Here is a 243,793-nt window from a genome sequence, read left to right on the forward strand (position 1 = left end):
TATATTCATTATTATATCCTTGAAAATAATTTAAAAAGACTTGCCAATGGGGTACTAAAATTACTAATATTCATATTTAAAAAAGTTATATCTGAAAACAGTTTGTGGTTTGTACATTTGTCTTGTTTTAAGGATTTTTTTAACCGAAATACAAGATAAAATATGGTTGTTGGTTTTTTTTGCCGTTAAGAGCCTCTGCACATTTTAGGAAATTAGACTAATTTCTCTTCGCGGCATTATTGGCTTTGTCTACATCCGTCTCATGACACTGCCTGTGTCCTCTGTGTCCACTAATCTCATTGTGACCGACGAGTCAAAAGACTTATTGGTTTTCCGGATTATGTTTAACTCTTTCAAAGAGTGTGTGCATGCACACACCGTTCAGATGATCTCATCTAGTAGGCTACATTGTAAGCAGTCTACACAGTACACGTGGATGTAAGTCAACCTCTGACCTTCTGTTTTCACAGCGTCTCCCGGCATGTCTTCCCATTATAAAATCTTCTCTTTGCTGAACTGCCTGTTACTCCTGACTGTGATGCTCCCGGCGGTCCAGTCGCGTCGGGGCGGGGGCTTCGGCCGTGGAGGGGGTCGAGGTGGAGGATGGGGCGGCAGCAGCTCTGGTCGTGCGGGCTGGGGTGGAGGAGCAGGCGGAGGGCATTACCGTGCCCCACCTGTCCACACCGGAGGCTCCCCGGGACACAGCACTGGGAAGGTAGCCGGAGCGGCCGCCGCTGGAGCTCTGGGGGGAATGCTGGTCGGCCACGGCTTGAGCTCAATGGCTCGACCCGGATACGGGTACGGGCACGGAGGGCACGGAGGGTACGGAGGATACGGAGGCTATGGCGCTGGGTATGGGCACGGTCATGGACACGGGCATGGTGGTGGGCATTCAGGAGATCACAACGAGACAGATGTGGATTACTACACGGGTGCTGCCAGTGCCGGACCCCTTTATAGCTGCGTGACAGTATTGGGACTCGTGATGTCATTCTTACTTGGGTACTTTCTGTCATAAAGGGCACTTTTGGCAATTGGCACAGGTCATTATTGGGCACCTTCTTGCATCTGTCAATAAAAAAATTGTCTAACTAAATAAAAATGTGACATGCAGTGTTAAAACACGGACTAAATGCAATTAAACAGCACTATCAAGGATTTCTGCCCGAGAAATAGACCACGTCCATTTACATTGTTTCCTGTGTTTTGGCTTGGAAGCGAGTTATGAAGAGCACAAGCCTGAAGTCAGAAGTCTGTACATTATTTAAACATCAGATTGATGTTTATTTTTTTAATGAAAAATGTAGATTTTTCATCATTTAGTTTCCTTGAATAATGGAATTTTGTACCATTTAAAATATATGATAAAAAGCCAGTAGTTCGTTATCTAGAGTTTTTCAGAGCATCATGGATATATATATATATATATATATATATATATATATATATATATATATATATATATATATATATATATATATATATATATTGTTCATTGATTGTTTAGTTCTCTACTGAACCTTTTCAACCTTCTCAGTGTTTTAATTTGTTTGTTCCTGCGGTTTACGTCAGAGAACATTCAAAATAAAACAAGGCTTATGGTAAAATCACATTAACAATAATGTGTTTCGAGTCGAGAGCAAATCTTGTTAAAGATTTACCAACCAGATGATTGGCTTAAACCAATAAGATTGCATTGCTTTCGCTTGTACACCTTCTTAGATCTGTTTATCAGTATGTATGTTTATTTTTGTACTGCTAAAATAAATGAATTATAATTCCTACAATGCTCGACTTTTTGTCATTTTTCATTTCGTGTGAGTGATACGCAGGAAAATCCCATCTTGGTCCAGGCTTATACTGTTAGCTGGTGTAGTGTTAGACCCAGCTGGTCCACCAACAATCCCACTTTCCATGGTATAGTGACTGAGACAGATCAGACACACAATTATTTGTTATATCTAACAAATAATCCACAATACCCCTCACCCATAAGCAAACCATGAGGTAGAGTTCTGATAAGACTTACAACTCAAAGGAATGTAGAATTTCATTCTAAATTCACTTTGAAATAGACAAATGCACCCTTTTTCTATACCGTCCATTCTAATACCCTCTATTTATAAGCACCTGAGATATGCACAATCATGAATCCAAATTTCCTAGCATATGTTTCTTTATAGTGTTTTGCCCATGTATTAATCTATTCTAAACTCTTTGAATGCATGTTTTAGCCTTAATTACTTCATCAAGATCACATACTGTATATACCATGTGAGGTATCTAAAGTTTCTATTTTAATTTCTTGAATGATCATTTACAAGTCGATACTTGTGCAGCATATTAGTATTCTAAGAATCTTTAAGTTTCTCCATCAACACCCAATCAAATTATATGTGCAAAACACCATGCTCAAAGATAAAGGATCATAAAGTTTTCCTCTGAAAGCACAAGTTACCCTTGGCTCACTGACCTCCTGGAGGTGTGACATCTTCACACTTTAAAAGATCGTCGATCAAAGGTGGATTCTGAGAAATTCTGACGTGAAGATGATGCTGAGCTAGAAGTCTTCTAAGAACCCTTAAGTTTGTGCCAGGCTGCGCCCTGTTTTTCCTCTGACTCCAACTGGTTCTCTCACATCAAGACAACATCAGCAAAGATCAACTGGAGCCTTGACAAATTGCATTAGGACACTTCTATTCAAATGAGCGAGACATTCAAGTATCAAACTTAATTCTCATTATTTGATCCATTAAGTATCTCTTCCCTACCCCTTTTCCCAGCATGCAAAACATACCTGGATTTTTCAGCAGGAAATATGGGTAAATGTAGATTGATTCAAGTAAAACACATTCAAATCCGTGTTCTTGGCTCTGGCCAAATCAGACTTTTCGTTTCTGATTCTCAGTCAAGAATTTTAAATGTATATCATAGAATAATATAACACTTCACATGTGAAACATATACAGTACGAATGGAGCGGTTACATTAGGTGTGTATTAGCGCTTAACCAGCTTCCTCTCTCTATCTGCAAACTTAAAAACCAAATCTGAAACGTGAAATAGATCAGAATAAACTTGTGCGAATTGAGAGTCATAGAATCTGAAGCACATGCTGTTTTCCTCAAATAACAATAATGAGAACTGGGAGGAAGTGTGAGGATAACAAGGCAAGCGTAAAGTTTTAAAGGGATAGTTCACCCCCCAAGAAAACTCTTGTCATTATTTATTCATCGTCATTTCAAACCTTTATGACTTTCATTCTTCAGTGAATAACAAATTAAAAAATAAATAAAGAATGAACTGGTGTTCATGCAACTGGTGCAATTACAACGAACGAGGACCGGAGCTTTCAAGCCTAAAAAAAAGAACCAAAAGCACTATAAAAGTCGTCATTCTTTAAACCTGCATATAAATAATAATAAATAGTAATAAATAAAACAAAGATCATTACACTTTAAATATTCTATATATCCTTTGAATTACATAAGGCTGAGTAAAAAATAAATTAACTTTCATTTTTGGGTGATCCCAAAAACATGTCATGTGCAAAATAACCCTAACAAAACAGAAATATTTACCCTCTGTGTTTAGAATAAGCAGGAGGCATTTCTTCCCAATATATGTTAATGCAGCTCCAACTTTTTTTACCCTACACAACATTATTTTTATGCGTAGAGTATTATTAACAAAAGTAAGTGCAGCAATGAGATTATGAATAGAAGTGACCTCTTTGAGACGGTTATTTCAGTAGGAGTTTAATAAGGAGCAGCAGGATTGTTCACATTAGCCAGTAGATATGTGAGTGAGAGGGGAAGGAGAGCTGAAGGAGAGTGGAGATTCCAGTACTACTGCAGTGCTCATGAATAAATATGAGTGGATATGAATATGCATTAGAACATTAAATCAGCAGGCAATGACGACATTTGGCAATATATGAGTGTGTGCGTGCGTGTGTGTGTGTGTGTGTGTGTGTGTGTGTGTGTGTGTGTGTTTGCACCTTGAGTAAAGCAGAGCCGGACATTGATGACAAGAAGAACAGAATGCGCAAAAAAAAGAGGCTAAAAAGTCAAATGGGAAAGGAAAACAGGAAAACAATCATTTGGCATGCTCACAGTTCTCCTTCTCAACCGACGTGAGACAAAGACGTTATTCAAATGACCATGAACAAAAGTCTTTCCGTTTATACAGTGTTGCATAAAAGCAGCAGGACATACAGAAGCTCTTGCTGCCATCCGTAGTCTCTCAATCTTTCAAATTCTCTCACATTCCCGGAAAAACTGTCTTTGCCTAAACCTCGCCAGTGTGTATTGTTCAGCGTTTCCCAAGTTTGTGCTGTGTGACTGTTTGTTAGTTGTCTATATCTATCCGTAATGTATTAAGGGGTGTGTTTGTGTTTGATACGTTTATTGACAAGTGATGTGTTGATGATTTGAGCATCTGTATGGGTGTGTGTGTGTGTGTGTGTTTTCACAGTCATAAGGAGCTCCGCATATACTGCATTGGTCTTAATACATCTATGTTGATATACTATGTTTTAAGATGTGTAAATGTGCGCAGTTGTAAGTCTTAAACAGTTCTGTCTGCGCCTGAGCGTTTGCGAACCACCTGTTCTCCATTGACCTGGTCCACGGCGAGGGTCTCCACCTCCGCCTGTTTCCGAGCTGCTCCTCCACCTGATGAGGGCGAGCGGTGGATCCGATGCGCCACTCCTATATGCGCGTTAGCACGGGCATGGGGTCCGTCCCGCGCTGGACTATTCCTAGGGCTCGGAGGCACAGGGATGTGGGCGGGGCTTGAAGGTGCAGGGGGTGTGGCTGAAGAAGCGATGGGCGGGATTACAGAGGGGCGTTCCCGCAGCACCGGTTGAGGCTCTGCAGGGGCCGCTGGCTCTCTGGCTTGCAGGAATGGTGTAGGATCTGGCATGGCATCTACCGAATCTCTCAGTACCACCCTACGGCCGTCTGTGGCGCCCAACCGGTACAGCTCTGTGTATTCAGAGTGCAGCGGCTGCGAAAGGCTTTTGCGCATGCGCCTGCGGGGAGTCTCGGGTTGCCGGATGTCCTTGTCGTTTCCCGACGGCACGGGCACTGGAGCGGTAGGGGGGCTGGGTTTGAAAGAGCTGACGGGACTGACGGAGGGGCTTATACTTGCCGTCCCGCCGGCGAGAAGGCGTTTTTTGGTGGCGTGGAGCTGGGAGGTGAGGTAGGCGATGGTGCTGGCTCTCTGCTCCAGCTCTCCGGACAGCACAGCCAACTTATGGCTCTTCAACTTCAACTCATCCAGGTACTTCTTCTCTCGCTCACGGATGGTGTTCTCCAACACTGAGATCATGGCGTTCTTCTGCTCCAGATCCCGCAGGAGCTCCGTGTTCTCCTGCTCTTTAGCCTTCAGCTGAGCCTCCAGCTCCTCACAGCGCTGGTGCAGCTCTCTGCAGCGAGCCTCGCCATCATCTGATAGAGAGCGAGAAAGATGATACATGCAAACATTTAAAGGGATGCTATACACATATATAATATACACTCACCTAAAGGATTATTAGGAACACCTGTTCAATTTCTCATTAATGCAATTATCTAATCAACCAATCACATGGCAGTTGCTTCAATGCATTTAGGGGTGTGGTCCTGGTCAAGACAATCTCCTGAACTCCAAACTGAATGTCAGAATGGGAAAGAAAGGTGATTTAAGCAATTTTGAGCGTGGCATGGTTGTTGGTGCCAGACGGGCCGGTCTGAGTATTTCACAATCTGCTCAGTTACTGGGATTTTCACGCACAACCATTTCTAGGGTTTACAAAGAATGGTGTGAAAAGGGAAAAACATCCAGTATGCGGCAGTCCTGTGGGCGAAAATGCCTTGTTGATGCTAGAGGTCAGAGGAGAATGGGCCGACTGATTCAAGCTGATAGAAGAGCAACTTTGACTGAAATAACCACTCGTTACAACCGAGGTATGCAGCAAAGCATTTGTGAAGCCACAACACGCACAACCTTGAGGCGGATGGGCTACAACAGCAGAAGACCCCACCGGGTACCACTCATCTCCACTACAAATAGGAAAAAGAGGCTACAATTTGCACGAGCTCACCAAAATTGGACAGTTGAAGACTGGAAAAATGTTGCCTGGTCTGATGAGTCTCGATTTCTGTTGAGACATTCAGATGGTAGAGTCAGAATTTGGCGTAAACAGAATGAGAACATGGATCCATCATGCCTTGTTACCACTGTGCAGGCTGGTGGTGGTGGTGTAATGGTGTGGGGGATGTTTTCTTGGCACACTTTAGGCCCCTTATACCCCTTTTCCACCAAGGCAGAGCTGGTGCTGGTTCGGAGCCAGAGCCTAGTTTCAAATCGGTTCTTTGTTTTTCCACCGCCAAAGCACCAGCTCCGAACCAGTAAAACTGGTTCTTAAGTAGCACCAAATCATTGCAGGGTCTAGAACGGAGCCAAGAAAGAACCGCTTGCGTCAGAGGCTGGGGGCGGGGTTACCGTGGCCAACAAGACTGAAGAGAAACTTGTGACCGCCATTTTCAAATAGCAGCTAATCGAGCTAACAGCAGCTAAACACGATGGACGCGATCTAAAATATAAATCTAAGGCTAAAGTCGGCATCTTATTGTTAAAAATAAATGTTATGTACATGCCGTTACTCTCGCTTGTAATCTCCGTCTGTACAAATAATGGCGAGCCGCGCGAACACGTTGGATCCGCCGTGTTTGGATGCCGATGTAGGTCCGCAAAGCCATGAACATCAATAGCAAAGCAACGTGCGCCATTGTTGATGATGTGTTTGTGTTTGGCGCCGCCGCGCTAACGTTGCTGAGAAAGATGAGACGTAGCTGTGACATAAGACCTGGCTCTGCGTTGGCTCTTTTAGCCTGTGGAAAAGCAAACCGGTTCTTTGGAGGCTCGTCAGTCGAACCAACTCCGAACCGGCACTAGCTCTAGCTCCGAACCAGCACCTGGTTCTTGTTGGTGGAAAAGGGGTATTAGTGCCAATTGGGCATCGTTTAAATGCCACGGCCTACCTGAGCATTGTTTCTGACCATGTCCATCCCTTTATGACCACCATGTACCCATCCTCTGATGGCTACTTCCGGCAGGATAATGCACCATGTCACAAAGCTCGAATCATTTCAAATTGGTTTCTTGAACATGACAATGAGTTCACTGTACTAAAATGGCCCCCACAGTCACCAGATCTCAACCCAATAGAGCATCTTTGGGATGTGGTGGAACGGGAGCTTCGTGCCCTGGATGTGCATCCCACAAATCTCCATCAACTGCAAGATGCTATCCTATCAATATGGGCCAACATTTCTAAAGAATGCTTTCAGCACCTTGTTGAATCAATGCCACGTAGAATTAAGGCAGTTCTGAAGGCGAAAGGGGGTCAAACACAGTATTAGTATGGTGTTCCTAATAATCCTTTAGGTGAGTGTACTTTGATCCAAGGTTCTTCAACTCCAGTCCTAGATGGCCAGTGTCCTGCTAAGTTTAGCGCTATCCCACACCAAACACAAGCAAACAAGCCAATCAAGGTATTTAGAATTATCTGAAAATTACAGGCAGGTGGGTTGAATTGGGATTGATACTAATGCCTGCGGGACACTCGCTCTCCGGGACTGGGGTTGAAGAGCCCTGCTCTATTCCAAAACCCAATGAGCTGCCTATGCATCTCCTAAAATACCTTCTTTTAGCAGAATTACATATATCCTTCACTGAAGGCAATCCCAGAAAGCACTGCAAAATAACCTCAGTGAAAAATAAATCCAAAACGGTGGTTTCATTCACTACTGAAAAGTATTGACAGTTTCAGTATATTTAAAAAAAGACTATTTAATCAAATGTGTGTGTGCTGTGTATAATGCTTATTAAAGTATAGCCTTATTAGCTTAGTAAAATAACGTCAAACTCCATTTCAAATCAATAGCTCTAGTCTCCAGTGCTATTTGTGTGACGCATGAGTTATTAGCTATATTGAGTGTTTTTAAATTGATCGCTTGTGAGGTTCAGTGATGATCATAGAAGCCAGCTGCCTATCTAGGCAGTGAAGCAGATCACTATGTTTTGGTATAAAGCTATTGTGTTAAATACAAAGTCTGAAATAACACGTTCACCTTCAAATAAAGATATTTCTGAAAAAAAAAATGAAAAAAAACCTAAAAACATTCTACATTAGCCTATAGAGGGCAGCAGTGAACTGTCAAAAACAGATATCAATAAACCAATTACCTCTGAGAAACTAATGGCTATGAAACATCAAACCAGGAACAGGAACTCTCTCCCAGCACTCCCTTAAGATCTGCTGTTAAGCTTTTGACAAACAACATTTGTTGTATTATGGGAACAGCTCATTCAGCTTAGCTAAGCACAGATATTATCGATTTCTCCATAAATTTAGCTGGATAGACACTGAAATTGCACGGATAATTCTGAAGCATCTTTTACAGCATGTTATCCATTTGGAATCTGTGGAACACTGGTTTAGTCTTATAAAAGTCATGTTAAAGACGTATTTAGCAGGCGAATAGGGTGGGTCTGAGAGAGGCGAGGGGGTGTGCAAGGCAGGCACAGACACAGATCCTATCTCCCATTACACTGCTAATGGATATGAAGGTTGAGGGAATAGCAGTGTCCTGCTTTACTGACCTTCAGCTTTGCAACAGTCTAAACAATTGCACTCAGGGGAGGATTTCTCTCTCGTGTACTCTCCTGCTCTCTTGCTTTCTCTCAATTTAAATTTAGTGTGCTTTATTTGCATTACAAAATCTAAGCATTTGTAACTGCAAAATAAAATAAAAATAAAATAATTATAGAATCAGGAAATGTAACAAAATATTTAGCAAATGTCACTAAAAATCTAAATCAGCTAAATGTATCAAATTAATCAGAAAACTTAAGCAAATTTACCAAAAAAGGGACGGATTTATTAAACAGGGCAAATTAGTGTGAAAGCACAGTTCCTAAAAAGCGCTGATGGGAGTGGTGGAAATACTGACGACGCGCAAATTAAAGAACACAGACACAGATCATTTCCATAATGACCGACCCAATCTACCAAGAGCAGTGCATATAAGCGTTTGGGTTTTTTTAGACACGCTCTCTTTCTCTCACTTTCCCTGACCGCTTCATTACCACTTAGCAATTAATGAGCCACACAAGTTAATGAGGTCACCTTCAAATTCACACACAAACCCAGTTGGACAGCCATAATATATCCACCACGAAACACACTCCAGCACAGTCATCTGAGGTCAAAGCGACAGCTTCAGTATAGATTGCTAGTGTAATGAGAATGTCGTTACTTCAGTCAAGAGCTGGGTTTAAACTGTAACAGAAATAATCTCAATTATTATGTGATGGCTGGATTAAGGGTGATGCTTGATCTATAAAGTGAGAGGAATATGCGATTCTCGTTTACAAACCCTCTAGTGTCATTTGTGAACGTCTTGGCACATGAAAAACAAGTGTTGTGATGTATGGCAGTGCTGTTGGTCTATTGTTAGGAACATGAGCGTAGGGATCTAGTCAGCAGGTTGCAGATGATGCATTAGCCTTTTGCATTAGTGCTGTATTAGCGCAGTCATTCATAATCTCATTTCCTGTGCTAGACTCAAAACTGGCTCACATCTGCCGCATGCGAGAACACAAACAACCATACAGACGCCAAACAAATGTGAAACAAATTCATTATACAGCAATATTACAAAGCTCTCTGGAATACTTGATTCTGATTGGTCAATTGCAGTGTTTTTGCTGTTGCTTTGTTTCTTTTATAATGGACTTTTATTTCTTCTTACCATTTTGCAATCAATATCAATACTTGTATGTATTTGTTAAGTTGGTGTGTAATAAACATAATAATGTACAGTCAGTCAGTCATTATCATGTACAGAAGAACATTGGAAGTGTTTTGTCATGTCTGTGGGAATTGCGTTGACGTTGCCTAAACGTTTCATCAGTGCATTGTGTGTTTGTGCTGCGACTGAAAGGCGAACATATATTATACAGGGTAATATATAAAAGGAGAGAGAGGGAAATGTCTGTGTATGTGTGTGCTTGCTGGGTTGGTCGCTGGTTGCCAGGTTGCAAGGCACGGCTGTGGTGGTATATGTGCGCTGTTGAGGGACACAGTTCTCTTTCTTTGCGGAAAACAAAAAAGTCTTATTTACAACCTTCTGCAAAGAGAGAAAGACAGTGGAAGATAAATAAAGAGACTGCCAGACAAACAAGAAGCTAAATATGAGCGGCCTTTCTTCTCCTGGTTGTATGTCCATCTACCAGGCTATCTGAGATTTTTTTTAACGGGTGAATTTTTGGCACTTTAACAGCATCCTAGCAACACCTGACACACACATAGCCCTCTTGCATAAGCATTTTGCTCTGACCACATGTGAGTGTGAATGCAGACACAAAGTGTGCGTGAGAAATCTTACCGCCTGGATCTGAGCTCCGCATTGTCAGCTCATATGTCAGTTCTGTGAAACAAAAGAGAGGACAGAGGGAGTGGACAGGACGACAAAAGGAGGAGTGTGAGAGAAGGGGGGGAAAGAGAGATCAAATGTTAGGCTGGCAGCACAGAGAATCACACTACCGTCAATGACAGCAGCTGAAGATCACATGACACAAGACATCACCTGCAACAGGAGGAGATCAAGAGAGTGAGAGAAACAGAAGACAGTCAACCAGGGATAAAAGAGCATGTGGGAGTCAAACAACATGAAACTTTAAAATCTGTAGTCTGAATTTTGAGTGAATATTGACCTGGATTTTATGTTGACTGTTTTGATTTGATTTGCTATGCTTTAAATGTGCTGTTTTGCTTAGCATGTTAAAGAACGGCAGACAAAAGGACCAGAATGTTCATGTTGACTTTGTTTTGGAATAATAGGCCTTTTTTATTTTGCATTACTTTGCTGTTTTTTTGTGCATTAATGAATCACACACAATAGGACCAGGATTTCATGTTGACTGATTTGATTATTATTATTATTTTATTTTTTTTTGCTTTACTTTGTTGTTTTGCTTAGCTGTTTTATTTTGTTTTTTGTCTGTTTGTTCTATTTTGTTTTTTGTTCATTAATGAACCACACACAAAAGGACCAGGATTTTAGGTTGACTTTCCTTTGATATGTTGTGTTATTTTGTTTTACTTTGTTGTTTTTTTGTTTGTTCATTTGTTTTGTTTTGCTGTTTTGTTTTGTTTTGTGCATTAATGAACCACACACAAAAGGACCAGGATTTTAGGTTGACTTTCCTTTGATTTGTTTTGTTATTTTGTTGTACTTTGTTGGTTTTTGTTTGTTTTATTTTTCTGTTTTGTTGTTTTGTTTTGCTTTGCTGTTTTGTTTTGTTTTGTGCATTAATGAACCACACACAAAAGGACCAGTATTTTAGGTTGACTTTCCTTTGATATGTTGTGTTATTTTGTTTTACTTTGTTGTTTTTTGTTTGTTCATTTGTTTTATTTTGCTGTTTTGTTTTGTTTTGTTGTTTTGCTTTGCTGTTTTGTTTTGTGCATTAATGAACCACACACAAAAGGACCAGGATTTTAGGTTGACTTTCCTTTGATTTGTTTTGTTATTTTGCTGTACTTTGTTGGTTTTTGTTTGTTTTATTTTTCTGTTTTGTTTTGTTGTTTTGTTTTGCTTTGCTGTTTTGTTTTGTGCATTAATGAACCACACACAAAAGGACCAGGATTTCACGTTGATTTTCTTTTCCTATTTTGCTTTACTTTGCTGTTTTTTTGTTTTTGTTTTTTTATGCACACAATAGGACCAGGATTTCATGTTGACTTTTTTTCTATTTGTTTTGTTATTATTATTTTTTATTTATTATTATGCTTTTTTTTGTTCATTAATGAATTACACACAATAGGACCAGGATTCATGTTGATTGGAGTGTGAAGCAGCATTAATGAGGATCGAGCCTCTATGAGATTAACTGTATTCTCCCAGGCCTGAATATTAATCCCTGTGGCACTGTTTTACTCTATTAGCGTGGAGAGGTGACCTGGTGGCAGGACTGCATAAGATGTACGTGCAATATGTGTCATGAGGGTAAGTGTGTGGGTGAGTTCAAATCCGGCTCGAGTCACATCCTAATCCCATCCTACCCTCGTCATCCTCATTTTGTCAAATCTCAGTTGTCCTCTGAATAAAAAGTGGCAGAAGTCCAAAAATAAAATAAAAACAATACAAAGTGGCCTAATAAAATATGAATAAATGCACTGTAAATTGGAATTAATTTATCTTCATTGCTCAGCAAAACTATTTTACGCAAGCAAGTAATTATAATAAGAATTTGAGCCATTAAATAAATTAGACACTTCATTTTTAATGATTATACTGTAGACATTTTACAATTGAATAATGTATGTGTGTGTATGTTTGTATGCTGTAAGTGTATTGGCATGTGTGTGTACCTGTGCAGTGCTGCTGTAGGCGGCGGATCTCAGCGTGAAGGCCTTTTAATGTGTTGGCATGATCTTGTTGCAGGAACAGCAGGTTCTTCTGCGCACTGTGCAGTTGATTCTCCAAGGTCACACTCGCCGAGGCCATTATGATGATACACGGTCACACTCACATGTAGAAATAAACTCACTCACACGGGCACACACAATAGCCCAGGACACCTGTAAACACAAGAATAGAAAATACTGATCATACTCAATATACCAAATATTCAGTCTAATGACAGTAAGGGTAATCCCTTTTGCATAAAAAAAGTGATAAGCCAATTAGACGCCTAGCTCCTTCTCTCCAAAGCCCACCCTACAGTGATGAGACTGATATAAAAATGATATAGCCTAAATTATACTGATTCGATGATAATTTATTATTTATCATGTAATTATGGCCAAAAGCTGGCTGATATTAAATAAAATATATTATATTAAATATTAATTAAAATTATATTAAATAAATTATATAAAAAATATTATTTTATATTTACTCTTAATTGTTTTAACTACCAAATTATTTTTGGGGGTAAAAAAAGATTAGCTAAAGATTAGTATATATATATATATATATATATACACACACACACAGACACACATTAATATACATATTTATGCTAAAGATTTCCATTATATATGTAATCTAAATTATAAGAAATTATTACAAATAAAAAATGGTATAATATCTGTCTATTGTGAACCCCAAAGTAATAAAATGCACAAAAAAAAATAACATTCTTGCATGACAATCCAACAACTGTATAAAGTTAATATACTGCTTAATTTGAACGATATACTTCTGCTACCTCCTATTTGGTGAACACACAAAACAACTGGGGGAAAAAAAGTATCTAAAAAGAATTCCACTGTGGTCCGCAGCCACATTTTTACAGTTTAGAGAGTCAGGGCTGTAACAGACACAGGTGTGACAATCCAGGACATCCAATTCAGATCTGTCAGGTACTGTAATAGGGACATTTTATGAGTGTCATTCATTAAAAAAAATCACTTACAGCATCTTTAATTAAATCTCTTATAACTGACACATACCGGTAATCATCAATATCTCTGCTACTCTTTAAGTCCCAGAGTACATCACACAACCTTTAAAATACTTCAAAATAACACCCCAGTCACTCTTCCTACAATTCACCAGCAGTGAAATATTTGTGACTGTACTTCTTTAAAACAGCACACGCCACGGTGCTGGCTAAAGCTACACTCAGATGAGCGGTTTACTCAGAGACACTCATGTCTGATGCAATGGAGTGACGGTGACTGTCACACACAAATACATTACAGCAATCAAATTAAGTTTACTCCGGATATCACAAACCCTTCCCCGAATCACCGTTCCTCTGTCTGAGAGGACAAAGAGCTATATTTAGCTAATGACAGCATAATGGTTTGACATTACGTAATGCCTCTCAGATGAGGCAGAGAAGCGAGGGAGATAGTATTGATTTAAGGGGGGGTGAATGCTGGTTTCCACAGACCCAAAACTGCTCAGGGATCCTCTCCCATCCAGAAGAGAATCATACATATTTCATCATTTTATTTTTTGCCTTTGAAGTTTTCTGATCCACTTAAAGTGTATGTAGGGCTGGGTGGTATTGAATATTTATGGTATATAGCTGGTGATTCAAATTAAGCAACGTTGTGCCTCTTATCTGGCCATTATTGTTATTTGATTTTTTTTTTGCTATCCTTTCTTGCCTCATGACTATGGAAGAGTTAAGACAAAAATTCTTTAATGGAGTCATGTACACTTGAGTTGTAAAAACAGTGCTAAGGTTTGCACACTTAGTTTGACTGTCATCAGTCTCTGTATGGCATTTTTCAAATATTAAAATATAAATAAATAAAAATGTGGATTTTTTTTATTTTTTATTCAGTAAGTCTGCAAAAGTTGACAGTACTTACTGAATAAAGTATGACAGTATAGACATTTATAATGTCACAATTTTTCAAATAAAATTGAGAAGTTATTCAAATAAAATACTATATTACTGTTTTTAGATTCTATTACCAAATAAAAATACGATACAATGCTTGGCGGGCATAAGAGTAATAAAAAAATTGCATATAAATTAAATGAAAATGACTAGGTTAAAAATAGACTTTCCTCATGGTCATTTAGTGGAAAAACTATAGAAAACGAGTTAATTATTTTAAATAATTTCGCTGCTGTGACTTTGACTTTTATGTAAATTCTCCGGTCATATCTGAAATGTAACTTTGTAATGTTGAGTTTCTTAGTTTAAATAAAATATCTATATGAAAAAAAAAGATTTAAAACTGAGACAGAAGTTTTGCGTTCTAAAAGTAATATGATTACTGTCACGAGTATTATAACTCGCACAACTCAGGATGAACGCAGAAAGTCTTTTTTTTTTATAATCCAGGAGTAAAAAAGAACAAGACAACTACACTTTCATATAAACAACACTAGACAAGGACCAGAACGAAACACAGGGTTTAAATACAAGGAGCAAACAAAGGGAACTAATCAAGACCAGCTGAACAGAATGATTCATTAATGAGTAACCTAGGTGACAAACTAGGAAATCAGATCAAATAATGACAGAACTCAATCAAATCAAAATCACAATAAACAAAACCACATTTACAGTACATCAAACGTTTGTCTCTTATTACAAAAATCAAATAAACTTAAATTTCTCATGATATGACCCTTTTAAAAACACTTTGGCCCAGCCTAATATAACATATTCCAGTTTGTACTTCCTAAATTAAACTCACTTGGGCTAATTTATTAATCTAACACGTTTAATTTTTTTCTTGCTTCTACCAGAAGATGTCCCATTCATGGCTCCTTAAGAAAGGCTTTGATTTAGTAAAAGGGTACTCATAAAGCCCTGTGTTTAGCATGAATTATTAACAGAGAGCTTACTGCCTCCATTGTATTTCGGCAGACTCTTCCCTTTGGGTGCACTTCTTTCTATCATGATAATGCAACAGAATAAAACTTGACAAATCGAGAGGGGAAACACAAAGACAGGAGAAGCGCCTCGGGGGTATGTTGAGGGTCCGCATTGATACAGTCATTCTGTTATTTGACTCTGCTATTCTGCTCGCATGGGAAAAAAAACATGACTACAAAATATTATTGCGGGAACAAACTGCTGCAGTTTCCAAGTGAAATGAGCACTAGTGCTCACTAGTGCTCCAACTTTTACTCCCAAAACACAAATCAAGATTACAGTGAAAGACTATTAGTTAATAACGACTTCAAATGCAATAGTGATAAAAATGACATTTAAAAATCTAGGATTTTGGTCAGGAATGGGGTTAGGACAAAATGCATTCACATTGAAACACTATTCAGACTTTTAGACACTTTTAGCACCACACAGTGGACATTTCATCTGTACGCTGCAGTGATTTATACTTATACAGCATATAGTCACGTTTTTCTGACTGGTGGTGGTTGAGGAGAGATCCCCTGACATGATTGTAAAGCGCTTTGGGTGTACAGTAGTACATATGAAAGCGCTATATAAATGCCCGATTCTATATAAATGCCCGATTCTTTTCTCATGAGATCAAGTTGAAAACGAGAAAAAGGAGCAGCCGAAACTGGTAGTGTGGTTGATCAGAAGACAGGATCTCTTTAAACACAGTCTCACTCTGACAGACTAACCACAGCCCTTCACTAGACAGACAACAAAAGGAAGACTGGAATCGCTTTAAACACTGAAAGGGAAAACAAAAGCACTGTGGGTTTCTGAAAAAAAAAAAAAAAACATGCATATATTTGAAGATGAACGGTATGGCTAAAAAAGGGTAAGACGATGTTGGAGTTAGACTGCTAGTCAGTGGAACTCATGAAAAGCCTATGAGCATGAATGAGTAATGGAAGGCTGTGGGTGCGGCGCAGTGAAGACTCCAGTAGACTCTGTCCCACTCTTTTATTCATTCACTTGCTGTCTTCTCTCCAGTGCACCCCGCAGGAAGTTGAATTAGAATTACAGGAATTCACTGATTTGCAATTCAAAGAAACTCGACACGGTCGCACAACAGAGGAATTTCATTTGTCCAACCCAAGTTTTGTGACAAAACTAAAATAATTATAAATAATAATTAGTAATCATTAATGATGTCTTTAATAGCGTAAGCCCGCTTTTTTGTTGTTTCCATCCATTTTGAAAAGTGGTGGTCCATGAAATGATAAGCTTTATTAAATATAATGAAATATATACACTACTGTTCAAAAGTTTGGGGTCGGTATAGGCTATGGTTTTTAAAGTCTTTTATGCTCGCCAAGGCTGTATTTATTTGATCAAAAATGCATGTGCAAATAATATTACAATTTGAAATATTGTAATAATCAGTTGGGTGTCATTAATAGCGCATCTGTTTTTTCCCAGCACAGACGTTACACACAGTCAGAGTGACTTTGCCAGGGTCAAACCTGCTGTGCTTAAAAAGATTAAAAAAGGTACAGTAATGCTCAAGACGACAGCTACATAACAAAGGACTTTGACAGATGACCTCCATTACTTAAAGACAGAAAGAGATAGACTACGAGGCTCCGTGGAAAAGGCAAAAACTATGAATATTTTATGAATAATGAAAAGTGAAGTGAAGTGGTTTATATGCCTACTATGAGTAATACTAATAATAATGTACAACTGCAAGTGATGATGTCACCTAGTAAATGAAATGAGCACTTCCTGAAATAAGAGACCTTCCCAGAACCCGACATTGACATCATAACAACATCATATAATGTGCTCCTAAAATTAGGTTTTGCTTGAATGACAGCAGCACTCGGGTTGCATGAACTCCAAACGTTTGTGTAAAACCTGATGACCGTGTTCTCCAGACTGTTATGAGAAGATCCAAAGAGCATCTTGAGCTTCAATGAACGCAAGAACATCTGACTAGCTGCACAAAGTCACATGATCAACATCCCAAATTCACTTTGATTAATGTCCTAGAAAAAATTTCTTATTCATTTTACATCATACCATTTGTTTGGTTTAAAATGTTCTAAATTCTAAAATTCTAAATTAACTTCTTAGATTTGTAATGTGGACAGACTTTTGTTCAACCCAGGCTCATTGGAAAAAACGTGCTCTCCTATCGCCGCACTTTCAAATTGAAATGTCCAGTGAGTTGAACTAAGCGCTTGTTCGGTTTTATCTGAAACAGATGAACATAAATCTGGCAACGTTTTATTACATCGGTTGTTGCACGTATCACGGCAGTTCGGAATAGGAATGTCCAGTGAGTGTCGCTAAAGGGTTAAAGGTGCAGTAAGCGATTTCTGAGAAACAGTGTTGATTTTTGAAATTGACACCCACACAAAAAAACAAACACACCCCTCCCTTCATTACTCCGCCCCTAAAATAATGAACACGCTGAAACAGGAACCCACTAACAATTGGTGTATCAGACAATTCGAGCAAATATAGATTATATTATAGAATATATTAGGGCTGCGCGATTAATCGCAATTTCCATGTAACCGCACTTAAAACAATTTGGCTTATCGCGATTTTGAAATCTCAAATGCTGTGATAATTTTTTATGCGCAGCTTGTCATTGATGTACGGCTCTGTAAATGCTGCTCCATCTAAAAGCACTGTGAGTTTGAGTCACTTATAACGTGCATTTGAAAAAGCAACACACGTCAAACATCTTTCCAAACATGAGAAGTATTTATGAGCCTCTTATCCAACAAAAGACAACACTTAATAACATGGTTTTACCCCAAATTCACTTCATAACATCAGTTGAGCATCCTTCTGTGACATGATGTGGCTTCTCGCTCTCTAACGCCTATCAAGCGCTACCCTGGAAATCCAGAGTTCTCGCGAGAGCACAAGGTGAATTTGCTCAGCGAGACTCTGGCACTGAGTAATGATGCTCATTAAATATAATAATAATAATAATAATAATAATAATTCGTTACATTTATATAGCGCTTTTCTAGGTACTCAAAGCGCTTTACATGGAAGGGGGAATCTCCTCAACCACCACCAATGTGCTGCATCCACCTGGATGATGTGACGGCAGCCATATTGCGCCAGAACGCCCACCACACACCAGCTTACTGGTGGAGAGGAGACAGTGATGAAGCCAATCAGTATATGGGGATGATTAGGAGGCCATGATAGACAGAGGCCAAGGGGCAAATTTGGCCAGGATGCCGGGGTTACACCCCTACTCTTTTTCGAAGGACATCCTGGGATTTTTAATGACCACAGAGTGTCAGGACCTCGGTTTAATGTCTCATCCAAAGGACGGGACGGGACGCATATCCAAATATGCCCTTGTATCCGAGCTGCACCAATCACATCGGGTTATCTGATATAGGCGGGCCAGAGGCGAGCTAAACAGATGACGACTGTGACGTCGAAGTCATTAGTAAACATTGCAAGATGGTTATGAATGAATATCAGTTGTTTGAAACGGCTTTGGCCGCTACAATGAACGAGTTAGACTTGGCTTTTTATCTAAAAGAGGAACAAACGACGGCGCTCGAATTGTTCATTTGTAAGAAGTGCGTTTTTGCTGTTTTGCCGACTGGATACGGCAAGAGTCTAATCTACCAGTTAGCTCCGCTGGTAGCTAAGGTATCAGGCTAATTGTTGTGATTGGTCGTAGTGTTATCCAATTGCGTGCAGTGAGGTTTTCAAATGCATGCTTGTAGCCGCCCCTCGAGCTGGCCGATTTTCATTAGTCGATGCCAGACCATTAATCTTTCAGATTTAGGTCTGGGTTTCCAGGCTAATCAAGCGTTGGAAAGCTTTTCCAATATTAAGTGTATCCTCCCCCTACTGATGATTGGCTACAAGTGTGTTTTGGTGCTCAGCGGATCTGTCTTACCCCTTTTCCACCAAGGCAGTGCTGGTGCCGGTTCGGAGCCGGTGCCTACTCGTGAACCAGTTCTTTGTGTTTCGACAGCCAAAGAACCGGTTCTCGGCCAGGAAAATTGGTTCCAAAGCGGCACCAACTCTTTGCTGGACTAGAACCGTTCTTTTACCACATCATGCTTACGTCGGGGGCTGGGGGCGGGGTTATTGTCGAACTTCTTCTCGAACGTAACCTCCGTCTATAGTAATCCAGACGAGCAGCACAAATGTGTTCTAAATGTCTTCCTCTAACCCCAATATAGGATCGCAAAGCCAGGAGAAACATTTGCAGAAAGACGATGTAGTCCGCCATTGTAATTGTTATGCTTGAAGTTGGCGCAAGCGTTTCTAGGAAAGCTAAGACGTAGCCTATGGCAACGTTCACAGTGACGTAACGACGTCGTTCGCTGGGCTCTCTAGTCAGTGGAAAAACAAACAGGTTCTGAGAAGGTTTGCAAATCGAACCAACTTCGAACCAGTTCTTTTTTGGTGGTATCTGTGGATTGTTTGTTTTTTTCTCCTATTTTCACAGCCAGGACTATATACAAGCACAATATTTTTTTTTAGTACCAAATCAGCTACCGAGTAAGGAGAAAAGTGCAAAGTGACTAAATGTATTTGTTTAAAAATGTATTAGTTTACAAATATTGCACTGTATTGTAAAAGTCTTGAGGTCATAACATAGTATTGTGCAAGGAACCACGTGAGGCTATTAATTAGGGGTGTAACAATACACTCATGTCACGATTCGATACATATCACGATATTGAACTCACGATAAGATATTATTGCGATACTCCAAGACATATAGTAAAAGGTTAAGCAAAAAATGAACTGTTGATTAAAATGCTAAATTTGGTATTACATTGGGTGTGTAAATGAATAGGCTTGGACTTGGTGCTGTTAACCCAATGCACAGAACAACGGTGACACCAGAATAAAAATATTCATGATTTATTTTTCATGAATACAAACAGAATTATTTTAGACAAATATGCTTGCACTCTTTCACTGACTAGATGTATTTAAAATGTAAACATTTTTATTGGTAACATAAGACATTTGGCATTATAAGGACCCACAAATATCCCCCCATTGTATTATAAATTATAGGCCTAGTCAACGTTATAATAGTTTAATGTAGTAGGCTACTGACGCTAAAACTCTGTAAACTTTAATTTTTTCACGCACAGTAATTTTCATTTTGGGTGAACTATACACAATTCATATTGTCACTATTCAAGATACATATCGTTGCATTTTTTGCATTGCGATATATTGTTACACCCCTACTATTAATCGATAATCTGCGATCATAATTTGTGTCAAATAAGAAGTGTTTTCATTAACAAAGTTCGGAGGAGCACGTTCAAATGATCTGAGCAATTAACACGTCTATCCTATTAGCATGAGAGGAAGCCTATACACACAGTCAACTCACCTTACATACTCACTTACATTCCTCGATAGTTTTTCAGCATCCCTCCACCACCCCGACTCCTCACTCTTGGCCTGTTCCTACCACAGCCAGGAATACGGGGAAGTACTCTGGGTTCGGGCCAAATACCGAGCTCTGAGCCCTTTAATCGGACAGCGTGCCAAATACGCATACCATTACTCTATTTGACTTATTTGTGAGTGCAAATAAAAGTTGTTGATGTTTCACTGCCAATAGCAATAATTTCAGCATGAAACTGCAGTGAATGGTATGCATCCGTACGTTCTGCAAAAATGTAGGAAGAGCACTTTTTTTCCAATTAGCCTACATTGTTTTTGTATTTCATTGACACCTTTCTTTAAAGCCTCTGACCATTATTCAAGTCCTTAACACAACAGGCATCCTATTTGACATTATAGTCTATAAATTCACACAATATTTCAAAAGATAACCCTAATCGAACACTCTCAGAACTTTTTTTTTTACAAAAGCTGTCACTGGAGCGGTACCCTTTAAAAAGACACACATTTGTACCTAAATAGTGCATATTAGTACCTCAAAGGTAACTGGTGTACATATTAGAACCTTTTTAAAGGGTACTGTCCCAGTAACAGCTTTTGCACCATTTTTTCTGAGTGTTATAACATAATAAATCATAACTCACTGATGAGGCATCAAGCAAGCATCAGCATCAGAGTGCACCCCATCACCATCTGTATCCCGTATCTCACTGCTTACCGTAAATTGACCGTTCAATCACAGGCACTGGAAGCACTTTAGAAGTGATATTCCACGGCAAATGTCACTACTCACTCCCTCGCCCCTCCTTTAGGGGCCATTTATGGGCTGGTAGACATTTTAGAGCGCTGATGCTGACATTTGCTCTGATCTGACTGACGTTGGTCCCTTCAGTCAGAGGGTGAGGCCTCCCCCGCCCCGCTCCACATGAGACAAAAGAATCCCCCTGACATTACTACTTAACTCTGTTGTTCTTTCTCCCCGTACTTTCTCTCACTCTCTACCTTAACAGCTCTTTTTCTTGACCTCCAAATTCTCTCTCCTCTCGCATTAATAATCAATGAGCTGCAGCGTTAGAGGAGACTCTAAAACACTGTTATATCCTAGTCCAGATAGACACTTCGCACACACAAACATCCAGTGCTTTGGAGAGGACCAGCCCTTGAGTCACACCCACTAGGCCTTCATTCTCCTGCATGATGTAAGCTGCATGATGACATATTATGCACTGCACAAAAAACAGCAGCAGATTAATAGCAACTGGATATCAGATATTGTTATAGATCACTGCTTTTTGTTTTAATTATTGAATAAAACACTTATAACGGAATATTGAGCATATTTAAAGAAGACAGTACAAAAATCATGCTAAATAAAATGTGGGACTTTCATGGCAGCATCTGATTGGCCAGTGCACATCAACACATGCACGTGAGAATGGCTGGGGATGAGCAGGGTCATAAACAGCACCTGCATTGCGGACAGCGCAACTATCGAGATAAACCACCATCCTAAAAAATTACACATCGTAAGAAATTCAAAAGGCTAGAAACACAAGACGGTGTCTGTTGCGCTTTGCTCAAAACCTGTGAACATTTGGAGAAACGACAGCACGTGTTCAAAACAATACTGCATATGCATCTGCGAAGTAAAATCAAGACCATTTTAATAAAACAAAGGCTGACGCATTAAAACAAAAATATTATAAAAATACAAAACATTCAACTGATAGTTATATCAAAGCAGTTATTTTATATATATATAATACAAGTAAGCTGACAATCATGATAAATAATTAAACACAAATATCCTAAAATGCATTCCGCTCCAGGATGTATCCTACACACAACATCCAAATCAAGCAGCCAGAATGTGTCAATGTCAATAATGTGTTCAATGACATCTATATTCCACTTTAAAACACCCATCTTCCTCACCATCGTCTAGTTACTGTAACAATAATCAGCCACCGGCTCATTCGAGTCGATTAATGACCTCATCCGTCCGAAAATACGCAACAAGCAGCAACCAACAACAACAACAACAACCGCTATCTGTGCCAACGCTAAGCTGCATACTTACACTATACGTGCCAGTACTGTTTTCAGAATAATGTAGTAGCCTACAGTAGGCATTCTTTGAAACACATCGCTTGTTTCAGTCAGCCGCTCGTGCTCGAGCGCGAGCAGGTGCAGCTGAGATGCGCGTTACACCGGGAGCGAAGCGCAAAGATGCGGCCGACACCTACCAGAAAGACGGGCTGAGATTAGTATGTGGCTGATGGGTAGAGATGGGCTTGGTTCTGGTGTCTGCGGGCTGCTGAGAGGAGAGCTTCGCGGGGGGGTGGGGGGTTCTCCTCGCCGGGGCAGAGAGAGAGGGCTGTGTCTGTCATCTCCCGGAGATACAACACTAAATAAAGCGGTGCATGCCGGGATACTGAGGAAAACACGCGCGCGCGCACCTCTGAGGCCTCTTGCGCAGGTGAAACGCACACACAAGTCTCTTTATTATCGTCTTACTTTTAGTGATCAATAGTTTAATGGTTATCAATTTGATATAAACTATGATATCTGGCGATGGCGAGTTAATTGTGTCAACCGAAATGTATTTGACCCGAAGCGTCATCATCACTATAGAAACAGCGCGCGCCCACTTGATACACGTCTCCGAGAAGTCTTAATTTCTGTATCATTATGTAAATTAAAGTGAAAAAATGTCCTTTTAATTATTGAATCAACATGTCTAAAAAAACAAAAACAAGAAAGACTCATTCATTTTGTTGCTCAAACAATCTTGGATCTACAGTAGAAACAATATGGCAAAATGTTAAGTCTGAAGGCATCTGCTAAATGTAGCCTAATTATGAGCGTATATGATAGTTTGTAGTGTTCTTAATAAAAAATTATAAAATAAGTTGCTTAAAAAGATGTTCATAAATGTAAAAAAAAAAAAAAAAAATAAACAACCTTTTCACACATTTGCCAACAAGTGGAAAAAGATCACCTGATCCACTGTTAGATTTTTTTTAATTTTTAGAATATGTAGGCCAATAAAAGCATATATTTTAATTTAATACATTTCCTTTTTTTTTTTTTTTTTTTTACATCACTTCAATAAACACATATTTTAATCCTTATTCTCATTTGTCTTTTACACATAAAACTAATTTTAAGCATGTGTAAAGTTATCAGTAATAAACGTTTGGACGATTAGCCATTATTTTAATAATCTTTAAAAGGAATTGTATTCCGTGACGCCATAACTGCTCATAACTATTTAAGAAGCCATCTTAAGTTAAGGTAAGATATTTTTCACTACACAATATGAATCTTGTTTTGGTTAGTGTCTGATCATGAGAACATGAGGAGCATCTTCTTGCCAAGATACAATCTCCTGGATTAGTCAAATTATAAAAGCCTTCAAAAGTGCAGACTGGAACTCCACCAAGTGGAACATTCCACAACAAAACCAATCTGCTTGAGTGAAGCCTCTGCGTTTTCTGAAAACACAAAACAGACGTGCCCTTCATAGTCAGCCCTCTCCTGCCGCCCAGTTTAAATAAAGTCTTAGCTAATTTGACGCAGTTGTACAAATTATTTTGAGAGTTCACAGCAACATCAAATCAATTCTTAGAGCTAATTATATTCACAAGTGCATCATGACTATATACAGTATGTTCAACAATCTGAGCAGAGAATGTCCACAAGAGAGCAGTGTTTTACCATTTCATTTGGACATCTTGACTTTGACCTTGCACAAAAGCAGATGGATACACTCCCTCTCTCACTGTAAAAAATGGTATGATCAATAAGTTATGACAACATATGTTTTGTTTTAACTCATCAAAATAAGTTAAACAATTTTCTACTTTTTTTTTATAAGTTATACAAGATTCAACAAAAAATTTTTAAAGGTAGTTTAATGCAAGTTGCAACTTAAACATCCAAGTTGATTGTACTTAAAATTTTAAGGCAGCATTTATTTATTTTATTTAGACAGGCATGACAGAGTAATACCTTATTCTTTCTTTTTCCAAAGGACAGTTAAGGCTGGAGAGCATGCTGTGGTTTTTGCGCAAACTTTTTCATCTAACAAACACAGATCCGGATTCATGGGCTACATCTAAGTCAAACATGACGCCAACCATCCATCTAAAACTTGAACCCCTTTGTGGGGGGAAAAAAGTACCTGAATCTGTTGTTTATTCATCGCTCAGTCTAACTATGGAACAAATCAGGCTGTTTAGATTTTGCATTGTTTGGTTTAAATGACATTTAGTGCACTTATAATATTTAACCAACAGTGGTTAAAAAGCCTAACTCCATACACGGTGTCACTTGTTACAACAGATGACACGTCTGCACCTACCCTGCTGTGGACATGCCGATACCCTTAAAGAAACAAATCACCCATGTTCAGTTTCCACTTTACAGTTTACATTTCGAAAAACGAAGAGTGGCTATTCCCAGAGCCCAAACCCTCAAAACCGTTCACAGAACGACTGAGGCCGAGAACAGAAGTCCCTCTGTACTTCTCTCTCCACACAAACAGACCTCTCTCTTCCTGAAATTACATTTGGCATGGTGAATTCCGCAGTGGCCCAGCTACTGTGTAAAGTGATATGAACCAAACAAGAAATCAATTTTCATAACCACTCGCGAAGAAGAGAGCGAGACTTGAGGACAGTCTCAAATAAAAGGCAGCAGGTCTGTGGGAGAAATGGAATTGTTGTCGTACTACCGAGATGTTATTGTTTGAATCTTTACCCAGCTTTCAGTCTATTGACCTGGATAAAATTTTTCTCGTGTCTTTATTTTAGGGCGTCTGGCTAAAAGCCCAGAATTTGGAAAGGAGAGAGAAATGAGTAAGAGAGAGAAAGAGGTGGTTGAGGGCACAACCGTCTCTTTTCCCATGAAAGCAAACTTCTCCATTGAAACACATACCTCATTCAAGATTTGTTTTACTTTGTGTCTTTTGAGTTATTTATGTTTCATAACAGGTAGCCATAAAAGTTCAGAAGGGGGAAGGAGGACTCCCCAAATAAAACATGAAGACCACAGTAAACGTCCATCCAGAGGAAATCGGTCTAGTGTTTCAAAACACACTGAATCATTCGAGAGAAATCTTGTGCGACGTGGGTCAAGTTTAAATACCAGCATGCTTTCAGTACACACACACACACACACATACCGCTGTCAGGCGCTATGGTACTAGTTGAAGATGTATGCCTGTAAATGCGATTAGTCTCCTCAACTCCCTGAAGCGATTTCCAGAACTTTTGGCACAGGTTTCCAAAAAATTCCCAGTCAAACTACCATCAGCTATTCCAACCACGCAAAAAATGCACCGTTCAAGCAACTCCAGCTAATCAACTGAAAGAGACTTTGAAGACTTTTTTTTCTTCCACCGTCATCTTCAAGAAAAAAAAAAGAAAAGAAACAAACAGATACTGATACTGTCAAAATCCTCAGTGACCTGGCACTACAGTTCCCATAATCCCTCCTGGCTCACATCTGCACACATTCATCATTATCGCACCTGTTCGCATTCATTTCATTATCTCTGTATATTTAGTTCCTCTGTTTTCAGTCTTTGGTTTGGTTGGTTGTGTGTGTATGCTATGTTATGCACACTGTTATGCCTGTCTGCCTTTTTGTTTTATTAAATCATGTTTATATTTGTATCCAGTCTTCACCGTCTTGTGACAGATATGTTAGTATGACTCCGCTCCGATGTTTGTGCGTTCCGGACGGACTGTCTGTGCTTCAGTGGTGATCATTTTTCAATGACTCTTTTAGCAGGTTACATCCCGTTGTGAAAAAAGTACACTTTAGCATACTTTTAAAAAGAGTTCTACAATTAAACATAAAAGTATTATAACTTAAGAGTGCTTTTTTGACCCACTTAAAGGGTTAGTTCACCCAAAAATGAAAATTATGTCATTAATGACTCACCCTCATGTCGTTCCAAGCCCGTAAGACCTCCGTTCATCTTCGGAACACAGTTTAAGATATTTTAGATTTAGTCCGAGAGCTTTCTGTCCCTCCATTGAAAATGTATGTACGGTATACTGTCCATGTCCAGAAAGTAGTCCATGTGACTACAGTGGCTCAAGCTTAAGTTTATCAAGCGACGAGAATACTTTTTGTGCGCAAAAAGTAAACAAAAATAACGACTTTATTCCACTATTCATTTCCTTCTCTCTGGGCCTCGAGTGAGTTCACGTAGTGTAATAGCGTAGCGCGTCTGTGTTGTACGTCACACGCATCACACACATGACCAGCGTCGGCCAATAGTGAGCCTACGTGTGACGTACAACACAGACGCGCTGCGCTAAAACACTACGTGAACTCACTCGAGGACCAGAGAGAAGGAAATGAATAGTGGAATAAAGTCGTTATTTTTGTTTACTTTTTGCGCACAAAAAGTATTCTCGTCGCTTGATAAACTTAAGATTGAGCCACTGTAGTCACATGGACTACTTTGATGATGTCTTTATTACCTCTCTGGACATGGACAGTATACCGTACATACATTTTCAATGGAGGGACAGAAAGCTCTCTGACTAAATCTAAAATATCTTAAACTGTGTTCCGAAGATGAACGGAGGTCTTATGGGCTTGGAATGACATGAGGGTGAGTCATTAATGACATAATTTTCATTTTTGGGTGAACTAACCCTTTAAGTGGGACTTAAGCACATACAAAGCGTACTGCCGAATGTACTGACAAACATTTATGCTAAACTAAAATATAGAAATGTAATTTCTATTGAACCTTGTATGTCATGTATTTACATGTATATTTAACTACACATTTTTGTAATGAAAAATATATAAAATATATTATCTTTAAATGTAGGATAATATAAAATAACAAATTATAATTAAAATGATAAAGTACTTTGCATGTGCTTTAGTATGTTGCTCAACATCAAAATAAGTGTACTTCTTTAAAGCACAACAAAATATTATTAAAACATAATGATTTAAAATGTACTTTAAAGTAAAATGTAATCTGACAGGATTACAAAGTGCACTTAAAGGGTTAGTTCACCCAAAAATGAAAATTCTGTCAGTAATTACTCACCCTCATGTTGTTCCAACCCCGTAAGACCTTCGTTCATCTTCGGAACACAAATTAAGATATTTTTGATTAAATCTGAGAGCTGTCTCACTCCTCCATAGGCTTCTAAGACATTATAACTTGCTGGCCCAGAAAATGTATTAAAGACATCGTTAATATAGTCCAAGTGACTACAGTGGCTCAATCTTAAGTTTATAAAGCGACGAGAATACTTTTTGTGTGCAAAAAAAAACTAAAATAACAACTTTATTCCACTATTCATTTCCTTCTCTCTGGGCCTCGAGTTTTTTCACGTAGTGTAACTGCGCAGCGCGTCTGGGTTGTACGTCACACGTAGGCTCACTATTGGCCGACGCTGGTCATGTGTGTGATGCGTGTGACGTACAACACAGAAGGTCTTATGGGGTTGTAACAACATGAGGGTGAGTAATTACTGACAGAATTTTCATTTTTGGGTGAACTAACCCTTTAACTGTCACCATGAAATCAAAATTGACAATGCTTGGTTTAATGGAATATTGCAGTATTTATTATAAATGACTCATCCATCCATGTGCTCTTGAAATGTCAAAATAACTTCCCATTTAACTTCCCAGTTCCAATAACTTCCGCGAGAGCGGGACAACCTGTCAATCACATGAGATCGACCAATAGCAAACCACAACCATCCAACAATCCAATCAATTTCCAACGGACAAAATCAAGTACCGCCCTACATTTTATCTTGTTCAAAAATATGTTTCACTCAGATATAAACTGCAAGTAAAGATTTTTTTAAATAGAATATACTTTTAAGATTTGAAGTAGAAGTGCACATTCAACTTTTTTTACACACAAGAGTAGATATGCCAGTATGTGGCGACAAATTATGCCCCGAGTATGAATATGCCTATGTTCTTACAACATAGTAGGTGAAAAACAGTATGTGAATTAAGTATGTCTGAATTCATAGACCGCATCTGTGAGAGTTGACACGATCCGAGGATTCTGACATGACTTGTTGCCTTCCAACCTCCATATGCTGCCTAGGGAGGCAGCATTTTTAGCTTTCAAATGCAGCCATAGCATTCACAAAGCAGGTGAAAAGTACCCAGATTGCTTACTTCTGGCAAGATTCTGAAGTGCGCATCCAATGGACACTTTACTATTCCATGAGGCCACATGAGGATTTGCGAAGCGACACAACTGATAATGTAGGTCACATGATAATGACATGACAAATGTAGTACAGCCTGAATACATTCATACTAGAACATACATTTTTAATGGTCATAAAGTTCATTCCTCATTAAATGTAGTACCTACTCAGAAATCATGCGATTTCAGGAATGAAACAAGTTAGCAGTGATTCATTGAATAACCATTCCCTCAGATAATTAGTTTAAAAGCAATGATTCCTTCAGAAATGGAATTTCTGTGTGCTGATCAGAGATGTGGTTAATTCTGTGGCTTGCTTTGGTAATTTTGGTAGCTGGCAATATTGTGCCTAAAATTTTAGTTATTCGATATTGACAATATTATCATAGCATGCTGATTTGAACACCATCACTCTTAAAACACTTAAAACGTAATATTGCTTTATTGAACAATAAGTAACATTTAGGAGCAACATTTTAGGAGCAGTTGTGAAGGGTTTGGGATGCTTATGTTCACTATTCACAAGCAAACAAAGTTTCTCAACCAAAGTCAGCAATTTTCTTGAACAGACAGAGAGTGTCATAAATGTGTGAGAATGATTTACTGCTCACTGACCGCCGGGTACATTCTAAAATGAGAAATCGCACATTACGAGTGTCACCGTGAGGAAACACAGTGCTCTGTGAAACAGTGCCCCTATGCACACCGTACCTGTAAAAAACTACAAGCCCAGCAGTGTATGTGCCAGGCCAGAAATGAGGTCAGGTGTGGTTTACAGCAGATTCAGTAGAAGCAGGTTGTGAGGAGGAATGAGCATGAAATCAGCAGAATAGAGTATGTGTGAACAGGTCCTGTTTGGCTGATCTGGATTGGGTGGTGTTCAGGCTGTGGGTTCAGTGCTGGTAAAAAGCTCAGAAACTCAATCCCACAGATGCAGATCGGACGATGGCAAATAAACCAACTTTTTATTGCCCTCTTTCTGACATGCTGCCAAAACCAACCATTTTCAGGTAGTAATAGTCTTACAGTTATTATATTGGAGTTGGCAGGGCCTATCTCTCCCCAAAAACGTAAAGCTAATTTAATTTTCCAAAAGTTTTTTTTCCCCTTCATTTAAAAAGGGAAGTCATAATCGCTCTGAGATCGGATTGAAAGTGTCATTTATTTGATTAGTTCAAAGCTAGCAAGCCTGCCAATGTATTCACAGCCACTGAATAAAATGACAGATTTCAGCAAACCGTGGTCCACAATGGAGTTTTTGAGCCCTCATTACTGTACAGCCTAGAGTTTGAATTTGAACTCCTCGGTTTTTCAAATGCACCATAAAAGAACTGACTGCTTAATATTGTCTGCTTGCCAAGAGTGAAATTACTTTTAGAGACCCAAAATGGAGCATTTGTTTTTCAAATGATGGTAATAAGCAAACACAAAATCCATGTGCACCATGCAAACATACTCTAACACAAAATGTTGTCTTGTCCTTGTGTAATTTATAATATATTATTTTCAATTTATAATATAATATAGTATTTTATATCTATTAGTTTATACATTTAAAATTAAAGTTTAAAAATGTATGCACTTGACATCCACATGCACTAACATAACTGCATCTGTGATCATTGCATTAGGCCTATATTTATGGCTTTAGTAGACACTGTCTTCCCAAAGCGACTTACATAAAAATGCACATATTGCATTCTGGTGTTAGGGGTTAACAGTTTAGGACCCAAGGACCAGATGTTTGAAAGAAGATCCGGAGTCAGAATTATAAAAAAATGAAGAAAAGTTTTACTGAAGATAGCTTCAAGACTCACACAGGAGTTCGTAGGCCGCCCCGCTTACAGTTACAAAGATCACAGCAGGTACCCTTCACCAAGGTCTAAGCTACATCCTTGCTTCAGGTTGTAGTTTCTGATTGGCTAAGAAATAGATAAACATAGTCATTTTCCACACATATACAGATAGACGGAAGCATATCTCCATCGATTATGCAGCTGACACTCGGACCCTGAAGTTAGGCACGTTGTGACCTTCCAGGTCGCAGATTTGGGTTGCTGGGCGCCAGCATGTCCAGAACAACAACTCAGTCAATCTCCAATAATGCCAGTGGTTCCTTAACCTGTAACCAAGAAGACTAACACACACACTGACACACAGCTTTTCCAAGGTTGGATTTGGCCAGGCTCTAACTATAAACAGAAGAGTCCTCTCAAAACATCAAAATAATGCGTTCTTTCTCTCAAGGAGAGGACACTTTAGTCTAACTGGAAAGTAAGGCTTTAACAAAGAAATGGTCCGTTAAATTATTGGCTTCAATGACCCTTATATGTTTTAACACGTTGAAGACCTTTCTCAAAAACAAAACAAGTCCCTATTTCATAGCCGGGCTGAATAAGAAAGCACTGTTACTGCATTCAGATATCAAATACAGCCATTAAAGAATACATGAAAAGAACATTTCAGTAATCACACTGGTAACTTCTATAACAAAGTAAAATCTCCAGAGAAGTCATTCAACTCATTTGATATTTAGAAGGAAAAATATTGATTAATACCTTGATTATAATCACTCATTAGATATACATCGAAGCAGCAGTGGATTCCAATCCACTCCCTTCACTGGTGCCAGACATATTCTTTTGTTTCATACACATGTTTTAGTCATAAAACACAATCAGTGGCAAAAATTCAGGGGGGAATAAAGACACATTGCGAAGCTCAACTCAAGGGGTTAATCCTAACCATTGAGATAAACCTTTTCCCCATCAGCGTTCTCCAAAGAGACATCCGTCTATTTCATTAATACCCCTCATCATGTTCAGACCAGATGTTAAAGCAAAACGAGTTTCTCTTTCTCTCGTCTGTGGTGAGGTATGGAAAGTATTTGCTGGGTTCCTCTGAGGGCTCTGCAGCTGGAACACACAGGGAGGAAGCAAGAAAGATAGAGAGATAGCACATAAACTCTGGAGAGATGGAGCTCAGGAAAAATGTGTGAAAACTGGGCAGTGGTGGACCGCATGTCATTGCTGTAATGAGTCATTAGATAATGTATTGGATGGCAAACATACAAAATCAAACAAAGAGCCTGTCTCAGATGATGCTGTTTTGGCTCATGATCGACAGAATGATGGTGCTAGAATGTCTGTCCCATCTGACATATTTATTCTCTATTCTAAGCCATTTTGTATGTAATTTCACTTACATACACATACGATGTTCAAGTTAAAATGTTTTCGTGTATTTATGTCTCAAATATTTTTGATACTATGTAAAAAGTAAGCTAACACTTTATTTTAAGGTCAAATTCTCACTAACTAGTTGCTTATTAGCTTGCATATTACTAGTATATTGTCTGTTTAGTATTTATAAAGCACATATTAATGCCTTATTTTGAATGACCTTATTCTACATCCCTTAATCCTACCCACGTAAACTTAAATGGAACAAAAACTACCTTAATAACTATTAATAAGCAGTAAATTAGGAGTTTATTGAGGCAAACGTCGTAGTTAATAGTGAATATATGTTCTCCATACTAAAGATAGGACTTGCGTTTAACTTAAAAAATGGCAACACAAAACAAAAAGACGATGTGCATTTCCCTACACTGAAAAATTACATAGTGTTTGTGTACAAACAAAATTTTTTTTTTTTATTCAATTTTACTGCTCTTAGAAAATGTATACACTAGATGGATGCCTTTACACAAAAGAAGTATACATTAAGGAGAGACACTGCAGGCAAAAACAGTGTTTTTTCATGCATCTGTCAATTTTGAGCTTTTTGGCTTTTCATAAAGTGTTTTTTTTCTTTTTCAGACTAGTGGGACAGAAAACATCCAAAATACACTTTTAACTGTATCTTTTAGAGCACTTTATCTATTTGCATCTGTAAATTTCAATTACAGTATATATCTTTAAAGGCCGTTTTCTCAAAAAGAGTTTTTCCTCCTACATTGAGTCAGAAATCTCCACTTCAGTAACTCTTACAGTTGTATTCTTATCTATATTATGAAGGTTTTTACAAAGGGGTTTGTTCATATGTAATTTTCCTGATTTTATGCAGCATTTTATTCCCCCCCAAAAAATGGCGAAACTTTTATTATTTTTGGCTGTTGACAGTACTTTCTGATTTGTGGAGTTATAAATAGAGATATCCAAAATCCCCTCAGTAAAAACATTTGCCTCTAATATATAAAATAAATTAAAGAATCATTTTTAACCTGACTTCATCCAATGGTCAGATTTTTATTCTAGAAATGTATGCAAATGAGTGCATATTTAATTAGACAATGCCTCATTTGTATATTTAAACATACATTTCAGAAAACTTGTAATACAAATTTTTTTTGCTATTGTTAATGTAATCAATCAACTGGTGAAGTATGGTGATATTGATTAGTTTTTTTTTTGTTTTTTTTTAAAGTACATTTTCCAAGTATATTTTATCTAATAGGTATACTAATCAATATACTTGTATGTAGTTATAGTTGTATACTTGTCATTGTACTAATTCAGTACTATTACAGTACTTGTGACTAAACTGGCCAACTTTTAGTTTATAAAAGTATACTTTTTAGTGTTCTTTAAGTAGACTAACAGTAGACACAACTAATAATAGCTATATACCTCTAGCTCATTTTTGGGTTTAATGAAAGTACACTTTGAAGTATATAAGTATAACTTATATAAGCCAAGTACACATTTGTTGTATATCTCTGATACATAAAAACAGACAAAGTGTACTCTCTGATTTTTAGATTAAAAGAAGTATACTAATTGCTAATATACTAATAGTTAAATTCTCTTTTTTGTAAGGGCAAGTGTTTTTTTTTTTTTTTTTTTTTTTTTGGAAATGATGAGGAATATCAAATTGGTTAGGGCATGTGATTGAAGTATTTAACAAATCAAACTCTTGTGAAACCTTTTGATTCCTCTTTGAGTGTTACTACTGAGAACTAATGAGTGAGCTTTGACAGGTTCAGGCTCAGTCAGAGACTTTATAGACCATGCAGGTGAAGTGGTTCATAGCTTCAGGTGCTGACACTTTAAACACTATGGTGTAATGGGGCACACACCGCAACCATTTTTGTGCCACTTTTTATAGCCTTTTTTAAGGTGAATGATACTGTATATTGTGTATACTGTATGTGAATGCTTAGAATGAATCAGGGTGGCCCACAATTCAAAATTCACAATGAATCTTTCAGCACAAATAAAGGCAAAGATAAGAACGTCTTACAGCACTGTCGGGAAACTAAAGCATGTTGAGTCCCATGAGCAGCCCACATGTGTCTGGGAGATCCTGGCCTAAGCTCAGACAGATCAACGCTGTCGCTGTTCAAGCTATCCTGTCATCATGGTGACTTAAATATAGAACAGTTTCTCTGTGCTTGTTCTGCTTGGTTTTGTTCCAATGCACAGATTTAGCAAAAGACTCAATGTTGTCTTTTCCACTGAATACATTTAAACATTCCAGAAGTGTGTTTCAGGATGATGTAGAATAACACTCCAGCATTCCTTATTTTCAAAAGTCCAATAGTTTTGCTTTAGTATGTAACATTGCCTTAATTGGTAATACCAATTTGATTAGATTACATAGCTTAGCAAAAACTATACTGCAATTTTTACAACCTTCACTGTCTTGAAAGCCCACATACTCTGAGTTATGACTGAAAGGTTTACTCTAACAAATTATATTGCTCTAATCTAGCCCAAATACAGAGACCATTGACCGTTTATGTTTTAAAGACGACCTATTATGCCTTTTACAACATCTTGATTTTGTTGTTGGGGGCTACTAGAATATAGGTTTTCATGCTTGATTGTTCAAAAAAACTCAAGACTACAATCGAGGCATTCCAGGGAGTTCAGAAACGTACTGATATAACTCACTTTGGAGTGGACTTTTTAACTTTTCAGTCTGTTACAAACTGCTCTGACACACACAGGTTTTAAGAGATCTAAATGCAGCATTATTAGGGTAATCCACAATCATAGTCCAAAATACAGGCAAAAGGTCAAAACACAGGGCAGAAAACAGGCAAACAGGGAAATCCAGGAAAGTCAGAATCATTACACGGGAAAATCAGAAAGAGCATTCAGAAATACAGTGGTGACAAACAAGACTGCGCAAAGAAAAAGTGAAAACACAGGGCATATAGGCAGGGCATAACAAGCTAATGACACACAGCTGAACCTAATCACAACATAATGAGTCCAGGCAATGTGTTATGGGAATTGAAGTTCATGATGAGATATCCCAGGAGTCGGGACGAGTGTCCTCTGTGGAGATTATGGGCACTCCAGCTGGAGAACATTTTTCATGCTCAAACAGCAACATTACATACTAAAGAGTTGAATACATTTATATATATGAAAAAACTTTAAAGAAAGTGAGAGTGGAGGAAGAGACATAAGTCAGATTTAGAGTTATAGCAGAGGGGATTTTCCAATGCCTGAAATTCTTCTGGTCATCTGCATGTTCTGTTAAAGGGATACTCCACTTTTTTCGGAAATAAGCTCATTTTACATCTCCCCCAGAGTTAAACAGTTGAGTTTTACCGTTTTAGAATCCATTCAGCCGAACTCCGGGTCTGACGGTACCACTTTTAGCATAGCTTAGCACAGATCATTGATTCTGATGAGTCCAGTAGCATTTCTTTCAAAATGACCAAAGAGTTTCAATATTTTTCCTATTTAAAACTTGACTCTTCTGTAGTTAAACCGTGTACTAAGATCGACGGAAAATGAAAAGTTGTGATTTTCTAAGCCTATATGGCTAGGAACTACTCTCATTCCGGCGTAATAATCAAGGAACTGTGCGGCTGTACCATGGGTGCAGCAGGCGTAGTGATATGACGCAGCGCCTGAAAATAGTCCCCAGCTCGGTAACTTCTTCCAACGTGACCGGGACTAAGTTTGTCTAACCTATTAGACCTATTTTCAGGCGCTGCGTCATATCATTACGCCTGCTGCACTCATGGTACAGCCGCACAGTTCCTTGATTATTACGCCGGAATGAGAGTAGTTCCTAGTCATATAGGCTTAGAAAATCACAACTTTTCATTTTCCGTCGATCTTAGTACACGGTTTAACTACAGAAGAGTCAAGTTTTAAATAGGAAAAATATTGAAACTCTTTGGTCATTTTGAAAGAAATGCTACTGGACTCATCAGAATCAATGATCTGTGCTAAGCTATGCTAAAAGTGGTACCGTCAGACCCGGAGTTCGGCTGAATGGATTCTAAAACGGTAAAACTCAACTGTTTAACTCTGGGGGAGATGTAAAATGAGCATATTTCCGAAAAAAGTGGAGTATCCCTTTAAACTCATGTCAGAGGAGGTGTGGGAGCTACTAATCCATCAGAAAAATGGGCTTGCTTCACATCCACTGCATAATGTTCTTTATTAACCAGCTTCAGAATAAAAATTAAAAAAAGGAAATTTTATATCTCACCGAATTACTTTATTTCTTATTCTAACTTTTTTATCTCACAATTACATTTTTTTATTTTGAGGCAGAATCAAGCTTCCACAGTTTTTACTGAATGATCCTAAGGGACGTATTATCTCAGATCAGCACTTTCACAGAGGCATTTTGTACAGTACTGTGTGTTCAAGCCCCTCTCATACAGTACCTAAAGTAATAGTAAATGAAAGCACTGGAATCTGACCAAGTTCCCCCTGCGTGGCTTGCAGCTGCTCGCCCTAAACTCTCCCAGAATGATGGAGGCTGTTAAAAAAACACACTATTAAACTCCACAGTGAGCGGAGCAAAAGACCAAATGGCTCACCAGGGCTCCGTTACCCGGGCCTACTGAAGCAGCTCGACAGTATTCCACTGTTTATTTGCAGCTCTCAGAGCTCTGGATATCTGATCTAAGATCAGACTGATAGGGGGTCAGGAGTTTGAACAGCTAATCAGGGTCAGAGGATCCTGTTCCTCCCTCTGTGATTTGGAGATTTGAATTCTGTGCAGATGGTGAACGCTGACACAAAAAAAAGCACAGTAAAGAAGATGAGTAAAATAAATGCATAAAACAACAAGGACAGAAAAAAACAACAACTAAACCATGTAAAAAGTACTAAACAATGTAATTCCCATATAAGGGCTCCACCATTGTACTTTAATAATAGAAATATTTCTGCAATATATGCAGTCCATGACGTCACAATAAAGGGGGCACCTGAATACACGGCATCAACTCTTTTTTGTCTTCAGGAGATGTTTGTTTGTAAGACAAATGCTACAGGTGGAGCACGTTTGACTCCTCGAGAGATTCACGAGACTTCCTGAAAGAGACTGGTAAGAGGTTTTGTTGTTTTTTGATTCTCACCTGAGGGATAGTAGTCAGCGTTTGCATGAGCGCGTTCGGCTCTCGAGGGAGATGAGGGCACTCATAGCGATGCATTCATGGCAGCAGACTCTGTTCTCGTCTGATTCTTGATGAAGTGATAAGAATCTAGCGTTTGAACGGAGTGCGTTCAGCTCTTGAGGGAGTTGAATGCATGCTTTGTGAAGCAGTCATGGTGAGAAGCTACACCTATGCTTGACTCTCTTGATGGATGAGAATTGAGCACCTACACCTCGCGATTTGGGTCCCATGGTCGCTGTAGAGGCCAAGGGGGATCGATTACGGGGATTGTAGGCAGGGCATGGGAGGAATCTGACGAGAAGTCCTTTCCCTTTTCGAGACTCGCCTTGCTAGCTGTAATACTTTCATGTAGGTTTCTAATCTTAATGATTAATGTGGAATGTCTAGTTCTGAGGAATTAGATGCAGAGAGAGTTGAGGCAGATGTTATTAATAAATCTGCGACCTCTGCTGTCCACACACAGGTGAAGGTTAAAATATCTCCTGAGGCAGATCTAGCCATCCTTGTCACAAAGCACACGGCCAATGAAATGTTGCAATAGTTGCCACCGAGATACATTTGTGATAAGGGGAAAGATGAATTCAGTATGCTCCTCTGAGGCCTAGGTCCAGGGTCGGATTGGTAGATTGTAGAGGTTCGGGACCATGCATTATCACCCTTGATGTTCGGACTCTACATTATCATCACGGCCCCCTCCTGTGCACCTCGAGTTGGCCTTATATTTCTAATACGACAACGCTAATGAGTTGAAGAAGTTCGTCTAGGTGGTGTCCCTTCTTGTTATCTGTCACTTACTTTGGTAAGCTGCCCTTTGAGCCGTAGGGTTGATTGTGGTTTTTTACTCCCTCCCTAATTGTCTTCTTGCGCATTAAAGTAAGGTCCCTTGCTCCCCTTTTTAAAGAGACTAATGCTGAGCTCACACTGAACGATTTTAGGCCTGATTTTCGCTCGCCGATCACAGACAAATGCCCAGACAAATGCCCGAAATCATGGGCAAATCAAAATCCTACTGTGTGAAATGTGAACTGACTGAAAATTACATTGCCGATGACCTACAGCTAATAAGAGAGCAAGAAACAGGACAGCGGGATGTTTGGGGAGGAGTTATAGACCAGATTATCAGTATTTTAATAGATATATTTATAATTATATCAAACAGAAACAAAGCACAAACATTTGCTTGACCAGCAGCAACAGCAGCAAATTGCAAAATTATTTATTTACCCCGAACTTTCTTTGCAGAACACACAATCCTTGCTCCCCTCGTCTCCCCAACCATTTTCTTCTGCATAATCTTTTTATTTTCTCTCCTTTTCGCTGCAAATCAGCGCACATACAATTTGGATGGCAATCTTCTTGCAGGCTATCATTTTTAATAACAATGTGCAAAATAACAAATAACAAGTAACAAATAACAAGCATGCGTGATCCTGCGTTATTTCCTTATCACTTCTCGCGTGTTTGGTTGTGAAACGTAGTTTGCGGACAGAAGTTGGCGGTGATTCTTTCTTTTGTAAAGTCATGCAATGTAAAAACCCCTGTCGCCAATCCATCGTACAGTGATGTGCACAAAGCAGCAACTGAATGCTGCCCCAGATAGTCGTGCAGTGTGCAAAGAACAGTGACCCGACTACTTTGAAAATCGTGCAGTGTGAACTCGACATTAGAGACTCGTGATGTCATATGTAATACAATGGAACATATTTACTTTATATATACTACCGTTCAAAAGTTTTGAGGTCGGTATGATTGAAGGTATGATATATGGATGAAGTCTATGCTCACCACGTCTGCATTTATTTATTTTAAAAACAGTAAAAACGGTAATATTGTGATTTTATTATTTAAATATGTTAGAATGTAATTTATTCTCACATTGGCAAAGCTGAATTTTCAGCATCATTACTCCAGTCTTCAGTGTCACATGATCCTTCAGAAATCATTCTAATATGCTGATTTGGTGCTTAAGAAACATTTCTTATTATTATCACAGTTAAAAGTGGTTTTGCTGCTTAATATTTTTTTTGTGGAAACTGAGATACATTATATTTTGATTATTTGATGAATATTAAGTTCAGAAGAACAGTTTATATTGGCAATAGAAAAATTCTGTAACATTATAACTACCTGTACTGTCACTGAATAAAAATGTTAATTCATTTCTTTATTTCTTTATCTAAAAAAAACTTTGCTGGTTCAAACTTCTGAAATGCAGTGTGTCTATTATATATGTATGAAATGATAAATGGTTCTAAAAAGCATAAAATGGTTCTTTAGGTAGTTGTTAGTGTTCTTTGTGGAATTTAAATCATTCTGTTTAACAGCAAAAATGGTTATGTTGTTGTTAAAGCAAAATTCCCAATCTGATGCCATTTAGAACCTGTTTTAGAAAGCTATTATTGTGTGTTCCACAGAATCATCATTACACTCTATTCTGTCAGTGAAAAACACTCACCTCATTGCCATTTAGAAACTAATTTCACCATACAGCCATTTCTTTATACAGCTGTCACAACTGTCATTGGCTCGGTTGAAATAAAACACACATGACAAAAAACTACATACTTAGATTCAGTCAGACCAACTGAGAGACATTTGAAATAACACAAAACTTATTTGGAGACTGGTAAAACTTCACATGTTATTGTTGATAATAGGTCATGTGTCAGTTGGTGTATTTGGTTTTAAAATGGCCTCTGGCAGCTCTAGGTGAGCGTGTTTGAGTATGTTGGCGGCGAAAAGCATTGTACATTTAAGACCTTTTGAAAATAATTGTGTTGAAATCCTGCAGGAAATTATTTTATATTTACGTAATATCACACAAGCAAAAGTGCTGTTGTTCTGAACCTCACAGCTGTGATTCAATCGGCCACAGGTAACATTGATCTTATGCAACAGTTCAATAAACAATATATTAAAACAGTATTTTAGACATATTGTTTTTAGTATTTTAGACACATTATATATCATTCCAAAGAAGTTCCAAGTGAAGTCAAAGCAGAAATGACTGCTACAAGTCCGTGCAAAACCGTTTTGTTCCTGAATAAATGTTTCTGAAGCAAAAGGTTGAGAGAATGATTCAATGACTTATATATAAAGTCATTTGTTTCATTCCTGAATGAATCAGTGTTTCAAACAAATAGGATGATGACATGAATGATTCAATACCTCGTTTATAAAGACAGTTTATCGTCCACCTACTAGCGTATGGTGTAACCTGCAGTGTAATTGCATGTATATCAGCCTAGCTGCTAGACCAATCCAATTGAACGACCAGAACTAATCATTGTACAAAAAATGACCAAATATGATTTGGAGCAGGAAAGTAGCAGCCTGCACTGATTAGTCCTACTTTTTCCTATTAATTATTTGAAAATGTCATACATTGTTTGAAAGACATTCAGCATTTGGAAGCAGTGAGGTATATTTATAGCAGCTGGAGATCCATTCATTTCTTTTGATTTGTTGATTTGAGAATTATTGGTATATTCCAAATCCAGCCAAGATGATTAGCTAATGTATTGGCTGTAAAATCTGGGAAAGCCCTTAGCAGCCAAATGTGTCCACTAACTAACGGACGGTCTCACACAGTGTTCCTCTTGATTTCTCTGTATAACAGGAACTCCAGTTGCAGCCTTCTGGAATGTCCTGTCTCTCTCCTCTATTTTTCCTTTCTTTTTGTCCTCCTGTCTGGATTTGAACCATCAGTGGGAGGAAGAAATGCATGCTGGGAGAGTCATGTGCCATATGTAAACATTAGAGGAGCTGTTTATATGTTCCACACATGGGCTATAGAGCCTTGCCTGATCCTCAAATGCTTCTGGGTCTTTTGCTGCCTCCGACTCCGGCTACTCATCTTTTAACACCAGTGTCCAAGAAAAACAGGAGTGCAGCAGCCAAGCAAAGCCAGGCAGACTGCACCTCAAGAGCTATTTTCCACATCCACTGTGTGGCCAGACCAAATTCTGTACAGAGGGATTGAGTCCCACCATCCAAAAAAATGATTTGTGGACTAAGGCAGGCAAAGAGGACTAGAGTGAGACTGACGAAAAGAACCAATCAACGTGCTGTCATTTTTCTTTCTAGATACGTCCGCTCCTCCAGCAAGGGGGTCGTACTATATTGGGCATGATGAAACACCTAAAAGCATCTATTTCAACAGTGGTTCTCAGTGTTTAGGTTGCAACCCAAACCAATGCAAATTACAAAATGCAAATAACCATATATCCATGCATTGAAGGTCTATGTTTAATCAAACAGTATTTTACACAAAAGTATAAAAGTAATAATTTAGCATAATTATGCATGTCATGGTTATATTAATACATTTCAGTGTTTGATTTTTAGGATATTATTAGTGGAAGAACATCTCAGTGTAATAAAATAAAGGTCACATTGTGAGATATGAAAATCACAATTGTAATATATAAAGAAATAGTCACAATTAAGAGACTTACCACAAATATTGCAAAAATGTCAAATAAAGTCCAAACTGGGAGATATAAACTACCAACTGTGAAAAAGAAGTCACAATTACTAGAAATAAAGTCACACTTGTGAGATATAACATCCCATTGTGAGAACTAAAGCCTAAACTAAAGCAATTGATAATATAAAGTTACAAATAGTAAAAATAAAGTCACAAATTTGAGACGTAAAGCCACAATTGTTCGATGCAGAAACAGTCTTCCATAGAGGGTCGGTTATTCTTCTACATCAAAAACGTTTGGTGTTGAGTTGCCACTTGATGTCGACTGTAAATCTGGATCTTGACGCAAAACCAGATGACAACCACTGTACAGCATCCAGCCTCTAAAAGTTGAAAATCATTATTCTAATATACTGACATTACATGTCATTTCTCTATTACAGCCCATAGCTTTAACATTTAAAGGTCAGATTCATCCAATCCAAAAGCTCACTTACAGTACAGTACACACATCTGCAACTAATTTTGTGAAGTGCACATTTGTTGAAAGACATCAACAACAGTTGACTCTGGTCCTTCATCAACAGTTACAGCACCAGTTAAAACTTGACTGAGATATGAAGCAACAATCATCTGACTGCCACTTTACCAAGCTAACCGCTAGCTTAAAGCCCTTCAGCAGCCACTAACTCAAACCCTCACGGCCTCCGAAACACTCCATTAACCCCAGATATTCATCTCTTACACTCACTGATGATTGTCTGTCAGTTAAATGGATGTTGACTGAGCCAAGACCTGTTCGTCTGTTCAGCGTAGCATATCCTTACCACACATCCCAGTGTATCCACTCTGGGTTCGACACCCACTATCCCCTTTCAAAGGGAATCAGACCAGACCACAAGCTGCCCCCCACCCAGACCCAGCTGCCTCAAAGGAGTAACCAAATACCCTGCAGGCTCTCTGGATTGATGCCTCCAGTGGGACAGTGCCTTCAGAACCGCTCCCAGGGACTCAGTCTGTGGAGCAACTGCTCATGGGAGAGTTTTAAAAATGTAATTAATAGAGATATAACCATGAAAATGCTTAAATAGTTCATGGAAATTAGTGGATTTATATAAGGCAAAGAAGATGGTACTTTAGGAAGCTGCAGCCTGTGAATATTAATGGTCGAGAAGATTGACAAGTTGAAGTAAAGGCCTGTTCACACAGAGCACAAATTTTAATCTAAAATTGATAAAGATTATATGGACTGCTTTACACCAAGTGTATTTAATATTGAAGTCGGCATGAAACGGAAGTTGTAATCGTTTTTTCTTCCCTATTATCAAGTCAAGTCAACTTTATTTATGTACAGAGTAAAAAATAAGTGTATGAATAAAGTGTAAGACTTAGAGTATTTAGTATCGCGGGTATTAGTATTTAGTATTTAGTGCAGTGCTTTGGAAGGAGAAAGAGATATGAGACGCACTTTCAGATCTGTAGTGACCGCTTCACAATGTTCGCCTCAAGTGTTCAATAAAAGCAAGTGTTGTGACAACAAGAGGTTCTCGCTGGTGTCGTCCATACTATGGTAATAGCGAGAGAATAAAGCCAAGAACCCATGCTTAAGCACTTGGTAAGAACTGTGAAGCTAACTTATAATGCCAAATAAGCCAAGTGTTACATTTATAGCACTTAGATAAGACAGATTGATTCAAAGCAGGTTTACAGTGATAAACTAAAAATTGATTCAATGGTGCAAACAGAATTCAATTCTGCTATAAATCAGCTCTAAAAAGACAATAGTGTCATTTTTCAGCTGAAATCAGTTCAGTGTTTATTCAGTACGGTTCAATAACTGTGTAAAGTTAACTGATTATTGAATTTAGCCTAGTTTAATTATTAGTTCAATTATATTATTAACTAATACAAGGGCACATGAATGAAAAAAAATGATGTTCACAGATGAATCATTTATAATAAATGCTACAATATTCAATAAAAAACAAGAATGTTCCATTTTGATTTCATGCTGACTTTAAAGCAAGTGAGTCTGTACTGTCCGATGTGTTGAATTTGCATTAAAAATGCAAACAAATCTATATTGTTACATGGATTGTTTGTTGGATCAATGGACTTTGCTTTCATTTGATATGCAAACTTTTTTCAGAGAGTTAAAATCCTGAACTATTACCAACAGCAAAACAGAGGAGCGGTTATCAAAATATGCACGTTTAAATACTGCATAAATATATGTATAATATAAAAATGTATAATATAAATATTATTAGTTTTCAAATTTGTACTATATTTATAATACAAATATTTAAAAAATAATGTATATTTAAAGATAAAAATAAGTTTATGATATAAAAATACAAACAATAACAAGTTTATAACAAAAATATTTTAGAACATTTATAAATACTGTGTAAAAGTGGAGGGACTAGATTTTTTACTTGTAATTAACCTGGAATATTCTTTTAATAGAATTCGTATTATGTCAGATTCTGTAGTAATGCATTAAATCTGTTTATCTAATCAGTAACACGATACATGGGTAAAATTAAGAAAACAAGTGCATAAACTCAGCAAAATGAAACTTTTATTCAAAACCTCCTCATTTTTATACTATGGGCCCTATTTTAACGATCTGAAACGCAAGTATCAAACGCGAAACGTAAGTAACTTTGTGGGCGGATCTCTTTAGACACAAATCTAAAATGGGTTGGTCTGAAGTAGCTACATTACTCATAGGTGTGGTTTGGGCGTAATGTGCAATAAACCAATCAGAGCGTCATCTCACATTCCCTTTAAAAGTAGGCGTGCTTGTTCCATGGCAGATGCTATTATAACGGCGGATTTGCCAGGAGCGGTTCACAGCCGAGGAGACCGACGTTCTCGTCAGGGCCGTAAAAGACAGAGAAGTGGCCTTGTATGGGGATGGGAGAAACCCACCCAAATAAGCTTCGGTTAAATAGCCTTATAATAATTTGGGTAAATGTGTAAGCTAGATTTATGCCTATTTTTTCACATCTTCATGGACACCACAATGATTTCCCTCGTGCGGAATATTTTTCCTTGTAATTATGTATGGTTTGCAAAAATGGCAACTGCTGCGTCTTTGTAGATGAGAGAACCAAAGTGTATGCGCGTTGTGCACACGCCACATTATGGCCAAGCATGCGCCCTTAAAATAGCATCTGAATAACGCGCCACTGACTTTAGACTAGGTTTTTTCTGGTCTGTGGCGGAATTGTTTTATGGAACTGCAAAATAGCACGAGGGAACATTTGCGCCAGAACACGCTGTTTTCGCTGCACCGCCCCCGGGAGTGCAAGTTCATTCCCTAATTTACCGACGTGCGTCTGTGGAGGGAAAAGTCTGCTGTGCGTCGGGTGCAAAATAGGAATGATACATGCGTCAGTGTACAAAGTCAATTGCGCTGGGTGCAAGCTAGGGCCCTATTTCTTCGAGTGTTCCCTCCGCTGAAGACATGGACATAGCCGTCAGGAACTCATCACCTACAAACCATAAGATCTGCTAATCGTCATGAACAGTTTATTATCACTTATAAGTACACAAGCTAAATTTTCATCAGGAAGTGAGGTTCATTTCCTCTTAATTTAATGGAGGCCACAAACCTGCAGGTCTGCATGGAAACAGTTTCATAAAAAGGGGCTTGTTTTAGCTTTCCCCTTTTGACTGACAGCTCGCCACAAACCCTTGCTTCTCACATTTATCAAACTCCTGCTACATCTCTCCGAACAACTTCCCTCAAACAAGCTCTGAGCAGCTGGGACGAAACACATGAAGCAGGATATAGCCAGTAGAAAATAAACACTGTACATTTTTCCTGCCTGTTTGTGTGAGTGCTCTCTTCTGTTGGAGGGAGCATTCAAACTGAACAATCAGAGCTTTGTGATAAGATTTTTTTTCTTTCAGTGGTATGGGAAATAGAGGACAAATTGTTCCTGCTTTCCAGTATGAGAGAGTTTGAAGAAAGAACAGAAAATGTACTGCTGGAGGGTGTGTGGGTGCAGTCCAAAAACTTTACACCAATCCATGATTTTCATAAATCATCTGAGAAAATAAAATAAGCAAAGCTGAACAAGATGGTGAATATTTCGCAGCCTTATGCCACAAGATAATTGGCCTCAAACTGAAGGTAGGAGGCAAATTAATGGACGGACAGATGGACAGATGGACAGACAGACAGATGGACAGATGGACAAACAGATAGATAGAGTTTCTGTGATTTATGGTACACAGCTACTGCTTTTATAGCACATTTGAAATATTACACTCAGCTGAAACAGTTATACTGTAGGTTACAGCCAAATAAATAGTGGAGCATGTGAAATTATAAACATTTAATACTGCATCAAAAGCTGTTTATTATGAGTCCATGCAAGCAACATATTTTCTCTTTCATTCGCACTGCGGTGTGCACATTTAGGCTATCTCCCTCACTCTCTAAATATTTTCTAATGCCACTGAGGAATCCTGTAAGGTGTAATTGACCCTGTGCAGTGGTGTCCAGTGAACCTGCTACTGTTGATCCAACACGTGATACTCAAAAAAGTGAGAGTCCACAAAATAAAAAGACATTTCTCCCAAATCTCTCTCTCTCTCTGTCAAGGGTCCACGTTTAGTCTTATTATACAGTGTCCACTGTCTGTTCTCTGACATATTTGCCATAATTTGGTATGACAAAGAAGATGTCAAAGTTTTGTTCCCTATCTGTCACTCACTTTGACATTGTCAATGAAATGACACTATGGAGCTTGGGACACTTGGGAGCTTTAAACACCTCTGATACTTCAGAAAAGTCCAATGAGATTTGGCGAGTGGAATTTTGCATGAATGGAGATGGCTTGCATCCAGTCATTCAGATTTGTTCTCCGGAGCCGAGTGGTTGTATTTGCGGTGCATTTATGCCTGCAAAACACAGCCACCTGGCATAATCGTCTCAGACTTCAGTCCAGGGCCTGTCCAGGGCCATGTTGTCCCTGACGGTGGAGACTTACAGTGGTGCTGGACAGGCCACCTCTGCCCTGCATGCCATCAGTACTGGCTTCAGACCCGAGTCCTGAGATGGACATGGCACCACGGCACGGATGCGCTGGCACACAGCTGACCCCGCAGGACATACGCAAATATGTATTTCCCCCAGTGAGCCTGATTGCACAGACACTGTGAAAAATCAGGGAGGACAAAGAACAGGTCTTGCTGGTTGCACCATACCGGCCCACCCAGACTTGGTTCTTAGAGCTTACACTCCTTGCATCAGCCCCTCCCTAGCGAATTCCCCTGAGGAAGGAACTTCTTTGTCAGGGGCAGGGCACAATTTGGCACCCGCGTCCAGACCTCTGGAACCAAAGTGAAGACCTAAGTGGACTATCATCGGCGGTGATGGTAACTATCACCCTCTACGAGGCGGCTGAATCCTTTGGCATAAGTTCGCGAACTGGTGTTCATCCCGAGGTGAAGACCCACAGAGATGCTCAAATCTTTGCAGGAGAGGTTGGAGAGGCGGCTATCCCCATCCACCTTAAAGGTGTTACATTATACTGCAGTGGATGGAAAGTTCCTCAGAGGAGCCAGGAGGTGAAATCCTCCAAGGCCTCACCTAATTCTCCCCTGTGACTTCTCTGTAGTCTTGCTGGGTCTGCAGAGAGCCACTTTTGAGCCACTACAGTCAGTTGAGTTAGGTACCCTTTCTTTGAAGATGGCCCTTCTGACCATGCTCACTTCCATCAAGAGGGTTGGGGATCTATCATTCTCTAACAGTGAAACGTGCCTGGAGTTCGATCCAGCGTACTCTCACGTGATCCTTTCACATGCTTTATATTTTAACATATATTAAAGTATAAAACAGTTATTTTATCAAATTGGTGAGCATGAGAAATTTCTTTTGGTAGCAACCCCCAAACTTTTGAACGGTAGGGTAAATTGAGGTAAATTGGCCCATATTTTGGTTGTCATCTCAATGTCAAAATGGGCACAATTCACCCGAATTAGCCACAATTCATGTCAGCTGCACCTTTTCTAACCGTTTTTACCCTTTCATTTAGCCATGTTTTTCTTCTTTTAGAGGGTAGAGACCAGCAGCTGTGTATGGGAAGAGACTGTTGATTGCACTGCAGCTCAGAGGTCGAGAGGTCCACTCTTTTTTCTTTACATTAGTTCTACAGCTTGGCAAAGACAGTTAAATCAGCACAGCTCTGTTTATGTGTGTGTGTGTGGTGGTGGGGGGTGGGCGATTGTTTGGACAGGTGAGAGAGACCTGCTTCTGGCCCTAGTTTTGCTGAATCAGAGGACCTCTGGTCAAATTAACGTGACCACAAACCTTTTTTTATCTCCTCATGTTAGGTGTTTATAGCTGTGACATCATCTGATAGAGAGCAAATTAAAGCAGAGCAGAGCAGAGGTGAGGAATGTGTTAGTGTGTGAGTCTTTCACACGATTCACATAAAAGTTGATTGAGACGTACATTAAATCAGTTGAATTTGATACTCACATTTATTAAGTGTGTTATATGATGCTTTACAGATGTTTTAGTTATATATTGCAATGACCTTTAGGAATGCACCGATAATAAAATTTAGACTACAGATAAATTATGTTAATAATACTATTAAAATTCTATTTTGCCAAAATAAATTTTAAAACATGAAACTAAAACTAAAATCAATTATTTTAAACACTCAAGTGAATTCAGTCATCATAATATATAATGTATGGTGGGTGAGATTCGCAAAAGATGACATCTAACAGTGTTAGATTTAATAAAAATAAAAAAAAACATTGGATAATGACAAAAGCGTGTGTTCTAGATGTAAAAATAGGGGAAATTAAATATTACTGTAAATATCCAATAACTGATTTGATGCCATATTTTGCATCCCAAATAACATTATTTTAAAGTGTGCAAGTGTTTTGGGCCACTACAAGGGCAACACACAAATGAAGGAGTAAGAAAACTGATTCATCTGAAATTCAAACTTATTTATCTAACAGTGAGTACACTTCACTCTTTGAAGTACTAGTTCCCATCTAATGTAGGCCTACTAACAGTTTTGCTCACTCCAGCCATGCAAAATTATTCATTTAAAAACAGTACGTCTTCATACAACGGTGGTCAATACGCAACAATAATCTCTGTTTTGGAAATAAAAGTCCTTTAATTAAAACCACTCGCTGTTAAAGTTTTAATACAGTAACTTTACTGGAGTTTGTTTTATGAGCTTCCCACGATAAAAAAAAGTCCTTGAACTCAGTTTCGGAAAACTGTCAGACAGAGCGAGACAGAAAAGGAGAGCGTGGCCTAAAGTTTTATGGGAACAAGTAAAATCATCTGAGGGCAGGTTATCAGAAAAGCTGTTCATTGTAAACACTGGCCACGAGGAGTGCAAATGAGTAAATTTTCAACTGCTGAACTTTACAAGTCTACTGAAATTTGGGAACAGAGTCAATTCCAAGCAACTTGTTTACTATTATTCCAAGCTTATGGTCTGTGGGCCACCTTAGATTGTGAGTCCTTGTGAGGAGTATGTGGGTGAAAAATAAGGGCCAATGTAATATTTTAGCATTATGACAGACATGTTTAAACAATATGATAAAGTTTGTTAAATGAGTTTACATTCAGAATCATAACATATGACACAAATTCCCCCAAATCACTGTCAGTTACACTGCTGGTAACCTTTACCCAAATATAACAGATTCGTTTACTTCCATACTGCAGCACCTTTGCTATTTACTGTATGCACATGAGAGCAATATTTTTGCATACACTTTGCATACATTACCTGACAGAGGATAACATACATACTCTTGTGGGGAAAAAATTTGCTTAATTGTATTTAATGTGCACTTGTAGTGTACTTCAAATCTTAAAAGTATATTTATAAAAACAAACCTACCTCAGATAATATAATATTAATGAAATAAAAAGCAACTTAAGTGTACATTAAGAGAGTACACTTTCATTACTGTTTTTAACACACACAATTACTTTGTAATAATGTCAAAGTTTTACTCAAAGTATGTTTAAAGCTGATTCCTGTGGATGCTGGACAGCATCATGTCGAGAAGACGCTGTGCTCTACAATCTGAAGGTAAAGCCAAGTTTTTTTCACTGCATGTGAAGAATCAGTGGTTAAAATTCATCTTTACCACGATACCACAGCAGTATAATCCTAAACTTTTGCTGTGTTCCATTTATTTTACTGACTGCTTCTCAAATCTCAGAGTTACATGCAGGATTCGCAAACCGTTTGCTCTTGATGTTACATCAATCATTCACGCTAGAGCTGTTATGCATGCACTGTCATTGATACAGTTTCCATGTGTTCACCGCAATAAATTAGAAAAATACTCGGTAAATAAATAAGTATAAGTAAAATAATCGGTTTGTTGATGGACATGCACTTGTTAATTCTGATGGTGAGGAATTACAGTTGCAACATCCCATAATGTGCCTCAAACAGAGTAGTGTTTAACTGAGAAACGTCCTGCTCGAGTCATCCTTGCGATGGAGATTCGGGTTGAATAACTAGTTCTTCCAATGTTTCATCATCGGACTCGTGCTCGCATGTGACTAAACTGAGTTTAGTTTATGGTGTAGGAAGCCTCAGGACAAGTAGAGCTGACCTTGTTATAAATGTATTGCAAATGGTGATGTGGTGATGTGCAAATGTATATTATGAGAAAATGAAACAGTTTTTTGACCTTTGATGCACGTAAACCTGTTGTAGGAGACTCCAAAACAATATTAGGAAACTTTAAAATAGCATAATAGGGGCACTTTAACTAAAATACTAAAGCCCATGTACTGTACTTATGTAACGGAGGCCAGCTAGTAAGAGATATGCATGTAAACCTCACTCCCCTAGCCTCAAGAGGGGCGCTGGCAACTGCCGCTAGAGACTACAGTCTTTTGCGTCTTTGTTAATGCCCACCTCCATGCCAGAGACACCGGACTGAATCCCACTCGGATCGAGACGGGTAAGGCCGGTTACATTTGGGGGCTCGTCCGGGATAGGAGTGAGGTTTAAAGGGGTGAGCGTAAAGAAGGTAAGCTAGTAAGAGCTAAGCGTGTAAACCTCACTCCCCTGGACTCAAGAGACACGCTGGCAACTGACAGGAGAAACTGCAATCTTTAACATCCTTGTTGGCGCGCCTGCCTCCCATGCTGGAAACGCTGGTTCGAATCCCACTCGGAGCGAGTCTAGTAAGGCCGATTACACTTATAATTTAGTTTGTTATTTTTTATTACATTTAAATGTAATATATTTTAAATGTACTAAATTACACTGTCATCATTGCAAGTGTGTAATTACAAATATATTTAAATACATAACATACAAGTTTCAATGCAAATTACATAAAATTATATTTTAGTTTACCATAAATGCATGTCAGTATATTGAGCAGTACATTTTAACCATATTTCATAGGCAATTATGAAATAAGTAATTATGAAATTACATAAAAATACGGACTTTTCACAAAAGTCTTACTTAAGTGGGTCAAAAAAACACTCTTATGTTCAACTAATTGCATTTAATATAAATTTTAACTATAATACATTTTCATTTAATTGTAAACATGCAATTAAGTATCTGACAACATTATATTCAGTTCGCAGTAAAGTACATTATTTTAATTATATAATCAACATATATGCAAGATAAAAGTCCTGAAAGTTTTGTTGTTTATAACACTTATCTTTTTTCAAAATAATTTTTATACAATTTATTTGTACTGTTGTAGAATCCAATATATCAAAAGTGTTTCAAAAATATAGAAAATGTGTATCCCTCTCTCCCTCTCTCTCTCTCTTTAACAGTGGTTATGCCAGTTTGGCTTTACCTCTGTGTTTGTACAGGTGTTGTAGTAATGCGGTCTCTCAGTACGTGGTGAGTGTGTGTATTTGACAAAATGCAAGAGAATGAATGCACACCGACCCACTTCTTTAGCCTGGCAAGAAGGTCAGTTGGACCAACAGACACACACACAAACTCAATTACATTAGTCATAACTGCCCATGGCTGGAAGCCAGACGTCACAAACTGAACACTTCTCCTCTCTGAAGTCTTTCTGTGAGGAGAATAAGCAATGTGTGCACAAAATGCTGTTTGCACACACAAACCAGCCACTATATGTGCCTATCACTGTTTTCTGAGACCCACACAACATTTGATCTCCGGTTTGATTTTACAGAAATCATTTCCCATTTAAGACGTATTTTCCCAACATTGCATGGATTGGAACACAAACAGAATTTTGCATGGATTGGAACACAAACAGTGTTTTCAACTACACAGTATTGCTATTTCCGGATATACACACTGATGTTGCGGCAGCGATCAAAATTAGTAAACGATGTTACACTTTAAATAACGATTGTAAACACTCAAGAGATTTGTTCAAAATCAAAATTTCAAATTAATTTTACATAATGAATGAATTTACGTTAATACATATTTTTAATAGACTAATTTATAACATTTTAGACATTTATAACAATATAAACATTAATTTATAACAAGCAAATGTTATTTTGTTTAGTTGTTGTTTTGTGTAGTTGTCTAATGTTTTGGGAGTTATTTTAAATCCAGATTATCCAGAATCATAAATATATCTGGCATCAAAGACTATTAGCACTGTTTCTAATAATAAAATTAACAATTTTACAGACTAGGATTAAGTCTTTATGTACATAAACAAGGATTTGGGACAATTATAATGCAGGATTCTAAAATGTTTTCTTATTTTAAAGATGTGGCTCTTCTCATCCAGTGTGCGGAGTTCTGCAAACCACTTTTGGTATTCCCCTTTAGCATAATGTAATATTTAATGCACTTCATGCTGTTGATAAAGACTGGGATATATTTTCTTTCTCTTTGTATTTTTTTATATCAACAAAATTATCCTATTCAAATCAATGAGATAAACGAGTTAGGTCAAAAGTAATCAAAAAGTAGTCCGATTATATTACCTTAAATGTGTAATGTAATGGATTAGGTTAACTAACATTTTTGTCAACCTCACTGTATATCTTTTTATGTTCTTGTGGAAAGGAAAGTAAGTTATGACATTTTTCCCATCCTCTGGACTGGTGGATATGGGGTTGAGGAAATGATGCTGGGCCTTTCTGTCTGAAAGGCACAGAAGCAAGAATATTTACAGTCACTGCCTGTCTGTTTCACTATTTGTACAGTATTGAGACATTTATACACCCAGCGGTTGGCATCAGTGCAGCTTTTAAGCGCTGTGTGTATGTGCTCTGCACTTTAAGGGAGTGATGTGTGAATTCAGCCAGTTCTGTACCAACCAAACAACCCTTTTCTAAGTCCTGTATGGCAAGACTTCAAAGAAAAGCCATTATTGCTTCCTTTGCCACATTATGATGGAAATATTTGTCAAACAGTGATTTTAATCTGTGTTTCAGGCACAGTTGGCAGTACAGTGAGGCAGCTTTCAGTCCAGCACATCATAGAGAGTTTTATAGCTGAGAATTACTTTCAGAGGGTAAAATCTACTGAGCGGGACACATAAACGGCCAGAAAGAGTGGACAGAAAGAGAGAGAGAGAGAAATTAACCCCCAGAGAACTACTGTTTATTTTGTTGAGTGATTCATTCTAAATAGGTTAAAGATACAACATAATAATACAAATAATAATAATGCGTTACATTTATATAGCGCTTTTCTAGGTACGCTTTTACATATGGAAGGGGGAATCTCCTCAACCACCATCAATGGATGATACGACGGCAGCCATATTGCGCCAAGAACGCCCACCACACACCAGCTTACTGGTGGAGAGGAGACAGTGATGAAGCCAATCAGTATATGGGGATGATTAGGAGGCCATGATGGACAGGGGCCAAGGGGCAAATTTGGCCAGGATGCCGGGGTTAAACCCCTACTTTTTTTCCGAAGGACATCCTGGGATTTTTTTGTGACCACAGAGAGTCAGGACCTCGGTTTAACGTCTCATCCGAAGGACACAAAACACAAACATTATCTTTTGTAACATTAAAAATGTATTTACTGTCACTTTCAATCAACTTGTGTGTCCTTACTAAATAAAATGTTTAATTTTCTTTTTTTTTATTGTGCTGACTGCCAGGGACGTGCACAGGAATTTTGAGGGGCAGTTGCTCTGACCTGAAAAATCGACTGCTACACCGGTCGCGTGCAGCGCTGCAGCCACGTAAACAGAGTTTGCCCTTCCCCTACTGACTTTCACTTTCGGTGCCAGAATGGAAGTGAATGAGGCTTTGCGATTTTTTTTTTATCTAGGCCTACGTGAAATTCTGCATCCATTGTACGATTTATTATTATTTTTTTCTCGGAAGGGCAACGTGAGTCGAGAAGGGCATATGGGCAGTTGCCCGGGCAACCTGAGCAACCCCCCTGTGCACGTCCCTGCTGACTGCAAACTTTTGAACGTAGTGTGTGTATATATAATCAATATAGAAAGAGAAGAGAGTATCCTTAATAATTATTTCCTTTTTTTTTTTCTATTATCATTCTGACAATAAAGAGGAGCAAAAAGTGGGCCGTTCTCTCCTTCAACAACCACTTCTGCCAAATGCACAAAATAAAACCCCACCGAACCTGTCTCTGATATAAATTGAGGATGTGAAAGATGAAGGCACAAGATGAAAGAAACGAGGCAGATTTTCATCACGCTGTAATGTAGAGAGCTTGAAGAGAATACAGACACAGAATTGGAAGAAAGACTGAATTTCCTCTGTGCATCTGTTTATCAGTGAGGAGATACTGTAGACTGGACCTAGACCATTCTAACACACACACACACACACACACACACACACACAAAAACACACACACACTCACGTTCTCTTGATCAAGATACTATGATGGATGTTTGATAATGTATGATCCTCAAAAAGACCCAGAACTGTGAACATGTTCTTTTCTAGCCTAACACAAGCCGCCTCATAGAAGCAGATCCTAAGTTGCTCTACTTTTTCTTTATGCAGGATGTGGGGTATCCTGTCTGAATGCTGGAATGTTGGGCGCCTAACATCAAACCAGAGGAAGTGGGGAGGAGGGGTAGAGGGCAAGAAGAGAAGGAAGAGGTTGAATCAGTGGTAACTGATGGTAAAGAGAAAGAAAGAAAGAGCACCGGTTTTCCATCAAAACAGAATGTGAGAGGTAATTGTGCCTGCTGATGGAAACAGACATACAGACCATATGCAAACTGAGATGTGAGCTGAAATGAAAATTTACCTCAGATTGTCAAAACAGAACCATTGTTTTACAGGAAGCACTTCTGGAGCAAATTCTGCACCTGCATTTAATTTACACTGGTTATGATTTGTGTGTGTGTGTGTGTGTGTGTGTGTGTTACATTTATTTATTTATTTAACATGTATGTGTGCATTAAAAGTACCATTTCGGCAACAAGCACGATGCTGAGCCAAAAGAAGATAAAGATGTGTTCTGGCGACTGGCGTCTTTATTGAACCAATCAGATAAGAGTAAATCAAGAGTCAGCGAGAAGCTCATTTGATTGGCTACATGAAGAAGGTGGACCCGCCCTCCTCTTTACGCTTGCAAAACTCAATGAGTGAAAGAATCGTGCCACAACTGTAAGCGCAGCTAAAAGAAAGACGCAACTGTACAAATCGGGTTATTTCGGGAACTTTTTTGCCCCGTGCACACAACAAGTCATTCAGACATTTGCAACAGTTGATTTTTTTTTACACAAAGGTTTGTTTTACTCGTGTTGTTTTCGCTTGCAAATTGCTGTTCACAGGCTTGCAGTGCTTGTGGCAAATTTTTTGTGGCTTTAATAAGGATTAATCTTTTAGTTTATACAGAGAAGACTATGCAGTGTGATTTTACCGGAACCTATTTTAACTGAACCTATTCTGTACCTGAATACAACTGTTAGACCTAACTGAATATCTTAAAGGAGTCATCGGATGCCCATTTTCCACAAGTTGGTATGATTCTTTAGGGTCTTCATGTAAAGTTTGTAACATACTTTGGTTGAAATTCCTCAATGGTTGTGTAAAACAACACCCTTTTTACCTCCTCAAAAACAGCTCTGTTCACAGCGACCCGTTTCGGTGCATGTCTCTTTAAATGATAATGAGACACTGCTCACCCCACCCCTCTCTTCCAGTGATGCCTTGGTGGACAGTATACAAATGGCTGAGGGCTGAAATATGCTAATGTGGGACAGTCCATCAGCGGTCGTGGGTGGAGCATGAGCAATATGACATCATATTGCTCAGAAAATCCAAACGGCTTGATTATTGAGAGTGTTTAGACTTTTTGAGGATAAAAAAAAAGGAGTGAATGGATTTTTTTCATTGTATGGTGGTTGTGTCCACACACACTGCAAAGACACATTTAAATACAAACACCATATAAAAGTGAATTTTGCATCCGATGACCCCTTTAAAGCACTGTTTTTCATCTTTATTCTATTGTACTCACTTGTAATTTGTTTATTTTTTGCTTATTTTATTACTGACTGTTTACTTGTTTTAAAAAATATTTGAACTTTATATTAGTTATAGGCTTTAAAAATTGGAATAGAGAATTGAGAAATGTAACTAGTACTGTATAAGTGTAAGGCCATAACAGCCTTATTTGTTCAAATACAAGGTAACGGATCAAAATAAAAATAAAAAATAGGGCCAGTGAAAATTTTGGCAGGGCAAGTCAAATCTGAGGCACTGGCCCTACTGGGCTGGTAGGAAAAAAATACTATTTAAAACCACAGCTGGCATCCATTCATAGTACTTAGTAAAAATATACTATTAAACAAATATTTAACTGTATTTTGTTTTTACATTAATTAGGAGATTCAGTGTGAAATTATGTATCAAGATATAAAAATATATTACAAATTTAATGTCAGGTGTGATTAACTCGTTTTTTTTTAATAGATCGGCAGCACTACTATACAATTTTGAAGCTGCTCTCAGTCTCTTGCCACAGTGCCTTGCCTTTTCTCAGTTGTTCAGTTGTCTGCTTTGGCTAGTCTCCTGTGTCTATTTAAACCATACTGGGCAAGGCCCATCACTCACACACATATATACGCACAGGGGTGGGCTGAGTTTCAGACATTTTCACATTTTGACTCTGAAAATATGCAGAGCTGGCAGCAGGCAGACACTGGGCCCCTGACATATGAGTCATGGCCGATTCACAAACACGCACGCACACACACACACATGCACATGAGGTTTGGGAGAGAGGGGACACATGCATTCTCATTAAACACACAATACAAGCAGACAGTAGCTATGCTCTCTGATCAGCAAATAATTCACTCCCATTTTAAAACTACGTGTATAAAACTTAAAACTTTGTTGTGAGTTAGTTAAAATATAGGATAATATGCAGTAAGCCATTCACTGATGTGAATGTGAATTTATATTTGAATGTACCAAAAAAAAAAAAAAAAAACTGATTCAAGCTGTTAAATGTGTTACTAATTAACTAAATATTTTTCTTATCTTTGTTATCCATCCTGTTACCTAGAACTGGCAACAGTATATGTTGGTCACATAAATGTTGGGAATATTATGTAACGTTCATAGAAATAAAACCTAAATATAACCTCAATAACATATGGCAGGTAAATATGCAGCTCCGTATAGAGAGTCAGCTCAGATTTATAGCTTATAATGTGCACTAAAGCAGGTGGACATACATTACCTGACATAACCCAAGCTTCTGAGAAACTAAAGACAGACGGTCAAATGGGCAACAGGTTTATTTAAAGTTGAGTCAGTTGTTGGGAAATACTTAATAGTGAGACTGTTTGTTTAGATCAAATATGGTGTTGCTAAATTCTTGAAATACCACATTCATTTAATTTGTTTAATTGGGTAAATGTTCCTGCAGACGGCTGTTAAAGTCCAGAATATGCTTGACTGTTCATTACGCTCTAATGCAATTTAACCCCTCTAATCAGGTCTGGTGTGTGTGTGTGTGTGTGTGTGTGTGTGTGTGTGTGTGTGTGTGTGTGTGTGTAGGTCAGTAGAGGAGGCAAAGTAACTGCTGTGAGGGATACCAGCCATTACAGAGAAACAGAAGGAACACTGAGCCAACATGTGCCAAACATATGAGGGAACAGTCTCTCACACAGACACACACAAATCCCTTTATGAGAGAGAGAGAGGACAAACTTTTATATTAAGACCGGAACATACAAACAAGCGGCTCCTTAAAGGAGGGAATTTATCAGTTAATGATGAAAGCAAAATGGGTCAGCTTTATTAACAAAGGCATTTCATTAACTTTCAGCACTGTTTTGTTGTTTTAAATTAGCTAAAAAACTATTATTTATTAATATTTTTGTTATTATAACAGAATACATGAGCATAGTCATTTCATTTTTCTGCAATCACTACGACCAATTTCTCAATACAGGTTCCTTTTTCAAAACTCTTCACAAAGTGAGCACAACAGCAGTCTATGTGAGATAACCTGTGGATCATTTATTTATAATAAATGCATTTTTAAAAAGTGATGCAAGAATTTAGAAATGGGTCCTAGAGATTGTAAAAACTTTAATAAGGGTTTGCTCTGTAATTTTGTTTTATTTTGGTTAATGATTGTTTCAGTAGCTCTTCCTTCAGGTGCCATTATTTTTTATGAGTGAACCGGTCAACCAATTCATTCAAAAACACTGATACACACAATGAAACAAGTGACTCTTTTAGACTGAGTCACTGAATCATTCAATCAACCGATTTGTTCGGAAAAACTGATTCATTCAGGAATGAAACACTGTGTGTTGCTCAGAATCAATCATTCAGTCAGGCAATTTGTTCGGAAACACTGATTCATTAAGAAATGATACACCACTGTATGTTGCTACTGTTAGACTTTCTTTGGAATTTTCATTAGTGGAGCAGAAATACACAAAGTAACAAGCAATTGCCTAAAAACTATAATTTATTAACTTAAGATTCAATTTTGGTGTTGTGTTAATTCATCCCCCCCAAAAAAATTTAGTCATCACTTACTTTAAGACTTTCATTTTTCTTCAAAAGACAAATTAAGATATTTTTAACGCTTGAGCTTCCATTTGCCAAATTTGAGTGCTCTATGTACATTCGCTGATCAATGTTTATATGTGAAAACTCTAAATTAAATGTGTTCATCATATAAAGGGATCAAGTCTCTTCAAAAGACTTTGATTAAACCACTTGATTCATACGGATTTATCCCATACACAAAAGAAATATATTTTCTGGATATGTTTTGGAATATATGCACATATTTGAAATTGGCCCAATAAATATATTTCATACTTATATTTCATATATTTTTGTTATATTTCAGAATATATTTCAATGTATTTTTTTCTGTACGGGTCCCCAAAAGTGTCAAAAATATATGTGGCATATATTCCAAATACATTGAAATATATTCTGAAATATAACAAAAATATATGAAATATAAGTATGAAATATATTTATTGGGCCAATTTCAAATATTTGCATATATTCCAAAACATATCCAGAAAATATATTTCAAATATAATTCTTTTGTGTATGGGATTTTAAGAACGTTTTGAAGCGTCAGAGTTTTGGGAGAATAGACTTCTAATGGAGGGATAGAAATCTCTCAGATTTCAATCAAATCCTTTTAAGATTATTCATACTAATCACAATTATATTCTTAATCATTAAATATAATAAGGTTGCCCTTTCATATTGTTTGTATATTGGGTTGTCACTTGCCATATATTTCATAAAAATATCTTAAGTCTGGTGCAATGAAGAAAATTGTGAAAGTTTGTGAAGAAATTGCATGTCAGAGTAGTGTTAGCTGCCTGTGTGTACGTGTGTGTGTCGGCGTGTGAAAATGGGGCTCTGGAACACCCAGAGAGCTGAGAGGACTGATTACAGCTAATTACTCAGATAAAACACACCAGCTGGAGCCACAACTCTCGCTCTCTCTACTAGACTGACTGGTAGCTGCTGTTCAGTTCAGCTATCAGCACTCTCTCAGCGGTTCCCTACAGCTCCAGACAGTGTTTCCTCCAGGCCCGTGGTCTTGGCCGAGCATGATTGAAGGGTGTTGAGCCAGCCGTTAATAGGGACTCCCATAAAGCCACACACTCCAGCCAAAAGTGTCCATAACAGCTAGTCAGATTAATCTGTAGTTTTTTGAGTGACTCTCTAAATCTATTTTCATACTAAATATGTGCCACAAATCTTTAACTGAACCCTGAGCCAAAAACAGTCATCAATGATGAAATGGACACAGGTCTCTTGCCAAAAATTAGAGTCTGGAGGCAGAACAAAGAAGAATAGAAATGTTTGAATATAGCACAGCAAGACATGTTGACAGCACAGACTAAGAACCTATTAGCACGTGTAATTTGTATTCATATTTTAATACTATATACAATAAGATTATTTATCTTATGGGCTTTTTGTCTTTATTAGGCAGGACCCCATTGAGGTGATAAGAAATAACAACAGAGTCTTACTCCAAATGTAAGCAGTGGAAAGTTGACAGGACTGTCTCAAATCCTTCTAGCAGCACTAGAGAATGAAAGCATACAACAATATAAGTCAGTCAGGCTGGACTCATATGCCACTTAAACTGCTCATTCCCCTAAAGCTTGGCAGGTAACTCATGCATGACATTCCCTGCCTCTCTCCTTCACTCACACACTCACTCTTTTCTTTCCACCCCTCTCTCCGCTGGCCAATTATGTGTGGGCTTGGAATTGAGTCCCCCTTTCATTCTCTTTCTTTCACTCGCTCCATTTTTCAAGCTTTTCTGGTGGGATGTTAGATGGATTTATGCCACCTCAGTCCTTTGCTTCCTCAGCTGTACATTTCATTTCTATTTTTCACCTTTTATCTCTTTCTCACGCGGCTAACTTTTCCATCTCTTCTCTGTTTGGTTTGGTGTTTTTCTACCTGATCTAACCCTTACAAATTGCTTTCTCTATAGATTTGATTAGATTAGATTCTATATTTTCAATATATGGAGTTCTATTAAAAAGCATAGAAAAAGAATAGAAAGTTTGTGACAAGAAATGGCTCACTTGATCGTGAATGGGAAAACATTTGGTTGAGATATGTTTTTGTGATTTACTAAAAAGAACTTTTTTGCTCGTGAATCGGACTACACTGACTTACACTCTTATAGAGTTCAGCAGGGATGACGTATTGTTGTAGGCCAAAACCCGTACACGAGTTCGCATTTGAGCACTTCCCGTTCCATCGCCATAAAGTCAATGGGTTTTTTTAATGGGTTTTTGGTTAAATACCTGAAATAAGGTCTGTGGTTAACACAATCTCAAGATATTTTGGCGTTTTATTCTAGAAATAAAACACATCAGTATTTTTTTTAAAAGCTTTTACTTGTCTTGAAAAAGGTGGTTGTTAACCAAGGGGCTAAATGGGATTACAGAGGACATTAAACGTCATCAGCCGAAAGGGTTAACTCATCTACAGTACACACTAGTCTTCTTTCACAGCCTTGAGTGTTTATAATCACGATATTGCAAACTATTATAACTCAAACTTTGAGGGATTTTTTTTTTTTTAAATAGGGGCTGAAAGAGTTGTTGAAAGCTTAGTGATGGTGACGTTGAAATCATGCAACGTGGTTTAGTTAATTTATAGCTTACGTTTAGCTTTTTACTTCTGTCGATTGTATTTAGGCTTCAAAAGTCATACGAATTAGCTGCCAATTCGCCAATACATGAAATAGTTACAAATGGTCATGAGATTGTGTTGGGCATAGAGTAAAATATCAACCTTGGGATTTTAAGAATCTTTACAGGGATTCAAAATGAAGATAAAATAATCATATTGGAAAATTTATATTTATATCCAGCACTACAAGTCAGGTTGATTTAGTCAAATTAAATAATATATTTGGCTTTTAATCAGTTAATTCAGATATTACCACATCAAGCGCATTTTAGGTTACCTGACAAAACATTTTCCAGTGTTCAGCTCTCTCTGGAGAAGCATGGTCTTTCTCAGGTCAAGGTCCATCAGCGTGCTGTTTATTATTCTGACCTCTGTCAATGTGCCAGCAGGCATCAGGGGGGAACCGCAAGGGGCCCAGGAGGATGCTAATGCACACACAGAAAGAAAGGGAGAGGGAGAGCTCTGAGGGTCTGGGTTCCTTGTATATTTGTGTAGTTTGATTTTGGCCTGAGGGAAGGTGCAAAAACAAACTTCACTTCCTCCCATTGTGTAAAGGGTGTCAAATGCCCTTTTAACCCCAGAAAGGCCTGAGGAGCTTAATCTTTCTGTCTTTAATCTAGTGGAAATAGTCATGGGATATACTGGTTTATCCATAAATAAATAGCTGAGCTGTACTGGTGAGTGAGTGCTGGTTATATGTAGTGTGTGTGTGTGTGTGTGTGTGTGTGTGTGTGTGTGTGTGTGTGTGTGTGTGTGTGTGTGTGTGTGTGTGTGTGTGTGTGTGTGTGTGTGTGTGTGTGTGTGTGTGTGTGTGTGTGTGTGTGTGTGTGTGTGTGTGTGTGTGTGTGTGTGAAAGAAAGAAAGAAATACGGAAAGAAATAAAAGAAGGATTTGACTTTTCCAGGCATATGGAGGAAAACATAAAAACCGATTGAAGGAGTCCATCTACTTTTTCTCCAAGGGAAGAAAGAAAAGGCACCATAACAATAAGCAGCCAGGGTGCCTCAGGCAGGGACTGTTCTGTTCTACACAGCTGACTGGATCGAAGGAACAGGAAGTGCAATTTAATAAGATGTGATTGGAAAGAAACTAAATACTTTCAACATGTAAACAAGCCCAAACAAAAGACAGGAGACATCTGGAAGCACCAAGGCCTGGAATGATGCATTCCACACTGGTTTACTAACATTTTTAACCTTCAAATGTTGCTGTTACCTTTTGAACTCATAAATGCAAAATACTCTGTGAAAGAACAAAGATAACCAATAAGCAAATGGTTATACCTCACAGTGACTCATCTAGCTTTACATTGCCAGGTTAACAGCTCAAATAACTCAAAACTCTTTGATGCTTGTATATCCATAATGTAAATGTAAAACTATTCTTATTGCATTCTAGGTATTCGTGATGAGGCCTCATGATATACCTTATAATCAGTTGGTCAAATTGTTAAAAAGTTTGGGGTCAGTATTTTTTATTTTTTTTAAGGAATTATGGCAAAGCGAATATGCAGCGTCTCATTCCCTTCTCAGCGAACTCAGCGGTTACAGTCGTAACTTTCAAGGGAACTTGTGCTGCATCAATTACACTTTAGGAACGATAATGCCCAAACGCCATGCTTACAAGTGCCTGTCTGTGTGAATACTGTGGGCACACCTAAGACTAGTGTTGTCACGATACCAAAATTATTGTTTCGATACCGATACCAAGTCAAGTATTGCGATTTCGATACTTTTTCGATACTTTTCCTGAAAAGGGAGAAACACTCTCAAATATCATTGCTGTGCTTTATTTTACAACCGGGACAACATTCTAATCATATAACACACTAATAAATGAACATATGAACAGCAGATATATTAAACATTTGTACAAAATATGAAATATCAAAATATTAAAAATAATTAGAGCAAAGGTACATTTTTTTTATAAATTTAGCAGCATTATATCATTTATCATAAGAAGCATAATCTTGATTCTGAACTTTGAATAAAAATATGAACAGCGATTATATTAAACAATGTTGAATATTGGTAACATGATAAGCCTCATTGGTGATATATTTGACATGTGGGGAGAGAGTTGTGGAAGGCTTATACTTCATGTTAAACATAAATATATAGCAGCAAAGACAACATTGGTAGTGTTAACGGCAAAATAGGCTACAGAATAATTCGTTCTGTATTTAGAGGTGCAATATTTGAAAATCGATAATATTATTTTTGAATTACATTTATATTGTATTTATGTCAAAACTTTCAAACATCAAAATGTAATTTATTAATATGTATTCGTGTCAAAATGACATGGAAACATCTTTTCCTATTCTATTTTGCCTGGAAACGCTTCCAACACGCTTGCGTGTCGCGGTAAAAAATAGGCGTCGGTTCTATTTCTAGCACGCACGCGTTTTCCGCGTGTCTCGAGCTGCGCCCAGACTCGTGTGTCACGCAGGCAGTTAACATGGGAGCCGAAATAAAAACGGACACGACACGCAGCCAGTGTGTCGCCGTCCTTACAAATCTGGAACGCGGTCATTCTTAGAAGTATCGATACTAATAAATTAAGGAATTGTGACGTTTTTAATTTCCGATTTACTTTTGAAGTATCGGTGCACCGTGCGACAGAGCAAGGTAGGCAACTTACTTCCTCTGTTATGTCTCTCTTACTTCCAAATATGTCACTCCTCGCGTCATCTTTTTCTACGAGTCGTGGACCACTTGTGCTCGCACATGCAGCCATCTCGCTGTAGTGTTTTGTCAGATGACACTGACAGCGGCAGGTTCTTTGCTGCGTGCGTCAGGAAAAAAACACAGACGTCCATAGGGAGGCGTTTTTTTTTTTTTTTTTTTTTTTTAGTATCGATACTGATAAATTTAGGTATCGTGACGTTTTTAATTTCCGAGTATCGCGATACTTTTGAAGTATCGGTACACCGTGCAACACTACCTAAGACATGAGCACCTGTGAACCCAACGTAAGGACCTTATGAATGTGAATGGAGAGGACCAACCCACTGCGTCACAAACGTCTTGAAGGGAAACACCCGAAATGAAGGCCTTAGAGGCCACTATACTCCTGGTTGAATAAGCTCTGACAGCCAAAGGAGACGGCTGACTGGAAAACTCATTAGCAAGAGACTACTTGCTAACTGTCTGTTTGGATGCAGGGGGCACCTTTTTAGGCAATCCAAAGCAGACCAATAGCTGATCAGTTTTCCTCCAAAGGGCAGCTCTGTGGACATAAAGATCCAGCAGACACACAAGGTTCAGCTTTTCCTGGTCCTGATCTCTGAAATGAGGAGGGCAGAAAGCTTGCAAAACAATAGGCCACGGTACATTGTTTGGCACCTTAGGGACATAGCCCGGCTTTGGGTAAGAATGCCTTAACCATCCCTGGTGCGAACTCAAGGCACGTGGGGGATACTGATAGAGATCTCCTACTCTCTTAAGAGAAGAAATGGCTAGAAGGAACACTGTTTTTATGGTCAAGAACTTTTCTGGAACCACATCAAGGGGCTTGAAGGGAGCCGCAGATAAACCTTCAATAGCCAGGTCCCAAGCTGGAACTAGAGTATGAATTGCAGGCCTCAGCCTCAAAGTGCCACAAAGGAAATGTGTAATCAGGGTTCCTCCCCACAGATACACCACCCAAAGGGAAGTGGTAAGTAGCTATGGCCACCACGTACACCTTTAGTGTGGAAGGGGATAGCCCTGCAGAAAAACGTCTCAGGTTACGACTGTAACCTATGTTCCCTGAGAACAGGGAACGAGACACTACGTCAGAATGACGCTATGGGGAACGCCTCAGGCGTGACAGGTGTCTGAAATAAATATCAACTCACGTCAATTATGTTGACCGGCGACAGCCCGTGAATCATCAGCTTGATTGATTAACGCGCAACCTGGATGTATAAAGGGAAGCCTTGCATACATGACAACATCCTATCGTCTGAAGGGACTGTTGCAGGCAGGCCCCGAGGCATGGCAGGAAGACGTAGTGTCTCGTTCCCTGTTCTCAGGGAACATAGGTTACAGTCGTAACCTGAGACGTTCCCTTTCGAAAGGGAACTCTACACTACGTCAGAATGACGCTATGGGGAACGATATACCAACGCCACCATGCTGAGGGGAGTGCATGCCCAAAGGCAGTGACAACTGTCCGAACCAGTAATTCAGAAAACACTGGAACCACTCACCCTTAGGTCACATCGGGCTGTCAGTGACAGCACTCCCTACCGGTCATCACCCAAGCTAATGAACCAAGAAACCGCCAGAACATAGTTAATGGGGGGTATATCTGGGCCAGCTCAAAGGCTTAGGACCACAGCTTCCAAAAGAAGGGGTCCCTTCTAGGGAGTGTGGCTAGGGGGCCCAAGGGACTCCCAGCCAGTCACTATTCAGGGGAGCGTGCCACCTGAAATACCACCAGGCAGGCCTGACCTGGTGTCACTACATAAGACACTAGAGTCTGGCCACTTCCTGTCTGTCTGAAGACAGAGCCTCTGGACACTTGCCTTAAGAAGGCATCCAACCCGAGGGACTGCAAAACAGGCAGTGAACCACTCAGCCCGGATCTCAGAGACGGGAAACCCTGGAGAGTATGACTCAGCATAGTGCTTTACAACCCTTGCCAGCGAGGGGAGTCTCTCTACTCGATCCATGGATCTACCCAGTGTTTGTGTTTCAAAACACTGAGGAGGCCTGTGAGGGCCTAAAGGGAGCTACCTCCAGGAAGGCCTGGTAGGACCTCTAACCTGGCGACCACAACATGGGGGAGCTTGTATTCAACCACAATATGTGGGAGCTTACCTTCAGGAAGGCCGGTGAGGCCTCTGACCTGGCAACCACAACATGTGGGAGCTCATATTAGGAAGGCCGGTGAGGCCTCTAACCTGGTGACCACAGCATGTGGGAGCTCCTATCAGGAAGGCCGGTGAGGCCTCTAACCTGGCGACCACAGCATGTGGGAGCTCCTATCAGGAAGGCCGGTGAGGCCTCTAACCTGGCGACCACGTCATGTGGGAGCTCATATCAGGAAGGCCGGTGAGGCCTCTAACCTGGCGACCACAGGATGTGGGAGCTCACTTTCAGAAAGGGAATAAAGCGTACAGCGCACAACCCTTACCATAGAAAATGGAAATAGAAAGTACATGAAAGAAAGTGCATGTACTTAGCCATTCTGAACCCAAGAAGGCCTGATGAGGCCTCTAACCTGGCGACCACAGCATGTGGGAGCTCATACTCGGGAAGGCCGGTGAGGCCTGTAACACGGTGACCACAGTGTGTGGGAGCTCATCAGAATGTGGAAGTTAGCTAGAGAAAAACATCTGTCGTAATAAAGTGACGACAGGAAGTATCTAGAATGGGACCCGAAGTGAAAGACCAGGGTCTGAGCCACATAGGAAGGGACAGAAGCGATACGCGCATGACCCTTACCATAGAAAATGGATATAGAAAATACACAAGACATAAGTCGTGTGACTTACCATAAGCATGGTTTAAAAAAGGTACGGAACGTATGTACCAAAAAGGAATGAAGTAAAGGTTTGCTCGTACTTCATCACTCTAAAACACAGTATGTGTGAGCCCACATTCGGGAAGGCCGGAAGAGGCCTGTAACCTGACATGTAAAAGCTCAAACCCAGGAAGGCCTGGTGAGGCCTGTAACCAGGGAACCACCGTACGTGGGAACCTATAATCAGGAAAGCCAGAAGAATCCTGCAACCTGATAGACACAATACGTGGGAGTTCTCATTCAGTAAGGCCTGGTGAGGCCTGCCTGACATGAAAGAACTCATAACCAGGAAGGCCGCAGAGGCCTAAAGCCTGGTGACCACTAATTGTGGAAGGTTAAAACTCAGGAAGGCCGGTGAGGCCTGTGACCTAACGACCACCGCACGTGGGAGCTCAAATTCAAGAAGGCCTGGTGAGGCCTATAACTTGATAATCACAGTAAGTGGAAGCTCACAGCATGTAGGAGCTCACATTCAGGAAGGCCGGCGAGGCCTGTAACCTGACATGTGAAGACTCCTAACCAAGAAGGCCTGGTGAGGCCTATAACCTGGCGACTACAGTATGTGGGAGCTCATATACAACCACAGTATGTGGGAGCTCATACTCAGAAAGGCCTGGTGAGGCCTCTGACCTGATAACCACAGAATGTGGGAGCTCATAACCAGGAAGGCCAGATGAGGCCTGTAACCTGATGACCACAGTATGTAGGAGCTCACATTCAGGAAGGCCGGTGAGGCCTGTAACCTGACATGTGGAGGCTCTTAACCAAGAAGGCCTGTTAAGGCCTATAACCTGGCGACTATAGTATGTGGGAGCTCATATACAACCACAGCATGGGGGGAACTCATACTCAGGAAGGCCGGTGAGGCCTCTAACCTGGCGACCACAGCATGTGGGAGCTCAAATCAGGAAGGCCTAGTGAGGCCTCTGACCTGATAACCATATAACATGGGAGCTCATATTCACCACAGTATGTGGGAGCTCACATTCAGGAAGGCCAGTGAGGCCTGTAACCTAACATGTGGAGGCTCGTAACCAGGAAGGCCTGGTGAGGCCAATAACCTGGCAACTACAGTATGTGGGAGCTCATATTCAACCACAGTATGTGGGAGCTCATACTCAGGAAGGCCTAGTGAGGCCTGTGACCTGACAACCACAGCATGTGGGAGCTCATATTCAACCAAAATATGTGGAAGCTCTCATTCAGGAAGGCCTGGTGAGGCCTCTGACCTGATAACCATAGAATGTGGAGGCTCATATTCAAGAAGGCCTGGTGAGGCCTAAAACTTGATAACCACAGAATGTGGGAGCTCATATTCAACCACAGTATGTGAGAGCTATACTCAGGAAGGCCTAGTGAGGCCTATGACCTGATAACCACAATATGTGGGAGCTCATATTCAAGAAGGCCTGGTGAGGCCTATAACTTGATACCCACAGTAAGTGGGAGCTCATATTCAACCAAAATATGTGGAAGCTCTCATTCAGGAAGGCCTGGTGAGGCCTCTGACCTGATAACCACAGAATGTGGGGGCTCATATTCAAGAAGGCCTGGTGAGGCCTAAAACTTGATAACCACAGAATGTGGGAGCTCATATTCAACCACAGTATGTGAGAGCTATACTCAGGAAGGCCTAGTGAGGCCGATGACCTGATAACCACAGTATGTGGGAGCTCATATTCAAGAAGGCCTGGTGAGGCCTAAAACTTGATAACCACAGAATGTGGGAGCTCATATTCAACCACAGTATGTGGGAGCTCATAATCAAGAAGGCCTGGTAAGGCCTATAACTTAATAACCACAGTAAGTGGAAGCTCACAGTATGTAGGAGCTCACATTCAGGAAGGCCGGTGAGGCCCGAAACCTGACATGTGAAAACTCCTAACCAAGAAGGCCTGGTGAGGCCTATAACCTGGCGACTACAGTATGTGGGAGCTCATGTACAACCACAGTATGAGGGAGCTCACATTCAGGAAGGCCGGCGAGGCCCGAAACCTGACATGTGAAAAAACTCCTAACCAAGAAGGCCTGGTGAGGCCTATAACCTGGCGACTACAGTATGTGGGAGCTCATAACCAGGAAGGTCGGATGAGGCCTGTAACCTGATGACCACAGTATGTGGGAGCTCACATTCAGGAAGGCCGGGTGAGGCCTGCAACCTGACATGTAGAAGCCCATCACCAGGAAGGCCGGTGAGGCCTGTAACCTGGCGCCACAGTATGTGGGAGCTCATAACCAGGAAGGCCTGGCGAGGCCTGTAACGTGGCGACCACCGTGTATGGGAGCTCATATTCAGGAAGGCCTAGAAAGGCCTGTAACCTGATATCCCAGTATGTGGGAGCTCATAACCAGGAAGGCCGGATGAGGCCTGTAACCTGGCGACCACAGTATGTGGGAGCTCATAACCAGGAAGGCCTGATGAGGCCTGTAACCTGATTACCACAGTATGTGGGAGCTCACATTCAGGAAGGCCGGTGAGGCCTGTAACCTGACATGTGGAAGCTCATAACCAGGAAGGCCTGGTGAGGCCTATAACCTGGCAACTACAGTATGTGGGAGCTCATTTTCAAGAAGGCCTGGTGAGGCCTCTGACCTGATAACCACAGTATGTGGGAGCTCATATTCAACCACAGTATGTGGGAGCTCATACTCAGGAAGGCCTGGTGAGGCCTATGACCTGATAACCACAGTATGTTGGAGCTCATATTCAAGAAGGCTTGGTGAAGCCTATAACTTGATAACCACAGAATGTGGGAGCTCATATTCAACCACAGTATGTGGGAGCTCATCTTCAGGAAGGCCTAGTGAGGCCTATAACCTGATAACCACATTACTCCTTGACAGTCAATTCCTGGGAGCTCACCTCAGGGAGGCCCAAGCACTGTCCGGTTGCAAAATGGGGACTGTCTGGTCAAGGAGGCCTGTTAAGACCTACTACCTGACCATCGAAAAAAAAATCTTTAGATTTACTCCCATAACATTTTGCCCCAGACTCTAAAACAGGAGATGTGGTCTGAAAAGAAACAGAAATATGTTAATTTCACATTTTACAAAAAGACCAGAATTACACCTGCTCTTTTTGTTCACTGCTCATTTTTCAATTAAAATGCAGCCAAAAACACTGGGTAACGCGATCTGGATGATAGGCTGAATTACTAAATATCTAACTTCTTAAAAGTCAGATAATATTCCATCATTTTAATTCATAGAATTAAATGCAGCCATACTCACCAGACAATACTGTTTTAACATTTATACGTTCTCGTAATCTACACACTGCCTCGGCAAGCGCGAGAAAAGAGCCGTTAAAAAATATTTGGCTTTCATCCCTCGAGAAGAAAGTCAACAGTTGCGAGGTTGAAACATCCGACAGCGCACGGATTTTTTCTTTCTCACGCGCGCCGAGATATTTCTTAATGAACACTGCCAGCACCCTCAGGAACTGACTGTGAACGCCTCGTACCCAAACAGTATTGTTTCACAGATCGCACGCACCACAGCTCAGATGCTGAACCCTCCTCCCTCGAGAAAAGGGTCCGCGAAAGCGGAGCATTTTTAAATAAAAAACGCTCACAGTTTGCACAAGAGGCTCTCTCGAGAGCCTCCCGCGTGCTTCAGCGATATTCTCAATACAGACAAACAGTCCCTGAAGACGAAAAGATGTTGTCATGTATGCAAGGCTTCCCTTTATACATCCAGGTTGCGCGTTAATCAATCAAGCTGATGATTCACGGGCTGTCGCCGGTCAACATAATTGACGTGAGTTGATATTTATTTCAGACACCTGTCACGCCTGAGGCGTTCCCCATAGCGTCATTCTGACGTAGTGTAGAGTTCCCTTTCGAAAGGGAACAATCTTGTAGAAACTCTAGCACTGAACTGACCGGGCAGGTAACTGGATCCTACTGTCTCATTCTGCGCCAAGAAGAGAAGACTCTCCAATTCTTGAGAGAGAAGCATCTGTCGTGAGAGTGACCCGATGACAATCCAAACACAGGACCCTGGACAAGAACCAAGGCTTCCTCCATATAAAAAAGGCGCAGAGACATATGCGCGTGACTTTGATCATATGAAGTGGGTTCCCCCTCGGGGAAAACCCCTTGGTCTTGAGGCACCACTGCAAGGGTCTCATGTACAGCAGGCCAAAAGGTCTCAAGTTGGACACAGTTGCCATCAGACCCAACAGTCTCTGAAACTGTTTCACAGTGAGGATTCACAGTGAGGATAGCTGCAACACGAACATTCATTGTCACTGAATCCCACACCACACCAAGAAAATTGGTCCTCTGTACTAGAGAAAGCACACTCTTCTTGGCGTTCAGCCTCACCCCAACTTTTGCATGTGAGCGAGAAAGACATCTCAATGCCGAACTGCCATATGCTCTGACAGTGCTAGAATAAGCCAATTATCTATATAGTTGAGAATGTGAATTCCTTGCAGTCTGAGCGGTGCCAGAGCTGCATCCACGCATTTCATGAACATGTGGGGTGATAGAGCTAGGCCGAATGGAAGAGCCCAATACTTGTACGCTTCGCCCCGAAAGCAAACCTCAGGAACTTCCTGTGTTGTGGAAGGATGGAGACATGGAAGTATGCATCCTTTAGATCTTTAGAGACAAACCAGTCCTCGGATCTGATTTGAGTCACGATCTGCTTCAAAGTCAACATCTAGAACTTGAGCTTCTTGACATAACGATTTAGATGACGAAGATCTAATAAAGGATGCAACCCTCCATCCTTCTTGGGAACAATGAAGTACGGGCTGTAGAACCCGGACTCTGTGTTGGGTGGAGGACCCTGTTCTATAGCTTCCCTTGCAAATAGAGATTTTACTTCTTGTTCCATCACCAGAGCCTGCTAGGGATGTATTAACATGAGTAGAACCCCGTTGAATCGTGGTGGATGAGAACCAAACTGGATTCTGTAACCTTTTTTTATAATCTGCAGGACCCATCAAGATACATTTGGCAGAAGCCTCCACTCTACTAAGGGAACCTGGTCTCTGGTGTATTCAAAGCAGTGCATTATTTATTCAAGCTTCATCGTGATATGCTATAAGAAGCATAGAGATTGAGTGGAAATTCAAAATGATCCTGTCTTTTGTTTGGGCTTGTTTACATTTAAGAACCGTAAGCAAAAAACAGCTGTTCACGGGTCTAGCTGAACTCAGGATCGCTGAGTATGTGCATGCATATGTGTGCTGAGCTCGGAGTCCCACGGAGGAATTGGCAGGAATGCTTTTATGTCCATGTACCACTCCTGGAACACAGTCATTTGAGTGAACACGAAGCACACCATCAATTTATTAATAGACATCTGTTTCTTATCACACAAGCCTAATTAGAGAGAAAGACTCCAACCAGCCCTCTCCATCCCATCTCTGTCTACAGCCTCAGCCTTCAATCTCTCTGCAGCTCCTGACTCAAACACTCTCTGGTCTGCTGATTTGAAAGCATTCGTGTCATGATGAATGACATTTCATTCAGCAGATAGTGAACGTATGTCTTTAATGTAACAGCATTTACAGAAAACTCAATGTCTAGACCTTGAGTGTAACTGATCTGAATATTATAGCTACTCAAAAAAATGCTTTTCCACCACAGGCCATATGGACAAACTGTCACAGTGGTGTTGTCTTAGCAAAGATTGAGCTTTTGGGTCAAGAACTAAACCTTTATTGCTGTCTTAAAGAGCAAAAAGGCTGGTTAAAACTGTTCACGTGGTGCAAAGGGAATTGTGTACTGATATATGCACACTGAGCTGCTCAGGAAAGATCTCGAATATGTGGAAGCGATTAAAAGGGAATGTTCACTTCACAAACAGAGACACACATTAGTAATGTCCACTGAAGAGGAAAACAATCACTGCCTCCTGTCTTTTGCAGTTCCTGTTAAATGGTTCCCATTAAACATATCTTTAATGATGTCTTTCACTCAAACTTGATATCACATAAAACTCATATACTGTATGGTTAAAGTGTATGGCAGAATGTATTGACAAGCAGGTAAACTAAAATATGCTTTACTGTAATTTTTATTGAAATTTGTATGTCATGTGTTTACATATATTTGCAATTACAGATTTGTAATGAAGTAGCAATTTAGTACTTTTAAAATATATGACCTATAAATGTAAAAAATTATGAACAAGTGCACTTGTTGCACTTGCACTTTAGTATAGTCAATGCATCAAAATAAGTGTACAACAAAATATTATTAAAACACATGATGATTTAAAATGTACTTTAAAGTATTTTTTTTTATTTGACTATCACAAAGTATACTTTTTACAAGGATACTTCTACTACTTTTTGTAAAAAATGTATATAATAAAGTAGTAAATAGTAAGATACTGTTATATTATAGTAAATAATATAATCCCTGTAGTAAATAATTGTATCCCTTAAAACTAATCTTTGATCACCGAAATATTTAAACTTATTTTTTCATGCCTTAAAATAGCTTGAATGTAACTCTACAGCCTTGCCTTATTTAGTATCGCGGTTCTATTAATATGCAAATTAGCAAATTGAAGAGACACGATTGCTTTATATGATGCACAGATTGAATTTAGGCTTTTATTCACATAAACATTCATCAACTCACACATAAGATGTGATAAACGGAAGCTTAAGCAGGTTCGTTCTCGTGTGTTAAACAGCAGGTTTGTGCTTCCACAAGAACCAATGAATTTCATTCTCGCGTGTTACGCAGCACGTTTGAGCTTCTGTAAGAACCAATGAGGTTTGTTCTCAAGCAGGTTAAGTTGAGATTTTTGAAGTGTCAAAGTGATAGTTGCATAGCTGTCAGCAGAGGGAGAGAAAGGTCTCCAATTTCATCAAAAAGATCTCCATTTGTGTTCCGAAAATGAAAGTCTTACGGGTTTGGAACGACATCAGGGTGAATAATTAATGACAGAATTTTCCTTTTTGGGTGAACTAACCCTTTAAGAGTGTTAAGAAACAGTCATAAAAGTGCACTCTAAGTACTTTAAGTCTTTTGGTTAATTATTATTATTATATTACCTGCAAGAACAGTTTTTTTTTTTTTAAATATACTTTTCATTTAGCAGTGACATTGAATGAGAAGCACTGGCTGCATTACAAGCTAATACTTAACGTGAAAACAATCCTGACACTCATTCAACTCCACGTCCATGCTAACAATCATACATATGCAAACTCACTCTCTAACTAACCAGCTGTGTCTTTCTCTTTCTCTCAAAGCAGAAGTGCTGACCTTCGCTCAACCTCAATTAGAATTCAAACAGCTGCATTTATGCAAAGCATAAATCAGTTTAAGAGCTCATTCATACCTTCTGCCCTTACATGAACTCTCTCACATATGGGCAGGTATCCAAAGCCATGTGCATACATGCTAATGTTCTTGACCCTGCTGACCTGTGAAGAGGTTTTGTCTGTCTTTTTTTTTCTCAGCACAAAGCACACCCACAGATGTACATGTCCACACTGGCTCTATCTCTCCACGGGACAGCTGCTCTCTACAGCGGCTATCTCACCGTTCAGCACAGACAGACACAGATACAGGTCACACTGAATATGCGAAATGAAAAAGCAGACTCATGGCTCCATCTAAAGATAAAGGGAATTGCAAATTATCATATACATGGGCATCATGTGGCTTCAAATCATTCTAATATGCTTATTTGCTGCTCAAGAAACATCTCTTTTTTTCAGTTGTGGTGCTTAATATTTTTGTGGAAACCATGATACATTTCAGGACTTCTTTAGCCCTATTCGGACAGGAATAGTTTTCATGGAGGATGTTAGAGAAATTCGTATTTCACAGTCACAGACGTACTTTGCCATTTTAATCCCATCTGAATCTGCCACGTCTGTCTTTTTCTCACACAACCTGCAGTAAAAAAAAAAGTCCAGGGCAAATCATCTACTGTTTTTCTGCAAACTTAGAGGTCCTCTGAGAAATCTAGTCTGTGAATGTCTGTTCTCCTCATGCATTTTTGACCTACCTGATCTACCATCTGAGCTGCCTGAGCTACGTGATGCACGCAAGCACAGCAGATGATCTTCTGTAACGCCAACATCTAAAAAACACAAATCATGAAATCACATTGAAAATGTAACTCAAACTTGGAAAAATAGCTAGTCCCATCCGAATAGGGTTCTTGATGAATAGAAAGTTCAAAAGAATAGCGTTTATTTGAAATAGAAATCTATACTGTCACTTTTGATCTATTTCATTCAATAAACCATAGTATATACTTTATACATCCACAAAAATACCCAAAACATCTATTAGTTAAAAGTTACTTCTGAGAAAATCAGCATTTCTTTCTTTCTTTCTTTACTATTTTTGATATAGGCCTATAATGTATGTGTAGAATTGGTACACCTTCTCATGAAGAGTCAAGGTTAAGGTGAGTTATACATCTGTATTCCCACTCATGAACTACTGATAAGGTCTGGGGATTGTAAACACTCTCTTGCTCTCTCCATACACCATTATGTCCTCTCTTTCCTTTAGCTCTTTCACAAACACTTGCACTCTCACAAACCTTCTGTCTTTATCTTTACCTCTCTCTGACTCCCTCTTTCTCTTTTACGCACATTAATATGCCTTCCCACATAGTCAAAATCAAGAAAAAATTTACACAATACACACATGACACATTATATTTATATCATGGTTGCACAGGATTCTCCCTCATCACTGCACTCATTCTCCCACTCTCACTCTCCAGAGTGCTGATTGGACTCACCTGAACGCGATCACCCTCCTCAAGCAATATAAGGACCTGTTCACTAGTTAGTCTTTGGGCGCTTTCACACTAGCACTTTTGGTGCGCACCCGGGTTCGAATGACGTCATAGTTCGGTTCGTTTGGATGATGTGAACGCTGTTTTCCGAACTCGGGTGCGCACCCGCGAACCGTACTCGAGTCCGCTTAAAAAGGTGGTCTGGGGTACGGTTCATGTGAACTCGGGTACGGTTCGCTGCTGATATGAATGCAATCGTACCAAATCGCGGAAGTGAACCGCTATTGATGACGTATAATCTGGTGCGTGCGTGTGTGTTTAACAACTGTAAAAGTGTCAATACGCTTACCTTGACGAAAACCGGGATTGACGCACTGCAAGCAGAGAGATGATTTCTGCTTGCCTCCACAAAAATTGTCCTCAGCGTACATCCCACTGTCTTTGGAACGGTTTTAATACTTTTGCGGCAGACAGACGCAAGTGTGTTTCTGTATCTTTTCTTTGAAAACAAAACCAAAGGTTCATAAAAAGAACAGCAAATGTGACGCGAGCAATTCTATCCATTTTGACGCCTTTTCATAGCGGTTACCAAGCAACGCGAGTACGCGCCAGCTGCAGCTTGATGATGCAAGCGTACCAGGGTTCGGATACAAATAATATAATGTGAACACAGTCCATCGGGGGCTGGGGGAGGGGGGGAGTAATCGAACTTGGGTTCGGAACAGGCAATCGAACCAAGTGTGAAAGCACCCTTTGTATGTGGTACCTTGACTGGTTTGCTGTTGATATAATCACTTGTTGGACTATTCTGTGGATGTGCTTACCCATATTTTGGTAACTTACCCCTAAGTGGATCCATCTTTTTCTGAGACTGTTACTTACCTGTCGCATGCCTTTGAAGGACTTTCATGCCTGTGTGACGAGCTGTCTGTTTAAGTTCTGAGAATCAGTGCTGAACTGTTTCTGAATGACATTCCAGTATACCTTTATGTTATTGCTTCTGATTTCAGCACACTCCACAGAGACTTTGATGCAAGCACTACATTGCCAGACTTGGTTTATTGATGAAATACTTGAAGTGTCTGAGTATCTTTATGTTGAGTAAATCGCGGCACTGCGTCCAGACCTACCTTGTCTCTCTTCCTATGCTATGTTACAGAAGACCAGACCAATTAATATGAATTCGTTGGGGTCTTTCGCTTCAAGTATGGACTATGGGTTGGCTGAGATGGAATCTGGAGAAGATATTCTGTGCTCCATCAATCAGGATGGCTGCAGTGTGGAGATGTATGTGATGGAGTTTTTTCAGTATTGCCATTTAGTACCTGGGATGACCAATCTCTCATTGATTTGTTCTGGATTGGATTAAACATCACCTTTTACAACTGATACCACCAGGCAATCCAACCCTCTCCCTGCAGAAATATCTAGACTGAGTGTTTTGGATTTGTGGCTCTCCCTTTACAGTTGGTGAAGCCAGTGAGGTGAAGAACAACGATGCCACTAAACAGCAATTCTCCGGTAGCCAATCCCTTTCTCATCCAGCACCAAACCGGTACCAACCATCAGAGCCATGCCACCATCTCATCAGGATGAGTTGTCCAAGCACATGTTCTGCAGAAGGGGTCATCAGCTCGACCGGTTCCATCATTAAGGCCCCTAGTGTACGCTGATCTGCTCTGGTTCCCTGTCCTACTGACACAGGCATAGCTCCCTGTATTGCCTGCGTCGCCCTGGCTCCCTGTACTGCCTGCCTTCCAGTACTGTCAGTACCGCACTGGTTCTCAGTACCTGTTCCTTTACCAGTTCCATCACATGGTTCTGAGCCTCCCTCCACTCATCCATGGATTATGTCTGTTGAGCGTCTGTAATTCGCTCCAAGGACTCATTCTCCCACTCTGGGCAAATTCCAAACGGAAGTGAGCATCTCTATGGCCTACTCCCTTCGAAGGGCAGGGGACTTTGGAGTGAGCAGGGCACTTGTGTGCCATTTATGTAGCCGTTTGGAACGCACTTGGCAAAGGGAGCAATTAAAGACAATATAACTTCCTCATTATTTTCACCTGGGATGTTCCCATGACAACGCAGCACGGTGTCCATTAGCTGTTCTTACGACAAATTTATTATTGCTGCAATATTATTGCTTTAAAACTTTCCGTGACAAATGTGTGAAATGTCACATCAAAACAACTTGAATTGTTCTGTTCTGTTTTGTAAGTTAACTCAAACTCTCCTGCCATCTAGCTTTAAAATGAATGAGTATTTGCTGGGTCACATGACCATACATGATCATTTACTTCCTTGAAATGACCATTGCATGTCCCCTTCGCTAACAGCCTTGTGGAAGGGTACTTCGTGAAGGGATCCAGTTGTTCACTTTCGTTTGGAACACCATTGGCATCCCCTTCCCAAAGTGCCCATCAAGGGTGCAAAAAACGCAGTTTGGAATTTGCCTCTCACTCTCCAGAGTGCTGATTGGACTCACTTGAATGCGATCACATTAATCACCTTGCTCAAGCAATATAAGGACCTGTTCACTAGTTAGGTCATGTCCACACTAATACGTTTTCGTTTGAAAACGTATATTTTTCTCTCCGGTTTGGCCTTCCGTCCACACTGAGACGTTTTTATTAATGAAAACGAAGCTTTTTGAAAGCATATTGTACCAATATTCATGTTTATACCAGTATTGTGCCTGTTATGTGCTATTCGCTTTCACACTGTTGCTAAACATATTCTACATTGCACATTCTTCATATCACAATCCTGCAAAGATGACAGAATTTACTCACATTTGCTGTCCAGCGGCAATACATGAGAGCAGTTGCGTTTTAGACCAAACATATGGTGACTGCGTGCGACCTGGTGAATGGTGAGATTTTACTAAATAAAATGATCCTGTCAGAAGAATTGCGCGATAACTTCATTCTTTTTCCATCTGAAAAATGTCCATCTTTTGTGGGGTTTTACACATGCGCAGTAAGGTGAATTTAGCGTTTTCAGGCGTTTTTCAAAAGTTTCTCATCCACACTGAAACGCCTGAAAATGCTAGTGTGGACGGAGAGCGTTTATAAACGAAAACGCCGTTTTCAAATGTATCCGGATTAATGTAGTAGCCTTAGTCTTTGTCTGGTCTAGTATGTGGTACCTTGACTGTTTCGCTGTCGATATAGTCAATTGATGGACTATTCTGTGGATGTACTTACCCATATATTTTTTTTCTATGTGGATCCATCTTTTTCTGAGACTGTTACCTGTCGCATGCCTTCAAAGGACTACCATGCCTGTGTGACGAGCTGCCTGTTTGAGTTCTGGGTACCATTGCTAAACAGTTTCTGAAGGACATTCCAGTACCTCTTTTTGTTATTGCTTCTGATTTCAGCACACTCCAGAGACTTTGCAAGCACTACATTGCCTGACTTGGTGATCTGAGTATATTTGAGTTTATTATGATGAAATGCATGGTGTCTTATCTGAGTATCTTTGTTAAATAAACCCCCACACTGTGTCCAGACCTACCTTGTCTCTCTTCCCATGTTACAATTTAAAAGACTTTATGCTTTTAAATCTTATATACATCTTCCTCTTATTCTCCCCCAATGAGTTGTTTGATTGATACTTTTAAAATTGAAGTTTTTAGTGTCACTGAACTGCAAAAATAATCTCAAAGATGGAATTTAATAAAGTATTTTAATAAAAATACAAATTAACAAATAATAAAACAGCACCATAGCCCATTTTCTCACATTCCACACAAACAATATGCAGGCATTTAGTAATTGTAAATGTTTTACTCCTATTTCTCATAACTGTAGATTGAGTGATTGAGGTTAACCAAGGGCCAAAATTAAAGCTTGTTAAAGTTATGTGGAACTATGTTTGGAAAATGTAGGTAACTCTTCATTCTTTGAACTCTTTGTGGCTTATTGTACTCTCTGTGTATTGTATCACAGATTCTGAAATGAGTATGTAAACATGGGAGGAGATCTTTAACTGAATTGACAGAAAATTGTTTTATGTGTTTATTATTAAAAAAGAAGATATGTTAAATAGCCGTGAGTAAAAAATCTATCAGTTTTTTATGTGTCCACCTCTAGTGTGTTCCTCAGGCTTCAGTATTTAAGAACAGGCAGCTGGAATGTGTGTTATGGTGGCAGCTGGCAGTAAATACATGGACATGCATGTGGATCTCATGAGCTGATATTCAACACAACACACAATCACAGTCCTCTCAGTACCTGTCAAGGCCTCAATTGTAAGACTTCACTTCTCTGTGTGTTTTCAAGCATACTTTCTGAATACATGTCTAGTTGATTACCTACACCCCCTCCTTCTGCATAAACCCACCACGGGTCAACTACGGCAGTATTGGGTGGCCATTGGTGGAATGTGATCCATGCCTTGCTATGCCACATATTCCAAGAGTGCCTTTGGCATGTTACAGTTACATACACAGTCCAAACCTGGGGCCTCATTTATAAAATGTTTGATCTTGATTCATAAATAAAGCAAGTATTGTTGTACGCTTTAAATACGTGGACAGTTAGCCAGTAGCTATATTTTGGCTGGCAGGACCTGCAAATAGTTGATCTTACGATCATTTCTCCAATGTGCGTACGTGTGATTCAGAGAACTAACGTACGAGCGAAAAACGTGCTTACGCCTCTCTTCCATATGTGAAATCTATAAATCACAAATGATCCTGAAATTGTGTGCAGCTGAATGGTTTCAGATCTCCACCTTGTAAACGCCCCCTAACTACAGTTTTTCTCCATTGGTTTGGCTCATTTCTTGAAACAGAAATTACATTCTCAAACCTCTAAAATCATTTGGCAAATCAGTCTTACAGTTCAGCACAACACTATAGTTCACTTGCAAAATCTCATATCTCTCCCAAAACTGTTCACTCATGCTTCAAAACTAAATTCCTTTCCCATATAAAGAGCCAGTGCCACGAAAATGGCAAAGATCCTTCTCAATTGCTTTGGCTCATTTCTTGAAACAGACCGGACGTTCTCAACACTCTTGGTGCTTTTGCCAAAATAACGTGGATGGTTCGGCACAACACCATGGTTCACCTGCAAAAGCTCATACCTCTCCCAAAACAGTTCACTCATGTGTCAAAACTAAATTTCCTTCTCATTTAAACAGTCAGTGCCCCCAAAATGCTTCGTCCCTTTGGCATTGTGTAAGCACTGCAAGTCAAAATGTTTAGATGTTTTGTCACTATGGCAGAGGACCATTGAAATATCCAGCAAGAAGTCCATTGAAATAAATATCTTAGCCCAGTCCTTTTATTGACAATGATTACTGTACTGTTTTTTTTTGTCTAGCTAATAGAATACAATTGTGTATAAAACTGAAAAAAAAAAAAAAAAGAAAAGAGTAGCCTCCAAGGTTTGACATCACACATTGCACTCATACTGCCAAGGAAATTGTAACCATTATCATTCACACACATAAAGTAACTTTTAAGGCGAGTAAGGTGGTAGGAACACCATGACCATCCTTGGATGAGTAGTGAACCAGGCCCTGATGAGCGGGCCACGGTGGAAATTCACATTGTCTCATACAATGACATATTGTGGTAGGCGAGACCCTACGAGACCGCTCTCATTTTCAGGGATCAAATCAAAATGAAGGCGGTCCAAGAAGATGAGGAGCTTCTGTGTATTGTATGGGCCAAGACTGGGGATGTGAGTGGCCACACCATTCTCAGATATGGCAGCACACATAGTTATATTGCCCCCTCGCTGGCCTGGGACATCCACCGTGGCTCGGTGGCCAATAATATTACGGCCACGTCTTCGGCCCTTGGCCAGATTGAAGCCAGCTTCATCCACAAACACGAGGATGTGAGGGGGCTCGTTTCCTTCCAATGCCATTATTCTCTACAATAGCGTAAAAAAAGAAAACATCAAATCAGTCATACAGAAGAGACATACACTACAGTTACAGACAATTACATAGGAATGTTCTATGTTCTCCACAAGTTCAATATACTACTGGCCACTACTCCAGTGGTTCCAAACCTGGGGTACATGTACCCCTATGCAGAGGTACTACAGGGGGAAAATCATCAATGACTAGACTTACTGAAATGTTACAGTAAAACCCACAGTATTAGATAGATTTACATGGGAGGCACTAATTGCAGCTCTTTGACCCTTTTTCTTATTGTATGTTATATTCTTCAAAATAAGGATTATAATGATAATTGCATTATACAGTAAGCTGCAGTTTTTAGGCGAAATGTTGAAGTCAGATAAATCAAATACTTTCATACCTGGATTACCTGGATACAGAAATCAGGTAAAGTGGGTACTGAAGTAGTGCTGCACGATTAATCGTATCGCAATCGCAATCGCGATCTCAAGCCTACGCGATTATATGACGCAAAATGCTGCGATTTTATATTAAATAAACAAATTAGCGCTGTTAACGCACTTATTAATGCAAATGCTTTTAAACCATTCATGCGCGATAAGACATAAAAGAACGAGCTGCCTGTGAATGTCCTCCTGACACACACACACACACACACACACACAGATAGACGCGCGCCAGTATCAAGTTCTCTTTCGCGGTAGAACGTTCAACACACATGTATGCCAAAATGAACGCGCTGCCTGTGAATGTCCTGACTGTAACAGACAGAAAGACTCGCGCTAATATCGTGCGTGCGCACAAAACAGCATGACAGTTCTCTTTCGAGCTTGAACGAACAATAACACACACAATTATGCCAAAATGTCTTTTTGTCGAGTGTCTTCATAACATAAGAGTAGTCTTATGATGAACATGAAGAGTTGTGATGACTCGTGAAAGAATGAGGCGCGTGTGAGATCCGCGTCTCTGACTGTGGCTGGTCTTAAAGGGACAGTACAGTAGCCACAAATGTCGCTAAAGTTATTCTTTTTTTATTTTTTATTTTTTTCTATTTTTCTATTTTTTATTATTATTTTTCTTTACCCCTGACATGTATGGTTATATGTACTCTTGTATGTAAATTATGTTTTGTTATTGTTAAAATGCAATAAAAAAAAAAATCTGTCCTAAAGTTAATCAAAGAACAAAGGGAACAGAGAAAAACACTCACTGCTCTTGACTAAAGAACTTTTTTTCTTTAGGCTGATTATCACTAATCTGTGTGTGCATTTATTTTCCTTGAGAACCAAGCAAGTTGACTCATGAAACCATTTGTTTATTATATCGCATATCGCAATCGTAATCGCAATATTGACCTCAATTATCGCAATATGACATTTTCCCCAAATCGTGCAGCCCTATACTGAAGCCAAAAAAGTTATGGAACCACTGCTTAATTGTAAAAAGGTTATAATGATGGACAACCAGTAACTGACTTACTGTACATACTGGTACCGCAGCTCTTTCACTCTTTCCTCTGCCACCCGTGGAAGGTTGTCGTCCAATCCTAGACATAGAATTCAAAGGACAACACTACATTCGTAATGTATACCTTATGTATTCCTAACAGAATGAGTTACCTATGTAATTGTATTGTAGTTTTACTTACAGTAACTTTACCACAAATCTAATGCATCACTGCACAGTGACTGGAATACTACTGTAAACTGTATCATCAATACTGTAGACACACACTAACTAAATGAATAGGTAAATGTGTAAATAAATATATTTCTTGCTCTATGCACAGTGTCCTGTCCTATACAACATAATTCCATCATTGACTGACTACATACCTGTTTTCCCTGCGAAAGGTTTGGATGATGGAGGAGACTGTAGAGCGAGGCACATTAGGTTGCACTCGGCGACCTGCCTCCGCCATTGTGAGGCCATGGTTGATGACATGGTCTATAATTGTGGCCCGAATTTCATCTGGGACAGCATGGTGTCTTCGTGCTCCTCGGCCTCTTCCCCCTATTCCACCACCACGCACCCTTACTACTACTACTCTTCTTCTTCTTCTTCTTCTTCTTCTTCTTCTTCTTCTTCTTCTTCTTCGAGCAGGCAGTTGCCCTTGTTCATTTACTTGGCCAGGTGCCTACATGTTCAGAAATTGTACTGGTCCTGCACGGTCAAGCTCTTTACATACATGTTTGGCAGCATTCACAGTCATGGACAGCACCTGTCAGGTAACTAAACATACTGTTTGATTGGTCATCTGAGATGTGTGAAACTCCTCCTTCGTTAGTCAAGTTCTAGTTTCACCTGACTGTCAATTGCTGTAATCAATTTATCAAATGTTCCAAGGGATCCATACATGGTATTCATGGTATTATGTTCTTGACTAATTTTGACAGTTGAACAGACTATTGTGCATGTGATGACTTATACAATGAAATGAGGCTGACACGTTTTGGAGCGAACAACCATTAGACTGAGAATCAACACTCAGTTTAGATCAACAAGATCTATTCACTTGGAAATTGTGCTAAATGTAGGCTACCTGTACTTAATCATTTGCAAAGATGTACTGAGACATTGAGACATGTACTTAGACATTTGCAATTTGATGAAATGAATGAGAAATTCAATTCTGTTGTGGACAATTGCCAAGTGGTTTGGAGGTTTGTCCATGTTGTTTTGAGAATGTAATTTCTTTTTCAAGAAATGAGCCAAACCAATGGAGAAAAACTGTAATGTCATTAACATCTAAAAGACCACTTGACAATGACAATGGTACTTTACTTGACAATGGCGAGCGGCAAGAATTGCTTTGATTTCCAAATACCTGCAGTAGGCTACTCTGACTTTCTGCCACAAGAAAAGGTGCGTACATCTGCTTTGAACTTGACGTGGCATAAGCACTTTTCTACTTCAAAGACCGTTTTTATACATAAGAACGTTGACGTTGATTTTAGCGTACGCACACTCTAAGTTCAAATCTTTGGATATGCACGCTTCATAAATGAGGCCCCTGGTTGCTCCTGTCAGCACTCTCCAGTTCCCAGGTTTCCATTCCCAGAGATCCATGAGGTGGAGACAGAAGTAAAGAGAGAGAGAGAAAATGTGAAAGAAGAAGAAAAGGAAGAAAGGAACCAAGTTTGTGTAAGGAAATGAAAAACAAGGACAGAGCAAGTAGTAAGTAAAAAGTAGAAGAATTGTAATATGATGCATATCCAGATAACAAAATATGTTCTAAGAACATTTAGCCAATGTTGCCATCAAGTTATGAAAATGTAATTTCTGAATGTTCTCTGAACGTTTAAAATGTTTTTAAAACCTTTGTTTTGAGAACGTTAAAGACAAGATAATATTGAATGAACGTTCTATTACTGGAAGTTTGTTATTATGAAAGTTTGATCATAACTTTGAAAGAACATTAGGAAAGTTCTGAGAATGTTCCCTGTTAGCAGGGTATACTGTGAAAACTACACCTGTGGGAACCAGAGTAGACCTTAAAGCTGAAGTCTGACCTTTTTGGATGGTAAAATACTTTCTCCTATCCCAGCTTGCCATGCAGAGACAATAAGGACAAAAAAAACTCGAGGACGAATCCCCCAAAACACTGTGTCACTGTTCTGTTGTGCAATCAAAATACCTCCCGACACAACCAGATTGGCCCTGTCCCAAATGGCACCCTAAACACTCACGGCTTCCTATGAGTCCACACTTCACAACGTAATGCCGCTTTGACTGTTGGGTTGAAGTCTGCTGCGGAGCTCAGACCAGTGCTGGCTCGACAAAAGTGCACGTCGAGAGTGCATATCAACTGCAAAGGAGGCGCTCGCGTGCACCCTTCTGTAACCTGAAATGACAAAAGGGACACCCTATGGCCTCATGGACTTCACGCACGTGGCGGCCATTGTAAGTCAGCAAAACCATAAATGCATATGAAGTATGCTATCAGAGAAGGGCTGACTCAATTGAAAAATTTGCACACTTCAGCTTTAAATGAACACACCTGCATAAAATACTGTAAATGATCTCATAATGAGGTTGCTAGCAAGAGAGGAAATAAAGAGGGAGAAAAAAGAGATTCTCTCTTCCAGAGTCGCCAAGTGTTCGTTCCATACAAGGTTTGCTGACCATGCAGAAGACAGAAGCAGTGAACCTGACTACACACACACACACACAACCATACACACTCAGACCACACATGAAGCCTCACCACACACCTGCTTACAGCACACTACAGCACCAAAAAGTATTAGGACACCTCAACCACTTACAAAAATGTAAATGCATTATATAAACTATCAAACTGACTTAAGCGCACTTTTCAACCAAAATATTTCAATAAAATAAGTTTGTAAGTGCTTTAAATGAAGCAGTGCACTTTTGAACAGTGTTGTACATCCACTAAAATACCCAAACCATCAATTAGTTAAAAGTTATTCTGAGAAAAGCTCTAGCAGCTTGGTTTGATATATATTTTTTATCATGCAAGGACATGCACACATCAGTATGTGTTTTGTAAGATCAGGTTTTAATAATGTATTGCATCTTTTTTCATTGAATATAAAGTGTTTAATATAGCTAAATAATTTATCTGTGCATATCATTATTTTATTTTATTTTTAAATCATGTTCCCTCTTAATCTTTAATCAAAAACATTAACTTCCCCTCGCAACGACATGCCTTCTATGTTGACATGTTTACCGGCGCGAGGGCGAGACAATAATCCATCACCGCCAGCAACCTGTCACTCATGAGATCACAGCAATTAACAAATGACAATGATCCAATCAACTCCCAATGGACAAAATCAAGCCACGTTCTACATCGTGATTTCCGTGTGCCGACTTCCAAGGCAGCTTGATTGTCAGAGGATATGATTGCCATATCCATTGAAGTCGGACAGCGATGTCACACACACACACACACACACACACACACACACACACACCGTAAAGTAGCTTGAGCCAGCTGGCAATGTAGGCTACTCTCTTTCCACTCCAGAACATGCCATAAGTCTTCACTGTTGTCCATCCACACCAGTAGCACATTATAGCAGAACAACTCATGACCATGCAATGCAGATTCAGAATGAGTTATGAACACAGCAAGAGGTTCCCACCCACCACTGATCATGACATTTTTTGGCAACCTTTGGCTTTTCAGTTCACTGGGGACCTATTTTTGTTTTCAGAATCTATGACTGACTAACCTGCCGTGACATTTGTAACTTTTTCTTGTACTTTGCTAAAGTTCTTCCACTAAAAAAGACTAACACTTCCTGAATGTGCTGCCAATGAATAGTTCAATGTTCTAGAAGAACGAGAGGGCTCATACTGTGAGGAGAGCATGCAGCGATTATATTTTCACTTGATTACAATCCTGGGTAGTACGGGAAATGCTCACACTTCTAAGCCAATATATAATCTTTATTGTTGTACAGTGTCTTAAATTGTGCTTTACTTTTTAATTTTACTTGAATTTTAGTTTCTTAACTTTTGTTTTGGTTGAATAGGAATCCATAGAGGTTGAAGACACCTGGTCGAAATGTAATTGTTTAAAGAATCTAAAAAACACTTTTGTAAGAAAATGTTCTATATAGAACCTTAAAGGGTTCTGTCAGGCAATTCATTCATAGAACCTTTGGGGTTCTCATCATGAGATCATTTTATGGATTTATTTTTTATTAATTCCTTTTGTTTTAATTTTGTTTTTATTCAATTTTAAGAATTAAACTGCTAAACATACTTTATTATCACTAGAAAAAGTTTAAAACTGTTAAACATGAAAGTGTTATGCAATCACTATAGGACACTTTTACTTTATATAGAACCGATTTGGCATAAAAGGTTCTTTAAACTTGAGTCAAGAACCCATTGGGTTCTACATAGAACCCCACTGAACCCTTTATTTCTAAGAGTTTACTTTTTGAGCGAGAGCATCTCATAAAGCCTGAGGTGCATCTGGGACACGATCGAGAGGTGTTGAAAAGGGCTCTTGTGCCAAATCCTTCCAGCCTTACAATGAACAAGAGCTATTAGTGAGACAGATAAGACATGAAGGGACTATTTGCTGGTCCTGCCAGCCAAAATATACTGGCTAACTGTCCACGTATTCAAAGCGTACAACAATACTTGCTTGATTTATGAATTCCCGGTATTTTCTGGTTCTCATTCCAACTTTTAACATGTTTTGTTTGATAATAGGTTCATATAATTCATATAATCTATCATTATAGTTAAAGGTGAAGTGTGCCATTTTTCAATGTAATAATACTTATGCAGAGACAATGGCAATGGCTTTCTGACAAGCCTCAGGCTTTAAGGCAAAAATTAGCATCACAATAGCTACAGCTTTCCAGGGACAAAATTAGATTTTCCAACCACAAAATAAACACCCTGTGCAGAAAAAAAAAAACATAAAAAGACGATATAAATAAATGGGAAAGAAGCATTCAAACAAATCTGTTAGTGAGCCTCAAATGCCACGTCCAGAGGGCAGGGAGAAGTGAAGAGCTACAATCCAAACATTGTTCAGCAGTCAGAGTGTGTGGTAAAAAAAAAAATGACTTAAAAATATCAAGTGTCAAGAATGAGAGCCCTTCAAACCTCAATGAGACATTTTGGTTTGAGAACCGTTTAGTTTGTTTCTATATTTTATGTATTGTCAATGTCAATCTTAAATCTGATTTTACATGTATAGAAGACTATTTGCTTGGAATGCTGTATTAAGTTTTCTGCTTGCATTATCTGAGACACTTTAAAGTCAACATGAATTGCCAAAGCAACCCCTTTCACAATGTGACATTTCTGAGTGAAACAATAGGGGCAGGACATTCATCCTTTACCTGGATTATAAAAAGTGTACATTACAAACCAGAATGGAGTGCGTAGGTTTGCTAAAACAGCTATTTGGAAATTACAACATTATCCAATAGTCTTCACAGCTGTTTCAGAGGAAGAGCAAGTTATTTACATTATGCTGAGAGATTACAAAGGCAAACAGCTTTACAGTTTTTTTTCTTTTTCTCTGGATTAAAATGCCAGTTCCCAATAAAACCATTGAACGTGCATTAGGAAAGCAAATAAGGCCTAATTCATGTTGATTTAGTCATCAAATGCTTCATTAGTCATCAAATGTTTTCTATAAAAGGACTTTTATACTTTAACACCCGACATTCAGTCTGTGCACACTGTACACAGCAGTTCCTGGCTCAGTTTACAATATGGCTTTGTGCAACACAGCAACAGACAAGATCTTCAGATTTGCTGGTGCTTGAGTTTGTTACCTTCATTTTTTCACCACTTTTTCTCTGTATATCCCTCTCTGTCAGCGTAGCCAAACAATATGTCAGTTATTACAGGCGTCTCTCTGTCAAGTTTGCAGCAATCAGAGCGATAAGACCCCAGCCTGCAGCTGACTGGGAGAAACTGAGTTTGGGACCCTTAATGAGACCCTGAATTCATTACCGCGCCGTCTCAGTGTTTGGTTTTATCTTTCACCCATTCCTCAGCTGTCTTGTAGAAAAATGTCACCACACTTGTTTCCTGTAGTGATTGAGGCACTGGGTTTTATTTAGCCTCTCTAAACCTGCAGGAGCAACTTACAGTATGTAAACTTATACCAGCACCTGAGAATACCTCGCGAAAATGGGAATGCAGTCCTGTAACTCGAGCAAAAGGAATAAATTGCAGCTGGATGAAATCTAAAGTGTTTATTTTGACAGTTTGTAAACTCACAAAGTGGTGAGGGTTCATATTTTGGTCTTGCATGGACCCAGCTAACAGCCAGCTAACTTTGGCTAAGGTTCTGGCAAGGTTCTCTCAAAGTTATGAACAAACGTTCTTCCAGTAACGTTAATAGAGCGTTCGTTCAAAGTTATCTGGTCTTTATTAATGTTCTCAAAACTTAGTAATTATACATCGTTCATGGAAAAGTTTTTGATCACACCTCATATTAAATGTCCTTTCTTACATCAAAAATAAGTACATGTACTTATTGTGTTCATATTGAATTGGAAAAGACTTTTGCTGCTATTGAGGTGGGATGCAGGTAAGGTTATGTCGGCTTCAGACTACACAATATTGGCACAATCTGCTTGACGTAGGGTGTCATGGTGATTTGAAAATGATAATGGGCGTCGGGATGCAAGAATCATTCGTTTCAACACGTATAGTGTGTCAAAGTAGATGACATCCGACGCCATGTCTGCGACTCTTCACGATGTCATGACAGAATGAATAACATGTAACATGACCAATTGGAGCACAGAAACTCTTCTGTACACAGTTTCAGAGAGACAATGGTATTAATGCTGCTAGGTGGAATTATGCAATGGAGGAAAGATTCGTGGAGCTATGACAACAATACCTTTATGATTTTTTCCTCGAGTGACTGAAAAGATAGCAGAGGCATCCAGCAACCTGGTGAGTACTGGAATTAGCATAGTAAATTACACTATTTTAAGGTGCTCTTGTTACAGTGTATTTATACATTTAAGTGCCGAGTAATAGAAATGAATAATTAGGGTTAGGTGCATGTAATTGTGCATAATTTACTGTTATTACTGTAGTAAATACATGTAACAAGGACACTGTACAATAAAGTGTTACCAACTAGTGTTTGTTTACACTTTTCTCCGGAGGTCAGTCGCTAGTTCCGCCTTCTCGATGACATTACGCACATCGTTAAAAACAGCAAGCGATGACTGGTTGGGAAGCAAAACAAAATAGTCGGACATGTTTCTTGTCCATGACACGACAAGAATCTAGGAGTAAAAATAGAAAAAAAAAAGTCTTTGGCTGGGCAGGCATGATGTGAACAGTCTCTGGATCGGCAGGACCGACGTCAAGTGACTCAGGCTCGGCAGGACCGACGTCAAGTGACTCAGGCTCGGCAGCTCGGCAGCTCGGCAGGACCGACGTCAAGTGACTCAGGCTCGGCAGGACCGACGTCAAGTGACTCAGGCTCGGCAGGACCGACGTCAAGTGACTCAGGCTCGGCAGGACCGACGTCGAGTGACTCAGGCTCGGCAGCTCGGCAGGACCGACGTCAAGTGACTCAGGCTCGGCAGGACCGACGTCGAGTGACTCAGGCTCGGCAGCTCGGCAGGACCGACGTCAAGTGACTCAGGCTCGGCAGGACCGACGTCGAGTGACTCAGGCTCGGCAGCTCGGCAGGACCGACGTCAAGCGACTCAGGCTCGGCAGCTCGGCAGGACCGACGTCGAGTGACTCAGGCTCGGCAGGACCGACGTCAAGTGACTCAGGCTCGGCAGCTCGGCAGGACCGACGTCGAGTGACTCAGGCTCGGCAGCTCGGCAGGACCGACGTCAAGTGACTCAGGCTCGGCAGGACCGACGTCAAGTGACTCAGGCTCGGCAGGACCGACGTCAAGTGACTCAGGCTCGGCAGGACCGAAGTCAAGTGACTCAGGCTCGGCAGGACCGATGTCAAGTGACTCAGGCTCGGCAGGACCGACGTCAAGTGACTCAGGCTCGGCAGGACCGACGTCAAGTGACTCAGGCTCGGCAGCTCGGCAGGACCGATGTCAAGTGACTGAGGCTCGGCAGGACCGACGTCAAGTGACTCAGGCTCGGCAGGACCGACATCAAGTGACTCAGGCTCGGCAGCTCGGTAGGACCGACGTCAAGTGACTCAGGCTCGGCAGGACCGACGTCAAGTGACTCAGGCTCGGCAGCGGCCATGACAGGATGAAGCTCTGGCGTGAATGCGCTGGTGAGCGGTGTGAGCACTGGAGTTGCCAACATTAGAGAGGGCATGACGTGAACTGGCTCAGGCTAAGAGGATACTGTGAGCTTGCGGGGCTCCTCACCCGCAAAGCCCACAGTAAATTACGAGCCGCTCAATAAGAGGGCACAGTCAATGTACTGAGCCAGAGTGTAGTGAGGGGTATTCCCAGGCATGCGGTAATAAATACGATCATCCAGTCCATGGCGAAACATGTCCTTCAAGACATCACCAAAGTCCATCCCCTGACAAAGCCCACAAAACTCCTCCACGTAATCCTCAATAGGACGGCTACCTTGGCTATGGAGAAAGAGATAAATTGCTGGGTCCATGTTGGTCGAGTATTCTGTAACGACTGAAGTCCACTGAAGGCAAGTAGTAGTGAGAACCCAAATGCAATTTATTCCAAAACGTGATCAAACATAAAACAAAGGCATTAACATTAACTTACACGACATTACAGGAAACATTCAATACTCAACAAAGACACAGGGCAAACATGAGGGCTAAATACACAAAAGACTAATGACAAGACAAGGGACACATGTGAACAATTAAACAATGACCCAATGACAACATGACAAAACAGACAAGGGAACACATAGCAGGATCACATGACTAGAACAGGGGATCACATGACAGGCAAGAACACGGAGCAAGAAACAAAACCCACAACGTTTCAGAACCTGGCATAAGGAAGGCAGAAAATTGGTATGGGTTGGTTTAAGGGTGGGTTAAGGTGTAAGGGAAGGCTCAACAGTGTAATTATAGATGTAAATTAATTACAGCTGTAATTATATGTACAGTACAGTGTAAAAGTGCATTGTCTCAAATCATTCATTTAAATGAATAGGCCTAGTAGTTAAAGCATTTAAAATGCTTAGGTAAAAACATAGTAAAGTTTTTTTTAAACATTTAGAAAAACAGGGAACATTAAGAATGTTGTTAATAACTTAATGGGAACGTTAGCAAAACGTTCTTATAATATATTTTTGTTAGCTGAGGAGATACACTTCAAAGCTATTTGATCCTCAATGGAAAGTCAGAGCTGCTCAAGCTAGACCAGGCTAGGACAGGTTTGTGTGCCGGTGGGCTCTTCACAGAGGTGCCCCACGGCTCTTTTTTGACATGTCAGGAAAAGTTCATCCTAAAGTTTGGACAGGTCACGTTAAACAGGCAATCGTCAGTTCACCACATCAAAGCACCGTCATCTGCCTCTCTGAAAAACTTTTCTACCCTCTCACAGGCTTTCAGCGCTGCCCCAAAGGTTCATTACCCCCTCTAGCACTTCAAAGAACAGCGGTTTCAAAGCGCAACTTTTCACCAACTCGATGCAGAAAAAGTCAAATAAATGTAGATAATGCTGATAGATGAATTAAGCCTGTTTTGAGTTCCTGCTGCAGGTTAGTTCTTTTAAATCACATACGTTTGATATTACAGAGTTTTGGTGGTAGAAGAGAAGAGATGAGAAGAAAGGAGATGAGAAGAGTTGATGTATTTTGGTCATGGCTACATCATTAGTGTTATGAATAGAGCGCTATTTGTGTTTGTCAAACTGAGACCTCAGCCATTATGGCTGCATGAATGCGTGTCTGTGTGAGAGCAACTAATTGGTAGCTTTGTATGTTTATACGTTTTCTAAAAATCAAGCCATGCAAAAGCTCTCAATGAAGAGGTTTAGTAAAGAGAAAGAAAATAAATAAATAAACAACAAAAACAATAAAAAATTAAATAATATAAATAAAATCAAATATAAGCAACCTACAATAAATAAATAAATGTCAGACAATAAACAAAAATAAATAAATAAACACCAATAAATAAATAAATATCAGACAATAAATAAAATAATAAATGACGTACAATAAATAAATATTGTAAAATATGTCAAATAAATATTTAAAAAATAATAAATAAACAGCATTGTTAGCTGTGATTTGTTTTTTGTTTTTCTCATGTTTTTTTTTTTGGGAAAAAAATATTTTTGTTATATTTTTGGTCACTGATATCATTACATTAAAGGATAATTCCGGTATTTAGCACTTAGAGTCTATTTTCTACACTGAAAAAAATTTGGAGTAGGATTTACTTGAAAAAAGCTTGTCAAGTTTTTTCACTCAGAAAATGCTAGTAAATTTACAAAGATTGCCAAGTAAAAACCTAAACATATTTATCAGTAGCTTTAATTAGAAATCTTTAAGTTTTAACCCCAGTGACAGGTAGGTTTAGGGGCGGGGTTATGGAGGTCATAAGACCCCCAGTGACGGGTAGGTTTAGGGGTGGGGTTAGGGGTAGGTAGGAGTCTTCCCCTACCATCCTGGGAAAAAAAATATCGCATCCCGGGAATGTGCCAAGCCGTGGCCCCACCTCGCCAGACTAGTTAATGATAGTTTTCGCTTCAAGTGTTTGCTGTTTTTACCAATGTAAGCACTGTGGCAGTAGTAATGCAATATTTAGAAAATGTACTCTTGTACTCTTGATACTCAAGTACTTTTAAAAACAAGTACTTTAGTACTTTTACTTAAGTAGACATCTGACTGTAGTACTTTTACTTGTACTTGAGTAAAATTTAGCAAGGGGTATCTGTACTTTTACTCAAGTAATGTAGCTGTGTACTCTGTCCGCCTCTGCTCGTTGATATTACTGCGCTTCAGACTCAAATATCGAGCGGAAGTTTATACGCGGTTGTGAGGTATCTGAAAAAATAGTTCCACTATAGCAAATAAAACGGATTGAAATCATACATTGCGCCGATATATTTGTTTTTAATCATCAACGAACACCACTAACCACTCGGTGAGTTGCACAGTTTTGAAAACGAATGTTATGGGTTGTTTTAAGGACATGTTCGTGCATGCCCATAGCCAGCCACTCTGAAGCGGTCAAAGGCGATTCTAAAATAGTCAAAAAGTCGAGACAGGACCCATCGTCAAAATTTCTGTGTCCACCACTCTAGTTCATCCAAAACAAACTAGAAAATAGACTCAAAGTGCTAAATACCAGAATTATCCTTTAATTGCAATAATCTGAATGTAGTTACGTGAAAAGTGTCCATATCCTCTTCCAAACAATTTGTTTGGTCTTAGTACTACATAACAAATGCAAACTGTTCCGTAATGATATTTGACGGTAGTCTGTCCAGATTATTTATCAGAATCCATTTCACTGATTTAAAATCAGATGAGTCAGTGTGAAGGCCTGCAGTGTACACTTTGTCAGATTTTGAGATCAGTTCACAGACCCTGATAAACAGGAAATTGTCAAAGGCCTCCATGTGCATTCTGAACAGGAGTAGCCTGTCAAGTGGATTTAGAAAATTCAAAATCATGACGGCTTGTGTGAGCATGCTCAAAGTTTCAGGTAGTATGTGACAGACAAATTACAGACTTTCCAATGTCTGTGGTTAAAGACATGCAAATAATGAATAATTTTTTCATAACTTGAAATGAGTCACAGAGTGAGTGATTGATCTGCATTATGAGTGCATGACACATATGAGAAAGAACGTCTGGTAGAGTTAAGGTATGGCGACATAGCAAAGACGGACATTAAAGTCATTAGTCATTAATAAACCTGTTCTGTATAGGCACCTTCCCCACCCATATGACTGTATGTCTCCCTCTATAAAACCATTAACGCAGGCTGTACTGCCAACACACACACATTCACACCCAAATATGTGAACGCACACCCTCATACAAAAACACACACACTGCATACCTGTGCTGACTTGTCATACACCTACATGTCCATTACGACAAAGTCAACAATAGTTGCCAGGATCATTTTAGCCAGTTTTCCAAAACACATTTTTCAAAATGTCAACAACAATGCTCTCCCATAACCTCTGCACACACAAAAAAAACACAGGCCTGATGGAAGCTGAAGGATACCAGGAAATACAAGGAATACAACCAGCTACTAAAAGGGCAGAAAGTACTTTTAATAAATACTGTATGTTTACAATATGTTTAAAATGATGGACACTCACATGAGACTGCCCTAGAAAAATATTTATTTGATTATTCAAAAATAATCTGATTGCAAGATGGCAGCCGAGTGAACTGACTTTGCCTTGTAAGAGTCTTGGATGTAAACTGATGAATATTATCTTGAACAATGATGTCAAAAAGGTTGAGAACCACTGAAGTTCAGTAGGCCGCTTCAGGTATAAACATGACATAATACTGTTGTATACCGTTTTGCATGTGGTTTATTGCCATAAAGGGGGTCATATGAAGCTTTTTAATGTTTTCCTTTTCCTTTAGTGTGTAATGTATCTGTTTGTGCATGTATAATATCTGCAAAGTTACAAAACTCATAGTCGCCCACAAAAGGGATTTATTCTATCTAACAGAACACTGATCCATTCCAGACCTGCCTAAAATGCCTCCATTAAACTCCAGATATTCACAATGTGAAATATTAGCATAATGCCCAACCCAAAGGCATACAAGAAGATGGCGAGGCTTCATTGAATTGTAGTGTTGTTGCCATGTCATGGAGACGCTGTGTTTCGGTGAGAAAGCAAAACACCTTTGCCCTTTGTTTGGCCTTCTGAAAATGGATGAAAGTAGGAATCATTTATTTCTAATGCCGTTTCTGAGCTGTACAACCCAAAAGTTAACTTGTGTACAGTGCATTTTACGGAGGACAGCTTCCTGAACCTGCAAGAGTACAATGTCGGCTATACACAAGCCATGCTTGCCAAGTTGATTTCGATCGATCTGCTTGATCATCTGCATTTTCAGAATCTGATGTTGGCTTGAACTATATGGTTAAACCGCCGGCATTATTAACTGTGTTTACAATTGTTTGATAAGCCTTGGAAGCTGAAGCTGGCTGGCTATTATGATAAGGGGCGTTGCATTTCCGACACATGCTTGAGGTGTTTGGACAGTCACAACACACTGAGTCAGCTGTCCAATCAGAGCACTCTGAGCTTTTCAGAAGGAGGGGCTTTGTAGAAACCAGAACTCAGTCAGTGCGTTTCAGACAGACTTGCAAGAGAGGTGCTGCAATAATGTACAGTATGTGAAAAATAATGTTTTTTGAACATTAAAGCATGTTAACACATCTATACATATATAGGGTGTAATAGGGTGTTATAAAATAGCATAATATGACCACTTTAATGAACTGAGAAATAGCAAGATTACATTGACTACGTTTACATGCAGCCAATAACCCGTTCAAAAACGGGATATTAGCAATAACCCGGTCGCGCACGGCCATGTAAACACCGGCAAAAACCTGTATATGCTCATATCCCGTTTTTTAAAAACCCGGATATGACCCCTGGGGTACCCCTTTTCTAACCCGAATATTTGGTCATGTAAACGCGTATCGGCATATCCCCATCAAAAGGAACATTGATTTGTGTTCTGCGCATGTTCTATTCGCAAGGAATCTTGGTCTTTTGAGTAGAGACGGCGCATACAGAAACCCGCGTGCAGTATACCGGAAGTAAACAAGAAGTAGAGGTAAACATGGCGAGACGCAGCACAGCACCACACTTTTGGAGCGAGGAGGAAAGCGCAAACAAAGGCGATCGCTATCTGCCCCGAACTATTCATTATCCGCGTGCTGCTGCTGTTGTTGTTGTCTTTGGATACAGGAAAAAGAATCGGAAATGACGCATATTGCGTCTTAAGGAAGTCCAGGACTCCAGACGCTAACCGTGCGTCGCCGTTTACATCGGGATATTGCAAATTCCATGTATACAGGAGTAACTCTCTCTGCTCACGCATGTAAACGGGTTATTCCGAATGTTTCAGAAACCCAAATAGTGACCCTAACCCGACCATAACCCGGATATTGGCTGCATGTAAACGTAGTCAGTGTTGACCAGATCACAGAGCAGTACAATCCCCAATGAATACGCCAAATGAGAGATTTCAGTGATCGCAGGTAACAATTTCAGTGGAGCTATTTTTGCTATATCGTAAGTTACTGAAATCCAAGCATCTGAAGATCCTGTACATAATAGAAGCACGACATATGTCTCTGTCTAATGTCTGTCCCGAGTAGTACTTGGCCTCACGTCGACACCCCAACCTTAAACTAACGCTCTGCCGTTCCACACACATGAGCCACAGTTCAATCTTCCCTGACAAGAGATTTTCTTAGGCGAGCGGCCCAGTCTCTACCCATCCACCAAACACATAGTGTACACTAACATACAGCCTGCATACTGTTTTTCTTTGAGGGATTGAAAAGATTAGTTTCATTTCAGATTGCTTTATTTGGACTTAGTCGGCTAAATGTCCATTTTTCCAAACTTTGACTTATTGACTGCAGAGTGAGGATTTATGAGCGCTCACAATTCTTTCTGTGCATATAGATGAACAGACGGTGGCCAGAGGAAATGTTGGCTTACTTTAAATTATGATTTGCCTTAGACAGAATGTGATTTGTTTAAAACATAATACACCGAAAAAAACAGGTTGGTCATGGTGAATGAGATTGTATTTTGGGTTAAAGCACCATTGAGCAATTAAAACAGACCATTCAGGTTTTGTATTTGATCAGGAGCGTGAAGAAAAGTTCAGATACTTGCAATGGACCGTGATATGTATTGTAATATTATGCTGTTGTAGTCTACAGTAGCCAGATCGGTATATCACCAGGGTTGTGACATGCATATAGTCAAAGATATGTAACTTTGTGCTTCCCCTATAAATAAAACTTGAGATATACAAATCTCAGCCAGAGGTTATTTTGATGATGTTCTGTAGTGTATCCAATCAGATAAAGACCGCATGAAAGGTCCTTGCTGATATAACACTTTAAAAGGAACAGAAAACAAACACTCAGCCTCTGGATTTCCTTTTGAAAGTGTATCTTTCTCTCATTCTGTTGTGATATTTATCAGTCATCAAGTGGTGATTTAATGTTGTGTAAATCAGGGAGACTGCTCATCCAGAAAGACCCGACCGGTAGGATCTCAATGGCTACGGATATATCTATCAGCAAACTCTGAAATACAACACATGGATCTATTTCCTAACGATTTCAAATAATAAACAGCCTCAACTGAGACTGGAAAGTATTTCGCTTGTATTTTCATTTCTGAGCCACTTTCCAGTTTTGTAGTTATTGTATTCCTACATGCTTCACCATGTCTGAGCTTGTGTGGTGGTAATTTCATCTGATCCACCTTGTGAAATTAACCCAAGTCAACACACACAAGCACACACACATATGCACATTCAGACTGGAAACATACGAATGCGTTTTGCTTAATACACATTTCATGGAGAAGCACAGGGGGAAAAAAACATAAACTATTGACCTGATTTTCGTTTTCGTGCACATCCATGAAAGTTTCAATAAAACACCTCCATCATGGTTAAGAAGGCCACAAAACTCTGGAGCGCACCAGAGCCGGACCACCTCAGGAGATAAATGCTACCACTCAGAGTTTGGAGCGCTTTGGGTAAAACCAGCGGATCTCATGCCATCGTCCACAAAAATGCCTGCTCTGGATCCAGATGACAGAGTAGAGAATGCCTAAAAGAGAAAAGCAGACGGTCTCAGGCTTCAAGAGAAAACATCTCCAGCGCAGACAAAGTTGATCCTACATTAAGAGAACAGCAGAGGCCACCTTTAAGGAGGGCCTCACAAATACCCACCCAGCATGTGTGTCTTTCATAAATACTGGAATCCAGTGCAAATGTGTTGTCTTAGGCAAATGAAACTCTACTATCAAACATCAGAATGTGAATACAAGCACTGAGGTAACTGAAGGTTGAAGACAATTCTCTAGCAAATCGCTATTGTTTGTGCTGTCTTTGTCAAATCCAATCATTTAAATCATTTAAGGATTGCCATGGGTTGAAGAGGCCTAAAATCAACCTTTCTTATTAGAAAGAAGAATCCCATATCTCGTTTTTTTTTGCCCTCCTAGACAGCATTGAGACCTCCTCAGTCTCCTGCTTCTCCAATTTGTCTCCCCACCCATAACAACTGTGAAAAAGAAGTGCACACAATTGTATTGAATGTGTGCTTGTAGTGTCCTACATATCTTAAAAGTATTTTTTTTTTTAAACTGCAGATAATATAATTAATGAAATAAAAGGCCATTTAGGCCCCGTTTACACGATGGGAAAACGCAGATATTTCCCTGCGTTTTGGCCTGTCATTTACACGAAAACGATTATTTCTAAAAACTCCGGCCAAAGTGGAGATTTCTGAAAACGCCGGTTATGTGTTGCCGTGTCAACTGGGAGAAACTGGGTTTTAGGTTCTCAAACGTCACATTATGCGCCAGAAAACGCTTACGTCATGTGAGCGCCCTATGTTTAGAGTTTGTTTGGCTACTATTTGATCATGGATGCTGTTAAGGTGGTACTCATTTTTACTTTTGTGCAAACGTTTTTGGCCTGTTTGCATTTGCTTCGCTGCCTGTCCACACAAACGAATCTCGCGCCATGTCTGTTGTTTTGAAAGGAACTGGAAGTCGCTTGTGCTATTCGTTGGTGTCGATTTTGAGGATTCTGATTGGCTTGCATGGCTTTATCCTTCTCCCTACACTGCCGCCCATAGGTTTGGCATAATTATGATGTTGCTCGACGGTGTATTTATGCGGGTTGATGTAAACGACAACTTTTTTGAAAACGATGTTGTGTGCACGATGTTATTTTTGAAAACGGAGGGGGGAGAAATATTCGTTTCTCTAAATACCCGGCTATGTGTAAATGTGGCCTTAAAGGGATTCTGTTTGTCTCCTTGGCTACTGATTGAGTTAGTTCTGTTCAGGTGTGTCTCGTTTATTAGTCTCATTAGTTCCTCTGTTTGCTGTGCATTGAAGCTCTGTGTTTCCTTCAGTTCACTGTCTGTCCTCATCATTACTGTGTTGGTTGTTCTGTTCATGTTGCTGATTTTCCTGAGTGTTTTGGTGAAGATTTGAGTTTGTTTAATAAGTCAAATAAAAGTAGCTGCTGCATCAGGTTCCTGCCAACTTTCCTTTGTGCTGTAGCCAGCGACCGTGACAACTACGAAGAAAAACGCCGTAGCTTAGGCCCTATAGGTAAGAAAGCTGTCGCCACAGTGTTCCATTTTTACCAAAATAAAAACATTCTTAGGTACAACTCATTGGATTTAATATAAATTTAAACTATAATACATTTTCAGCTAATTACAGATAACATGCAATTAAGTGTCCGAAAACCTTACATTCAATTTGCACTTAAGTATATTATTTACATAATAATTAGCCTACTTCTTTTTCTTTTCTTTTTTGTATGCTAAAGTGTACTTCTTTTTCACAAGGAACTCTGAACAATGACCCCAGACTCAGACTGCAAACAAAAGAGATTTCTCAATATATGCTCAAACATCTCTCATCAAAATTTGCCACAGACCAAATTATCTGAGCTACAGTATACCATCCATATTCATTTTATAGCTCTATATATGAGTATGAACTCTATATGTCAACAATTATCTCATCTATTTTATGTCCCTTAAGGAGAAACATCTGGGACAAACCATTTAAAACATAACTGATGGCTCAATTAAGTCTCCTGAGTTATGAAAGAGCAACCTCTGAGAAATAACGATTTTCTGGGTAAGGTTTATTTGTGGATAAATCAACGCCTGCATAACTAATGTCTCTGCTAAACAGATAATTAACAGCTAAACTATCATAATTATTGCTTGACAGTCATTGAGAAAAGCAGATGTTGCAACTCAAAAGACCTCAGATGAATCCACATGTTCTTTGGGCAAAATTGAGACCATTTTTTTCTCAATCAAACACAATACAGCTCTAACATGTATAATGAAAATTATCGGCATGTGGTTTAGCAATTGTCGTAGACGGGGTATGATACAGGGGGCTTTGTATTTTAGAAAACTATTGGTTAACGCTGAACTCCATAAGCAGGGCAAAGATAATTATAATGTTTTCTTGATAATTAATGGTTAACCAAGACTGCTGACACTGCAGAGAGTAAATCTGTCACCCAAACTATCTCAATACACACAAAAAGTGCTGTGACTAACAGTGTGTGTAAGTTCCGATTGATGTCACGACAGCGGAAAAGTGACTTTGGATGAGAGATACAGATGTGTCATAAATATTGATGATAAGTTTAATGACGCACATGTCTGTTTGAGAACAGATGACACTTTCACATCGGTCTGGTTTCTCTTTCTCGACCTCTCTCTCACACACTCTTTTACTGGTCTGTTTTAAAGTGTTTACATGGGCATCTGTCAGATTAAGGTATCAAATTTTAGCCAAGATTAGGCTAAATTCAAAGATTGAATTTCAAAGGTAATGGAAAGCATTGGGGTAATTATCAGACCAATTCAAGGAAAATTCTAAATGATTCAGGGGAATATTTATCTTGTTTGGTAACTCATTCACTTGTGGATGAAATGTGGAGGGGTTTTTTGTATTAATTGATTTTCCAGTGAAAATGAGTCTTGTTGGGCGAGAGAGTGAACGAGAGATGGATAAGAGAGATGACTGTTAAAACCCAAGTCTCAGACCTTTATCAGCCAAAAAGAAGCAAAAGCTCATACAGTATATAATGCAATGCGCTGCCAAAACTAGCATGCTAAATTCATTAACACAAAGACTTAGAGAGGAGACGCTCACGGCTAGCTGCATTTAAACAGTCAACTTTAATTCTGTTGAACATAAAACTTGGGAAGCGGTACAAAATCTCCTCCCCTCCTCCTTTTTCTGATGGCATTTCAACTCTCTTTTCTTCTCTTTCCACCCTCCCTTTCTTTCTTTCTTTCTTTCTTTTTGTGAGGGATAATAAATAGCTATGAAAATGAATCTTGAAAATGGAGTGACTGGCAGAGAACAGAGGGTAAAAGAATAGGAAAATAAATTAAAAACTACTCTCCAACTCAAACAGGGTAGAAGTTCAAAGGCAAAGAGAGCATACATGTTGCTATATATGCTGGCAAACTTTATTGCTAGCATATGTCGTGCTGCTATTATGCCCTTCCTCGACTGGTTACCCGGAGGCCTGTATATATTTAATTGTGTAAAAAAAAAATATATTATCACAGAAGTGCAGAATGATCTGAACTGGTCCAACGGGGGAAGAGCCATCAAAAATCTGTCTTCTCCATCTGTTTGAACATTCCAGTAACCGCAGACGAGTATTCTGGTGTTCAGGAAAACACATTCAGGAAATCACTTTCAGTGTCATTGCAGTTTTGCAAGAGATTAAAATGTTTGTCATTTTTGCTAAATGTTCGCAAATACTTAGATTTATTGGTGCACATTATTCCCCCCAAAAAAATAAAAAATACAACCACTTTTCAAAATCCAATCAGTTCCTGACAGATCAAATCAAGACCTGTTCAGCTATACAGCAAATGATTGTTACACCTTATTGGCTGATGTTTTATATACTCTCATCTCAAAAAAGTGGCTATTGGCTCTTCCTCGAATCCCTCAGTGTCGGACAGTGTGGTCAACTTGTGGCAAGAACTTACCACAGCAATTCTACACACACCAGTGTCCAGTAAAATGCACAGGAAGCTTTCTTTCATCAAAAATATGAAAGAAACTTCCAGTAGAAGACCAACTACTGGTCATTAGATAACTTTTTACAGACATGTCAATGGACAATATATAAATACTGCTAACATAAAAAGAGTTACTCCATTTTTCTGGTTAGTAAATAATACAGTTGTAATCTCAGCAAATTGGCTTTTCCAGCTCATTTCTCACACCAACTATTCTTGAAAGCTTATTGATCCCAAAGTGGTCTGTTATCCATTGGTTTGGACACACACTGTAAAAAGTGATCAGTTGATTAACTTAAAAAAATGAGGAAACCTGTTGCCTTAAAATTACGTAAATAAACTTCATGCGTAATTGAAAATATTAAGTTATGTGGAATTGTCAAGTTCACATAACTTAATTTTTTCAATTACGCATGAAGTTTATTTACGTAATTTTTGTTTTTAAGTAAGTTAGCTGATCACTTTTTACAGGGCAGTCATTGATAATCACATAAACCATTAAAGGGTTAGTTCACCCAAAAATGAAAATTCTGTCAGTAATTACTCACCCTCATGTTGTTCCAACCCCGTAAGACTTTTGTTCATCTTCGGAACACAAATTAAGATATTTTTGATTAAATCTGAGAGCTGGATCACTCCTCCACAGGCTTATGGACACTATAACTTGCTTTGTAAACGAAAGTTTAATGCGTTTTAGGAAGGATTGTTCCAGTGCACCTATGCAGCCATTGTGGAGGTGGGGGGGGTGCTACCACCGAAAATTCTCGGGCCAGCAGCATGTGTCCAAATTTCAATCTTAACCGTTCTCTTTCATCAGAAACGATCTGAAAACAGGGCTTTAAGTGTAAAATACCGAACTTGTCCTTTAAAAGTAGTGGCCATTGGGGTAAGAAAATTCAAAACTTATCGTCTTAAGTCTTAAAAATGTAAGTCTTATCATATACTATTTTGCTTCTCATTAAATTTTATAAAAAAAAAAAAGCAAGTTTAGGTATACTTACTAGAACAGACAGAAAAGTGTCTTTTTTTGAATAAGTATTGGAGGATCTCTGTAAATTGCATTTACGATTGGCCAACTTTTTTTGTGTGTTTTTTTTACATCCTAATCTAGTGACCAGCTTTACATGAAAGAGAGAACAGAAAAACAGTGTGAGGCTAACTGTGCTGACTTACTGAAGCATTAAAGTCTCGTCTGACTCACCCGACACAAACAAAACACCACCGAACCTCTCCATGCTAAAATTAGGAGCGAGATCTCTCAGCAAGCACACATTGTTTATGGAGTTGTCTGAAAGTCCCCTACAGTCTGTCCCTGGGTAAGCAGCACACACTTCATTTAGTTACACAGCCTTTAATTAACAACGGCCTCAGTGAAACTGCAACTCTGCACTTTTGATCAGAAACACACGCTAAGATGTGAATATATTTGAAGGAAAGGAGTCAATGTGCCCATTAAGTTATGAACACATTATCTCTGAATGTTCTCAGAAACTTCAAAATGTGTGTGAACTTTATTAAAGACCAGGTAACTTTGAACGAACGTCCTGTTAAAGTTACTGGAATAATGTTTGTTCAGAGAACTTTGGTAGAAGGTTCCCTGTTAGGGTGTGTGTCCTCAAGTGTTAATTTTCTTCTTTGTGAACGTGTGTGTTAACAGAATGGATCCTATAGCAGGTTTGTGCAAGCCTGCATCCGCCTGCAGCGTGAAGCACCATCTAACCAGTCTGTTTGTGTTTGCGTGTATGTTGCTGGTGTTAAGCAATAGCATGTCTGCACATTCACAAGGGTTTGTTTTTTTGTTATTTTTGTTTTTCTAGCTTCTCTCTGTGTCTGTCATTTCCTTGACCTGCGGGTGAAGACTGACATAAACACTTCCCGTACCCTTCATCCAATCAGGCGGAAAGAGCGAATCATGGATTAGCCTTTCCAGTTAAAGAACAACCTTAACCACAGCAAACAGAAAGCCAGCTCACCTCTCAGATAACATCTAGTAACTTTAACTTGTACAACTGTGAAATATCTACTCATCAGACACTTAATGTCAAGTTTTTTGCATCGGCATTGTTGCTCATGTCGCCTCAAATCGTCGGCCCTCACTTCAGGCCCCTTAAACTGATGTTTTATGATCTGATCTGCACCTGACTTAGTAACAGATGCATGTAAGGGCTAGAAATAGCATTTTAGTAATGTTATGTTCACATTAAACTATTTCTGTTGTTTTTTTGGTTTTTTTTTGTTGTTTTTTTAAACCCCATGAAATGTTTACAATGACTTGTGATCATGCATACAGTTTGAAAGTTTGGGAACATTTTCTTTTTTAATTGATTAATACTTTTATTCAGCAGGAATGCATTAAATTTGTGAAAAGTGGCAGCAAAGACATTTAAAATGTTACAGAGGATTTCTATTTCTAATAAATGCTGTTCTTTTGAACTTTAAATTCATCAAATAATCACGGCTTCCACAAAAATATCGAGCAGCATAACTGTTTTTGACTTTGATAATAAGAAATGTTTCTTGAGCACCAAATCAGTTATCAATATCAGTATCAGATCATGTGACGCTGAAGACTGGAGTAATGATGCAGAATATTCAAATAATAAATTACATTTTAAAATATATTCAAATAGAAAACAGTTTTTTTTAAATTATAATAATATTTCACTGTATTTTTACTGTATTTTTTTATTTTTATTTTTATTTTTCAAATAAATGCAGCTTCAACAGCATGATTAAAGTGTGTGTAAATGCACCGGATCTACAGCTTACATGTGTAGTGTAGTAATTGCTCTAGATAGACAAATTTAACCATAGTATAATTGACTCTAAACACCATGAGGTATTCAGTCAGGGACTGAGATGGGTGTCCTGTCCTCCAAAATTGAAATGTTAATGGAGATGAACCCAAAGAAAGTGTTAAGTGAATGTGAACAGCCTGGTGTAACATTCATCCTCTGAGAGATGGGAGAATATGTGGGGAATGCAGATGCACTGTAGTTTCATGTTAGAACATGGCAAAATTATCCAGAGAAACCCAACCAGAGGGACAACCTCTCCAGAAATGAACCTGGAGATCACTGCCACACAAAGTCCACTAAAAGGGTATTCATGAACAGTTTACAAGCCTCATCTAAACGCAAACGCACTAAAACGTTTAAAACACTGCAAATACTACACAGCTCTTCCCATCATTTGTTTTAGAAAAAAGGAAGAACAAAGAATGCGAACATCAGGTTGCGTGTTTCAGGTTGCAAGATTACAATGCCGCAATAACATCCTGTTATTAACACACAGCACACATTGCTTTATCACCTCGTTGCAGGTTAAGAGTTGAAACAGGAGTGGACGTGCGAGCTTCTGCTTTTTCTCTCTGCACATAAACAGTCCTGTCTCTCAAACGTTCTGTTTACTTCCCTCATTTCATCGTCTTCTTCCTCCTTTACTCTCTCAGAGGAATGTGCTTCACCTGACCTTCACCTCGCCCCCACTCCACAAACACACACACACACACACTCACTCACATACACACAGGGGAATTCCTCCCATGGATGGAGATAAAGCAGAGTCCACTGTAAACATGGGTGGCCTGCACTTGTCACTCTGTTCCTTCAGGCTATTACATTAATTTAGAGAGAAAAGACTGGCTCTAAATGAAGGAGAAACATGTCCATCAACACCGAATCCAGAGACACAAGCACATTCACATAGAAGATCCACACTAACAACATGGACATGAACTTTTTTCCATCACATCTTTTTAAATGCATTTATATGAATGTATATTTTAAAGGTATCAGCATCTATCTATCTATCTATCTAAATTACTTTTGTGACGATGCAAAGTGCCAATGTCAAATGTCAGATTCAAAATTGCAGTGTCTGCATGAACTACCATAGTAAATGTGTCAGAAAAAAATGCACTAACTGTTAAATGACTGTTCCAACGAGTTGTAAGGTTGGATGGGGGAAGATTCCCCCTCTTAAGAACAATGTGGATTTATTTTTAAACTAACTTATTTAGATACAAGTGTTTAGCGTGTGCAGGATGATGTATCAGTCAATGTGTTGTTATTATAGGAAATGATTTAGTTTGTTATAATTGTTGTTATATTAAAAGAGGGGTATTTGGCCCACTACCTGGGGTACGAAGTCCCCCTGGATACACTTTTACAGAATGTATAAATGACTTTTGATATCATTCTTGTTTAAAAATAATATATTTTGAAAGTGTCGTTAATGTAAAATACTAAATCAATATTGTCCCTTACCTGTCAGGGATCACTGGTGATCCCAGATTATTTTAGTTCAAAATATGTTTGAGCTTATATATCTCAATATTAATAACAGTCTGGTTAATTTTGAGTCTTGAACTATAAACTCTCAAGTGTTGGCTTTCTAAATGTATGTGTGTTATGTTTCTATTCAGAATTACTTATGAGCAGTAACCTTTTTATTTTGGGCATTTCATGAATGCAGCACTTGCCAAAATTGGGGGTGATGGGGAAGGGGTTAAAATTTTATTTTTATAATTTAGTTAATAATTAAATAACCGATGACAGACAAAACAGAATACCGTGTAAAAGAGATTAATGTAAAAGGTAAAATTATGATATGACTTATATACAGGCATATGAACATTTACTTATTTAATTGCCAATATTTTAATTGAAGATATGTCATATTAGCAACACTTTGCAAATTGAATGATTTCACTCAACTAGGTTTTAATGAAAGAAGATGTCTGTAATGACATCTAATTTATGTAGGCTGGCTAAATAATGAATAATTACACCATTATTTCAATAATTATTACATTTAAAAAATAATAACACTAGTAACAAGTAACAACATGCCACTTGGGCCCTTAACTTTTTACTTAAAAATAAAAACTATAACTTTTACTTCACAAATCCAAAAACTTTGTCCACAATTCCTCATTAACAAATAGACATTTTCATCACTATTTTACAGAGACACAAAATTAGAACAAGTAACCTCAAAACTGTTTTGACAGACTAAATCTCACAAATGTTTATATTCATATGAAATTGCAAAATTAAAAATAGCGCAGCCACTCATCAAAAGTGCTGAGATGAGATTTTGTCAGAATTTTTTTTTTTTTTTTTGTCAATGTGTGAACAGCTTGTAATACAATTTTAAAAACGAGACATTCCCTCGCAACGAGCCTCGGTCTCTTCCATTCTTTCGCACATGAAACGAATGCTTACAATGGGGATAATGCCAGAAAAAGAGCTAGGCTGCTCTGTAGGCTACTGTAAAGTCAATGTGTCATGCAAAGAAAACTGATGAATTCAAATAATCTCAAATACTTTATTATAAAACTGAGTAACAGTGTAATATAAATAGCCTACCTCATCTGTCGACATGATGCGTTGAATTACAGAGCTCCTGCAGACATATTCACATCTTTGATAAGATGCTTTATTAGCTGTTTTCTCACTGATGTTCTTTTTGTTGAGTTTGTTTTGTCATTGAGAGGAAAGCGCGCAACACATATTATTTACATATTCATCTAACCGTCGCGCTCTGCAGTGTGGACGGCGTCAGGATGTTCGTTCGCGGCAAAGGTATTTCCAATCCAACTTATTTTTACATCTAAGAAAAATAAAGAAAAAGAACTTCGCCATGTGTATATGAGGGCATTGAATCACTCTTAGTCTCGTCTCGTTACGCGAGGCTGTGAGCACGAGCAATAGTTGATGGCTACAGTTCACTCAACTGCCACCAGTGTCGCTATTAACATGGGTTTCTGAATTATACATGCCCCTTTAAAATATGTCCATTTTATTGTGTTATATGATCAAAGAAACCAGTTAATATTGATTACTCAAGATTATATTGTTGATCCTGGAACAACATTCCAATCAACCAATCAGATTTGAAGTTTAAGTTTACAGTTTAATCGCTATTAACATGAGTTTCTGAATTCTATATTATCTATCTATATGAATGTCCATTTAATTGTGTTATGACCAAAGAAACCAGCTAATATTGATTATTGAAGAATACATTGAAGATATTGAAGATTGTTTTATGTTAAGATATATTTATGATGGAGACATGAAAGTGCATTGCATAAAATGAATGACCCTTATAGCATGTCAACTGTGTTCACATGCAAACAGTGACTTTGAATGGTTTCAACAGCACGTTTCGAACAGATAAGACTCCTCACATAACCTTTACAACGGCCCTGTCCTTATTGTTTTATGATACGTGTGTGTGAGGGAGTAAGTGAATTGATGTGAGTGAAAAAGGGTTTGAAGAGGGAAACTCAAACAAGCCAGGCTGCTCTTATCTCCCTCTCGCTACGCCTGTACACTAAAGGCTTTGGTCTCTCTCTTCACCTACACTCCCACAGTTTATTTGTTCCTTTTCCCAAACCACCCTCCCATATTTAAACTTCACTCAGGCCACTGACGCACATCCCACCTTATCAATAATACCAACCTGTTCCTTTCCCTCTCCTTTCAACTTGCTAAAAAAATATTTGACTTAGTTAGCAAATCCTATTTAAGGAGAGATGGGTGCATGTGTTTTATGTTGTGACATGCTATTTTTTTATTCAATCTATTTAATTATTAAAATGACCAGCTCAAACCTGCGTGTATGACAGATCAATCGATTAGCGGATGTGAACCGGAGCAATGGAGGAGAAAGCATTAAATGAATTTTCCAGTAATCGGTGCAAACACGATCAATCAGTTGCACACACACACATGCTGACAATGTAGAGATGTGTGAGCAGGGCGGTCGCTAGTGGGGCAAAAGGTGGTGACTATTCTAGAGGCCCCCGGCCCTAGTGGGGCCCTGTGATTTTCATCCGAGGGGGACAAACCCCCAGAACGTGATTTCAACCGAGGGGGAGGGGGTCGGAACGCAATTTCGACCAAGAGGGATAGCCTCGCAGAACCTGATCTTTGTTGATCCTGGAACAACATTCCAATCAACCAATCAGATTTGAGGGACAAGTTTACAGTTTATGTCAAGTTAAGGCTTACAACCAAGGTTTGGTGCTTCATCAGTGTTATTTACCTATCATTTCCCTCTGGTTTTAGGGATAAGGATAACTTATCGGTATAGGGTTAGGTTTAGTGATATGGTTATGACTGAAATTTCGGATGACAGGAACGCGTTTAACTCAGCAAAAGCAGGACGTACGACAAACCCTGCCCCGCCCCGGAACGTGATTTCAACGGGGCCCACAGGAACAACCTGCAATGGAGCCCCGGATACTTCAGCTCCGGCCCTGAGTGTGAGACACAACGCGTGCATGTTGTGTGAATGCCACAGGAAGTAGTTATTAGAAGAGGACAACAGGTGAGCTAGCTGATTACAGATCTGTGTAGATGACTTTGTAGCATGCAATCCTCACTCTCATGCACACACACACACACACACACACACACACACAGCTGTGACACCTAAGGCTATGTGTCTTCACTGAGTACAAATCCCAGCTTTACTATAATGTTTGTTCTTAAAGGTGGTTGATTTTCAATGACAAATTCAAATATAGGAAAATAGTATTGTAATGCTAAATAAATTTAACATCAATATTGTGGATATATAATAAATATAGCAAAAAGACTTGGCTTGATTGTGTAATCTTTGGAATTGAGATCATAATTATATTTATAATAAATTGAATACAACAAATCATGCATCATTTTATACATTTAAAATCAGTAATCTCTCCTTCAAATGTTAAAAAATGTTTTTATATGGTCCTGATTCAGTAACAATATAACAAAATCCTGTATGAAATCTGTATGAATTTGACATTTTTTAAATAAATAAAAAATTATATATATATATATATATACAGTACTGTGCAAAAGTCTTAGGCATGTTATATTCAATTACCCCCCCCACCCCCGCCCCCCCCCCCCCCCCAAACATTTCCAAACATTCTTTTTGCCATTAATTGTAATAATCCAGTGAGATTTGTGTATGCACAAGGAGTCTGACAACAGACAGGATGATCTGATCTCACCATCATCGAGTCCGTCTATGATTACATGAAGAAACAGAAAAAACTGAGACAAACTAAATCCAGAAGAACTGCGGGAACGTCTCCAAGATGCTTGAAGAAACCTTCCTGCAAAGCTACAGTACTGTGAAAAGTACTGGCACTTGTGTTAAAATGCTGTAAAGTGAGAATGCTTTCAAAAATAAAAATCACAAATTGAATTTATTTATGATTTAACTTCTATTAAGTTAAGGGGGATATTAACATGCCTAAGACTTTTGCACAGTACTGTATATATATTTAAGTTCATTAATTTCACTTAAAGGACAATTAATAGGTAATTTTCATTGCCATTTAAGTGAAATTACTGAATTTAAATATACAATCTTGAAAAAAAAGATCATAGAAGAAAATTTCAGACGACACTCAGAGGCTTTTGCATCTGAACTCTTCATATATAATTAGGGATAATGTCGGATAAAGAGCTACTCTGTACTGTAATGTGTACAAACAAATGTGTCATGCAAAGAAAACAGATGAATTAAAATAGTCTTTATATATTATATTATATATTTGTATTCATATTTTTAAATTAAGTTGTTTATGTCAAAGATGTTGAAAATGAGCAAAAACCTAAAAAAGACCTCTTCCTTTGTGAGCAGGGAATTGTACATTATCTCTTGGTTCTATTGTATAGTCCATGTACATGTTGTTTGTAATGTTATATCACAAAAAGCTTATTTTGTTTGCGCATCCAAGCCAGATTTAAATAGTGTTTAAAATCTGCTTATAGCCAGTGAAGCCCAATTTCTAATTTTGATGGAAGCATTTAAGGTTCATCACATCAGAGGCAGTGTAAGGTGGACATAGCTGATCTTTTAGGTGTTTGTTTTTCTCATAAAGGCTATTTCGAGCCGACAGTGTACTGACGGTGCAGTCCAGAGCTCGTCCCAGACAGGGGGAGTTTTCTCAGCTCACTGTGACTGTGTGTGGTAGGGAGAACGAAACCGAGATAGACAGAACGAGAGGAAGAGAAAGGGGGGAAAGTTGGAACAGGCCCCAATGTAAAGTTACATCAAGAGCTTAATCTGAAGCTGTCTGTGTGATGGATGGGGTTTAGAGGTTCTAAATATATCTCCGGCGACCCCTTTGAGTGCGCACACATTCAGAACTGCATCTGGTTTCAATGTCTGTAGACCCTCTGCAGTGATACGGGGTCTCCACCGCTCCTCACACATCAAAACACACACACTCTCTCTCTTCAACTTGTCCCCCTTGATCTTGATCTGTTTTTCTCTTTTTCCTATTTTCCCTGCAAGTGTTATTGTAGTTAACTAAATCTAAAACTGGAATATATTAAAAAACTACTATAATGACAAAAACACACAACAAAATACTAAAACTTAACTGAAATTAAAATGAAAACAGAACATATAAAAATGAAAACTCAAAATATTAATAAAAACTATAACAGTGTCTCGGTTATACTAAAATAACACTGGTATGTGCATAATAAACCCCCAACAGCATGTACAGTAGGACCCCAACGTGTAGCACAGCGATTATGGTTTTTCTTTGCGATAATGACAAAAAACAACAGGGGTGATGGGGGCAAGATGAGCCACTTATAGTCAAATATGTTTTTGCAAGTTTTCATATCAGCTGAAATGTTGTGGTTATGCTGGTAATAAACACTTTTTAAATGACACACTACTGTTCAAAAGTTGTTTTTGAAAAAGTCTCTTCTGCTCACCAAGGCTGCACTTATCTGATCAAAAATACAGTGAAAACAGTAATATTGTGAAATATTACAAAAAAAATTAAATATCTGTTTTATATTTTAATATATTATTTTATCTAATAGATTCCTGTGATGGCAAAGCTGAATTATCAGCATGAGTACTCCAGTCTTCAGTGTCACTTGATCCTTTGGAAATCATATGCTGATTTGCTGCTCAAGAATTTTATTTATTTTATTATTATTATCAATGTTGAAAACAGTTGTGTTAATATTTTGGTGATACATGTTTTTCAGGATTCTTTGATGAATAGAAAGTTCAAAAGAACAGCATTTATTTGCAATAGAATTTTTGTAACAATGCAAAAGTCTTTACTTTCACTTTTTGATAAATTGAATGCATCATTGCTGAATAAATATTAATTTCATTCAAAATAGATATCTTATTGACAACAAACTTTTTGTTAGAAAAATGTTAGCGCAAGTTACAAGTTAGTCATGTATTTGTTTTCTTCAAGACTGGTCATAACTTTTTTGAATCAGTTACATAAAAAGGTAGATTGGTCTAATTTGAATCCGAAAAGTAATGATTACCCCTAACTAATTACTAGTTTATCAGACTAGTTCTTAAGACACAGTTAGCGACTATGTTTGTGCAACTGGCCCCAGGAATAGTGCCTAGACTAGTATTACAAGTTAGTCATCACTTTTTTTTCTTTACCTAACAGTAATACTGATTATTCATTAGCTACTGGGTATTCATTAGCTTAACAACTTATTCAAAACATTTAACTCCTGCCACATTAATTTGTGTAAATGGTGGCCCATCTTATCCTGTGGCTCATTTTACCAAAATTTGTCTTACAATGCAATAAAACATACCACCAAACAGTGTGTAGCAGGCAGAATTTGTTTTGAAAATTATAATCAACAATTTTTTATCAAAGAAGCTGTCAAAATATCATTTATAACAAAATCAGTCACTTAAAAGAACATATGTGCCATTGTAACTAAGGTTGTTTGGTTGCAGTGCACTAGAATGGGAGCGTTATTGCCTCACAGTGTCAAAATCCTTACCATAGAGAGAGTGTGTGTGTTAAAAATAGTATTTTTCTGTGAGCGAGAAACCCTGGCCTAATTAAGACTTGTTTATGTAGGGAGCTATTCCAGAAAACTGAGGTTTATTTGTGTATATGATTGACTGAAGGTGAAGCTCAGGTGAGTTGTTTTTCCTCTGAGAATGTAAACCAAACATGAAGTTTAGAAAGATGCAGTGTACATGCACAAGCTCCTTCAATCAAAAGCCATGCACATATGCACACACACACACGCACGCACGCACACACCTGGACTTGGACCGTCTTCTTCACAGCTGGCTTGGCAGTGTGCATGTGTGTGAGTGTGTGTGGACACATTAGGTTGCCAGGTTTCACTGCAGTATTATCAGTGCCAACAGGTGTGAAGACTGGAGAAGGATGTGTGTGCTTGCTTTGTACACTGACACGCGTGTGTGTGTGTGTGTGTGGTTCATGTATACCCTACATTGTGGGTGAAAATGTCCCCACAAAGATGTCAATATCCGAAATCCTTCACTTTCTGAGGACTTTCTGAGGTCCCTATGAGGAAAACAGCTTATAAATCATACTAAGTGATGTTTGTTTTGATGGGTTTAGGGGTAAGGTTAGGGTTAGAGGATAGAATATACAGTTTGTACAGTATAAAAAAGCATTATGTCTGTGGAAAGTCTTCATAAAACATGAAAACCCAGTGTGTGTTTGTGTGCACGTGTATGCGTGCACACTCACGTCTATACAGTAAACTTTTTTTCTTTCCGGCACATATACACACTACACATTGAGTGTCTGTCTGGTTTTGAGAGGAAGGGAGTAAAACCACACAATGTCTGAAAGGGTAATCACTTAAAACTATTTACAAACACACCATTTCAGACAGGGAATATGAATCACTGCAGTGAGTCAGTATAACGTATGACAAATGCATAAGTTTGCGTGTGTGTGAAGGATGTGAGAGAGAGAGATCCCTTCTCATACAGTGGACTCTTTGTGTACTGGAGAAAAACAAAGTCAAAGTGAGTGAGGATCCTCTGTGCAAACACACCAGTCAGCTGGACAGTGTGTATATAGTCTGTATGCATAAAACAGCCAACACCTTCATTTTTGGACACATTCTTCTATATCCTTAATCATTCTCACTTAAATCCTTATTATAATATCCTGATTTTTATACTTGGATAAATGTATCAAAATATGGAGGGAAACAAAGTTATGGATCCAAACATCAGCTTTTATCAGATTGATTTTTTATGATATTTCTTCCCTAAAGTGTCTGGACATCAGAAACAGTAAAGAGCAGAGGTACCAAATGTGTTATAATGATCTCAGATCTCAAGCATCCACCCATCCTACTCTATGGTTGCTCTATAATAAGAAAATATCCATTTCCGCTAATAACTTCAGATCTGTATTGATTTTTTTTTTTTTTTTAAGTTCGCACAAATGTAAAAGTCTTCATGTGGTTTTCTGTTTGTATAATCTAGACTCCATTCTGGCAAAAACTTGTTTAAAGGATTTTGATTCATCAAATTGTTTGGCGGAAATAACTAAATATATCTCTGATCATGACCTGTATTGTCTCTCTTACCTATGTTGACATTTTGAAGACACAGACCAAATTTAAGGGGTGCTATAACTAGCATCCTCACAACTTTGCAGGTTTAATTAAAAATGTTGAAATTCACCAACATTATATTACATTTGTATTCTGTTGTGCCAGATCGTTCCAATTTGCTTGTACCCCGATGCCGTTTCCGGTTATGAAATTTAAATTCATGCAGGCGTGTGTGTGAATGACAGAAAGAGTTCTGGGGCTCTGGGGAGTGTATTCTAACACTCAACACTTATGTGCCATGAAGGCACCTTTGTTTGGCAAAATCCCATTCGAACAATAAATGCTTTTCTGTGATTCCTGGCAATTTGCCGAGTTAAGTCAGAAAACTGCTGAACCATCAAAGCCTCAATCGGATCTCTGGATGTGTTTCATGGTTGTGTACATGTACGCACGTGTCTTTGTGCTTAAACCAGTTATGCATATTTCTTTCCCCAGAATCAACAGACGTCTGCGAATAACTCTTCTTCAGGTTCAAACAAACAGCATGTCTGCAAATTACTGCCAAATTCTTGCCTTGCTTTCAGACAGTCTTACTGGCAGCACTGTTATCTTTTTGTTCTTTGTTTCTCTGTCAGATATGAATGTGTTTTTGAAAGTTTGGAACTGATGCCTTGCAGAAGATTGGAAGTGCCCACCCTTACTCCACCCAGGCCAAAAATACAACTACACATGGCCAGAGCTTTGAGACATGCTCCTTCACTCTCACACGGCTTATGGATCAGACGAGAATTGCATAGCTTCTGACCATGTACATATTTTCATTAGGGTGCCCAGACAAGTTTTTTAATGGATTTATGTTTAAAAAAATACGGAACACTTAGATATTGCATATATTCAAAGCAATTAAAAGTTAAAGAATGCAAACTAAATGTTCATTTTAAAGTGTTTGTGAACAGTCACAGTTCTCACGTTTTATAGTTTGCCTATGGTATGAGTTACATAAATGAATGTTGTTGTTGTGTGAAACACTTTAGAAATTAAAATGTAATTACTTTTAGTCCTACTACATAAACATTTGAGCGAACATGCATTTTAGCACTTAATTAAGTCTAGTAGTGACTGATTTTATACAAACAGTAGGATGTAGCATTACATGCACTGTAACTGTGCAGCAGTTATGGTCAATCACTAATTATCAATTATCAAATGGCATATGTGGTATAAAGAAATGGCAGGCATCCTCTTCTGAAGTTGCGGTTTTCCCGGGACACTCCCTGTTTCATGAGGTGTGTCCCTGCAGCTGTTATAGGCTAACTGACTTAAAATGAAGTGTCCTCAATGTCTTTCTAGCTACCAGCTCGTGGGTTCCTAACAGAATTACATTACAGAGAAGGAAAGCTGTTTCTCTGCCAAAAACCTGGTCACCCTATTTTTCAAAAGTGTGACACACTAATCCCACACAGTAACCTAATTAGGCACACAAAAGTTCTTCAGAAATCACAGAGGTGCATTTCACTCTTTATTTTAGCAGCAGAAATCGATTTAAAATCATTTTGAAATATGTACATTGAGGTACACAAATGTTTTACACATTTAATCGCGGTTTGCTCTAAAAAAAATGTCTAAACGCTAAACTTTGTGCTAAAATGTAGGTCAGAACTGTCAGTAGTGGCGCTGCGCTGAGCGTTGCTCCCTCTACTGGCCGGCGTTAGAAATGAGCCAACAGGATTGGCTCCAGGCGCATAAGAGTGCGCGCGCCCTGCTCGTTCACATATTGGCGCACCACTGCTGCCAGATTTATACTTCTGCGCTTTCAGAAGAGCAAGAGACGGATAGAAGACACCGGCCCTAATGAGCTGAGGGACTATTGTGAGACTTTAGAGATTTGTGGTATTATTTTCACACTTTTTTTGCGAGGCAGTCATCGCGTGTGTTGTGGATTTTACTTTTAAGATCATGAACTAAAGTGTTATGCGCTTAACACTTCATTCAAGGATTTTTTTTTTAACCGGCGGGATTTCTTCAAAGGTAATAAAAACTCTTTAAGGCATTTTTCCCCCTTTATATAGTCTAAATATATAATAGAGTACATTAAGAGTGACTTGTGTTGGTCTTTTAATTAATTAAATACAAATACTTATAACTGGTCAATGTATTATCCTGTAACGCGCAGGTTTGGAAACGTATGCGACAGCGTTTCGAAACCTAGTGACCTGCCTACCTAGGCGGCATTTCGGGCATCTTGTTCGCGTTTGAACGTTCTAGTCGAGAACGTGCCTATTATGCCCAAAAATGCCGTGTAGGTGGGCTGCACACTAGGTTTTTAGACATTCATTATTTATAGTAGGCTAGTATATAAAAGTATAGTAGCCTATAGTTTTGTATTGTATTGTTTTGTATCGAATTTCAGCAATGTTTTGTAAAACAGGTAGACCGGGGCTAGTTGTCACAGGGATAACTTGTCACACTGGCTATATCTCAGTAAACTAGGTTTTGTGTTTGGTTTATGGTGTTTTTTTTTTAATATTTATATATATTTTTATTAAAGCTCAGGGCAAGTTGTCATATTATGTTGGTATAAATAGATTATACTAATATTATAAAATGCCAAAACAGCAGTTTGTTTAATAGTTACATTTTTGTTTCATGAATTTTGTTTCATAATTGTTTTACTGTATACATTTAGCTGAAAACCCTATAATAGACTGTTTAATCACAAAATCTGCTGTGAGAACTTATCCCATATAATGTGACACACAGACACACACACACACACACACACTCATATATATATATATATATATAAGCACTTATGCCAAGGTTTTAATGTAACCTTATACACAGAAAAATTCACTGGAGTAAAAATTGTGACACCTAGCCCCATTCTCTCATTAATGTATATTGTAATACTTTTGTTTTAGGCATCTATTGGAACACCACGACTCCCTCTGTGGTTCTGATATGGGACTTTAGGTTATACCTCTCGTACCATCTTTCCTGGAGTGAATTAAAAAAAATTGCGCTCTTCCAGAAATGGTGGGGCATTTACATTTACAAGCTATGGATGAGAGTTTGAAAGGAAAGAACCGGGAGGGACTACTCGATAGTCCGGATTCAGGACTCCCTCCAAGCCCCAGTCCGCCCTTCTACTCTCTGTCGCCAGGGATCCTTGAGTCGCGCACCGGCAGCTGTTCAACCCCGACTGAGCTGCAGGGATACTGCAGAAAGGAGAGCCGGGAAGGCAAACTGGTATGCATCCATATAATGAAGCCTCAGAGCTTAAAGGGATAGATCACCCAAAAATGAAAATTCTGTCATCATTTACTTACCCTCAAGTTGTTCCAAAACTGTATGAATTTTGTCTGCTGAACACAAAATAAGATATTTTGAAGAATATGGGTAACCAAACAGGGTGAGTAAATGATGACAGAATTTTCATTTTTGGGTGAACTATCCCTTTAAAGGAGACCCAACATCCTTTGTTGGCAGTGGAACGATTTCCCTATCAACCAATCAGTGCACTGATTTTAGGGGTAGGGTTAGTGTATTTGCTGTCCAGGAAAAACATGTTGATGAAGGAACATGCCCTACTTAGGACAGTCGTATTGTGCAGTATTCAGACATGTGCATGAGGACTATTGAGTGGATGTAAGTTTCAAACAGACAGGTCAGATCTAAAAGGGGGTAAAATAATGAAATGGATAAACACACAAGGGCTTTTCACACTTGTAAAAGTTAACCCTGGGTCAATCAGGCACCAGAGGGTGGACATCCCTTTGACCCCCTCCGCTCTGAGCCAAACTCCACCTGCAGTCAACCCCACCCCGAACACGATTTCATTTCTGTCGCTGCCCCCCCAAGTCGAGTGTCCTGCCGCCGGGCCGGCTCTAAACCCCGGGCAAGCAGAAACCTGAGTTATCTCGGTTCACGTTTCACACTGCTCATACTTTACCCGGGGTTAACAATTAATCCTGGCTATTCATACATTTCGCATATCTGTGATGTCAGTGTCACTGATTGGTGACTATTTTTTAAATACTTTTCGGTTTTCCATCAAACGCTGAAACGACTCCTTATACAACACACTGTCGCTGCGTCCGAAATCGAATACTTCCCTACTAAATAGCATGTAAAAAACAGTATGCCATGAGATTCTGAAGAACATTCGATAGAGACTTTACTATCCCATGAGGCCACGGGAGAGGATTTATGAATGGAGGTGAAGCGACGCAACTGACGCTGGTAAATCACATGATAATGACAACATGGCGGATGTAGTACGTCAAGATTCCATTCATACACTCATATTATACAGAAGCTGTCTTAACCCTGCTTCTAAAGTGTGAAATGTTCCATAACCCGTGGTTAAAAGTGAGGTTTAGAATGACAATAACCCAGGGTAATAATCGACCATGTTTCTGTTGCAAGAACTTTTCATTGACTACGATCAATTTCACACCACTGCAGAATATGGTTGAGTGCATCGTTCAGTATAGTTCACACACACACACACACACACACACACACACACTTCAGTTATAATCGTGACTTCTGCACTTTATAAGTGAACTGACATTATAGGCATTCTTACCTTTATAGATTTCATGTGTGGTTCTGGAGATCTGAGCTGTGTCATTCAAGGTTTTAGATCCAGTTCCATCAGTTTTCTGCTTTGACGGATAAACTTGCACTTCAAACGCACTCATTTACTCAAATTGCGATGTTTTTACGGAAGTAGCGGCAGATATTTTGTTTCGTATTGTGACGTACAACCAAGTGAAATATCAAAAAAGAGAAAATGACTTGGTTCTCTGCATCAGTTGTTGATTGGATGGCAGCAGATCTGATATGCAAGCTTGAGTTTGATTGTAAGAAAGCGACAGTGTTTAAGTGGACTAAATAATTGAAGAAGTCTGGCATATGTAACCAGAGATTTTTATAAAAAATTACACGGTTAAAAAACAACAACATATGCATGGATAGGGTGGAAGAAAATTGATTTTAATTTCATGCCAACTTTAAATAGTCATATCGGTTGTGACAGGACGTTCTGTTGTTATGGAAGTTGCCATTTTTTATATTTGCCAAAGTCATTGTCACTATGGATACAGATGATATTTACAAATTGTAAAGGGGTTTAACTTCAGTTACTCATTCGTGCTGCCAATATTCAAGCTGATTCTGTATGAACAGGACAATACGAAAGTCACATGTGAGCAACCGGTGGTTAAATGAATTCAATCCAAACCAACATGTTAGAATATAGAAGCAAATATGCAGTTTGTCATAAACACAAACAGATGCTGTTGACAATGTGGAGGCCAGGAACAAATAATGAGAAGTGATAGAGAAGAATCCTGAAATAGAAAGGGGTTCAGGTGCACATGCCTCCGGAGACACACTAATGAAGAGAGGATGACAAGGAGAGAGAGAGAGTTTCTGTAAACAAGTTGACCTTGTGTTTTGTGAATGTGGTAACTGTAACCGATCTCTATCTGTCCCTCCTTCCTCATAGCAACCCTTTTACACCACATACACATGTGCTAACAAACAAGCAATGCCGACACACACACACACACATATATATATATCATACTGGTACAGTAATACTCGACAGTGCATGTTCACGTTACAGTATACCGCCGCACAAGTGCCTCGGCACAACCCAGAGTCTTATTTCTGCCTCTGAAAGGTTAAACTAACAGTGTCCGTATTTGACACGACCATCCATTTAAATGTAAGTGCCCTTTCATACTGAACTAAGGCTACTTTACCCTAATGATACCCTATCTGTATAATGATACTTAGATACCCTAGTGTCTAAGTATTTCAGAGTAACCACACAGCTAGAAGATTAAGAAACACAGCTCAGTTCATCACAAGTCAACTGTGTGTTGAAGCACTAACAAAACAACAACTTTTATTAAACAGATACCAGCATGAGAGGCCTGAACTGATACGCCGCACGCCTGTTAATGCGATTGAGCTGCATTTGTCTGCATAAATGCTTTGCCCGAGCACGCCGCTAAGAGTTACTATCTAAAGGCATTTTGGAAAGTATAAATGATCACTCAGACACTCCTCTTTGAGAAACGTGCTTGCACTTGTTGGAAGACCGCTCCAATACAGCGTCTCGCTCAGTAAAATAGAAAGGAGCAGCATGACTTTTTTTTACACTTTGGAAAGCTCTCATGCCAGCGTCAACAAAACATCCCTCTGTGGAAGTTCTTTTGAATACTCCGTTTCCAAAATCCTATTACTTAAATGTATACAAATGTGGTCAAGCCTGCAGGCAACATGCATTATATGAGGACCAAATGCTCTCGCAGAGTAGAAAAGAAAAGGGAGGCATACAAAGCAATCATTGTTTGCCACACTTTGCATTTTCCATTCATGGCAACCTTGCTTTGTGGCGGTGTCTAATCCCAGCATGAATATACAGTATGCTATATGCAGTATGCATGCTTGCATCTCGTTTTGTGGCTGTGGCTCTATTTTAAGAGTTGTGTTTGTATGACGTAAAAACAAATCTCTCTAATCTATTTCAGTGTGGCAGGCCTAACAGCGGAGTTGTTGCAGTCAGTTACATAAGAAACTGATGACCTCTGTTTTCTGAAAGTGAAGGGTGCATTTATTGATATCAATCAATATTGGATATTTAATTGTGCATGCTCATTTCCTCTATTTTTACAGTTAGATTACCTTTGCCATCATCTAACACTCACTGAAAGTTAATTAAATAACAATACTAATAATTTAATAACACTGTTAAATGTAATCTTTAGCAAACCTCAAAATTATCATTTTTTTATACAGTACATTATAATGTTTTGATATCTGAATTCACTTGTAGCAGCTGAAATGTCAGAGTTTAGTTTAAATTGCTTTATTTTTATTTTTATTAGACAAAATAGTACATAATTTTAACATTGGCCATTTAATGGTTATGTTTTATTCATAGAGTTACTATCACAATATTACTATTAATAATATGAATACAGTTAATGTAGCACTTTCAGTCAGCACTACAAAAGTATTAATAAATCAATACAACAATATACTTATACAACACAGTATACGTCATAGCATAGTCCAGGGTGAAGGTATAGATCAGTGAAACAAACAGTACAACCGAAACGAAACCAAAAGATCAATCGGTCAGCTCCAGTGTGAAGTGGTAGCAGTGAATGTAAACATTCAATCCGTTCATGCCACTTTATGCCAGGATAGAGTTCAGAACCCTCAAACTGCTGGAGAGTGATGTTTACGTATACAAGTGAAGCTTTGACTAGTTATTATGGTCCTGTGTATCCCTGCTGGTAGATGCTGTAACTGCAGCATCTGTGGGGAAAAAAGGCATATTTTCTCCATTGATAGCCAGAACCGTGTTGCCATTTTTTGCATGCAACCTGTCAATTACAATTGTTTTTTATTATATTATATTAGTTATTTTGCCAGGGTCTGTTTTTGGAGGGCTCTGTACAGCATCAAATTGACTTTTTTTGCATTTGACGTCACAGTTATAGTTCTTTATAGGGCTTGTTACCTGATAGGGGTATAATACCTGGCTTTCTACATGTGTTCTAGACGTCCTTGGATAAATTGTCAGACCACCTGACACAATCAGTCTAAATAGCGATGCCACTGTAATGACAAACTCTCTTCAGCCTTCAAGCTTTGATTGAGAAGTGATCTGATACTGTACGGTTGATCCTCCACCAGACCTTTAACTGCTCTGTCCCTGCCTAGATCTCTCTCATGTGACTGTGTGTGGGGTGGCGGCACATTGTGTAACACCACAGCGGACACCGTATCCGTCCTGGATTTAACACACGTTCTCTCTTGTACTCATATGGACACAGACGCACATGCTCAACGGCGCAATCCCTCTTTCACTGGCCTGCCTCCATGAGACAACAGCATGATGCCAGAAACCTCTCATAAACAGCATATATGTTAGAAAAAGGATTGTTTTTAATTTTAGTGCTCATTATGTGTTCACTTTATTGGCGACCAGACCACCCGCTGTCAAATTTAAAAATATACTTAATGCAATGGATCACAATATCATAAATGGATTGCGACTGAATGAGACCAAGAACCCAGGAGCATGCTTCAGTTTTTTCCGGTGTGGAATTGCGTGTCTCTGGCCACATCGCATAAAACATTTGAGAATAAAGCACAGTTTCCATCCCAAGAGAACAAAATTGTCACTTCATGGGAAACTGGCACAGAATATCTGTAATAAAAATGAAAGTTGCTGCAATCGGGCAAGCCACTGTGGCTCTTTTTCCCTTCATCATAAATGACTTGTGTCTCAGAGCGCGCAGGCGAAACGCAATAAAGGCTGTCATGTTATTGTGTGTTCGGATGCCTGGTGTTTGGGAACACAATCATGTGAGACGCTTCTGATTTGATCAAACCAACATTTGAGATGTTGTGCAAAGAAATTGGTCCGCTGGTTATCCAGTCATCCAATCACATCCACTGTTGAAGCAAAGTCACGTGAGTTTTTTGTTGCTCATCGAGGGATTTATTCAGTAAACGTGTTTCCATCGTAGTTTATGCACACGTCTGATAAGAAATGTATCCACCTCAATTGAGCGCATACGGTTTTTTATGCACATTTTAAGAATTTATGCGCATTTTGTCGTTTCCATCCAGCGTTTTTTATGCGGTATCCAAAAATGTGCATATAAATAGGTGGATGGAAACATATCTATTGAGAAATGCTCATTTTGTTGAACTGTGAAACTAATTGATGCAATATTATTAGGAAAAGAATATAGCGATATATGATTGTATCTCTCATGTGGACTCTTTGAAACTGGGGTTCAGTCAGTCAAAACTAAACTTCTAAAATGAACTAAAGCAAAAAAATTAAAAATGCAGATTGTCATCTATCAGAATGTTAGACTGTAAACATGTTCTTGATTTTTTTAATGAGCAAGTTAAAAAATGATCCACTTGAACTCAGGAAGAGCCCACGCTTCCCATGTCACGTCAGATGATAGTTCGTTGATGATACGCTGCTGAGGAATTCGGTTTTATGAGGTGTCAGAGACTGAGAGTGAGGAGAGCTTGTACGTGCTGCACGCAGAGGAAGGTGCTGAGCGTGCACATGGTGTGTGTGTGTGTGTGTGTGTGTGTTGATGGCTGGAGCAGGTGGAGGGACAGACCACTGCGGCTCCACACACTGTCTCTGTTTGTCTGACCACCACATATATATATATCAGTACGCAGACGAACACATGCACACGGACGGCACTACTCCAGAGCAACACAAACTAAAACAATTCAAAACATTTTCATTAACTGAAATCAAATATAATTATTAGATCAAAAAACTTGAAGTAGGCCTACTAAAATGACTAAAACCTACAGAAATATATAAGGCCTAGGCCTAATTAAAATGTCAAAAACACAACAAAATTACTTGAACTAAGAAAACAATACTATACAATACTATAATAGTATATTAAAAATACAAAAAATCATGTTTATGCCCTGATCTTTGGACACTTATTTTGATATTCTGTTTTGTTTCCTTTAGTTCCTGTTTCTCTGCTCTGTTTAGTTTCAGTTTACTTGGTTAGTTTGTTTCTATAGTAACTTATTGGTTGCACCTGTGTCTAGTTTTGTTTCCTTTATTTTAATCTTATATATACAGCCCTGTGCTTTCAGATGTGTTTGTCGGTTGTCGTCTTTGGTCATAGTGTGTAGCCTATGCTTTGTTTTTCTCCTACGAATCTCCTGAGTATTCTCCTTGTTCATTAAAGTCTATTTTTTATTGACTACCGGAGTCATGCGTGTTGGAAAGCCACACTACAGATCCGTGACGGACCCAAACTATCCTCACCAAACTGTACTGACTGCTCAAAGAGCTGATATTCAAACAGACACCAAAACAACAAGCAAAGTAGGATACAAATTCTAGGATTGTTGCACAGTTGATATTTCTGAAATGTTGTTTTGCTAAATGCTCAACAGTGTTCTGATTCAGAGGACAAACTATGGCTGCGTCCGAAATCACATACTCTTTTGAGTAGACACTTATTTTGAATACTCTTTAATGAGTACTGTGAATTCAGACATACTTCTTTAGTCACATACTGTTTTTCGCCTACTCTATAGTAGGGAAGCATGTGATTTCGGATGAAGCCTATTTGATAGTACAGTGTTTATTTTGTGATGATAATGGATACTTAAAAATGAATACATGCAAATAAAATAATTGATTTGAGATTCAAATTATGCAGTAATGATATGATGCACTTGAAACTGCTACAGATATGAAGAAATCAGTTGCCATGGCCAACGGTCAATTATACAGTTTAGCTGTCATCATACATTACATGCTGAAATTGATCAATCAGATTCAAGCATTTCAATGTAAAATGCGCAAATATTTAGCCAGGATTTAACATCTATTATTATGGGTTTTAATGGGGGGTTAGCTACATGGCTAATTTCTTCTTCTGTGCAGCTGCCATACTTGCTCCTGAACTCTCAAGGTCCAGATGCGAGGTCACGCATGTACCCTGTGGTCTATGGAGAGAGCATTGAGGTCAACCCCAAACCAGAAAAAGAAATCAAGTGAGTAATGTTTGATCACCATTATCTACAAATGTTTTAGAAATGTGGTGTTTTTTTGGGGGGTGTGTGGTTGCAAACTTCAGTTTCAATTTTTTTTCTCAGCTTCAATAGAAGAACATCTGAGCAACCGTACAGTCACATGATCAACATCACACATTTTCTCACTAGTGACCTAGAAATAGTGCAAAATCTGAAATATTTCATCATTTTGCATCCAATCTCTTTACTCCATAATTTTCAAGCTGCTCTCAGACTTTGAGCGATTAGTTGAGAAATGTTTGACAGCTGAATTGATGTCTGCTGATCCTCGTCAGGTTCAACTCTGCAGTGAAGTACGCTTCGGACCGACACTTTCGTGACCAGGTGTACTGCGCCCAGGTCCAGACCGCCACATCCTTCAGCGAGACGGTGGTGGCCGTCCAGAACTGCACGTGGCGTAGCTACAAATCAGAGGTTCACTTCCAGCCGCGGCACAGGCCGCTACACTTCCAAAGCACGGCCATCGTGTTCCCCAAGCACGCCCGGAATACATACCGCACCACGCTCAACTACAACAGCAGCAGAAACACAGCCGGGCGACGGTGGTTTGTGTCCACAGTCAGGCTGGAGTCCACCGAGGACGCCAGTCCATGCATCATTTACACAGAAGACCTCTGAGAGACACGTGAGAGGTTTGTTATCGTTCCCAAAATGTCCAAAAAAAACAAAAAAAAACTCCCTAGAGAGTGAGAGTACGTGGACTCGATTAACTAAAACCCTGATTCAAAAAGGATGGCAAGAGACTTTAAAGAAAGGAAACGAAAAGTCAGTGAGGGCCATTTTGTTGTTTTGCTTCCGGTGACATTGGTTCTTGATAGTGGGGGTGAGGCAGAGTTGTGTGTGTGTGTGTGTGCGGTCTTTACATGTGTCGCATGTCAGTGATGTATTTATGTACATCTTTTTGAACTGATTCATATCCGATTGTACCCGTCAGGTGGAGGGAAAAGCATTTGGGTCAAAACGGTTTCTGTTGTTTGCTGATTCATTGGCTCACATGGAATCTGTGCCCGCGGAATTCCAACGAAAGATCGGCAGATTTACACGGAACACAAAAGAATGTTATTTAAAAATCAAATGAGAATTTCTTTTATTTGTCAATGTGTCTGGTACTAGAATTTCGCTTGGTTACATTTCAGTGCCTCACATGGTGTTTTTGCATAGTAATTACTATAGTAATTTGATAAGGTTTTATGCTACACTCATAAAAGAAAAGGTTCTATATAAAATCTTAATGGGTTCTATCAGGCGCCTCATATATAGAACCTTTTCATGAGATAAGTTTTAATTTAATACTTTTGTTTTCATTTATATATTTTTAGTTTAGTTTAGCTAAACAGCTTGTAAATTAACAAAACATTTCTCCTTATAGGCATATAATACCTTTTTGCCATAAAGTGTTCTTTAAAATTGAGTCACGAACCTTATTGAACCTTTTTTCCAAGAGTGTATTAATAAAACTGTAAGACTTTCATCTATTTGATGCAGATATTCCCCTAAAAATGCAAAGAACATGCAGAGTCCGTGTGGGCCGACTTTATCGTCTTATTCAGTATTGCTGATTCGTACAAATTCTCAAACAGGAAACAGTTCACAACACATGTATATACAATGAAAACAAAATGCAAAGACTATAAGCACATTATATGTGGATGAAAGAGTCAGCACTGACTATCAGAGAACCGGCGGAGAAAATAGAAACTGTATTTAAGTTGCACTTATGGAAAGTTGTGTTTTTCTTTTTCTTTTCTGTTGGCTGTAAATGTGTTGGTATGACTAAGGGAGGAGCACTTGAAAGGTTGGACCAAAGATTCTGTAAAATTCAGTTTTTTTTTCTTTCCTGTACCTCAAAAAACGTGGAATAATTTCTTGCACAAACGTTTAAAAAGCCGGCCGACGTGCTAATGATTCAGTGGCCAAAAAAAAGAGCTGCACTCAGAATGACAGGAAACAGAAGAGCGAATGTGGAACGTTGTATTTGAAAGAACTGGACTGAGCATGTGTTATATGAGAGAGTTCAGCATGTTTTGTTGGATTTGTGAGACAGGTTTTCTCTGTGAATGGAGACAAAGTTCACTGACCTCCTGACATAATCATGGTCTTTCAGATTGTACGGTTAGATAACTTTGGTTTTCAAAGGTATTGAGCATTTTCTGACATTGTTGGTGCCTGTTAGTCTAGATTACCCAAGTGAGCTCCTGTCACCTGCGTTTCATGTGGAGCAGAGAGGAAACATTCGGCTGTGGGAGGATATATGAGAGATAACAGCGATATGTTGAGAGGGAGGTTTGGACTGAGCAGTACAGCGTTATGAAGGTGTAAGTACTTTATGTTCGTCTTATGTTTGGACTATCCAGTTTTAGGTCTGTACAAGCTCAAATGGATGTTGTTGGAAATGGAAATGCTTGACAGTTCAAACCAAAAGAAGTGTAATACAGTAACCTATGAAATGACAGGAAGGACTGTCTGATAAATCACTTCCTGTGTGTTAAGATGGTTCACCCAAGATGGACATTTGATAACAGAGGAATTTTAACAATGTGTTTCTATTTTCATGTGTATGAATTTTTTTTTAGAATACATTTGTTGGGTGTTCAAATGCTCTCTGCTAAAGGATGGATTTTCTTTTGATTTCCTAACACAATGATTCGTGTTTCTGGTAAATATTTTCCTGTTGTATATGTGGCATACAGCACTCGTAATTCTCTTTATATTTTTGTATAAATTCCCAAGTTAATGGTCTTCTTTTGGACAACAGATGAGAAAATAATTTAATAATAATAATAAAAAAATGTATATCCAAAACGAATAAATAAAAGACCCAAACCCTACAACGGCTGTATGTTTGTCTTCTTTTTGATGCCGCGATACACTGCATGCAAGAATGAGCCTCTGTTTTCCATGTACATTATCACTTACACAGCAGTTTCCAACAAGGTCAAATACTTTCCAGCTTAAGATGAAAAACCCTTCCACGATTCTTCCATAAAACTGCCAGCCGTGAGAGAGGCATCGAGTCTCTTTGGAGCATATCATTGTAATCCATACATTCAAATCTGCTTTAGGCTAGATCACATTTACATTAAAGCAGCCATAAAGTACAATAAGGTAAGTATGATACAGCTACATACCTCACACTAAACACATTTACAGTACATGCAAGAATATATATATTTTTTTTTTTACATAGGCACAAAAGCTGTGGTGATATATTTTTGTTTCAAAGTGTGGGAATTATTGTGTTTTAGATATATTTTACAATTTCTGCTCTTGTCTCTCATGTATGTTTTTCTACCTGCTTTAACGTAAGATTATGTGGCTTACTTTATTTTCCTGATAATCCTGACATTTATTTTCATGACATCCCAGACAGCAACATAGTGTCGGCCTAGATCCAGCCCACATCTGGTACGCGCTGTATGTTGCTGTCTGGGATAACTGATAATATATATATATATATATATATATATATATATTTTTTTTTTTTTTTTTTTTTTTTAACGTAGCATTTGGATACCAATTCTTTGAATTTGCTTTACATGATAGAGACTGCTCTTAAAAGTGTTTCCACTTAAATGTATTACCCATTTTATTATTGCTTTTAAGCATAAAATGTTTCATGTTTTTACTGTTCTGTGAACGGTAAGTTACATAAACACAAAACCTACCTCCGCTAGTAGGCTGCTAAAACAGACATTTCCCATTAACGCCGAGAAGAACAGTCAACCAATCAAAATGTGATGTGTTTACAAGGTACAAGTATTTCCCTTCCGATGCAATATAACATATGCATTTGTTTACTGGACCATATTATATTTCTTTCTTTTCATTGAGCTTCATCATAATGCAAGAAAACGTTCAACACAATTAAAGAAATATGAGGCTTTACTGCGTTTTACAGTGTGCCCGGGGATGTGACTGTCCTACACTGAGGAATGTTGACAATAATTCATTATTTCAGCAGCATAAAACTTCACTTGTCTGTTAAATGTCCGTTGTCATAAATTAAGAGCTGCATGTAACCTGTGGTCATATGAAAGTGAGCAGCGCCCCCTCGTGGTCAACACTTGTACTGTTGGATTCAAAATACGTGTGATTAGACTGCAAAGAAAACATGTTTATTGCCCTAAAGTTTGTATATTGAGTATACTGGTGCTTCTAGAAGGTTAAACGTGGATAGAATTACACTACTTTTTGACCAATGAATTTCCACGACATTTCCTTATGGATGGAATCATTTAAAAAAAAGATTTTTTAACACTATTTTAACATAAGAAACGACATATATCAGATTTCATTGGTGATTTCAAATATGAAATGTAATAGTAAGCGTGGTGAACAGCTGTGGAGAATTTGATGTTTCCCCATTCAAAGATAGGAGCTGTGTTTGCATGACTGAAATAGTTGCACAAGAGCCGTTTCAAAGACACTTAGGTTAAAGTCACCATGAAATCAAATTAGATTTGTTTTTATTGCAATTTAATAGTTTTTAATAAAATAAGTAACACACACACACACACACACACACACATACACACACACACACACACACATATATATATATATATATATATATATATATATATATATAATTACTCATATCATGAAATGATTTTGGTCATATCACCCACCCCATCCCAACCTGTTCATAATTGTGAAAGGTTAGCGAATGTTAACATGATCGATAATGTGATTGTTGCAAACATTATGTAAGGACATTCACACTGTGGAATGTCATTATTATTATTTTTTAAATATAGGGGAGGGAATGGTCAAGAAGCAGGGTAGGAACACGTCAAGTGAGTTTATTTTTATTTTTTATAAAACAATGAATTTTAAGTTTCTTTCATATTATTCAATTACTTTTAGTGTTTTAGTTTTTTCCCGTGGTATCAATTCAGTATCGGTATCGAAGTCATAATTTTGGTATCGTGACAACACTAGTTTGTACTGGACTTTTAAAAAGTTATGGTCAACTGGGTTCAAAACCTGTCTAAATATGTTCACCTTGGTCCATTTATGTAGCCTACATAACAGAGTATAAACTATATAAAATGGCACCTTGGTAAGATATGTCAACATCTATATATATATATTGAATTTGTATCATGATTAGATACATTATATTATTTGAGTAAGTTGAAACCCAATACTTAGATTTAAAAGCGTAATACAACAATTTCTTTATAAAAAATCCTATTGTCCCCGGCGCACAATGAATTTTGGGATAGGCTACACTGCGAAGGATCCATCCTTTCATTGCCTTCGAAACGAAGGACGTATTTTGAGGCCATCTGAGGCCATGTTTGAAGGAGTCTTCGAATTGGGACAGCCTTCATCACGCCTCGGAGACGCAATAGGCCTTCGAAGGATGCAGCCACTGAATTGGGAGGCAGCAGGCATTTAGTAGACTTGTAGTAGTAGACTTTAGTCCAACTGTCCAAATAAACTTCCCTCGTCCTCTTGACGAAGTTAAACACGCTTCAAAATGGCGGCGGAGATTTCCCGGAGGGAAAGTGCTTAGGGAAGGTCACGAGTTTATCCACTAAAGTGGAGTTAAACGCAGCCTAGTAATCCTGATGAAACTGATTATCTTCTTTAGACGTGTTTGATTAGGGCTGGAGCTCAACTCTGCAGGACAGTGGCCCTCCAGGACCAATGTTGCCCATCCTGTAACTCTACAGTACCCTTGCTTCATTTAGTATTCGTGGATCAATTCAAATGCAAATTAGTCCCCTCTCCACTCAATCACAACAGCTCGGGCAACCTGATCCACTCGCATTGTAGTAAATGCTACTCAGTGGCAAGTGGAAATATTGGTTTCATTCAGCCATATATGTTTTACCAGAAACTGATTCAGAAGTGGAAGCGTGAATTATACAGGCTCGTAAACAAGTCGATGTATCAGAATGGGAAAGCGCTTTATGTATCGTTCTCTACAACATCGGACACATAACGGTAATTTACCTGATTACCCTTTTGCTTGACTACGTTATCAATCAGGTAATAGAGTAGTCAAAAAGTACCCGGATGACCTACTTCTTCCGACGATTTGGACACTTTACTATCCCCTTGGGAAATGTGGGAATCCGGCCATGGGAGAGGATTATGAATGGCAGTGAAGTGACGCAACTGACGCTGGTAGGTCACATGATAATTTCAACATGGCGGATATAGTACGTCAAGATTACATTCTAGCTACACACACACACTCATATTATTTAAAACATACTTTTTTACCGGTCGTGCTGTAATTACTTATTCAAAATAAGTACCTATTTTGTCTAAGCGCAACCATTGTGTTTGGTTTACTGCAGTTTTCAGGAGAAATGGTTTGTCTTAAAGCATATTAAAAACACAGCACAGACATATAAGTTCCATTCCTAGAAATCACAGGTATTAAAACTCCCTGATAAAACTCATGCTTGTGTAATATGTTGTCTGTATAATTCAGTTGTATAATATGCTCAGCATTAATCACTGGCTTTGGTGTCCAAAATTCTCCCCAAGTGCACTACAAATGGCTGCCCCTTCCAAATAAATGAATAAATAAAAGGGACCCTGTACTGGGTGTTTTCAAACAGGCTGTGTGTGCCTGGCATGTTCAGAGCTAAGATACACTAAATGACAAATAAATAAATAAATACCAGTACCAACAAATATAACATTCGCAATGTAAATTCACAGTAGCACAATCCCCCCCTCCCCCACAAAAAAAGACAGCAAACAAATCAATGGCAATAAGCTTTTTATTTAAACATTAAGGCAGTGTCTGTTTTTTTTCCGGTTTAATTTTTACACTGCTATCCACAAAGCTTGCTGGTGGCCATGTTGAAATACAACAGTGTGAATATCAATCTTGCAGCAAATCACATAAATATGTACATCCTTTTAGGTCTATTTACACTCCTCGCTATAATACAGTGGGTCTTAATACAAAAAAAAAAAAAAAAAAAGGAATATGCACAAAATGGTTGTACAAAAACAGATGCCACCCAAATACCCACTTAACCTTTCTATTCTTAAGAGGGGCGATTACCGCTGTTTTCCCGTATCTCTCTCTTCTTCATTTGTTTTAATCTCTCTGAACGCCGCCTCATCTAAGGAAAGTGCAATACTGTCCTTAGCAAAAGGTCAAACAAACGGTCAATATAGAGGGGGAAAGGGGCTCGCTATACAAGAAAACACTGAACTTTAGAGTGACTTGTCCACTAAATACAATACTGTCTGGAGTGATATGTCAAAGAATGAGTCTCAAGATCAGAGCATTCTGAGATGTTTGTGTGGATGATGTGGTAAAAAAAAGAAAAAAAAGAATAGCTACTGTTTGCAGACCCCGTTCAGGGACCTTGATGAGAGTGTATTTGGGATTGAAGTGACTGAAGATAGAGCCCCATTTCACAAAACCACACTAGGTAGTGCACTAAAACTGTCCTTGACCACCAAAGCAACAACAAAAGCCCCCAAACCGGATAAAACCCACTGCTGAACTTTAAGTTTCATCTTATAATTAGCTTCCAAAAATATCCCCAAAGTCTGGAGGTTACAACAGTTTGAACTGTTAAAGATACCTTTCATAGTAAAACCATGTGACAAATAAAAGTCAAACAATACGAATTAAAACATGTCATTATATCTAATATGCATGCAAAACAATTAGTAACCCCACAACTGAGGTGGTCTGAAAAAGAGGCGTTTTAGAGAGACTGACACAGTCAATGTCTCATTCACGATTTTAAATTGTGCCTGTGTGACAAATTGTACAACCCTGGCATAACAAGGAGCAAACAATAATAAAAAAAAGAAAAGAAACTGTTGTGCGTAGTCACTTGGTAGTTTTTAACTTCAGAAATGTATGTCAAATACATGGCACTTAACACTAGAATTATCTTTAAAACTGTACAGAGTGAAGGACTACAGGTTATACGAGGTGTGGCGTCTGCTCACCTCTTTATTCTATTACGCAGGATATATCATCGCCTCATATGAGCCCACGGGGAAAAACAACCAATCCGAACCCTTCGTTCAAGCACAAAGAGCGAAAGTAAAGCAGCTCTCAGTGAGTGTCGTGTCAAAGGACTGGCCAGACAGCATGGCTTTAACTCTTGAACAAATAGGTGACGTGAAAAACATCAGGTTTGTTGGGACATTCAGACCTGATAAAGCAGCTTCCTCTGAAGACGCGTCCACTCGCTCAACTCTCTGCCAGTGATTGTCGCTAGAGAGTGGAACACTTGACAGGGTAGGTGAAGAAACAAATCAACAAAACACTGTATAAGAAATCACCTAAATTAAATGCTGTGAAAAAAGTTGCATTCAGGTCGGCATCTGTTGAAGGACACCAACAGGAACTGTTTGCTGACTAAGTGCTTAACTCATTACAAAACAACATGCAATCAAGGTTCATGTACATTAAAAACAACAATCCAAAATAAACTAGAAACAAAACGTCTCCCATCAGCTATCACAGAGATGACAGAAAAGAAAATTATTGGTCAGCTAGAGTTGTTTCTGAGTGTCAAAACGAAAGTAAAAAATGAAGGTTTGATGTTATGTGTACCCTGTAAACCAATGATATGGTCGCCCATGTAAACTCTCTGAAATAGCAAGGTAAGGACAGAATGTTACAGGATAAGGTTTAGCACAGGGATCAGCTAACCTGCCTCTCTGAAGGTCTCGTTTCATCACACACACAATCGGATGGCCCAACAGCATCATGTTTGCAACACATGAACACTCCCAGAAACCACAATGAAGGGCTACAGATGCATTTGAGAACTAAGAGGACGTACGATTGTTTCTGCAGAGGATTCATCCAGCCTTTGCAGTATGCCACACACACACACAAAACAAACAGTTTGCAGTTGTATTACAGTATAAGAGTATGTGTCCTGAGCAGTCTAATGAGGAATGCTCCAAAATGTGTCAACAAAACAGACGAGTCCACTCTGATAAGGCCAGCAAGACTACACGAAGTGTGTGTGTGTGTGTGTGTGTGTGTGTGTGTGTGTGTGTGTATATATATACACACATAAAAACTAAAAAGTGATTTTTCCAACGAGTAGTCCTGGAGTGACGGCACACGTGTGCGCATTCACAAACACACAGACACATCAACACACACGTCTGCAGCCATTCACTAATGGCTCGAGTGCGTGCGCCAGGGGTCGATTACGGCATGTGTCTCTCTGTATGTACGAATATGTGTGTGTAGGTATCGGAGGGCATGAGCGCAGATGGATGCATGTTCCCATAAGTGTGTGTCAGTATGGACATGAGTACGTGTGTGTTCACGAACATCCCTGTTTACAGTAACAAGTTTCTGTTCATAAAGCAGCAAACGTTCAGTCCTGTTGTACGCGGCGTGAGGTGTGTGTTCACTCGCTGTCTGACAGGGTCTCGTATTGAGAGCACAGCAGAGGTTTGGGTTCTTCCTCCCAGGTGCGGGGTTGAGTCTGGCCCTGTGTGGGCGCCGACGCGCCTGGATGTGTAGGGGAAGGCGAGGGTGCCGACATGATCCCGCTGGGGAGACGCATCTGCATGGTCAGGGGATTACAAGGGAATGGAGTGGGTCCTGAAGGAGGAAACAGAAAAAAAGAAGAAAAAAAAACGTCAGAAAATATAGATAAATACATAGATACTACCGTTCAAAAGTTTGGGGTTGGGTCTCTCATGCTCCCCAAGGCTGCATTTAAGCAAAAATACAGTAAAAACAGTAATATTGTGTCCTTGCTAAATAAAAGAATACATTTCTCTCTCAAAAAAAAATCTTACTGACCCCAAACTTCTGAATGGTAGTGTAGATTTGTAGATCTAATTTTGCATTAAACAAAATAACCAAAATATATATTATATAATTAGAAATACTAGTCCAAATGCATTCAGTTAACCCTCTACCGCATGGTGTGGCCATATGGCAACATACTCTTTATGTTCATTTCCTTGCCACTGTCTCTTTAAGAAAACATTCTCGTGTTTTTTGTTGGAATGAGAAGACCTTAGTTTAGTCAAAGATGTGCTTTGGTAAAGTCACATGACATGCAGTTTTTTTTCTGTGGCGCGCTTTTTGACAGACTGCGGTCTCTTATCGGTAGTTGCTGAAAACAAACTAATACATCAGTAACAAACAAGGACCAGCCCATATCACATTCACAAAAAAATCTGAAACATCACCTCTGGTAAGTTATGATGACATATTCACCACTCAAAAAAGTTTATATGAAATTAGTTTTTGTTAAATCGATCAAATGTCTGTGTTGCCAAGCGGCAACACTGTGCAAAAGTGGAATGACATTACTGCAATAGTTTAGCTAGCTAGAAAGATCAGCTGCAATCTGTTAAGCTGTAACAATAACAACATTAATGCTAGCGATATTATGTTGATTAGTCATATGTTAAGGACTGCCAAGGCATTTGTATTATGGAAGAAAATCTAATTTAAATGGCAGGGTTTTTTTCTAAAAATGTCCACTATTGTATGTTGTTGGCGTATGGCAACATAAAGTACCTTAAAATAATATTTTTTCCAATATATATATATTTTTTTTTTTACAGCACTTCAAGTTAAGCCATTCTAAGAAAAAGTCAAATATTTTATCATCTATCATATCATAATGCGTGTGGTAGAGGGTTAATTTAGTTGGCAAGTGTTGCTAACATTTAATTAGTGTGTGTACCTGTAGATGAGGGCCTGTCTTCCCAAACTCTGTTGGTGAGTGGGGTGTGACGGTTACAGTCTCCCTCAGAGTGGACAGAGGACACAGATGAAGGTCTCTCGCCTCCAGACAGACCAGGACCAGGAGACTTAGTCTTGCGACCGTTAGAGCGCCCCCCTTTGGATTTACCTGAACCCAAAAACAGGGCGCACATCAGACATATTCAGACAAACATATATTAAACCTTTCTCTGCCATTTATGACAACGTTTCCCCGACACTGACAAGTTTTTCCGTCAATCCATGTTTTCACTGTTATATGGTAGGGGGATACTGTTACAGATCTTCTCAAATAGTAAAGCACCTCCTGATCCAAAAACAAGCGAAGCAGCAACAGGAACAGGCGATTGAAGCATTGCTTACACACGCCTAACGCGATCAATCATAAAACATTCAACAGCTTATAAATCAAAAATGCTTAAAACGTTACTGAATGAAATGTCGACCCAGGAAGATGTATAGGACTGTTCAATCTTTGGGGGTGTTGATAGAAGTGATGTTTTGATATGTTTGTTTGGATCATCGTTCTGAATCTGATCCGGAAAATGTGATTTTCTCAGCTTTTTGTTCAAAATATTACTTTTTTTTTAATGAAACTTACCCACATTCATGGTATTTATATAAACAAAAAAGAATACATAAAGCTAGAATAAAATGTAGTTTTTTTTTTTTAAAGAAGAGGCTCTGTTCTTTCTTTTGATATATTGTATGTTCAGATATTTGTACAATAAAATATTCAGCGGGCCATGAAAATTATCAAACATGGAAATGCAGCTTATATAAAGGAGAGCCCATGCTTCTTTTGTTGTAGACATGGAAATATTTTGGAACAAATTCAACTATCACTTCGTAAAACCTAGTCAAATTAGGCAGGTGCCAAAACGGACAGGTTAGGTCACACCCTTTACCAAAAAAACCCTACAAACTATTAAATACAGGTTCATTCTTTAACAATGTGCTGTTAATACTTTATTATCTTTCTTTGTGGGAACATTTGGTCCAAAAAAGGTGTCAAAACCTGACACATGCTGCCATGAAGGTAGGTGAATTATTAAGGGTTTATTTGGCACACCTGGCAGGGAGTAGGGGTCTTCAGAACGCCCATCCGCTGAAGCTGGCGGCACGACAGCAGCTGGTACGCCAGCATTTATCGAGTTGACAGAGTTGGACGGCGAGCGATCGTCCATCTGTTCATCATATTTGCCCATGAGGGCTTTCCTGATGATGGCCTCCAGACCTATAGTATTACCACTGGCCTCTGGTGCCGGGTGACTGCGCACGCTCACGGGTCCTAAAAAGAGATGTTACAGTGGTTGTGTTAAAGGAACAGGACTGTGTGAAGTGCCAAGCTTTTCTTGAGACACAGGAAAGCAGTTTAAACGGAACTTCTATTGTATAAAAAAAGACCACAACTGGCGGAGTTGCTCACCTGCATTCGTAGAGGCAGGCATGTTGAAGATTTCTGTCCCAGGTTGGCCCTGGTCTAAAACAGAGAAAGGAAGAGACAAGTTTGAGACCTTTTAGCCAGAAACAAAACATGCACATCAATGCCAGTTATTTCAGTTAAAAAACAACAACAGTCACATAAACTTACTGAATTCAGCCTCTGCTCCAACGACCATCTTTTTAATCATTTCCTTCTTACTCTTGACAATGGCGGAGTTGCTCTCAGTCAGTTTACTGAAGAAGGCTGGTGGTTGAGAGCTACTGGCAGGAGAACGAGATCCCATACTGAGACACAAAAGTAGAGAACAATTAATGAAAATATAGGATGAAAGAATATGTTTATTTGATGCCCAATTCATGAATGTTTTATCGTAACCCTCATCCTTCCCTCGCACTTTGTAACAAATCCCTCCCTGGGGTGACGGTGGGCTGGGGAATGGGGGGGTGGGATGATTCTGCATTATAAATGTGTTCAAATCTAACCACTTCATATCTGTGTGCAGTCTGCATTGCGACTGATTTATTTTTATTTGAAAAAATTGAAAGGAAAAACCCCATTGCCCCCGTTATATGTCCACTCATTCATTTGAATAGGAATTCCTAGGTTTGTGTGTATGCGTGTGAGTGTGTTCTGCATTGGGGATGTTCTTTAGTCTCATGCCTTCATTTGTGTGTGTGTTTGTTCTGGCAAATAAAAAAAAATCCTCACATTCCATTTATTCCTATGGGGGGTCAAATTGACCAGCAAAGGAAGGATTTGTTACTTTTTTTATATTTCAACCACATAAACTCCTCAAATCCAGTCACTTTTTTGTGTGTGTATTCCAAGTTCAAGTGCAACAAAAGTGCTTGGGTCTTGGACCACTCAAATGAATAATCGATGAACACTCTTTGATGGAGACCTTGACGTTGTCTTCCATCACGGTTTTTACTTTGTTCTTACTGTTCCTATTGTGACGATGCAGTTGCTGGATACCCCAGCATATACAAAACCGCAAACAAAGAGTGTGGGAAAATGTTACACTATGCATTTTATAATATTTACGTGGGATTTGCTATTTTATATTTCCGGTTTTAGCTGAGTGGGCGTGGCCTTAAAGAAAGTTCAAACTGTATGGGAGCGCTCATTTTAGCTCTTAATGGAAATGTTTGTGCAAATGTATGTGTTGATTTTATCTGTTCTATTTATCGATGTGTTTTAACGCTTGTTCTTAATCATTCTGAATGTTATCATTCTTAAGTTGTGATCTGTATTTCGTTGTGCTTATCTCTATTCTGCTCTTTTACTGTTCTGTATTCTTGTTACTCTAACCTACTACTATTGTTTGTCATAATTTTCTACCCTATTGGTGCGTTCTTGAGCACTGGAAAGGCGCTATATAAATAAAACATATTATAATTATCTTGTGTACTTATTTATTAATCATGGTGAGGCAAGCGTTAATAAAAAAAAAATGGTATGCTCAAATTAGTAAGCAGGAAAATGTTTGCCGTCACTAGTGGAAGTGAGGATTGGATGACAGATTATGGTTTGAGTAAATTTGAACAAGCTTATTGTAGCGCTGCTTGAATGCACTGAAACTCTGGACTCAATAGTTTAAGAAGAGAGTTGGTACTGTTTTAGTACCTAACAGTTATAGTTTTTAAACTGTTTCTATTGATAACCTGTTTTATTTCTGATCTTAACACCTGTTTGTAATAAACACCTTTTTGGATGCCAACATCGCTCCTGTGTTTATATCTTGGTGCGATTCTCCTTGTGACCGCTCGGGTCTCAATCACAGATTCTGACTTCCATCGCTATTGTGTGAATGCATTTGTATGTTATATACCCTTGCTCTGCTTGTTCATTGGGGTAGGCAGCTCCTGGCGTCTCAGGCTCTGAAACCCCGGGTGGTGAAACCGGTTCAATCCCATCAGCAGACAGACTCACTGGAGATGCCTTACTCTGAGGAGGAGACCTGTCCCTCCCTCTCTCCCTCTCCACAGCAGTGCCTTCTGGGGTGTAGCGTGCATTGGGATCGGTGGGTGTCTGGGCTTGGGGGGCGCTGGGTGGACGGGTGAGATCCAGCACAGGGGAGTTGTGATACCCAAACTGCAGAGATGATTGACCTCCCATCTGGCCTTGCTGCGACTGGCGTGTGTAGTCTTTAGTGATCACCTCCTGTAAAGAGAAAACATCAATTTGGTGATGATGATGCAGGGGACAAGTACACATATTTCTATTCAGAAGGACAACACTCTTGCTTCATGTGATAGTTAAAAACCTTTAAACAGGGCCAGAAATTAACTTAAAGTTAATATTTGCCTCCAGGAATTTATTTCCAGGGGCATTTTTAACCTTTGTTGGGGCATTTTTATAAATACCTTATTGATTGTATCTGTGCTGACTTTTATGTCAAATACTTAAATTTAACAAATTACTTCAATCTTAATACTATAGACCGGATGTTCTCAACCTTTTGGAACTAAAGCCCCCCCAAGCCTCCCCTATCATCTGCCTTGGTTTTCAAGGCAGTCAATTTTGAAAACCCGGTCTCAGTTGAGGTGAATGGGATAAGTAATTTAACTGAGGATATTCAGACATCAAATGAAGGCAGAGAACAAGAGTCAAATCAGCTGGAAAATGCTATCTCATTAAACAATCGTGTCAATCTCAATCAATCGTGAGAGTCTGGTGGTTGAAAGCTTCTGGCAACATTAAATCCATGAGGGAAGACAATTCTAGAGAAAGAACAAGTGGAGATTCACAAGCGCACAGGACAACGTTTGAGCGCACACACATAATATCTGAGCGAGAGCCATGAGACCACTGTATATTTGCGAGCGCACGTCCAGTTTACTGGAGAGATTCGTTACATGGATGCTCTCGTGTTACAATAATGCACTCTCGACATTTGTCATCAAAATAACACCCACAGAAATGGCCTCAAATGAACTATAAAAACGAGAAGTCGTGTCTGAAAGCTGTGTAATTGTTTTTATAATTCTTATTGGTTAAAATGAATGGAGAATGTCTCGTGTTTTTCTGTTGATGCTCGACCATTTCCATGGGTGCTTGAGCCCCCAAGCACACATGGGATCGGCGGCTATGTCTCTGATCCAAACAAATGAACTGAAATCCTCACTAACGGTCTAATTGTTTCAGTCCTTCAACGACTGTGTTGATCAAAGGAGAGATATTTATCCCTGTCTTTTCCATATAACAGCAAAGTGTGGAAACATGCAACATTTTTATTAATCAGCCGATCACGTCAAAGATCCAATTTGCAAACGAATGCACTGATATGTCTGAAAGAGGCAAGATGGTGGTATCTCTCCCTTGATTCAATGTGTTGAACAAATTCAACCAGTCGAATATGTCTGCAAGGTATGACAACTGCGCTAACCACAAGGGGTCATCCAGGTACCTTCACCTCTGAACGCAATTCATAGAGGCGATGTAAAACCCGACTTCTGGAGAGCCAGCTTTTTTTAATTTTTTTATTATGTACATTCTACTTGAAAAGCAATAAAATACACAGAGTACCCAAATTATGCCCTGTCCGTTTTCTTTTTCATTTTTTCTTTTTTTCTGACTCAACAAAAAAATGTCTCAATCTGACAAGACACTTACGCTGATGTGCTGGGCGAGGGTGACCACTCTCTGAGAGCCTTTGACGGCAGAGGATGGCTGCTGACCTGGAGAAAGTCTTTCCTCAGACCCGTACAGCTGCTCCATTGCCTTTTTGTGAGCTGCAGAGAGGACAGGGAAGCACACAAGTGGAGAAGAAGACATGAAAGTGTAGATGAGTATGGTGTGACAAAAGCTCTGGAGCACCCTGAGGGTAAGAGCAGAGACGGGTGTGAAAGCGGTGCGGTCACATACAGGCTCTGGGATTACTCAATGACTTGCTCACATGTGTGTTCAGAGATCAAGCCAACATTATGGAGGCATCTGACTGTAGCGAAGCACTGTGCCGACTGAATGCTTGGAACAAAAATACAACGATAAAACAGAAGCAAAATGTGTTTAAAATGAGCTGTGAAGGTAGGAGAGGTGGATACATCTGCTTGATTACCACGAGTAAGTCAAAGACATTTTCCCTTTTCCTGCAGCTATCTCCACACTACACAGACTTATCTTTACAGAAGAACAAAGTATAGAACTAATGTAATAGACCTGATTGTAAATGAGGCTGAGGGACAGACCGTTTAATTGTGTACCACCTGATTGAGGTCTGATTCTGGTTCTGATTTCCCTTAATGATACTTATAGTAGTTTTGGGAAAATCTACCAAGTATAAAGGGTCCTAACTACATAACACAAATTTAATTAAATCCATATTTAAATCAACAATGAATTTAATTCTAATAGATAAGAAAATCTTAATGGATTTTAAGCACATCCAAGAACAACATCGGTTAAATGTAGGGATGTAAATCATAAAAAACAAATGCTTTTGGAATCATTACATGGAATCAGAATCAGATACTTAGCGATTCTTTTAGTATTTTTGCAGAACTCCCCTTTCATAAATATGATCCTAACTATACCGTTCAAAAGAGAAAGCTCTTACTGAAAACAGTTGTGCTGCTTAATATTTTTGTTGAAACCATAATTCTTGTAACATTATAAATGTCTTTACAGTCACTTTTTATCAATTTAATGCATCCTTGCTACATAAAAGTAAATCCAAAATTTTTTTTTTTTTAAATCTAAACTCTTATTGACCCCAAAATTTTGAACAGTGTGTACTAAAATCAATAACATGACTCATGTGATCAATGCTTGTGAGATTTGAGGTTTTAAACTGAAACCTTAAAAAAAATAAAAGGTCCATAAGAGTCATTTATATCGAATCGAAGTTTCACATTCATTTCAGACTGTAAAATTTCTGCTGTAGATTCAGTTAAATGCATTTTAGTAACATGTTCTGCATGACAGAAGAATGCAGATGTTCAACAACCGTTAGAAACACTTTGAATTTTTTTTTAGCTCCAGATCCATCTTGACCCTTTTTCACTATAACTTGTGTAATTGTTTGCTTCATGCAGTTATCAAACTGTCATAGTGCCAGAGTGCCCTCCCTCCAAAACAGGAAATGAAACAGGAAGCAAACACGGAGAGCTATGGAATGTTCCTCAAATGGAGAAAAAAAAAAAAGAACGGGGGAACACAAGAGGCAAACCAATAAGGAAGTTATGAAACAATGAGCAACAACATCACTGTTGAATGAATGAGCTCTTAAAGTTCACCTCAGGATCTCTCTCTGGTCTAGAAAACCTTATCTCCAGACACGTCATTCTGGACCGTTAGGGCATAGAGTGAATTATCAGTCCACTAAGTCATACGCCTGTGGCCGTTTCAGAACAGAAGCTCTAATTGTTTAATGTGCTTCAATATTTTAAACTGTGGAAGTTTGGACCGAAACGTGCAGAATCTCCCCTGAAAATTATGTTTTGGCAAAAGGTCCAATGAGTTTAGGTGACACAAAACGGGGAGGAAAACCTTTGGTGGTCTTTAAGCAATGCTTCAGATGCCAAAAAAGATAAAAAGCAAAGGGTAGAAGCATATTCAAAGTAAACAATAATGAACCAAACCGAAAAAATAATGTAAATTGGGTTGATTCTGATCAATGCCAACCACCACAAGCGTGCACTAGGCCACAGACGTAAGGGGGCGGGGATGGGGATGGGGCAGGGGCACAGGAAGGGTAGAGGAAGGGTAGAGGGATGGGAAGGATTTGGGTGGATTGGTAGAGAACAGGAAGGATGGGAAGGGGAGGGAAGGTGGCGTTAGCGGCCCAAAGGTCCCAGAACGTCTTACCATCACAGGTGCCGTTGGTCGCGAGCGCACCAGTCTCTGGCATCGCCGCATCACAAGAAATTTGATGCATGATTATCGCGTTTATGAAGTTGGCCGCTGTCATGGTGGTCTTACCGAGTGCTCGAAGTTCGTGTTCCTGTACGGACATCACTTTGTTTTGAGTCTTTTCCCTACTTGACGCGCTGCTGAGACCGTCCCCGCCGCGGGACGGGATGGAACTGCCGCCGCTGTTGCTTTCTGGAGCCAGCAAGGGGTGCCCTCGACTCGTGGACAGCACGTGGTGGCTGGGGCCACTGTACGAGTATGCCCCACCGGGACTAGCCAGCTTGGGGTCAGACTTGGATGAAAGGTCCTGATGTTTGGGCAGACCTCCTCGCCCATGGCTTTTGCCCCCATCTCTGCTCAAGTCTTTAGCGTTTGGGTCTGTACCGGATGGGTAACCCTCGCTGGGTAAACCAGACCTCTGGAGGTGCCCACTAAAGCCTTGGTAGCGAGCAGAACCTGGTGGCCTGAGGAAAGGTAAAGATAAACAAATTTAAGCCAGCTTCATCATGTTTATCTCATTAGATTGACCATATGCAGTATGAGGGAGAGAGACTTACCGTAGGACAGAGGGACTGTTGTGCTCAGAGTTGGTAAGGTTCTTTGAGCTGGTGTTGTGCAGGACACTGGGTCTCTGCTGCAGGCTGTCCTGGGGACGGGGGGAGAGTGGGGACGACTGGTGACCAATGAATGGATGAGAAGGGGGACGAGAACTGCTGCTGCTGCCGCACATTTGTTCAGGTGCTCCTGTTTGGACACAATGTTTAGGCGTTTAGCAATAATGGTCTGCATTCTGGTCTTGCAGATTAAGACTAATGACTAAAGCACACTGAACAACTCAATACTAATTAAATTATAACTACAGCTGTATATCAGCATTTTTAACTAAAACTTATTGAAAAAAAAAAGTCAGGTAGTTTAAATAAAGCTGAAATAAAAGAATAATAATAATAAAAGAATAGTATGTAAATCAGCTGTAAATCAATTAATGATTTATCAAATTAATTATAAAATCTTCCAAAAAATGTATTATTTACAATTAATCCCATATAAAAATATTTGTTGAGAAAAGCCCCGAGATGTAGACAATAAAAATACATTAAAAAAGCATTAAACATATGGCTTTACACATTCAAAATGAAGGCGCTCACCTGGTCTCCATATAGGGGCGTGCTCCACGTTACCATGACCGAGGGACTTGTCTCTTTCTCTGTCCCTGTCCCGATCTTTCTCACGCTCTCTCTCTCGGTCTCGCTCCCTGTCCCTCTCTCGCTCTCTCTCACGATCCCTCTCTCTTTCGCGCTCTCTTTCTCTCTCCCTCTCTCGTTCTCGTTCTCTCTCCGAAGACGTCAAACTGCCTTGCATCTTGCTCATGTGAGAGGCTCCCACTGTTAAGAGACAATAAAATCATGAAGTGACGTGAACAGCACTTTTACCAAAAATTAGTTTTTAAAATCACCATGTGGTGTGTTTGAGTGAGTATACTGCTCTCTAACCTGGTGAGATGGGAGAGGTGTTGTAGGCTCCGCCGGGGAAACCTGGAGAGGTTCCTGGGATGTATGCGAGACGATCCATGGGAGATGCAGATGTTCCTGCAAATACACAGTAAACAAAATGAACGTGCCTCAGACAATCATATGTTAATATAACATGTAATATTTAATATGACTGCCCAAATTTACATATCAGTGCTTATTTCTGTATTCAGCTAAACGAAAGCTTCCACCAGGTCACTAACATATAGGAATACTTACTCCAAAAACTGAATTCCCCATCATTTACTAACTCTCATGTAATTCTCAGTGAATTAATTACTTAAATTGTTTCTTTAGAGGACTTGTGAAGGACAAAAGCTATGACCACTTTGAGGACCCCTCACCTCTGGGTGTGGGCGAGTAGTTTAGGGACTGTTCTCGAGGGGTGAGGCCTCTGAGCAGGTCAGGTCTCTGGGCAGCCATGGCAGCAGCAGCGGGCCACTGGTGCATCTGCTGGGAGGTAATGTAGTCATTGAAGAGCGTTTGTCGGTTCTCCAAAGCTGCTGTTTCAGGGAAACCTCTGATCAGATAGGGTGGATAGGGGTGAGGGTAGCCAGGAGCGGGGGCCAGGTGACGGGGCAGGTAATACGCTGCAGTGGAGACAATAAACAGAAAGTCAAACAGAGACAATACATTACATAATATTAGTGTTGTCAATCGACAAATCCATTTTTCTGCAATTAATTGTGATTAATCGTACATACCATTAAAGTTTTTAATATATTTTTATGTTGTAATACCTTCAAATTTTATCTTCAAATGAATGTAGAAAAAACAAAGACAGTGGGCCTCATTTATGAAACTAATGCATGACGGAAATTTGGGCGTAAGGCCGTTTCGACCCAAAACTTGGCATTTATCAATATGGAGGTGAGCGGTGACTACGATCAAATCTCACGTCAGGTTTCAGCTCATGTACGCAAGTTTTTAAGTTATCGTGAACTTGCGTGCAGCATAGTAAATCTGGTGGAGGATTGTGATGAGAGAATTTTGTTCATTTAGATTATTTTCCAGGGCTTTAGCTTTATATTCGCAAATATAACAGCATAAACAACAGAACATTCCCACACATCACGCACCTGCAGTGCTTCTGTTATCCGAGAAAACCAGAAATTAAGTAGTAAAAGGAATAAAATTAATAGGACTACACAAAATATTTTTCACTTAAATAATTAACAGATTAACAAAATAAAATATAAAACTATGCGACAAGTTATATCAAGCTATACGCTACGCTTGCTTTTGTGACACTCTAGTCTAAGGCATTGTAGTTTTCTTTATATCTTTATTAAATCCAACTGATCGCGCAGGTGCCTCACGTGCACACACAACATATCAGATATTCTAAAATTAATCACATGCTTTAATTTAGTCAGCCCTACATAATAGATGATATATTCAAATTAATGAATAATAAATTTTCAGCAGCCATTACTCCAGACTTTAGTGTCACATGACGTTTCAGAAATCATTATAATACTAATTTGGTACTCAAGAAACTTTTTTTTTAAATTATTAATGTTGAAAACATTTGTGCTGCTTAATATTTTTGTGATACATTTTTCAGGATTCTTTAATAAAAATAAATAAAATAAAAATAAAAATAAACAGCATTTGTCTTTACGGTCACTTTTGATCAAATTAATGCATGTTTGCTAAATAAAATAAAAGGTAAAATCTGTAATTTTGTTTTCCACATTACATTTTAAGATTTTACAGGCCTTTTAAAATTCCCTGTCATTTGTACTGCTAAATTGCAAATGCGTGAAATACCTGGGTCAATCGGGATGCCCCTGGGCAGAGATGCAGGGTCAAATGTTAGAGGTATCTGGCCACGGTACATATCGGTTCCCAGCCCCTGCAGGATCCTCTCGTAGGCCAAAGACGCAGTGTGCTCACCCACCGTTAGTGGAGACTTAGTGGAGCTCATATCTCGAGGGGTGGGAGTAGACTTTCTCTCCTGCTGCTGAGCCTTACTAGAGCCTAAGACACAGAGCAACAATTTTTAAAACCTCATAAAACTCACACCAGCTACTTAATGCCATTGACTGGTAGAACATGATACCTTCATGTGCACGCTGTGAGCTTTCTCTGCCGGACAGTGGAGAGGCTCTGTGTGAGGGTGGAGGATAGCCAGATCTTTTGTGATCTTCATAGCCCACTGGACTGTGGTGGGATCTGCTGCTTTGCTCTCCACTCATCGTCAGTGGAGAGGCACGGGACAGAGAGCTGGGGGTGCTGACCACAGCACTGGGTCGGGATTTGCTCCCCATCTCATCATAGCGAGCCCTTTCAGACCCTCTGTGCTCAGGCCTGAGCTCTAGATGAGGGGGCAGTCCGGAGTAAGGCCGAGGAGAGCTGGCGATGATGGAGCGCACGTCATGCCGCTTGGATGAGCCGACGGGCTCTTGTTTCATAGGGGTGCCCTGTAGAAGACACATTAAGTGAGCAAATATCAGTATTTAAAGCCTTGGCTTAATTTCATCAGCTGCCAAAGACAACGTATAAATAACCAATACCAAGATACAAAAGCCAGACTTCTCGCATCAATCCAAACCTAATATGATTTTCGTAAACGTGGCAAGAAAAAGTGTAGTACTTTCAGAATTTCTACGGATTTAAATTAATTTGTGAGATTTTCCACCAGAACAAGTAAAAAATGTCAAAGTCAGAATTATAAGTCACCTGGGTGATTGAGCCCTCTTTGGGCTTGCCTATTACGACCCCCTCAGGAGGGATCAGGTGGATGGAGCGTCCTCCCTCTTTGACAGTGGGCACCATACTCTCATGAGAGCGTGATTTAAGAGAATCAGTGGGATGACCAGGGCCACGGGGTGATGGAGAGCCCTCTCTTTTCATCAGTTTAACGTTTTGACGCTGACAGTCATCCCGTGGGATTCCTGAGAGAGAAAGAGAGAATTAAGACAATGACCACCTCAAGCTGAAGGTCGTCAGTCGAGGCTGTGGCCTGTGTTTCTGAAATCATGCTGACCTTGGGATATGGATCCACGGATGTGGTGTAGATGAGGACTATCACGATCATGAGGCATTGCTCGACTAATCAAACCTGCAGCACAGAGAAAAAGCAGATGAAGGAATGTAAACTGGAAAAACGGGAAACAGTGAAACTTCATGTCCGTGATTGATCAAAATGTAATAAAAAAAAAAAGAGCGTGTTATACTTACCTTCAGAGGCAGATAGTGAGTCTCTGATGGGTGGTACACGAGACATGCCAACATCCATCATCTCGTAGGACCTTTTCAGCCCACCCATGTCTCCACGACCCTCTTCCTTAGAATTTGTACCCCCTGTGTGATCAAACACACACAATAGTTTGAAACTAGTTCTGCCTGTATCACTTAAGTTATGAGCACTTATATGTTTGTGCACACTTACGGTCAAATGAAAGGATGTGTCCACTGATGCCCTCGTAGACTACGTGCCCTTTAGAAGGAGTGTCTTCTCTGCTTCTTTCTCTGCTGGGGCTGTCCTCAGTGATTAGACGGGTTATTGTGCCCTTATACAAAACATCTGCAGGAGTGCCCTGAAAGAGATGAAAGAAAATGCTTTGTTTAAATTCGTCATGAAACGAAAGTTGCGATCATCTCTTCTTACATATTTGAACCGTATATCCAAGTGAGACAACTTGAGAAAGTCTTTTAAAAAAATACGAAAACTTTTCCTTTACTTTTGACATGCAATGATGAATTGTTTAACATAAAATTATGGAAATTTACTTAGATAGCTACTGTGGTCAATTTATTTGACGTTGTCTTAAATGTATACTTATGTAAAAAGCATAAATACTTTAAAATACTTTATAATTCGTACAGAAAACGAGTTAAAGACTACAATGCACATAGGAGGGTAAGACTTCCTCAAGTCTGACCTGGTTTGACCCATGTGTTGTGAGATCAGAAAAATTAAAGCAGCAAGCACTTTTTGTCTCTGGTATTTCATAACAATTGTATTTTTAGGTTACAATACTAAAAAAACGGATGCTAAAATGTGCTTCAAAAAGAGGCTGGAAACTTTTCAAGTTTGTTGCAAGAAATCACAGCAGGACAAATTATTTTTAAAGGTTTCACCTTTAATTGGAAGTTTGGATGATGTTTAAGCTTCATGCATACTAGTTAAAAATACCATGTTTCATACAGCTGCATATGACTAGTACCTGTATCAGGTAGACAATGGCTCCTTATCTTCTAATATATCTGCCAATAACTCTTGCAAATGTCAGAGATAAACCCCGGTCTGATTAAACAGCAAACAGCCCAACAACATTCTGATTTGCGTGAGCATGTAATATGCGCCACAGTAGGTCAGTTGGCACATTGAGTGCGTGTTTGAGTGATCAGTAACATCAGGCTGCGATGAGACGTGTAAACATATTAATAAAGGGAGAGAACAGAATTGCACGCTGTGTACCTGTTGTTATGGCAACTGATTACCAGTTATGTCATAATATGACGTGGTATGGCTGTGACGCAAACTGCCTGTTCCATTTGTTTGTTGAAGAGCCATTTATCTGAGCTGACTGCTCACTGTAATGTGTGTAAAATTTCATTCAATTGTTTGTAAATACATTTTTGATTAGTCAATGAAATGTTGCAGCTGCAAAAACAGATTTTGGAAAACTTTCAGTGCCACCTCTCTTCGACAAAAGAATGAACTGAAACGGCTTTTATAGGGAGGGAAGCTTCCTACCTGAGTGATAGAACCTCCTCTATATGATATGGGAGGTTCTTGGTGCACACGTGTGCCAGGGATGCCCTTTGTGATGCTGCCACCCTGAACAGCTGGCATGGGGCCTGTGAGAGAGAGTTAATACTGTTTTCAATCTATTCGCGGTATAAGCCCTATTTCTGCATTTTAATCTCTTTGAACCAAGACTGAAATGAGATGAGGGATAATGATTTGGCCAAAACTCACCCCGTGATGCAGCACTGTCCTGTGTGGAGAGATTCTCAGCCTGAGAGGAGGCAGAGCTACGTGGAGACAACTGCTCTTGTTTAACCACTGGAAACCCTCCTAAGGAGACAGGAGACGTTGGATATGGAAAACGGATTGCTGACTTATGATTGCTCGCACTTACGACTCACACTCACCCATTTTCCTCTGGTCCATCCAGGAGAGAGCCATGGATCCTGGTGCTGGGATTTTCCCGTGGTCGGAGCCATGAGATGGGTTGTGCAATTGCACTGGAGTACCCTGCAATACAAAACGGCATTAACACCAGCATGTACATAATAAAATGCTTTTAAAACACTTTGAATGCACTATACATAATATTAATGATCGGTCCCAGTAATACCACGTCAAAAGAACATTCATTGCTACTGTGAGAGATTAAGTGCTGCTCTTACCTGCGTGATAGAGCCGCCAGGTTTGGCAGAGGAGATGAGAGGAGGGGGTTCTGGGATATGTAGAGGCCGCACTGCAGCCATTCTCTCCTGTGGCTGTAGAGTGGGAGCCAATGCTGAAAGAGAGTGAATAAAACATTTTTTATACAGTACTGAGCAAAAGTTTTAGGCACGTTAGTATTTTCACCCCCCAAAAAAAAGAAAATGGTTTTCAGCCAGTTATTTATATCTTTTGATGTAGTGTGTCAGTAAGAAATATCATCTTAATAATATTAATAACTATTATTACATTTAAATGAATAACATTTATTGTTATTTATATTCATGTATTTTAGTTCATATTATTTTATTACATTGTATTAAGACAAAATATGTATTTTATTATAGAAAATTATCTGAAATAAATAATTAAATAATATTTGTGAGACTTTAGACAGCAATATTGTCTTACAGGGATTGTAGTGTAGCAGCTGTTCATGGCTGAATTTGGCCATGTCTCTGGGCGAGAGCTGGTACGGTGACATCACTGGCCGGCCTAGACCAACAGCCCGAATGTCATCAGCCCCGGGAATCTTTTTACCGTCCGCAAGAGGAGAGAACGCCCGGGATTTATCTGCACACATGCACAAAAACGTACAAAGATGACTGTCAAACAGATGATTACTGGATAGCAGTCTATGTCACTCTTTTTTGGCGAAGGTGAAAATGACAAAGCTCAAATCATCATCACAACCCCTGCATCAAAAGCAGCAATCTCCAGTGTGAAAACACACAGATAGCAGTTATTCCACTCATCATAAGGCTCATCAACACTGTAAGCTGGAATCTGCGAGCGTAGCGGCATGCAAACACATCTGCGAATCATTCACACTCCCAGAAATCAACACGCTTGATTAGAGTCTGATCTAACAGTGTGTGAGTATGCGCGTGTGGTGTGTAAACCTACGTAATCCATGTAGCAGAGCCTGAAGCCATCTCTCGTTCCACTCCAGCTCTGCAGGGACAGACACACTGCAGCTCATCACATGGCCATGACCCAAGACTCTCTTTCTCTCCAAGTACTCAAAAGGAGCAGTTTTGTGACTTAACTCAGTGCTGAGTGCCCACATTTAATATCACCACAACCATCTTTGCTTAATGAAGTGAAATTTCCCTGTTGAGGACTCCCATTCATGGCGTGAAGTGATACTGAGATGAGATAATCCCACCCTTTCCAGAAAAAAAGGACTTCCTCTCCCTGTCCTCATCCATTTAACTTCTTTTTAAAGGGCTTCTCTTTTATATAAAATTTAAATCACTGACTAAAAATAGGCCTTCAATTATATTTTCATGTTACGGTCGATATAAAAAAATCTACACCAATGTGTCTGCACATTGCAGGGATGCATTTAAATAAAGAATATACAGAAAACAAGTTTAAAAAAAGGATAATGCCCAATCAGTCTAAAAAGTAATACAGCATAAGTTTTTTTTTTTTTTTACTTTGAAAGAGGCCACAGAGTGATACAAGAGACTAGCACAGATATGGAAATCAGACTTTTTTTTACAGCAGAATGCTGCAACTGATTTTTTAGACTCAAGTGTGCCAAAGAGCAGTGTAATAAATATGAAGTAGTTCCTGATGGACATTATAAAAAATAAGAATAACTTCTCTTAGCTCATTCTAATATGGTCACAAATATATTGCGCATCCCTAATTTTATGTGTACGGAGAGTAAAGACTAGCAATGTTATTATAAGGTTTAAACATTACAAAAATATTTCAATGGTTTAGTTCTAATGACTCATAAACAGTGCAAGTTCATTTAGATCTTATTAGAATTAGACTTTTTATGCAAGATTTTATTGAAACTAAACAAGATTTCAGTTTGGATGTGGTCACATTAGCAAAATTTTGCAGGCAAAAAAGGTGATGGTCTATGTTCAATAGCGTAGCGATGTATGAAGCACAGCTCACACTTTTAAACCAAGCATTGTTTTTATGGTTAACACGGCGAATCCGGGTGACTAACTTGAACCCATTAAAGATAGCATTGATTTCTATAGAAACGGCTGGATTTTGCTCGTGAAAACTTGCCAAATAATGTTTAATGTGCACATCAGCCTGTTACTAAGGCAGCATTCATTTCAGATCTGCACGTGTCAGGTAACAAGGTGAACTGCTGTTGGTGGTTGTTCACTACCTGTCTGTCTAGGTGGTCGGGTCTTGACTGAATACACCATCTTTTTTTTACTATATTTACAACCAACACACTCTTCACAGCATTCAAAAATACAACAACCCTACCACTCACATGTGCACAGACACACACATCAGAACTTGCTTAACTGGTGGGGTTGACACAACCAAGGAAAACAATGGTGGTTGAGAAAGCTGAGGAGGGAAACGGACTGAAGGAACAGATGAAAGGATAATGTGGGATAAGGAACATGAGCAGCTTACCCTCTCTCTCTCTGTCAGAGACACCAGGGCTGCGAGTCCTGACCCGTGGGCTACTTGAGTCCCCGACCCCTGGATAATGCTGAGATTTGGTTGGCTGTGGCTGCTGCTGTTTGGCCTCTTGGGAGGATTCATGTGCCATGGTAATCTGCTGCTGGTATAACGCAAGAGCATGGGGCATAGCCTGCTGCTTCCCTAGCAACCCAGGCCGGTTATCTCGTCCTGCTACTGACACCTCTGGCATCTACACACAAAGACAAAATGCTTATTTTATGCTTACTATAAACCATTACAGAAGACATGTACATGTTTATAATCTACTTAAATGTGCCATAACATGAAAAACTAGATTAACAGGAAGAGGAGTCATTAAGAAAAACACAATGTTTACAATATCACAACTATAAGCACATTAACATGACCGCCAAGGGTGTGCAATATTGACGAGGTGGGGGGAAAACGGACAATATTTCCCCCTTTAAATTGATGGTAACACTTTATTTTAAGGTGACGTAGTTACACGTTACTACATGTACTTACTACAGTAATAACAGTAAAATATGCATAATTACAAGTAACTAACCCAAAACCCAACCATAACTCTACAGTAGGTACACGTAGTTAATTAATATCACTCAGTACTTATTTGAGTAATTACATTCTAACTGAATTATAATAGGCTACATCACACAGCAAAAGTGTTCAGTATCAAGGTATGATTTTGTTTTTTCAAAGTGAGTGACATACTCGATAAGGTCAGCTTGCACATTGTTGAAACAGCTATTATGATATTATTGTAAACAATACATATTGCATACCCCTAATAACCACCCATGTCCACATCACTGACTTCAGTAACAGAGTGGGTGGTGCTCACATGCAAAAAACTGCTAGTCAATTATAAACGAGGTAATTTACATGCAATCTTAAATGGACAGCAACAACCAAACCCATTTGAGCCATGTAGAAGTCAGGGGGAAAAAATACGTCCCTTTAAAAATACAGACTAATAAAGAAGAGGGAAATTACGAGGTCCTCTTAAAACAGCACATATCAGTTTCCACACCCCTCCTCTCGCCAGAGCTCAGACCGTTCAGTCTTCTGTAAACTCATCATGAGTGTCTGAATAGCTAAGAGCAGAGGTGGAAAACTAGCATCTCATTGGATTAAAAACAGCCTTAGTAACCATGGCAACATGGAGAGAAGATGCTAATCTGTGTAATCTGGCCAGATATGGTTTATGTTAAAAACCTCATGAAGTTCAAACCACAACTGACTGAACATGAATAACGGCAGGATGAAAAGCAGATGAATGTTGGGATACTCACAATGGGAGGTATGGCGGCCGCTCTCTGCTTGAGCGTTTTGAGGTCCAGTGGTTTCTGAACTGGAGAAGAGATCACTCCATCATGGGCGAAATTCAACAAACTCGGCCTAGGAGACGTCATTGTGTTGAGAGTGAGAAGTGTTATTGCTTAATATGGTTGTGGTTCTCTCTTATTTACTGTCTTTGTAAACAGCCCATTAATGCCACAAACCCACAAACACACACACTTAATCATCATCCCACCACACATAAACAAATATAGACTTTCCACATGCAATCGTATGGAAATGTAAAATGCAAAATACACGAAAGATAGCCAGACAGACACACACACACACTTCTCGCTCTGTTATGTTTGGCAAGCTAACAGGGTAATGTTTCCCCTGACTCGGCCAACATATACAGTGTTTGCTGTCATGGAAAAAATAGAGTCCTACAGGACAAATCAACAATCCCAGCCTCCTTAACCACAAAACACATCAGACCCCACCCAAGCAACCAATCAACCCTCACTGCCAAACACACACATTCTCACCTGTTCTTTTCTGAGCTTTCAGTCTCCTCCACCTCATCGGCGCTGCATGTGGCGCTGGAGTCGCTGTCGTGAGCTCCGCTCTTTCCTCCGTGCTCTTTCTTCTTGACCTCTTTCTTGCCTTCCTCCACCTCCAGGGCAGGAGGCTTCTTATCTTCTCCTGCCACCTCCTTACCACCCTCCCCTGGTTCAATCTTCACTTCCTGCTTCAATCCTCCCTGCTCCCCTTCTCCCCTCTCCACTTTTGGCTTCTCATCCGGCCCTGTCTCCACAGCTGTCATGTCCTTGTCCGTGGAGGAGGAGGAGGAGGAGGAAGTAGCGTTGGGTGCAGATTTGGGCCGCGCCGAGCCCTCTTCTTTGACCTTACTGTCATCGGAGGAGCGTGGGGAAGGGAGGCTCTCAGTGTCTGAGCTGTTATTGGCTCCACCTGAAAAAAAAGGTGATGGGAAACGTTGTAAGAGGGCATGACATGGACGGTAGCTGATCTGTTGAGTGTGGTTTGGTGATTTAAAGTGTTTTTTCTCCCATGTCTTGGAATAAAGATCTGATTATGGGCTTGATCAGCCTTTTTTGGTAAAATACACTACCATTCAAATGTTTGTGCAAGGTAAGATTTTTTTTTATGCTGACCCATGCTGCATTATTTATTTGACAAAAACAGTAATATTGAGAAATATTATTACAATTTTTTAGATTCATGAGATGACAAAGCTGAATTTTCAGCATCATTACTCCAGTCTTCAGTGTCACATGATCCTTCAGAAATCATAATAATATGCTGATTTGGAGCTCAAGAAACAGTTCTTATTATTATCTATGTTGAAAACAGTTGTGCTGAATATTTTTGTGGAAATAATGATACATTTTTTCAGGATTCTTTGATAAATAGAAAGTTCAAAAGAACAGCATTTATTTGAAATAGTCTTTACTGTCACTTTTGATCAATTTAATGCAACCTTGCTGAATAAAAAATATGAATTTCTTCCAAACTATTGAACGGTAGTGTGTGATTGTGTGGAATCTGGATATTGTGTATGATGGTAATGACATTTCACTTTTTGGAGAAATAGCTGGATAAACATTTAACAAAAGTTAGCAAGCTGTCAATTAACTTTAAAAGTTTTAGAGAAACTTGTTAGAAAAACTTGACTGTTCTCTAAAATGATTAGCATGATGGAAATGACAGCAGCACATACATTGTTTACATAAATACAAAATATCGCTTTAAAAAAAAAAAAAAAAAAAAAAATACTAATACTAATAATACTGAAGACCAAATATAAGTCCAAAATAATGAAACTCTGACAAATGTAACCTTTAACAATATGAAACATTTTTAAAATCATCCTTTGGCACAAAAGCTCCTAAACGAAAGAATCACTCATATCTAAATCTAACATGTTCTTTGTCAAATCAAAAAGTAAACATAACTAGTAAATACACAGCAGAGGATTATGATAAGCCTCATTTTCCCACTGGCATAACAAACCCCAGCCGTTGAGTGTGCTCTCCCAGCTGGAAGTAATTACACAATAACCATAACATAATAAGCACTTCCCTTGCTGGCTTTCTTTCACAAGCTTTGACCTGATAAATGTGGCTTTATGAAAGCTTACGAAAGCCATTTATCGGCAAGCCACACCTGATTGCCAAACACACAGGACAAAACACTCATTTCATAGCTGCATGGTGGACGTGTGGAAGTACAGCTCCAAAACTACATCCACAGCACGACACACACTTTGACAGCAAGACAGTGACAACTACACCTCTAGCCACTTCCCAAAATACAGCTCCCCTGAAAAAGCAATCCATGTTTGTGCAGAGTGTCGCCTCTTTCTCAGAACTTGACAAAAGTAGGTCAGGGTTCTATCACGGGTGAGGTCATAGGTGAGTCTCGGCCACGTGTTCCTGATATTCTGAGAAAAGCACGAGCTGCTGTGGGATTTCCTGGCAACCGCAAAATCTCAGAGGTGTTTCATTGTGATTCGTTTTATAGCTATGTCTGATAAAAAATTACTGAACTGCTAATTTGTTTCTCAGATGTTACCACTGAGTTTCATTACTTCCATTAAACAGTCAGTGAGTAATGTGCAACAAATGACTCTTTGAATGGAAATGAATCATTTTAAAAGTTACTGCATGATGTGGTAGTGTGAGTCTCAAGTGTTTGTGTGTGTACGCACCCTCTCCATCCTCCTGAGCTTCTTCTTCATTGCCGCTGACTCCCGATCCCTCCATCTCCTCTTCCTCTGCAGCAGATGGAGCGCTGGCCTCCTCGTTCTGAAGAGCTTTACCTTTACGCCTGGCTTTACGCTCTCTCTCCTACAAAAAAACCCACAACATGAAACCAATACTACTGACAATTATAAATAATTAATCCCACGCTCTCTAGGAAGCGTGTCTGTAAAAGAAACTGACCGATTTTATTTTATGCTGTTGCAGAATCTCATCCAGTTTCTGTCTCTTCTTGTAGTTGAAGTAGAAGTTCTTGCACTGAGAGACGGTTTTGGAGCCCACCATCTTGGCAATGGCAGACCAGTTTCGACCATACTGGAGCAGACCTATGGAGTGAAAGTAAGGGAAGGAACATTCTCACTTTACTAATGCAAAAAAAGGAAGCAGAGCTATGAATGATAGGCCTATCATCATAGTTATTTCTTTCCATGAGAAACCGTGTCACTAAATGCATGACGCAAACTAAAACATTTCTCATTTTATTGATACATAGAACAGGAAATGAGGAGGAGAAAAAAAGGGGAATGAGACCTGGTGAGGGAGACCAGTATACATTGTATACAGTTTTCAATGGATTTTAAACATTTCAGTTTTCTTTTTTGTGAATTTTGAGTAAAACTGTGTAAAATAACTGGCAAATTTAGTAATTAAACTACAGTTCAAAAGACTGTGATCAGAAAGAAATGAATACTTTTATTATGCAAAGATGCATTAAATTGATCTAAATTGACAGTAAAGGCATTTATAATGTTTCAAATATTTAAAAAATAAGAAATATTTCTTGTGCACCAAAGCAACATATTAGAATGATTTCTGAAGGATCAAATGGCACTGAAGACTGAAGTAATGGCTGCTGAAAAATCAAGCTTTGCCATCAAAGGAATAAATGACATTTTAAAATATGTTCAAATAGAAAATGTAGCCTTGGTTATCATAAGAAACTTCTTTCAAAAACATTTTTAAAACAATCTTACTGACCCCAATCTTTTGAACAGCAGTGTATGTGTGTAGGTCTCACTTATTTTCCCCTACCTGGTGTCCCACTAAGTCTTATTCACTCAAAATAGGGCAGCACCAAGGCTGTTACAGTTTAAATAAGATTTATATTACACACTGCGGAACAGACAATATCTTTCAACACTAACAAACAAAATCCTTGTGTGCCAGTTACGGAAGCCTCAAGCGTTCCCATCCGGCCAGCCTTGCGTCGTCATTAAGGAAAACCTCAATAAAAGGTCAAAGATCATTTGCTGCAGCTTGCTGTCTGAAGAAGGAAAGTGGGGCAGCAACCAGACATGAACTGTTCTCAATCATTTAACACCACGCTAACGCTCAGCAGACACCAGCCAAGTCGTAGTGTGCTGTTTAGCTTCACATTAGGAACCTATCTTGTCCAGTCTAAATAGTTGCTTTGATTTATATCGCTAGTGACCACAATAAAGCACTGCTGCCCTCCACATCAAAGCTACAATTTAGCTTGGACAGGGAGAGAGAGAAAATGAGATGGAGAGATAAAATGAAGAGTGTAGGTGCATTGAGCTCAATAAAAAAAATGCCCTTGGTAACAAACAAATAAACAAAGCAAAGCAAGACATCACTTGAAGTCTGATTTGTTATCCTCACCATCTCTGATCCTTGTTTCTATCTCTGTTTATTCCTCAAACTTCCAGTTGTTTGTCAGAAACACAGGCACATCCTAATCTATGTAACATGGCAAACACCCACTGACAGTGCAAAGACTGTTTAAATAAAGCCTGCTTAGCAATTCTTACACACACAATCACCCAGAAGTACTTTTACATGGCAGGTCAAAAGTCAAGGAAACTCTTTTATTGCCCAATCCAACAAATGGCAAAGTTGCAGTTAAATCCAGTGAAAGCCCAATCAACTTCCTGAAATGCAGTTTTCATCCATCTTTAATTTCAAAGCACTGGATTTTTTATTCACTACACAATCCAGACCTCCAAATATAAGAGTACTCCAATAAGACTATGCTGTCCAATCAGCTTTGGTAATTCAAGAGCATGTGCCAATGCTGCATCCAATCAAAATCCTCAGCACTGGTCCACTGTGGATCATCCAATCAGGGAGTTGCATAAAGAAAATATGCGGTCCACTGGTCCACTCTTCTCTATCGCTCCATCTGTCTTTTCATTTCACCCACATGATCTCCATAGAAATGCACAGCAGAGGCTCTTGGAGCTCCAGCACAGCGTGAGGAAGAGCAAGAATTAAGAGAGAGAAAAAGGGAGTGGTGTTTGGGAGGGAAATGAGCTCCCCATTCCTCCTCTGATAGTTGTGCTGTCGTTTCTCTGATTCTCTCTAAATGCAGCAGCTCTTCTCTTTTTCCTCTCTCTCTCGCTTTCTCTCTCTGTCTATTTATCAAACTCACATGCTTTCTCTCGCCAGCCCTCTCTCTTTCTGTCTCAAGGCCACAGTTTTTTTCCACTTCTCTTCACTGGCTGCCGCTTGGCTGGACTTTAACAGCAAAGTGAAGCTGAGATGCAGTGACTCCACCTCCCTAATGCCCGTCCTCCCTCCCTCCCTCTCTCCCTCCCACCCTCCCTCCACAACCTCATTTGATCTCTTCTATCATTCTGTCTCTTCTACGCTCTCTAATGCATATTATCTGCGCCAAAACGCTTCTACGCTCTCTAATGCATATTATCTGCGCCAAACGCATCTACGCTCAAACACTAAAGCAAACAGACAATAAGACCAATAGATTGTGTCAGGAATAGAGAGAAAGGGATAGAGATGTGAGAGGTTTGATGTTGATATCATGAGAAAGCAGAGGGAAAGCAATTCCTCCTAACTGACCTGCTTTTCTTCTTCAATGTGACCTCTACACACAGTCCTTAACAACAGTGTGTGTGTGAGAGAGAGAGAGAGAGAGAGAGAGAGAGAGAAACAGGGAGGCTTGCCAAATCCTCTAATTCGTGCCAACCCACAATTCAGCCACTTCCTTTCTCTCTGTACTCCAACAACCGAATCCAACCACTCACTCAAAGCTACAGAAAGAAGGAAACTAAAAAACAGAAAAAAGACAGATAGAAAGACAGTAAGAGACAGATAAAAAGAAAGACAGAGATATAAATAAAGAGAGAGAGAAAGACAGACAAAGAGAGAAGACAGAAATAATATATATATATATATATATAAAGAGAGAGAGAGAGAGAGAAAGAAAGGAAGACTAACAGAGACAGAATGAAAGACAATCAGAATGACAGTGACCGACAGACAAGAAACACAAACAGAGGTAAAGACAGACATGAATAAAGACAGAGAGAGAAAGAGAGAGACAAATAAACATAGAAAGGAAAACAGAAAAATAGGGCCGGACGGATGAAAGAAAGAAAGAAAGAAAGAAAGAAAGAAAGAAAGAAAGAAAGAAAGAAAGAAAGAAAGAAAGAAAGAAAGAAAGAAAGAAAGAAAGAAAGAAGTTGTCAGTCCTCTTCTGAGAGCTGAATCCTGTTCTGTTCACACTGACTTATTTACAGGAGTGACAACTGGAGCAACTCATTCCTGTTTATATTAAGTAAAAAACACAAGTAGAATGTCACGTTTGTTTACTACAGATAAGATGATGTTTATATCCATACACAGTACATACATCAGTCTGCAGCTACTGTCTCTAAAGAAAAGCATCTAAAAAAAGACACATGAGGAGAGCTGTGTGCAGTAGCTTTAGGTTATATACATATATACATCCTACAATGAAGTGCCCTCACAGCCACATTCACACTTACTTCCCCTTATTTACTCAGAGACGTGCACACAAGCGAGGCCACCCTGCCTTTAAAAGGCCGTGCCAGCGTGCATTAGTCACAGAGAAGAGCTGCTCTCTCTCTCTGTGCAGGAATGTAGCGAGACAGCCAGGTGCCATTAACATATATTACTGTTGTCTCTCTCTTTCTCACTTTAAAAATGATCACGGATAAACACATTAGCACAGAGAGCTGTAAGCTGCTTTATAAAGGACAGACGGGGTATCTGACTGGCATTAAAAGGGTCAAGGGATGAGGGGTGGCAGGATATTTGGAGACAGACTAGAAGATGAAGCGGGTACACTGACGTTAAAAACAACAGCAACACTCTGGTGGGAAAGACTGAGGTATAGGCTTTGCTTTGACGGTGTTAAAGAGAGACATGTTAATGATTGTGACTATGACACTATGTTAATGAGAGACATCCATTTATAATAAAAATGCAAAAAAAATGAATGAATGAATAAATAAATTATTATGTAAATTAATAAGTAAATAAAAATAGGGTTCTTACACCAAAATAATGTATTTAAATATTTAAAAGAACAACTAAATACATAAAGAAATTAATTAGTAAATAATTAAAAGAATAAACATGGTTCTTGCACAAAATCATTTAAATATATGAATGAATCAATTAATAATAATACATAAATCAAGGAATGAATGAATGAGTAAATTAATAAAAATAATATTTAATTTAATTAAATAAATAGGGTTCTTGCTTTAAAAACATTTAAATGTTTATAAATGAAGGACAGAGCGCTCTTCAAAAAAAATAAAAAAAGTGAATATCTATAAAATGTAAATCAGATTCAGATTCTACATTACATAAATTAATACTTGTTGGCATGAAGGCAAGGACAAGTTCTTGTGATTGTAAACAACAAATCTGATTTGGCTCAGGGGACTTTATCATTAATGAAGTGTTATTAAGTTACAGATCTTGTAAGCCAGAGCAGCGTAAGGCAGGAGGCCCGATGGATCAGATATGTGCCGGTGCCAGAGAAACACAGAGCCGTTAACAGAGTGACGTGGAAGTAGCTCATCTGAAGTAGGTCAGCGGAGCGGCCGTTTAACACACTAACAGTCTACATTACAGTCCAAACACGAACAAGAGAAGATTAGACCTTTGCTCTTTACTCAGGCTTTCTGTCCTTTTCCCTCAAATACAATCCCTCATGAAGACGTTTCAAGGTCCAGTAACGAAGCTGTTTGTTAAACCATGAGTAAATGAAAGCAGCAGATCTGAACAACCAGCTGTCATGTAAAGACACAGTACCCACATTTAGACACATTATTATGTGTATCACTGAGTGGATGTGTGTGAAATGAGGCCAAGGGCACAGCGTGTGATTTAATGCTCATGTAAATGTTTGTGGAGTTGCTAGGCTGAGTGTTACATGTCTTATCAGGCAGAGTTACATCTAGTTAATTTGACACAGGGAAATCCTAACCGTCAACATCCTATGAAGACAAACAGAAAGCCCATTATGACCTTTTCTAACTTAATTGAATGTGCACAAATGGATCCATCCAGTGGGCAAGTTGTATATTCAATAAACACATTGGTGACAAAATACACAAACACACAAAATAAGTACTGACCTTTCTTTGCCGTCTCCATCTCCTCTTCAGTCCAGCGAGAGCTTTCGTTCATCTCCAGGTTTGCTGAAATACAAAGAAGAAAAGGTCTTTATTAGGCAAGTCAGCAACCATCTTGGTAACAACCTGAGCAGCTATTTTCTGATTTCTAATTTCTAAGTGCAGGTACCATCTAATTAAATGAGTAGAGATTAAAAACTACAAAACGGTTTCTTATGTTTCGATAATATATTTCAATCAACAACATTTAACAAATCTGAAAAAATTAAAAAATAAATAAAGAATTCAAACTCGAGGTGAAGCGACCTATTGAAATGACTCAAGCTCTTGTGATGGACATTAGTAAAGGCCAAGGGCTGGCACAGGCCATGTTTAGATCCTCACGCTGAAGTATAGGGCACCTTTTTAATATTTTTGCGAAAGTTCAAGAACACTCTTCAGGGTTCGTACACTTTTTCCAAGGTCAAATTCAAGCACTTTTCAAGCACTTTCCAGGTCCATTTTAAAGCTTTTTCCAGCACCTTACACTACCGTAAATTACATACCAATACATAGTTAAAATTATTATTTAGTGTTTTTATCACATCAAAAGAGATAAACAGCCAAATGTTTCATAATAGCAGAGGGCTGCACGATATTGAAGAAAAATGAGATATGCGATAACTCATTAAATAATGCGATATTCAATATGCGATACGATAATGCTTAAAGTGTGTCAAATTAAATTAAATTATCTTTAAAATTATATAACCTACACATACGTTTTTCACATTCTTTTTGTGATAAGAAAATATCCCTACAACTTCAAGACAGTGAACATCAGTGTTCTGTAGCATAAGAAGTGTTATTTTAACATCACTGGGGTTTAGGGGTTCAGGTTATCCTACATTAGGTTTATTTAACAACAGAAACTGATTAATCAAATGTAAAAATAAACACTGCTTAGTTTTCACTGCATGAATTAAATATACTGATTCTTATTAAAGCTACAAAAGTTAGCCTATTCAGCCAAAAGCAGTGAGCATTTTCTTTGTCTTTTGTTCATGACCCCAGTTATTGCAAGCCGTTGCGATATGCAGTTATGCATATTGTAATATATACATTTGCAATATTTCGATATATTGTGCAGCCCTAATATTTAAGCCAATCACAAGTTTTATTCTTCAAAATGTATCACTAAGTATATAGCCTAAAACATATGAATAATATACTTTTCATTATATTAATGTCCAAATATTGCTTACCAGATAATGTGATAGGCTGTAAAACTGAATTAATTAAAAATATGAAGACTTAGGATTTGAACAGAAATATTTGACAGGCCTTCCCGTTTTGGGACACATTCTTGATATAGACAAGGTTTGAACAATATCTGAGTGCACAGGCACCTGCCTGATAAATGTATTTCCTTGCCAAGATGTCTTGGGCCAAGACACAACGTTAGCTAATAACGTTACATTTACTGGAATAGAGCAGTGTAAATATTGCATAGGGCTATCCTACAGTAACAGTATACTACTTATGACACTGACTTATTTCAGTTCAGCAATCAACGACTGTTGTTATGCACTGGGCTAACGTTTGCAGGTTAATTTGCACATTACAGTTCTGTAATTTTAGCGATGTTCACTGCATATTCCACAAATGAACGTGACATAACGGACATGGCATGCAATACTTACATTACATTATCACACCACGTACTTTCAGTCACTAATGGCCCTTTCAGATAGGACGCGGACTGCGCTGCGCTATGAAATGAAACCAATAGGCCTATATTTCAATGGCTTGCGCCGTGCAACTCGGACCAAAGCGGGGCTCAACCTATTTTTTACAGTCTATGGGCTCAACGAGCTCACGCGCACGCCGCCGTCAAAGTTTAAAATAGTTCAACTGTTGCCGCTGCGTGGCCAATAAAAACGGTGCATCCAAACAACCGCAGAAATCAAAATTAAAACTCCGCCTACTTTTGCTCTGGCCAGCGTAACGCAAATCAATCTGTATCTGATTCTGAAGGGCTACATTTTTTTTTCTCCATTTAATAAAGAACTATTTCGTCAGAAAGATATTTCTTGTGAAAGAAATACAGTTACAAATTCAAGCATTTTCAAGCATTTTATCCAAAATTCAAGCACTTTTCAAACCTTGAAAACACAACATCAAAATTCAAGCACTTTCAAGGATTTCAAGCACCCGTACGAACCCTGACTCTTAGCTAAGCTAGATGAAGCCACTGATCTCTAAAAAAGTGAGGGGACAGATGTTTTCTACTCAAAAATCGAAGTATCTGTACAGAATTTCATTATTAGGATCATTATTGTTCTGTTAATATTGCTGTTAAAATGTCCTCGCAATTTGGGGGAAATGGAAAAGTGAAGTTATAAAACTAAAATGGGACCATGTTGTACAATAAAAGGTCGTGCACGGTTAATTTGCAGAGAACAAAACAAAGAACTCATTTGAACACGTGACCTCAGAGACCCACTGAAAGTGTCAACGGTATGTGAGTGTGTTTGCTAACCTAGCTCACTGCTGAGAGGTGAAGTGTTCTCTTCCTGCTCGTTGGTCATAGAGCGGGTGACTCGTCCTTTCCGGTGTCCGCGGCTGTTTGCGGTGCGACGGCCTTTAACGGCTACAGGAGGCTCTTTCTCCTCCCCGTCCTCACCAGAGGTGTCATCTCTGCAAGAACACACAAAAAAAATAATCATTATCAAAGTCACATCCTACATTTTGCTGATGCAGTAATCACATTGTTCATTTCATAATCTGCTTATTGATTTCCCCCCGAAATTGAATAAATATATTAAATATAAAAAATATATATACATAACATAATATATACGGGGTTCAACATTAAGCCTTGTTGTGTGCTCGGTCATTCACTTGTTCAAGTAAAAAAGGAAATGTAATTTATTTGAAAGCAATATTCTCATCAGTGTTCTATCAGCTCTTACTTAAATCAGCATATTTGTTATATTTGCCCAATTAAATTGATTTCCAAGGCATTTTTTTACTTTATAAAGAGCAATATTCCCTAACATTAAATGTATGCGTCACCGATTCATTGAAATGGCTGATTCATTCAAGAATGAAAAAAAAAAAAAACCTGTCTTTAAGAATGGGTCAATCATTGACTCGCCCGCTTCGTTAAAAAACACTGAATCATTCCATAGATCTTATTCACAGCAGCGCCATCTTTGATTTTTAATGGGAATGAAAGCGAGGCTGTGAGGGACAGACATGCAACTCTTCAACTTGTTCTGCTCATAAAACACTGGAAAAATATCTTTCCAAGAAATTTCAGTTGACAAAGAACTCCCGACAATATAAGCTGTGGAAAACTGTAAGTAATCTACAGCTTTTTACAGTGGATGCCATTGGAAACACGGCAAGTCTATCCCTCACGGCCTCACTTTCATACCTGTCATGGCGCTGCTCTCAATAAGGTCTATAACGCAGCACTGCTGTGTGTTGCTCGGACTAGTGTCTAAAATGTAAGTTACTTAATATTAACCACTTGTTTATTGAAATGGCATTTGCAATCGTGCGGATATTCTGGAAAACAGCACTCTTAATTGTGAAGTTGCTTATAAATATAACTATATTATGTTATACATATCAATTTTTTTACCGCAGTATGTTTCTATAAGCTACTGTGAGTTTCCTTGCGTGTGCTGTCGAGCTCACTTGTTTTGATTTCTCCAAACAGGCTGCGTGAGCCTCAACTGGCTTGACCATGTCCACTTTCTATCTCCATTTACACTAAATGCAATAAAATCAGAATCATTCTCGCTGAAAATTTTGTGGTGCTTCCCTAGTTTTTTTTAATAAGGCACCTTGAGTCAGAGCCGATAGCCTCATGGGCAGTGCTCCGACATATAGTGCAACTTCACCTCCGGAGACCGATTCCCGGCTCGAGGTCCTTTGCCGATCCCATACCTCTCTCTCTGTACCCCGTGCTTTTCTTTCTAATCTCAACCCTTTCCTATCCAATAAAGCCATAATAAAAAGGCCAAAAATTATGAATTAATAAATAATAAATCATTTGCAGTTATGGGTCTCAGTCCAAATTCTGAGCACCCCCAATAGAAAAATTACACACATACCTGCAAACATACGAACAAACACACTATGCAAATTTTTTCTCTCTAGCAAGTTCATCCCACCTTCAGGAAGTGGTTGTGGGATGAGCAGACCCTCATTTATCTTACCTGCACATTATCCATCTTGCAGATACAGTACTAAATATAGGAGCAGCAGCTGTGCCCGCAGGTTGAGAATCATGGGGGAAAAGTCAGAGAAAGGCACAGACTCGGCTTAATGTACTCCTTTAATGTATAGCTGGCGTCCTGCGGTGCATACTGAGGGCTGTGTATTCGGGCCAGTGCTAATGTGCTCTAATCACACCCTACAGCACTGCTGACTACACAGGTTTAGTTTAGAATAATACACGGTTACCTGTACTTCCCTGGTGTATTTTAATATAGGTTGTGCACCTGTGAATGAACTAGCATTCAGAAACAGCTTATAAAATTAGGCTGAAATGATACAGAACCTGCATCTGTACATAGCCATTGTTCTGTGGAAACTAGAATGCTGTGTTACCAAAAGTACCAGTCGATTACATTGTTACTATTAATCAAACAACTCAACCATGAATTTTGAAAAAGACCATGACAAGAAAAAGTAAACCCACTCACTGGTCTTTGTATTATTTATTACTCTAAAACGTATTAAATTTAAACAGATTTTAATATATATATATTTTATATACAATATATTATTATTACTGACAGTTTACTTGATTAATTGAAAAACTTAAATTGAAATTTAAGAAAACTTTTCACTGGTATCTATTGACTACTGAAATTGCTGTATCAAGACCACAGTTGTAACCTAGAGTCTGTGACACGCAAACGCCTCAAAAGAGCTCTGAATCAGAGGACTTTAGCACCAGCGTTGAGTGGCAAGTCAGCAGAATGCTTTTTCCACCTGCTGGTTATGTAACTGTGCCTTCTCTGTTTAAGCTGAATCACAGAGGAAAAACAAGCTGTAAGGCCACAAGTTCAAAGGATTCGATGAGAGAAAACGCAAGGAGAAAAAAAAACCCAGCTGACAGACTGATGTGAGATGAGAGGAAAAGAAAACGAGTAAAAGAGAGAAAGATACTCACTTCATGCCATCCTCTTTTTCCTCTCCTTCTGCTTTTTCCTCCTCGCGTTCTCCCTCCTTCTCTTTTTCTTTCTCTTTCTCTTTTTCTTCTTTCTCCTCCTGGTTGTTGCGGTTCACCTGTTGCTGTGTCTGTTGGTTATTCTGTAAGCACAGCCAATCAAAACACAGCAAATTAAAAATAAAAAAAAGCATAAAAAACATTGCTTCCTCTCAAAAAACCTAAAAACATAACTCTCCTATTTGCAGGCATACATGAACATAACATCCTGATTATATAGAATATGTCCATTCAAGCTCAACTTTATCTAAGATGCCCAAAAAGCTGTCTAGAACCAGGACGTCCTTTATAAGCACAGTGAGGAAAAAACACCCAGAGGAAGTGGTGGCCCTATCACCCAGGTCTCACGTCTATGTATCTGGGTTTTCCTTCACATAAGAATTCCATTTTGAGTTATGAGGCCCAATAAACCATCTATTTTTGTCAGGAGAGAATATGCTCCACTATGGCTAGTGCGAAAGGGAAAAATGGATGACAGAAGGATGAAGGGGGAGGGGACAGAGACAGAATCTGAGGGGACCGAGGACAGAGAGAGATCAATGAGTGATCAAGAGTGCAGGAAATTCAGTGCAAATTCAGTTTTTCCAAGTAAATATAATATATTCCATGTAGGCTCTCAATTAATAATGAAGTCATGAAAACTTCCCCAACTTCCTGTTGGGGTCCTGATTCGCAACATTTTTAATGAACTCCAAGAGTGCATAAAAATGGCAAGACTATTTCGTATCTTAGACTAGCTTATGGTTTTAATATGTATTTAATTATTTCATTATTAGTATATATTTTTCTTAAATACATTTATATATTAATCTTTATCTTAATAATACATATAAATTACATAAAAATACTGACACCAAACTTCTGAAAAGTCTATACATTTTTGTATTTCACATGATGAGTATTGCCACACTATATTATAGTTTCCACATTTTACTTTTAATCTGAATAGACCATTTTGAGCAATATAAGAGATAAAACTGAATGGGCTTTTTCAGTACAATTAGATGTCAAGTCAGTTGCCCACATCCCTCATTACAGTGCTGCATGCACACACACACACTCAGTTATTCATGCACAGTTAAACACACATTTACAGATGCACTCACCCATACTGTAACTTGCTTTCTGTTTTTCTGTCTCCCTTTTGTTCATGCTCTCTCTCACCCATCAGGCTCATCCCGCTATATCCCTCGCTTTCTGTGTTTGTGGCACTGGCTGAGAGCATTTTAATGCGAGCCCATTAAGATCAGGCAATATTTAATGACCTGAGCAGAACTGCTCCGGCAGCAGAAGACCAGTAAAACAAATGTGTTTGGTCTGTGGGCTCATTATTCTATCAGCTTTTATTGAGCCTGCTATTATTGCAGGCAACACACACACAGGGAGAGCTCTCTTTCTAACAATTTCATCTTCTGCTCTCTCTCTCAACCAAAACACAAACATTCACGACGCAACAGTGCCGTGACTCTGTGTGCGTGATCTCTCTCTCACACACGTACAGAAATTAATGAGTGTGTTTTAGATCAGGAGAGAATCACGGCGGACTCCAACAGGGCAGAGAGCTGGATAATTACCTCATGTGGCTTGAGCTCACTTTGAGGTGTGCGCCTGTGATATTTTTAATAACGATTCATTTTTAATAACGCAAACTCATTAAAAAGACGAGCGAAATTCACACTGCCACTATAAACACTATAATCATGACAAGAGGTCAACCGATTCATCGGTTTTGCCGATATATATCGGTACCGATAGTTGATTGGTGGAACTATCGTTATCGGTAAAAATCCACACCGATAGTTTTTCCGGGTTGCATCCGTTGCTGGAGCGGCTGAGAAGAGTGTGCTGTCATTACACAGTATCAGAGCGCTGAGAAGAGACTGCTGGCATTATACAGAATGAGAGCGGCCTCTAGAGGACAAATAAAAACTATCACTGGCGACTCGTGTTGTTTATTGTAACACGTGAGGCTGAACGCAGCACGGAGAGAACACACTGCACGGAGAGCGCTGACACTTCAATGCACATCTAAAACACTGACAGCGAAATGGTATGAATACAGAACACTCCAGTCCATGCTGCCATATCATTATAAAGTAATTCATTTGTTGACTAGATGCTGCATTAGCAGAGAAAGAACAGAAGTATGTTTGCCGTCGAGGCTGTGAGGACTCAGTACCTCAAGCGGTTAAAACAATGTGACAAAAACACACGCAAACCTGACCCAAATGTTTTATGTTGCAATTGTTACCATCTGTTTGCATTAGTTTATATCCAGCTAGCCACTTTTATGCATTCATTAGCTGGGGAAGTTGCATATTTAAAGCTAGTAACTTTAAGCATATTTAAACATATCACAACATTGATATGTTCATTCAGCCGACACAAACAAAAATTGTTTAAATATTTTTTTTATTAAATAATTTTTTTATCACTGCAATACATTGTTATTTTGATTAGATAATCATCAAGTGTTCTAATATAGAAGCAAATTAAGTGAGAGACTATACATGGTAATATTAATTTATGTAATTTTAATGCTCTGGCCTTTGCAGATATTTAAAGATGTCCATCTCTAAGCATAGCATACTCTTTAGATTTATATGAAATGGTTTACAACACTTTACAATAAGATTATATTTTTAGCATTAACGAAGGATAATACATGTTGTAGTATTGTTCATTATTAGTTTGTTAATTTCAACATTTACTAATACATTTTAAATTGAGTTTTAATTTTAATTGTATCTGTTAACCTTAGTTAATGTACTATGAACTAACATGAATGATCAAGGTACAATTGTATTGCTCAGATAATAATACATGCAGTAAAAATGTATATTGCATAATGCAAATAGTTCATGAAAGCTAGCTAATACATCCTTGTTATCAAAAGGGACTTGCAAAGTGTTACCTATGAAATTTACGTATGTTTCAAGGTTATAGCTAAAGAAACCTGTAATATTTTAATGTTTAAATTATTTTCTGTAGAATTCGTTCTGTAGAACTTCTCATTTTAATATATTCATTTATATATTTATTTAATTTAGCACATTTTAGTTCAGCACTGTTTTACTTGGAGTGTTATGTTTGTTTTTAATACAGTATTCATTTTAAAAATATCGGTTGACTGATCGGTTATCGGCACTTACGGTCAAACCTAGTTATCGGTATCGGTAAAATCCACTATCGGTCGACCTCTAATCATGACGTTAATGCTGTAAATGAGTGGACAGAACCACAAGCAAATAAACAATGTTTATACTATTTAATATAACATAATGCCATAGACAACATCCTTGAGGTTTTCAGTGCTTATTCTGCGTTCCATTAAATTCGGGAAGTCGTAATTCCAGCTTTCTAATTGGCAATAGCACACCACTTGATGTGGGACCTTTAATTTGAACACATAAACCTGCAGAAGTCTACAATTGATTTTGCAAAGATGCTGGTATATGACGTCATGCAAAATAGCGGTGCTTTAAGCTAAAAAACATATTAATGTTTCAAAGTTGAAACAGTACACAATAATAAACCTCTTTACAATGTATAAAATAATGATCTTCTCTTTTGATAGCCAACCTCAAAAACAAATACTAGCATTGGTGGTTTGCTTCTTTAAACAACTTTGAATGAAACGCAGCATAAAAGTGTCAAAGTGCAGGATGGGAGATGCAGTCTCAAGCTTACCTGGCTCCTGCCTCGGCGACGGTAGTTCCTGCGAACGATGTTCTTATAGTTCTCATTCTTCTTAGTCAGATAGTAGAACAGGACACACTCAGCCACCGTCTGTGAGCAGACACACACAAACACAAGCCTTACTCGTTCTGCTCATACTCTCAGTTCATATTCATGCAGTGCACACAGCCTGCAGTGCAAACAATGAGATGAAGAGGATGGTATTAATAAAGACGCAGGTGTACCTTTCTCTCCAGAAAGGAGGCTATCAGGCCAAAGTTTTTTGGGTGCTGGATAAACCTGCAGTGGGGGAGAGAAAGAGCTGTTATACAGAGCAAACACAACCTTCAAATGCTATATTTAGCCATTTCATTATTTGAATGACTTTCGTGACTAGGTGGATTCGTCTGGTAAAGTTCCTCATCCACTCAGTAAAAGTCATGCTTAAGAACTAGACTAGATCTCTCTCTCACTTCCTTCTGCTGCTGACCTCTGCATTATGACCCAGTGCTTTACAGAGCCCCTCCGCTGCCACATTAAAATCAAATTCGGTGCAGATTGGTAGTGATGCACTGAAGTTAAAATCTATCTGCAGAAATGTCCACATCATGACATCCCTACAATGTCAAGTCAAACTTGAACTATAAGTGGTGTATATGTTGTTGTTTTTATTGCAGAGGTGGTGTAGAGATGTGGTCACATTTACCATTGTTCAGCAAATTTTCAATAAGAATACACAAATTTTCTGGGCAACATTTCCCCACACAGATTTCGCAACTCGCGAATTTGCCATGTTGACTAACAGATTTATTAGTCATACTAATCATATGGGCTACTGTTATAGTGCTTTTATAGCACTTCTTTGTCCTTTTTTAAGCTTTCAAAATGAAGGACAGCTCATGGCCACTAAAACTCTATTGCATGTTTATTTCAGTTGCATGATATTTTCAGTTGGCCCGTAGATGACTGGAGAAGTCCGCTCAAGTAGTTGTGCTTACCTCAGCATCAGCACAGATTTCTTTTTTTTTTTTTTTTTTACTAGCACTGCATCTCGAACAAACATGACCACATGCACAAAAACTGCTGAGCTCTTGAAAGCTCTTGCTGGTCCTACAAACTGATGCATCTTAGTACAGATTTTACAACTCATTCATTCATGCAAAATCAACATGCACATCCACACAATGAGCGCAGAACGTACTTCTCACGAAAAGTGTCCTTCTCCTGTTCGCTCCACATGTTCATGACCTGTCTATCTTTGTAGACCTTCATGGGATCGTCCATCAGCCCGTTCATGTTGATGAACTTTATCCTCTGCTGTTCGGCATCAAACAACATGGGAGGAATGACGGCTAACTGACGCATCTGCTTCTCTGAGTTCTGCAGAAAGAGAAAGAAAGGCGAAGAAAAATAAATATGTAAAAATTTCACAAGCAAAGTCAGAAACAAGCAAATATGTGGACACTGAATCTGTGTCTGAGTTTAGGAAGTAGATCAGCCACAAAACCCTCCTTGTTGTGCAAGAGACCTTGAGTTTTAAAGTCACTTTGACATTTGTGCACTTTCCAGACAGGCACACATACATTTTATTTTCAAGAGTATGCTTATCTGTTGTGTGTAACAGCATTTCCTATAGAATCGTTTGCAGCCCCTGAGTGTATACAATACTGTTTAAGAAACATACATACACTACCGTTCAAAAGTTTGGGGTTGGTAAGATTTTTTTAATGTTTTTGAAAGAAGTCTCTTATGCTCACCAAGGCTGAGGATTCCTGAAAGTTCAAAAGAACAGCATTTATTTGAAATAGAAATCTTTTGTAACATTATAAATGTCTTTACGGTCACTTTTGATCAACTAAATGTGTATTTGGTAAATAAAACTTCTTGTTTTTCTAATTGCCATTCTAAACTTTTGAATGGTATAAGATTTGATTTATTGACTCATATTTCAATAGATATTTTTTAACAAAACGCATCTCATCAAATTCAGACTGCAAGCTAACTGGTGTGTAAAGCTAACTACGGTAAAGTGTAATCTTCAGCTGTGGTGCTGTAGATTTGACACTGAAAAGCAGTGCAGGAAACACTATGTGTTTATCAAAGTTGCACTCCTACCTCTTGCTCTGAAATGCCATCGATGATCTCAGAAACCTCATGTTCGCTGCGGGCCCCTGAGGCCAGACCTCCACCTCGCTGAGCCACTCTACTGTAGAAAAACGCACAAATACAGACGTTAACACATTCCTATCAGCCTGAGCTTATGAAACCACACATGATGACCATGCAAAAGTCTCCAAAGCTCAAGATGCATATGACCACTCACTTCTGCATGCGTTCCTGCATCTCTCTCTGTTTGCGGATCTCAGGAAACTGCTTTTCATAGTACTCCCGCACTTTGCTCTCTTTGGCTCTGCGGCGTGGGTTATTCTCAATGCGCTCGACTTTCTTCTCCCAGGCCTCCATTAGCTGGTCGTAGCGCTGACAGAATTTCTGTTCCTGAGCACACCAGTCAGAATGTAAAGGATGAAAATCAAAATCTAGATAGAGTACACTGCAGTAGAGTCATCAAGAGAGGAAACATTAAAATGAAACTGATTACTGACAGCTAACAGTTCCAATGTAATTTTAACCACCCCATCATTCAATAACTTGACATGATAACTTCAACCACCTCTATGGACAGCTATATGCTGGTTGCCTAATATTCAGGTACAGGGACCTGTGTGTTTGAATGCTTTCACTTACCCACTGCTTCCGAGCATGATTTCTTCTTTTGAAATACAGAATGAGCTTCTTCCTCATTGCCTGATTTCTGTAAAGGGGGAAAGTTAAAACATTAAACTTAACAAAAATGGCCACTTCTAAACTTCTGCTGTAATGCGTCTTATCAATATTTGCATGCACACATCAAGAGAACTTCAAGCCCAAGTTTGCATATCAGTGAGCTTTATGTGATAGAAAGGAACCCTAATCATAAACATTTTGCATACCGGCCCAAGATAAAAGAGCCCTACTCTATGTCCATAGATATGACTTGGGTCCCTCCTTCAATGGCAGAGAGTGAGCTAGTTAGCTAGCAATACAGCTCAGATTAGTAATCAGCATTAATTCTCTCACTCCATACCGATTCATTCCTGGCTGCCAACCTCACACATGACAAAGGTCACGACCATTAATCTACTCTCATCCTGCATTAATGATTGATTCCTACATGAGGGTGTGTGTGTGTTTCAGATCTCTCTCAGACTGCGCATTTGACATGTACTACTGGTGCACTTAGATCTCTTTAAATGGTTGGTTAAAGCATGTACATGTGTGAGTGAGATTAATTGAGTAGCTGCAGAGGTGGCACTGTAAGCTGCTGTACGAGACACACTGGAACCTAGAATGCAGCTCAACGCCTATGATCTACACACACATCACCTCTTACACAAATATTTCTCACTGGTGCTGCTCAGGTCAATAAAGGACTCCTGAGTAAAAAAAAGCTTAAATTGAAAGGTTGAAATATATATTCTCTCTCTTTCTCACGGTCTGAATATGATGAGGCCTAATAACCCAAAACATCAGAAGGATTACAGAAAATTGGAAGTAGGGGATTTGTTAGCCACAATAAATAAGTGATAATATTTAATAATTTTTTTGCACTTCTCTGTGCAACCAAGAGAACAGTTCAAAAAACCCAAATGGTCTTCAGCTGCATGATGCACAGGGCTCAGAAGCAAAATTACGAAGACCAAATAAATTTTGCAAACGAAGGACTAAACGAACGAACATATAAGGAACTACAATATTAGAATATTAATTGGGGTCTATGCCTGTGTGCCAACAATGCTAGTTCTCAGTTTCAACCCTCAATAATTATAAACTGCACTAATTGAGATGGAAAATAAGCATGATTGTAATTAGTTAGGCTTCAGATTTCTATATCTCTCAGTGGACACAGTTGTTTTTGAGTTTTTAAGGAAAGAGAGGGAGACAGAGAGAGGCATACTCACATCTTGATGTTCTCATGGTACTGTTTGGTATCAGACGGCTGGTTGTACAAAGGCTGTAGGGGAGACAGATGAAAGCAGTAGAGTTGAGTTTCACACACACAAACACCGCGGTCACATCAAGGCAGCCCAGCTCTGGGAGAACTTTTATTTTTCTAACGGCCCATTTTTCAGCCAAGCCCAAAAACACAAAGAAGATTGTCCTCTCCAACACCACATCTAAAACCTTCTGCTATCATCACCATCATCATGCACTCGTCTGAGAGGTCAAGTGAAGGATTTTGGATGTGAAGGAAAATGGATGTGTGGCAGTAAGTCTCTTCTCTGTCACAGAAGTCCGGAGCATTTGATCAAATGGGCGGCACTAGAAAGGCTGCTCTATCATCTCGATTATCAAAACATTGGAGGTCACTTCCTGTTTGGTTTCTAATGTAATGGATGATGAGTGGAGTTGTGCCAAACGCTTCTACACGAGGTCAACAGCCATGTTGTTAACAAATATGCAGCAGTGTATCCAGTCAGACAGACTCGCAGGCTGAAGGAGTTCATATTTCAATTCACACTGTGGAGGTCATGTTACAGCAGTCGGTTTTCATACACCTCAAATGTGAAGCTCACATAAAAAAATAAAACCTTTTTTTTTATGATTTGAGAAATCAGCTCATTCATTGTAGAAAAACCTGTTAAATATTAAGATATTGCGATGGTTTTGATGAATGTTGTCACAGAACATGATGACAAACTGAAGACCCTGTCAATGTCAACTCTAACATAACTGGCTAATGTGACACGACCCCATCTATCTTTGAAAAGTACACTGTGCAAGTACATGAGCTGAGCTGATACTGCAATAAACGAATATATTGGGATCAGCTGACACCTTAAGTTATTTTTAATAGAGAAGATTGCTGGGGAAAAATAGGGACGATATGTGAAAAAAAGGAAGGAGATAAAAATGTGGACTCACCAGCTCTACTCGGGGTCCGAGTCCCTCCAGGATCCGGTGAGCCTCCTCTGCTTTTTTCTGTTCAAAAAACACACAAGGCGCACATGTCAGCAGCACATCACCACAGCAACACACCTTACACTCTCTCTCTAGTGCACACACATAAACAAGCAAGTGTATAAGGGATGTACTATTAATAGAGGTCTCAACAGAATACACTCGCTGCCCTCTGCCATCTATCTCTCTCCCCACTCTTTATGAAAGAGGAAGAGGGGGGGGAGAGAGAAAGATGGCTGGGGAGGTAATCCAATTAGATGCAATAAAGACAGAAGAATCTATTACATTATGTGCTGTCCTACTCAAATACAGAGAGAGAAAGTAAGAGAAAGAGAAAAAAAATGGAGACCTAATAGGGATATGGTGACAAAAGCAGCAGATTGTTGGCAGTTTTGTGTGGCTTGTGTGTCTCTTTCATACAAAAGCCCGTAGAAGTACATTATTTTTCTCTCGCGCAAACAAAACTGAAAACTTTTAAGAATAGTCACACACAGGTACTAATGCACACTCAAAAAGTAATGGGGTGATTTTATTCCATTACTGAGATTGGATAAATAGGGCACTTTCTACTATCCATTGATGCTTACTTCATTTACATAGTGTATTCAATATATTCTTGTTTATGACCTCACTAAGAGCAGCTCCAAAATAAGCAAACAATCAGCCTGTCATCATTTTAAAGGGGACGCAACATGGAAAACAGGCTTTCCCTTACTTTCACAATACTAGGCACACTCCTTATAAAAACTAAACTGAGTCATTCAAATATCACTGATTATGACGTCAACCATGAGTACATACAATTATGACCACCCACATTTACATAACTATTCAGAATACAGCAACTTCAGCTGCCCTGGCAAACTACTCGTTTCATATAAGTAGGGCTGCAAACAGCAGCTGCACTGATAACTGATCATTCTATTCATTTTCTTCAATTTATCTTTTTTTCATATTATGAAGATTTTACGATTTAAAAAACAAAATGTAATTAAAAATTATTAAATAATATTACTATTAATTATTAATAATATTACATTAAAATATAAAGTAAACCATTGGTACATATATTATTCTAAAAACTGATTAAATAAAAAATATATTTATACAAATAATAATTCAATTTATTTTCATATGTAGGTGCAAATTTCAATTACAAAATTTTATTGAAATAATTGATATACCAATGTATATTATTGGTCAAAAGCAATGCTCAAATATGCCCAATATCTTTGTCTTCATTTGGTTGACATATGCATGCATGCTTGCTTTATGTAGTATTTGTATTTTAATGAATACTAGTTTACTGTTAGAGCTGTTTTATTGATTTGCCCAATGCAAATAGGTTAGATAATCATAACAGGTTATTTACATAGAGGTGTATTAAAAGGTACTGTAGTCAAATTAGCTCTTTTATTTCCCAGGGAGAAAGGATACAAAACCTGTTTTCCTGCTGGAATCTGGTCCAACATTATCAGTGCACTTCAAAGGAAAACAACAAACTGGTACTGTAGAACATGGCACCTTTAATAAGACAATTTCCTCTCCCACTGTGAATCGGCGTGATACTGGCACTTTAACAAAACTAGCTTCTGTATTCTATCTCATGGATTTCAGAGAGCATTGAGTGCTTCCTGGAAGAGAGCAGGAAGGAGTGAGCCCTCTTCGGCAGTATCGCAGCATGAGAGACCTTAATGGATTAAGAGATGGAGGGTGTGATTAAAAGATCACAGCAGGACGGAAGCCAGAACCACCTGACAGAGGAAACGAAAGTTCTGACCTGGATACACTTGAGGTAGAGAACAGTAAAAGGCAGATTAAATTATGATGGAGATGCATGAAGCTTTCAGCAGGGTAAGCAGAAATTTTGTGCCAAAAATGTGCCAGTAATCTGATCACTCAAACCTCAGGAGGTGGTTTGAGACGCAGACAAGACGCAACAACCAGAAAAGAAATGAAATAAAAAAACAACCACCACATTAACAAATAAAAATGTGCTACATATTGGACTCTCAGATGGCCCAAATACTGGATAACTGTCATCATGTTTTTTGTGCCTTTATAATCATATGTTAACAGATTATCACAGCCAAAACTCCATTACTAACATATCTGTTAGTAACAAAGTACTTGAAGTCAATTTCTCATAAAAACAAGATGCAAATAAATATTTTATATTATATATAAGCCCTACCCCCAGTTTGACTCTCTTCTTTAATCCTCTAGTCTCTCCCCACTAGAGGGACCCCTAGCACCACAGACACATTGTATACTGTGTGACTTTCTACAACTGCATCCTAATTTACATAGAATCCATTGTATAGAATATGCAAGCTTAAGAGTAGTGCACCCCAAATCATAGTGCCTCAAAGTATTTCAAAGGAGCATAGATGGAATGCTATTTCCATTTGGATTTTCTGTAAAGGTTCCGTTTGGACTTTTTCATTAATTTACTGTAGACAAGTACAGGCAAGGAATAATGTCAAAATTTCCAGCTAGAGCCTAATGTTATAGTCGCATCAATACACAAATGTATGACAAGGTGGTACATGCCAATTCTGGTGTACTGTCTTTATACAAATTAACAAGTATGTATTATGCTTTTAACAGCAATTTAGTACACAGTGTGAGAATTAAGATTAGTCAATGGTTCTGTCTGAGAGAGTCTCTGGAGCTGGAGAAGTGGTGTGATTCAGCATAATGGACTGTGTCTCTGAGTCATGTGGTGGCGGGGGGGCTGAGTTCACAACCAATTGACTGCAGCACCTCATTACACCTTTAACAGCTCGTTTCTCTCATTAAGGTCTGTCACAGCTGTTTGACTTACCTGTGTCTGTTCAAAGATGACTTTCTCTGAATATCAGCATTCATTTGTTTAAAATGTGTGTGTACTTGTCTAACATAGGAATATACACACATATATATACATAGTACTGTGCAAAACTTTTTTTTTAACTAAAAAAAGTTTTGTAAGTTTTTTAAGAAAGTTTTGTAAGAAAGTTTTTTTTTTGTAGTAAAAAAAAAGTTTTGCACAGTACTATGTATATATATGTGTGTACTTGTCTAACATAGGAATATACACACATATATATACATAGTACTGTGCAAAACTTTTTTTTTAACTACTATTTGCTGAAGTTTGTCAATAGGAAATATCAGTTTACATTTCCAAACATGTATTTTGCCATTGTAATAATCCAGTGAGATTCCTGTATGCAAGGAGTCTGACAACAGCCGGTATGCTCCACACAGAGATCTGATCTCACCATCAACGAGTCTGTCTGTGATTACATGAAGAAATAGAAAATGATACAGACTAAATTCAGAACTGTGGCTAAGTCTCCACAAGACACTTGAAGAAACCAACATTCAAAACTACAGCACTGTGAAAAGTTTTAGGCACTTGTGTGAAAATGCTGTAAAGTGAGGAGGCTTTCAAAAATAAGGTCATAAATAGATTTTATTTATCAATTAACTTAACTAAATCAAATCAATAGTTGGTGCGACCACACTTTGTAGGGCTGGGCGATAAATCGATTTTATCGATTAATTCGAATGTGCAGTTTACGTCGATTTTTTTGAATGAAAATCGGTTTTCTCTTTAACATTCGCAGACGCTCCCCTCTGGGCTCCCGTAGCTCCGAACGGGCTCAGCTCTTCCCCCGCGCGTTTGGCATAGAGATACACAAACAACACGGCAAGACCGCGGCAGCACAAACACACCCGCCAAAAAAACAACCTACAGTCTTACAAACTGAATCCGCAGTGCTGCCAACTCTAACGAATTCACCGTGAGACTCACGCAATCGTCACTTTTTAAACGCTCTCACGCCACACATCCATTTTCTCACGCAGAGAAAAGTCGCGAAGCAAAGAGGACACTGACACCGACAGACAAGAAAGAGAAGGTTACTATTGCTATGAAACAAATTCTCAGCTCTCAGATTCTGTCGATTTAATCACGAAATTCAAACAATAAACACCGTTTTGGCGCTTGACAGATCGCTGACAGATTTCAAGCGTCACGTGAACCGATCATCTGTTACTCTTTACTACTAGTTAATAGTAGGCTAAATAAACACGAATGATCAATAGGTAATTTGAAAGATACAGTTCAACTTACCGAAATGAAATAAAATCGATCGATCTGTGTTTTTCAACTGCGGAAAGAGGTCTATAATAACAGCTAGAGGACAATATAAATGTAAATAAATGTAGGTCATGTAAAGTTACTTTTACCTCTGGAAAGCCCATTAATGACCATAGCACGTTAGTTGGACTTTAAAATAATTGCTGTATAGAGTAGTATTTTGCTAAATATGATAACTATATTACATATTTATTATATTTTTACCTATATCATTCAAATATTATAATGTTGAACTTGTTATTATAAAAAAACGCATAATATTTAATTTGAGATGCTATTTTTAACCTTTAATAATAATACCAGCTGACAGGGCTTTAAATTAACATGTAGCCTATCTACTGTACCTAGTATTTATCCAAAGGAATCGATATTGAATCAAGATCAGAATCAAATCACAAGAATTGAATTGAAATTGTGAAAGCAATAGGCTAATAAAAACAGTAGCATACCAGTCACTAAACTTAATAAAATTCTGTTTAGTTACCAAATGTTTTGACAATCACATTACACTTGATTGTGATGAAAAAAAAAAATTAACGTTCCCCACCAATCCCAATCCACCCATTTCATGTTACGGTATGTTACGTTATGTTACATTTTCACTGTTTACAAAGCCAGGGCCTGCCATCTTGTCTTTTTGGCTTGTTGTTTCTGATTGCTCTTTAACCCCAAGGGGAAAATCCAAATCAAATCCCAGAAGGGAAAATCAAAACAAAATACAGTTAAAAATTGTTTGAACAATTTCTTTGTCATCTGCAGATTGATTTTAAGTAGGGGAAGAAAAAAAAAAAAAAATCGATTTAAATCGTAAATCGGATTTTTTGTAAAAAAATCGGGGATTTTTTTTTTTGGCCATATCGCCCAGCCCTAACACTTTGCGTTTAAAACAGCTTTTGTCTGAGGTACACTTTTAGTTTTTCAGGTAGCTTTGTAGGCATGTTTCCATTTTCGGTGTGAAAATACAAAATACCAGACTTTTGCACAGCACTTGAGACGCGCACAAGTCAGCAATATTTCTGATGATTTATTGGCATGAAGTTTCGTGCACAATGACAAACAGGAGTGCAACATTCTCAAAAAACAATAAGCAGAGTGGACTGCCATAACATCAATGAACAAAAAAACATTACTGCAGGCTTCAACATGGCTGTGTTTACGATTATAAATGTCAAACAAATTTCGCCTACGTAGGCGATTGTAGCCCGTAGCCCGAATCTGTATCTGTAAGCATGAGACTGTCTGAATACCAGCAGAATTCACATTTTTGTAGTAAAAAGAGACACATTATGCAGAAGTATAATTTGCTGTTATGTGTGTTTGTCAGAGCCTGCAGTTGCTGTGTGATGTGCATTTGCTGCGGGAGTATTGTGACGTGCTCCGAGAAGGCCGTTAAAATCGATTCCATATTTTTGTTTTTCGAATTTCGATCACAAAGTGACAGCCCTAATATATATATGATATATACATGATATATACACACACACAGTATATAAGATGCAGTATGCGCAGTGAATGTTTTTGTTCTCACCCTGTTTTCATCATAGATGATCTGGACAAGGCTGCGGTGTTTGGCTTCACTGGGTGGAGGTGAGATGGTGCGCTCTGGCTCCTGGGGTTTCGCAGCCTCTTCCTCCAGTTGTTGCTAAAAGAAAATACAGAGCATGAAAGACCTTCCTGACAACGGCGACTGCCATAAATCAATAATGACAAAGAGATGCACCGATACTACATGTTTCCGCCGATAATGATAGCTGATTTTTCAGAATGATATCTGCCGATGCAGACACCAATAGTTTGATTTTTCTTAAGGAAAATAATGCTGCAAACTATACAGGGAACCTTCTCATTTGGTACACTATAATATCATAGTTTACAAGTAACAACAGAGGTATTATATTCAACTGCTATTTATTTTCAGATATAATAATTACACGCCAATAAAAAGTGTTTGTATACAACACAGATGCACATAAGCAGTTTTAATAAGCACTTGTCTTCATGGGAAATTTATTCAAACATGCATATATAGTTAACTAATATAGTTTTTTAACTAACTAATGAACCGTGAACATCGGATAACTTTCCTGAGGTAAATGCAACATTAAGTGACATTGTTCACAAGCTGTTAGATTTATTGACATCTTTCCACGGTTGAAACAAGTGATTACATGAGACAGGTTTCGGTATGTTGTACTGCATCTTTCAACATACCTTCATACATGAAATCCATGTATGTTTTTAAGTTATTTTATAACTTGTAATAATGTGGAAGAAAAGACTTGTGCTCTGGCTGCTGCTTAAACTGAGGCACTACAGCCATCTGTCACGTCACATTTAAGAGTGTCAAAACAAAACAAAATAAAATGGACAGAATCTGAAAGATGAGACTATGTTTCGTATCAGAAGTAACAAAGCACAAAGCTCTTTGGAATTATTGGATGGGAGGCGCACTACATTAACTTGCCCTCAATTGAACGTGAGACATTTTCTTCACACACAGTATGAGTTGCAGTCCGACAAGTTTTTTCCGCACCCTTTTGATTGACAGGATATAATCGGCCCTGATCGTCAGCTGTTTTTAAACAACCGACTAAATGGCCTATCCACCGGCGCATCTCTAAAAATAACTATACTGAAACTCTTATTTATACTGATGAAAGAGGACTAATGTAACTACTGATATAATCAGACAGACACAACAAGGATCCAATATTATGTGAGCTAATTTTAACGCTACCTCCACATCAGAAGAAATGACAGAAAAGTTATCTGATTGGCTGAAGAGCACTAACGCTTTAGCTAAGAGAGTCAGCGAGACAACTTAATAGTCAAAGATTAATGATAAAAAAAAATCAGTTTACACACAGATGCACACACAAACACAGAGGCCCTGGCTGCAATGAAATCCTGAAATGGGCCTCCTTGCAAACATAAGCCAAAACTCATATGGATCAGCTCTAGTGCAGGATCAAGATGCTGTGTGTGCGCTGAGTTAAAGAAAATAAACGAGCCGCCCCGCCGAGCTCACAGACAGACAAACACACGGTAATCTGATATTCTCACTTCTCTCTTCCCTCCATCACTCCCCCGCTTTACGTTAAAGTTTACCGCACCATTTAATTGCCCCAGATGTTTTAATGCTTGGAGCAAACCTGAGGGGAGGGGAGAGGAGAGAGATGGACGGGGTCCGTTACCTCACTGAAAATAGATGCCAAATCTTTCAGAAAAAAAACAGTATGGGGTTGTGGGGCAGATGAGGAGAGGTTCATTTTTCTTGGTAGCGTGACTGTACTTATACAACCACTCAGGCTCAAAGCCGTTTCACTCCCTCTCCAATCCTCCATCGACCCCACAATGGACTAGCCCATGGAGTGCGCAGGTGGCTTCGATTTATTGAGCAGCAGTTTGGACACGGTCCAAAACCTCAAGTGAATGGGGGGGTCTGTTTTACAAGAAGACAAGGTCTGCTTATATATTTTCTGCAATGGCCCTGATAAAAAAAAAAAAGAGACTAGAAATATCAGAGAATAAGTTCTAACGCAACCTTATAAAATAGTCTTATTATACATGCATTTACTCTTGTGCAAATTAAAACATATAATAGTTGAATGTACTTGATGCAATTATTCCGCTGAAATAAGTGACCTAAAATTATACTGCTGCATTAATGTTTGAAGTAGACCACTGAGTAATGGCACTGCCAAGAGAGAGAAAGAGAGCTTGAGAGGGAGAGAAAAAGGAAGGAAGGAGACCGAGAGGAAACAGAGGAAGTGTGTTTGTAGCCGTGTGGCCTGCTGAGGCAATAACCACACAATAATCACAACTCTGCTCCCCGCACACACACTCGTCTACTACTGCTACCAGACTCAAAGCGTCCAGATTACATAACACTAACTCCACTGTGGATGAAAAGTATCTACTTGTGCTTATTACTGAGCTGTACTTAGAAATAAATCCTTGTCCTCTTCTAAATAAAAAGCTTTGCAATGCTTTCCTGGTGCTTATTTTAAAAGGCCAACTTTTCCTGAAAAAAGGATTTTAGGATCCTTTATGCAAATAAATGGCCAGAATGTGCTTGGCGGGGAGGATTCATAGAGTTGCTATCTAAACTTCTCTACATATTTACAGCTTCAAGATAACTGGGGTGAAGCTTACCTGTTTTTTACGCAGTTTGCATATCTGCTGCTCCACCATGGTGATCTCCCGGTCCACACGGTCCATGTTCTGGATTAGCTCCTCTTTGGAGAGGCGGGAGGGAACCAGGTCCAGGTCAGCCTCCATGGGCACCGGGCTCACAGGAGAGATGGGCTCAATCTTTCCAATAGAACTGCTGCTGCTGTGCTCCTGCATAAAAACATCATTGTACCCATTCAGAACTTGTAGATGCTTTGTGGTGTTTGTCAAAGCTGTGGGCTTAAATTACTTTTCCTCTGATTAACACGTACAATAAGTACCACATACAATAAGCGCATTTGTGCGTTTGAAACGAGTTACGTGTCAAGGTTTCATTCACCTTATAGGTTTGGGGATTTGAACAAACCCCTAAGCATGAGCAATAGCAATAGTGATGCATGCCTTGGCAAGCACCACAAATTAATACAATTCAGCACTTCAGGTTTTTCTTTTTCTTTTTTTTTTTACATTTTGGGTTCTTGGAGATAGATACAATGCACTCATTCTTCTCTAAAGAATGATGGTTACAACACAAAACCGCTTAGAGACTGTTTAGCAGTAAAATCTTATAATAAACTGGTGAATGTACACACAGCAGATCAGTGGTTGAGACTATTGGAAAATCAGCTAGTTTAAAGTGTGGTAAAGAGCTTCTGGGTTCATCCTCTCACATGAAGAGAATGTTATATAAGAGGAGTGATCAGGGAGGGCGCCTGCTGTTCTCTCTCTCATCACCCCTTAAAGAGCACTCAGGCAGAGCAGTCCTCAAGGCAAGTGCCTGGACAGAATCACCAAACTAAAATACAATAACAAATAATAACAATAACCACCAACAACATTTTTAGTGGCATCTGACTTTACTGGCATCTGGCTCACGTGAAAGATTATGAGAATATAGACGATGCAAATGCTATGTTCCATAATTAATCTCATCTTCATGAAACCCCTTTAACATTAAAATATGTGGCTAAAATATCCAATTCCAGGATGTCCATGGAAAGAGAGAGACAAAGCCCAAGGACCGAGGACACCCTGAGAGCCTTGCTAATGTTCAAAACATCCCTAGGGGCATTCCAAACTTCAGGCGGGATTTAACACTTGAAAGAGGATTTGACAGAGTCACTTTAGGACTCAAAGCTGTATAACTCTCTCTCACTCACACATACACAGTGTAGAACGAAAAGTGCAAATGAGTGCATGAGAATTAAAACACCAAGCTGCTATATATAAACAAACCTGTGCTAAGAAATGGATATGCACTGCAGTAACCTTCACACAAACAGGTACAAGTGCTAACACACACACTTTCTTGTACATCTATCTTTGTGAGGACATTCATTGACACAATGCAGTCTCCAGCTCCTTACCCTACCCATCGCTACTAATGGCGCTTTTCCACTACACAGTACCAGCTCGCCTCGGCTCGGCTCGGCTCGACTCGGCTCTGTTTGGTTTTCCACTGTGTAAAATTTGTACCTGTACCTGCTTCCAGGTACTTTTTTTCATACCACCTCCGGCGAGGTTCTAAGCGGGCTTAGGCGAGCTGAGGCGATACTAAAATGTGACGTGAAAACACAGCAGACTGCTGATTGGTCAGAGAGAATCGTCACTATTCACTGCGTCATCATTGCACGCGCCAGACGGAGTATCCTGAATAAAAAACAGCAAAAACAAAAACATCCAAAAACAGCATACACTCGATTTCCTCCTTTGCCCTGTGTGTGTGTGTGGGTAGCGGGTGTGTCTCACGCGTCTCGCGTAAAAGATTAAGTCACGGCAGTTTCCTGCGGCGTCGCTATGACGTCCAGGTACTATTGCGGAGGTACTATCTGCAATGGAAAACGGAGCGAAAAGCGAGCCGAGCCGAGCTGAGTCGAGGCGAGTCGAGTCGAGTCGAGCTGGTACTGGTAATGGAAAAGCGCCATAAGTGCCTAACATGAACCCCTACCCTAAACCTACCCTTAAACTTATTATAACCTTATCCCTGAAACCAAGTCTTGACCATCAATCAGAACTTTAACGGGGTCTCAGAAAGTGTGGACCAGCCAAAATCTCTTTACAACTTTGTGAATCAAAACTACTCCTTTCCTAGTAAAAAATGAACTTGATTTTCTAAAGTCAATGAATAAGCAACAGCTGAAACCAAACCAAACCAAACCAAACATGTCAATCTCTGTGTAACAATTTATTTAAGCCACAAAATAACTTCCTTCCATAAAATAAGTATAATGAACTACGCAAAAAGCATCTGAATGTCTCCAGCACATTTATAAGTACCCAAATATAAAACATATTTCACCCCTCACAGACATTATCACATCCGTCAAAAAATTTGTCTGGCTGTCCGTTGGAATATTAGAATTAAAAGCATTGACACAACACACTAATGGGCATCAACAACTTCACTGAATACTAAGAAATGAATAATTATTACCTTACGATCCATCTGTTTTCAAATCCACATCGTTTGAATAACAGAACATCGATGTCTGCGGACGCAAGAATAAATTTGATCTTCACTCGCTGAAATTCAATCGGAATGATCAGGGAACAGAGAGAAATACTTCCCACTGCATTCTAAACGGAATAAACGCCAATTGAAAAACTTGACCAGGTTAGTGAATTTTTATGCACGAACAAAACCAGCAAAGCAAGTTTGAGAGGTGGCGCCCCGCCAAATCTCGCGAGAATCACGACATGCTTTACGGCACGACGTCACATACATCAACAACATATGAAGCAGCCTCTATGGAAGACACTAGCATGCTTTTCAGATGTGAATCATGGCAGAGTCGACGAAGAAAACGAAGAAAGCGCGGTCGGAAGAGTGCAGAGACGGCTCTGCGTGAGTGGTTTTTACGACAGTAACGTTACTCCACAAGTGCTCCACAGCGACTCTAGGGGTCTCTGTTTGAGAAAAACGGAAACTGGATAGTGTGCCTTTAAAGCACAAAAAGATTGCTATTTAAAGGGATACTCCACTTTAAAATGAAAATTCTGTCATCATATACTCACCCTCATGTTGTTTCAATCCTTTATGAATTTCTTTCTTCTGCTGAGGAAGATATTTAGAAGAATGTCAGTAACCAGACAGTTTCTGGTCTCATTGACTTCCATAGTATATTTTTTTCCTACTATGGAAGTCAATGAGACCAGAAACTGTCTGGTTACTGACATTCTTCTAAATATCTTCCTTTCTGTTCAGCAGAAGAAAGAAATTCATACAGGTTTGAAACAACATGAGGCTGAGTATATGATGACAGAATTTTCATTTTAAAGTGGAGTATCCCTTTAAATTCGATGTCTGCATGTTCTACGTGTTTGAGTGAATGAGTGGCAGTTTTGTCTACTACACAAAGTTTGGTAAAAGTTTTTCTTAAAAAAAATAACAATATATCACTATTGAAAAGCAGTACGTACTTAAAGTAATAATAATACAGTTTATTAAAACATTTAAAGGAATATCATAGAATGTCATTTTTTTGTAAATGTTTTATTTAAACTGTAAATCTGTTTTGTGAAGCACCTTGTTAAAACATTTAAGGCATTCTTCTAATCTAATTTAATTAGGCTACACTTAAAAAAAAAAAATTGTTAAAGTTTCATACATTCATCTGATTAACACTGTTTTGATAACAAAATTGTATATATTTTCTTGATTCTGTGTTTTATGAGTTAAAAAAGACAACACAGAATTCCTAAATAAACATTTTATAGCTTACTATTACTTATTTTATAAATAGTTTTTTTTTTTTATTGATTAGATGGTCTTTTTGATTATGCAATTAAATAATTTAAATGGAATGACAAAACTTCAATCTGAAAACCTGGAATAAAAAATAAATAAATATAAGGTAAATATAAGAGACTTCCTTTATTTATAAAATTCACTTTATGAACAGAATAAAAAAAAATATTATCGACTCCAAAGTTTTGAACGGTAGTGTATATTCAAATAACTCATTTTCAAAATACAAAAGTCTTTTTGATATACAAATTTATCTCAGACCTCAAGAAAAAAAAAAAAAAATCTCTCAGATCACGATATGACACTTGCTGAACTAATATCAAATGCAGTGCCATTTTGACTTCGTGTCAGTGATTATGGGATGACTGGACAGTGTGTTGTGGTGACATTTCAGCTCTCAGCTGCCATGACAACAGCTGTGGCAAAACAACCCACCACAGTGGACATACCAGTACATGCGTTTGTGTCTTCGCATTTCACTTCTGTTCCAGGACCATTTCATGCAATGATTCACATTACAGACATGAATGATACCTCAAACCACATGGCTTGAAAATTAAAAAGCATTACTAGGGCAAACAGAACTAGGAATGACTACTAGTGACCAAGCAGTACAGCAACTGGCAGTATGAATGTGGTTTTAGTGATGTGATAAGATTTTTGCCAGGCTGACAGTTAGGCCTGGGTATCGTTCAAAATTTTTCGATTTCGATACCGATACCTTGACTTTGATTTCGGTTCCTGAATGATCTTTTTTTTTTTTCTATAAGAATTTTATTAAATCCGTTTTAGGGGTGTAACGATTCGTTTTAACAACGATTCGATTCGTATCGCGATTCGTGGTTGTCGATACGATTCAAGGACGATATTGGTTCATTTAGAACGATACGATCCGATACGATTCAGTGACTTGAACTCGATTCAGTGACTTTTTAGCCAAAAATTCTTGAAAGAGAATCAGGTATCAATTAATTATGCACGTGCAATTAAAGAGTGCACGCTAGGAGCACAGTATAACGATGACAGGACATGAGATTTCGTTTTTCTGAGGTGAGAGACTTTATTTCGTTACGTTGAAGTTATGAAAATAATGATAGAATAATGACACGGACATATAGCCTGACAACATCATCAGACCGCAGATACTGAATCTGGACAACACGTTTTTTCTAATTTAAAACGTAACGACGTTGCATGCTTGTAGTTTATTTTGTGCTTTATATATAGCTAGTGAAACGATATAAGCCTGCAGCGCGCGCCGCCGCCGCATTTGCGCGTGCAATTGAAGAGTGCGCGCTACTCTAGTAGGCTATAGCGGCTGAGAGGACAGGAAAGTCCGTTTTTCTGAGGTGAGAGACTTTGCGCTGCTTGTTGTCTTCGCGCTGCTGCTGGCGCGTCACGCATGGCGATCACGTCACAGATAGGCAGACTGAATCGAGTAACGGTTAACGCCTTTATCATTAAAAGTGCTAAGAAAAAAACATCCTTATAAAGTTTGACTTGCTTAAATCCAATGCGTTATTTCATAGTATCGATACATTCGATTCATTACCTTTTAAAACGATGTTAGATCGATATATGTCTAGATCGATATAACTTGCCGAGCACAGATCGATGTAGTTGGATCATTATGAATATAAATCGATACATCGATGTAGTTGATGAATCGTTACACCCCTATACATTACATATTACCTAAATAAAAAATAAAAGCTTTATTTTTGACTTTTTTTACAGACTCAATGATTCATATAGGCCACTGGGGGGAGGAATATATGCTTCGTACTCAAGCGCACGCATAAAGTTGGCGTTGCTGCACGCGCCAATAGAGAGAAATGCACCTTTCATAATGAGAGAGAATTTGTTTTCAATTCAAACTGATTCGTTTAAAAGAAAACAAGGCAAGTAGCCTATACGCAGAGTTTCGGTTCATTTGTGACTCCCTCCAGTTTATCATGCAGTCGAAGACGGAGCAACTTTCCGCTCTTAAAGGGTAACTGAACCCTAAACAAACTTATTTTAGTTAATGATCTCTAAGAATGGGGCTTTATTAGTCCTGTTCATTGATTCAAGTAACTTTTTTGACATTTGGGTATAAAAAGTGTTTTAATTCTACAATATATGGTGTAAAAACATCTGAGTGCTGCCCTCTTCAGGTTGAACAGTGGCTACTTCAGGTTTGCGGTGCTACGTGACGCAAGTGGTACTACGTGACGTAAGCAGGTTCCAGCTCACCACGCCCTTGGTACGAGCTCACCACGCCCTCCCTCGCCAGTGGAGCTCAAGTGTGCAACCTGAATTTTACACGGGATTGCTTCTCCAACGCAATAGAGGTGGAAATGGGCTTCTCCGAACAGCTCGCGCTGAAAAGCGACGCAGTGCCAAACGCTGCTCCTCCTGCATGGACTCCACCACCGCAGCGGCGTCTTGATGTGAGTGATCATATATATATATATATATATATATATATATATATATATATATATATATATATATAAAAATCACAATTTATGGTTAGGCTAAAGTTAATCCTCTGGGGTCGACAAACGCGCCGGCGCATTTTGCTGGATTTTTTCCACATAGCGGCAAAATGTGAATATGCCTACAGAGAGTGCGCGCTCTTTTATCAACTCGATAAAACTCATCAGATGCATGTACTTCACATCATCTTGCGACCCTGTGAGTCACTCTCCATTTTAGAGTCTGACAGTAGCTGTCAATTAATCCGTTACTGCGGGTCTCAGGTGAGGTCTCAAGGTCTCGGGTCTCAAAACTCCAACCCAACTAATATAAATTTCAAAGATTATTTAAGACAAGTAAACAGTCATTAATAAAATAAAAAAAATAAAAAATAATCCAACCACAAGCAATAGCACAAATAAAAAAAATACAATAGAACAAAGATACAAATGAAATAATCAGTGCTTTTCAGGTAGGTGTACGAGCAGTTTTCAGGTACAAAAATTGAATAAAGAAATCAAATGTAAAATAATACTGCATATAATCTTCACTGTACAAATTAAATAAAAGGTTAATTCTTATTAAAGTTACAAAAAAGTTATTCAGTGAAAAGCAGGTAGTAATATCCTTGTTTTTTGTAGTTTGATTAACATTAAAACACAGACAGCAGCAGGAATATCAGGCTGCTGTCACTAAGACTAATGCACGGATCCAATATAATGATAAGTGTTGTCTTTCTCTACTGTTCTCTAAGTCATAACCGACTATGTTTACTAGGATACTCGCCAAAGTGGGCATTTTGAGATAAACCTGAGTGAATTTATCCGTTCAATCACAAGGAGACGTGAAAGAGAATTCATTTTATTATTTGCACGCTGTCTGTCTAACTGAGACGAGCAGCTTTCTGTGTGTGCTTCAGATGTGCACACACAAAACTTCTCAAACAGTGCACTCAAGTTCTCTTTCATGTCTTCTTGCTTAAGTTGACAAGGTGTGAAAACGCATGCTGTTGATAAACTTTCGTGATAATGCAGCAATAGCCCGATCAGGACAGTTCCTTCTACTGTCCTGAACGTCTTTCACGCTGAAAAGCGCACCTGCATCCGCCATGTTAAGCGCTGAAAGAATGATAAGGTCAGGTAAGGATAAGGATAACGAAATCATATTAAACGTCTGCGGAAATAAATACGGAAAAAAGACTGAGAATCGATATTGAATCGACCACATTTTAAAAATCTAATTTTTTGCCCAGCCCTAATCCCAGCACAGATCAGCATTAGTCAATCTAAAGAGATGTGAAGAACATATAAAATCCAGTTCTGTTCAGACTCAACAACACGTTTATGAATCATGGGCTGTCAGGGTAACACGAGTCATCTGACACCCTGAGCTGTAACAAGCCATTAGACACAGATGTGCTGGTTCACACCTGTCAGTGCGTTGCAGGTATGCTGCAAATGGCATACACAATCCCACAATAGTGTATGTGAGAGACTCTTCCCCACCCTGAGCTTTCAGTTCCACTCGCTCAGTTTCATGAGTGTCATCGAGTATGACAGCTCTTACATAAAGAGAGGGAGAGATCTCCTCAGTCCACTTTGACTTGAGTGTCCTTTCAAAAGTCCCACTGCCTGTCTCTCACCCAAACATGCTCAAATCCTCATGTAAATATCCTCTATCGCTAAAGCGTCACATCTAGGTCAGCTCCATTACTAATTAATTACTGTTGCACAATGGTTTCCACCTACACACACACACACACACAGTTCTGCCTGCAAGCCCCATATATATTGTCATAGCTGCTAAAAATAGACAAAAGCTTTAGGGGGAAGTCATAACAACTCAGCACAACAACTCTGGATTGAGAGCGTGATCACACTGACCTTAGAGCACAACAAACACAGGCTTGCTCTAAGGGTGTAATCATTCTGCCCTTTACATCACGCCACAAGCAGGAGGTGTGATTACAGAGACCTTAATCATCCTGCACACACACACACAAACTCAGATGCACAATAAAGGGTAGGGCTGTGCGATTAATGTAATTGATTTTCGATTTAGATTTTGGCTTCCAACGATTATGAAAACAAGATAATCAAGGTAAAATGATTATTGTTCTGCTGTCACATTGCGGGTTGTTTCATTCCTCCCCTAAGCCAAACTTAACATCCAAATCAGCCAAATAAGTGAGTGTTGTAAAATGCAGTCTACTGTTGCTAAACTGCGGGAAAGTGCCTGATATTAAACAGTGTCATTAAAAGAGCATTAAGCCATGAAAGAGATACTGTTCCCCAGGCGGCTTTCTGTGCACAAGGTCCGAGACGGAGCGGAATGCACATAGGCAAAGTATACGGGGGTCAAATAGCCTACACACAAAAATGTTAAAAACAATGTTGTCGTAAACACAGTCAGTTATGTCTTAAGTTACTCTTCAAACAACTAATACAAATGCAATAAAATAATATTAATTATATTTGAGTAAGTATTGTGAATATAAATTGCCTAGGTCTACATACAAATGTAGACTACATTCTTTCTTTTAAATAAAAACCCGTGGCGTCATCTATGATTGGTTTACGCATGTCACACTATGGCCTGTACATTCGCTTCGTTTCATTCACTGTCAATGGTTCGCGCTTGGTAATGATGGCTGCGGCTGCAGTAAATAAAATGTTCGTGGTCACCGTTCAAAGTCATACGGGTTCGGGCACCATAATACATCTAAAAATGCATTAAAACATCTCGACGCCACTTTAACTTGGCACGAAGTTCTGGAAAAACTGTGCCCAGATCTTTTCCCATCCCATCTCCCCTCTAGTCTAATGGTGACCGCGTCGACTGACCTGAAGGAATTTTGTGAATTCGAAAGTCTTTTTTTTTTATTTGTTTCCCTTTGAAAATCCACTTTCATTGAAATCTAGTGACTTCTTTTTTTCTTGATTCTGCCTAATTATTATTTTTTTCAAATGAATGCAGCTGGAATTAATGCAATAAACATGTTTTTTGACAAAGATTTCAAATAGTTTGTGGTCTATATAACCTGCATCAGAATGAGGTTTGCAATGGTGCGCCCGAAGGCACGGGTTGAAGACCCAGTCAGTGACGTCACGATATGCAAATTTGTTTAAATTCATACCTACGTAATCACCATGACCAAAATTTTACTTTTTTTTTTTTTTTTTTACATTGAATCTTGAAAATATATATATAGACCTACCTACCGCCCCTTTTTATTTTTATTTTTTGCTGTTACTGCAAACCAAAATATTTTTAAGGATGGCCTGACTCAAAAAACGTGAGTTTCCTGATACGTTGCACCACTGCCACAAATGCTTTAAAACTTCTGCCAACAGCATCGTGCCTCTTTCCGCACAATTTGACTCATCTCGTGAGTCTTATTGTTCCTCTGAGGAAGAGAATAGTGCGAGTCTCTCAAGCAGTCAATAAACACTCTCAGTATTGGCTATGTGATGTACACTTGGCAAAACCTGATACAGTCTGGTGACACCTACAGTTGTAAAGCACCAGAAATGAATCTCACATGGTGTGAGGCAGCAGTATGTTGTTATAAAGAGGCTGCATATACTCCACCTACACACACACACACACCCTTCACAGAGCCCCTGACCTAGAAAAGAGAGTTCTTAAGATGTTGCAGAGTTATTCCAAACATCTGCCTGTGCCGTTTACCGTTACACCACATTCATTCACATATTCATTCCTTCACAACCTAACAAATAAAGCCACAGCTGCCAGAGTCAGAAGTCAGAGATTCTGCTATTACTGACATAACTCTCTAAGATGCAATCTTTTAGACACTCACAACCCAAACAGTATCTAGACACACATATCCGTTCAGTGTTTCCCACAGGATTTTTGTTAAACTATGGTGGGTGGTCCTCAGTCCCTCTAAGGGGGTCCGGGGGCATGCAGAGATTTTATTTTGGTGGAAAGTCTCATTACAAATCTAGTGAAATGCTGTAATTGACAACTATGCAAATGTGAACAATAATGCGTAACTGCATTCCTTCATGCAAGCTAAACTCAGCACATGTACAGTTCACTGCATTCATTCACTGTGAACTGAGACGCGGAGGTGATCACGTGCTGATACCTCAGATAAATCAATGTATGGGAAACACTGCTGTTCTTAACAGGCTTGTGTGGTGGTAAATGGCAGTGTTGACCGGGTGATAAAAACTCAGGCCAATGGAAAATGACAGGCTGATTTACGATGCCAATAAATATGGACTAAGTGATAATCTGCTGAACAGACTTATTATCACTCTTCTCTACAGTCAATCCATGTTCAGCATGCAGCATCCTTTCTATAGCCTAATCCCACAATAATCGCAACGCACAAGCCTGAGGATTCAGAGCAAGAACGTTAATTTTAAAGCTTCTTATTCTCCTATGCATCACGATTCTGAATTTAGTTTTTTCCCCGCATGTGTGTGATAGACAGCCAGATTGTGTTCCATATTGTGCTTGCTGCAAATCACACAAAACCACTGAACAAATACCTTTAAGCAATTTAATGCATCATTGTAGTATTCATTAAAAAAAAAAAAAAAAAAAAATCTTACTGACCCTAACCTTTTGAGTCGTAGTGTAGATTTTAGACAAAAAGTTAAAACAAGTTCTTGGCTGTAGACTGTAATTGGCAATTCACTGGTATCTTGATTCCAGCCAAAGGCAAAAATATCCAGTAATTAGCAATAGGTACTAATCTGGCATCTGGGTTTTAACAACAGTCTGTAAATAAGATTTGCTGACCTTTGCCATTTCCTCAGCTCCACCCACATTGAGGGGCTGACGATGGGCTGAGTGACGAATAAGAGAATCCGTCCCGATTTCCAGGCGAGGACGCTTCATCTCAGAGTACTCCACTTCTGATTGGCTGCTGTGGTCCTGCAGGTAAATGTGTTCATATCGGATGTGGGACTCTTGACCTCTGTAGAGGAAGAAAAGAGCAGGAGAAGTGAATTAACCTAATTTCAAAAGAATGTCAGGATGAACAGGTTGACCAAGTGAATTCATCATTTTTACACATACTTAAGTTGACATTTAACAGCAGTTACATCAACAAAACACAACAGACCTCAGACGGGTGAATATGATTCCAGTAATACAAGACACATATTCATAAGGAGGGCAAGACTTCATTTTATTCATTGGGAATTAATTGGATCATGAAAAAGTAGGTGTTTCATACCAGAATGAAGTCAAACTAAATGTGTAACATCAACTAACAATTAATAATTACTGCATTAATTAACTAAATTTTGGAAAGGCTGCACTGCCTAAAAAGTTGACTTTAGACAACACTCATAACATATTTATTTCTAACAATTGAGGGAAAATAAACATTGTCCAATAAAATCTACAAAATACAATACAATGTCATGGATGACTGAGAATCCTCATAGACATATGAACCAGCATTTATCACCAGCACTAGACATCCATTAAGGATGGGTCCAATGAAACAACCAGTAATACAAGACCAGTCAGGACAGGTCATGATCTCTGCAATTACTCCACAAATCATCGAATAAGTACAGGCCTCTCGGACCAAAGATGAGTATAACCATGGCAATGTTTGAGTGCTGGAGGCAACGGTGCCTTGCGGTGCTTGGTACAGGAGTGAGCCTTTTCACACAAGAGTGCGAGTAGTGAACTGACCTTGATGGTGGTGGAAAGATCGTGCGATATATAGAGGAAAAGAGAGGTGCTTGAACCTCACACAAATACATTATTCACATCAATCTCACATACACACATCTCTTGTTCTCGCTTTAAATCAACCAAACATCTGTCCTTCCTGTGTTATATCTGATTCTACAACGCAGCAATAATACTGAGTGTGATTGGATGCCAATGCTTCAGCCCAGACCAAAGTTTGGGATTATATATTGATATGATTATAAAAAGAATAATATTTTTATTATTATTATTATTATTATTATAATTATTACTACTATTATTATTTAAATAAGACATTACTATTGTAATATTTCACTGTCAAAAAAGAAACTAAGTAATAACTGAACAGCACCACACTCAGAGAACTACCCTGGTAATCCAGAGTTCTCGTGAGAGCACAAGTTGAATTTGCTCAGCGAGTTACTCTGGTGTCGATAATGTTGCTCATTAAATATGCCCCTCAATCTGAGCTGCACCAATCACATCGGGTTATCTGATATAGGCGGGCCAGAGGCGAGCTAAATAGATGAGGACAGCGCTGTGACGTCCAAGTCATTAGTAAACATTGCAAGATGGTTATGAATGAATATCAGTTGTTTGAAACGGCTTTGGCCGCTACAATGAACGAGTTAGACGTGGCTTTTTATCTAAAACAGGAACAGAAGACGCAGCTCGAATCATTCCTTTGCAAGAAGGACGTTTTTGATGTTTTGCCGACCGGATACGGTAAGAGTCTAATCTACCAGTTAGCTCCGCTGGCAGCTAAGCGTATGGGGTTTATTGTTGTGATTGGTCGTAGTGTTATCCAATTGCGTGCAGTGAGATTTTCAAATGCATGCTTGGTGCCGCCCCTCGAGCTGGGCGATTTTCATTAGTCGACGCCAGACCATTAATCTTTTAGATTTAGGTCTGGATTTCCAGGCTATGAGAGAACAGTACAACTGTAAAATTACATTACTTATGGTTGCTGCATGTTGATTTCCCAAATGCACGTTATAAGCGACACAAACGTATTTTATTTTGATTAATCGTGCGGCCCTACATGTACACATTTTGATTGAGGCACTAATGGGGTGAGTTTCTGTACTTTGTGTGATCAAGTGGTTCACAGGCCATCCTGTAGCTCAGACTGATCAAGACCAAACACATATAACACACATAAACCCAATAACCCTAAACGGCAATAGTACACATCACACTAAAACCACATGGACACACGCACACACACAGCTTAAAAAGACTTTGCCATCCTGTGCCAAAGCCAGAGATCAGACACATAAAAATACACACGTGCACGCAATACCCCTAGACATCTACACATCCGCATTAGTTTCCCCACAGATCACGCACACTGCAGACTGTGTCTGTTATACATTTATAAAAACTAATATCAACAATATCTTGCACATACTTTGCATTTAAATAAGTAAGAAACAATTAGAGGTGAAATAAGGTCATTAAGATTATTAAGACAAACTAGACAACTGAGGTTTAAAACTATAGCGCTTGTGTATAAATGGGTGTGCCTAAATATGTGGACTGTACTCGTTGTACGTTTAGAACAAGATTGGGTGTATCCCTCATATCAATTACATGGTCTACCCAGCTTAAATAAACAGTACACACAGACTCCAGCACAGAGCGTGATTAATACAAACAAAGGCTGACGTAAATGCATGCGTGCGTGCCAGTACCACACCACACAGACAATGAAACAGAGAGCAGGAACATTATAATGATATATGAATACTACAGGCAAAACGAGACACTTTAAGAGCATTTGAAGCGAGGAAAGGAAAAGATGTCAGACCGCGTTCCTTATTATATAATCACATACAACTGCTCAATCATGGTCTGGAATCAGAGTCAGACAGTTCAAAGAACCAAAGTCACATTGGAATTGGTTTTGATTGAACTTGCATTGTGTGAATAACCCAAATTGTTGAAACTGAAACAATAGGGTTTCTAGATGATATCAATACTGATAGCTAGAAAGTAGGATGGGCAATTTCATACATATATATAATAAAAAAATGCCAGCAAATAAGATGTAACTGGCCAAGCAGCAGGGACGTGCGGAGAATTCCTCAGGGGCAGGGGCTCAAATGTAAAAAAGGGGCATATGCTCATCAAGGTTGCATTTATTTGATCAAAAATACAGAAACAAACAAAACAGTAATATGGTGAAACATTACTACAATTTAAAATAACGGTTTTCTATTTTAATATACTTATAACCTTTAATACTTTTTCAGGATTCTGAGTTAAAAAGAAAAAAAAAAGAAAAAAAAAAGAACAGCATTTATTTAAAATATAAATATTTTGTACCAATACCATTCAAGACGCCATTCAAAAGTTTATTTTTATTTTTATAAATTAATACTTTTATTCAGCAAGAATGTATTAAATTGATAAAAAATTATAGTAAAGAATTTCAATTTTAATTAAAGGTACAATATGCAAGGATTTTGTATCAAAATATCCAAAAACCACTTGCACAGTGTTATATATTTCTTTCAAAGAATTTGTAAATTCAGAGAAATTCACAATTTTAAAATAGTGTCCCTTGTCACTTGTCGCCTGTCAATGACATAATATCCGTGTTATCCCTGGTTTCCGCTTGTACTGCCATAGTAACCATGGCAACAGACGTGGACAACTGTGTAACGTCTCTAGCGGCACGCTCACGCTGTTGTTGTTTCGTTCAAACATTATGGACCATGGCAAGCAGACTTTGGGACAAAAAGAGAAATAAAACGAGGATCAATATCGGCGTGGCGTTTTAGAGATGCCGAGAGCTCCACGTCCACGACAAACTTCGACTTGACAGAGACGCCGCTCTTGCATGTACTTTATTAGACAGGTGAGCAAATGTACATAAAACGAATCAATGTTATATAGTTCAACGTGATGAAATGTTAGAATATGATCAGTGTGTTATTCTAATGTTGATCTAGCTTACTGCTATAGTCTCATATAGCCAACAAACTAACACATAGAATAACATTATAACTTTCAACTTTCAACACACTCAAATGCAGTTTTATATGATAGTGCAGACCAAGTGAAACAGTGCTGCGTTACCTCACAATTTCAATTTGTTACATAAGCCGCTTTCCGACCGGAGGAACCTTTTCACAGTTCCTAGAACTATTGGCTAAAGTACCCGGATGTCGGCGTGTTCGCACCGCAGGAACTAGGAACGATTTTAGTTCTAGGAACTCCATTTGGAGGAACTAATTTAGGTCCTACTTCAGAGTAGGGTCTAAACCAGCGCTATAGGAACTATCTGTGACGTTAGTGTACGCTGATTGACCGAACGCAAGCGGAACACCAGCACCCGCCATTTTTAAAACAGCTAGAATGTAAACACACAGATTATAGCCTATATTTACTCCATAAACTAACTATACAAACATGGAAAACAGTGATAGATGGGTCTCTAAACCTTTATGCTGAAGAGAAAATCCAACGCAACTTTGAGGGGACCAAGCCAAACATGATTATGTTTATCTGCCCAGCTAGCAACACTGGACATCAACCACACGGCATAGGCTAATAACCTTTTTTCATATACTGTCTACTTTCTATAACAGTTCTATCTAATAAGATATTAAACAGTACTGTTAGACAGATTGCTAACTAATAAACACAGAGAATGCGAGCATTGTTTACTCTGGCGTTCTCAGCGCCGCCAAAATAAAGGTCCGTCGCGCCGTCAAAATAAAAGTCGCCGTGCTTGCGTCACTCCCTTACCCCTCCTACCAGTTCCTATGGCCACTTGGCCAGTGCGAACGCAAACAGCAAAACCGAGTTTGGGGGAAAGTAGTTCTTAGAACTGTTTAGAAGTGGACAGTTCCTAGAACTAAGTTCCTGTAACTACTTGGTCGGAAAGCGGCTATAAACTGACAAGTTTGAGTAGTAATTCAGCACTTTTCGGTAGAAAGAAATGTCCTCATTCCTTTATATTAGCGGGACTCGTGTGTGGCACTGATATCTGTCTCTCATTAGCGATCGCGACCTGCTTCATACCACAGTCATGTTAAAAAACATGAATGTATTCACTCATCCATAAACATTATTTTCCATTAACATTTTTAGATCAAGTTCCATGATTCCGCTTATGTGTTATCGATCTTCGCCTTTGTTATTATAAGAGGTTAGCGACCCCTAGCGGCGAAAAAAATTACATTGTAGCTTTAAATGCTGTTCTTTTTTACTTTTTATTCATCAATGAATCATGAAAAAAAGTATCATAGGTTTCAAAAAAACATTAAGCAGCACAACTGTTTCCAACATTGATAATAAATCCACATATTAGAATGATTTCTGAAGGATCATGATCATACTATTGCTGCATACTTATCAAAAATGTCAAAATAATAAAATCCTTTCACGTCACCATTTTGCGTGTTGCATTTTCGCTTTAAAACGCATAACTTTTGCTACGGTTACGCCTGCCGTCCACATTACTCCAGAGTTTTTAAACCTTCGAAAAACGGAGACTGACCCCCTCAGTCAAGTCCGAAGCAAGTGACAACCCATAGCAACGCGTTCTGGCAACGACACCTCAGACTGACAGAAACGTAAAGTTTTTTACACATTGTCATGTTAATTATAATCAAAATAATTTTTGTTAGATGTTATCTTTGATATTTGTTTGAGAGGGGCACTTTTGATTAATTTTGAAAAAGGGCAGGGGCTCGAGCCCCCCTTTTTCTAGCCTCAGACGTCACACCCATCTGATGCATATGGTACACTTTTCTGGAAACACTTCAGGGGTTTCAAAGTCGCAATCTGATTGGTTGAATTCTACAGGACGTCATCGAGACGTGTGTCGCGTTCTTTAAAAGTCCGCCTGGAAACAAATGCGTGACGCCAAAACCCCTCGTGGAAGCGCGCCATTGTGTTTACAACTTGACAATGAGCGCTTATCAGGGTCAAATAAACGCTGGATTTTCAAAAGTATGTGAAGTTCGCGGCTCCGTTGTTGCAGTAAACTTGCACGTTCTCTAATTTATTAGATGCACACCGTTCTGTTATTGTAGAGACATCATCATTATATTTTCATGCACCTAAACATGATGCGGAATAAAATGAACTGTGATTGGTTGCGTTACATGTCAGTCAAACGTCCTCTTGGGCGGCCCTTGGCCAAGAAAAGCTGCGATAGAGTCCAGACCTTCTGCCGTCAGTCTGAAGGTCTGGCTACGTGAGACTGCCCTTTTTCCTTAGCGCAGTGAAGCAGCAACAAATCACGCGGTTAGGCAGTTAACCCGCCTCCACCCCCGCCAATAACGCACCTAAAAGCTTTCACAAACAACCGGAAAAAGTAATGATTATGAATATGTCAAATATAGCAAGGATACATTTTAATTGTTCATTAATAAACTATTGTTTTCTGTGTCATTGTCGGCTGCAAAGATAAAGTTAACGATGCTGACTCGCCATCTTCGCAGTGAATGCGCCTATAGAGATTCACTTTTCATATAATCAACATAGATTAAATAAAATAAAAAAATAACAGTATAGGCTATTATTTAAACATAAATATGAAACAAAGCGTTTCTTTAATGGCTACAATACGTTTAGTACAGTACAGAGAAATGTAATGTCGGAGCGGGGTTTGAGCGAACGCTGTTTTACCGTGAGCATGTGGGGGAGAGGTACAATTTTCGAATAAAAATCGAATAATTCCCAGCGATCATCGAATATTATTTTTGCTTGAAATGGCCATCCCTAGTATCCATAAGTTTTGCCCAGTTATTTACGGGATGATGCAATAGGCCATTTCGTTTGATTTTTTTTTGCGTTGAAAAATTCTAATTATTAACACAGGCTAATAAACATATTATCAACAATAACATGAAATAATATTTATTTCTATAACTTTGTTGTTGTTTTTTTCAATATCTTTTGAGATTAATAGTTATTATGGAACAGTTTTTGTCATCGTTTGTAACCCGTTTTTGTACAATAAATTATTCAAAGTTTCAACAAGTTGCGTTTGGACTGTTACCCGAAAAACAATGCCTAAAGAAATAGGAATCGAAGTTTAGCCCAACCAGAACTAAGCAATGTTGGGGCATGTTGCGCTCGGCTTGTTCTTTCAGTAGCTTTCTCTTCTTTTGCCAGTCACCAATGTTCTGTTTGAATAATGTCATCCGGCTGCTAGCGCCATTAACTGTAACTTATAGCCTATACCACATAAGAGAAGTATCGCTATAAGCACTTGCAATTAAAATCTAACTCCAGCTGTTTATGTTATGCTTTTGTCTTTTATGCCTTTGTTTGTGTATTTAATTGAACATTATCTGTAAAAAGAAAGTTAAATAAAAATTAAATACCCGAAAAAAAAGGTGCGGTGATGACCTCACCACCGCGGTAGGCATCTCATTACTGCGGTATTGCAGGAATGCGGTTATCGTCACAGCCCTAATTAAAATATCATAATTCCAACGGAACAGAAGAAAAGAGTGACAGGATCACATCAAAGCCCTGGTGTGTTTGTGTCTGGAATTGAAGTGTGTTCAAGTTTGTTTGTCTCTCTGCACTGGTGAATTCACTGGTGGGTTCACTGGTGGAACTAATCAAAACCAAAGCAAAGGTGGCACGTACATTAGCAAAACACAATCTGTGAAACAGTGTGTAGAGGAAAAATACTGAAACACTATAACCAAAATCACCCAATTTCAATAGGTGCTTGGCACTTACATAATTTCACACTGCAGCTTCCATCCATGCTCTCGCTCTCTTTCTGTGAGAGGGCAAGATAATCTGATCCGCAGGCAGAATTCGTCATACACACAGTCACACTGACAAGAGAGTGACACAGAGAGAGGTTTAACTGGCCCCTGACCTCATTCTGAATTGAGGACAGATCATGCGTGCTGAGTGTTTGAACTATTGTAGAGGAACTTTGCTCTTGTACTGCTGCCATGCTCTCTGTCTCTCCTTTTCTCCCTCTACCATCATTCCATCTCACTCTTTCACTAGCACACTTTCCAACCCTTTTCCTTTCCATCCATGTTGCTTTGATCTCCCTCTATCCCTTATTATCTCTCGTTCTGCAGAGGATAAAAGGTGATTAGACCACAAAACACTGTTTCAACCCCTATCACTTATGTCATCACAAAACAACAAAAAAAGGCTTATGTCTTTAAAACTCCACGATCCCGGTAGCAAGTCCGAAAATCTTCGTTATACTGTTCATACGTTCTTTTTATAGGCTTCCCTATAAGGTATCACCCAATTCATGGTATCATTTGAAAGCTTAGAATCTAAACTTTACAAAGAATACCATCACTTTAGTTTTTATAATACATATCAAATGAAATATTAGCTTAAATATGCATTGGTCCCAGGCAAAAATTTCCGCTTTATGATTGCGAAGAAATATTTCTACAAATATTTATTTTTTATATATTTCACAAAACAGTCAAGTCATATATCACAAGAAAGCTCTCATTCTTTCTAAGGAATTTGGCGATGTAGTTTATTTCATTGTGAGAAAATCATAGATCGAAATATCTTCAAAAGGATCGCGCAGTGAAATAGAATCAAACAGAGATGACACAGAAAAGTATCACAGTCAGCCGCAAACAGCCACATAATCTATATCACCTTTTAGCATAGGATGTTATCTTTCAAATGAGACCATTTTCACGTTTCTGTGAGCTTTCGTTGGTAAGAAAAACCTTTTCGAATGAACTGAGAGGAGATGCGCTCTGAGCACAAACACCGAATCTCCAAGCCATCTATTTACAGGCGCGAGCCTTACTTGTGCTACTGCTAAGGCAAGTATTTAGTATATATATCTAACCGGATCTAAGCTCACGTCCCAGATCAGTCGGACCTCTCACAGGAGGATATTCTGACCGACGCGAGTTCAAGAGACGGACGCGCTCCCTTGATCACTTCCGGGTGAGAGCGCGAGCTCTCTGTTGACTGAAATATCCGCGAGTTTGCGTGTGTTATTATAGTTTATGAACTAGAGATGCACCGATTACAATTTTCTAGGCTGATTCCGATTTCCGATTTTTCATTGAGTTTGACCTGCCGATACCAATTTTAGCCGATTCCGATTACATTTTTTTTCTAACCACTTTACAGCACACACAAATATTTATTTTCGATCTTTTCTTTAACCCTTTCACACATAAGTTTAAAATATTCTAACTGACAACCCCACCCCCCAGAGTGAGTTTTTTTCAAGGCGAACGTTCCCTTTAATGTTTCCATGGCGACGCGTCACGCGATACACCGCAGCCACAATAATACTGTATGACAGATGTGTCGCTTTTATTTCGCTTTTCCTTTTTTATTCAAAATATTCACAAACTTGCTTACCATGTCATCAACTAGCCTATCTGATATTCCGATTCTCAAATACGTGTAAGTGAGTGTGTTTGGTCGATTAAAAACCTTTATAAATAATCTTGATCTATAACATGAGATGGGCGCCGCAATGTTGTCCTGTCAGTCGGATTTACAGCACGTGAATTCATCAGTTTCTCCTGAAATAAATGCAAGAAAGTGGCCGGTGAACTGAGAAGAATAGAGTAAACTTTATAGTTACTTCCACTATGTTTGTCTGATATGAATAAAACATGTCGGCAAATTATATTTGAATAGATTGTTATTGCTGCTTCCACAGACATCAGTGTGTATTTTACAAACTCCAAATGTATTGTTTTACTCGTGCTTATGTGTATTTAAATATATGAAGCCTAAAATAAACATTATGAGGTTGAAAACACTGCTTAGTTGTGATATATGACAGCGCTGAACGCGTCCCACTCTGGCTCAGCGCCAGCCAACGCGCGAAAGCACAGTTTGAATCTGGCAGTTATGCGACGTCACTGAACATTATAAATGTGGCACCGTACTCTCAGGGGCACAGAGATAAAAATCCCATATATGAGACCGTACCGCTCAAAAGGTTAATCATGCGGCGCCCGAGTGCATTTGACCGGCATAAAATCGGCATATGTCAGACTGACCGGCCGGTCGCCGGTCATGGCCGATCACGTGAAAATCGGCCAATTCCGGTCACCAGCCGATCAATCGGTGCATCTTTATTATGAACTGTTTTGATTTCTAGAATTGCATCTAGAAAGATAAAAGCATCAATGGCATTGATAAAAGCGATCTTTGGAAGTGCAACTGGTTTCTAAATGGATGATTTGGAGAAGTTTTGAGTGCGCACTCTCAAGACGCACTGTGCGTTTGGGTCGTATAATCTTATGGTTTTTCAGCATTTACAATGTTTATATATATTTTTTGATAAAGTTATTGTTAGTTTGAAATGTGAAAGCACAGCAACCAATCTGATAAACTATTATTTGAAAATAAATGTCAAACGTTTTGGATATGGAAAGTATGATTGCGCAATAGTTTCCAACTTTGCATAAGTTGAATAAAATGGTAATTTCAGTAAATCTACATTTTGATATTGTGAAATGGATATTATTACAGTGCAGAAACTATATATAAACAGTGATTTCTTTGTTTCAGGTTCTGTTGAAGATTGGCACTGTGGGCACAGCTGGCATCAGATCTCCAGGAGGCTGGCCGGTAATGTTGAGGTGATGCACAACACAGGTGACAAAACTGATGCCCATAAAATGAATGATATAAATCTGGAGGATGAGGATCCTGTTCTAGATTGTAATAGACCACAGATTTTAGGCATATAATTTGAAAAATGATAAGTCTTGTATCTTCTGAAAGAATAAAATGATCAAAATCATAAAGCGCCTATTTTTTTTTTTTTTTTTTATTATAGCACAGACAACATATACTATAATATTTATCACATTCAGCAGTGTTTTATATAATTTCAAAGGGTTTTCTGTAAAATTACACTGGAATATTGCATATATACCACTGGATATGGGTATGAGCAGAGTTTAGATTTGGGTAGGTGGAAATTACATTGAAAAAAAAAAGGTAATATTCCTTCCTTTAGATTAATATGAACAACTTTTTCATTTTTTATTAGAGAGAAAAAAATTCTTTTTCCCAGTGTTTGCTGGCATCTAGAGGAAACAGCCATGGTGCTAAAGCCCACAGGGCCTGAGTTATACACTTTCAAAAATGAATTTGAAATAAATAAAAAAAATCTAAAAGCGCCTCTTTTTGGGGGGGTTTATTACAGCTCAGACAACTTATACTTAAATGTTTATCACTTTTAGCACTGTTTTATGAAACTGCAAAGGGTTTCCTGTAAAATGACACCAAAATTGTCTATTTTGAAAAAAAAATGTGGAAATGGGAGGCTTTTCAATTTGGGTAGGAAAATCCAGCCGGAAATCCCCAAAAATGGTCCAGGAGCTTAAGAGGTTAAAAGACCAAAGGCAGACCACAATTTACACAGCCAAAACTTGACCAAAATAAAAAGGTCTGCAATTGATCCAGGTGCATTCGATCCTTTGATTCATATTATGCAGCCTTACTACTCCATACATTTTTTTTTTTTTAACTGTATAATATTTGATTGTGTGTGCTACAAAATTTTCATTTGCACTTGTTGTTTTTCATTTTACTGTTGAACGACAATCAAAAAAGCAAGCAAACAGTTCCACAGTGGGGAAGAGCAGACATACACATCTTACCCACACACACTTACTTTAGCATTTAGCATAGGTTTAAGACAGTTTTTTTTATTACATTTATCTCACTTAAATGTTTGCTCACTCATTGCATTTTTACAATGGGATAATGTTGTTAAGAGTTTACACAACACAAGGAAGCTTGATTTCAATCTTTGAATTAAATTGAAAAAAGTAGCACAAATAAATACAATAGAATAAAGATACATATAAAGAGATACGTTTTTGGGTAGGTCTAACACTAGTATTCAGAAACTGAATAAAGTATTCAAATGTACAATAACACTGGATAGTCTTTTAGTCCTGACTAAATTATATACATAGGCTATCAATCCTGGTTCCTTACAATTAAAGCTACCTTTTGTTGTTTTGACAACAACAGTAAAGAAGACAGACACATATGGCTGATGTCACTTTAAGAACTAGTGCACGGATCCATTACTGTTTTCATTATACTGTCTGTCAAACTGTCACGCATTGTATGCCTATTTATAGTAAGACATAACCGACTGTGTTTACAAGCATACTAAACAAGACCAGAATTTTGACACAATTTTGCATGTTTTTTCCTGTTAGAGTAGCCTGACTTCGTCATACTCATATTCTAGTCAGAATGTGAGTCTGATACTGCTCCATAGGACTTTAATTATGGGGCGTGTCTCAACTGAACCAGGAAAAAAAACAAAACTCTGCACTCAATTGGATAGACCTACAACCAATCAGAGCAACGGAGTAAATGACGCATGTTCTTCATTCATATTTTCAACCAACAAAATGTCGCGGCTCTCTGTTCCTCTTTTAAAATGAATGCGCTTTGGATATCTTCTATAACAGACGCGATGGCGGAATCTACACATGATGTTTCATAAACAAAGTTCGGGAGGAACACGTACAAATAATCAATCCAATATCAACTTGTCATCAAACAATACCATGTACCCTATATCAGCATGAGGAAGCATATTCATTCTGTCAACTTACCTAACACTCCCTGACAGTTTTTCAGCATCCCTCCACCACCCCGAATCCTCACTCTTGTCTTGGCTTGTTCTCTCACAACCAGGAATACCGGGGGGAGTATGGCTACCGAGCCCACAGCCCTCTCCTCGGACAGCACGTCATATACGCATCTGACTTATTTGTGTGAACTCGTGAAATCTAATATACGCATTTATTCTATCTGACTTATTTGCAAGTGTGAACTCGTGAAATCTCAATTCTCCAGCAGCAGTCTTCTTTGTTGTAAACTAATTCAAATTAAGCGCTCTTTGGTGACGTGGGTGATTACGTAACCGCAGATCATCTGTCCATCATCGATTAAAGCCCGCCCTGGCAATTTGATTGGCCCGGCCTTCTGGGAGCCGAGCATAATTACTCCTCAACGGATCGAGTCCAGACCGAACTTCCCGACCAAAAAATGTTGTGGGCGGGGTTCGGGCTGGCACCCAGGCTACTGTTAGAGCAATATAATCAGCAAAAAGAACTTTTGTTACTGGCGAGCTCTTTGTGTGCATGCAGAGAAAACCATCTCTCAGAGAGCGTGCGAGTACGGAATAGTTTAAAATCGCTTGAATGTTTAAACTGGTAAGACTTAAAAAGTGAAAATGATAAACTTTAGTTACGATGCAATGCTGGCCCAATTGTGCAAGCGATAATTCCGTCATGTCCCGACTCTTAAAGTCCAACTGAAATCAAAATTGACCCTATTTACTTTGTTAGCGCATATTACTAGTCTTGTGGTGAACAATTAATCCGTGCAAGTTAATACACAGAAAAAAATTGCTTGCCGTCGTAATCTTTAATCAAAGTCTGAAAAGTTACTTCCGGTCTGGAATGGCGTTCCTTCTCTGATGACGTAGGTTTGACGGCTTGGTTTGGGAAACGCTTAACCACTCCCCTCAAATCGTTAGTCTGTAATGAGCGAGAGATGGAGAGGAGGAGCGCTAGAGTAAAACCCTGCCCTCTGTTCAATATTCCTTTTCACTGGGAAATGCGTCACAACACTGGAGAAAAGTCGTTTGCAACTTCCGGTTCACACGGACTTTAAACGCGAGAGTGTAGTATCGCTTGACGCTTGCATTGTGCAACCTATTTTGAGAGACGAGAAAGAGAAGACAAAGCAGCACCGCTAAACACTCACGGTGTTTGTGAAATTGCATCTCCCAGAACATTTTTTAATTATTGATTTGATTTTATAATCTGTGTGGATTAATTTACTCATACAATCTACATGCTGAAGTGAATCAATGTTTGCAGGAATTTCCCGCATTATGTGGGAGACTTGCGGGAATTATTAAAATGATGTGCAATACCCGCAATCCCGCGCCGAAATTTGAGCCCTAAAGCCCAAAGTATATTTGTAAACTCAGAGATGTGGATTCAGACGGCAATTAAATTGCCACACGACCTGTTTGTCAAAAAACTATTTGGCCATGGATTTTTACGCGGGTTGGGTGAGATAAAACACTGACATTATGGATTCGGACGGCAATAAAAATCACTTACCCCTGTACTGTTTAAAATACCATACGAGCCCATGATAAACAATTAGCGTCCGAATAAGACTTAACTGACAGTATGCTTTCACTGGCCTTTTAAAGCGCTCCGCAAACGGCGCCGTCTTTTAGAACAACTATTCGCTGTATCGCTGCCATAGTTTGAGTAAACTCCCCACCACAATCAATCCCTTTAAATAGACTATTAAGCCTTTAATGGTTCGGCAGCTGATGTACCTTTGGATAATATAATAAAAAATCTAACAACAATCCGTATAATGACAATTTTATTATTTGCATGAAAACACTCAAATTAGCCTAATTGAGCACTGTCTAGGTATTAGGGCTGGGCAAAAAAATCGCTTTTTCGATTAATCGTTTTTTAAAATGTGGTGGATTCAAAATCGATTCTCAAACGCCAAGAATCGATTTTTTTCCATCTTTATTTAATATATTACCCAAGTAGGTTTCCTCCACTGTTCATAGGCTTGCAAACTCCATTTTATAGCTAATGCTGTGAGATTTTATGTTAGTTTTATCTAAATCATAAAATAACCTCAACTAGTGCTGAACGTTTAATCATATCGCAATCGCGATGTCAAGCCTATAAGCAATTAGGCTATATGACGCAAAATGCTGCGATTTTATATGAAATAAACAAATTTGGGCTTTTAACACAATTAATGCAGCATCTGTTCATTTTTGGTCATCCTTTGGCTAGTGTTACATGTATTCATGTAACACTAGATCTTATTCATGCAAACGCTTTTAAACCATTCATGCGCGCCAAGACAAAAAAGAGCTCGCTGCCTGTGAATGTCCTGACTGCGACACAGAACAACTTGCGATGATATCGTGCGTGCGCACAAGACAGCCCAGAATAGAGTTATCTTTCGCTCTTGAACGAACAATAACACACACAATTATGCCAAAATGTCTTTTTGTTGAGTATTTTCATAACATAAGAGCAGTCTTATGATGAACGTGAAGAGTTATGACTCTTGAGAGAACGAGGCGTGTGTGAGAGCCGCGTCTCTGAGAACAGCGGCTGGTCTTAAAGGGACAGTACACAGTAGCCACTAATTATCTCTGCCGTTAAAGTTAATCAAAGAACAAAGGGAACAGACAAAAACACTCACTGCTCTTGACTAAAGAACTTTTGTAACTTTGATTAGTCTATATATAATTTATAATTAATGCACCGCAGACTGTTATATAACTTTATTCAATTTCTGTATATGGCCTAGCTGTTAGACAGAAAGGGCACAGATACAAATTATATGCAATGTTTTTATATGGGTTTATATGAGGATTGTTAACCTGTTTGATAAAGACATGTGACTGTTCTGACTTGTCCAATTTTCAGCATCAATTTTTCAAATCCTGTCTATTCATTGTATGCATTTGAAATATAGAGTTGGGTTCTGTTTTAACTGTACCCAATTGTACCTAAAATAAAAAGAGTTTAATATACAGGTTTGTAGCTCTTAATTTATTTTTATTAATTAAACACTTGAAAACTTATGTTCACTTTTCTTTTCTTTTTCTTTTTTTAATAAATATAGGATTTGTATTAAATATTCATTGAGTCGAATCGAAATCTAATTTACAATCGAAATCGAAAAATCGAATCGAGAATCGAAATCGAATCGAATTGAGAGCTTGTGAATCGAAATCGAATCGAATTGTAACATCTGAATCGATACCCAGCCCTACTAGGTATATTAAAACTTCAGAATTATATTCGTATAGACCTGCAACAGTGATAAGGTAAAGCTAAGAGTGGTCCAGACCAACCTTCCGAACGTATGACTTACAGAAGGTATACTTAACTAAGAATGTTTCAGGAAACACGTATTAACGATAAGCTACAGCTTAAGGTGCAACTTAAGAATGACGTAGCGTTAAGAAGGTTTCGGGAAACCCAGCCCAGGACACATCATCGGGGGAAAAAAGCTGCACTTGAACGCACCGAGAGAACTACAGCCGACTGTCAGCTAGAATGCGCGTTCTGTGCCTGCGTCTATTTCTGAAGATATATTCATCTATATTTGTCATTCAAAAAGGGGAAACCGATGCTGCAGGCTGCAGATACACAAACTTTATTCCACTCCGCTCGTGTTAATATTGAAATATTCGCCAAGGAACACTCAGGTAATATGACGTAACATTAGAACAGCCTTCTATCTGTACCATTTTGACTGTTTTTTTTTTTTTTTTTGCTATTATGCACTGACTCGTTCACTAAGCAGACCAACCAATCAGAGTTCTCTCTCTCACCGACGGCCCGGCGCCGATTCAACATGTCGAATCGGCCGGAAAAAAGCAGACGAGGACCAATTTCAGCCGACTGTGCAGAACCGTGCGGAACACACTGAGAAAACGTAGTCGGCCGACGCACAAAAACTGCCCGACGGCTGACCGTCGGCTTGGTGTGTCCCGAGCTTAAGTGAAAAACTAACTCATGTTTATGGCAACATATGCAGACTAAATAACTAATATGACTTCTTCTTTGATAGGACTGCACAGGCATTCCCACTGGAGTAGCACTTCAGAGACCATGCTAAAAGAAAATTCATCCACTCATATCGAAGGTGACATTCTACAGTGCCATTGCATAAGCATTACACAAGAGCAGTAGACTGCTTCAGTCACCTCCTTGAGCCAAGAATGCAGAGTAAAACTGACATGGGCAGTGACAAAACAGGACTTTATGTCCAGTACTACTAAATGCTTCCCTAAAGCAGCATCATGAATGAGAGTGAAAGTCCCCTCTATTTTGGTCATTGTGGTCAAAGCCATAAATGGACAGGACTGAATAGACAAGATCTCAATGCGAAGCAACTGTGGCAGCCACAAAATGTTTGTTTATTTGTTTGTGTGTGTGTACCTTTCACTGCCTGGCTGGAATTCAGACAGAAGGGATGGTCTACGGCGGTGAGGCTGGGAAAGGGATCCATGGGGCAGATGGGAGCCGTAGTCCCGAGCGTGAGGGTGGTAGTCCACCAGTCCACCAACATCCTAAAATGAACAACACATTTCACAAACTCAGAAAATAAAAATTGCATGAAAAATATGACTAGCTGAAGTATAAGCTGTATGATACTTTTCTACATTAAATGAAATGTTTCCAGATTTAATCATGCTCCTTACAACATGAAAAAAGGGGAGAAAAAAAAAAATCTCAGAACTCAACCTAATGCTTAAAGATATCATACAGCCCTTTAGTTACAGCTTAAAGTCTTACTTTTAGCATGAAATTGCTCACGTCATATCAGTCACGCACCTACTCCAGAAACTAGGCTAATCCATCAATTACAATAAACCTTAATAAAGAGTCTCAAACTCTGAAGTGTTACACAATTACTAGTTATATTGCTAGTTTAGGCTAAATTTTATTAAGACTAATATTAAGAATGACCCATTTTTGGAGTCAAATGGTATATACGAAAACAACATCTGCTGTGTGTCCGACAAAGGACATATTCCAACATGAACAAAGGTTTGGATGAGGAAGTGTTCTACTTTACTGGCTAGGGTTGAGTCCCACTGATCTAGATGTCAGTGGGGTTAATAAGAGCAAACGGTAATCTGCAGAATGAAGATGTTGGCTGAGGGTCATGATTAACAGGTCATATCCTAAGCAGGATAATCCTTTGTTAGCAAATTTGAGCCAAACACCAGAGTCAATGTTCAGATCTATATGTACGTTGCAAAAGTGTGTGCATTCTTAGTAGGGTGTATAATAGCCACAGACACAGATTACTATAACATACAGTATAACAGTGTAACAGGGGGGGATAAGAAATTAACACACACAAAAAGGATTTTCAAGTTTTTGTTTTGTAGCCAGTAAGTGCAGTACCGTATGGGCTCTCAGCTGCAGAGGTACAGAACTAGCAAGGTGACGAGCGTCCACAGGCCTCCGCCCCTGAGGCACTGGCTGAGGGTGTGAGGACATGCTGACGATGCAACTTCCTCTACACTTTAAAAGTGGGTGTGGTCTTGTCACAAACGCTGTGCATCATGGGGTGTTGACTCCTGGCAGTCACAGACCTGGAAGGAAAAAGAGAAAAAGCATGGTAGATTAATTGTTAATAACAATAATAATAACATTTATTGACACAAAAACAGTCTCCTGGAGATTAAGTCCACCTAATTTAAGAAAACAACAAGGAAGGGCAACTGAGAGTTTGATCACAAGTGAGAAAGAGCAAAGCCCCTTTCACTTGGTGGATTTTTTTACTCAGAGTCTTAAGTTTACTAATGAGCTGCGCTTTCGATCTTGAGTAACCACACTTGAGCATTTTTTTCCGGATTCGGTCGTACACTAAACAGTACAGCATCGCGTACCGTTCCACAAAGCTGGCGAACTATATCAGCTTCAGCGCAGATAGTAAGGAGCTCCTTGGTCTCTGCTTAATTCTAGTTTGCAGGCATTTTTTCATTCTTTCTTTTTTTTGAGAGAAAGAGAGAGAGAGAGAGAGAGAGAGAGAGAGAGAGAGAGAGAGAGAGAGAGAGAGAGAGAGAGAGAGAGAGAGAGAGAGAGAGAGAGAGAGAGAGAGAAAACACCTGCTGCTGGCCACATACATGTCGGCAAACTGTGTGAATGAATGGATCACTCTGTATCCCCCTCTCATCTCTTTCTATCCTCATTAGGGCAGATGGTGAGCTGTCCTGCATGCTAAAACTCCCCTTTTCACAGGTACAACAAAAATACATAGTATGGCTAAACAAAGTTAATGTTCAAAGTCCCTTTAAACCAAGTCCGTTTAATCAGCGACTATCTTGGTAACATCCCTGGCTAGCTATTTTCTGTACAACTCTAGCCTACTTGAATGAGGACCGACAAATCAAATTAAACAATGCCTGGATCATATAATATTGATGTACTTTGTGAAAACAGGCAAAAGAGCTTACTGTAATACATATGCTTAACTCAAAATACCATGCAGTTATACAACATGTTCTACTGAGATGGATGAGAAAATATGAACTGAACTAGAATAAAACGGCAGCAAAGAAGTACTTTGCATTTATCTATATATTTCCATAAAATGCATTTAATCCATGTTTTAATCTAATATTTAATATATAGGCCTATGTTAAGCATCACTGAACAGTCAGGCAGGAGAGACTGGAGAGCCAAGAACGCACTGCAGTCTTAACATTTTGATAACGTCAATCAGAGGTGGTGTTTCCTCATCAACACTGTTTTCACCACAGTGTGAACTGGAGACAAGAAAAGCAAAGCACCAGGTGTTGAGAGTGCCAACCCAGCACGGATGAATCCCAAACACACACGGCAATGTTCATGAATTCAATGGACATGAATACAATGCTCATGCAAAAACATCACAAGCAAGTGAGACCTACAGGATGGGTTCAAATAATGTTAAAGCAGTGACCTTACAAAAACTATCGTAAACAGATGTTAGCCGCAGGGTTGCTTTATAACATGATGCCAAGTAGTGGGACTTGTTTAGTTAAAATACAGGCCTACTTGTGGTATGATGGATGTTCCTACAGCAGAAAGCTGAAGTAAGCTACAGGTGAAATAGTAGCAGACCATTTGCCCTTTCACTTGGGTTTCACTAAAGAAGTCTTCAACAGGTGACACAAGACTAGAGATAGTATTAATCAAACAACATTAATATAATTAATAAAAAAAACTTTTTTTTAAATGTATTAGAACATAATTAAGTGCATACATTTCAGTCATGCACTTGGCAAACAAGTTTTGTTGACTATGCATTTTACCATTGAAATCTGGTCACAGGTGTATCTTTCTTACTTCTCGTTAGCCGTTTTTTCCACCGTCTGGCCAAACCGTTCTACACTACTATCCAACCTCTATTTGTGGACACGATACTTCGGCATTATCTGTGCAAATTACCGCTGCTTTTTTATGCATCTGTATTCTGAAAGAGCAAGCACAATAAAGGTTTGCCTGAACGTGTCCATCTTTGTTTTCTGACCTGTGCACTGGGACATGGTCAACTTGGGTCAGAGTGTGATGTCATTTACAGCTACAACATGCCTCCTCCGAGTTAGCAGCAAAAGACAGCCCATGTGAAGCAAAGTCTCTTGGGAACAGTGATGACATACAGATCTGTGGTGTTCAGTGGTAGGTAGAAAGTTGGTAGATCAACCATACAGTTACCTCTTTACCACTGGACGTCCAATGGGAATGACATTTACAAACCCTTTAATTCTATCAGGCTGTTCTAGTTAAAAGTTAAAGAATAGCCCTTTACAGTCTATGGCTTCAGATAAACTGGAGGTAGTGATATCACACTAATAAACAAATGCAAACAGACACACTTCTCTGAATGGGCTTTTCCCCTGTGGTTGCTGCGTGTCATTAGCCCTACTGCTCAATAAACACACAAACCCACTGCCATCTCAAGGGGCCCCATGACCTCCCTCTCATTGACACACAAATTACCATGTGAGAGAAGTCTGTCTCTATACATAGAACAGTTGTGGGTCTACTCTGTACATTACAACCTAAAACAAGGTTCTTGAGTGCTGTCAAATACGCTGACATTAAAACGAAGTCAGATCCTCTGCTCTAAACCCCTGTGGCTCTTATACTACACAAAGAGAGGCGCACTGCCGTCCTTCTTCCTTCCTGTCTGTCACTGAATGATTTACATGGAAAGAGCAGAACGCTTAGCTGTGCTTTACTGTGCTGGGTGTATGTGTGCTGGGGGAGGAGATTCAATAGTCCAGGAATGTTTGGAGCTCTGAGGAGAAACAAAAAGTCTTTGTCATCCTGAAGACACATTGTAGACTCAAACACATGAACCCGCATGCAGTGTCAAATCAATCACACATAACTCACAGACAACACAAGTCTGATAAGTGTTTCTTGTTTTTGCAATAAGACCTCTTCTTAATAAGGGAAACTTTGGGTTATATCTATGATTGTGATGCTAAAGATAATCACATATAACTTCACTGCATCCAAACAAAAGAGATACACTACTGTTCACATTTTGGGGATCAGAAATATTTTTTATGTTTATGACAGAATGTTCACCAAGGCTAAATGTGTGTATTTATCAAAAATACAGTAAAAACAATGCTATTGAGAAATATTACGAAATAAATAACTTAATATATATATATATAGCTTATTTATATATGTATAAATCTCAATTTCAAAATTGTGACCCATGTGACTGGTTTTGTGGTCCAGGGTAACATATGCTGATTTAGTACTCAAGAAACATTTTCTTATTATTATAAACACTTGTGCTTAATATTTTTGTGGAAACCATGATAATTTTTTTCCAGGATTCTTTAATGAAAGTTCAAAAGAACACCATTTATTGGAAATAGAAAATAATTTCTAAATTGCATTTTGGATTTGGAACTTCTCTATTATTAACACAATTCCTGCGGATCATAATCATCTCTTCATGACACATTTGCATAGACGCAAAGCAAATGTATTTTGCTAGTCATGACAGAAGATACTAATTCTCGTACATCAGAACAGACTTTCAATGAAATTACGCTGAGGTTGTTATCTTACAATTAGCTTTGTTTTTGAAATTGTTTTTACAATTGGCATAAGTTTTGCATTATGGGCTCAACCATGTGCCTGTTGACAGGATTCACGTACCAGACTCACAGAAATGAGTCCAGAGAACTAAGATTTATTTAAAAAGAAAGACACTGGGTGTGAATTGCACATGTGTCCGGTTTGGTTGATCTACTGGCACAGTGTGAACTGTGGAAATCTGGAAACAAACTTACCACTGTTCTGAGTTCTCTGGCATCATCTAGCTTTGTGAACAAAAAACCACAACTGCTACAACAAAGAGAGAGAGAAAGAGGGAGAGAGAGTGAAAGATAACAAGAAAGGAGGAAGTGAGAAAAGAGAGTAGGAACAGCAAAAGACTTGGAAAGTATTCCTGTGGAATGAGAAAGAAAAGGGGAGATATCTGTATGAGAGAGAGAGAGAGAGAGAGAGAGAGAGAGAGAGAGAGAGAGAGAGAGAGAGAGAGAGAGAGAGAGAGACTATAGGCCCTCAGACAGAAGGGGAAACACATGCCCTGGCACGGATACAGACGCCCACAGGCAAGCTCATGGCTGCCTGCCAACAGCACGAATGAACTCACTTACCCCTCGCTCTCTCTCTTTTCTCTCGTTCTCCCTCTTTCAATCACAGCACTCACTCATTCCCAACTCTTTATTCTTCCCTTTCTAGGAGTGGCTGGCTTTTGTATGATCGCACTCCCTTTTTTTCTCTCCACCTCGCTCTTGCGTTACATCTCTCTTCCTACCTTTTTCCGCCTCTCGTTCTGCTGATAAACACTCAGCTTGAAAGAACTGGAAAGAACCAGAGCTAACTGCCTTACCATTAACCACTGTTTATTTCTATCTTTCAAACACACATTTTAGGCTTTGAAATCTTGCGATTTATAGACTCTCACAAAAGCTGAGCTCAGTTCTTCTGTCTGTCATGATGGATGTAATAAACGTGAGGTGTTAGCAATGGAAGAAAGGCATCAGCTGATGAGCTGGGATCAGGTCCCTCCTGCTGGCCCAGTAATGTCAGAGACAGCGTGAGATGGAGTGGCCGTGTGCTCGTTCCTTCCCATCCATCTGCATCACCACAACATCTCCCATAATCCCACGGCACAAAATGCCACTTTAATCAGCACTGTCATTATCACCTCTAATTTCCCACCTTCAGTGTTTAAGCTCGAATGTTCAGTCTGGGTTTTGGTTTGAATCTGACACTCTCTGTGAAGCATGTTGTGTATTAATTAGTGCACCACATTTAGACAGTAGAAATGTTGTCAATCTTCTATCCTCTGAAGACAGGTTGTATATCATCCTCTGGTGGAAAAGGCAGGACTATATACTGAGACACAGCTCTTCCTTCTCATTCTGTCAGTAGGGATCAATCTTCTTCCAAATAAAGCAACTCTTCACAGATTATATGGATTTTTCTCATTCAGCCTTTCTGCCGAATGGGCCTTTCCAGTTCTGGCATGGAAAAATTGGCTGCTAAAACCTGCTAGTTTTGAATCAAGAACGACTAACATCAGTGGTTGTTTGATGGAATAATGTCCACACTAGGGCTGCAGCTAATGATTATGAGTAATCGATTAATCTGTCGATTCTTTTTTTCAGAATGATCACATTAAAAAATCTAGAAATTCTTATACATTAAAAATGTATTTGAATTTTAATCCATTATTTTAAACAATGTTATTCCGCATCCTACGCAATGTGTGATATAAAAACAAATATAGTGAATGTATGCAGGCTATGCTGTACAAAGTAAGCTTCTGCAGAAAAAGGTACATGATTCATGTGAAACCCTTAATTGATACAGTCTCTGCAAACATAATATCGTGATATTTAAGTGTATCAATACTTTTTTACACCTCTATGAGGTGCCTTTCTGCAGTTAAAATGCTCTTGTTAGTGTCTGTGTGAGCACTCAATGAAGTGTCAAAGGTTCCTATTTATTACAACATGTTTTTGCAGCGTTGAGCTTTGTAGCCAAAGCTCTGTGTAGCGTGAACGCAATGGCCAATCAGATGTGTTTGAGATAGGAGCTACAACAGCACCCACAACACGAAAGCCCCTGCTTAATTAGTGACGATGGTCGAGAGAACTAGACATTCAGTCGGCTCGTTACACATTAGGCCTGTGATATTAATAGACAGTTTTTTTTTTTTTTTGGGCTTCCAAGGATCATAAAAAGAAGATATTGGAGGTAAAACTAGTAAAATCAAGCCGTTTTCCATCTAGCGCAACTTCCTTCCCTTCACATCCCTAAAACCCAAACTTAACGTCAGAATCAGCACAATCGGGATTGTTGTAAAATGCAGTCTCTACTGTTGCTAAATTGCGGTACGTGTTTGATAATAAAAAGAGCTATTAAGCACAATAATCTGTGCACGAGACACTGTTTCCAACAGTTGGAATCCAACTTCAAGGCGGCTTTCTCTGTGTCCGAAAAGGGCAGATACTTATAATAAGCAAATTATACTTTAGGCTTTGTGTGCGCATCTAAACAATCAAATACAAACAAAATATGTCAAAATGACCGGCTTGGAGAGTATTCACTTAAACAGTTTAAGTATGTGTATTATTTATTGCAGTCACGTCAAATTACAGCACTGAATAACGCATTTCTATGGACAAAATGCATCTGAATAGTGGACGAAACAGAGTGAGCTGGTGCTGGAAAGGTATGTGATCCAAGCTGCTAAAAATATGAGAATTCTTTAATTTAATCGTCAATAATGCATTAGCGTAATGTTTAACAAGGATGTCAGACGCTTTGACATGCGTATGCTGTTTAATATGTGAAAATTTTCCTCCACGCAAAACGCATTAGAGGGGGCATTAGAGGGGGAGACAATTAATATTCAGCGCAAAAGTCAACATGTAGCCTAATTCAAGTTTTTTTATGAGAGTGGTAACTGTAAAGGGATAACAGCGTGTAATTGAATAGGCCTAAGACGTTTCTTACATTTACAGGATAAAGAAATGACAGTAATTGACAGATTACTGTGTCCAGAGTGAATGTGTGTGTTCCTGCAGAACATTGAAAGCTGAATCTACATAAATGCTGATAATGGTATATCAACTATCTTTATTTATTAGCTTAATATTCTTTGACTAACTTTTCAAATCAGTCACAAAGTAACTTTTTTACACAGAAATATTTTATATTTAAAAAATGTTATAAGCACTTTGTTTTATGATCTGTCAAGACAGTTGTTTTTTATTTCATGAATAAATAGGATAAGTAAATATATTACAAACTGTTTCTTTGCATTCATTTTTGATTGATAGATAGATTGATTGATTTTGTACTGTCTGTGTGGATGACCGTGTTCGTCCACCACCACCAAAGACCACTGTTGACCCAAGCAACCACTTTAAAGGTTTTAAAAAGATCTCCTTCCTGTTCTGAAGACCCATTCACAAAATGTTAAAATCTAAAACGCAAATGACAAAGCATTTTTATTCCTCATGCAGGTTGATATTTTATTTACATTACACATCAGTAAATGCAAGCTTTTGTATCAACAAGCCATGTGCGAATTTCGTGGAATAAGCCTTCAAGCAGGAGCGGTATATATGGTGCTCAAACACACACAAACAGACACACTCGTCGAGCAGGATGAATGGCATATGACAGCTGTTAGGATGCACCTTCACCTGCATCCAGCAAAGCTTTTAATATCACTATTGCTCACAAGCAACTCAGTGACTGCCAGCAGATGAAGTTATTGTGTCTACAGTGGGCTTGCTGGTAAAGTGTAAGTGTATATATATATATATATATATATATATATATATATATATATATATATGTGTGTGTGTGTGTGTCAGACTGTATTTCCCCTTTTCAGTACCTCTTTCTGTTTTCTCCTCTATACCACCCCCTTTCTCTCCTTTCCTCCCTCTTTCCCCTCTCATCTGACCTTTCCATTGTTCTTTCAGACAGTGGCCCCTGTAGGTTATTTGGGGTCACGGTGCAGGGCAGCTGTCTGACCTCTGCGACGGGCTGTGAATAAAAACACCTACCCCCTCCTAACACAGTTAAAAACTCTCTATACTGTCCGCATTCTCGCCGCCACTTTAATCCATATTTGGACCCGGGTCAAATGCTTACAGCTCTGTGCAAAATTACATTCAGAGCGATGAATGCTCATCATATTCACCTTCAAATCTCATCATCAGCCATCTGCCTTCCAACACTGCTGATAAACCACACTACCATAATTCATAGGAGTTTCTGAATGGATGCCAAATGGGAAAAGGCCATTAAACTATATACAGAGGTTTTCAAGTTTGACCAAAAATAAATAAATGAAAGATTTAAAAAAGAGAGATATAAATACCATAATGAACAGTGGCACACTAACATCGCATCCTGATTTTTGAAGCTACACAGTCCAAACCACGGGAAATACCACCAATTTCCTAATGGTTCGGTGTCCAGTAACACTAACCACACATTTACGGCACACTGGTTTACAACCCGACATCCTGACAGAGTATTTCCACTCGGCTCTCAAATACATAGACATCTTACCCATCCCCCGCCTCTCAAAACACCCGAGTACGGACACAACACCCAGCCACCTGTACATCAACGCCTAGACCATTTTCAGCACTCGTGTTTTGACAAAAAGCAACATGAAGAACCAAACAGAAGATCCCCAAACAGCACGTAAGAACTCAATCTGAGTGTAAACAAATAATCTATAACAGGCCAACAAGGAACAACTACAGTTACTATACACTCATAAGCCAAATACATATAGAAGCACGCATACAGCCTGGTCCCTTTAACAAGCACACACAATGAGAGAAGAATTTCTGTTGCATAACGGCAGAGTGAATGACTTACCAATAATTTGCAGGATAATCTACTACATTAATCCTCCCTGCCTGCCCTGCATCATTCACGATCAGCGTCTTTCCGTGTGAGAGAGCAATACCACGACTGTTTTGATCAAGGTCACATAATGAACCACAAGGTGCTTCCAAGTGTCTGTGAAGGCAGGGTAGAGCGTACACAAGCAGCTATAGAGGTAACACAGGATGCAGACAGCCTGAAAACAGTGATGCTAGAGTCTTAAATGCACACACAGTGCAACTCGTGTCACAGTGTGAAACATAACTAGGGATGGTGTACAAATGGCAGCTGAGAACACTTCATTCTCACCACAAACGAAACATTAAACAGCTTATCATTTGCTCATCCAACACGCTATTACAGAGAGGGTGTCAAGAAACCAAATTGCTTTCAACTTTAAGACACTGAAAAACAAAGACAGCAAGACATCATGCATTTAATAGCCATGTAGCTTATGTTATGTTTGCATGCACTTTAAAAATTGAGAGCTGTCGAACTAAAACAAAAATGATTTATTTAACTGTTTTAATCCATTTTCTGAAGTTGACCTAGATGTGATGGTAGCTTGGCTTTTTCCAGCAATTTATTTCAATTCAATTTATTGGAATATGACAGCCCTTGTAAATAATTACTAGATAAATCTGGCAAGGTTTTATAAAATAAACACAAAGCAACAAAAAAGTAATAATTTATAAATAAATAATCGACAATCAAAGAAACACAGTAATGTTTCCCTTTGTTTTTCATTTTATTTTTAATTTGACCTTTTTCATGCAATGTTTAATTAAACAATATTTAAAGGCTACGTGCATTTTTTTATGTATTTACTTGTCATTTTTAATACCATTAAAATTTATTAATTTTATATTTTTATTGTCAAACAGTTAAATAAAAAAAGTGATTAAAATAAAATGGTTCCAATTATGAATCACATATGAATCGTGATTCTATCTTATAACAATTCGAATCGATGCGTCGAACTAAGCGTCGATGATGAACAAAGAACAGTGCAGCACCCGGACAGAGCGCACAGGCTTGCAATGGGGGACAAATGAAGCTTACTTAACATTTCCATATCAATATTGTTATGAATAGAAAATAGCCTTAAATAATGTAATGTAAAAGATCGGCCAATGATCCGAACCAGCTGATAATCACACATTTGACTGCGCCTGCGCATCCTGTGAGAGGTGAATATGAAACATTCTTATCAGAATGTTAAACGTTTACATTCTTATCAGTTCTTGCTTTCCCTGAGAATCAAAGCCATGACCTTGGCGTTGCAAGCGCTAACACTCTACTGTGTGAGCTACTATCCTAAAATTACTAATAAAATTACTAATATTACTAATATCCTAAAAAATTCAAAGCCGGAAAAGTAATTTATTGACCCCAAGAATCGTCATTTTAATCGAATCGTGAGATTCCAGAAGATGCCCACCCCTAGTTCCAATAGTTTTTGCTATAGTGTCAAAATTAGAGCTGTGAAATTTGACTGGTATTGGTACAGACTCCTGAAATTTTGGTACCGTGACAACAGTAGTTGGTACAAAGTACAATGGCTTTGAATGCAGCTCAGCCAATCATAATCAATTGACACAAACTATTTGTTATATAACATATTTAAATCAATCAAATATTTGATTATACATTGTCACTTGGACAAAGAGATGAAGACGGTAGATAAACTATGCAAAAACCAGGTTTTAACTAGGGTTGTGCCGCTAGATGATAGTATGGTGTATCGATGATAGTCAGAGATATCGCTGATGGCAGAAGTCTAGTGTTATTAAATTAATATTAGGATCTACAATTAATTTGCCTTGCCTAAATTCATAACATCACCACATAACCACACTTGCGACATCACGACACGCGCATATGATGACTCCTCAAAGAACATGTTTTTAAACCAGACTACAAAACTACATCCCACATCAAAATTGAATTGCAAGGTGATCCATTCACAAATTGTGAAGAGCGCTTGTTATAACAGACGCATCATTCTCATACAGTTGTTGTTTGAGCCAAGATGAAAACGGCATCGTTGTTCGTCAGCATTTTGTTTCCATAGCACCGCAACAAAACATTTAATGACACTAATAACACTAAAAACCATACAATTACAAAATATTAATATTAATAATAATAATAATAATAATAATAATAATATCACTAAAATGATATAGGCCTTATAACAGTCGACTTTAGTTCACAAACGCTGAGCGCGTCCGTCTTTGGCTCAGCGCCAGCCATAGCGCGAAAGCAGAGTTTGAATCTGGCAGTCACGTCACGTCACTGTACATTCGCTTCTTAGTGGTCAGCTGCTGCAAAGCGTGCCAAAATTGAAATTGTTGATGAGATGTAGAGGAAAATATCTAGAGGAAAATGAGAATGTTACGTTACCCTTTACGTTAAAGGGACACTTCACCCATTTGCATTAAGCTTTGTATTGTTAGAAACCCAGTCATATATTATAATAAATGTGGATTTTTCATCCATTTTTCCCTGAGATGGGAGAAATAAGGATTTAAGTGTTTTACTTCCTGCTTATTATGACGTAAAAATCATCATTTTGCGTCATAATAAGCAGGAAGTCACATTTCATTGAAAAGTGTAGAGACTACAGACACTCGTTCCTCATCTTTCCCAGGGGGCGGGAACCGCTCACGCTACAGGCCTATTACAGGTCAGTGGGTGGGACTTGACTTTCTGAAAACTAAAAGCAATATCCTCCATCTTGTTTGGAAGCTAAGCTAACAGGCGCTGTGGAGACAGATGTAAAGTTATGACAATAGCGGAGGAGAGTGCTCAATATGATATAGAGGAAGAGGATTTCAGAAGTCTGATGCTTGAATCAGGTGTTTGTGGCTACCTTTATAAGCCGCATTAAAGCGAAGAGCAGCCGAGGCAGAAGACCTGCCTGCCGCGGACGAGGAGCCCGGACTGGCTCGGGTTAGGGCGGACTGGTGGCGCCGGTGATCTCACTATGCAACTACGAACCGCTACGAACACAGAGATAGAGTCCGACTGTGGCAAAGAATTTCAACAATGACAACTTCTCCTGGATGAAATCTCTGAATCAGACGAGGACACGGACGTTTGTGTTGTGAATCAGACGAGGACACGGACGTTTGTGTTGTGAACTATCCTAGTTTCGCACCGCATCTGACTGAACATCCAGGTAACGTTACAATGCAATAATTCACCACTTCGAAAGAAATACAAATGAAGAGTAATTCACTAATGAGTTCGCCAACTAACTAGACATTTTGTGTGAAATTAATTTCGAGCTCTGGTGGTAGCTAGCCTTGTAGACGGAAGAGTTATTTCTCTTAGGCAGATATGCGCTTTCTGGATTAGTGGGAGTGGCTTGCGCAGCTGTGCAATGTGGTGCATTGTGGGAGTTGGTGTCTTTCATACAAATGCGTCCTGAAGTAACTTTCTTTCTTTCCTCGGCCAAGAAGGCACCAAATTCAAAATTAATTTTACATTTCGACTACATATATGACCCACTTTCAATAAAGATCAATGTTCCCATGGGTGAAGTGTCCCTTTAAAATTATTAATTTCTGTACCTGAATACTACTGTTAGACTTTGTAACTTTGTTATTTAGTATTCATCTCTGCTTGTAATTGGTGAATTTGTTCTTATTTTATTACTGACTGTTCACTTGTTTTAAATAATGTTTGAACTTTATCAGTTAGGCTAGTAGTTTTTGATGTAGTATCGAAGAACTTCAAGTGAGCTTTAAGTAATAAATGAAAAGCAAAGTTATGAGATATATGAGATTAATCAGATATACATATACAAAATAAACATATTACAAATGATATCTGCACAAAATGACGCGAATGCACAAGTTAAACTAACTTGAACTAAGTTAGGTGCCATTCAAAATGACTCATGTTGTGGACTTGCGCTCTTCCTGGAGCAACGCGATGAAACACGGCAACTAAACCCAAATAATTCACAATGTTTAATTCACAATATTGTTCTCCTTACAATGTTATGTAATATGACAGTCCCAATCATAGTCATTATTAGTCATGCATTACCGTTTGAACTGCGCGGGCTGAAAGCTGATCACCGGCACGCTTTACTACAGTGTTAATTCTTAACCAAATTCATCCTGTATGAGATAAATCAGATATAGATAGGCCTACACAAAATAAACACAATATTAAAACTTACATTTGCACAAAACAAAAGGCTGCGAATGCACACGCAAACTTAGTCACGATGAAGGTATAAAATGGTCCGAAACATAACTCCGGCGTGCTCGCTTTACATGTTTCGCGGTTGCGCATGAACCTGCTTAAGCGACGATCGATAAGTTATCGATTAAATGTATTATCGACAATTAATCGCTCGTCGATTAATCGTTAACATCCCTAATATATATATATATACATGCTGATAAAATTATCTGATCCCTGGCTCAAAAGCCGTAAATGATCTGAACAGTGAATTTTGTGATCCGTTCCACCACTAGGCCTAATACGTACATAAATGGTCTTTGGTGCAGATTAAAAGCCACTGAACACCACAAACAAACACAGCCATGCACACATCTCAATCCCTCCCACAAGATGAATGAGAGTTGCATCAGGTGTGCTTCTGTGTGTGTGTGTGTGTGTGTGTGTGTGTGTGTGTGTGTGTGTGTGTGTGTGTGTGTGTGTGTGTGTGTGTGCGATTGATAAACATCTCCACCCGCTTCCTCTCACCAAAATAAAAGGCACACAGTTAGCAGGGGAACACCAGCAGTCTCTCTCCTAGCACTCCAAACACACTCCCGCTGGCTGTCGGCAGAGATACCCTTTGTCTGCCAAAGCTGCTTCAAACAATCATTTTTCAGCAGCGGCCGAGCAGAAAATGAGATTCCACCATCAATAACCTGCAAGCCTCTTCTTAGCAGTCTGGAATTTCCCCCTGAGCCAAGCGCTCACATCCTCCACAGTCTGGAGAGAGAGACGTCACCGATGAAGACTTTACAGTAAAGCTATGAATGGACATTAGAGAGAGGCTGGGGAGAGGGGCCTTTGGAAGTGATTTTGTCTGTCGTCTTTTGTGCAGAAATGAAACCAAGGGTCAGGGCTGCTGAAGGTAACTCACAATCTCTCCACTCCCCCTCTTCTTTTCTTAAACCTCCTCTGCTTGATGCTTGCTGAGTGCATGCGTGTTTCTAAACACGGTGACCCCGATTTCTTCTTCTCTCTTTGCAGTTTATCGCATCCTAGGCTATCAGAAATGTGTGCTCAAATGCATGTTTGTTGCAGTCAGCTAAATTAATGCTTATCTGATCACATTTTCTGCAAAGATTTCCACTTTTAGGCATAAACCAAAAACAGTTTTTGTTAATGCTTCACATTAAGGTTTCATTTGTTAACATTAGGGCTGTATTCAACCAAAGAAAATCTTGGTCGAGTGAAGTCCTGAAATTTTCGACTGTTCGAGCTGAGCACTGTGCGCAGTACTTGGTTAGCCTTGTTGTCCGCCTAAATGAATTATAAATAAACATAAAAAACTAGTAGGCTATTTGCAGTATATTAAATCATTTTTGACCTAATTAATTTGCACTGAAATGAGTCTGACACACGAGTCTGTCGGCTCTGACAGCGTTGCATCACGTGCACCTGCGCAATATCATAGCCTATGATTTCCGAAAATAGTACTATGTTGTCAACTAGTGATATCATCACAAGAACTTTTGAGGAATATGCAACATCATTTAGACCATTGTTTTTGTCATATGTATTATAATAACTGACAGACACTATCATTTCAGCTCTGTGCAGCTCGCACAGAGCGAGGCTGAACATAGGAGCTCAGCTTCGCGGCTGAGACACGAATATACAATTAACTTAAAGCTTTTACTCTTAAACAGAAAAGGCACGCCCACTTTAATAAAATAATAATATTCAGCAAACCTTCTAGTAGTCTACTTTCTTCAATCTCTTCTCCAGTGGGTTGGGCTAATCCAAAAGAAGTGAAAACAAGGGGGGTGTTCTGAAGACAGACTGTTACCTGTGAAACAGGGGTGCTCTGAAAACACCCCCATTAGCAATTAGTGCTTTCCACCTGATGAAATGAACGCGGCAAAACTGATGAAATGAACGCGGCAAAAAAAAACAAAACAAAAACGAACGTATCGACCAATAATCGACTGGGAGATTACAGCCCTAGTGAACATGAACAATTAATACAACTTCTATAGGATTTACTAATACTAAAAGCTAATTTCAACATTTACTAATAAAACCTTTGCTCTTAAAAATGTTGAAAAAGTTGTATATTACAAAGTTAATGCACTCTGAACTAACATGGTGCAGAGATTTGAGAAGAGATGAAGGTTGAGAGGAAGATCCGTAACTTACAGTGATTGTTGCTTTTGTGCTGTTTATCCACGTGCACCCAAACAACCCTGTGGCATTCTGTTAGCATGACATCAGTGCTTAACCCGCTGAGCCTGAAGAACGCGCCGGCGCGTTCTGCTGGATTTTTTCCTCATGACAGCTTAAACAACTTAAAATACTCCCTCATTTTTGGCCATACGTATAAGTCTTTATACACTTTAAAGGGTCTTCTTTTATCTGTGTACACTCACAATAACAACAAATCCTTGTGTTTTTGTAAAATAAAGAAAATAAACAGGGTGCGCTTTCAGCTGTCGCGGTCTCCGCAAGAAACTTTCTGAAAGACGTCTGAATAATGAACTGAAACTCAGCGAATAATCACACAAAGATAAAACTAACGTCTAAAGAAAGCTTGAAATGTCTGCTTTTAAATAAAACAATTCACATTTAAAACGAAAATTCTCCTGCAATGTATTCTGTATAAAACTAAAGAGATCTACAGTTTCTCCTGGCTCAGCTAATTATCGCTAATGTGGTCACACCACGCGCAGTGCGCGCTATTCATAAGATAATGTGTTGAGGTGATTTATGCGAAATGGTAAATGCCCCCAACAATGCCTTAAAAATCAAGTTTCATTCACTTTCCTGCACGTTTAGGAGATGGCACGCTACACAGCTGAGGAAGCTCTTCAGCCCGTCCTGGATAGTGACGAAGAGATCGCATTTTCCTCAGAAGAAGAGCGGGACTCCGACAATGAACATTTGCATTCTAAATAGCGACTTGATCTAGCCGTGGATTTCAGATGAGTACAGTTTTATTTACTAGAGGTCGACCGATTCATCGGTTTTGCCGATATATATCAGTACCGATAGTTGATTGGTGGAACTATCGTTATCGGTAAAAATCCACACCGATAGTTTTTCCGGGTTGCATCCGTTGCTGGAGCGGCTGAGAAGAGTGTGCTGTCATTACACAGTATCAGAGCACTGAGAAGAGACTGCTGGCATTATACAGAATGAGAGCGGCCTCTAGAGGACAAATAAAAACTATCACTGGCGACTGGTGTTGTTTATTGTAACACGTGAGGCTGAACGCAGCACGGAGAGAACACACTGCACGGAGAGCGCTGACACTTCAGATGCGCATCTAAAACACTGACAGCGAAATGGTATGAATACAGAACACTCCAGTCCATGTTGCCATATCATTATAAAGTAATTCATTTGTTGACTAGATGCTGCATTAGCAGAGAAAGAACAGAAGTATGTTTGCCGTCGAGGCTGTGAGGACTCAGTACCTCAAGCGGTTAAAACAATGTGACAAAAACACACGCAAACCTGACCCAAATGTTTTATGTTGCAATTGTTACCATCTGTTTGCATTAGTTTATATCCAGCTGGCCACTTTTATGCATTCATTAGCTGGCAAAGTTTCATTTTTAAAGCTGGTGACATCGGTCGACCTCTATTGAAAACCGTTGTGTAACTTGTGTATGATTTTTTTTTTTCAGGATTCTTTGATGAATAGAAAGTTCAAAAGAAATCTATTGTAACATTATTCACTACCGTTAAAAAGTTTGGGCTCAGTAAGAGTTTAGTTTTTTGTTGCAGTTGTTGTTTTTTAACGAAATTAATACTTTTATTCAACGAGGATGCCTTATATTGATCAAAAGTAACAGTAAATAAGAATTTGTTTAATGTTAAAAAATCTTTCTATTTCAGATAAATATTCAGTTCATCAAAGAATCCTGAAATGTTTTTTTACACAACTGTTTTCAACATCGATAATAATAAAAAATGTTTCTTGAGCAGCAAATCATATTAGAATGATTTCTGAAGGATCATGTGACACTGTAGACTGGAGTAATGATGCTGACATTTTTTATCACAGGAATAAATTGCATTTTAAAATATATTTAAATAGAAAACATTTATTTTATATTATAAAAATAAACAGTTTTTACTTTATTTTGAATCAAATAAATGCAGCCTTGGTGAGCAGAAGAGACTTCTTAAAAAAACATTTTTTAAACGTACAGATCTAAACCTTTTGAACGATAGTGTAGGTCTAAAGTTTTTAAGTAAAGTCTTTGTGTAAACAAAATGTATAGTCAGCTTACTTCAACTTAAACTTGATTTTGTGAATAAGCCAAAACAATACATTCAATCATTAAGTCTCCTCACATTCATTGATATTCCCAGGGGAGGGTATTTGTCTCTTCAGGTGTGAATCACAGCATTATTCATGATGTTCATGACTCCCTGCATATCAGCCATTCTGACAATTAGTGTCTTACAAAAGTTAAATGACTAGCCTATATTGTTTTGTAGGAAATGATCAGGATGATTTTCACATTGTTTTGAAGAAAAAAACTCTAGGCAACAAGATCCAGTTTTGAAAAGCCTTGTGAACAAATGTTTACTATGTGTTATATGGCCTTATTTCAGTGACTTAAATTTTTAGTTTTTTTTTTTAAACCACGTGACGCATAAACGTTATTTTCTCAAAACGTAAAAATATACATATTTAAAACTTTATAAATGAAAATAACTGGCTTCCGGCAGCGGTCGACGCGCGTTCACAGGAGATGGATGCCGGCGTATGACGTAGGACGTAGCGTAGTAAGCGTCGTGACGTAGAATGAAGTATAGCTAAATCAAACGCTACGTCCTACGCCGGCATCCATCTCCCGTGAACGCGCGTCGACCGTTAAATATGTATATTTTTATGACAAAACCGCACGGATTACCCTCAGAAGGCCTTCATTATCCCCCTTGAGCCGGATGGATTACTTTTGTGAAGGATGCATGCACATTTTTGGGACTTGAAGGAGTGGACCCCATAACTTGACATTATCACTAAAAGATCTAAGACATTTTCTAAAATAACTGAAAATGTGTTCGTCTGAAAAATGATTGACATATGCATCTCGAACGGCTTGAGGGTGAGTAAATCATGGGTTTAATATCATTTTTGGCCGAACTATCCCTTTAATGATCTGAAGACCGATAACATTGGTCTACAATCTAACACACTCCATATGAAACTCCATGAAGCCCTTTCAGATGAAAACCAAAAAGTGACACTGACGAAGGCAAAGAGCCGAAACGTTTATACAATCTTTCTCTCCTGTTTGTAACAGAGTATTCTTAGAGTGCAGACCTTTTTTGCATTTTTGTACCTGCTGGGAGAGCGTGGTGGGTGTTTTGATTGGAGTATTCAAAACCCATTTATAATCATACCGCCCCACCCCTAAACATTTGACGTGTAGTGTATACGTGTGCTAAATGTCTTAGTCTCTTGGCACGGTCTGCCTCTGATGAGGCAGCCCAGGCCTAGAGGCAATGTTCATTTTCTCAGCAATTTTTTTTAATTTAGTCAAATGTACTACTTAGTTTTCATCCTATTTAGACAACCTTGCCCTGTTTTTGTTTAGTCATGTTTTAGTCAATGAAAACTGGTCATGCTGCATAATGGTTAAACTGATAATGAATCACAATGATTGTTGTCATTTGAGAAATGTATTTTTACATTTCATCAGAATTATTGCACTTTCAACAAACACAAATCAAGAGAATGTTATTTCATAAATTAAAGGGGTGGTTGATTATGATTTCACTTTTCTAACTTTAGTTAATGTGTAATGTTGCTGTTTGAGCATAAACAACATCTGCAAAGATACAACGCTCAAAGTTCAAAGCAAAGGGAGATGCTTTTAAAGAAATAGCTTTAAGGACTATACAAACGGCTGGTAGGGACTACACGACATTCCTCCCGGGTTAGTGACATCACCAACCCTAAAATTGACATAAACCCCACCCCCTGAACATGATTTATAGATTATCAAGACAGAATATGCTAATCAATGACTAGAAGATAACTACACATCAGCTACATAAATTCATTAACTAAACATTCAGAAATGTCCTGTTGCATTCTACATGTTGTCACTTCTTCTTAAGTCTCTCCATCACTGACTCCGGTTTGAACATTAAAGTTTTTGAAATTTTCAGTGCATGTCTGTGTGAGGTAAAATGACAAGCTATGCTCCCCGTGCTGGGAGCAGCAGCTCATTTGCATTTAAAGGAACAGACACAAAACAGTGCGTTTTTTCTCACCCTCAAAAAGTGACAACTTTAACATGCTATATAAAAATATCTGTGGGGTATTTTGAGCTAAAACTTCACATACACACTCTGGGGACATCAGATACTTATTTTACATCTTGTGAAAAGGGCATTATACCAGCCCTTTAACACTGTCTACATTATGAAAACCAAAAAAAAAAAAAATTCTGATTTGATCGCAGATTTAGTCGCAGTGAACAGCACGAGTGGCTGATGATAAAACATCACTATTTGTAATGTTTGTAATTTGTAATGTTTTCCCAGACAAAAATAGAGGTAAAGTTAAAAAAAAATTTAACTATGCCTACATTTTAGTTTTGTCTTTTTCATCAACGATATTGCATGTTGATATAGTCACAGTTATCGTATAAATGACCTTATTGTCGTCTCGTCTTAGTCATGGGAAAAAAGCTTGTCAACGAAAATCGTTCGTCATAGGTTTCGTTAACGAAATTAACACTAGGCTATATCTAGAAGCTGAAGGAGTCAATGTGAAATGTGCAGCTTTTTGTGCAACCCAAAAAGAAAAATGTTACACTATTTAGCTTGAAATACACCAAACACTTCTTTTTGAAAAGTCTGCTCTTGACAAACAGGTAAATTAAACATATCTTGCTAAATGCATCAATCTGACCAGATGGATAGAAATCACAATCACATCGACTGACAAGCATGACCTAAAAATTCGAGTCAGATTTTGTCTAACAATGTACTGTAGATGGAGAGTACCTTTTGAGCAGCTAATGACTAATTTAACAACAACATGTGTACATACCTTAGATTTTCTGTGTTGATCACTTCCAAAAGCATTCATTTTGAGTGAATGGCTCTGTGCAGAATGCAGTCACGTGTTATATTGAGGGGAAAATAACATCCATTATCAGTTCATATTGGCAGATATCTGAAAGCTGTTGTCGGTGCTGATTAACATAGATAAATCAGTCAACCTCTGCTCACTGTAGACTGCTGCTCATATTAGATCAACAGACACTGATAGAAAGCACAGCTTCTCTTCCAGTAAAACTTGGGCACTCTTCCACATGAGTCAATACTTTATTATGCTGCCAGAAACTCACTCACACACATTGCAAACTCATACTGGAACCAACTACCATACAAAATCCACAAGCTACAGCCCTCGTACAAGACACCAGGTAAAGAACAGAGACCTGGAGTATTCAAGCTAAATGACATGAGGACTAAAGAATGTATTACAGCTTAAGAACAAGCACTTGGAGATTTAAATGAATGATGGTAAAGACATATTTAAATCCCAAACGCAGAGCTGCGGCCAGCTCATATCTCTAAATGGGCCACTCTGGACATCCTACAGGCTTGAGAAGAAAACAATGGGACATAGGATGTGACAGAGGGATTTTTCCAACAGGCAATTTCCACTGTCTTGCCCATGGCCATCCTTCATCTCAAACTGATTACTTTTCCTACCTCTCTTGATTTTTAACTGACCCCCATGATTTTGTTCATTTGAATAGCATAAGCTACACTCTAAAAAATAATTCAGTGGCTTAGTAAATATCACAGTAATAATTAACTTTATTAACTTAATAAAATCTCTGAATATAATTTACTTGATTGTTTGAGTTAAACGTACCAAAATAATTGACACAAAATCCAACAGTTAATTTTGTCTCAAATTTACAGTTATATTTAAGTTTTTTTTTCACAAAAGGAATTTATTATTTGACTAACCAATTATTTATTTATAATACACTTAATATATTTATGAAATTTCTATCAAAATATTTGAGAATGGAGAATAAAAATGATCTGTTTCAAGAACCCCAAAACCATTCAAATCAATATTATTAATATATTTAACACATTCTTAAGAAATTGAGTAAGTTTACTCAATTAAAATAATGCACCCCTCCCCCACCCTCTGAAGTGACGACAACTCGACGGTTGCAGAATTGCTGCGTCGCAGAATTGGTGCATTTCCTATGTGAAATTCAGGCGTGTGCATGTTTTATTTTATCTATAAAATCATTACTGTGCTTTAAATCATTTTATTTAATGCAAAACGACATACTGGGACGCAATGTGAGTCACCTAAACGAGTGTCACGTATGTCTTTTCGCTGATTGAAATGCCTGATGCCTTCATGACTTTATTCCTAAAGATAATGAACATAATTAATTTGGATGATAAAATGTCCTCAGAACTGTGCACACATCTTTCGGATATGAGTGAAACGCAGGACGACGGTCTGAAGTTCGAAGTTCACCCGCAGAACGCGAGTCCATCTCAGGCACGAGAACCAGCGCTGATCCGTTGGAAATTGGATAACAGACCGGTTGATTACACTTCAATTAGGCCTACTTTAAAAAAAAAAAAAATGTTTTTAACTTCTAATATTTTTGTTAGCCTATATGAGTTTAAATGTAGGCAATGGTGTATAGATGTTAAAACAATATAAAATATGCTGTATTCCTGTACGCATCAACAATAGAGGCCGATGACATGTCTAACGTTACCTGTGGTTGTGTGGAGTATTTTACAAAGGTTTACAGGAAATTAAAAGTTAATATTACTCATAAATAAAAACAATTAATATTACTCATAAATATTGGGTTTTTTTTATGTTTTCCTCAATTATTGTACTTGCGGAAAACAAGCTTTTAGTACATGGCTACAATGTTACATCACTGGGCTAATTCAACACACTCAATATTTCCTATCTCGTATTATGCAATAGAAATCCCAAAGCTGGCATTTATATTTGAGAGTGACTTGTGTGGAGAAAGAAGATCCTTTGAGGTCAGCAGTAAGTGGCTGATAGCAGGAAGGTGCAGCCTTTTTCTATTCATCTTCACACGCATCTGTCAATTTCGCCAGCTCTTTCACACACACAGCTGCTATATGCTCTGCTACGCAAAATCTGTCCACCCTTCACATCCTGTTTCATGAACAGTTGCTTGTTTCATAATGGGCCAGTGAGTACAAAACCCAGAGGCAGAGAGAGTCACCACCAATACACTACACCCGTACAACTGCTGCTGAGGATAATGTAAGGTAATGAAGAAAACACATCAGACAGATGACAGTCGGCCCACACACAGCCTTAACTCTGCTCTGATATTCAGGTCGAAGTGCAAAAGGGTGTCGCGAGCATTCTGAGAATCCAGAGAACAGCTGAGCTTAACTCAAAACACAGACATTAGATATAGAGACTGGAAAAAAGATCCACTCAAAGAGATGATGAAACAGGGAATATAAACACTGTGTGAATTAGTCAGTTAAAGCGGGGCTCAGTAGTTTCGGGATTTCTTCGCTGTATTCTCGCTTTTTGCTCGCAGGTTTCTCTCTAGAGCTCCCCCCACAGCTTCGGAATAGATATTTGACAACACTGTTGTAAAAACTCGTTGGCGATTCTCAGACACCAGAGGCTAGTAGATCAACGACATCAAAGCAGATGGGACATTCTTTAAAACGTCTTCTTCATTCGGGTTCGAACAGCGTGAGGGAGCGCAATAATGACAGCATTTTAGCAGATTTCTTTTGGCCGTAAAGCAATTGTTTACATCGCGAGACCTGATATCACGCGATACTTCCTGACGTGGCGGCCGGCGACCCGCCGGCTCAAAGTTGCAAGTGCGGATTTTCCGCTCACGGGCACCAGGGGGGTGCGAAACGACCACCATTCAACCCGAAATAAGTATTATAACCATTCCAATGACTTTGAAGCTGTTTAGTTTAGGTAAAAAAAGTTACTTAGTTCACCTTTAAAGAGTTAAAAATCACATGCAAGCTATAAAATAACTGAGTTGCTCAAAAGGCACAGTCTGAAACCTGAGAGGTACATCACCAAACTAATACACTTAGAAACAACAAGATACTTGTAACTGGTGTACTATTGTTATCAAATATAAAATATTGCTTGCACACTTCAGAAAGCATTCCACGGATTTTATTGACTGAATTTTTGCGTCTGCAATGATAACTTCCTATCACAGCCATCAAGGCATTTGCTGATTACTTTTACCAAAAGCGTAACTAATTAGTGATGGGCCAATACACACACACACTGCCATTCAAAAGTTTGTGATCGATAAGAGTTATGTTTTTAAAAGTCTCTTATACTCACCAAGGCAGCATTTATTTGATAAAAAAATATATATTATATTGTTAAATATTATGACAGCCGTATTATGATAACCGTTTTCTATTTTAATATATTTTAAAACATACTTTATTCCTGTGATGCAAAGCTCAATTTTCAGCATAATTACTCTAGTCTTCAGTATCACATGATCCTTCAGAAATCATTCTAATATACTGATTTGATGCTCAAAAAAAACATTCATTATTATTATTATCAATGTTGAAACATGTAAACTGCACATACAGTTTTGCATTAACTTCTAAATTTAATTTTATGTTTTTACTCCAATTTGTTGAAATATAATGATTTACACACTGGCTGTCATTTTCATGACAGATATTTTAAACATGTGCAGTTTACATGTTTGCATGCAATTTGATACATCTAAAAATAAATAGCAACTGAATTTAGGCTGATAGTTTGGGCTCCCTTTAATATTATAGTAATGTGCAAGTAGGGCTACCTATATAGTTCACAGCATTAGCAGAGATAATTATTTATCCTTAAGAAACTTTTAATTATAACTGAATTCATTTAAAGACAAGAGACACAATTTGTTCAGTAAACCACCGTTTAATAAAAAAAAAAGGCAATTTTATGTTTAGTTTTCTCCCCCTGCTGTACCGAACCGTACCGAACAGTGATATCAAAACCGAGGTACGTACCGAGCTGTCAGTTTTGTGTACCATTACACCTCTAATATACATATATATATGCCCAAATTTGATAATTTTGAGTTTATTTGCATAATCTGTGTCCCCTTGGCTGAATAACTAAACTGAAGAAGCATCTCTTGTTTCAAATCGGCATGAAATTGAAGTTGATATATACTTTTCCCTATTGTGAGCTAGGGTATATCTGAGTGAAACAGCTTCTCGAACAAGAAAAAATATTTATGGCCGGGCTTGATTTTATCCACTGGGAATTGATTGGATTGATGCTTGACAGGTTGTCCCGCCCTCCCTGACGACAGTGAACACGTCATCAGAGAAGAGAAGTCACTTCAAGAGGAAGTTATTTTGATTAAAGATTATGAGAGTGTATTCATTTTTTTGTTTAAATAATGATATGCACAGATACACAATTTATAACACTGCAATATTCAAAAACAAGTGCCTTTTCATAGTGATTTTCAGTTTCAACATCAAACGACAGCAGAACCTTCAACTGCTCATTCGGTTTAATAAACAATTCGGTTGCTCTACAAAAACAAGAGCCTGCATTCATACTGTGCCTGCAGTCAACTCAATGTCAGGAACGCACAGGGCTCATGTGGCTCAGTAGAACACACAAATACATTCTATCACTCAATACAGTCTATCCCCAGCACTCGACACCACAATCACAATCTGAATACATGCTGTACTTGACACCCAGTGTCACATGAACGCATACAGACACGCCGTACACCTACATTTTTAGTCCCTCTAGCTGGCTTCTCTCCAGATTACTAAAAATGTCAGAGAAGTAGCAGCTGCTATTGATGTGGTTGTGCAGACAAATACTGACTTTCTCCACAGACCGCCACCACTGCAAGACCACTTGCACTTGACACCACTGCTGACAACTACAGAACTCTTACAAAGAGCACAAACGCTGAGTGCGCACCCAAACACGGCTAGTTCGATACATCAGTACACTGCAGCCGCACTACGGACATTCACTTTCTTCGAGAATCTGTTTTTAAACAGACTGATTAAACATTTGAGGTGAGAAGTGATCAGAATGTATTCTAAGATTGCTCACTATTCATAAACACAGAACAAACAAATAAAGCTGTAGGTAAAAAGGAAGTTGTAATAGCTCTCTTTTGCTTAGCAGGAACTACTCACAAAATGCTGCTGTGAATATGATGGGTTCATGTGATAATCAGCTTCTACAGTCAAATCAAACAGGGTAAACCTGTCAGCAGTGCTTGGATGAAATTCTCATATCGACAGAACGGGCATGCATACATTTGCTTATATTCAAGTATATGCAGGTCAAAATCAGCAGTAAAAATCTGAAAGACTTTGCTGTTATTTTAAGCTGTGTAGCAAGTCACCATTGTGTAACAAAGAAAGAGGAACTGATTGTAGAGATAAAACGGGAGGCGTCTGAGAATAGAGGAGAGGTGAGTAGTGTCTGTTTGCCCAATCCCTGTGAAGGGCTGCGGGGAGTGGTGGACACTGACAGTCAGGACCTCCAGACAGTGCATTTGCTGAACTTTAATGGGGCACTCAGCACTGGTACTCCATTCTGACCACATACAAAATTGATGTCAGATCAAGGACTTCTTCTAAAACACCCAGAATGCCTCTGTGCTATCCACTCCACACTCCACCAGACACTTAAGATCAAATTGCCTTCTTATAATGCATTCAAATGGTTCAAAACACCACCCACCCACTACCAACAACGCCAATACGCACATCCCTTGCAGTAAAAACAAAGGCTCCACGACCTTTGGCATGTAGCCATTAGTCAAATAGTCTTAATGGTATTTGCAGCCTATTTACTCTGGCCTTTTTTTAGCAATCAAACACTTGGCCATGGGCACATGTTTACAACACTCACAGCACACGCTGACCACCACTAGTGCAGGGCAGATGCCATGGGAGTTAGTCCAAGACTCTGCCTTAGCTAATGGGATCAGTCAGGCTCAATTCTGATCGAATCAAGTCATACATTAAGATTAAGTAACATTCTGCAATAGTGCATTTTGTCTAAAAGCAAACAAACTTGACTTTACAGCTTTATTGCCATGTAGTTTTGCTCCAATATATAGAGATTGCCCATGCCACCCTTCAACACTCACACTAAAACTATAACAAAAACAAGCCTTTTTTTACTTTTATGACTCCAAATAGCAGAACAATGACTATCTCACTCAATGCATGTTAAAAGGGAATAGAAAAATATTTTGGACCTAGACATGACTAATCTGCATAAACGTCTCTCAAGATATGGTGCCATCAACAGCAGATACGGGGTACTATTGCCTCACTGAGCTAACAAACACAGCAGTGTCAACATTACACACACAGCACACTAGTGGTTACGTCATGCTGATAGCACTCCACCACTGGGGGAACTCCAGCAATTCTGTCTTATCTAACTGTGCCTGATATGACACAACTGATGCTGATAGCAGGCAACAGAGCTCAACACAAAGGTGGGTGAAAGGAGAATGCTTTTAGCCTGTCTTCTAACAGGGCTATTCGCTGACCAGAAACACCTGTGAAAATGCTTCAGTATTTAAAAGATAATTATAGTAAAGTGCTCTTTAAAGCAACAAACTTATGCTACATGACGCCGGAAATATAATTTGGGCTTTAGCGAGCATAAGAGATTTTTCAACATAAAAAAAAAAAACAATAACGAGCTGAAACATTTGAACATTAGTTTAATATATAAACATTAATAATGTGTAAATATAGTCTACATGGACATGGCTGATGATGATGAACACCTTTAATGAATAACACAAAACAAAGCTCTCATCCACAATGAAACAATAACATTTGCACAGTGATTGCAGGAGCAGATCTTCTGGAGCCTTAGCGGCAGCACTGCAATGGGGCAAAACCCACCCATTACAACACAGCCAACTCAGCAAAGTCAATACAAAGAGTGACAGCATGATGGGAAGCCAAGAAGTCTGCTTACAAAGAAAGCATTTCGCATATAGTTAATTTCCTTCGATGCACCACTCTAGCTGCTCATTTATCAAAATGAAGAATGGTCAAGGATAAACACTTTGTATGCTATCAACTCCTTATCTTGTCCCTGAATACTACTTGAGCATGTGCCGCAGTTCATACAAGGAGAAACAAGGCATCTGACATAAATTAACGAAAAGGCCTGCTGTAATAAAGCTTGCAGCTGCAAAACTGCTGTGCACCGTGTATTAGAGTTTATGCAAAGCATTTTGAAAACGGACAGAGATAAAGTGGTAAACTAGCTCCACATTTCACCAGACAATGCTTAAAGACAAACTCATTTATTTGCAATGCTTATCACTAATCTGAATGGAGCAGAGAGGAGAGGGAGAAAGAATATCATAACTCAAAACTCAACACAGAGGGTGGAACTGGAGTTGATGCGAGTCCAAAACAAATCTGTTGTTTTCTGGCCATGAGTCCTGGCGGCCCTGCGGAGCAAAGAGGTTGTCTGAGGCCAGTTATGTTTTGGGTTCAGGCATCTCGCTGGTCCACTTATGACACTGTGCTTTGTTCTCTTCTGATGTACAGTGGGAAAGAATGCTGCTCAAGAGAAGAAGAAAAAAAAGAGAAAAAAAAAACCTCCGCTGGCCCATGTCCAATTACACTAATACACTTAAGCTGTGTGGCCTCCATTTTTCACATTCCACTGCCTTTCATGTGCAAATCAACAGCTGTTGACAAGCATTTGGTATCCACTATGATTTATTGAGCCTTAATAACAACATCCGAGAAATGGAAAGCGAGCGAGTATAGTCGCAGCCTCGTCGAGAGCTTTGTGAAGGGGGCGGGGAGGTGCACAAAAGATGTTATACCATCGTGTTTATGCGAGACTTCAACACTTTCTGAGCGATATATACAGTACAATGAAGGAAACCAAAGTCTCTGCTTCACACGAAAACAATGGAACAGTGAGGCAGTGTAGAGAGACTTGTGAAGTGCTACACAAATAATCGCAGGTCGGTACGTCACTGCACGAGCTCCAGCTCTAAATATGGGCTCACAAACCACATATTGTTGAAGTCTGTGAAGGCTATTCCCATGCACTAATGCTCTTTATCCCTTAATGTTATCTGTATAGTGGGGGATAAACATCTGATAGGCGCTATATATACATACACATACACACACACACACACACATATATATATATACACACATAACGTTACACACACACATTATATAGAGCAGTCAATTAACAAAACGATTTTGTTCGAAGCTCTCTAAGAAACAACATTATGTAGCGCTATTCTTTCTAAACCAGGACCATGTTGCAGCACCTAGACACGTTCAATAATGAGAAGTCGACAAGAAATCCTAAATAACACTGATCTAATCTGATTAACACCGAAGACACATTCAAAACAGACTGAAAATACACGCCTCATCCTCTGCTTGCACCCGGCAGCGTTACTACAGAACTAACGTTAGCTAAGCATTCAATACCACATAGGAGCTAACTCAACTAACGTTAGCTCAAACCAAAAAAAAAAAAAAAAAAACGCTAACCGGTGACAGTGTGCTTGGCCAAAAACATTGTATATAATTGTAGAGAGCTAGCTGAAAACATAACGTAACGCACCGGGTGAAATTTAGCGACATTCCGTCTAACGTTAAAGCATAAACACGGCTAGCTATGCTAACTAACGTTAGCCGAATAGTCTTCATGGAGGGGTTGATTTCCGCCTTGCGCAGCGACGCTCATTCAATCTAGCCGAGGGTCAGTGAAGGAATAACGACCGTTAGCCCCCGACAGACCCTGTTTCTCCGTCAAACGGATCGGAGAACTCTCGGCGCCCTTAAACCCGATAAACTGCTGACAGACTCGTGGGCAAAACGTCTTGTAGTAACTTACCTCTCCGCGGAAGGTGAAGGTCTGTCGCTACTGGAGGTTTATGTAGTTTCTGAGGGAAAAGAAATGAAGAAATGTCCACGAATAATCCACATGTACGGCTTGCTACGGGCTTGTTTTCGTCCTCGTTGCTTTGAGCCCCAAATCCACTTGAGCGCCGCGCTTCTGTCGTGTGAGAAACTAAGCTGCTCTCGCGCTCCCTCAATGGTTCGGCCTTCTCGCGCTCCTCGTCTGTTTTTCTTTCTCCGCCGTCTGTTTTACTCGCGTTTGCGCCCTCTTATCTCCAAACGGCAGTTATTCGAGAAGAGCAGTTCCTGCCCATTTTGTCTAGTTGTTTATCGCAGCAGTGGCTGTAAATACACGAAGTGACCGAACGAGAATCTCTGCGGATCAAAGATGACTTGACTCCGTGTGTGTGTGTGACTGACTGACTGACTGCTGTGCTGCTTGCAAAGCGATAGTCTGCTGGACGTCAAGTGCAGCTTCTCAGCTCTTAAAGGGCCAGTGCGTTTAAAATAGGTCCCACTGCTATGTACATTACGAACGATATATAGATAGATAGATAGATAGATAGATAGATAGATAGATAGATAGATAGATAGATAGATAGATAGATAGATAGATAGATAGATAGATAGATAGATAGATAGATAGATAGATAGATAGATAGATATTATTAAATTAATAGCCTATGTAATGTTTTAAGAATGTTGTAAGAAAATTAACATGATAATTGCTCAAAATGGCTCCTCAAATGATAAATCAAATGCTTAAACTCAGTTTCAGGTAGCATAAACTCTACTTTTTTTTTTTTACTTAAAGGGTTAGTTCACCCAAAAATGAAAATTATGTCATTAATGACTCACCCTCATGTCATTCCAAGCCCGTAAGACCTCCATTCATCTTCGGAACACAGTTTAAGATATTTTAGATTTAGTCCGAGAGCTTTCTGTCCCTCCATTGAAAATGTATGTACGGTATACTGTCCATGTCCAGAAAAGGTAATAAAGACATCATCAAAGTAGTCCAAGTGACTACAGTGGCTCAATCTTAAGTTTATAAAACGCCGAGAATACTTTTTGTGCGCAAAAACAAACAAAAATAACGACTTCTCTCTGGGCCTCGAGTGAGTTCACGTAGTATAACTGCGTAGCGCTTCTGTGTTGTACGTGGAATAAAGTCGTTATTTTTGTTTACTTTTTGCGCACAAAGAGTATTCTCGTCGCTTGATAAACTTAAGATTGAGCCACTGTAGTCACATGGACTAC

The 243,793-nt window shown here is 39.0% G+C and overlaps 4 protein-coding genes across 9 annotated transcripts in view; 2 read left to right on the plus strand and 2 right to left on the minus strand.

Moving 5' to 3' along the window:
* prnpa (prion protein a (Kanno blood group)) overlaps positions 1-1,373 on the plus strand; it is a 2,246-nt gene extending 873 nt beyond the window's left edge. Inside the window, exon 2 of the mRNA XM_084390168.1 lies at positions 471-1,373. Coding sequence (XP_084246294.1) covers positions 471-1,018 — 548 coding nt within the window. The 3' untranslated portion in view covers positions 1,019-1,373. The remainder of the gene's footprint in view (positions 1-470) is intronic.
* A 2,166-nt stretch (positions 1,374-3,539) lies between these two features.
* Positions 3,540-26,163, minus strand: ccdc92 (coiled-coil domain containing 92). 4 transcript variants are annotated; one of them, XM_084389285.1, is made up of 4 exons: positions 25,993-26,163; positions 12,427-12,636; positions 10,439-10,480; positions 3,540-5,452 (listed from the first exon to the last, which is right to left on the minus strand). In XM_084389285.1, the coding sequence occupies exons 2-4, from the start codon at positions 12,560-12,562 to the stop codon at positions 4,569-4,571; spliced, it is 1,062 nt and encodes a 353-aa protein (XP_084245411.1). In that variant the 5' UTR covers positions 12,563-12,636; positions 25,993-26,163; the 3' UTR covers positions 3,540-4,568. The 4 variants fall into 4 exon arrangements, with proteins under 4 accessions (XP_084245411.1, XP_084245408.1, XP_084245409.1 ...); XM_084389282.1 differs by lacking the exon at positions 25,993-26,163 and adding an exon at positions 23,051-23,210; XM_084389283.1 differs by lacking the exon at positions 25,993-26,163 and adding an exon at positions 22,885-23,184.
* Positions 26,164-116,730: 90,567 nt separating this feature from the next.
* rflna (refilin A) lies at positions 116,731-126,938 on the plus strand. Its single transcript, XM_084389091.1, has 4 exons — positions 116,731-117,281; positions 118,175-118,502; positions 125,740-125,849; positions 126,164-126,938. The coding sequence occupies exons 2-4, from the start codon at positions 118,287-118,289 to the stop codon at positions 126,504-126,506; spliced, it is 669 nt and encodes a 222-aa protein (XP_084245217.1). The 5' UTR covers positions 116,731-117,281; positions 118,175-118,286; the 3' UTR covers positions 126,507-126,938.
* A 5,678-nt stretch (positions 126,939-132,616) lies between these two features.
* On the minus strand, positions 132,617-242,981 carry ncor2 (nuclear receptor corepressor 2). 3 transcript variants are annotated; one of them, XM_084389873.1, is made up of 47 exons: positions 242,529-242,981; positions 213,821-214,011; positions 212,846-212,976; positions 195,918-196,095; positions 184,916-185,104; positions 182,289-182,402; positions 176,575-176,631; positions 175,611-175,663; positions 174,358-174,424; positions 173,936-174,108; positions 173,728-173,818; positions 173,370-173,384; positions 172,814-172,992; positions 171,858-171,912; positions 171,625-171,723; positions 167,878-168,017; positions 165,226-165,383; positions 162,708-162,770; positions 157,516-157,658; positions 157,281-157,419; positions 155,098-155,521; positions 154,564-154,669; positions 153,239-153,479; positions 151,742-151,789; positions 151,247-151,408; positions 150,799-150,911; positions 150,541-150,643; positions 150,365-150,463; positions 150,140-150,243; positions 148,829-148,976; positions 148,618-148,740; positions 148,424-148,498; positions 148,117-148,331; positions 147,497-147,857; positions 147,205-147,414; positions 145,776-146,021; positions 145,393-145,488; positions 145,048-145,284; positions 144,457-144,643; positions 143,969-144,363; positions 141,662-141,780; positions 139,878-140,209; positions 138,194-138,330; positions 138,029-138,082; positions 137,672-137,890; positions 136,562-136,729; positions 132,617-135,459 (listed from the first exon to the last, which is right to left on the minus strand). In XM_084389873.1, exons 2-47 carry the CDS (start codon positions 213,914-213,916, stop codon positions 135,263-135,265), a joined length of 7,059 nt encoding a protein of 2,352 aa, XP_084245999.1. In that variant the 5' UTR covers positions 213,917-214,011; positions 242,529-242,981; the 3' UTR covers positions 132,617-135,262. The 3 variants fall into 3 exon arrangements, with proteins under 3 accessions (XP_084245999.1, XP_084246000.1, XP_084246001.1); XM_084389874.1 differs by lacking the exon at positions 173,370-173,384; XM_084389875.1 differs by lacking the exons at positions 151,742-151,789; positions 173,370-173,384.
* Positions 242,982-243,793: the final 812 nt, after the last annotated feature.

The sequence above is a fragment of the Rutilus rutilus genome (assembly GCF_951802725.1).
Source record: "Rutilus rutilus genome assembly, chromosome: 19".
Taxonomy (NCBI): Eukaryota; Metazoa; Chordata; class Actinopteri; order Cypriniformes; family Leuciscidae; genus Rutilus; species Rutilus rutilus.

Coding starts and splice junctions, on each gene's coding strand:
- rflna (XM_084389091.1), top strand. CDS start 118,287: ATGGTGGGGCATTTACATTTACAAGCTATGGATGAGAGTTTGAAAGGA. Junction 118,503..125,739: donor AGAGCCGGGAAGGCAAACTG/GTATGCATCCAT, acceptor TCTTCTGTGCAG/CTGCCATACTTGCTCCTGAA. Junction 125,850..126,163: donor AAACCAGAAAAAGAAATCAA/GTGAGTAATGTT, acceptor GATCCTCGTCAG/GTTCAACTCTGCAGTGAAGT.
- ncor2 (XM_084389873.1), bottom strand. CDS start 213,916: ATGTCCTCACACCCTCAGCCAGTGCCTCAGGGGCGGAGGCCTGTGGAC. Junction 212,977..213,820: donor TGCAGCTGAGAGCCCATACG/GTACTGCACTTA, acceptor TGTTCATTTTAG/GATGTTGGTGGACTGGTGGA. Junction 135,460..136,561: donor AGACAGGCCCTCATCTACAG/GTACACACACTA, acceptor TTCCTCCTTCAG/GACCCACTCCATTCCCTTGT.
- ccdc92 (XM_084389285.1), bottom strand. CDS start 12,562: ATGGCCTCGGCGAGTGTGACCTTGGAGAATCAACTGCACAGTGCGCAG. Junction 10,481..12,426: donor CCTACAGCAGCACTGCACAG/GTACACACACAT, acceptor TTTGTTTCACAG/AACTGACATATGAGCTGACA. Junction 5,453..10,438: donor GCGGAGCTCAGATCCAGGCG/GTAAGATTTCTC, acceptor GCTCTCTATCAG/ATGATGGCGAGGCTCGCTGC.